This window comes from Carettochelys insculpta, chromosome 7 (assembly GCF_033958435.1).
Source record: "Carettochelys insculpta isolate YL-2023 chromosome 7, ASM3395843v1, whole genome shotgun sequence".
Lineage (NCBI taxonomy): Eukaryota > Metazoa > Chordata > Testudines > Carettochelyidae > Carettochelys > Carettochelys insculpta.
The window spans coordinates 53,838,362-54,095,265 of NC_134143.1; the positions used below are offsets into that span (position 1 = coordinate 53,838,362).

Genomic DNA, 256,904 nt, shown 5'->3' on the forward strand with positions numbered 1-256,904 from the left:
CTCCTCCAGTCCCCAGCTCTGAGCTGCCGGCATGACAGTAGCATGTGGCCACCGCCAGCCTGCCATCAGCCTCCGACACCATGGCTGCTGCTCAGCACCATTGCAGGCAGCAATGGCTGGGCACCAACATGCTCCACGCACATGGGGCTGTGGGAAGAGAGCACCTGTGCCCCTGCTGCAGCCATCTGCTGGCTCCTCTAGACCCAGCCACTGTGGTGGCCCTTCCAGCCCCAGCAGCCCCAGCCACTCCGGCAGCTCCCGGTGCGTCCCCAGCATTTATTGGGGGTGGGGGCTGTCAGGCAGCATCTGTTATTTCCAAACTCCGTTATATTGGCATCCGTTAAATTGCAGGGTTACTGTATTTATACCAGGGAAATTTCCCCAGCAGGAAGGACTACCCTCCCCTTAAGACTGGAGACAGTGTGTTGAGGCTATTCAGATTCCTCTGCTAAGACTTGACTTTCAGGTCCACAGCAACCAATTTACAAAGGCAGTAACACCAGTAGGGCAGCACAACACAGCTTAAAATGAAACAGTTTACAGTGAGGACTGGTGGAACTCAAGGCTCTGTGGGCATTACAGTAATTCTGTCCTTATTGACTCTGGAGATTAAAGGCGCCTGGGAGAATTGAAATGCCTGGGACAGCGTTCGGCAGCAGGAAGAGAGCTAACCCTTTCCTTTGGTCCTGGTGTCCCATCCAAAGATACCCCAAGCCTTCCAGCTGCCTTGGCTACTTGTTAGCTGCTGCTACCACATTAGTGTTTGAAAGCTAAAAAAAAAACCTACCTTTTCTGTTACAGGCTGGTGAGATACTACAGCTGTAAACCAATGGTCTGGTCATTACAGCCATTGCTCTTGAGTGAGGAAGAGCAAGAAACAGTCTTGGAAGGCAACAAGGGCGTAGATTGTTTTGGCCAATTTGTTGAGCTGAAGTGATTTGAATGTAATTATGTTAGTCTTAGCCCCTACACACTCTGAGTCCCTGATTATGTATTTGTATGACACTATGCTCCGTTTGGTGGCTCTCCAGTGTTTCTAAGCATTTTCACTCACTCCTCTGTCATGTCTCACCTTCTCCACTATGGCAAAGGAGCGCCTGTACATTCGCGACAGGCTCTGGTACTGGAGTTGAGGAAAGGCTGTGTCTCAGTGGCCATGTCTACACGTGCCCCAAACTTCGAAATGGCCATTCAAATGGCCATTTTGAAGTTTACTAGTGAAGCGCTGAAATGCATATTCAGCGCTTCATTAGCATGCGGGCGGCCGCGGCGCTTCGAAATTGACGCTCCTTACCGCTGAGTGTCTCGTCCAGACAGAGCTTCTTTTTGAAAGGACCCCCGCCTACTTCGAAGTCCCCTTATTCCCATGAGCTCATGGGGCAGTTTTTTTTAAAACGGGCAGTTCACAAGCTGGGCCACTGCATTCCTAAGGGATTGATCTTTTACATATGTAAAAGACAAAACAATCCAAGAATGCTTTATAGTAGAGCTGCGAGAGGGCTGCTACCTGTGTATTTAGGGGAGACAAGAATCTCCTGACTTCCACCTCCAGCGCCTGCTGATCACACCTGCACATTCTTGGGGAAAAGAGCCTGCAAGCACCACTTTATCGAGCGGGGAATGGGAAATAAATTTTGCCTCCCTCAGTATAGCTGCAGAAGCCTAGAAACCCTCGCTAAGGCTATGCCTAGATTATAGGGCTTTACTGACAGACGTTTTGCTGGAAGACCTCTTGCGACAAAACTGCTGTTGACAGATCATGGCCCAACTGCCAAGCAGCTCGCAAGAACACTCCACTCTGCCGACAGAGAGCGGCTGGATTACCCGGCTGCTTTATTGGCAAAAAAACCCCCGCCAATTGGATGCACAGCGGACAGCGCTGCCCAGTGTCCCGGACGCCCTGTCTGGCGACAGAGGCCCCTCAGAATGTCCAGACCAACTTTCTGTCACCAGCTCTCCATTGACAGAGGTGTTATTCCTCATGGTGGGTGGGTGGTACAGCTGTCAACAAAAGTGCTGCAGTCATGAGCTCATGGGAATAAGGGGACTTCAAAGTAGGCGGGGTCCTTTCGAAAAGGAGCCCCGTCTGGACGAGACGCGCGGTGGCGAGCCGCGTCAATTTCGAAGCGCCGCTGCCGCCCGCATGCTAATGAAGTGCTGAATATGCATTTCAGCGCTTCATTAGTAAACTTCGAAGTGGCCATTTGAATGGCCATTTCGAAGTCTGGGGCACGTGTAGACGTAGCCAGTATGTTAACACTGAGTTGTATTTAGCCTAGTCCCTTCAGTGAATAAGTCAGTGCAGATAATATACCATAGGAGTTAGCATTCTCTAGTGCTTTGTCTATTCAAAGTACTCTTTAACCCTCACAACAAGCTGTGAGGCAGGTACTTAAGTGGGACTCCATTTCTGATAGGTGACACAGAAAGGTGAAGTCACTTGGTCCAGGCTACACAGTGTCCATGGCAGAACTCAGCTTAGCTCTCCAGGGGTGACCTGATTCCCAACCCTCTGCATAGACCTCCAGATAGCACCATTTTACAACCACCAAGCTCCTGTCCTTTCTGACTAAAGCCTCCCCCCTCCCACCACTATGTTTTCTGGTGCATTAGATCTGACCAACATTTTCCTTCCATTATTAAGGCTCCTATAAGGATTCTGGGTAACATTGCTCCACTGACTAAAGCTGTGCATTTCTCCTAGTAAGAAGAGTTTGGAGAAAGTGGAGCTGGAACAGGTCTGGTCCACTAAATTTTCCTTTCCCCCAGAGTACAGCATAACACTCCAAGGAGCAGATTTACTAGTGGTTTGTCCAGGCTAGTTTTAAATGTCTCAGACAATGAAGTGTCTTCCATTACCCCTGGGAAATTATACCCCAATCACCCAGATAAAAAAAAGATGACTCCACAAAGTCTCATCTTCCACTAAAAGGAAAGTGTGTCTGTAAATAGTGACCCCCAGTAAGGAATTTGCCACAGGGCAGCACAGCAGCCCTGTCACTCACAGGACTCAGCACTCCCTACCCCCTAAAAAGGCCCACAACTTCCTGAGTGCAGCTTTTTATGCACCTACAGGTGCCCCTCTCTTGACTGCACCCACTTATTCACAGCTGTGTGATTGACAGACTGATTAGGATTTCTATTGGGCTGGGTGCAGCTCTTTAAAAGGGGCAGTTCACAGGCTGGGCCACTGCATTCCTAAGGGATTGAGCTTTTACATATGGAAAAGACAAAACAACCCAAGAATGCTTTATAGTAGAGCTGCGAGAGGGCTGCTACCTTTATATTTAGGGGAGACAAGAATCTCCTGACTTCCACCTCCAGCGCCTGCTGATCACACCTGCACATTCTTGGGGAAAAGAGCCTGCAAGCACCACTTTATCGAGCGGGGAATGGGAAATAAATTTTGCCTCCCTCAGTATAGCTGCAGAAGCCTAGAAACCCTCGCTAAGGCTATGCCTAGATTATAGGGCTTTACTGACAGATGTTTTGCTGGAAGACCTCTTGCGACAAAACTGCTGTTGACAGATCATGGCCCAACTGCCAAGCAGCTCGCAAGAACACTCCACTCTGCCGACAGCGAGCGGCTGGATTACCCGGCTGCTTTATTGGCAAAAAAAAAAACCTGCCAATTGGATGCACAGCGGACAGCGCTGCCCAGTGTCCCGGACGCCCTGTCTGGAGACAAAGGCCCCTCAGAATGTCCAGACCAACTTTCTGTCACCAGCTCTCCATTGACAGAGGTGTTATTCCTCATGGTGGGTGGGTGGTACAGCAGTCAACAAAAGTGCTGCAGTCTGTTGACAGAGGCCTGATCTACACAGAATCACTGTTGATCCCAGATACATAATTCTAGCCACAGCGTTTGTGTAGCTAGTATCGGGATCAACTTTCATCCATGGCATAGAGTGGGGCTTGTGCCGATATCTCTTACTTCACACAACAGTGTGGAGTAGCAGGGTCGATGGCCAAGACCAGAGCACTGTATCTTCACATACAGAGCAAAATCGATCCCAGGAGAAGCGATTGCGGTGCACCAACCCGCATCCCCTGGAAAGCATAGATTATACCCTTACCGGTGACAGAACGCCTTGGGAATCTGGATGGCCCATGGGTTTTGGTTGGAAAAGCTAATGTAGACACAGCCTAACAAGTAGAAGGGTTTTTCCTATCACTGCAACAAGCCAACAGGTTTTGTTTGCCTAGCAGCCCTACAAGAGGAAATTTCCTCTCTGGTTTGCTAAACGGACTGAAGCCTCTGGAAAGGACAGTCAATGCCATGATTACAGTTGTGTTAACTTCACAGTGACCATTAGCTTTTTTTAGTAGCCATGGCTTTCTGCAGACCTTCTATTCACCCGCAGGCAGACCTCTCTGCACTAGGTCTGTTACCCCCTTTCACAATATCAGTGAAGGATAGTGTCCCAAGCTAAAGCGCACACTGCAAACATCTAGCTGTTCCTAACTTAGGGCATTTTCCTTTTTTTTGCTCTCTGACCCCAATATTTTGTCTTTTCCCCTTAATTCTAAGCTTGAGTTTGAAACTCGCTGGTATGGATCAAGGCTAAAAGGACTTGCTTTGAAACCACACTTTACTATTTAAAATGTCAGCGCTACTCTATGTTCACCTTTAAAAATGCCTCTTTTGAGCTTTGTCTTCAGCTCATAATTTCCTTTGTTGTCTTGACTTGCAGGGGCTCATTTTACCCCAAGTGCACTGTCTGATAAGGATGCTACATGACTGCTTTTTTTTTTTTTTTTTTTTTTTTTTAAACGTGTTGTAAAGATACACACGAACACGGCTACCTCTGTGTCTGAGGTAGGAAAAAATCTCCATCTTCCTCTCAGGGCCCAGGCCAGTTAATACTGAATTGTAAGTCCCCCATTAAAAAAAAAAGCAAGTCTCAAAATCTCAATGACCCTGTTTTCCTTCCGCCCTCCCAAACTTGCCTCTGTGAAATGATCTTGGGAAGGCTTTAAAGGCAAAACTCTATAAAAAGAAATGAGAGGAAAATTGACTGTTAGACCCTATGGGCTTAAGGGAAATGTGTGGCCTCATGGTTAGCACAGCTGAACTAGTCTGAGGCTGTGTCTACACTATGAGATAAATTCAACATTTACTAACTTTAGATTTTTAACCTTGTTCTTATGAATTCGAATTCAAGGGTCTACAACCCTTCTGGAAATTCAAGCCACTGTTTCTCCTTGTTGAGTTTCCACATCCCCATTGCCTTACCAAGTTTGACTGCATGAGCAATGCACTGTGGGTACCTCTCCAGAGTGCCTTAGCCCTGGTTGCTTGCTACTGATGCAGTACGATGGCTACTGATATGGTGCGACGCGACGGCAATGGGTAAAAAAATTTTTTTCATCATGGGACACTTCTGGAGGCTAATACGTTTGATTTAAAAACATGGTGCTTCCACACTGGTCTTTATTAGAGATTTTAAATTCAAACGTGACACTACACCCACCTGGTTCTGACAATATTATATTAGTGCTCCCTAAATTGAGCTAATGGGATTTACAGTGAAGACAGTCACTTGGTATAATTGAACTAACTGCCTTAAATTCGAATTTATCGCATAGTGTAGATGCAGCCTAAGAACTCTGGTGTCTAGTACGACGTTTTATCCTGCCTCTGTAAATCACTGAACCGTCTGTGCCTATCTCCACAGCCATACTGTTCATTTCATGGTTCCTGCCTCTCTAACGTTCTCCTGAGGCTCTGTCCAGTGCTCGATCTATCAAGCCATGTTCCCTCCCATAGCACATGCTTTGAGCCTTTGAAAAATCTCCCCACAAGTGATTCTGAGTGGAAACAATCAGTGTGATGTGGTGGAGGACAATACTGGTCTTATTCATAGCAGCTGGAATGCTAGGAGGAGGATCTGATATTTTCTTTTTGGCAGCCCTTTGCACTCAGTTTGCTAGGTTGCAAGCCAGCTGTTCATTTTCTTACCTTTCCTGAGCTATATACATGTGAAGACTTTCATGCTTCAAGACTTCTGCTGAAGTGAGCTTCCCCACCTCACCTTTGCTACAGATAGGCTTGTTCTACTGCGTTTTAAATCTATTTTTTCATGCTACCTCTATAACAATAGCAGCATCCCTGCATCCAATCAGTTTGGATTACCACTGGCATTGGTTGTGAATCACTTATATAATAAGGGTGCACATGGCCCTTTAATGAACCTAAGTATGTAGGCGCAGGTAATTGGGAACGCATGACATATTATCTCTTCCTGTAATTCTGTTCTTAGAAACGTGTTCCCGAATCCCTAAGAAATTGCTGTTGGTGCATAAAGGCTGATGGGTTGGCTGAAAACAACAACGGTCAGAATCACAGTACTTGGATTTATTAATTCAGTAAATCAGTACTCAAGGGAAGATAGCTGTCAAAAGACTCCATGTTGATCATGTTATTCCTTGATTTGTAATAATCATCGTTATCTCCAGAGTCCAAAGCACTGCAGGGCCAAACAACTGTCTCTGTGGATGGAAGTGAAATTAAAGGTTTGACAAAGGCATGAAAAGGAGAACTCTGAACATGAAACCTGAATAAATGGCCAGATATGGGACAATGCCTTCGTCGTTTCCATGATGATGTCAACACAATCGTGGGCGGTGAGAATCCAGAGAGCTGTCACACCAAGTCTGAGCTGAGCTGGGCAAGTTGCAGCAGTTGAGGTGAACGGGCTGAGGCGGGGAGAAACCCTGTCCCGAGTTCCCTGGCCCTCAGGAAAAGAGCACCCAATTTTACAGTCTGCAGCAGGCACATGTTCTGCCCGTGCACCGGACGGGGTCATGACAGGACTCAGGCCCTGCTTCATCCCTCTCAGCTAGACAGTGTCCCTGGTTGTGCTGGTGGCCCCCCAAAGATTGTGATGATGGCTGTCCTTTATGGAAGTCGTGCAGTGGGATGTGATGTCCTCCTCTCCCTACCCCAGGGTCAGGCAATCATTTTTGATGGGGGGGGGGGGGGGGGCGTGACTCCAAAAATTTGAAAAGTGGGCAAAGACTGCACTCTTCCCTGACATTAATGGAGGATGTGTGGGGTCACTGGGAGCAGTGGGTTGGGGTGCAGGGTCCAGGAGTGTGTATGGGTGCAGGAGAGGATTTTGACCAAGAGGAGGGGCATAGGAGGGGGCATTGGGAGAGGCTTCTGAGCTGGTGTGGGGGTCGCAGGTGTTCAGGTTGTGGCTTATGGCAGAGGATTGGGGTGTAGGGTCTGGGAGTGGGTACAGGGGCAGGAGTGGGGCTGTAGAAGATTTGGATTGTGACCTGGGGCAGAGTGCAGGAGAGGGAGCAGAGGATTGTGGGGAGGAAGGGAGGCGCTGTTATGCCAGGTGCAGGCTACAGCCCAGGAGGTGGTTCCTGGCCAGCAGCCCAGCTGAACCCTCAGTCTGGCTTCCTGCTTTCTGCACTCCTGCATGCCACTCAAAGCAGCCAACTACACGCTGGGGGGGGGCGGGGGGCGGCAGGGCAGGGAGAGACCACACTGCCAATGGTGGGGACAGCATGTGTCGCAAGACCCACCAAGGCAGTTCCCATTGGCTGGTTTCTGGCCAATGGGAACTGTGACTTTGTGCTAGGGGCAGAGGAAGCTCCTGAAGTCCTCTCCCTGCTAGGGCTTGCAGCATGCAGACCAAATGGCCCCTGCAGACAGCATGTGGGGACATGGCAGGCAGAAAGCCTGCGTGAGGCTCCGCTGGGCTCCAGACTGGTGGCAGTGGGCCAGATCGAGTGGTTTGTCAAGCTGGATCTGGCTTGTGGGCCGCATTCCGCCTGCCCCTGCGCTACCCCCACTCTAGCCACGGACAGCATTTGATCTACAGCACACACCTTGTTCTCTTGTTACTTAATGAGGCATTATTCTTATCACTAGCCATAAAGGCTTTTGACATGAAAGTTCATTTTACCCAGGCATTAACTTCTTGGTCTAACTTCACCCCGGTGTAACTGCTGTGCAGTGAATGGTGCTGCAATTGGAGATGATTCAGCCCCATGGCTATGGCTACACTGTGGTTGCTATTTCGGGATATGTTTGTATCCCAAACTAGCAACCCTGTGGCTAAATGTTTCGACAGAAGTATTCCAGTTCCAATATCCCTTGTCATCTGAGGGGTAGCAGACCCTTTGAAATAGCCACTTATTTCAGTATTCAGTGCTATGTGGATGGCAGCAAGGTCAAAATAAATTAACTCAAAATAATATACACAATTTGCATTGCGCAAATTGAATAAGTTATTTCAAGTTATGGCTACAGCTATGTGTTTAGGGGCTATATACTATGGCATAATCCCCCAATGAGTCAGGTGCTCTTATTTCCCATTGCCCCCAGATGGAGTTGACGCTGCTCAGCACCTTGTAGGATTGTTACTAGGTTGTTCACAAGAGTTAATTTGCTTTAATAGTTAGTAATGGCTGAAAACCACAATGGCAACAAATAAAGCAGTTAATGTAGGCATCAGCGTGCTGTTTAATTCACAGATGATTTCACCACTCTCCTCCTGTTACCAAGCGAGATTTCCAAGCAACAGCAAAACAGGGCAAAGTCATTACTTGACTTTTTAAATCTGGGAACTGAACACCAGATCATTAAGCCTGGCATCCAGCAGCCATAAAACAACATTCAAGCATTGGGAGCTATTCTTAGCAGTTGATGACTACAACGTGACTAGATTGTGACAGTTCAAATGGGGGACACACATGCACAGAGGGACATAAGTGGCCCCTAGACCTTGTACTTTGACCTCAGTTGGAATGGAGTCAGGCCAATGCTGAGCATTTCTGAACCCAGAGCAGGCCCTGACTGCTGCCCTGGGCAGTTTCTAAGCCACCTACTCCCTGTGCTGAGAACTCTTCAGCAAGACACAGGGGATTACACCCAGGCAGGTGGAAATCAAGGATATCATTATAAGTGCTGGGAGGGGCCCCCAAAACATCAGCTTGGTACTGGTGCATGCAGACATCTTACACACAAATTTCTGCTCTCATCTATACAAGGGAGCTTGGAGGCCGACCTACATTGCCTGGAAATTCCCCCATGCTGGTACAATCCTCTGCTCCCTAAACAGGGACAGAGTCGGGCCTAAATGGTGCAAGACCCACTTGTGTCAGTGAATTCAGCCATTCTTCCTGCTGTATGGCTACATGCCACTGCAGGGGGTGCCCTGGTGCTAGAAAAATCAGATGATTCACAGAAGCAATAAGTGCCAGTTAGGTTTAATGTTTGTATCATTAAGGCATTTCATTTTACTGTCTAGAACATGAAGCCTTGAAAAACCACAGCTAACGACAAACTATGAGCATTAGTGCTGGCCTGTGGCGACTTGCGTATGTGTAGAAATTAAGTGAAGGGAGGGAAATGAGTTAAACGGGAAGAGGCAGCCTGGTGTTTGAGTGGTATGCTATGCTTCGGATGTTGAGTTGAACTTCTTTGTGCCTTTAAATCAGTATCTTCTGCAGTACGATCACATGTTCAACTGGTTCACGATAATGTCCACGGCTTCCGCAAGGTTGTCCACGTACCCATCAGCCTTCACTTCTGGGTGATGCTCATCACAAGGCCTGCAGAGGAGAGAACAGGGTGATGCTGGTAAAAGTGGTAGCAGATATTCCATGAACAGGCACATAAAAGTGAATTAGGGTTTCCCACAATTACATGAAGAGAAGGGCATCTGTTTCATGTTTGTTCCAGTGCAATTATCCATTAGTCTGGGAAGCACTCCTATGAAACCTCTCTAACGTTGCTTCTGGTACACAGCAGGTCTAGGAAATTTATTGGATGACACTTGTCTATCATCAGAACTACAGTAGAATCTATTCAATCATGTCTTGAATAATGCTTAACTGTAATAACATGAAGGATGCTTCACAACTCTACACACAGATAATGGTACAGCCAGGCCATCTAAATGTCATATCTAATGTAGAGATGAGAGAAATTTTTCAACCAGAACATTTTTGTGTTAAATTCACCAACTTGTTTTTATTGAATAAACCCTAAAAAAAAACCCAAACCCTTCTGACATTTTTGAAACAAAACATTTGGATTTTTTTCTATTCTAAATGATGTTTTATTTCCATATTTCCTCTAATTTTACTTTTTTAAAAATGAAAATATGGAACAAAAGCTTAAAAATAAAAAGAAACATTCAGCTTGTCCCAAACAGCTTTTTTTTTTTTAATTGATTCACTGAATGCTTTGGGGAAAAAACGGTTTTCAGGTTGGCCTGAAGCAGTTTACATTTTTTGATTTGTCAGAATTGCCAGCAAACTGAAAAATCCATTCTTCACACAGCTTTAGGTGGAGGGCACCCGTAAGCTTTAAAGTGTGAGCTGGTATTCCTTCTCAAACGCTTCCAACAGGGGAGCTATTAGTTTTCTACAGCGTCCTTCCGTTATGGCACATAAATAAGTCAATCTCATCCTCGTTTACTTCTGAATATATTTTACTGTTGTTACTAGAATTATTTGTATTACTGTAAGTCCTACAGGCCCCAAGCTAATGGAGGTCACACTGTGCTAGACATGGTATAAACACAGGGGGAGATAGTACATGTCCTGAAGAACTTACGCTCTAAACTGACAAAGGAAGGAGGGAAAATCCTAAGGCACAGAGAGGTGTTATCACTCCCCCGTGGTCACACAATTCTTTCTCTGAGGAGAAATGCCACGCTGGCCCCAGCTTCTTTCTCCTTATTGTGGCTGAGAGGCAGATCTTTCCGTATGCTTCTCCTGTCATCTGCATTAGCTCCACTCCCTCTCTGCTCCTAATTAATTTCATGAAATGCTCTTCAAATCCCATGTGAAAGCCTCATCTCTCTTCTCTGGCTGAAGATCATAGAATTATAAGGTTGGAAGAGAACTCAGGAGGTCATCGAGTCCAACCCCCTGCTGAAAGCAGGACCAATCCAAACTAAATCATCCCACCCAGGGCTTTGTCAAAATGACACCAAGTCCTCACTCTAATAAAAAAATCACAAGAACACTTAGCTCTTATATAGAGAGTTTTCAATCTGCAGCTCTTCGAGATTTAATAAAGGAGGTCAGCATCATCCTCCCATTTTACAGAGAGGGAAAAAGAATCCCTGGGAGGCAAAGTGACTTGCCCAAGGTCAGTCACTAGGTCAGTGGCAGAGCCAGGGACAAATCTAACTTATCCTAAGTTCTGTGAGTTTTCCCAAGCTAGATCATTTTCCCTGATATTTGTCCTTCCTATTTTTTCTCTCTTTCCCGTCTTCTCTACGGAGTTTAGCAGAGTTTATATGTTAGAGCCTACGTATCTTCCATGAATATGCATGGACAGATGATTTGGTTGGGGAACATTCTGTGATACTATAGCAGGCCTGTGATTTTATAAAGTTTTATGAGTATTTCAGTCTACTATCATGGAAAAAAAGAATAGCTGGAAAAATTACTACTGGAGTAGCCATGTTAGTCTGTATCTGCAAAAACAATGAGAAGTCCTGTGCATGCAACTGACAAAGTGGGTCTTTGCCCACAAAAGCTTACACTCCAAAAAAAACTGGTTAGTCTTCAAGGTGTCACAGGACTTGTTGTTTTTTGGAAAAATGAATGGGCTCTACGTAGTGTCAGTTAGTGGGGGACTAAGGGTTTAACTGGAGGGACATTATGCCCATTGACCTGAGCTGTGAAACAAAAAATACATGGACTTTATTCTTAATGGCTTTTCTCCGAGAGCCTTGAAAACCACGAGAGCCCAGCTGTCCAGATCCCTTCTCTTTCAGTTCCCTATTTCCTTGTGTAAAGGACAAGATTTGATTTAGTGAGGGTCACTGTCTCAACAGGGGAAGATGACATTTCCCACCGGATGCCTTGTAGTGATGGAGATTATTATTTACGATTTGCAGAGTTTGGTGAGTGTTTGTCAGTATAAGTACCAAAGTTTTTTTTCAGTTTTTGAACTGACCCAGTGGGGCCTTTATCTTGCTTTGCATTTTTCAGAAGCTCTCAGAGTTTCTGAGCACATGAATTCCCTACAAAGGAGCTGGGAATAGCCTTTTTCCGTGGCCTATGCTGGCTGCGATTTCATTTGCTGGAAGGTTACAAAGACCAAGATGCAGCTAAGGGAAAAAATATGACTTTGGTAGTTGGTATTCTTTGTGAGAGCTGCACAAGAAAGGAAATGGCCACAAGAAGCAGATTATACTTTGGTGCCAACTATAACAGAAATATTTGGTGTAAAATATAGAAGATTAGTGCATGACTCAATACAGTCTCCTAGTTCTGCTTCGTTACAGTATCATGGTGCAAAAGTAATAGAGATGATGGAGATGACAACTTCATTTATACGTTTTCCCTCACCCAGATAAGCATTCAGGCCACACAAGGTACAACAGCTTATATAATGCAATAAAACAAGGAAAAATCCAAAAAATATAAAACAAGTAAAAATGCAATGAAGACTTCAGTTCTGTTCTGCTAGCCTTACTCACCCACTGACTTCAATGGGAGCTTTGCCCAAGGAAAGATAGGTCTATCTTTATTTCACTCACACAAAGCAAGTATATGCCACTTTGCTCACTGGAATTCAAACTGCACAGAATGTTCATTTGCATCCTGAATAAATATCCAGAACATTAAAAAAGAGCCTTCTCTCCATTTTATACACTAAAATATGTTCCTTTGCACTCTTCCACAGAAAAACACACCAGTAGGTAAGAATTGTTCAAAAAAAGAAAAGCTTTTGCAGGAATTTTCAAGTAAACTGAATTCCCTGAGCTGCAAAATAAACAAACGAATAATCACTGTGAACTAACACTCCACTGACCTGTCTGTAATTTAAGGTGCTGTACATTGAATAATCAAGGTAATGATGTATGTTGCAGGAGGGCAAGCTAGGATTACTGCTTGTATAGTAATGGCAGATATGCTATTATTTGAGGTTACCCAATTTACAGATGTCCCTGGTATCCAAATACACTGTAGTACCACCAAAGAAGGTGGAAAATCAGTCCATACTGAAGAATTTTCAAGACGAGGCTGAGAGCCTCAGCCAGCTAAAGTTACCTAGGATAAGTCTCATACTGTTCGCAATGCGAGACAACCGTTAACGAAGAGTTACACTTGAAATGCACTACGAACATAATGTTATGCTGTTTGTTGGGAAAGGGATGAAATAGACTAGCAAGACTAAAATTATTGAATCTCTTTAGAAACACTGTACAAATCAGTTCTGAATTAAATTACTGCTAAGTCATTATGTTGGACAATCACGTATTATTTTATAAAAGCTAATTATATTCAGCACACAAAAGAATGTGCGGGTTATTAAGCAGTTTGTTCAAGATGCAATTGTGTTTCTGACCCAAGCAGCAAGTGAGTGAGAAGGTCAGACTGTTTTACTTAGTCAGTTTAGCTCTCAGATGACAGGATTTGCTTTCAGCACTCTCTTCCCCGGTAATATATTTATTTGTGACCACCTATCTAAGCATCATGTGGCCATATTACACAGACAAACAGATTATCAGAATAAGAGCTGCACAGCCAGGGACCCTCCACTACACAGTGGGATTTCTCATGTGCTGATTTCCTTGAAGAAAACCTTTTAGTGGTGGAAAAATTAACAAGAGGTATGATTCAATATCAGGTGCCTGTCAGCACCTATGATGGACTCTCACAGCAATGTCTAGAAAAGGTGTGAGCAAGAATATTGTCCTCAGGAACACCACAATCCCCCCCGGACAGCTCTGCTAATGTACCCCCATGCAAATGTGCAGCAACCGTCCAATCTCACTCAGCCTGCTCACTCATGTTCTGTTCTGAAGACAAAGAGCTGACAGGACACTGATTATCTATTTGTTACCCACTCTGACTACGAGTTCATTGGCTTTCTGAACAATGCCAGCTCTGGTCAGAAGAGACGTCTGCAATATGTTACTTGCACTTTACACAGTAAATCACAGACAGATGGAGACATAACCCCTATTTAGGAGAAACTCCCACTGAATCAATGGGACATAAGCAGGTACTTGCTGTTAAGAATGTGCTTATGTGCCTTGCGGTGTTTGTACAGCACCTATCGCAATAAGGCACTGGCCCATGACTAGGGTGCCAAGGTGCTATGATAATAGAAATAAATAATACTCTCTGTAGGTCAGAGGCTATCTTGTGCTCCGTTTTGGCACAATAGAGTTCAAGTCTGTGACTAGGACTCCTCAATGCAAGTAATAAATAATAGCCAATAGCAATAACAGCAAGAACAGGTTTAGAGGGTTTATTTAATTTCGGCTGGTTTTACGGTGTGGGATTTTGCTTGTACTTTTGAAGATACTGCATGGTGACCTTTATTACCGGAGGGGAAACTTAATAAATACAATAGATAATTTATATTTTTACTATTGCACCATGACTCCCTAGCAAAGCAGAATGAGGAGCAACCAGTCCAGCTCCATCCCTTTCTGCTAACTGTCAAATGGGAAATTTTTATGGCTGTTGACAAGACTGCACAAGAGTCTGCATGTGGCCATTTTCTCCAGCTTGCAGGCTGCTTTGTAGATCTTAAAACCCAATTGCACCGTAATAGCTTTTCCCTTGTTTAATATTGGCCATTGTAGCTTTCTGTCTCATTGGAATCACCCGCACAGAGGAGCGCCTAACAAAATTCATTCATTACAGGGAACACTGGTTGTCATTCCTGACTATCAGATTACTAACCACTATGTTCTTCAAGGGACTCGTTTTCCTTATTTTAAAACAGTCAACAGCCTGTGTGTGTCAGCTGTGTGCTTTTGAGCCTTTTTACATCTCTCAGGCTAAATGGATCAATCTAGATCAATACTTGGAAGTGAGGTAGCTAGAGAACACTACAGTGCTTCAGAAAATAGTGGTGATGATTTGAACAACTCTTCAAACTGCATCCACCGACATGGCCTGGCATGGTCCTTGGTGACCTCTTTCAGATGAAACTAAAGTCCTGGTCACCTGTGATCACTGAAGTTCACTTGGCAACTGTACAGGAGGAAGTCATGCTGTCTGGCGTGACTCACAGCTGTGAATGCCTAGCTCAGGGCAGACTGTCAGAAAACAAGGGCGGACACCCCGAACTGGTCGCATGCTCTATGATTAAATTTCACCAAGCTAGTGACAATGTGAACTCCTGGGTCAGAGAGTTCCCTTAGACTCCCTGGTCTATCTTGCCACACAGAACAACTGAACTTTGAGATACAGTGCCACTTACACCTCAAATCACACCACATCCTGTTTCTCCCAGTCCCAAGAGAGCAGCTGCTAACCACAGATGAACTGGAACTCCAGATTTTACACTAAAGACAATGCTGTAATGCAGTGCAGCCAATTCAAAAACAAACAATCTAAAGATTTGTTAGCTAAGAAAAAGAATGAGAGTTTGAGGTTGAAGCAGGTAAAAAAATATACCTACAAGTGGGTCACAGGCTATCATTGGAAATGGTGGAGAAACGTAGTAATATGCCAGTTTCCTAAAAGTCTCTCAGTGCGGCCCACAACAAGGCTGAGAATCTCTGTCTAAACCCCAACAGTCCTGAGATAAAGGATCTTCTGTGGAATCCATAAAGCTGATAGTGTCTCTGCCCTTTGGTAGGAGTGAGGAATGTTCTTTGAGTCTCTGACCTCAGGTCATTCATCACCATAAGGGCCATTTGTTTTGGAATTAGCAACTTTTCTGATAAATTCCTTCATTAACATTTCCCAAGGCTTCACTGATAGCTGATGAGTTAATTTGTGACAGGTGTATTTACTATGTAAATATTCACGATTACTTTATGACAGCAACAGATGAGTGAAAATAATGCATGTAACATCCCATTAGTTTTTATGAAGTTTAAACACCCAAACCACTAATCCCTTTGCTTTATACTAATACACGAGTAATTAACCTGAACACTCTCTAGCATGACCTGGTCTTTCAGCATCACAGTGATCACCTGTGATCATTACAGATCACTTGGTAAATTTCATAGAAGTAAGAACATTAATCTTAGGATCATAGCCACGTTCCAACATAGGCAATAATATTCGGACTCACTAAAATTCTCCTGGTATCATCAGATAGATGGCAGCGTATCTTTACCTGTTCTGTAGTGCTGTGCTGTGTGCCCTTTTAAAAAGCTGTGCTGCACCCCAGATGATGGTGCATAGCTGTGGTGGATGACGTGACCCTGATATTAGCTGCACATTAGTACGTAATGACGAGAACTATATAAATATAAGTCATTATACCTTTACGAGGCTTTTTGGAGGGCTGGATAAAGGACTGTTCATATGCAATGACCACTTTCTGTGCAACTGCTTTCACCATTTGCAACATTATTCTTGTTCGCTACAATGTTACAATCTGCTGGTTCGTACCTTTGTGTGAGGGGTTCCTAGTGTTTGTCCGGTTTTGGGGGATGTCATACCCTAACCACAAAACAGTCATAAGGAACCAAGTCTTACAATGTTTGTTAACCGGTATGTTTTCACTCGATCATATAAGCACTTTGAGAAATTGATAACCAAACCCCTGTGTAACAAGTTAGTTACTTCAAACTGAATACAATGAAATCATGCAACTTTGCAATAGAGAAACTAAGATGCTGTTTGGAATGTCTTTTAAAGTGCTTTGTATTATTTTTCAACAAATATTCAGAGAACAAAATGGGAACAGCTGAAGCACTAGGTGGATAAAATGTAAAATGTTTAACACATGAGAGTATAAACCAGGAGAGTTAACATGGATTGCCATGGTCACAGGGATGAAAATAGCCAGATTATTTAGCTCACCCTGAACTAGACCAGCTGAAACTCGATTTCAGAGAATAGGAGCAGATGGTAACCAACTAAACACATGATTGATATGATGGATTAAAATTAGCTTTTAGCACAGTCCCCTAAAAATAGGGCGTGAAGGAAAACAGCATGCAGGGCCAAAGAAAGGTGCAGATGTCAATTTGAACAAGACAAATGATCTTGCATTCCATAGTACAATGCTGAAGTCATTTGGCAAACCTAATCTGTAACAATACGTCTCTCTGTTGTTGACTGTTTCTGCGATGCGGCATCCTGTAAGAGTGAGCTAAACATCATTCCACACAACCTCCTTGTGTTTGTACAGGGGGATCTCTGTGTCACAGCCCAGTTCCCACTTACTTGCTAATTAAAAAGGATACACTCCCCCACATAAAATTAAATTAAAAAGTCTAAAACCATTACTCTGGCAACGTGTTCTTCAGGGACTCTTACTGAACCTGCAAACACCATCAGACAGAGTTTAACAGGATTTTCTTTATTGGCAATGTAAACAGATACTGTTAACCTTTGCTAGTCTCCTTAGACAGAGGCAATAATTTTACTGCGTGCTACAAGAGAAACTCTTTTTAGTCCAACAAGGGTAATTTAATTAGTTCAACACTGCAAATCCAAATAAATCACTGTGTTTGACAGCACGTCAATGCATAGTTAGTAAATGCCTGCACAGTATGTTTCCATGACATTACAGTTTGAGGTGAACCAGAACCAAAACCACAGAGCTGGGCACTCAGCTATGAAGAGGTTTGGGTCGGACTCTAAGCTTTGTAGCCCACTATTATCTCTACAAAACTCCAAATCTAAGCACCTCCATGCTCCGGGAAGCTGCATTTCCACACCTGTGCCTGATCAAACTCCAAGTTTGGACTGATATATAGAACTCCCTTTGAAGACAGGAAGGATCATCTGGTGGCTAAAACACCAGACTAGGACTCACAAGAGCTGGATTCAATGCCTGACTCTGCCCCAAAATTCCCATGTGACCTTTGGTGAGTCAGTGAATCTCACAGTGCCTCAGTTTGTCATTCTTCTCCTGTGTTGTTGAGCCCAGTTGTAAGCTTGTTGGGGCAGGACGCTGTCTGTTACTATATGATTGCATGTTGCCTACAACAATGGGAGTTCTCAACTTTAGCTCTAAGCTCTACCATAACACAAGTAATACAGTAAACTCTTTTATATCTGGCATTCTAGTACTGGAACTCTCAAATAACTGGCATTTTAGTACATTTTAGTCACATTTTTCATAAGTACAGCATAGTGAAAGTAAATACAAATAAATGCAGCAAATACAGGATAAGTTTGCAGTGTACAATACTGCTGTTGTTGGCAAATAAAGGTCTCTGCATAAATTTTTGTTTGTTTCTTAATATCTAATCTTGCTTTTCTTTAGTGTTATGCATTGCTAGGTATACCTCTATTATCCAGAATATTTGAATATCCGGCAACCTCCTGGTCCTGGGGCCACTGGATATGACAGAATTTACTGTCATCAAGAAAAAGTTTGGATCTGTCTCTAATTATTATATGTGTTCTTTTCTTTTCCGATATTACTTAGACAAGGCTTTTAAATCAAAGATTATGAAACCCTTCCACAAAAAGGACCTGACAATCAGGACTATCATGACACCCTCTACTGATATGGTATTGACAAATACCTCACTGCTGCATCCTCTGTTTCTGATAAATGCTTTTAAGTGCATTCAAAAAACAAAACAAAAAAAAACCCCTCTGCACAAAGTTATCTGTGTCACTGATATCTACCAACCTCCATCTTGCTTCTCTTACCACCCAGAACAGCACACATAGCTTAATTTTGTTTAATTGCTTCTAATTTACATGCAACAATCCATAAACAAGTTAAATTAACACCCAGATTGTTTGATAACATCTAGGGGAAATGTGTGGCTTTGCCACTTAATTGTTCCATGTTATGTGACAAAGCTACAGTTTTAACAGAAAAGAAAAACAGAGTAGGTAGAGTGCTTCTCCAGGAAACAAACCATCAGAAGGCAGAAAAACACACAGACTGGAGGGTTAGGTAAGTATTTTCCATGTAAATAAAAATGGGACAAATGTTAGTAACTAGTTACCTAGATCTCTGCTTTCCTGTCTTGTTGGAAGGCATCTCTGGAGGTGTTTAAATTCACTTTTTAAACATAGGCATGGTGAACAAGTTAAATTGTAGCATGATTATCATTTATTTATTTGCTTTATAGTCAGTTGGTTCCATCATGGTGCTAAAGAGGGTGTCTTCATATAGAAAACTCTAGAGATAATATTTGATTAAAAACCATGAGGTCAGTGCTGGTAGGCCTAAAATTAGAACTGAGTGGGTGTGTTTCAGTGTCCAAACACAGGTGTCCACTTCACACCTTCTTTGACTTTAGCCCTGTGGGCAGAAAGAGTGCTGAGGTAAACTGAAATCCTCCACTCTGAACTTCAGAGAGCAAGATTATATTTCAGTGTTCGCCTATTCACCAGGATGCAGCAGAGTGATGAGACATGGATATATCCACTTGTGATGGTGAACAAACCCAGAGCCTTACTCCTGGTTGGCAGGCAGCCCAGCAGCAATGCTACAATGAGATCAGTATTGCTCCTTTGTTTTCTCTCCAGATGGGGAAAGAGGGTAGACAGACAGGTTTGGGATTGGTGGACATAATAGAGGACACAAGGAAATTAAAAGCAGTTTAGGCAATTGCTAAGACTAAAATCAGTGGGGAGAGAATCCTGCTCATGTTCCAACAACATGAAATTTAAGACTTGCATTACTGAAAGATCTTTGAGTACCATTTAGATGTTTGGGAGACAGGCCAAGTCCCATTAGCACCTGGGAAGTGCAGGTATTTCACAGCAGTCTGATGTACACAAAAAAAGAGCTAACATGCCTAAGTCACTGCACAGTGTACTGTAACTCCGTGGTGCCATGTTACAATGCATGGCTTCCTCATGCCCTGCCCACTGCATATTAGGACCCCCTTCTGCCACAGGATTATCCACTGTCCCCATTTAGCAGCTGTTCTCCTACCCTCTCTGCTTCCTACTACATCTGAGAGCCACTTCATCTTCCCATGCTCGTGCCTCTCTAACACCGAAAAGAGGCAGCCTGATTTTTCTATCTAGTGCGCAAAATGAGGGGGAAAGGAAGCTGACAGCTATGAAAGCAAAAGGAATCCATCAGAGGTTTCTCTGACAATGCAGAATAACCTGACAGAGGACAGGCTGTGGTGGCCCCTCCCCATTTCTATTCACAGACTGCTTCTAGCACAAGCCTACCCTTCAAAGGGAGTGCATTTGAAGTGCAGCACTTTCATTCAGGAATAAGGTGAATGCACAAAGAGGGAGAGGTGATGGTGATAATGGCCTCCATGGTTTGGAAAGCTATAAATAGCAAGGAGCCAAAGAAAGTGTTTGTGAGCAGGAGAGGAGGAAAATCACAAAGATCTTTTTAGGAATAAAAGAGGTAGGCAGAGCACAGTGCAAGTTAAATCAGAAAACTCCTATCAGTGGAGACTGTTTCAGAAAGCCTCCTAAGGGATGTAAAAAACACAAGACAATGGCCATTAGCAAGAAGGTTTGCAACGTGACTCAGGAAAGGACAGATTCTTTCCAGTTGTTAGAGCAGGATACCTGGAAGTGAGAACTCAGGTTCCATTCTGCTTTTACTAATGAATCTCTGACTTCTGAGAAGTAACTTTGGGATTCAGTTTACTTCCCTCCCCCATGAAACAGGTATCACAAAAACCTTACCAATCTTCCAATGGGTGTTGTAAGGCTTAAGTAAACATAATAAAATGACAGTGATGATGCCTTAAGCACGTATAGAGGGGTTTTTTTCGGTCTTGAAAGTACTTTATACACTTTAATTAATTAACCTGCCCTGATAAGTTGCTTTGGGTGGTCGTAGAATTATGGGAGATATTTAAGAAAAGGTTGGATAAATATTTAACAGGGATGATATAGATAGTGCTTCGTCCGGCTGTTAGAGTACTGGACTTGATGAGCTCTTGAGGTCCCCTCCAGTTCTATAGTAACAGAGAGGAAGCTGTGCTAGTCTATACATTATCAAAGCAAAAAGCAGTCAAGTAGCACTTTAAAGACTAGCAAAATAGTTTATTAGGTGAGCTTTCATGGGACAGACCCACTTCTTCAGCCCATAGCCAGACCAGAACAGACTCAATATTTAAGACACACAGAATCAAAAACAGTAAGCAAGGTGAGCAAATCAGAAAAAGATAATCAAGGTGAGCAAATCAGAGAGTGGAGGGGTGGAGGGGAAGGTCAAGAATTAGATTGAGCCAAGTATGCAGACGAGCCCCTATAGTGACTCAGAAAGTTCCCATCACGATTTAAACCATGTGTTAATGTGCCGAATTTGAATATAAAAGTCAGCTCGGCTGCTTCTCTTTCCAGAACGGTGCGATAATTCCTCTTCAATAACACACATACTGAGGAGGAATTATCGCACCGTTCTGGAAAGAGAAGCAGCCGAGTTGGCTTTTATATTCAAATTCGGCACATTAACACATGGTTTAAATCGTGATGGGAACCTTCTGAGTCACTATAGGGGCTCGTCTGCATACTTGGCTCAATCTAATTCTTGACCTTCCCCTCCACCACTCCACTCTCTGATTTGCTCACCTTGGTTATCTTTTTCTGATTTGCCCTCCTTGCTTACTGTTTTTGATTCTGTGTGTCTTAAATATTGAGTCTGTTCTGGTCTGGCTATGGGTTGAAGAAGTGGGTCTGTCCCACGAAAGCTCACCTAATAAACTATTTTGCTAGTCTTTAAAGCGCTACTTGACTGCTTTTTGTTCCTCCAGTTCTAGTATTCTATGATTCTATGACAACAATCTTGAAAGGCAGTAAATGGGTATCACTAGACAGAAAGATGAAATGACTTGCTCAGAACCAGAGAGACAGTGAGTGTCTCAGATATGGGATAAATTCCAGGTAATTAATGTTCGTAAAGTTGATGAAAAGAACGGCGTATGTTCAAAATGCTATGGATACTACAACAGATCTCTTGTCTCTTTGATTCCAGTAAAATTCACCAGTGGGTGTTCTCTTCCATTTCTAAAATAGAGCCAGTGTGTCTTTTATGAAGAATAAGGTGAGTGAAACAAAAAGAAAGCAGTCAGGCAAAATAAATCTAATTCGAAATCCTATGAATTTTCTTACACAACTTCCTGCTCCCATCTTCACATTTTCAGTGAACATATTTCTGATGCTCCAAACCAACTGAGTTGCTGTATTCCTAGCTGGCAGTGGGAACTCAGACAGAGAGATCACGAAACAAAACACTGAAAAGCTGCATCTGATGAAGTGGTTTTTACCCAGGAAACTTATACCCAAATAAATCTGTTAGTCATTAAGATGCCAGAGGAATCCTCTATGTTTTTGAAAACACTGAGTAGTAACTCTCATCTCAGGCCACTAAAGGGCTGAGACAATGCCCTTTCAAGTCAACGGTAAGACTCCCATTGGCTATATATATGCTACAAAAAGACCTGCAGGCAAGCCCAGCCTTAGGGCAAGGCGAGCCAGGTGATTGCCTTGGGCCCCGCACCTTAAGGGCCCCACTCTCCAATTGACAATAGCGTCCACTGTCCAGTGGCCTGCCCTGTTGTCAGCATGCCACTTTGAGCCCTGTCCACTGGCTGGGTCCCACGGGGCCACTCTGCCCACATAGCTCATGCTATGGGCTAAAAGTAGTAGGCTCAGACTTGAGCCTAGGCTTTGAAACCCGACAAGGGAGAAGCCACTCCGAGCCCAGACTCCTACCTCAGTGGGAATGTCTGAGCCAAGCTGTGAGAGTCATTGCCATTGGGTTTTCTTTTTTTTTTTAACCCACAGTGTAGACTTACCCACTGACTACAATGGGAGCATAATCAGACCCCAAGGACCATATTCTGCCACTCTTATTCATGCTGAGCAGTCCCTTCCTCTGAAAATAGTTCCATTCATTCCAATGGGACTACTAATTAAGTAAGGGACTGCTCACTGTTAGAGCCTGATCCCAGGCCTACTGAAGTGGGAGTTTTTCCACTGTCTTAAACAGACGTTGGATCAGGTCAGTTTAGAAACTCTGCTTCCCCCTGTGCTAATTCATTCTGAGAGCTCAGCCCTCAGCTGGGTGTATTTTTCTGGCTGCATATTTACAGGCCATAAATTTAACTGCATCACATAAATAAATAGTCCTGTGAGAATTATCTCACTATCAGTGTTTTTCACCTGCTTGATAGAGTTTGGCAGCTCACAGCAGAGATCAGTAGCATGCTGCCCTGAAGACAGCATGCTACAGAATGCTATTATGCAACTGAAAATCCTTGCGAATGTATTTCCCATCAGTGCACTTACAAACTCTGATGTGACAGCTTTAAGCACAAATATTGTATTAATACTGTAAGCACACAGCTGGCTAAGTAATTCAGGGACACATGCCCCCTCCCTTGTTCACGCTGGTAAATAACTTACTCCTTAAGTAGTCCCATTTCTACAACATTTTGGATTTCTGTAGTTATTGCAGCAAACAGTTTACAAATATACAGTTCTAAGGAAGTGGATGACATGAGAAATCATCCCCCATGTGCTATTTATTTTTTTCTTTCAGGCAATTTAGCACATGTGAAGATGCCAGATTAAGAGCTTTGCAGACTGACACTCTTTCTTTACATGGCCTGGGAATACAGCATTGACAGTAGTAAAGAAAGCTTCTCAACACACCCCTCCAATAGTGCTCCTCAGCCTTAGAGGGACCACTGCCAAGGGTGAGAAAGCAGGACAGCTGCCATGTCCATTCAGTCTTTCTGTGTTCTGTTGAGACAGCCAGCCATGCAGCAAGTTAGTGCAGGTTCCAATGGTAGCGCCATGGTGACCTATATCTCCTTGGCATTCAGCTGAGCCCACAAGCCCACTGCATAATTGGTAGGCTGACCTGTCCTCCCTCACTGTGCCAATGACAGACTGCATCACAGACCCATTGTTTTCTTCTCTCATTCCCACCTCCATACCTGTATCCACAATTCTCTCTGTGCACAGGACAACTCCACAAAACCTGCTCATTAAGGCTTGGCACTAAAAGCACCACAGGGATGTACCCCTGCTCCTCCACAAAGCCCCTCAGAAGTCAGTGGGACTCTGCATGGATGAAGGAGCTCATCTGCACAGACCTGGAGGCTACTCTAATATATGCCAGTTATCAGTGGCTCCTTCCTTCCTGTCCTCTCTGAGTACCCCTGAACCCTGCCATGGCCCAGGAAGCAATGGCTGGGGGGATGGGAAGGTCAGAGCTGGCTCTGCTAGCTCCGTTTGCTGGGGGCTCCTTCACACTGGGACAGGAATTTGCCTCCCCCTGCCTAACACAGGCAGATTTATTTTTCTTTTTTTGCTTCTAAAAATTGAGCCCAGCAAGTGTGCACTTTCATTTGGTCAAATGGGCAACTCAATGTTAAAAACTCTGCATGAGGTCGCCCGTGTTCCTTCTAGTTTTTCCCCACACATGTGGAATGAATTTTATGTGTATGGAGGTGGTGTGTGTACATCACCTTCGTATTGGTGCACACAACAAAATTCAAGTGGTGGCGGTGGGGTTGAGGGCTTCAGAGTGCGGGCAGGGGCTGAGGCAGAGGGTTGGGGTTTGTGGGGGGTGAGGGCTTCTGCTGTGAACAAGAGACTCAGGCCTGGGGCACAGGGTTAGAGTGCAGGGGAGTGTGGGTTCCCACTGGGGGTGAGGCTCTGGGGTGAGGGCTGAGGTGAGGGTTTTGTGGTTCAGGCAGCCTTGGGGCTACACTACGGAGAGAAACACTCCCAAAATTCTCTCTCTCTGCAGCAACAACTGGGCTGGAGAGGGGTGGGAGGGAGAGGCAAATCTTGCTGCCAGGGCAGCCCCAGGGCTGGGGCCCACAGAATAGATGCCTCTTCCCCAGCCATGCCAGGTCCAGGGCAGGGCTGGATTTGGAGCCAGGCACCTCTCCCCTGGTTGTGGCGGGTCTTGGGCTGGGGCTTCAGGGAGAAGTGTCTCTCCCCACCACAGCAGGTCCAAGGCTGGAGGAGAGGCATATCTCCCCACTACAACCGTGAGCTCCTGTGCAGTACGTACCAGGCTGCTGCATGGCCATGCAGCATAGACGGAACTTAGGTGGTAGCCATTCAAAAGGCAGTATCTGTGAATAGTAGCATGGCAGGTACTGCTGTTTTGCTGTATACTTAAAATAGCACATAACTGGCATGGAAGTGCTGGAAAATGTTACGTTTTAAAACATGATGACTGCATATGAGGACGTGGCCCAGTTTTCACAAACTCTGTAGAGGCAGTGCTGCCCAAAAGTCAAGTATGGGAGCTAGTTGAAAGGGAAATTGTAAAATTAAATACAGTGGTTGCTTGGGGATTCACATCAGTCACCTTGATGACAATTTAAGACACATCAGGCTTAAAACAGACTAAGGGTCAATTTCAGAGTGTGGCCTGATCGTCAGAACAGTGGACTGGGACTTGAGAGGACAGATGGGCTCTGTTCCTGGCTCTGCCACAAGTCTGCTGGGTGACCTCAGGCAAGTTATGTCACTGCTCTGTGCCTCAGTTTTCCCATCTGTAAAACGAGAGTAATATTACTGAATTCCTTTGTAGAACACTCAGCTTCATTGATTAAAAGCATTTTGTAAGAGTTAAATATTATTATTCTCAGCCCCTGGAAATCAAGGTTATTCTGACGAAGCACCTAATGGAAGTGGGTACAACTGCACAGGCCTTTAAGGAGCTGCAATTGTTTATACCAGGTCTGCATTTGACTGTAAGAGATTATAGAGCAGTGACCAGAGGTTACTGAACTATACAGTATATATACAATTTTGTTTATCTTGGACAGGAAGCTTCTCAGAACATAATCCAAGTTCAGGCATCCCACAAAACATATGAGACTCCAAAGGAGAGATTCAAAATGGGCTTGTTTGCATTAAAGGCTAGAAATGTCAGTAATCAGAGGACTTGTGCTCTGGAAGCGCAAGTGAAAGCCATCTCTGTGAGGTTTTGCTACAATTCCTTTGCTCATTAGAGGCATTTGGAATCTTCTCTGTTGGTATGCACTCGCCTGGTATTGCTTGTGAAGTGGGTCTAGTTGAACTGAAATTAGAGAGAAAGCTACATTGTTTGTTCTTGATTGTTGACAGGCGGGCTATTGCCAGACAGCTGGAGCAATGTTTCTAAACTTACATTTCAAACAAGAATGGTGAAAACTATGCCTGGCTGCAATGAAATGTGAAAGCTATTATATAATTTAATGGACCCTTTGATGACCTCTGAGGGTCTGTTATTTCCTCTTAGAAGAACGGTTCCCTGGATTCTGAAATAGAACATTGCTTTTCGACTGACTGTAAATCATCTGTGTGTCTTCTCTGCTGAGTCACTTGGGATTTTCTATTCAGTTCATGCTGTTACACTCTGGAAGCTTACAACAAAATGTGTAATTGCAATGGCTCCCACCTTGAGTAGGGTGAACTGTATAATCAGAACAGCTACAGTGTTAAATATGGGTGCATGCCGGGTTACCCTTTGTGCACAGGACAGATGTTTTCAGTACCAACAAAAGTCTCCTGATTCCCTGTCAAAAGTCACATATGCTCTTTGCGGAGAAAAAATTTGAGAAAGAACTACTACACGTTCACCAAGCTCTCCGGTATGAAATGGTATTTGCAACCATGAGCAGACAGTCCATTGCCCGCTTGGACTAATTATTGACTAGCTGTGTGCCTTTGCCTTGTAACCTTATTCACTGGATTAAGAAATCTCCAGGAAAGGATTTGTGGGCATGGACGTAAATACGCATGTACAAAAAATGTATCTTACTCACGACTACTGCCTGAAAAGATTATGGACTCACTAACACACTGCAGGGGAAAATATTAGTTTTTGGGGCTGGGATTTTCCTTAGGGCGTTAGGCACGCTAATCTTACTGGAGTTTACTGGAACTGTGGCATCTTATGTCTTTAAACACCATTGAAAAGCTCCACCTAGGAGAACATTTCACTTCATCCTTCTCATATGTTGGACATGTTCGCAATAGAATAAATGAGTTAAATTAATTCTGACTCTTGCATTTGCAAAGCACTGTAAAGAAATTTAACTACAAAATGCCGACAGACCTGAATGTAGGGGAGGAAATGTCTCTTTCAAGCTGTGGAAGAAAGTTTATTTATTTAGGGTTTATGAGATTGTTTGATGACCTTTAATTATAAAAATGTTGGGCAAGTTTAATTCCAGATGTTACTCCCATAAATTCTACAACCACTAATAACGTGATCTTCTGTGCAACAGAATGCCTGTGGCTCCAATACCAGGAGGCATTTAAAATGTCTTTCCCAGGTAAACTTTTTAGGGAAAACAATATTTCTTTTTATATAATGTCAGTTGAATCACATGTTCTTTCTTTTAATTAGGCATGTGGCTAACAGAAATGCAGTGAGACTCCCAGGAAATGAAAATTAAAGATGAAAGACATCTGTGAAATCAATATACTTGCTCAAATGAAGCGATGCCCCATTCATGGCTAGCAACCAGCACTTTATCACCTGAAAACTGCTTTTTCAGATGAAAGGCCAAAAAAGTTAACTGTTTCTGAGTTGGAAAATTAAAGCAGCTTTTGGAATCCCTTAGCCCAGACAAGCCAATTGTGCAGGAATGTAGCTCATAGAAAGCCCCTTGACCTAACAAATAGGAATGATAGGTCAAGTGAAGACTTTTTTCTTTCCTGATGACATTTTGTCTGACCTTTCTCAATCCTTGTCTGTATTTTTAAGGGTAAGATTCAGCCTCTGCATAGTCAGACTGTATTCAGTGCTGTGCTCAACAGATACATTTCCACATACTTACATCTCCACAATAAAATGTGGTTTGGTTCACTAGTGAAGGGATAGGAGCAATGTCATTGCCTATTAGGTGAACAAGAAAATTATTCATCAAAAGAAAGACAAACTTTAGAAGCTACAAGCAGCTTAATAAAAAGAAACTTATTCCCAAATCAGAAAATCTCATGAGCCGATTTCTTGTTCCAGGGTTTACTTAGAGCAGCCCAGAGGACAACAGTTCCATTTCACTGAGGATTTTGATTTAAAAATCTGGCTTTATGTAGAACTAGCAAATTTACCCAGCACTGCTTGGGTCCTTAAGGTTTTTTTTTTTTTAAAGCTAGGATAAGCTGTAAATTGAATGTGGTGGTCCTACCTGATATTGTTTAGGAGTTCTCAAACCGTAAGCATTGATTTAACTGAGTCAAAACAGAACACTACTCCAAATTTCTCTGTTTTAATGTCTTTTCTGTAAAGTTTTTTTAGAAAGCAATTCCATTCCCGGTTCATATTATTTTCCAGGTTCATCTTGGCTCAGTTTCTTCCAAAATTCGCTCAGTTATGTCAATTTTGGGGTTTGTATTTGATTTGGTGATATTGTTTCTTTTCTTTTTTGTTTTATGAGAAGTAATAGTATTCTAGGCACATCCTTTTTTCCTGGCTCAACAAACCCTTACGTTTCTTTAAGTTATAGTATGAGAAAGCTGTACACTGAATTTGGTGGTCTTAGCTCTTATAGATTAAGAAGAGTTCTTAATCAAACAGACAAACTTTATAAAATATATATACTAGATTAGAATGAAATCCAACATTTTAGAGATACTCTGAATCAAAAATCTGAAAATTAATTGATCAGAACATTGTTTTTATTCTGACCTTTTAAAACTGTATATTGTATCTTACAAAAATAAAATTTTCAAAACGAAGCCTTGCTTCAAAACAAAAAAATTGAAGTGTTTCATTTTGAAATGTGAAAATGTTTTTCTCAATTTTTTTTTCTAAAACTGAGTTTTCTGAGGCAATTCAATTTTGACAGAACTGAACTTTGAAACAGGAAGGGATACCATCAACAACTGTCCAGTCAATTCTATCTGTAATTAAAACAAAATCTTTCACTATTCAGATAAGGTTAGAATCACCCCTCTTCTTGTATCCTGCCTGTTGGAAGTCCCATGTTAACAGTGACCTGTTTAACCAGGTGGGGCTCTGGTAACAGTGCATTTTCAGTCTTTGGCTATGAAACTAAAGCACTATCCCATCCTACACTTGTGAGTTTCCAGGCATGCTGAAAAGGTCATCTATTTCCCCAGGATTTCCTAGAGGTGTAGGGTTGTTGACTAGAGCAGAGGGGCTATTTAACTTCAGTAGGTTTAGAGGTCTGCTAGTTGTCTTCTTATCTGTTGTTGATCTTAGGGTGTTCTGGGAGCCCTGGATAGCTAAATACGGCCCTGCTCCTAAAAATGGATCTGTATTCTGTTCAATGGGACTCCATAAAAGAGTCTGTCCTTGTAGATCTGTTTATGGGACTGACCCTTGTACTAAAACGAGACTAAGGTTGAAGCTTGTAAAAAAAAGAACCCATCCAAAACAAAAACCTTCAAGAACTTGTATTAAAACAAAGAATTGGAAATCCAAGCACCTTAAGTGTCTTTGGAAATCTCAGTCTAAATGTATCAGTATACAAGGCTTCATGCTTCTTTGATGCTGGAGAACTAACCAGAGAAACAATACCATCTAAAACGCAGAGTAGGCTATCAGCTAGTCATTTTACAAAGTTATTCGTTTGTCCACACTTGTACAAAAAATGATCAAAACTCCTGGGGGTACTCTTTCTTTTTTCTCACCTGCCTATATTATTATTTCCCTGCAGACTTTCTGAGTAGCAGGTTTGGTTAAAATCTTTAATATATCTCCACAAACTTGCTAAACATGGCTGCTTGCATCAAGAGAGAGGATTGTCTTGGGCATCACTGAAGTCACATCTCCATATTAAAGGTAGAGACAGCCATGAGCCACATTTTGCAGTGCCATTGGTTGAGTTGAAATGTGGACTGGATGCTTTGAATTATGATGCTCTGCAAGACAGTGTGGTCGTACACTTCCCCCCCACGCTAGAGGAAAAAGAAAGTTCTGGCATTATAAGACAAACTTTGCCCAAGGAGCAATGAGAAGTCACCATTTTCTGATATATCTGGGGGTGGAACATAATACCAACTCCACTGTGGACAGAGTTTCTGGGGGAAGAATTACATGAACAGCTTAGCTGGAAAAGTAAATATAAGGTAAGTGTACATGCACTTAGATCCCATGGCTGGCATGTGCCGGTTGACAGGGCCTTGCAGACTCTGGGTTGAGGGGCTGTTTAATTATAGCATACATGCTAAGACATGGGCTCCAGCCCAAACTCTCGGACCCTCCTGCATCACAGAGCTCAGGCTGCAGCCCTAGCCTGAATGCCTACATCACAGTTAGACTTAGCCCCACAACCTGAATCAGTTGGCCCAAGCCAACCCCAGGATTTTAATTGCAGTGTAGACACACCCATGGAGACCCAGCCATTTCAACCACTTCAAAACATGTAACTTAAAAATGAAGGTCAATGAACTTTCAGACTAACCGGTACAAGTCCACAGTCTAGCTTTACACTGGTGCACAGCTACTCACTTCAGAAAACACTTGGAGAAACCTGGGGATGTACAGTTCATGGATTTAAACCAGGGATTGCTGCCACTTTTAAAGCATCACTTTCACCATCAGCACTGTAAATAATGGCCCTGTTATTGAGCAGCTTGGTAAACCAGACTCACACTACCTTGCCTTCTGTATCTTGCCTGCTGCTAATGTATATCCCAGCTTCTATTTCTGCAGCACCACTCAGGTAAAACATTTTGCTTTTAAAAAAAAAAAGAGAGAGAGAGAGAGAGAATGAAAATTACCAGCAAATGTGAACTTTACTGGTAAAGATTCCCGTGAAACAATTTCACAAATCAACTTCTTCACATCTCTGATGCCCAGCGCAAGAGTGGCAGAAGCTCCTACAAGGGGATGGGGAGGGGGAGTGGCACCGGTGCCCAACTCACAGCCCTGCCCTTGTGCTCCCTGTTTTCCCATGGGCCTGCCTTCACCACCCCTTCTCCCCAAGACTTTTTAAGAGTAATGAGGCCATGTCCCATGATGCTCCTCTTCTGGCACCCCAGCCTAATGTAGTCATACAGGGCCTTTTGGATTAGAAGGTGTACGTTCTTTGGGTCAGAGTCTGTCGTTTTTATATATAGTTGTACACTTTGTAGTCCAGGGGTCAGCAACCCGTGGCTCTTTAAGGCATCATTTGTAGCTCGCACGCTGCCACTGCTGACTCCTCTGTGGCTCTCTACTGCGCCCCCCGACAAGAGCTTCCTGGGCAAGTCCTGGCCAGAGAGCTGCCTCAGACGTACATGTCTGAGCTGTTCTTAAAACAGGGGTTACAGAAAGTACAGTTTGACATCGCTTATTAAGGACTGTCTCGTAGTCACTTGCATTGCATCTCTTGAAGCGTTGATTTTGTAACTGAATGTGAAAAAATGGCTCTTTTCACTATTTGTTTGCAGACCCCTGGCTTAGTGCAATGGGGCCCTGACGTAGCTGACCTTAAGATGCTACTGCAATATGTGCCCATATAAATACACACACACACTGTTTTTCATGCCTGTGTTTGCCTGTTCATGTTTTCTAACAAAATTCAAGTTCCGTTGTTTGGAAGAGTCCAGCATGTCACCCATCCTTATTCCTTTAGGCCAGTTCTAATTTTCCAGGGACCACTGCCAGTTCTTGTAAGCATACCCTGCCTGATGTTTTAAAATCTGGAGTAGGGAAAAGCCCTTGTGTCCTCCATCAGGATGCCCTGGGGCGTACATTCCCAAAGGTAGCAACCCACAGTGCTATTCTTTGGACTTTGAATCAGCTGCTCCAACTCACAGTCCCAATCAGCAGCTGTTTCTTCTGTTCTGTGCCTGTGATGAGAAAAACAGCCCTGTCTGGCAGCTGAGCAGGTAATGAAGCCAGCCTTGTGTTGTGTGTCTGCGGTCTCTGAGCCACTACAGAGGGCTTGCTTGGGAAGCAGGCTCCTAAGACAGATATAAACTAAGCCTATTCTGTTCAGCACTTCATTATACAGCTTGGGGGTTGAGGGAGGGAAGGGGAGTTCAACAAGCAACAACAGAGATCTTAGAATCATCTACCTCACAGCGACAGATAAAAACTGCGCTCCTCTGTCAATGCCTACGAAAGAGTGAACCTGTGAAAACATTTTGCAGGAAAACACTGCCTTCAGAAAGCATACTTCATCCAAAGAGCTCAAGTTCTTAACAAACACAGAAGGAAACGAGCCAAGATCTGCCCGGTGTAGTGGAGAAACAGGCCCATCAGGGAGCCAGTTATGGCTTTCAGCATCTCTGTCTGGCTCTCCTCCCACCTGAACGCAACATAGACACTCTAGGGCTGTGAACAATATTCTTCTAAGACATCAGACCATGTATACACTGGTGTTTGAGGCCAAGTCTACTCTAGGCATTAATGTTGATTGTAGATACACAATTCTAGCTATGGAAATTGGATAGCTACAACTGACTTATCTTCAGTCGACTTACCTGGCTGTCCTCACAGAGGGAGCTCAATGGGAGAAACTTACTTATGACCTCCCTTACTCATGATATTGAAGAGTACAGGGGTCAACTGTTGACCCCAGATAAATTCAATTTTGCATGTCCCTACCACACGCATGAAATCAAACCCTGGAAGATCAACCCTGACCGTGTTGATCTTCTGCATAATGCAGACATACCCTAAAACGTATTATTGAAAACATGTTAACTAACATGTTTTTAAACAAGACCCATTTTCCTAGTTTGGACGTGCCCAAGTTAGTATCAGCACCAAGATGAGAATGCGAGCATTCTGGGCCTGAGCCCTCGGCTTAGACCATGAGAACACTCAAAGATGCCCAAGGTGTAATTCATTGTCCTTCCTCTCAGCATGGAGCTAGAGCACCTTACATCAAGGCTATTAGCGCATCCTTTCCTATTGCAATCTACAGCACATGCTCAGTCCTTTCAGATTCAGGCTGAATTCCCGGTCTTGACATCAATGGGAATTTTATGGAAATCCTGGCCTCACTGATGTCAATGGGCATTTCACACACGTATGTTAATCCTAAATATGAAAGAATTATTAGCATATCCTCAGATTCGGGAACTGAGAAATCTTAAAGACCTTCAAGATGCTTATGCAGTTCCAGGATGATCTAGACTGTAAGTTCTTTGGGGCAGACTCTCACCTTGTACAAACCTCTTGGTTGGCCCTTCCATAAATAACATAGTTAAGATCAAGCAATAACCACCTTTCCAAACTTCTCATATATGCTATGCTATATAACACTAGGTCAATACTTTACTGGCAGTTTATTGTGGATGATTGGTAATAGATCTATTATTCAGACACCCAAGTGGTGACATTTAAAATGTTACGTTTTCTAGGAATATCATTTTACTGTATGCTTGTACTGAATCTGGCACACAGGAGATCTGGTCCCCAAATGCAGACTGTAGGCCTGAGTGTAAAATGAACAACAGCAATAATTTCAGTCTCATATCCTGATATAGACTAAAAGGGCATCTATAGGGGATCTTTACATCTCCCAGAACTGATGCGTAACATTCACACAACCAACGTAAATCAAAAGAATGACTCATGTGGGAGGAATGGTCGTCTTTGTAATGTTTTCACCCAGATCAATATGATGGATGATGTGAATTTTTTTCCAGTGCCTGTAAATGACAGTGCCTGTGTGTCCAACCTCTAACAAGTGTGATCTAAAACAATGTGGCTGTGTCTACACTGGCCCCTCCCTTTTGAAAGGGGCATGTTAATGAGGGAGTCTGGAAGGTGCTAATGAGGCACTGACACAAATATGCAGCGCCTCATTAGCATAACAGTGGCCACGCACGATTTGAAAATGCTAGTTTCAGAATGCCCGCCACTCATGTAGACAGAGGCCTTTTGAAAGGACCTCCTTGATTTCAAAAGCTCCTTCTTCCTAAAACCAAATCAGAAGAAGGAGCTTTCGAAGTCAGGGGGATCCTTTCAAAAGGCCCCTGTCTTTCCCGACAGTGGGTGTTCCAAAAGCAGCACTTTTGAATCAAATGTGGCTGCCATTATGCTAATGAGGCACTGCATAGTCATATCAGTGCCTCATTAGCATCTTCCAGACTCCCTCATTAACATGCCCCTTCCAAAAGGGAGGGGCCAGTGTAGACGCAACCTGTGTGTGTGTGATGCCAGAGCATACCTTTGGATTTCTAAGAAAGGTCCAAAAAGCACTATTAATCACAGCTCAGCAACACATTTCATGCCCCCTAACTCCTGCCCCATAGCACCTGTGGGTTTACACTCAGAATCTCATGGGATTGGACCACAGTTTCTAAATTTCTTTTTTTAAAATACTACATTGATTAAAAAGTTTGATGTTTTTAATACAGAAGGGAAAAAAACAAAACGAGAACATCAAAACGAGAACATCGCCCTCTTGAGTTTGTGAATTCTGCTTTTATCTGAGCACTTCGGCCGAGGCTTTTCCCCTCCCTTCTCACATACTTTGAGTGAGGTGTGGTCAAAGTCCCACAGCACTGTCCATAGCCAGGGACAGTGCGAGTGCTGCTACAGCCTGACTACTTGGATAGCATGAATTTATATAGCACATTTAACAATTTATATCATTAGTATCTCGAGAACTGCAAATATCAAGTTTCCAAGGATAGCTTTATAACTAGAGCAAAACAGCACCAACAACACACTTTGATGCATCCTTTCATGGTTTCTTATGGTGGCTAGGTTTAGTTGCAAAGTGGAAAACTAACATGATAGGGATCTGCAAGACTGGCAAAGAGAAATCTGTGGAAGGTTAATCAATCTTCTGTGCTGTTTAGTTCATGGTCTATGATTAAACAGTACCTTTAAATGCTGGTTTGGTATTAAAAAAAATAAAAAACCTTACTTAAATCCTTATGTGTAAAGGACTTATCAGATCATAAAGAGACAGACCTCAACCTCATTAAAAGAAAAATTAAATGAAACATTTTAACTTACAGCACAGTACATTAACGCTCAGCAATGTAAGAGGCTAGAGTTAATTGCCTATGCTGCCCCACCATAAATTATCATCTTCACTAATGGTACAGAATAAGAACCTTCATCCACACCAGCTTATCACTATATAAGTTCCAAATATAGATCACATTTGGCGGTTGAAGCTGGGTGGAAAGAATTAATTCACAGTAGGTGGGTGCAATGGGAATATTTGAAAAAGTGCATCTGACTCTCCCATTTTGTACAGGCAAGCAGGACATTCATATATTTAACCAGTGAAACTAGCAGTCTGGCCTGCAATTACTCACTTTGGACACAGATATGTAGATTTTGGGGATGCAATCAATGTTCATGAATTATCTGGTGGTGCACCCCTTCCACTTATGCTTGATGAGAGTCTCCTATAAAGTACTCTGGGGCCATGTCAACACTTAGGAAAAACTTTGAAATGGCTATGCTAATAGCCAAATCAGATAATACTAATGAGGCACTGAAATGAATATGCAGCGCCTCATTAGCATGCTGCCGGCTGCAGCAATTCGAAAATGCCATGTTTTGCTCACGCACGGCTTGTCTACACGGGAGTCCTTTTCAAAAGGACCCTGCAAACATCAAAATCACCTTATTCCTACCAGCTGATAGGAGTAAGGGGAGTTCTGCATCAATGTTGACTTTTGCAGAAAGATGACTTTCAAGATATGGGAAGTATTCCACATTTTCCAGCAGTTCTCCACTGACTTCAACAGAAGGTATATGAGATTGCCCCATTGGTGAGAGTTGGTGAAGCACCTTGGTCTTTTTGATGTTCAGTGTGAGGCCAAGATTCTTGTATGCTTCAGCGAAGGCACTTAAGGTGGTCTGAAGGGCTATTGGAGAAAGAGCAGCAACCATGTTGTCATCCACATACTGGAGTTCCATGATCAAGGTTGTGGAGGTCTTGCTTTTAGCCTTCACTCTTCTGAGATTGAAAACCTTTCCGTTCATTCTACAGAAAATCTTTACACCATCTGGAAGCTTACCATCAATGAGGTGAAGAGTCATGGCAATGAAGACACAGAACAGTGATGGGACAATGACACAGCCTTGTTTGACTCCATTTTGACCTCAAAAGGGTTGTTTGGGGATCCGTTGTTGCTCAATACTGTGGCAGTCATCTTGTCATAAAGCAGCCTTAAAGTGCTAATGAATTTTTTGGGGCAGCTGAACTTTGAGAGGATGGTCCGCAGAGTGCTACAATTCACTGAGTCGAATGCTTTGGTCAGGTCGATGAAACTCACGTATAAGGCTTGGTTTTGTTCCCAATATTTTTCTTGCAGTTGCTGGGCAGTGAAGATCATGTCTACTGTTCCTCAGAATGGTCAGAAGCCACTCTGGGATTCCGGGAGAATTTCTTCTGAGAGTAGCAGGAGTCAGTTTGCAAGGATTTGGGCTAAGATTTTCCCTGCTGTTGCCAGGAGGGAGATGCCATGATAGTTTCCACAGTGTGACTTGTTGCCCTTCTTGAAGAGATCATAGAATCATAGAACACTAGGACTGGAAGGGACCTCGAGAGGCCATCGAGTCCAGCCCCCTGCCCTCATGGCAGGACCAAGTACTATCTAAACCATCCCCGATAGACATCTATGTAACCTGTTCTTAAATATCTCCAGCGATGGAGATTCCACAACCTCCCTTGGCAATTTATTCCACTGTTTGACTGCCCTGACAGTTAGGAACTTTTTCCTAATGTCCAACCTAAACCTCCCTTGCTGCAGTTTAAGCCCGTTGCCTCTTGTTCTATCCTCAGAGGCCAAGAAGAACAAGTTTTCTCCTTCCTCCTTATGACTCCCTTTTAGATACCTGAAAACCGCTATCATGTCTCCCCTCAATCTTCTCTTTTCCAAACTAAACAAGCCCAATTCTTTCAACCTTTTTTCATAGGTCACATTCTCTAGACTTTTAATCATTCTTGTCACTCTTCTCTGGACCCTCTCTAGTTTCTGCACATCTTTTTTGAAATGCGGTGCCCAGAACTGGACACAATACTCCAGTTGAAGCCTAACCAGTGCAGAGTACAGCGGAAGAATGACTTCTCCTGTCTTGTTCACAACACACCTGTTAATGCATCCCAGAATTATGTTTGCTTTTTTTGAAACAGCATCACACTGTTGACTCATATTTAGCTTGTGGTCCACTATAATCCCTAGATCCATTTCTGCTGTAGTTGTTCCTAGACAGTCTCTCCCCATTCTGTATGTGTGAAACTGATTGTTCCTTCCCAAGTGGAGCACTTTGCATTTGTCCTTATTAAACCTCATCCTGTTTACCTTAGACCATTTCTCCAGTTTATCCAGATCATTTTGAATTATGACCCTGTCCTTCAAAGTAGTCGCAACCCCTCCCAACTTGGTATCATCTGCAAACTTAATAAGCGTACTTTCTATGCCAATATCTAAATCATTGATGAAGACATTGAACAGAACCGGTCCTAACACAGACCCCTGCGGAACCCCACTTTTTATACTTTTTCAGCAGGATTGAGAACCATTAAGAACTACTCTCTGGGTATGGTTATCCAGCCAGTTATGCACCCACCTTATAGTAGCCTCATCTAAATTGTATTTGCCTAGTTTTTTGATAAGACTATCATGAGAGACCGTATCAAATGCTTTACTAAAGTCTAGGTATACAACATCTACCGCTTCTCCCCTATCCACAAGGCCCATTATCCTATCAAAGAAAGCTATCAGATTAGTTTGACAAGATTTATTCTTTACAAACCCATGCTGGTTGTTTCCTATTACCTTACCACCTTCCAAGTGCTTGCAGATGATTTCTTTAATTACCTGCTCCATTATCTTTCCTGGCACTGAAGTTAAGCTGATTGGCCTGTAGTTTCCTGGGTTATTCTTATTCCTCTTTTTATAGATGGGCACTATATTTGCCCTTTTCCAGTCTTCTGGAATCTCTCCTGTCTCCCGTGATTTTCCAAAGATGATAGATAAAGGCTCAGATACCTCCTCTATCAGCTCCTTGAATATTCTAGGGTGCATTTCATCAGGCCCTGGTGACTTGCAGACATCTAATTTTCCTAAGTGATTTTTAACTTGTTCTTTTTTTATTTCAACTTCTAACCCTACCCCTTTCCCACTAGCATTCACTATGTTGGGCATTCCTTCATCCGACTTCTCAGTGAAGACCAAAACAAAGAAGTCATTAAGCATCTCTGCCATTTCCAAGTTCCCTGTTACTGTTTCTCCCTCCTCACTGAGCAATGGCCCTACCCTGTCCCTGGTCTTCCTCTTGTTTCTAATATATTTATAAAAAGCCTTCTTGTTTCCTTTTATGCCTGTAGCTAGTTTGAGCTCATTTTGTGCCTTAACATTTCTAATCTTTCTCCTGCATTCTTGTGTTGTTTGCCTATATTCATCCTTTGTAATTTTTCCTTGTTTCCATTTTTTATACAATTCCTTTTTTAGTTTGAGATCGTTCAAGATCTCCTGGTTAAGCCAAGGCAGTCTTTTTCCATATTTTCTGTCTTTCCTACAGAGCGGGATAGCTTGCTTTTGGGCCCTTAATAATGTCCCTCTGAAAAACTGCCAACTCTCCTTCAGCTGTTTTTCCCCTCAGTTTTGCTTCCCATGGGACCTTACCTACCAGCTCTCTGAGTTTACCAAAATGTGCCCTCCTGAAATCCATTATCTCTATTTTGCTGTTTTCCATTCTACCCTTCCTTAGGATTGTGAACTCTATGATTGACGATCAGTGTGCCTCTCTGCTCCCTATCTTGAGAAGCAGGGGTAGAGTTGTTTGTGGTGCTCTTGTCCACCTTCTTCGAAGACTTTGGCAGGAATTTCATCTAATCCAGTTGCCTCGTTGCACTTTATCACTTTGATGGTGGCAGCTTGAACTTCATTCAGGGTAAGAAGTGTTGCAAGATCGTCTCTAGGCGGTTGCTGAGGGATTTGGTCAAGGGATTCTAGGACCATGGTGGGGGGCAGTTTAAAAGCTCATTATAGTGCTCCCTCCAGCGGGAAGCTATGGCTTCATTGTCTTTCAAGAGTTGGGTACCATCCTTTGATCTCAGGGGACTGATTCCGTGGTTTCCTGATCCATAAACAGCTTTGGTAGCATTGAAGAAATCTCTTGTATCGTTGATGTCTGTGAGATGCTAGAGTTCTCATGCTCTCTCATTCCACCACTGGTTTTTCAGAGTCCTTGTTTTAAGCTGGACTTCAGCCTCAGCCTTGGCATGTGCTTCTCTCTTTGTTGTGCAGTTGATGGTGCTTTACCAAGTCCTAATGGCTTTCCTTTTTCACCTCAATCAAGCATTCAATTTCCACATTGTTCTCATCAAACTAATCCTGATGCTTCCTGGACCGGTAGCCAAAGGTTTCTTCCCAAGCTCCAGTGATGGCATTCTTCAGTTGACACCAGTATCCTTCCACATCTTCAAGGTGTACTGTCAGCAGCTTCCTTTGGAGTACTAGCTGGAAGTCACTTTGTCTGATAGGGTCCTTCAAGACTTGTACATTGATCTTTTGTGGGATCTGTTTCCTCTGACTTGTCCATTTGGTGACAATCCTAATTGCCATTGTGGATCAAATAAGGTGGTGATTGGTACAGCACTCATTAGTACTAGTCATTGCATGTGTGAGAAGGACATCATACTGATCCCGACCGGGAATGATGACATAGTTTATGAGGTGCCACTGCTTCAATTGAGGATGCTGTCATGAGGTCTTAAATTTATTTTTCTGGTGGAAGAGGGTGTTTGTGATGATGAGCTCATGTTCTGCACATTTTGCAAGGAGGCGATCTCCATTAGAGTTGCTATCGCCAACTCCTTCCTTCCCAATGGTAATCTGCCAGAGCTCCATGTCTCTTCCTACCCTGGCATTGAAATCCCCCAAGAGAATAATCTTGTCTTCTTTGGGGATGCCTTTCAGGACTCTTGTCCAGCTGGGTGCAGAACTTCTCCTTCACGTCATCTTTGGCATCTGGAGTTGGTGCATAAGCACTGATGACAGTTGCCTGTTGACTTTTTGCAAGTTTCAAATAGAGGGTCATGAGACGTTCACTGATGCCAACAGGGAGTTCAGAAAGGATCTCTGTTAGTTTGTTTTTGATGGCAAATCCTACTTTATGAATTTGTTTTTCTTCTTTTGGGATTCCTTTCCAGGAAAATGTTCACCCTCCACCTTCTTCTCTTAGCTGTCCTTTCAGTCTACAAGTTTCTGCCAGGGGGGCTATATCAATATTGAACAGTTGCAGCTCATAGGCGATAATTGCTGTGCGTCTTTCAGGTTGCTCACTGTCTGGATTGTCCATTAAAGGCTGAATATACCATGGTCCAAAGTTTACTGTTCGATTTTGACCACAGAGAGGTGAACCCCCTGGACGTGGCTATTCAGCAGGGGTGGGGGGGACTGAGGTGGACTATTCTCAGGGCACCTTTTCTATTCCCCTCCTCCTAAATAGGGCTGCTCAGTCAAGGATGCAGCAGCCAGACCATTCTACCACCTCTGTCCTTGAAATGGAACAAATGATCATACATCCAACACCCTGGTTCATGACTAAGAGCTTCCAGATTTCCCAATCCTGCTCCCATTGCCATTTGCCAGTTGCCGTAGGGCTTAAGTTTAGGAGAGTAGTATGCAGAGGGAGATGGCTGTGCGTGACTTCTTTTAACATGGGGAGTCTGGTGCACTGCAGCCACCACACGGTTGTTGACAGATAGAAGGCTCAGGTCCAATGGCATGGGATCCATGGTGACTGGGAGTCTCCTGTCTGCTGCAGCTTTCATCCGTCTTCACAGCTGTTGTAGCATTATGTTTGCTATCCTCCACCTGTGCTGCTGTTGAGGACTTTAGGATCACTCTTTGTCTGGACCCTCCCTCTTGCTCTTGCCACCATGGGAGACCCTGCTGGGAGTACAAGACTCCCTACAGCATTGCGCTCGGGTTCATTGGAACACATAAGTGCACTCATCACAACAAGGTGACTATCCAAAGAATGAGAATCAGAGCAATTAGGCCAATTAAAACACCTGGGGCCAATTATGAGGCTTGTAAAATTAAGCGAGTCAGGTTAGGCAGGAGAGCTGCAGCCAATAAACAACCAGCTGAGAGTGGCTATAAAAGGCTTCTTTTCTGCTAGCTCAGGGACAGGTGAGGAGTGGAGGAGACGGAGCTGTGGAGAGCGTCTGAGAAGAGTAAGGGCAAGCAGGCACAGAGGGAAGAGCCTGGGGTAAGGGGGATGCTGGGGACCACTGTGGAGAAGTGGCCCAGGGAATCATCCCTGTCAAGCAGCTGAAACTTGAGACATTGTTGGCAGCTGCTATCACAGGGTCCCTGGGCTGGAGCCCAGAGTAGAGGGCAGGCCTGGGCTTCCCTCCACCCTCTGTGTAGCATGGGAGAAGGACTGATTTGGTGGAGGTGTTTGTCTTGCCAGAATCATATGAAGGGGCAGCAGAGACTAAGGAGTTTGGTCTCTTCTCTTTTCTCTATACTGGCCAATAATAAGAGCAGCTCAACAAAGAGCAAGAAGGTACCTAACCTGCTGTGAGCATCTGAGGCAAGTGTAGCCAGACAAAACAGCATGGGACCTACCAAGCTAGAGGAGTTCTGTCACAACATATTAAATATATTACTTCTATGTTGTGGCTCTGGTGAAATATGTATGATCTATGTATTTGCTGAAGATCTCTGGTGACATTACAAACCAGGAGTGCAAACCACTGGTCCATCTCTGCCAGTCCAAACCTCCCAGCTCCTTCACACAGAAATAGGAGGCTTACACCTGCGGATAATGGAGTTCCCAACCAACTCTAGCTTTCCAGTGAGACTCACAGCATTCGTCTGCAACCCTAGAAAATCCTGAAATACTTGACTTTAAATTGGTGAGGCTTTTATATGGAGAAAATTGAAGTCATTATTACAGGTTTGAAAATATAATCATTATAATTTTCCTCTTTCCAAATGTTGGAGAGTTGAAGTCATGGTAACAAAGGGAGTCAGAATTCACAAGAGTGTATATCTATGGTGTGAACATGGACAGGCACCTTCCCCTCTTCCTTCAAGCCTTTAAACTACAGTGGCCTTATTGTGCAGTAAGATAGGCCCCTAATTTAGGCACTTGTTCTCTAATGCATTATTAATCTCTTAATGATGACCTTGTTCTCTAATACCGTACTTCAATACGTTCATGAATCTTTTGATAATAGTTTCTATTGATCACGGTGACACCTATGGGTGAGAAATGCAGAAGAGGATTCCTGCAGCAACAACTTGTGCCAGGTTTAGGTATTTCTGCATTACAAAATACGACTTACCTTCTTGCTGCAATCAAAGGAAGAATAAAAACAAAATCTTCTGCAGCAAGATCTAACTAACTTGCTATTCAAGGGCATGTAAATTTGTTACTTATTTAAAATACATCTTGGTGCTAACCTGAGGTATTTCATTTCTTTTCCCCCAAAGCAGCTGTAGATACATAAGTTCTTATTTAGGTCCCAATCCTGCAAGCTGATCAACCCTTGGAGCTCTCTAAGCTTTCACGGAATTATGTTAGCCAAACGTGGGCCTACAGGCAATGGCCCTGGAACCCTTTAAATAACGGGGTGCTGAAAGCCATCCCCCTAACTCCTGTTTGCCTCACCCAGCTGGTGCTGGGAGCAGTGCCATGTCTCTGGGTAGGGTGACCTGCAAAGACAGAAGGGGACCAAGGCTGGGGTTGGGCACAGGGCCAGGAGTGGAGCCCTGGGCACAGGGCTGGCAGCCGGGTCCCTGGGAGAGGGGTCCCAGGATCAGCATTCCAGGAGCAGAGCACTAAGTGAAGAGGCTGGAAAGCAGGGTTTGGGGGGTGGAGCCACAGGTACAGAGCCAGCAGCCAAGGAGTGAGGTTGGTGGCTGGGATCTAAGCCCCAGGCCAAGAAATGGAGTACAGTGTCAGAAGCTGGCCTCCAAGGCCCTGCCTAAAAACTGGGGCTGCAGCACCCCCTCACTCCAAGTTCCTGTGCCTAAGCCCACGAGTACATCTGAACTAACCATCTTAGAGGAGCAGGACCGTAACGTGCAGATTCAGGAGACTGAACAGTGAGGTTTTTCCACTGTGCTCAGGGAGCTCTACTGATTACTCCAGCTGAGGATCTGGCCCAGTAGCCGGGCACTTGTGAGCCTTTGTTGAAATGCCTGTGTGTGTAAATCACAAGCTGTGTGGTGTCAACATGAGCAAATTTAATACTCAGTCATTTCCCACAAACATCTTGTGATAAGTCATGATGCCTTGAGCTGTTATTTCACTGTCAATAATGGCGGGAGGCTACAGTCCTATGGATTTAAAACCTGCCTTTATCCCCTGATTATTACTAACACTGGTCTCTGGCACTGAAATGCATGTCCACAAAGCCTGCTTCTGTCTTACTACCAGTGAGAATATGGACCAAAAGCTTCTGGCACTGGAGCACTCAGGACAGGTAAAACAGCACTCATGGAGTTTGCTTACATTGCTGGTGCATTGGCTTAGTGTTGATGAAAGGAGTGACTCATGTTAACACTCATTTCAGTTCACTGTAGCAATCCAGTCAATGTAAAAGCAAAAGCTAATCCTAATGAAAACAGCATTTACATAATTAATATTCCAGAAGAGCTGAGTGTGTGATCCTTTCAATTAGATTTGCTCAGCTAAGTACGGTGTCTCTTCCCTCAGTTAATTCTGAGCTGCAAATACTTAGGGCTTGCACTCTTATGCTGCAGTGAAGCTGTTATCGCCTCAGGGAACTCACTGGGATTTGAGATGCTCAGCAGCAGGGTGTGGAGGGTGTTCAGAACATCTCAGGTTCAGTCCCTTAAAATTCAAGAATTCAGTGGAGAATGGAATCGCCAGGGGAAAGTCTCACAAAAATTAAAGGACAACATGTGTTATTGTTAGGCAAATAAATAATCACCATCTCCACTACAATATAGAATTTTAAATAGGAAACTGGAGAGAGACACTTTAAATGGAAATAAATAATTGCTGTGAGGGAATGTGCTTAGCTGGTTGGAGCAGGAAAGCAAGGATCAGATTTATTGGGTTCTAGTTCCATCTGTGCAACTCATTTTCTGTGTGACTTTGGGCATGAAATTTTGTCTCTGTGCCTCACTTGGCCTGAGTGGTAATGGATATAATAATACATGAAGCCCAGATACTCTGGCGACATGGGCTTCATATGCAGTATGTGGATATTAATAACAAATTGCACAGCACAGCATTTTAAATACACTAAAAAGAACAATCAGGAAGTTGCTAACTTGAAAAGCCCTGCATGTGACAGAGGCAACGAAGAGCTGCCTGAATAGAGAGCAATGTAGAAGAACTGGAAAGTTGCCATAAAGTAAATTCTATTATTTCAAAAAATATTTAGAGGCTCTTTTATAGTGCTTATCCCCGGGCCATGCCAGCTAACAGAAGTGACCTTACAACAGCCTGGGAATTCCTTGCTCTCAGCTCTGCACTGGGATGTGAAGGCTCTTCCCCACAGCCTGCTCTGTGTCATAAAACTGGACCCCCTGCTATCAAGTCTCTGTACAATGTTAGCATTCACTGAGATACTAGCCTCTGCAGTTACGGAGATGCTGAATATTGACAGCTATAGTGACAGAAAGGACTGGTTTGAGCATTGGCCTCCTAAACCCAGGATTGTGAGTTCAATCCTTGAGGAGGCCATTTAGGGGTCTGGGGCAAATATATTAAAAAAAATCAGTCAGGGATGGTGATAGGTCCTGCTGAGAGGGCAGGGGACTGGACTTGATGATCTCTGAAGGTCCCTTCCAGTTCTATGAGATAGATAGGTATATATATGGCATCAGGATTTACTTGTAGTATTCAGCTCTCCACCGCAGTGTCTACCCTAACTGGTTCAGGGTGGTATATTCTTCAAATCATATAGTACTTCCACTTCAGAGCAGAGGGCAAGTAAGTCTCCTGCTCACTAAACCATTGGCCAAAAATGAGCCTCCCATTGAAAAGAGTATGTCTGCCTGGGGTAGAATGTAACCTGCACATGAAAGCCGTAAGCAGGCCAGCAGGTAGCCAGCCTCACAGGTTGGTGTTCTCAAGTTCAAGAAGATGTTGGGATGAAGCATGGTCCCGCAGTTCTGCAATGGGAGATGCTTCCTCACAGGAAATCAAAGAGGTGTTCCCACAGAGAGAGGCAGATTTAAGAATCACACTTGTCTTGGCCAGGATGGCACTTTGAGGATAACCCCTACTCCTTCCAGTCACAGTCTGAGTAAGGGCTTGAGAATTAAAGGGCAAGATAAATAAGCACACAACAGGATACAGGACTACAACAGTATCAGAGCATCTCCCAATGAGTTCAGTCTGTATCCTCCTCTGGAGCAGAAAAATTGTGTAGGCTGGGGAGGCAAAGAGGTCTTTTTGTGGGGGGACCCTAGGTCTAGCAAAGGCCGGTCTAATTCAAAGCCTCCTGAGGACTGCATGAACGAAAGCTGATAGCTTTCAAGGCCACCTAAGAAAATGTATTTCTATTGGAAAGCCGTAATTATTTATTTTTACAGATTACATTTTTGGTATATTCTATAATAACAATAATATTTTTCAGGTCTTGTTTTAATATAATACAATAACTTTAATTGGGAATTTAATACTTAGTATGAATGTTAGTGTTTTATAATTCTATTAATAGTTCATAAAATTTGACAAAAGGCACACCCAGAAGTAAGGGAAGAAAGAGATAGAAAACACTGACGATAAAAGAAGACCAGAGAGAAAAGGTAAATTAGAAAAGCCAAAACATAACATAGAAAGAAGGGACAGATGGTTTTGCAGTGAACATGCAAAGCCAGCTGTCAGGACACCTGCGATCTATGGCTAGTTCTGCACTCTCTGTGCTGTCAGTTTCATCATCTCTTAACACCAGGATAATCTATCACACAGGAAAGTCAGGTTACCAACCTGAATGAATGAATGAGGGCTTTGAGATTTGAGGCTGAAAGGAACAACAGCAGGAGTTAATTTAAAGAACTGGTATCTGAGGGGGCTGGAGCTGTACAGACAGACTCAGAGAATGAAGATTCGGGCTCAGAGAAACTGATCACCACCAGGTCACTGGTGGAAAGCCCCTGATATGTTGCTCAGGGTGTACGTAAGTCTGAACACCTCCAGGTTCAGGGTTTGCTTTGTCAATCATTGTGAACAGGTTTGAATGATGCTTTGGCTGATTTTACGTATTTCCGTCTCACCTTTGGACAGGGTGGGTACAACACAGTGAAACCCCTCCCCTGCCTCAAGAGCAGCCTCTCTCCTCATAAGGAGGTCAGAGGTCCCCTTCCCCCCACCCACTCTGACGGGGCCACAGAAGACATCACAAGCCAACATTTTTTTCCTGCATAGAGGAAGAAGGGAGAGAGGAAAGGGGCTAGGGTCAGACTGGGTCGCCCCCAGTAGGGAAGGGGTGATGTGGAGAGAGACCTGGTCAGGATCTCACAGCTTCTGTGGCTGTTGCCCATCCAGAAAGGAGATTTCCTTTCAGTTCCACCAAAGGAGAAACATTGCACCTGCCCCTGCTCACTTTAAATCCCCTCCCCCAGTTTACACTGTGCTCTCCCTCCACCAGTTTCTCTGCCCTTCCTGCAGTGTGCACTGAATCTCCCATTGCACTGTGTTCTCCCTGCCTTTCAGACTCTTGGGGGCTTGGACTCCCCACACTGCAGTGCAGCCCCCATTGCACCACCCCATGGCCCCTTGAGGCCAGCACTGCTCCTCATTGCACTGCCCCCTCAGGCTGCTTGAGTCTTGCACTGGCCCCACTCCATGCAATACCCTCAGGCCCCATGAGACTTGCAATGCACGCCCCCATCCCCCCTTCCCACATTACTCTGCCTAGCACTCCTCGGCTGCCCCTTGCTCTGCCCCCTGTGGCTCCCTACTGCAGCTGCCACAGGCAGGCGACCCTCTCCACCTTGGCCCATGTGAATTTCACAGTCCTTCTCCTTAGAATGGTCACACCCACTTCTCTGGCACACAGAAGTGGCAGGGGCCAGGACAAACACCAATCCCGGCCCCTCGGGCTGTCTGTGCCTGGCATATGTGTATTAGGCCCCCCCTTGGCAGGACACAGACAGCCCAAGGAGCCGGGATTGGTGTTTGTCCTGCCCCTGCTGCTCATGTGTGCCACAGAAGGGGGTGTGACCTGGTGGGCCACACTCAGAGGCTTTATTAACCCTGATGTGACCTGGTGGGCCGCAAAAAAAAAATTGGTCAGGCTGCATGCAGCCTGCTGGCCGTGAGTGTGACATGGCTGGTCTAGCAGATACTCTGGACGATGGAATTTCTGAGCATCTATTTGTGGTCCTGAAGGAAGATGCTGCTCAGGAAGTCTGCAACTGTATTTGGGAGCCCTGGAATACAAACTGCTGAGATTGCTACCTGATGGAAAATGCGCTCGTTTCACTGCTTTAGCAACTCTGCATATGGAGTGGGATCTTGCTCTGCCATGTCAGTTGATAGAATACATTGCTGCCCTGTTGTCCAGCATTACTCTCACAGTATGACGGAAGTGTTGACAGGCATTTCGAACTGCTCTCAATGCCAGGAGATTGATGAGGAGTGGGAACTCTTCTGTCGATCACTTATCCTGGACGGTGGTCCCTTGGAGGTGAATCTCGCATCTCCAAAGAGAAAAAGCAGGCAACCTGGAGGTCAAAGGAGACAAACCAGTCTGCCAGACCTGCCGATGGAATTACAATGGCTAGTGTCGCCATTCTGAAGTGCTAAAAGGGATACAGATGTTCAGGTCTCCATCCTCCCCTCTTGGGGGCAAGGAGCTAGTTGGTAAAGAATTGTCTCCTGACAAACTCAGGGGGAACTTGTTCTATTGCTCCCAAAAGCAAGAGGATCCAGACATCTTGTTTTCAGAGCTGTTTGTGAGAGGCACGCCTGACAAGGGATGAGGATGGCAGGTGGGTGGGAGGGAATGGGTAGAAGTGAATGGGATTTTCACACTGATCCCTTCTAAAATCCATTTGTGTGAAATAATACATTCCAGGAAGGAAGCAAGCAGGATATTCAGTCTCCAGAGGTGAGGTGGATGGTAAAGTTATGCAGCAGATTATCAAGGAAAGTACCCTGATCAAGGCCTTCAACTGAGATATCAAAGTGTTTTGCTTAATGTTGGGTGCAGAGGGTGTTGTAGCAGAAGGGAAGAGCAAGCCAAACCATTCCCCCTTGGGTAGATTTCCTCAGAAAGTTCAAAAATCTAGGAGAAGACTGTTGCAGGTGCTGCTGAGACAGTCTGGAGCACTGTGCCACTCCCAAGCTGTCTCGGGCACATGAATTCCTAGGCAATCTGAGCAAGCATGTAGACTTTACAATGGTTAAGAGAAATAAGCCCTTGGATCAGGAGCGCGCAAGTCCGGCCCGCCAAGCCATTTGATCCAGTCTATGGCCTGCCCTGCTCCACTGGGAGCCCGAGGCAGGTTCTCTGCCTGACACAGCCTCAGGCTGCTCAAAATGGCTGACCGCTCCTTCCATGTGCCTGTAAATGCTGTGTGACCCTTGCAGGGGCAGGCGGGGGGAGACTGTGCACTGCGCCTGCCCCTGGCACAATCATCACAGCTCCTACTGGCTCTCTAGATAAGCACCTCTCAACCAGAGCCTGATTCTGATACCCCACCTACTGCCCCAGGTCACCACCCAAACTGGCTGCATCCAACTCCCTCCCTGCCCAGGTCACATCTCCCTCCCAGACCCTAAACCTCCTCCTACACCCCTTGCCCTGGTCAGAATCCTCTCCTGCACCTGTACCACCTTCCAGACCCTGCCCCAGGTCACCCTCCTTCTTCACCCAAACTCCCTCTCAGATTCCACACTCTCTTCTGCACCCCCAGTTCCCTACCCTGAGCTCCCTTCTTTTTCTAACCTCCATCACAGACCTGCGCCCCCTCCACAGAAAAGCAGGGCCCTTGACCACTTACCAAAGCCACAGAATGGTGCCCCCATCAAAAATTATTGCCCACTCCTGTGTAAAAGAATAAGTTAGTCTTAACTAAGTGGTGCTGCTGCTCCTTCGTAATGTGATGCATACTTTAGGCACCAATTAGCCAAGGGGGAATGGGTTGGTTGGCCCTTCCTTTGCCCTTCAGCAACTTGATGTGACTTTTCTGAAGGGTGCAGAGTGTTTGCCTTTTTGAGTCTGTTAATCATCTTAACATCTGGAGGCTTTTCAGCCTCCTACCGTGCTTGTGAAACAACAGTGCAAAGCTCTGGACGCAGTAATAAATGTCTGATTCTCATTTACATTAAGGCCCTGTTATGCAGAACTGGCAGTGCGAAGAGGCCTGAAATGTATGTAAATTACACTTACGCTGCTAGGGCAACGCAAAGGAGTGTGAATGAGAATCAGACCGTGTGTGATGGGGTTCAGGGGTCCCCAAGCACTGGTCCCTGTCTGCAGGCAGTAGTGAGTCTCACTCAGCAGATAGAATGGGAAGTCTATTAGTTGACAGAGGTACAGCTCAGTACAGAGGTGTCAGTACAGCAGGCAGAGACAGTCATTCCAACCCATCCTGGGGAGAGGAGCCCAAGGGGTGCCCCATCTGGGGTCTAGCTTCCCCCTAGCCAGGCTGGCTTCCTTCCAATTCCCTCTCCCCACAGCTTCCAACTCCCGCCTTCGATTCAAACCCCGCTTGGCTCCTCCCTGCTCTTTGTTCAGGTCAGAGGTGTTATCTGCCAGCTTAGGTTACAGCCCCAGGGGTCATCCTTAGCCACTGTGAGCTGCTCTGCCTGTCTCACACACACATCCAGCCTGAGTCTCCCACATGCACCCCCCACTCCATCACACCATGTGATGGGGTTAACAAACCCTACACTAAGACTGGTGCCAAGGGAAGGGTTGGAAGAGTATTGGGACAGGAAAGCTCTGCTCTTCAGGCACTGCTGACCAGGCCCTGGGGAAAAACGTGAAATTAGGGGCTTACTGACAGGAGGCTGACCCAGAAGAAGCCCAGTCAGTGAGTTCAGGACACACAAAAGTAAAAGAGAATGAGGGGTGACCACTAGGCCTGCTGACTGGCCAAACAACCCTGCTACAGGCTCTTAAGGCTTTTCTTTTCATGTCTCAGATACTGGCCTGGCTTCTTCTTTTCTGATAAACAGAAACAGTGGTCCTGAGGGGAAAAGTTGTTCAGGAGGGCTGGCAGTTTCTCAAGGAGACAATGTTAAAAAGACAGATGTAAACTATCCTGATGGTGAAGAAAAAGTAGGAAAAGAACTCAAGGCCAATATGGCTCCGTCAAGAGCTCTTTAATAACTTGAAAATCAAAATGGAATCCTTCCAAAAGTGAAAAGAGGGACAAATTGCCAATGAGGAATACCAAGTCAGAAAGGCTGAGGCACAAGATGAGCTACACCTAGCAAGGGACAATGAGAGGCAACAAGAAATTGTTCTCAAAATACCTGAAAGCAAGAGAATCATAGAATACGAGAACTGGAAGGGACCTCAGGAGGCCATCAAGTCCAGCCCCCTGCCGTCATGGCAGGACCAAGCACTATCCATATCATCCCTGTTAGATGTTTATCCATTTGTTCTTAAATAGCACCAATGATGGAGATTCTACAACAACTCTAAGCAATTTATTCCAGTATTTAACCACCCTGACAGTTAGGAAAATTTTTCCTAATGTCCAACCTAAACTTCCCTTGCTGTAACTTAAGCCCATTGTTTCTTGCCCTATTATCAGAGGCTAAAGAGAATAATTTTTATCCCTCCTCCTTGTAAAACATCTTTCAGGTACTTGAAAGCTACTATCATGTCCCCTCTCAGCCGTCTCTCTTCCAAACTAAACACACCGAATTCTTTTAGTCTTCTCTCATAGGTCATATTTTCTAGACCTTTAATCATGTTAGTTGCTCTTCTCTAAACCCTCTCCAATTTCTCCACATTTTTTATAAAATGTGGTGCCCAGAACTGGACACAATAATCCACTGAGTCCCAACCAGTGCATAGTAGAGAGGAAGAACTACTTCTCCTGTCTTGCTCACAAAGATGAGGGGAAGTGTTACTCCTCTACTGAACAGGAAAAGAGACTAACTCATGACATCAAGAAAGGTAAGGTGTCTAACGCCTATTTCACTTCTGTCTTCACTGAAAAGGTTAATGAAGATCAGATACTCAACACTGCTAATATTAACAAGGGGAGAAGAACATGAGCGGAAAAAGGAAGAGAAAGAACAGCTTAAATAATATCAATATAAGTTAGAGGTATTCAAGTTGTTATGGCCTATTGAAATTCATCCCAGGCTATTTAAGGAAATAGCTGAAACAATCTTGGAACCATTAGCAATGATCTTTGAGAACTCTTGGAGGAAAGGTGGTGAACCAGAGCACTGGAGAAGGGCAAACAAGCACAGTACCCATTTTTAAAACCGAGAGGATCCTAGGAATTATAGACCTAACTACAATACCTAGAAAGCCACTGGCAGAAATTATTAAACAATCAATTTGTGAACACCTAGAGGGGAGGTGTGGGCTAGAATCTGGCCCACGGAGCCTTTTTAACTGGCCCATGGAGCCAGCTAGCATGGCAGGGCCAGCTGCACGGAACCCACGTGGCTGGGGTGCAGAGCCACTGCCAGCCCTGGGGGAGAGCCCTGAATGGGGCGCGCAGGGCTGGCAGCACAGCAGTTGGGGTCTGTGAGGGGGGTTAAGCCTGGCTGTGGGCAGGGGACAGTTTGGGGCTGCAAAGGTTTAAGGCTGGGGGCAATTTGGGGCTGCAGGGGGTTTAAGCCTGTTGGGTTGTTTGGGGCTATTTTGTGTTCAGCCACCGGAACACATAAAAAACTGCAGTGTGGCCCCCGATGAAAAAAGGTTGGACAGCTCTGACCTAGAGGATTATATGATCGTAAGGAACAGCTAGCATGGATTGGTCAAGAACCAATAATGCATAACATCTAATTGCCTTGTTTGACAAGGTTAAAAGCTCAGTTTATGGGGGTGGGGAAAGAAGTAGACATGATATATCTTCATTTGAATACAGCTTTTGATCCAGTCTAACATGCCACATTCATAAGCAAATTAGAAAAACGGTCTAGATGAAATTACTATGAGGGGTGTAATACTGGTTGAAAGATCATCCTCAAAGAATGGTAATAACTGGTTCACTGGCAAACTGGGGCGACATACAGCAGTCGGTCCTGGATTGGAATTAGCGATACTTTCATTAATTACTTAGATTAGAGAGTCTGTTTATAAAATTTGCAGATGACATCAAGCTGCGAGGAGCTGCAAGCACTTTGAAGCACAGGATTAGAATTCAAAATGACCTCGACAGACTGGGAGAACAGGTTTGTAATAAATAAGATGCAATTCAATAAAAACAAGTTCAAAGTACCACACTCAGGAATTAAAAAATGACACACAAAACTATAAAATGGGGACTGGCTGGCTAGATGTTAGTAATGCTGAAAGGGATCTCGGATTATATCGGACCACAAATTGAGTATGAGTCTGCAAAGTGATGCAACTGCAAAAAAAAGGTTAATATCTTTCTGGCCTGCATTAACAGGAGTAACTGTCCTGTTCTATTTGGCATGAATGAGGCCTCAGCTGAATGACTATGCCTCGTTCTGGGTCACATGCTTTGGGAAAGGTGTGGACAAACCAGAGGAAGTCCAGAAGAGAGTAACAAAAATGATAAAAGGATTAGAAAACCTGACTCATCAAGAAAGGTTAAAAAATGGAGCATATTCAGGGTTGAGAAAAGAAGACTGAGAGGGTGTAATGGCCCTCAGGGCAGTAACTGGACTATGACCAGATGCCCCCTCAAGATTGCTTCCAGCCCTCCATTTCTATGATTTTATGATCATTGATAAAACTGTTCAATACCATCAGGCCTATGGTCCCTGTAGACCCCAAAAGAAACATGCCCACTTGATGGTACTATTGACAACTGCTTTTTAAGATTGTTTAGCTTTTATAAAGTCTTCAGCCATCTCCATGAGACCTGGAACCCATCCTCTCCAAGTGCAAACCCTGCTTTCCTACAAATTGTACTGTTTCACTGGCTAGCCCTGTTTCTCTGCATAATCAAATCTGAAAGATTTTTCTACGTCAGAGTCATGCGGAAGTGCCATGGGGGTGGCCTAATTCAACTCAGGTGTAGACTACAGAAATGTGAAGGAAAAACACTGATCTCTTATGTCTACTTCTGCTGTGAAACCTAACAAATTATTGAGCCAGCTTCCAAAAATGCAGAGAAGCAAATGCCCTCACACCTTGCAAAGCTTCAAACCCACAGATCTAGCAACAACAGCAGTAGTTACCCACATGACCTTCTATTTAAAGAAATTCTGAAAATGTACTTTACAGTGACCAATGAAATTGTGGTAAAACCACGTCTGTCAATCTTAAAATAACCTTTCTGATCAGCAAGAGAACACAAAGATTTTGCAACCTCTAACTGCGCTGGGGGGTTTCGGTTTCCTATATTTGACTGTCATTTTTCTGTCCCAAGAGTGTTTCAATTAAAAAAATGACGCTAAAGTCAACGCTAGGCTAATGCAAGTGGAAAATCTCTATATAGTACAGATTCTACATTTATATGCTCAGAGTTTCCCTCTGCTTCTTTTCCCATAGCTTCTCTTACTTGGGAAACTCTGAGCATATAAACATAAACTTGACTCTCATGGGAAGGATAGCTCATTGGTTTGAGCATTAGCCTGCTAAACTCTAAGTTGTGAGTTCAGCCCTCAAAAAGGCCATTTAGGGATCTTGGGGCAAAATAGGGAAGGCAGGGGGAGGACAGCTCTTGGCTCTGCCAAGAGGACAGTAGACTGGACTTGATGGCATCCCCCTCTCAACACTATGAGATGTGTATCTCCATATATATTATGGAGCACCTACTTACTTAAAATGGAATTCAGTTTCAACTCATTGTCTACATCGACACTTACAAAAAACTTTGCCAAATTGAAGCATACTAATGAGGTGCTGAAATGAATATTCCACACCTCATTAGCATGCCACCAGCTGCAGCACTTCGAAAGTGCTGAATTTCGCTCAGCCGCAGCTCATCTACAGGCGGGTCCCTTTGAAAGGTCCCTGCAAACATTGAAATCCCCTTATTCCTATAAGGATTTTAACATTTGCAGGGTCCTTTCAAAAAGAATCCCCATGTAGATAAGCTGCGGGCGAGCAAAACACCGCACTTTCTAAGTGCCACAGCTGGCAGCATGCTAATGAGGCACTGAAAATTCATTTCAGCACCTCGTTAGTATTCTTCAATTTGGCCAGTAGCATGGCTATTTCAAAGTTTTTCATAAGTGTAGACAAGGCCAAGATGCTCAAAGCATGATGGAAATTTTGTAAAACAAGTTTATAATGCCACCATGTACACTCAGAAACATCTCTGTACTTGAAGAGGCCGATTTCCATCTGGGGCTCAAGCAAAAGAAGGAGTTCAGTTTTCAATAGTTACTATTTGCACTTCCAGTTTGTTGTAGGCACAAAAGTACCAGGCAGATACCTCCTAAATTCCAGTCTCTTTACATTGGTAAACTCTGATTCAGTGTTGTCTTATTCATCCTATGAACTGTGCTTTGCAAGAGCCACTGTGGCTCAAATGCTATATGGCAAAAATTCGAGAGCTAGACATTGGGAGGAACTGGATAGTTCATAGATTGGCAAAAGATACAGAACCTTTACCCATTGGGTCAACAATTGTAATTCAGGCCTAGTCATCATTATCTGCTTGGATGGCAGGGAGTATATAAAATGAGTTAGGGGTGGGGTCTCCAGATCTCAGTGAACGTGAAAGCCATCAGAATCATTGGCTCTCTTATTGGCAGACTAAGCAGAAAAGCCATTGAAAAGCGATTGGCTGTTGAGACCATGTAAGTTTCTCAGGCCCAAAAGTGGTCCCTTTAATTAAGACATTAAGTAGATGGGCAGGGCTCAGTGGATGCTCAGCTGTCACACACTGTGTTAATTATGTTTTCTTGTTTTCTTTTTTCTTTAATTAGACAAGAAAACACCATTGAAAAAGTCATGAACAAAACCATGCTCTCTCACCCCCCCACACTTTATATTCTATGTTCTCAGTGAACCTGTCATTATTGGGAGGCAGGGAAAAGGCTGCCACTATATTTTCACAACACAAACAGGTTGAAACTGGCACGTGTTCCAAAACCAACCATTATAAATTAGTACTGCTGACCTTAGCAACCGATGGCCTCTATAGAAAAAGTTGGGAGAATGTATTACTTGCTCTGAAGGATACTGAGTTCTGATAATGCACTGATTGCTCCTGGTAGAGGAAACCAAAGGCACTTGCTTATAGAAGGGATGGAGTCAGCCTCACCCCTGCCCCACATACTTTAATTAGAACAACACAGTCAATCTAGATCATCCCCATCCAATGGCTTCCACATAAAGAGATGACAAATTAGAATATAACATCCTCATCTCTTTGCTAATCCCACCAGTTATCATAAGCAGCAATTCCTTATTGGTTCTTACCTTCCTCCACCTGACACCCCAATCAATAACAGCATTAAAACTAATACCCCCCCCCCAAAAAAAAATAAAAAAAGGAACATGCAGTGTCTCTTTTCAGACATGTGGTTGATATGTAAAAACCCACATTAATCTTGTAGGACCTGGTGGCTTCTGATTCTGCCATGGCTGTGACTAAAGTCACAGAGTTTGTTATTTTTATGGTCTGTGTGAGTGAATGAGACCTGGGGAGAGTCACTGCATGAAAGAGCAAACACAAAAAGTCAACAGCTGAGGGAACAGCACCTCACAACTGAGAAGAACTAAAAGGAGTGGGAGTGAAGCTCTTTAGGGAGCTCTGTGCAGAGGCACAGGATGAGGTTGACGGCAGATGCCTAGCACTGATATTGTTATAACATATTCAGGACAATCCGATTGGATGATGAGGAGTGGGGCAGGGAGGAAGGAAAACAGGAATCACCAAAGGATAGGGTGACCATCCATCCCATATTAGGTGGGAGAGTCCTGTATTTGGGATGCCAAAAAGGCATCCCTACTTATTTTTTAAAAGGGATGAACTGTTTCATATTTAGGCCCTCGGGGGCTGGGAGTGGGGGCGGGGGCAGGAGAGCTCTCAGTTGCCACTTCCCCATGGCTCTGGGGCCACAGCTGCCACTTCCCCGGGGCTCGGGGAGGGGAGTTCCCACGGCTGCTGCCTCTCCAGGGCTGGGGGAGAGGGGAATGCCAGCTCCCCCAGGGCTTGGTGCAGCCAGGAGGAGCCGTACCTCCTCCCATATTTCCCTGTCCCGTATTTGGGACAGGGAGATATGGTTGCTCTACCAAAGGGGCACATGGAACATCTGACATTTGTATGGACACACATGGCCAATCGGAATTACTATGAAAGAAAGACCTGGATGGCAGACATTCAGGGTGGTCTGAATTGGCTTTTAAAACTTAAACAAAGTCAGGAAAAGAATCCCTCTTCTTAAACAGACTAGATTTGTGGCTTTACAAGTGTAATCTGATTCTGAAAAACCTGTGGATTTTCATGATTTTAGCTATCACCGATCTACGATATTCCCCTCACATTTACTGCAGCAAAGTAACTGAGAACCACTTGACACCATATAAACTATTAACATTACTCACCTAGGTCATAAGAACATAAAAACAGCCATATTGATCAGAACAAAGGTCCAGCTACCCCAGAATCCTGTCTTCCAACAGCAATTGCTGAAGATGTCCCAGAAAAAACAACCAGAACCAGTGATCTTTAAGACTATGGCTACGCTACAGCAATCTGTCGACAAAAGTTACTGTTGGAAGAGATCTTCTGGCAGAACTTCTGTTGACAGATCACATCTGTGCATAAAAGCGGATCAAAAGAGAAATACGCTCTATTGACAGAGGATGGCCAGACTGCCCAGCCACTCTCTCAACAGAACAGCCACGCTCAGCAAACAGGGCTGCCCGGTTAACCCGAAGCCCTTTCTGTGGCCTCCCAGAGCGCCTACGCAGCTTTTTTTTGTCGACAGAAACAGTCAACAAAGGTGTTATTCCTCATTGCAGAGAGGCAGAGTGCTGTCAGCCAAAGTGCCAAGTTTTGTCAACTGACTGTTGCCAAAACACATTTTGTGTCTAGACACACCACAAGTTTTGTCAACAAAACCCCGGTTTTGTTGACAAAACTCTCTAGTGTAGATGCAGCCTTTGTGAGTCATCCTGTCTTACCCATTCCCAGCTCCTGTCAGACAGACACTAGGGACACCATCCATCTCCATCCTGGCTCCAAAGTTCAGTGAAAATCACTATAAAAAGTCCTACTGATTCCAGTGGGACTTAGATTTTCAACCTGTTGCCCTGTGACTCTGAATCTGGGAGGGTAAAGCCATTATACTGCATTTTTTTGGTGCTACCACAGCTAAGATTTAGCACTTAGGCTTTCCATACTTGTTAGCAGGCCTGTGGACAGGAATTCTGGGCCCCAGGATAACACAATCAATGGACCCTGCCATCCCTCTCCCTCCAGCAGAGCCACAAGCCACCCCCACCCAGGGAAACCCTGAGCAACACCCTTCAATCAGAGGACCCCCATGTCAGTTGCAGCCCAACCCCTTCCACCTACTTGGAAGTGACCCTCCTGACCTCCTTTCACACTCTGCCACTGCTGTCACCTCTGCCCAGCTCTGCCCTGTAGAGGTCCTGAGCCAAGCCCAGCCCAGCCCCTTCTCCTCATGCCCCCCACCGTAGCCCACTTTTACCCCACCCCAATGGTCCTGTACCCCCACCCTGACTCAGCTTCTTTCTCCCATCCATCCCTGCCTACCTTGGACCCCAGCCCACTGCTCTTTCCTCTTCCCAGCCCAGTTTCTCCCCATCACCTCAGCCCTTACTCCCTGCAGTCCCATGCCCGGCTCTGCCTCAGAGCTCAGCTCTCTCCTTCTCTTCCCAGCCTGCCTCCACCGCCACTCCCACACCAGCTCTGCCCTCCAGATGCACTCACATGGTTACAACTTCCGAGGCCCTCTCCCCGCCCTGCAGCTCTGCAAATCCCAGCTTGGGGGCTCCCTGTACCATCTGACATGCTGCTACAGCAGCGTTATTTAAAAGGGCCTGGGACCTGGGCAGGGCTGCAGCAGCAGCAGCCTTGGTACCCTGTAAGTCCACCAGGCCCCTAGGCAATTGCCCCCCTCTGTTGGTAGGCCTATATGTTAGACCTAGATGTAGCCTCAACGAGCTCTGCTGCGTCACAGGCATCTCTATGGCTAATACTTATCATGGCAGTATTTCATATTGCATCATATACTGTTTTAAAGGACAACTTTCTATGCTATCACAATTACCACACACTGTTCAGAGAATATTAAATGTCTGGCAGTCTTATAGAAGAGAGATAATGCAAGAAAACAGAGTTCAGACTGAAACAATCTTAAATCATGTTGTGCATACAAATCGTAACACAGTCTGTACCTTAAGATTCCCACTGTTTGGGGATCTCTGCAATATTTTGGCATGGCTGCATTAGTTGAAAACTGACTTCAAACAGAATTCCTAATTTCTTGGCCTTGTGTGTATTTTAATCAGACTCTTTGAAGTGCTTTAAATGTACAGTAAACTCTTTCATATCCAGCAGCCTTGGGACCAGGAGGTTGCCAGATAGTCAAATATTCTGGATAATAGAGAGGTATACCTAACAATGCAGACACTAAAAAAAGACAAGATTAGGTATTAAGAAACAAACAATAATGTATGCAGCATACTTATTGTTTTTACCAACAACTGTTGTATTGTACAATGTAAACTTATATTGTATTTATTTGTATTTAGTTTCACTGCATTGTAGTTATGGAAAATGTAACTAAAATTTACATATGGTTAAAAAGCTGGTTATTTGAGAGTTCTGGAAGATAGAATGCCAGATATGAAAAGTTTACTGTATCTACAGTGTTCCAGTTCCCTTTGTTTAAGTTAGCATTCTAAAACTTGTTTAACAGTGTCCAATGAAGATAATCCTGTGGGAGGATGATATGACTTTGGTGAATCAGTAGATGACACTCTCCTCTTGTCTTCACTTGCAAGTTAAGGTGCATTAGAAGTTGAGCTTGGGAATTAAGGGTAACTAACAAGGGTCAGCAACCAATCTAGACAGGTGCTGTCATATGACGTCAGTCAGCTTGTCATGGTGAACGATAGGGTGAATCAAGCTAACTGTACCACAGTGAAAATTATTATTTGCTAGTGAAGACAAGCGCTAAAGTAATGCTAACACAATATTTCAACCCTGTGTTAGGGGGTAAAATTAAGTTGTAAATAACTCCTTTCAGAAGAGACACAACTAATATCCTGATCTCAGGTGGTCATTGAATATTCTGGAGCACCATTTGCAAGTTTGGGGCCATATTACAATTTGCATAGTTACATTCTTCCTAACTCACCTTCCCTGTTTTAGCTGGAAATCTTTTTGAATCTCCCATCCTCTATATAGTGGTTCTGTGTACTACTGAGCATTTACTGCATTCTGCCTTTGACTTTGTTTCAGTGATAAATAAAATCATTCTTGTAACTAAACAAAAACAAAACCCTGCCCTAAATAAAGATTTCTAGAATCTAGAGAACCCTTCTCTTTGGACCACAGGTATTTAAATATATGGGTTTATAAATCTACCAATAATGTTTAGTTAAAACTGATAGCATAAGAATGTCAGTGGAATGATAAATGGACTAACAAGCTCTCACTGCTTGGTCACTACTTTAACTCACTGGGGCTGTGTCTACACGGGCACAAATCTTCGAAATAGCCATATTTCAAAGATTACTAATGAGGCGCTGAATTGAATATTCAGCGCCTCATTAGCATTAGGATGCTTCCAGCCGCAACACTTCGAAAGCACCGCCTTCAAAAGCGCACAGCTTGGCGTGGCTACACAGGCTCCTTTTCGAAAGGACCTGCACCTTTCGAAATCCCCTTATTCCGATCAGTGAGTGGGATAAGGGAATTTCGAAAGGTGTGGGGTTCTTTCGAAAAGGACCCCCGTGTAGCCACACCGAGCCGCACGCTTTTGAAAGCGGCGCTTTTGAAGCGCCGTGGCTGGAAGCTCCCTAATGCTAATGAGGTGCTGAATATTCAGTTCAGCGCCTCTTTAGTAATCTTCGAAATGGCCATTAGCATGGCTATTTGGAAGATTTGTGCCTGTGTAGACACACCCTGGCTGTTGGTAGTCTCAGTCTAGTGCCATATAGACATAGATGCTCTTCACAATTAGCCATCCTTAAGGGTAGTATCATCAGAGAGCCCAGTTTGGTATGGAGGCTGATCTACCTCTTCCTTCCTCATGGCATCCCCACAGGTCACAGCTGATGCACTTTGCAGGCAAGACTGAATTGCTCCTGCCCGTGCTAAATTAATTGTGAGGTTAAGGTTAGGACTGTGGCCTCCTTTCAGAAATCATTTCAGGTGTTATAAATTCTTATGTATCTGATGCATCTGATGAAGAGAGTCTTTGCTCACAAAAGCTCATGCTCAAAACTTTTCTGTTAGTATATAAGGTGCCACAGGACCCTTCGTTGCTGTTACAGATCCAGACTAACACGGCTACCCCTCTGATACTCGGTATGAAAAATAGGTGTTTTACTGGAAATGCTGACAGACTCAAAACTACACTGGTATTCTTATGCTGAAGAGCATTTTCAACCCAGGCAGTCTGAGGAGAATATGATACTTAGGAGTGATTGTAGCCACAAGCAGTTACATACTTTACAGTCAGTTGGGTTCGTTTTGTTGGGTGTTTTTTGGGTGTGTGCTTTTCTCAAGCTCTACTCCATCCTGTAAAAGCTGGAGAGATTTTATTTATGACCAAGTTCAACTAGTTTTCTTCCCTCTGACTTTTTTGGTTCAGGTTGTGTTTCCTGATTCAACACACAAGTCAATAAACAGTGAAAAAAAGGCAAATAAACATTTTATTTTCACACTAATCTATCTTCGGCTAGGGAAAAGAGCCCAGAAACAAAGAAGATACACCACACTGACTTCTGCCATGAGGCCTACAAAGTGCAGACAGCTGCTGGTAACTAGGTGGGTCACTTTCTTTTATCTTGTCTTCCCCCCACCCTTGAATCTGGTCATATCTTTCTAGACTGTGAATTCTCTGAAACAGGCGCTGTATTCTTGTTGCGTGTCAGCACAGCCCTTCAAAGAATGAGGTCCGGGTCCTGGATTGTAGACCCTAGAAGCTGCTGTAATTTTAATAATAACCATTCCCCTAAGTAGCGCATCACTTCCTCACCCCAACTCTCAGCCAACCAGTTCACTTTACTCCCAAAGTTCAGAAAACTTCCAGAAGACCTTGGAAACAAGAACCACCCCTTTGCCAGACTCAGGCATTAAAAAGCTTATAAAAGTCTAGAACCAGAGCCACGCGTGTCATTCAACAGATTACCTCTTCGCCCACATACTCGGGCAACTTACCAGGATTCTCTGACAAACTACAATGACTGAACCAAGAAAGCAGAGGACTGAAGTGCCCTAGGGCACATAAGCTACGTTTGTTACAGCACATGAACAGCATACTTGCGTACACAGGCTGCAGTCATAAGGGCTGCAATACTCAGGGAATTTTCTTCTCACACACAATTGCATCACCCAAACCAAAGGAACAGAACTAGTCTGTGGAATAAATTAGCTAACTGACCTGAAATTAACTCATACACGTACACATGAGCCAGTCTTGCCTGCTTAAAGACTCCCCAACCTACTTCAGAAAAAAATCAAAGGAGGCCTTGCCTAGAAAAAGGTAATCACACCAATATTAGAAATACCCATCCCACCTCCCGCCAACTTGATGGAATCTGAAGAAATATTCCACAGAAAAATCATGAAACCTCTGAAAAATGTCCCCCACGCACCACCAAACAAGACAGGAGAACTCATTCTTCCTCTCTACTTAGCACTCAGGCTTCAATTGGACTACTGTGTCCAATTCTGGGCACGATATTTCAAGAAAGATGTGGAGAAACTGGAGAAGGTCCAGAGAAGAGCAACAAGAATGATTACCGGTTTAGAGAATCTGAGCTATGAAGAAAGACTGAATGAACTGGGCTTGTTTAGTTTAGAAAAGAGAAGACTTAGAGGGGACATGACAGCGGTTTTCAAGTACCTAAAGAGGGTTACAGTGAGGAAGGAGAAAAATTGTTCTCCTTGGCCTCTGAGGATAGGACTTAAACTGCAGCAAGGGAGGTTTAGACTGGACATTGGGAAAAACTTCCTAACTGTCAGGGTGGTTAAACACTGGAATGAGTTACCTAGGGAGGTTGTGGAATCTCCATTGTGGGAGATATTTAAGAGCAGGTTAGATAGACATTTATCAGGGATGGTGTAGATGGTGCTTGGTCCTGATGAGAGGGGAGGGGTCTGGACTCGATGACCTCCTGAGGTCCCTTCCAGTTCTAATGTTCTATGATTCTAAGCTCCATAAGATGAACTCCTAGCTCTTCTGGAAGTGTTGCAAACAAAACCTAAACCCAAGGATGACAGAGAACATTAATGCTTCCTTCAAAGGAGGCAACTACTAATCCTATAAAAAGGAATAGACATGGGGCTGGCAACCTGTGGGTCTGGAGCTGCATGTAGCTCTTTTGAAGAGCCACTTGCAACTGTGAGTTATGCCACTGCAGACTCCACTTGCGGCTCTGGAGGCTGCCGCCGCTTAAACAATGCCCACAGTTAAAACGCAATTTAATTTTTTTTTTTTTTGTTTAAGCGGTGGCAGCCTCTGGAGCTGCTGAGCAATCGGCTGTGGTGGGGGGAGGAGGAAGCCATGGAGGAGCAGCGACAGTGTGAAGAGCTCGTCAGCTGAGGCAGGTAAATCCTGGGGATGGGATGTGGTTTGGGGATGAGAGGGGTTAAGCCTGGGGATGTGATGGCAGTTTGGGGCTGAGAGAGATTAAGTTTGGAGATGAACAGGAGTTTGAAGTGGAGGGAGTTAAGCCTGGGGATGGAGGGTGATTTGGGGCTGAAGGGGTTAAACCTGGGGCTAGGGGGCGGGTTTGGGGGGGTTGAGGCAGGTAGAGCCTGGAGATGGGGGTAACTTAATTTTCTACCTGGTATAAATCATTGTGCATGCACTGTTCTTAAAATAGGGGTAACAAAAAGTACAGCTTGATGTTATGTATTAAGGACTGTCTCTTATTCATGTACTTTGCAGCTCTTGAAGTACTGACTTTGTAACTGAATTGAAAAAAAATGTTTCTTCTCACTATTTTCGTTGCAGACCCTTGTGATAGACCAACCAGTCCTGAAGAACACTACACTGATTGCCGAATCACCTAGCCAGAGATCGCTCCCCACCATTGTTAACTCCCCTTTTCTTGACAGAGTCACCAAGAAGGCAATAGCTTCCAAGCTCTACCAGCGTCTACCCTGTACCAACATATTGGAACCTGTACAAGCAGGTGTCAAAGGAGCCCATAACACAAATATGAACTTATTGTGACACTATACATTTCCATCTTGGACAGCAAAAAAACCTCTAGGCTGACAGTATCAGATCTCTCTGTAGCCTTAAATTCTATTGATCATAAAACTGAATATCTGCAGCAGTAGAATTTCCTTGCCATTGACTCCTACATCAGAATTTAAGCGGTCAATAATCTTTTTGAACATAAGAACTGTCTTACTGGGTCAGACCAAAGGTCCATCTAGCGCAGTCTCCTGTCTTCCAACAGTGGCCAATGCCAGGTACCCCAGAGGAAATTAACAGAACAGGTGTTTAATAATAATATCATCTAAACTGACACACTCATGTCTTCCGGAGTGTACAGACATCCTAAAACAATAGCTCTGAGAAGTGTGAACTATCCCATTCACAATGAGGAATGTTCACTCTGATACTTTGAGAACTCCACCAAGCCTTTAATGGTTTGGAGCCTGGCTACTTCAGAGATCACCACATTTTCAAGACAGAGCAACTCCATGAGGATAATGCAGCTGCTGCCACTGGTTACATTATCAGGCGCTAGAGGAACAGTGGTCTCTGTTGTGGGATCCTGACTCTGGTACTAATTGGTGCAAGAAAACAGGCTATACCCAAGCCTGAAGGTGTTCAAGCAGAATACATGCCTTTCCCGTAAAGTCTTTCCAATGAATGATGGTTATAATGAAACAAACTCCCTCCAGCTGTAAATTCACACTCTATAAGTGGAAGAAACAGAGAAACAAACCATGCAACAGAAGCCTTATAAACAAATACATAAAAAGTAATAAATCAAACATTTAACCACATTAACTTCCTTGTAAACCATATGCAAGAAACCCTTGCTGAAGAGGGTCAACCGCATCTGTAAGGTCAACATCTCTTTTAAGTTACAAGGACGAAATGCCCACTAACTAGGCACTGTGACCATGCTATCTGGATGAAATGAAAAAAAACCCTTTCATTGAAAACATTTGGCCCGGGAACTGAAATCAAACAATTTAATGTGGCTCACAAGTTTGCAGACAACCTTAAACTGCAGATGCCCTCAAGTTACCACTGACAAAATACAGGCTTGAGAAACTGAGAGTAATGAACCAATTCAAAACAGTGGAGCAAATCACTGGAGCTATTACATGAGAGAGAACTCTTAAACCAGAGAGAGCTGCAAAATCACATGACTACATACTGACTCATTACTCTGTTGTAAACTTGCAGGAACGCTATTAAAGATAGTGCTAATATAGCGCTCAAAACTCAGAATAAGTTACATCAGAATCTGGTCCACTTTCCAAAAGAATGAATTACTCTCCTCACTCCACACCACCTACATTCTGAAGGGCCAGACTGGCACTAAATAACAGCCACTGTTCATACCACTGAAATGGCACAATGCAAAATGACAGCATTCTAGAGCTTCCCACAAATATGGGTAAAATAAACATCTCGGTTATAAAACATGAACCTCTCAAGTTTTATTGACGGAAATGGAAAACGTTGGATAATGAAAATCGTTAAATTCAGCCTCTGATTAGCAATTAAGCACTTACACAGGGGTAAACCTCTGGGCAACAGTTAACTTGCTACTGATTTAGTATAAAACCTTCTCACATAAATTAGCTGCCCCATGATTTCAGTGCTTCAATATGCCCTTGACAAATGGATTCTTGCAGAGTTCTCTGAAGCAAGTGGCAATGACTTATCTTATTTGGAAAGCTGGCAGAAATCCAAATGACTATGGACTTGCTGAACTATTCCATTACTAAACCACATTATACTATTAAAAACTGAGCTGCAGTACAGGCTTCACAGATTAGCAAATTGTTATGTTCATCACTGGGAAGGGACTGTATCCCTGACCACAGGGTTCCACTAGTTTGTGCTTTTGTGCGCAAGACAGTCAGTGAATGAGAACTCATGGCCAGACTTCATTTATGCCAGCAAAAATCTGAAAGAAACCCCTTGACTTTACTGAGGAAGTCAATGGAGGTCCTTTGGATTTACACTAGTGCAGCTGAGATAAGAATCTGTCCCTTTGACATTAATTCACATACATAAATAGCATATGCTTCCTGTTTTTCAAGTATAAACAATGTGCACAGCTCTTGAGTGGACTGCTTTCAACTTTTCAGCTTCTTTTGTATACCTTGGGCCTCAGCAGAGTCCGCCCTGATACATACTGCTGAAAGTGAGATAAGAAAAAGGCATTCTGAATATGAAAGGGACTATATAAAACCAAATACCTATTATTTTATTGATACACCATTCTCACTGAAAGCCGAGAAAATTCAAACCAACTTCAGCAGAACTATCACTTCTCCTGTACATAGTGTACTATTTACAGACCTTTGAACATACTTGACACTATTTAGGAGCTTGTTTCCTCTCCACCTCCTTCCACAAATACAAAAGCTGCAATTGAAAGTCCAGGCCCTGGGAGGGAGTTCTGTTTTTTATCAGTTGGTAATGATGAGTACATCATGAAATCATTTAATAGTTCTCATTAAATGCATTGCTGGAGAGCAGGCTTGATTTATGAACACCATGCCATGGTTATAAATAAGCCGCACTTTGCTTGTAACACAGCTGGTCAAGAAAATTAATGTTTTGTTTTTCATAACCTTTGTACTCTCCCTTCCTCCGCTACTATGGCAAAGCTCAAGGCGTGTAACATGATCATTCTATGAAAGACAGCATCCATCTGAATGCTTCTTGAAAGCTTAACCAAATAATGAAAAAGCAAGCTCCCAAAATGTAACATTGAGTCTTTCAAAAAGTCAGAATGAACGTATTCATATTTTCTCTTTTTTAAAAAACTGACTTACTTCTAGACATAACACATTTTGTACATTAGAGCAACACTTGCTTGTAAGCTCAGTAACCACTAAAGAGTGGCATTTAGTTCTGACACATTTTGAAATATTTTTACAACTCTTCAGAAAAGGGCTTTTCTTTATTTATCCTTTTTTTAGTTCAGGGAAGTGAAAAAAAATCACTTCACATTGGATTTAATGCCCGTTTTCCCAAATAAGGGTGTAAGAAACAGGAAACGTTTATGGTACAGGATAATGGCCCGAGACACTAGTGCCTAATTCTAGGCAAATAGTTGCTCAGCTGGGCAATGTTTTTTTTCAAGAGATCTTTCACTTACCACATGAGGTGTGCATTGTACATGTAATACAGCAAGAGAGAAAATAAATCTGCCTTGCAGGGGTAGACAGATGTAGGTGGTGCTTAGAAGAGAGTGGATTTAAATATGGATGAAGGGAATGAGTCTAATCATATGGCCAATAGCTGGAATTTAAGGGCATGATAATTTTCTCACCCTGGCAGTTTTGAATAGATACAGTAGCCTATCCACTTACAGGCCTAAACAGTCGCATACTGTTGTTATACATTTTGCAAAAGTCATTATACTCAGAGGTATTGCATTGAGTGAGTGATGTGACCTTACATGCAAAGCTTGTAAAATGCTTTTGGAGCTTTTTCGATGAAAAGTATTGCACAAACAACTGATGAAATGATTATTAATAAAATTAACATGCTTGCTTATTTAATTATATTCCCTCTGCAAATCACATGGATAAAGCTCTCTTTTTCACATTCAGTCTTAAATGATTATGTAGTGTTGCTGTGAGCCACCAGGCAGCACCAGAGCTGGCTGCATTTCAACAGTGTGGGAAGTGATTCTTGTATGTTATTACATTAATATTATTATGCCACCCACTGATACATTCCTACAAGCGCAATAAATAATATAATCTTTTACAAATGTTTTTGTAAGAATGTATTTGTTTAAAGAACACAGAACTCAAAACAGTATGCAAAACTGAATAATGACATACAAACTGCATTAAAGTTGAGCTAATGTAAATAAACAAAACAAAAAATGGGTGGCATAAATAATAAATGTTCCTTGAGGAAGCGTATGAACATCAGCCCACTAGGAGTGGGGCCTGAATGACATCTCTGTTCCAGAGGTCACCCAGACAGATGAGGGAAGAGGGCCTTTGGAAAAGAAGACCACAATACACTACGGCAGTGTTTCCCAAATCGTGTTCTGACGAATATCGGAGTTCTGCGAAGTGAAAAATAAGGGTTCAGTGAGAAAATTCCACTGCAATAGCTGTCTCCTCTGCTGCTCCCAGCCCTGCCATTGCTGAAACAGTAGAACTAAATTTAATTGGTTTAAAGGCCGGCACGGTGGTGGGAGGGAACCTGATGTTAAACCAACTGAATTTAGGTCCATTATTGCAGCGGCAGCAGGGCAGGCAACAGCAGAGAGCCCTCACTCACCCTGCTACCTAAGCGGCCACACCCCTCCAGAGGGTGTGGCTTGGCTCACTCCTGCCAGCAGAACATCTCCAAGCCAGCCTTCCTTCCATGTAGCTATCCGGCATAGGCTCGCCAGCCAGTGCCAAGGATGGGTTAGTCTCAGGAACTGGTTTGGGGCTCAGGCAGGTTAATCCTGGGGATGGGGGAGGGGTGGGTTTGGGGCTGAGAGGGATTATGTCTGAGGGTGGAGGGGCGGGTTTGCAGGATGGGGGGTAAAGCCTGGGGGCAGGCAGAGCCCTGGAATGGGGTTCCACATAATTCCTTTGAGTTTAAAACGGTTCCGTGCCCAAATAAAACTGGGAACCACTGCACTACAGCAGTGACAAGGGGAAGGAGGAGAGTGCATAACAGAAGAGGAATGTGTGTGTGTGGTGAGAAACAGTTAAGGGAGACAGTGATAGAGGGAAGCAGACCAGTGTTCCCTGTAAGCTGTGCACTTGGGCCACCACCCCGGACACATGTAGGTGCCACCCAGCTGATCAGATGAGCACCCACAGGTGGCAGCATGTGTTTCCACTGGTGGTGCATGTTTCCTTGGTCACGTAACAAAATGTATTCTCCATATGGATGGAAAAACTTTAGAGAGAACATTGAAAGAGACCTCAAAAAAACAAAAGCAAAAAACACACACCACAGTGACTGGGGGCAAGAAGGCCTGCAACATAACAATACTTAGGTTATGTCTACACTACAGCAATTTGTCGATGGTTTGGCAGAAGGTATCTTCAAACAAAACTTCTACGTGGATCGCAAGAGCGAGCTGCTCTGTTGACAGACAGTGGCTGGACTGCCCAGCCACTCTATCGGCAAAAGAGCCAACTGGAAGCATAATGTCCTGGAAGCCTGTCTGATGACAGAGGTCCCCCCGGGAACGTCCAGGCTGGCTTTCTGTTGACAGGCATTCTTCCTCGTGGGGAGCAGGCTAAAACTGTCTACAAAACTGCTTTTCTGTCAATTTACTGTCAACAAAATGCCTTGGAAACATGGACACTTTGTGGGTTTTGTTACTCTCCAGTGTAGACATAGCCTGGCGGAGAAAGAAGGACAATGCTGAGACACCTGAACAAGGAAGCAAAAAAACCTCACAGCAAACTATGTATTTGATTTGTCAGTTTTTATTGCAATGTTTTTGTGGTCCTCTGTACTTATAAATGTCAGTCTGTATTAGAAATGAGATTGATCTCATGAAGCAGGGCTGTCCCACAAAAGCTCATCACTGAATAAATCATTTTGTTAGTCTTTAAAGTGCTACATTTCTTCTGTTTTGTTTTCTCACAGAAAACTGTACTTGGGGACATCTCGCAACAGAACAACACTGGGCTGGAGAAAGAAGGTAATATTATGGTAACATGACATTATGGTAACTGGTAAAAACACAGCATGGTAACAACACAGTGCCAGCCAAGGAAGAGGAAGCTCTCCACAATACTGTGGTGGTAAAGTAGATGGCTCATAGCTCCCAGATGATTATATGAATGAAGGCACTTGGCCTAGAGGACAAGGTGTCAAGCCTATTTGTCTTCCTATCACCTGAGTTAACACTCATTTGCTAAGGGGGTGCTGGAGAAGGGTTTAATGACCCCCAGAATGGGGAGCAGAGGAATGCAGGAGGTAAAGAGCTATTTGACTAAGTCCTCCCTCTACTGGCTGCTCCTCAGATTGCATCATGCCATTTCTGCAGTAGACTAACCTTTCTAGTTCATAGGGCCTTTTTGTGGCCTTCCTCTTGCTATGACTTTTTCCAACCCTTAGGCCTATCCCCCTCGACATAATGGCAGCTTTATTATTTTTAAGCATGCCAATTTTGTAAAATCTCACACATCAAGATCAGAAATGGATTCTAAATGCCCATGTAGCTTTTATCCGTTCGTGTTCCCTTTAGCAACATCATCTGTCTCAGCACACACGAAAATGTAAAACAAATGGCCAGATCGTCAGCTGATATAAATCTGTGTAGCTGACTTGATTTATGCTAGCTGAGGGCAGACAGCTACAACAGTCAGATCTTTTGGACAAGACCATCCCATTGTTCTACATTTGCATAGCTCCTTACACGACAGGGTTTTGGTCCATGACTAGGGTTTCTAGATGTACGTGCTACAGCAATACAAATACATAATAATATATCAATTTATACCAGCAAAGTGTAGGATGCTATGTTGATTTATATCCACTCAGAAGTGGGACAAGTTCTCTGAGAATCTGACTGGCTGGTTCCTGACTTTGCAGTGACTGGGCACAAGTTCTCAGTGGTGGGAGATGACAGAACATGGTGCAGTGGTCTGCAGTTGCAGTGGGGCAAGTCTAGATTGGCTATTTGGATTATTTCACTAGGAAGTTTGTGAAGCACTGAACGTAAGAACAGCCATACTGGGTCAGAGCCCATCAAGCTCAGTAATCTGTCTTCCAACAGTGGCCAACACCAGATGCCCCAGAGGGAATGAACAGAACAGGTAATCATCAAGTGTAGTCTTGGTTTTCACAACATTTTCTGGCAAGGAGTTCTACAGGTTAACTGTGCGTTGTGTGAAAAAATATTTCCTATTGTTTTGTTTTTTAAACCTGCTACCTATTAATTTCATTTGCTGACCCCTAGTTCTTGCATTGTGAGAAGGAGTAAATAACAATTCCTTATTTATTTTCTCCACACCAGTCATGATTTTATATACCTCTATCATATCCCCTCTTAATCATCTTTTTTTCCAAGCAAAAAAGTCCCAGTCTTACTAATCTCTCCTCATATGGCAGATGTTCCATACCCTTAACAATTTTTGTTGCCCTTTTCTGAACATTTTCCAATTCCAATATATATATATATATATATATTTGAGATAGGGCGACCACATCTGTACACCGTAGTCCAGATGTGGACGTACCATGGATTTATATAAAGGCAATATGACATTTATCTTTATCTAAACTCTAGTTGCTGCGTGAGGACCGATAATGGGATGACAGATTTCTTCAACATCGACTCTGGAGTGCGTCAAGGGTGCATCCTGTCTCCATTCTTGTTCCTTCTGGCAGTGGACTTCATCATGAGAAAGGCGATGAGCGACACACATCTAGGTATCTCATGGAAAGATCAGTGTCGACTCATGGATCTGGACTTTGCAGATGATATTGCACTGCTAGCAGAAACGAGCGAATGCTTGCAAGGCATGATGACAAATTTGGAAGCAGAAGCCGGCAAAATTGGGCTGAGGATAAATAGTGATAGAACAAAGTTGATGAGGGTTGGGAACACTCAGACAAACATACAACTAGTGGTCGGACGCCAACCCATAGAAGAAGTACAGCGGTTCACCTATCTTGGCAGCACTCTGTCTAACGACGGACGTGTTGAGGCAGATGTTAACTGCAGAATCGGTAAGGCGTCAGCCGTGTTCCAAAGACTGCGCCCAATTTGGTTTGCACCAACAATCGACACTGCAACAAAAGTTCGACTGTATAACACCATCATCATGCCAGTTGCCATTTACGCTAGCGAAACATGGAAAATAACGTCACGAGGAGCACGCAAGCTCAATGTATTCCACCAGCGTTGCTTACGAAAGATCCTGGGTGTCACCTACCATGATCACGTTACCAATGAGGAGATACTACAAAGACGCAGGTCACAGGCACTGCAGGATATTGTGACAGAGCGCAGAGTGTGGTTTGCTGGACACATTCTGCATCTGCCAGATCAACTGCACCCAAAGACTGCAATGAGATGGATACCGGCAAAAGGAAGAAGGAAGAGAGGCAGGCCACTCAAGACCTGGCACACCACATTTCATGAAGACTTATTAAACATTGGTATATCATGGGAGGAGGCAGAATTATTTGCAGCTGATCAAAATCACTGGCGAGCACTTGTTGCCCAATGTGCCCAGATGCACAGGCGGACCTAAGTTCTAAATATGACATTTTCTGTCCTATTATCTATTTCTTTCTTAATAATTCCCAAAATAGTTAGCTTTTTTGACTGCCATTGCACACTGCGTAGATGTCTACAGAGAACTATCTACAGTGACTCCAAGATCTCTTTCTTGAGTGGGAACAGCTAAGTCAGACCCCATCATTTTATATGTATAGTTGGGATTATATTTTCCAAAGTGAATTACTTTAACACTGAGACAGGTTACTTAGGGAGGTGGTAGAATCTCTATCCTTAGAGGTTCTTAAGGCCAGGTTTGACAAAGCCCTCACTGGGATGATTTAGTTGGGATTGATGCTGCTTTGAGCAGGGAATGGGATTAGATGATCTCCTGAAGTCTCTGCCAAACCTAAGCTTCTATCAGTATTTTCAGTGATTTAATATGCTAATCAAAGCGGCTTGAATTCTGTGTTTCCCAAAAAGCAATATTATTATTGATATTTAGGTTACCTACAGTAATATTCTTCAGTAAATGAGAAACAGATGGAAACCTTGGAGTCACGCAGACTCAATCAAAACGAGTAAGAACAGCGCTCATGGTGAAAGGCTGAACAAGTATACTATAATAATAGTGCTTTTAGAACCAGTACTGTAGCCGAGGAGAAAATTTTTGGACCCTGTAGGGAGGTTGCAGGTTTTCTCTCTCCAAGATTTACAAATGAGGCAGAATCAGGCTAAATGTCAGAAGCTGATTTTTATTTATTTATTTATTGTAGTGATGGAATCTCAGCCTGGCCTGTGAAAATCATTCTTTTTTGTGCATCATCACCAGCAGCCAAGATTCTACAATCAGACTTCAGCTGACAATTCTAGTGACAATGCATAAGTCAGGACAGACATCAGCTCACTTTCCAAGCGCTCTGCCTGGTGTCTGTTCAGCAGCATGTGTATTTGTGACAGGGAGGGCTATGCTTTCCTCTCAGCCCTTGTACAGAATCTAGTTGATAAGTGGGATTTTCACGAGTATACATAATTTCAGAGCACAAATCCCATTGCCTTTCCCACCTGACACCAACATCAATTCAACAGGCAGGACAGATCCCAGACAATTGCCTACAGGGAACAGACAATAAGAATGTGCCATTTTTAGGTTGCTAACATTTTAATGTGTCTTTGAACCTGTTTGAATTGTTGTAAAGGTGATAATAAGAAACTTAGAGCCAGTCTGGTGTATGCTTATATACACACATTTCACATATATTACAGCATCAAGACTCACAATCAAACATGAAGATCCAATTTCCATTCAGTACTACTAATCAGAGTTTCTCTTGAATGTCATTCAGTCACTTCACTGGGGTCATTTCTACCTCTCCTTTATGACATACAGTAACCTCCTTTTCTAATGACTCTTTAGTATTTATTGTCTGGTTGCAGCCGTAGATTTCACTTTTACTTAATCAGTTATGTTTTGAACATGTGCTTAATATCCTAAGTAAAAATCACTGCATGATGTGATCCTTGGAAATCAACAGTCAAAACACAGGGAATGTAGAGAACAAAATGATTGTGAAAACCATGGGCAAACATTGCAGAAAATGTGGAAATGACTAATTCCTGCTAGGACTAACGCTTCTTTTTTTTTTTAGGGTAACTCTACTATTAAACAAGCTCTTTTATTTATATTACCATGACTGCAAAATATTTGCAATAGCCACTTACCCAGAGTTAGAAGCAAAAAGTGGAACATTCTCACCAACCACCTGGAACACTAAGGCATTCTACAGTGAGATGCTATTATTTTTATTCATGTAAGAGTTCAGTCCTGTTTTCCTAACTCAGGCTACAGACAATGGGACAAATATTGAAGCTCTTATTTGGGAGCTACCCCATGATAGTTCCTACAGCACAGCCTTTGCTAAGCAAGAACTGAATGAAAGCTAGAGAAGGACTTGAGGATTTGGCCCAGGAGGAACTGCAGGAACAGACCCTACATTTTCATATCTACATTCATAATGTTACAATTGTCGTGTGCATCTCTGAGGCACTAACTCAGAGAGTGGACACAACTTAGATCAAAATCATCCACCAGTGACCCTTAATTTTCTTGGTTTGTCCCCATTTGTGGAACCTTATCATCAGAGAACCAACAGAATTGCTGGGGCCCTGGGCAAAGTGGGGGGAGAAGGCAGCTCCATGCTGCCAGAAGAAGAGGGGCCTTGTGTGGAAGGGGTGGGGCTGGGTGCAGCCAGCCCTCAGTGCCCCCCCAGAGCTTGTCTCCTCCTTTCCGTCACTTTCAAAATTGCCCAGAGGTCACCATCTGAGGCCTTAGAGGGCACTGTGCAGTGTTCCAGTGGCGATCTAAAGGGCCTGGGGCTCTGGCTGCTGCCTCCACCTTCTCACCTCACCCCCATTGGCAGGCCTGCATATCACCAAGAAATGTAAGAATATTTTGGCATGCAAGTATCACTGATTTAAAAATTTGGAGTTTAGTTATTAATCCTAAGAAATGGGAGAAAAAACAAGTGATACAGTAACTGCTCTGTCCTATCATTAGTATGTACTGGAACTGTTGTTATAAAATAAATGAGGAATTTATTCTCCAGTAGATAGTGGTCTGTTGTAAAGAAGATTCTGAAAGCACTGTAATGATTACACACACATGCACACCCAAACAGAGCATACATGTTAATTATGCATGGCTGTTTCTTTCTCTAGGAACATAATTCACATTAAGATATTTTCCCGTTAAACAATATATAAAAGAAGACAACAATTCATCTCCATGGCACAAATTTATTCCTGGTTCATTGCCTTTGCAGTCAGTGGAGTAATACCATAAATGTATGTGACCCAGTGACTCTAGCTTGTCTTTCCTGCTGGTTCCCACCTCTATAATTAACTTTTGCTGTGGTTTCTTGCTATTTATTAATGTACAGAAATATTACTATGACTGCAATCTTTAACTTCATGGTTTCCATCAAGCGATCTGACTTCAGCTGATGGATGGCATGTGGATTGATGAGTATTTTCATCTCCAAAGACATAACTCTCCTTTTTTGGATGTCTCTGGTTTCTTGCAAAACAACAGATTTTCATAGGTATGGCAGGCTGAACTGTATACTGTTAAGCAGTAACAGAGATAGCCATGCTAGTCTAATAAATTATTTTGTTAGTCTTTAAAGTGGTACTGGACTGCTTTTTCATTTTGATTGTATACTGTTAAGGTTGCCAGATGCTTTCCATTATATGGTCCTATTTACAATTACTTATAACTTTGCCAAAATCTAACCATTCAGGTGTTTCAATGAGATTTGATTTTGGTTTAGCTGTTTCCAAGATCAAGGTTACAAAAATATGCTGTGTTGCCCATATGTTACAAAAAATCCTAGTAACTTTTTTTTTTTAAATAGAAGATCCCACTAGAATGGAGCCTGTTTCTCCTGTGTTCTCTGTGACCTACCCCACCAGACAGCATACAAAAGAAAGGATTCTGATTTGAAAGCAGAGGGGACAAAGAGGCAGATCAAGAGGGAGGGAAAGGGAAGACTGGGAGATTTGAAGTTGGGTACTGGATCCCTGTCTGTGTCAGTACAGCTGTTAGCTGCTGGATCGTAGGCTGGTCATGTCAGGGACAGTTTGATGACAGTTCTGACTTACCTTTTCTACACATGTTTAAATTACATTTTCTGTGCCAGAAGAGGATAAGACACACTCGTGCAAACAAATTTTCACTGACTCTGGCGGTAATGCAGTAATGAGTATAACACAAAGTCTAACACAAAGTCTATGGCTTTTTCAAGGTCAAGATGATTTTTGTGATGATTATTAAGTAAGAGCCCTTTTCCTCCACGCTTTGTTTATATAGGAAACATATACACACCAGATCAAATTCTGCTCTCAGACACTATGGTTCAGCTCTCACTGAAGTCAAAGGGAATTCCTCCCAGGTAGCAGAAATCAGAAATTGGCCCGTATGTTCTGTGCTACAGACCAATATGCTACTTTCATTGTTGTAGCCATAGCACACAGTCCCTGAATTATTATTGCTGTTTCCTTTTAATGCAATGGTTCTTACAGGCCCCAGTCAAATTTGTTAGGCACTATGTCTATGTCTAAACTTCAGGCTTCTGCAGCGTTAGGAGCATTCTGCTGACATCCTTGCCAGGTGTCTCAGCAGAGAGGGATGTTTCCGACATTTAGCTCCATGGTGATGGACCAAATGTAGGGAAAGCTTCTCCCGACAGAACTACTGGCAGGAGATATGCATTGCAGAATTTCCACATCTTTTGCCAACCGTTCTTGGCAATTTAGACACAACCTATACGTAAGATGCACTTTTTGCCTGAAGAACTTAAAATCTAAATAGATGAACGAACAAAGGAGCAGAGGAAGAATCATCTCTTATCCCTATCTGGCTCTGTCACTGAGTGACTGTGTGCCAATGTACAAATCAGCTATTCTACAACTCAGGTTGTATCTACACTTCACAGCTGGTAGTCAGCCGGTGTGAACGCTGTTTGTCAGCACTTTTGCCGTCAAAATACTTCTACCCCTTCTGAGGGAGTTTTGGTTTTGAAAAAGCAGTGTTTACACTTTACTTGCCCTGGGGCGAGTGGGGTTAAGCACCCATGAACAGCAAAACTTTTGTTGATCAAGTGCAAGTGTAGACCAACCCTCAGTTTCACAGTGTCAAAGGAGACACAGCTTGGCTTTCTCAAGCACTTTGGGATTTACAAATGGAAAATGCTACATAATTTTTTTTTCTTTTAATCTAACTGTGTTACTCATTTTAGACCAAAATTTACCTCTGTCAGTTGGACATTATTTTCATAGCTCAGTAGTTTAGAATATTGCTATAAAGTATTAGATTATTATCCCATACTTGGTCAGTTTTGCTGATATCTGATAGCTGCAAAAGCAAACCACTGCTTTCACTGACTTACTAAATGAATCACAACAAATGACTGCCTTGTAAAGAAAGAAAACTGTGTTTTAACTTATGCTAATATTCAAGCATCAGCTAAAATAAATTACTCAGCACTATCCTGTGATACATTTCCAATCATCCTCCCTCTGTCCTTATATCTGCTGCACAGAGTCTCCTGGAAGGGGAGAAGCATGCACAGTATATAAAGGAAAGAAAGCTGCTTTTTCTTAATTGCTATGAAACATGTGTTGCCCAAGGCAGAGTGGAGATCAGTCGGGTCAATTACATTACAAAAGAGTACAGCAAACAGAAATAATGCACTGACTTCTTGAAACAGATGTTGCTGCCTCTTTATCTAACACCTTCTACCCTCAGTAGTCCAACAAAACAAAACAGCATTTATGTAGCACTTTAATGACTAGCAAAATGATTTAATCAGTGATGAGCTTTCGTGGGACACACGCACTTCATCAGATCTGTTGTTAGTCTTTAAAGTGCTACATTTCTGCTGTTTTGTTGGAGTACAAACAAACATGGCTACCTGTCTGTTACCCTGGTGTTAGTTTTCTATCAGTATCAATGAAGCCACCCATTTGCACAAGAAACATTCCAAATCTCCAATTCCATGAACTATAGAAATAGACTCTCCATCACAGTGGAGAAGTTGCTGTCAATAAATAACTTCACAATGAGGGGCCTATGGCAGGAGCTCTTATGACTTAAGAGTCAGAGAAAAATAATCTCGTGCTGATCAGGCTGCAGCATTTAAGAACACCTGCCAATCTGCCTGCTGATTTGTGTTTTCATCTGACTGTTCAAATAACTTACCAAATATGGAAAACAAATGCAACAAAACCTGTTTAGAGTGAACTTGGAGGACAGCGAAACTCAAGTTTAATCTGAAATAGAACCTCCTGATTCAGTGTCTTGCAATGTGCAAACTGTAAGTCTGGCTGTTGTGAGTGCCATGCTTAGGCTTGGTCTACACTTGGGAGCCAAGTCAATTGCAGATATGCAATTCTAGCTACAGCAATTGCATATCTAGAAATGACTTATCTGCAGTTGACTTACCTGACTGTCCACACAGAGGGAAGTCAATGGGAGAAACTCTCCTGTCAACCTCCCTTACTCCTTGTGATATTGAGGAGAACAGGAGTTGACTGCCAAACCCAGACAGTTTCATTTCAATGCACCTCTATTAGGTGCACGAAAATGAAATCTATAAGATCCACCCTGACCAGATAGATCTTTCTGGTAGTGTAGACACACCCTAAAAAGTATAAATCCAGTGCTCTGCTCGAGTACCTGGGGTGGGCACCAGAGATAAAGAATATTGCTTCTGGCTGATGGGGCTATTCCATGGAGGCCACCCTTGTCTGGGGGCACAAACAGATTTTGTGACCCTCCCCTGTAAGTTGTGTGGCAGGGGTGGAAGGGCCAGAGGTGTTGTGCAACAGATGATTTTCTGACCTCCTTCCATCTCTGCCCAGCCCTGGACGACAAGACCATGCAACTGGGCTGTGAAGAACTCACCCCCAGGCAAATGACACTCACTATTTCACATTTGTCGCTCTACTCTTCATGGGTTCTATAGCCAAATCTCCCTCAACACCCATTGAAGTGGGTAAGAAAGAGATGGTGCTTCTATTAGAAAGGCGTGTGTTATAGCTGGAGAAAGAAAAGGTCATTTCTAGAGGAATCTGTTGGTGTGAAGCCAGAGGAGTTTTCAGTTCTGGCTTTTCAGTAGAAGAATTATTTGCACTTGAGTGTTTTCCATATGTGGCTTGCAACAGGGATGCAGTTCAAATAAATTAGGAGGAGCCTACTGCATGGTTAGCTGCAGCCTGAAGGATGGAGAAGGTACAGGGATGTGGGAGATCTCCAGTCTAGTCAAGTATGATCAGAATGCCAGTCTTGAAGATAACTAATGTCTCACAAGCAGAGCTCCTACTGACCGAGAGCACAGGGTCTTCTATTTCCTAGAAGCATGTGTGAGCAGCTGGGGCCTACTAGGAATTCTGCATTGCTGGAGTGCAGAATGTTCTGGCCATAGCCCCTTCTCCTGGAATAGCCTCCATGCTGGGGCAGCCAACAAGAGGGAGCACAGAGCAAGGGGAATTTTTAAGCCACCCGATCTACACAAAGCGGGTGGAGGGAGAAGGCCAGATCTGACTTGGATTAACATCTGAAATCTTGTTCATCAGCAAAGCAGCAGGCTTTAAAAGTGCCAGTGAGCAACAATGTACCGTTAAGGTGGAGGACTGCTGTCATTACAAACCCAGTAAATCACTTGCATTCCACTTGCAAAGTGGGAAAACATGGTGGTCATTAAATAGCATTGTTAAAAATGAAATGACTTGCAAATAAAAAAGACTAACCCTTCAATTTAAGCTAACGTCAAGTAAACTCCATTTAAAGTATCTTGAATATTGTTTGCAGAAAACACATCGTTGAGCATGCAGAATGGCACTATTAGCAGCTGAACTTTGCTGGCAGAGCAGCAGTTATTGTGATTGAGGCACAAAGCCATGGAAAATGGACTTACTCCACCAAACTCAACAATTAGCATGAGAATAAGTGTGTTTGATCACTACCAAGTTAGGGCCTGGCCTGGCCAGTTATTGAGCACCGAGAGCTCAGCACCCTGAAGATGTACAGCATCTTACAGAACCAGGGTCTGAGCGAGCATGGACTGAAATTGGTGACTTGGAGCTGAAAAACAATGTTGTGCATTGCTGCATGCAGGCAGCAATAGCACTGAGGAGAGCTTATTATGTAGTGCCGGGGTATAAATTGCAGCGTGCACTAAAAGATGCTCTATCTGCCTGATATAGTCTAAAAGGTTCCTAGCTCATATATGAATAGTGACAGAGAGATAGCCATTTTAGTCTATAGTCTATCAAAACAAAAAGCAGTCATGTAGCTCTTTAAAGATCTAGTACATATATAGTCTGGCTTGAAGAAGACATTGCACTAGAGATGCAGCTTGAGATACACTCCTAACTCTATCATCTTTGATGGGACACTTCACTTTTATGTGCTTCTATTTCCCTGTCTATAAAATGGGGATAAATTCAACTTACTTGCTGCAGACAAACTTTAATGTATCAATATTTCAAAAGTTGATTAAGAGCAGAATTAATGTTAAGTGAGAAATATGAAAGTCATGTCTCCTTATGCCTTAAATGCAAGGTAGATAATAAACTAATCTCGTTTGGTAAGGGATTTTGTTAAGTATACTTTGGAAAGGAGATTAATTTGCCTTTGAACAGATTTCCTCCAACAACAATCGATCACATAGAGCTGGTGGGGAGAGGACTTCAAATATGGGCTGAGAATCAGCTGTTGCATGGATCTACCTTCAAAAGAATATGTCAAGAAATACAGATAATGGGAGGAAACAGTGGAAGTCAGCCTGTTTTAACCAGGGCCAATGATTATAATAGTGACTATCTTTACAGCATACAGTGGACATCTAATAATAAAACTAGTACACAAGTCCACCTGCAAAGAGTGTGCATGTGTGCAAACAAATACAAAGGCGGGAATGGGAAAATGTCCTGGTTGACATGACACGTTTGGTAAACATGTGATCACATCAAAACTGGAGCATAGGGAAAGGCCGGTTAGCCAGGGGAAGAGGGAAGAATATGATCCAAAGCTGACCCTACCTCATGCAGATGTCACAAGAGTTCCTTCATTAATGGGTGATATGCAGCCCACGCAGCAAAAGGGATGTCACGAGAGCTAAGCACCACTTAAGGCTTAAATGATAGTCTGTCACATACCCAAAAAGGGTAAATATATGTGCCTAGTATTATGATGAGCCTCTGCCGCCCAAACACTTGAAAGATGGAAGTAGCAAGAGGGCAGGCAGTACAACCTCAAAGGTAGGCAATGGCTTGAGACTCAAGAGATCAGGGTTCTAGCCCTGGCTTTGCCACTGGCCTCTCCCTAACCCTTGCTCAGGTTGGCCTTGAGCAAGCCATTTTGCTTCCCCATAGCTCAATTTTCCCATCTGTAAAACAGGGATGATTATAGTGACCTGCTTGCTACTAATGAAAAACGCTGTATGAGAACTAGAGATTACTATGTTACCTGGGGGAAAGATGCTGTCTCTGTGATAGGGAGGAGAAAGGATATATGCTCTAGAAAAGTCATAAATTGCTTAATGCACTGAAAAAGCTGTACTCCCACTGATAAACTTCCAGCGTGTAGAGGACTAGATATGTTGTAAGTCACAGCAGTAGTGAAATCACCCTGGGAAGGGAGCCTTCAGACCTCTTGTGTGAGACAGACTGCAGAACAGGAAGCAGTACCTGTCCTGAAGCATTCAAAGGCAAAACCCTCCAAGGTGCCCCCCCTACCACCACCCGGTTCTGGCTGTACTCAGTAGGACTAGATGAGGGTGCTGTCATGAATCACGTTAGTCTTAACTGTCTGCATGTGTCAGTGTGGGGATGATGAAAACACACGTGAACGCTTGTGAAAGAGCTAGCGGTTTGAACTGTGACATGCTGGGATGTGCAGGATATGCAGCAACAGCAAAAACTAGTACACAAGTCCGCCTGCAAAGAGTGTGCATGTGTGCAAACAAATACAAAGGCAGGAATGGGAAAATGTCCTGGTTGACATGACACGTTTGGTAAACATGTGATCACATCAAAACTGGAGCATAGGGAAAGGCCAGTTAGCCAGGGGAAGAGGGAAGAATATGGTCCAAAGCTGACCCTACCTCATGCAGATGTCACAAGAGTTCCTTCATTAATGGGTGATATACAGCCCACGCAGCAAAAGGGATGTCACGAGAGCTAAGCACCACTTAAGGCTTAAATGATACATCAGTGGCACATGGTTCTTCAGTAGAGGGGTGACTTATACCCTCCTGTTTGCAAAGCTGTTTGAGATCCTTATATCAGAGATGCTAGAAGCATCAGGTATTATAACTATTATAAAACTTATTTTATTATTGGTCTCCCAAGTCACCCAGCTTCCTCCGTGCTGCCCTGTGAAAAGGCTAAAATGCCAATGTTATCATCCTGACAGGAAGTCTCGGAATGTAAAAATGCCCTTTCCAGACAGACAAACACAAAACCACAACCCTTTGAAGCATGGCTTGCAAAGCAAATGATATATTGCTTACAAACAACTTGGCTCATAAACTAGGGCGCCTTCCAGTGTGCTGATTGCATGCTTAGTTGAGTTGTTGTAGGTCAACTCTTACCCATACTACTTATTTCTTCAAAGGCTCAAGAATGTAGCAAGGATTTGTTTTACTCCTTCTCAATGCTAACCTGGGCATTCAAGACAAAAACAAACAAAACCCAACAACATCATCAGGAGTTTCACCAAATGTGAGGGCGTTATCAATATTTAAGGCAAGACTAATTCAGAGCAACTTGTTTTGTTTGGAAACACCCTGGCTGTGTTTGCATTAAGAATGCATGGTCTCTAATATGGAACATATGTTGGTGAGGATAATAAAACACCTGAGCTGGGATGTCAAGAGAGCTGACCAACCTCCTCCTTTCCACTGGCTGGAAATTGCTTTATAGTTTATTACCTGAAGTGGCAGAACATGATAAAACAGGTGGGACTGGCACATTAGGATGTTTCACACCAGCCATCTGTCCAGAAAATGTATTTGTCAAGGGGGAAAATGTGTGAAATCCACAAGCAGTAATGCAGGCAGGCAGGATTCTTAAACATTAGCAAAACCAGGGCCTGAACCAAAGCCCACTAGAAAAAAATGAGAGGCTTTCCTTTGAATTCACTGCGCTCTGGATGAGGGCCCAGATTTCTCTCAAACAAAAGCTACCTATAAATTAGTTTTATTATTAAGGATCGGGATTATACTGTGCAGTACTTGATAGCATGCCCCATAATATGCAGAAGCACAGAAAAAGTCTGGGAGCTTTGCTAAGGGAATCCTGCAGACTTTTTTTATGGGGAGAGGGGACATCTGTTTGAGACCATAGGCTTCACAGAGACAGCCTTCTCAGGGAGAAGTTGGTCATAATGCCAAGGTCTGGTCTACACTTAAATTTAAAGGCTGCATCTACACTCACAAGTTCTTTTGAAAGATTTTTGGAAAGAAGGGGACTCTTTCAAAATTTTGATGAGTAAAAGGGACTTTGAAGTTGCCCTGGCACTTCAAAGTACCGGCAGGTGACCCGCGGCTAGACGCAAGCCGCTACTTTGAAGTTTAAAACTTTGAAGTTACCACGGGGGGGAATTTGCTTAATGAAGTGTTGCGTATGCAGCACAGCACTTCATTAGTAAACTCCCAACACCCCAATTGCCATCCTTCTTTCGAAGGAGGGTGGTAGTGTAGACAAGGCCCCAGTCTTCAAAATCTCTCTTTATATGGCATCCTTTCCAAGCCACTAATCATTGTTGTTGCCTTTTTCTGAATGTTTCCCAATGCCAAGATATCTTTTTTGATATGAGATGACCACATCTGTATGCAGTATTCAATCCTTCACTAACCTCCCTTACTGCCAGTTCTGAAACCAGCCATTCCCTGGTAAAAAGCCAATATTTTCAATGAAAGGTATTTACTTCGCCTACCTTGTCTCTCTAGCCAATCCCCACTTAAGTGAGATCCTAGAGAGGACTGGAGCTAGTTATGTGATTTCTTTGATTTACAAGTACTAAATATGGACAAATATTTAAAAGTTTGCACTAACTCTCCAGTGATTTCTTTTTAGATGTATAAGGCAAAGTCCTGAACATGTGACATTTGCATGCCTAACTAAAGAATTGCTCTTAGTTTAGCTGCAGTGCTTAAATGAGCACAGAAATCGTTCATAGCTAAACTACTGTATATGAGATGGCTTTCTAAATGTAGCCTTTTCATTATTATTTTATGAAAAGCCGCCTGATCTCTTTCAAATCTAACATTATTCATTAGCTGCTTATGCAGCTGGAAGTGTGATCATTTCCTAGGATCACTGACCTACTTGGGCAGAAAGAGATTCCAATACTATGTGCTGTGCCTAGCAACTGGAAATTTACTTAAAGTACCAGAAAGCACATTAAGTAGGTTTTCGCACCATCCCATTAGTTACTCTTACTGCAGAGAGTAGCTACACCCACTGTACTTCTATGCCCCCCCATCACCATAGAACTGAGCTCCTCATAATCTTGAAGGTGTTTATCCCTGTGAGAAAGATCAGTTCTATTTCCCCATTTTATAGAAGAGGAAACTGAGGCGCGCAGAAGCTAAGTTAATTACTCAAGGTCACCGAGAGTCTGCCACAGAGCAGGGAATTAAACCGAGGTTCCTGGCAGGATCGTGCTTCCTTCTCTGTTTTATTCCAGTATGCAGATTGGTGCCACTTACAGCAGACCCTCTATGACACAGCAGTATTTAATACAGTGTCTAATCCATGGGAGAGAGTCTCAACTACTCCCGGGTGTGCAAGGGGTTAACGTGACCCTGGAGTACAGAACTTGTTTACTGAATGAATTAAAGACGGACAGTTTGTTGAGAATATGGTGATCAATATCTTCCAGCTGCCAGTTTAATCAGGACTAAGGGAAGGCCTGTTAACTTTTGTCCTTTCTAACATTTGGCTACCATATAAAATGTTTCTTTTATTTACACATAAATTAACTTTGATTTTGACTAGCTGGACATTTTAGCAGCAGTTCCATTTTAAAAGTCCATGACTAGTGATCTGGCTTCAATTAAAACTCTTGCTTTCCTGGGAGTGGCTCACAGAAGACTCAAAGAGGCGATCCCTGGGATGGTTACTATGGAGTTCAGGCTGAGGAAAGAAGCCTCAGCTCAGCCGCTAGCCTGAGGCACTTGTTGTTTTCTCAAGAGTTTCTCCTTTGGGATGGAAATTGTTGTGTTTGTTCGAAGCCCAAAGTTGAATTTTATGGGGAAAATCGGCTGAGCCACTTTTGAATTCTTCACATATGAAAACAAAATAGATTTCACCCTCTGGAAACATCTGCTTTGTTTGCAGACGGGAGGGAGGGGCTGAAACTTCAAAACAGGTTCTCCTCCCCAACTTCAGACTTGCTGTTTAAATAGCCCTCACAGGGCTTGTAGGACAATACCGGTACAATAACGCCTGAGGGGTAAAACACTTCCTGTGATATTGCCAGAAGCAATACAATCTCAAAACACTACCTCAGAATCCTCAGGCAATATTTTACTGCTAATGAGACAAATCCCGCATCCTTTTATCATCCAACACTCCCCCTGATTTCAAGGACATATTTTTAGCATTCCAACACACACAGAAAAACACATCTTTCACCACACACTACTTCAGCTGGGCTGAATGTTTAAATATATACACACATACAGCATTACCAGAATGCACCCACCTCTGGGGAAGAGGCAGCAGTGAGCCATATAACAGAATACAAAAAAGAGTGTGTGGTAGGGTGACCAGATAGCAAGTAAAAAATCAAGATGGGAGGTAATAGGTGCTAGTAAAAGACAAAACCCCAAATACTGGGACTGCCCCTACAAAATCGGGACATATGGGCACTCTAGTACATAGGTACACACACGTGTATGCACTAAAATGTTACCATTTGGATCACACTGGATCAAGCTTCCTGTGCAAAAAGTGAAGCCCTGTGTCTACACGTGCCCCTTCCTTTTGAAAGGGTCATGTTAATGAGCGGGTTCAAAAAAAGGGCTTTTGAAAACTGGGGGGTTCCATTCGGAAGGTCCCGTCTCCACGGGCGGCGCGCGATTCGAAAAGCCACGCTTTTGAATCGCCGTGGCTGTCATTATGCTAATGAGGCGCTGCATATTCATTGCAGCGCCTCATTAGCATCTTTCGAACCCGCTCATTAACATGCCCCATTCGAAAGGAAGGGGCACGTGTAGACCCAGCCAGAGGGAACTGAAATCACATTTGGCAGAGACCCCTAATTTGTTGAAAAAGCATGTGAACGTGTGCAGCCACAGTTGTTTTCAGGTTGGATCTAATTTTGATATTTACAACCTCTGGGTTCTCATTTAGCTGTAAGAATAAAACCTTGTAAATTCTGAATGAAAAGCCAGCTTCTACATAAAAGTTCAATCCTTGAACGGATTCCAGAAGGGCAGCTGACATACACGCTTGTTAAATCAAAGCGCTCCTCTACGGGAATTAATGCAGAGGGAGACGAGGCCTTGCAACCACATGCCAAAAATACTCTGCTCTTTAGGGCGCGTGCAAGCACTTTACCCTATTCTAAGGACCTGGATTGACCATTAAAAACCAAATTTGGGTCTCAACCTGAAACCCAAGTCAAAAGGCTGTGCTTGTGGGATCTCCGCGTGGGTCTGAAGTGGTAGGAAACCCTCATCCTCCACCAGCAAGTTGCTGCTGCAGCTCTAACCAAGGGCCTATATGTCTGGTGCCTAGCTGGTTTTAGAATCCTGTGAGATAGGGTCCCAGATGCCTACACTGCAGTTAAACCATATTAGAACCCAGCCCTGGAAGCTTGAGGCAGCTGGCCCATGCCAGCCTTGGGGGTCTAACTGCAGCATAGACTTATGCTTAGTATGTGTGCATGCACCCACCCCTGCACATGCACTCCTATTTTGAAAATGGTTACACTGAGCAAGCATTACACCTTTGAATAATTAAGGGCATGGTATAAAAAATACACTTACTGCTACATAATTAAAAAATGCCTCTGCAACTATAATGCATGTTGCCCTTGATCATTTGAAAGCAAGAGAGAACAAAATCATTAAGAGCTAAATTATTCTACTAGCCTATTATCCATAGTATAATCTTATTAGGAAAAATTCATGCTGCTATGGCCTCTTATCTTCTCCACTTACAGATGAGCCATGTGGCTTACGTCTGAGTGCCCAGAGATAATGAAATTACAGTAAATTATGCAGTCCACATATGGAAAAAGGAGTATAATTCTGACCCTTTAGGGAAGGGTGGATATCCTTCATAGGGAAGCCCCTCTACTCAGTTACTGTGTATAAAAGACAACTGTTATTTGTAGACAAATTTTTGAAAAATCTTTTAGGACTTCTATTGTAATGCTGAAAAAGAAAGTTTACTGCAACAAAACAAAAACGGTACTACAATAATTTGTCCAGTCTGCCTCTGACATGAGGGAAGACACCATGCAAATTACTTGGGCTGAATTTTTAAAACTGCGCATACTCGAGTGCACGTAACATGCTATCAACAATCATGGTATCTGCATGTTCTGACAATTTTGGGATGTGTGGTTTTGTGTGGCTGCAAGTGCATTCACAGTAACACATTATGCTCCCTGTATTCGTCTTTTCATTGGCCACTCCATAGCCTGGTTCCAGGCAGCTGGAACAACAATCACCTGGGGTTGCTAGGAGTTGCTTATATGCAAATGACAATGTGATCAACACCATTTAGGCTATGTCTACGTGACTTCCTTACCTCGAAATAAGCTATGCTATTTGTGCAACTCAAATTGCATAGCTTATTTCGAGTAGATGTTGAAATAGGTTATTTTGGGATGTGGTTATTTCTAAACAGCATCACATGCCGAAATAAAGTGCTATTTCGAGGCATCCCTGTACTCCTCCTGTGATGAGGTGTACAGGGATGACGGAATACCATACCCATTATCTCGAAAACTGTTTCAAGACAATGGGCATACTGCACAGACATAGGCAGCTATTTTGGGATACCGCTGTATCCCGAAATAGCGCCTGCCATATAGACAGCCTTAGTCTGGTGATTAGTTTAATCCCAAACCCTCAAAAAACATCTACTGTTTGAGTTAAAGGACTAATTGATGTAAGCAGACTCAACCATCTGTTATTTGGACCAAGTATTAAAGGGGGACAAAGGCCTATGCTCTCCCACTGTGTGTTACGCTTTGACACCAAGGAGGAGCAGGGAATGAGAAAGTAGATTTCAAGGAAACTGGCAACTCTATAATCTCTGATTCACTGAGGAGAAAATCAGGGGATGAAGAACTCACAAGCCCACAGGGCACACTGAGGAAAACACAGCAGAGAGAGATGTAAGCACAAAGGGGAGATCACAGCTGAAGATAGCAATGGGTTTGAACGTGATCCTAGACCTCTACCATCCATGAAGGACCAAGCATGCATATCCCCCCCCAGGCCAAATGCAGCCAAGCTAATCTGCTCCTAGGTGGGATTGTATAGAACAACAGTTGCCAATGTAGCTTGGGAAATACTGGTAGCTCCTGGACAGGTGATCCTGACTGGGTTGGCTAGGAAGCTAGCAAGAGTTGGGACTTCATCTGCCTTTCCCCCCACTGCCAATTTGCTCCTCACTTCTGCCTTGGAGCTACCCTCTGGAAGCCTTCTGGTTGATGTGAAGGATGGGGGAGGGAGAATAGGGGCTCTGATGTCAGGACGTCCCCCTCCCTCCAACACTGTACCCCACAGTCAGCTAAAGGGATTTCTCACCATCAAAGGAAAGGGAAAATAAAGTTGTGACTTTGGCCAAGTCACCTCCCCTCTCTGGGACTGGTATTTGTACAGCAGAGGCCCTGCTTGCATGCCTCCTTGTTGCACCTTGGTGCCCAAATCAGGGATCTGTACACAGAGATGGCTTCATGTGCAAACAAATCCTTCATTCAAACACATGCATGCAATATGTAGGCATGCAAAAACAGAGGTGGAGTTCAGAACTCACTGACCTTGCTCTGTGTACGTTAGCCCATCGGTGACCTAGCTTTCCTGTCTGTAAAAAGGGGTAACCTTACCTAGTCATCCTGGGAGTGGCTCTGGTCTGCTGGGTGACACTGGGCAAGACGCTTCCCTTCTTGGGCTTCAGTTTCCCCATCTGTAAAATGATACTGACCTCCTTTGGAAAGCACTCTGAGATCTACTGCTGAGAAGTGCAAGACGAGGGCTAAATATTACTAATTATTATTACCATCTTCATAAAACAAATTGAGGTCCTCAGATAAAGTGTTCAACAGATGCAAAATATTTATTAAATAGCAGATTTACCTGGTGTTGCTTGAGTCCTTAACTCAAGTAAGGTGTGTTTTTTTTTAAAATAAAAGGAAAATGTAGATGATTTATTTAAATTATTGTATTTTTCAAAAAATACAGTGCTGTTTTCATGAGGCTAATTTTTATTTCTGATTTCTTAAAAAAAGTGTTAATTTTTAATTAAGTATTTCCATTTAAATATTAGTACTTTTTTTAAAAAATGGGAACCCCAGCAAGTGTTTCTTTCCTATCCCCATAAACTCTTATCATTCACTATGTTTAACAAAAAAGGGCTATAGCCAATTTGGTTTCTGAGGACATTTTCTACTAGTTTCAAACCTTAAGCATTGATTTAGCTGTGCCAAAACAGAGCTCTACTTCAGATTTCTCCATTTTCTCTCTTTTCTGTGAGGTTTATTGAGAAACAATCCTATCCCAGGTTTGTCCTATTTTCCTGGCTCACCTTGGTTCAGTCTCTTTCAACATTTCCTCAGTTATATCAATTTTTGAGGACTGTACTTGATTTGGTGATTCTGTCTCTTTTCTGCTTGGTTTTATGAGAAGCTATCCAATTCCAGGCACATCCCATTTTCCTGGAATAATCAAACCCTTATGTTGCTTTATGTTACAATAAAAGGAAGCTGTATGCTGAGTTTGTTTGTCCTTCCTCTTACCATTTTGGAGGAGTTCTTGATCAAGCAGACAGACAAACTCTCTAAAATACACAGAGGATATGATTAGTTTTATTACTTGGCAAACTTCTATCTCAGACAGCTGCAAATGTCAGCTGCTCAGCTGCATTATCCTGTACCTTTTACCACATCATATTTTTATGCGCTGCATTTGAGGGCATCTTTATTAACCAGCCTTTAAACACTGAGTTTTAGCTGATTGTGAACTAGTGACTCTTATGGTGCAATAATAACCTGATTTACGGGTAAGCGGCATAAAGACAGCGAGACAGTTGAGGTTATGCTATCATCTATGATGGCCTGTCTAAAGGACATGTGTGCAATTAAGAGTTTTCCACAAAGGTTAATTAGAGTGGGCTTAATGAGCTAATGGCTGATTGATCTTTTCATTGTATTAAGTTTCTAAGCAAAATTATTTTAACTGAATTGTATGGATTACAAACATATTCTAATTAAACCAAAACATGCAGCTTATATATTAAGAATCAGAAGGAAATTTAATAGTTTTTTAGGGTCTCATTTTTAAAAAACATGCCGATGTGCAAGGCCTCCAGCATTTACTGAGTATTTTCTATCAAAGGTGAAGAGATACTATCGAAAGCTCACCTAATAAACTATTTTGCTAGTCTTTAAAGTGCTACTTGACTGCTTTTTGTTTTGATAGTGTATAGACTAGCATGGCTTCCTCTCTATTACTATTTTAAATGGTGTATCCAGGTAAGATTTTCTGGTGCCTTTAAAAAGGAGCTGGAATTTGGTTTGGAATATAACTCCCGTGCCATTTAGCTGTGATCTTGTTATTGGAGTGCTGACTTCCTCAAAATACAGTGGCTCAGTGAAAACAAGAGGAATTGTAATACAGGTTGGCCCTCCCTGGTCTGGCACCTTCTAGACCTCACAGGTCCCAGGTGAAGGAGTTTACTGGACCGGGGAGGTCAATTCTGGCCCCCCTTCCAGTTCAGCTCCTGACTCCACTCCTGGCCCCAACTACCAGACCTCCCAGACCCAGCTGGGCTTCTGGCTCCACTTAGGCTGCCCCCTTCTGCTGCTGTGAGCCCCACCTGGGCTGCTGGCCCTGCTCCTACCAGCCTCATTTAGGCTGCATGTGCCAGCTGAGCTACCAGGTGCCAGCCCTGCTTGGGCTCCACACCCTGGTGAGGCTCCCGGTCACCACCCCTGTTGCCCGCTGGCCTTGCCCAGACTCCTGGCCAGCCGGCCCTGCTGTCATCCAATTCCTGACTACCAGGGCTCTCTGGCCCAGGAATCTCCATGGTCCAGAGAGTCACAGTTTTCAGAGGTTCAGCCTGTATTTCTGAATCAACTGACGCAATGATTAAAAATGCATTTTTGCACAGGATCCCACCACACAAAGGAGAAAACTCCTCATTAGCCTATACTGTGTGTTAGATCCCCCTTTAATGCTCGTGTTTAGGTTAGAGCTGTCAGACATTTCCATGGCAAGTCCCGTGTCCCGCATGGGAGATGTGGGACCTGTCATGGAAATTCCCCTTGGGCCAGGGTTCCCATGGCTGGGCCTGCCAGTGGGGCAATGTGTCCAGCATACGCTATTTGAAAAACTGGCAACCCCAATTTAGATTGTGATTCAGTGCAAGGAGCACTAGCCACAGGGAGACGGCACTTAGCATTTGACAGATAAGCAGGAATTAAGTATCACTCTGACCAGAATTTCCAGATCTGAAGATGTGGGTCTGTCCCACGAAAGCTCACTGCCTAGTAAATTATTTTGTTAAAGTGTTACATGACTGCTTGTTAGTCTTCTGCCCAGAAGAGTAAAGCACTGATCAGAAAGGGGCAGGGACTGGATTAGCAAGGGTACTGAAGGTCAGGAGGACTGAGGTGAATTAGCAAAACAGTGAGAAGGCCTTGCAGCTACTGCCTGCATGGTGCATGGTTCCAGATAGTGTTAACAATCTTTGCAGCACCAAAAGGAAGTGACCTAATTTAATCAAACATTTTAAAGCAAAACTAACAGTTGCTGGAGTTAACTTGGGGCCGAGAGCAAGGCACTTGCAGGGGACGGGTCTGAATTTGGGAATTCATTTCCACGATCCGACACTACCTTGCATCTGCACATCTTTTAAGGCACAATGCAAAGTCTGTCTTCTTTCCATCCCTTCTGGGGAAGGAGGAAAAGTGTATGTGCTGCTGGTGGAGACATCAGACCGCTCCCACAAAATATACGCACCTATAGTACAAACACCGTGCACTTTATACATGTAAAGAACTTCAAAAAATGGTACAGGGCCTTCCTGCACAGTCTGAGAAAGCAACTCCATAATGAGGCTTCCCCTGGAAAGACAAACGTAGCAGCAAAGGAACCATGCAACTCCCTTCTGGTGTTTGTCCATAGCAGCACCACTCTTTCTTGTGAGAACTAGGGCAGCAGTGATGACTGTTCAGAGTCACTTGGTAAGTGAGGAAGAGGCGTGAATTCAGGAAGAGCTTGTGGTTATGGAGGTGTTGTGGAAGCCACTGAACTAGCATATGAGATGGCACTTTAAAGCAGCCGGAACAGGCGGCTTCCTGTCATCAAAATACTTGACTCTGGGCACACTGCAGCCATTCTTGGAAAAGACCGAGTGAGCAGGTTGTACACAGAAGTAGCATGGGCAACTGTGGAACCAGTCCCTTGGACACTGCTGTTAAGCTCAGGTTTATCTGCAAAACTCAACTGTTTCAGTAATTCCCATGTTCTGTCATGAAAAACCACGTGCCTACGAACCATTTTTGCCAGGCCCTAGCCACTCTAGTCAAAGAAGGTTTTCAGTGTCTCATTATAAAACAGCTTCACTAACCGAATCCTGATTCTTCAGTGCTGGAGTTGTCTTGCGCCATGCTCGTGGCCTTACTCACACTCCCAGCACTCCTTTGTCCCTATTCCAGGGCTGACATTCAACTGATGTACCATGTATGACTGGAGGGCTTACATATTGATGCAACTGGCCATCATTTTGTATTCTTCTAACATACAACATGGACTTCTTGCAACAAGTCTGATCTCGAAAGTTCTCCTCTCCCCAGGGATGCCTGTAAGTTCAACCACAGGCTCCTCCTTTAAATGTTTTGCATGAAGCTTATTAGCATTTATTTCTCAGAAAAGACATTCTGGTCACCACTTCATCGGGCCTATGTATGAATAAGGCAGCCCAGGATAAACCCCACCCTCCAGCTTTTTCAATTTCTTCCTCTGCTATGTTGTGTTACTTAAGCTCCCGTATTACTGTGTCATGAGAGCATACACTCATCTGTGGCTTATTTAGTCACCAGATCATCCCATTACTGAAGGTCTTGTTATATAGTATTGGATGAAGCGGTCTCTAGTAAGTCAATCACATTAGTGGGTTCTCCTTCAGATGTGGTCATTTTTGACACAATTTTATAACTGGCCATGAACATGCACAAAATTGGGAGTTGGGGTGCAGAAGGGGGTGAGGGCTCTGGCTGGCTCAAGCTCTAGCGTGGGTGCAGAATGGAGAAGTTCAGGATGAGGGAAGGTGCTTCAGGCTGGGACTAAGGGGCTTGGAGGCTGGGAGAGTGCTCTTGGCAGAAGACTGGAAAACACAGAGGGGAGGGGTGTGAAGGCTCCAGCTGGGGGTGCAGGCTCTGGGCTCAGGCTGGGGAGGAGGAGGAGGAGTATGGGGTGGGCCAGACTGGAGCTGAAGGGTCTGGAGGGTGCAAAAGGAATCAGGGCTGGGAAAGGGACTTTGGGCACCGGGGCCTCAGGGGCTGAGGACCCAGGCAGCACACATCCAAAGCAACTCCTGGAAGCAGCAGCATGTCCCCTCTCTGGCTCCCATGCAGAAGCAGGGCCATGCAGCTCAGTGTGCTGCCCCATCCACAGGCATTGCTCTCTTGGCTCTCACTGACTGTGATTCCCAGCCAATGGGAGCTATGGAGCCAGCGCTTGGATGGGGGGCAGCATGTGGAGCCCCCTTGCCACTCCTGCTTCTAGAAGTTGCTGAACTTGAGGAGCATGGCGAGGCAAGCCCCTAACCCCCAGCCCAAGATGGATTAAAAGTTCCAACAAGCCAAATGAGGCCTGTGAGACAGAGTTAACCCATCTAGTAATTCCAGCTGCTGGACTCTGCCTACCCAAGTGAAAGGAGCCTGTAAAGACAGAAATAGGGCACAGATGATGAACTCCCTAATGGAATGTAAAGAGACAATTCCACAACTTAATAAGTGAACAGAACCACTTGGATGAGTAGGTTCAAACTGCATTTGGTCTGAAAACAAACTGCATACAGGGTCAGAAAGCAGAGGGCTAGGAAATTGATTCAGCACAGCAGCGAAGCAGGTGGAAAATGAAAAATATGCAGGGATTAATGTTAGGCCTAATCTTATTCCTCCTAGATTGACAAGAGCCTGGAGGAGAAAACAACAGACAAGGCAGAAAAAAGAAGTGGCATGGCCAGTCAGTACTGAAGAGGAGTAACCAGGAGCCGGAAGGATGCTGAGTAGTCATGCTCAGATAAATAATGAACTGTGCAAATTGGAGGAGAGATGAATTCTAGGTTAAAGAAGATTATGCCCCAATCAAACCCAGTGACATAGGTGGCTACCGGAGTTCCCCATAAGCTGTTCACGTGTGCAGGCCACTCAGGAGAGATTCAAATGTTGATTAACAGAGCTCCCTCTGCTATGTTTTGTGTTTCCATGGTGGCACACATTCACACTTGCCTTGGCACATATAAAAATTTATTCCGCACATGGATGGAAAAAATCTGCACATGGACCGAAAAGATTAGAGGGAACATTGATGGCTACATGCTGTAAAAAGTTACATGTTGATTAGCAGTTAGACTTCGAAATGATAATGCACAGAGATTTAAAATCTCAGAATCAAGCATCAGTTATGAAAGCAGTGAGAATAACTGGCTGCTTCAACAGAGCAACACGGTGACTATCAGCATAGACTCAGTAACATATTATGTGTGATACCACCAATTACATAAATGTGTACATGATTAGTTGCTGTGTTACAGAAAGTCTGCTGAAGTCCTGGGAGGGGAAAGGTGTCAATGGGGGTGGGGGAATGAGTCTGACCAAGAATCTCAGGTTATCGCTCTCTGGACAGGTTGGACATACTAGCTTGGTATTCATTAAAAAGGAGGAATGGAAAGAGAGAAATGAATGTACCTACTGCTCTCTCCCATATTTAAAAAACAAACACCAAAGATATTACATTAGCACTGGCAGAAGCTTCTACTGCATACTCAACATGCTAGCAGCGGTGTTGCCCAAGAGTCACTCTCAGAAGCAGCCACAAATGAAGATGCTACCTAGAAAAAATATTCTCCAGCACATGTGCTCCATAGCCACCACTGAGTTCACACTAGGGCATGTTTCCCAAACTAGGTGAGGCCCCTGGGGGGGGGGGGGTGAAGAAATTCCAGGGGTGGAGTGAGGCAAACCAGCCCCCACCCCCACTTCATTCCCCCTACTCCAAAAAAGATCTGGCCTTTGCTTCCAGCTCTCAGCCCCTGATATTTCACGTGGGTGACCCAGTGCAGTTGCTATAAAAGGCAGGCTGCTGGCAGACCCACATGGAGCTAACTGCCTCCTGCAAAGGAGTGTGGGTTGGTGGGAGGAGGGAGGAGGAGTAGGATGGGGTTAGATGGGGGTTGGGGGAGCCTGGCTCAGGGCAAGGGAGACAGAAGGGGTAAGAGTGGCGGGTGGCAGGCGGTGCCTGGCTTTGGGGGAGTGGAGGGACTCGGCAAGGTGGGGGCTGTACCGCTAGCCTGGCTGGTGCATAATTGGTCTTCGGGCTGGGATGGGGCCGGCACAGTGTCCAGCACCCCAGCCAGGGCTGCAGTTGGTCTCTGCAGGGCCTGGGCCACGCCAGCAGCCCATTCAGGGTGGAGCTGGTGTCCACGGGACCCAGGGCACGTCCAGCATGGGGCTGCAACCAGCTGCCTACAGCCTCTGGCTGGGCTGGTGTCAGCCCAGCAGGGGTCAAGGTCCAGCAGGAGGTAAGGGGGCTCCAAGGCTGGGAGGGAGGGAGGGACACTAAGGCTTCCGTGGTTGAGCCTGCGGCTCAGGGCTGGGCAGCACAGCTCCATTGACTCTGCTATCTGCTATTTTCCAGACAACTTTTCTGGCAACCCCATTCATAAATTAGTAAGCAATTCTTTTAATGTTGATGTCAATACATTGCCAGAAGTATTGCAAAACCAAGCACTCAAAATAAAATATGATTCAAGTGCAAAAGAATTTTGAAAACTCAAGCTTGGAGGAATTTTGGATAAAATATTTCCCAATGTACTCGAAAGTTGGGGAAGAAGTGCTGCATATTATTCTTCCATTTTTGTAAATATGCCCCGTGAAAAAAGCTTTTCAAGTTTACTCACATTAAAAACGAAATAAAGAAATTGACTGGATGTTCAAAACGATTTGCACTGCGCACTTTCATCTTTCAAACCTAGGATTTCCCAACTTGTGAAGAAAATGTAACATCATCCTTAACATTAAATTCATTTTGTTCCTGCTGTTTCTGAAGTTCAATTACATTTTTATTAAATTTCTGGGCCAAGAAAAATTATTCATGCTTACTTTTAATTTTAAATGACATTTTTATATCAGGTTTTTGTGTTTCTTTTAAATTATGAATTGAATTTTTGGTTAAAAGAAGGGTTGGATGATGGTAAAGAAGAGGTGGGGGGCATGAAGGTCTCTCAAAAATCAAAAGCGGGGCATGATGCTGAAAAGTTTGAGAACCACTGCACTAGGGGCAGGCGTACACTCAACCTTAAAGTGAATTCTAGATATGCAATTCCAGCCACGCCAAATGCATAACTAGAATTGACTATCTACAATCAAGTTGGCCATCCTCACTGAGGGAGGTCAAGAGAAGGAACTCTCCCAACAACTTCCCTTACTCCTTGCAAGACTGGGGAGTACAAGGGTTGACTGGCAAACCCTGATAGCTTGATTCTGTGCATCCCCACAATGTGTGTGAAATCCAAACCTGGATGATTGATCCTGACCAGGTTGATCTGCTGGTAAGTACAGATATACCTCAGAGAAAACAGAGCAATACAGAAGCAGTGCTAAACACACCATCGGGGGCTGGGGGGGGGAGGGGGGCACGTGTGTGTGTGTGTTGAGTACCACTTAACATTTTGCAGTAATAGGAATGTCCGTAGACATCACAGGAGCAAGAGGGAGTCGAACAACCTGACTAAAAGTGATATGATTTAATAAGAAAAATGAAAGCTATACATTCCTTTAAAACCCACAGACTTCACTCCTGAGGGGCCAGGCAGTAAATCCCTTTAGCCATAGGATTTACATATTGAGAGGAGGGAGGTAAAATAGTGTGAAGAAGATATGACACATGCTACTTCACTGACCCTGCTAATTTTCATGTAATTGTGTTTTGAGATAAAGAGACCCTTCTTGGATGTGTTATTTTTAATGTATGCAGCAACAGAAGATATTCAAAATGTACGGTCCTGGATAAATTTGCCTTCTTTTTAGGCAAATTTAGGGAAGCAGGGTATGAGTGGTGAATGTGTTCAGTAATTCTCTTGTTGCAAAGCTTATCTGGTTCCTTGGGCTTTTTCCAGAGAAATCAACAAGAGCTTTGTGGTATCCAACTGTGGGGCATTATTATTTTAAGTGAGGTTCTTAATTGCTAATGGAGCCTTGTGTTATTGATAGATTCCGCTGAGACTTGACCCTGGGCAGGAAGATTTGTTTGATCAGATTCAGCACCTTAATGGTACTTGGGCACCTATCTTCCATTGAAATTAGTGAGAGTTAGGTACCAAAATAACTGTGGGGTTCTGGGCAGTAGTGAAGCGCACTTTTAAGCCGTGTCTACACGTGCACGCTACTTCGAAGTAGCGGCACTAACTTTGAAATAGTGCCCATCACGGCTACATGTGGCAAGCGCTATTTCGAAGTTGAAATTGACGTTAGGCGGCGAGACGTTGAAGCCGCTAACCCCATGAGGGGATGGGAATAGCACCCTACTTCGACGTTCCACGTCAAAGTAGGGCACGTGTAGACGATTCGCGTCCTGCAACATTGAAATAGTGGGGTCCGCCATGGCAGCCATCAGCTGAGGGGTTGAGAGACGCTCTCTCTCCAGCCCCTGAGGGGCTCTATGGTCACCGTGTGCAGCAGCCCTTAGCCCAGGGCTTCTGGCTGCTGCTGCGGCAGCTGGGGATCCATGCTGCATGCACAGAGTCTGCAACCAGTTGTTGGCTCTGTGGATCTTGTGTTGTTTAGTGCAACTGTGTCTGGGAGGGGCCCTTTAAGGGAGCGGCTTGCTGTTTAGTCCGCCCTGTGACCCTGTCTGCAGCTGTTCCTGGCACCCTTATTTCGATGTGTGCTACTTTGGCGTGTAGACGTTCCCTCGCAGCGCCTATTTCGATGTCGTGCTGCCCAACGTCGAAGTTGAACGTCGGCGTTGCCAGCCCTGGAGGATGTGTAGACGTTATTCATTGAAATAGACTATTTCGATGTCACTACATCGAAATAAGCTATTTTGATGTAGCGTGCACGTGTAGACGTAGCCTTAATATTGTATAAGTACATCAGCTCTGATTCAACAAATCAGTATTTTTCAACGAAGTAATTTAACACATCCCTGAAGTTAAATTTGTGCGTACACCCTGTTAAAGTTAAGCGCCTGCTTAAATTCTTTGCTGAATAAGAAGGAACTGAAGCACAAACAAAAGTGGCTAGCTGCATTGGGTTACTTAGAGCATGGGTAACCTTTTTGAATCCTATTGAAACAGTAAGTTAAAATTGTAAAAATTTAGATCAAAAGAAACTTACTCCTTACACTGAAACATACTGAACGTACTCAGATATTTGCACCATAAAAGCAGTTGCCATCACCTGAAACATAATACAAACTCATCTTTTGCAACAAGAGGCAGGTTCATTTACACAATTGGAGACTCTTTTGGTGCTTTTTTTTAACAAAATCAAAGCAATGTGATTTTTTAGAAAGTTTATTTAAGGTTAAGTAAATTGGATGCTTCTTACCCCTGCTCTCCCATTATGACAAACCTTATGAGACTTTGTAATACATGCAAGCAGCTGAATCACAGACAATCTATTATCTGATATGTAATTACAATACAGCCTTGTCCCTAGGTGTCCCTGCAGTTCTGACAGTTACTGATGCTCTATGAATTCTGAGCATGCAATCATGAAATGCTTAGCTCACGTATGTGTCATTTGATAGGCTTAAACCGATTTCACTGGCACAATTATTAAGGAAGCATGTGCTACACTCTTGAAATACTGAAATGCAAATGACCATGCCAGAATTTGGGCAGAAACAAGCATCATGTTGCCAGCATTCCCACTTCATGTGGCTTTCCTGATTTCATATCACACTACTGAACCTCATCATTGCCGTCAGGACATTTGATGTGTTTTGTTCACTGAAGAAGGCAAGCAAGCGGAAAGCATTAAATATCTGCTTCACCCTTTATTAAAGACAATGGCCAAACTGGGTCCCCTGAAAATATAGGACAGTAACCTAACCTGACCTAAAAATCCTCTTGTCAGGCCAAATGTGGATCTTGGCATAAAGATGAACCATTTGGGCATTCATAAAAAGTTTACATGGTATAATCCTGTTACCCTAAGTGTATGCAGTAATAAAGGCTGAAACAGACAAGATAACTTAAAATGGAACTACTGTATCATGGAATCCCTGTAGTTTTTGAAAAAGAATTGGCTGATTTTAACACTTCTGTTCAATTGGATTTGTAGTGCTATTTGACACAAAAGTATAGGGTTTGCTGCATGATTATAAACTGCAATTTGCATAGATCAAGAAAGAGGATTAATTTATTCTTCCCTCAGCACATGTAGAGCCCAACCTTGCTTGTCTTACTTATGCAAGCTGCCTTGTTTATTTCAAAAGGACTCCTTGAGAGAGCAAAGCCAGCAGGATCTGACCTGTCTGCTCTAGCTCCTCAGGTGTATTACTCTACTGTGCAAGTAAATGTTCTTGAAACCACCTCTTATCTGAAACTGTTTCTGGGATTGAGGCTGTACCAATAAATTGCCACAAATCCTGCCACCAAAAGAATCAAAGTCTGACTAGAATTCAGCACAGCATATGAGTCCAAGCCAAGCAATAGCATTCTTTGTAGCCTACTGAAGCCCTTGCAGCCCACCACTCAATTGGTTAGCATGGTGGTGTCTGTACTTTTTCTGCCACATCCCCCCCACTAGTTACGGAACCTGCCCCGACCTCTCCCTGTCCTTCTGCCCACCGATTACTGCACAGTTGACTCAGCAGCAGAGTTTGGGTTGATGGCAGTGCTGCGGGCAGAACTGTGGAGGAGGGAGGGTCAGAGGCAGAGCTGGGAGGGGGGTTGGAGAGGGAACGAGGGCAGGGCAGAACTGGGAGTGGAGTGGAGCTGCAGCTGGGGACAGAAATGGTCTGAGGGTGAAGCAGAGCAGGATGCTACTCCTCTCCTGTCTGGGACTGGACGGGGCTTCACTTTGTACTCCCAAATGGTCCTCTGTGGTCCTCCTAGGAGGGCGTACTCCTTAGTTTGGTTGGTGGGCATTCCTCAGCAATGTATATCATCATCTGAGCTACACTTCCACTGCAGCTTGGATTGTCTTGAAGACTCCCATGATGCAGGATGGCTGCACAGAGGCCATGCCCAGTCCAGACCAGGTTAAGAAAGTCCTTCTGACAACATGGCAGGTTGAAGCTGGGTGGGCAAGCAGTAGGATGTGTGACAAGGGACTGATAGGAGATGTTAAACACCACCCTGTTCACCAAAGAGGGTGAAATCATATGCCCTGGCTGGATACCTTGAAAGCAGTGGTGTTGTGATGAAAGACATCTAGCTGGTGAGCTAAAAATATCATTGAACGAGGGTGGGTTGGGTTGGCACACACCTTCTCAGCTTGCCAGCTGAAGTCTGCCTCCTGATGGAAGGGGGAGCAAGGAGGCTCACAATGAGAAGCCATAGATGATGTGTCGGTCAGAGAGTTCCTGTGAGGATGGACATTGTTAAGCTGAGTTGCATGTCAAGAAATTTGGTGTGTCCCAATGTCCACACTAGTTTCTTAAACTATGTTCCACAGTGCACTGGTGTTCCATGAACAACTTGCAGGTGAGCCGTGAGCATTTGGAAAAATACACTGGTGGTATATATTTGCTGTTATTAAAATCAGATATAATGTTACTTCTTCATTGCTGTCAAACCTGAATAAATAACTTCATTTTGTTTTTGCTGTATAAATTGCTGTTTGGATTTTTTTGGGTCTGACAACAATTTTTTTTTGGAAGAAAATTTTCATAGGTGTTCTGCATAAAAATAATATTGTTTAGTGTTCCGTGGTCTCAAAAAGTTTAAGAAATACTGGTGTATAGTAATCTGTTCTTATGTGTGATGTTGTAATGGCTGAATCCTTATGGATCGAGCATCCACGCCCTGTGAAGGACACTCCTATTTGCTGAAAAGATTACTGGGTGTCTTGACCTTCACTGCTATCTTGCCCAGGTGGCTTTGTTTAGGGTCAGTGTTTGGTCAAGCGTCATGCTAAGTAAACTGGGTATGCTTCACGCTTCAACTTTCGGCCATTCATTATGAAGTTTAATTCCCTCGTACCATTGACAAGGCTGAAGATGCTAATGACTGTCTTGTGGCTGCTATACTGAAGGTTCTGTGTTCTGCAGTAGTCAGCCAGTTTTGCAGCATCAGCACTCAGGGTCTTCTCTCAACTCAGAAAAAGTCAGATCCTGTAGCCTGCAGTACAGTAAACCCTCCATTTAACAGACTAATGGGAGGAGTAGTGTCCGTTAAACCCAAAAGTTGGTTAAATCTAAGGGTTTACTTGAGTTCTAGCACCCACTCACCCCCACCAGACTCCCCCAGCCCCTCCATCCAAAAAAAAAAAAAAATGCCAGTGACTCACCAGAGCCACCGCCACTTGGCGCCCCATCACGGCTGGAGATGCCACCACCCTGCTTGGAACGCTGCTGCAGCTCGGAAACCCCATCATGACTGGAGGCGCCCAGCCGTGGCTTGGAGCACAGATGCGGCTGGAGGTGCCCCGCTGTGGCTGGAAATGCCCAGACACAGCTTAGAGCACCACCGCGGCTGGAGACGCTCCATGGCCGCAGCAGCTGGAGACTCTGTCGTGGCCTCGAGGAGCCGCCCCTGGAACCTCCATGCACTCCTCCCACCAGGGGCGGGGCATGTACGTGAGTGCCATCGTGCCCCACCCATATGTGGCTGCGTGTGTGGCAGCTCCGGTGGCAGCAGTCCACATCACGGTGGAAGGTTCAGCTGCAGCAGCAGCAGCTCCAGTAACTCTGATAAGTTGTCTTACTTTTTGGGGAGTGTGGGCGGGATAAGATTTAGGATTTTACAGACTCCAGCAGACTTCAGGAACAATGGGAGGGCTAGCAGACATCCCTTGTTCCTAAAGTTCACGAGATCGCGGTCTGTAAAGTCGAGGGTTTACTGTAAATGTCCTCTGCACAGATGAACTTCTGTGACCGGGTTGGCGAGCGTTTACCAATGCATAAATCGAATAACATTGTGGCTAGAACAGACCCCAGGGTAATCTATCCATATATTTTCCCCCAAGTGCTTTTCTCACTCACATGCACCCTGCAGCATCTATCTCACAGCAGCAGTTCAGTGGCATCAGTAAATAGTGGTGGGAGGACTCCTGCTAGTTTAAGAGTAGACCTATGTGCCAGATCATATCGTATCATATGCTACAGTAAGGTCAGGGAAAACAGGGCTTGTTTTTAGGTTTCTTTGTACCGAGAAGAATGAATTCCAAGAACCAGTGATGTCCATCATTTTCTGGAAAGACAACTGTTCTCATTGGCCAGTGCAGAAAAACACATGGCTGGTGAGTATCAGACTATTTAAAGTATCCATTTAATCCTAACATTGAGGGCCAAAGTCAGTCTGGGTGAAAATGGGTGTAGACCCAGTGAAGTCGGTGAAATAGCATCTGCTTAAACTATGGACTGAATTTGATGTCCAGGCTCTATCTGCTAAACTTAAATCTAGACATCCTTTTCCCTCCTCAATACCCAGCCCATTTTTTAAGAGAGAGAGAGAGAGAGAGAGAGAGAGAGAGAGAGAGAGAGAGAGAGCAGGAGAGCATCACTGATTTGTTTCTCCTCAAAGACTACTTTTCCAGCACTGCTTGCCATCAGCAAGATGCTGGCTGGTAGGAATACAGGGCAGAGGTTAGTACTGTCACCTTTCCCATACAGCCCTGGCCTTGGTTGGGTATCAGACTGATTCTATCCCTAGAATGTCAGACCCCCAAGGACATCAAGAGCTACAGTCAAAGGCCTAAAAAGAGCACAGGATAACTTCTAGCATAACAGTCTGAGCACCCCAGGTGACTTCCCTAGAGATCAAGCTTTTCATTTGCTATCTTGAAATCCTGGGAGGGGTTAACCGTGCTTTCAAACCTAAATCCTTAAACAAACATATTATCCTCAACAAGATTTGTTTTTTTAAGCCCTATGAAAGCTCAGTATCAGTCGCATCCCTTTGACAGCACTTTGTGATCTCCATATCTTTGATGTTACACACCCATAATTGCAAATAATGTTTTCTTAATGATTCAAAATAGAACTGCATTTTTTTCCATCTGCTCTGAGCAGGGATCCAAGCATGGCAGTGCTGTCTGCCATAGGGGCAAACAGGTTAGTCTCTGGCACTCCAGCATCAATGGTTCTAGGTTCGCACAGTCTTACAAACTCACCTCAGGAAAGCTGGCAACAGCTATTCTGTTGTTTGTCTTCTAGATAGTATATTAACACTCAAAGAATGCTAGGTGATGAAGAAGATCCTAAGTGTTGGCTGTATATTGTAAGAAACAAGTATTTAGAGGTTTCCAAATCAGTTCTGTCAATTTCATACCTGCCAGGAATTTCTAAAGGATATATAATATTTTCCACTTGTTTTCTTTCTTCAATAAAAATATTAACTCTGTTATGTAAAAAGTTGTAATGGAACAGTGTCCTTCTACACTTGTTGCTTTAGGAATCATCTAACCCCCACTGCTAAAACTAGTCAAAAGAAGAAAGACTTCATGGGACATTTTCTTGAAACTCCCCCTTTCCTCTCTGCTTTAAAAATTAAAAAATAAAAAATTGAATGCTCAAAATACATTTTTTTTTTTTTTTTTTTTTTTACAATTTTCAGACAACTGTAGAGCTAGTCAATAATAGGAGAAAGCATCTGAATATCTACTAAGCCTATCACCTACCATCCTGTCACAAGGGAGGCTGTTCCCCATGCTGTCTAGCTTTAACAATAGGCCTCTCAGAAAACTTAAAAGTTCTGCTTTGAACTGATCCAACACGACACCCAGTTAGTAACCTTACGATATTATAAATCAGCATCAAAATAATCAAAGGTACCAGAGGCCTGATCCACCGACTCTTCAATAAGAATCCTTAGGCTAGCAAGGCACCATACATTTTCAAAAAGCTTTTTAGTGAGAACCGTTTGGCCACAATATGGAAAAATCAGAGATCTTAACTAGAAGTCTTACATTCTGACATTAATTTGCCATACAATGTAAAATTTACTCTAAGAGGGTAGAAAGAGACAACAAAAAGAACATTTTCTTTTGACCCCAGGCTAATTTAAATCCCAGTACTTTAAACAAGTATCAACTTAGCTTGCAAGAGTTGCCTGCTCCAAAAGATTATGCTGAGCAATTTTTTACTCCAGAGCAGTTGCCAAGTGTGATGATCTGGTGACTATATGGCACTGGGATATCTTTTAGGACTTTATCAGTGAGCAGCTAAACAACTTTTCCTAGACGAGAGCTATGACAAGTGTAAATGATTCATTCATTTGTGCACATTTTTTTGCTAACAGTGCTGTGGGGAAAAAGTAATTGCTTTTCTGGGACTATTTTTAAAAGAGTGTCAGCAGTGCCATTAAGAAGATAAAAGTTGACAGGATCTTAGAAAACCTGCTGAGTAGGTACAGATAGTTAAATACAGGTGCTAGAGGGTGTTATCAGCATTGAGACTTCCATAATCAGACCATAACCAAGATTTAGGTTATAAAGCAAAAGCACCAGCTCTCATGCTGGTATAAATCGGCATGGTTCCAGTGACTTCAGTGGAACCACGGCAACTCACAGCTGCTTGAGGATTTGGTCCAAAGTTTTTCCTCTTATTCAAGTTGAAGTGTAAATTAAATTTCACAAATCTGGGAAAACAAACACCACATGGGCTTCGTGTAGAAAATGTATAGGGCTTCTGAGAAAGCGACTTCATTATTTTTTCACATCTTGATTTCACCTGGGTATTAAATGACATCATGTTAATGGAAAAAATAAAAAAGCAACACAGTGGTATGTTGAGTTCTCACGGTCGCATTCAGTGCTTTCAGTCCAAAGTGCTCAAGAACTCTGTTCTCTGTACGTATAATAAATCACAACAACATCAGTCGTAGTTACATGGCTGGATCTACGAAGCCAGTATTTTCAAATATGCTTGTGTAAAGTCAGGCATCTAAGTCCACAATCTGTGATATAAGTGCCTTGATTTTCTAAGGTGTATAACACCTGATGTTGCCAACAAAGCCAGTGGAAAGGCGTAAGGTCTTAGCCCCTCTGAAAATCAGGTAATTAGGTGAAGATGCCTCACTTTAGCCACCCATATTAAAAATATGTGGGCTGATCTCCAAACTGTGATATGAAGTCAACAGCTATCAAGAGTCACTTCATCTATCCAGAATTGGTCATAAAGAAAAGTACAGTAAGTTCTAGTGACAGGAGCAGAAGGATCACCAGAAAAACTCTGACATGAGAGGACTGAGCTACACTCCAAAGGGTCTCTTTTTCCCATCTCTAGCAAAGGCCTTTACATGTGAAATGCCCATTAGCATTTCAGGAGATAACCTATCAGTTCTCAGTACATGAAACAATAAATTTCTGAGCTCTGTTATCTATGATCTAGTAGGTCTTGGAGAGTAATTACTGAAATAATTTTCTATACCTCTTCACTTCCTTTTAAATGCACCTATCTCTGTAGATCACACATTAGGAAAGAACAACCCAGACAATCCAGGGCGTGTTTTTGAACCCATTTGTTTGCCTTCCAGGACTGAAAAATGTGATTATATGATATTCACCGCCAATTTACTTGGAATAAAATAATTACAAGAATGATTAATTCTCAGGTTTCTAAATCTTCAAAGCTGGGAGTGTATGAATATTCAGGCCCAAACAGAGCTTGTGATGTTTTAAAATATCTGAGAGGAAATGTTGCCATGCACTGTCAAATGGAACTTGCCTGCACTGCAATGTCATCTGCTTTTCTAAGAGGTGTTCATGTGTAGATCCAGCATGTAATACTGAAATATGCTTTGTACCAATCAGCCTTCACATTCATATCAAATAAAGCTGCCTGCCACCTCCCCAATGGCCCTCTTCTAAGAGACCATTTTATCTAGGGAAGCATATGCTGACTGCTGAAACCATAGGAGACCCATGACTGGCTTAACTGCAGTATGACCAATTTTCTCCCTGGCCAGAGACTGCCTTCCCCAACCAAACATATAATGGGCCAACCTTACATTCTTTATATATCCACCAAAGTCCAAGTGGGCTTGAATGGATGTGGAATACAGAATTTGACCCAAAGTATGCAGTTCTTATTTTTGGACTGGCATTGAAGGGACACTAGCTTTTCCTTGAACTCACAAATGGAGCAGAAGACAAATGTAATGGAATAAAAGTCCAGTTCGTTCATATTAATAATTAAATCAAACAAACTAACATACAGCCCCAGTATGGAAAATGAGAAGCCAGCATCCGCAATGTGCAGTGCTGCCCGCTCCCTCAGGGAGCAGCTGGCAGACAGGATGCTTGCCCCCACCCCTGGGCTGACCCCAGGGTGAGGCCAGTGAGTGGATTATGAGGCTTCCCCCAACCCGGTCCTGGAACCAGACCTGGCAAAACCAGGAAAGTCTACTAGTATTAAACATAAGATATTATTTAATCTAAAAATTAAAGAATGAATGTTGTTTCCTTTCAAAAGTACACCTACACGGTGAGAGCCAGGAAGGACCATACATCGAATAATATGCTGTATCTTCTTGTAAGCACTGTGGCAATTCATTACACACACACACACACACACACACACACACACACACAGAGAGAGAGAGAGAGGGAGTGTGTGTGTCTGGGGAACTATTTTTCTCTGATTCAGGGGGAAACAAACTTTCTATGCTGAGCTCCACTTTTCATCCCTGCAATTAGCAGGGCCCCCAACCTGTCTAATGTAACCTAAACTGATAGAAATGTCAGTTATGTTCATATACCCCCACCCCTTTTGGCACGTGTAAGAAATAAATATATAGAACGTAAAAAAAAAACAACGTTATTAATAGGCATATAAATGTAAATACACAGACATAAAAACAGTAACAGATTTCATTATTTGTAATGAGATAGATGAGCCTGAGACCCAGAAGCCAATCATGCTGCACTCCCCTTGGGAAATTCTCCCCCATCCCCAATGGGCCCCTCCCCCCATTTTGCACACCTTTGCTCTAATTTATAAATAATATTAAAATTTAACCAACCCCTCTCCCCAACAACTTGAACGCACTTCGTCAGAACAGGTGCTTCTAATTACACCACCTTGTTGAACCAAAGTGCTCCTGATCACCAACTGTCTCCAGCCCAGCTCATTTCCCACAGAGGTGACCACAATCGCAGGCCTGAGGCGTATCTCTGTCCTGCTTTCCCTTACGTTGATATTTTGCTTTTCTAATGCCCCTGAGAAATGTGAATTCATGAAAACCACTAGTGAGACAAGATGGGTGAGATAATATCTTTTATTAGTCCAATAAAAGATATTACATCATCCACCTTGTCTAACACCCTGGGACCCACACAGCTACAAAACACGAATGAAAAACACTGCTCTCATTACTTCCGAGTGGGAAGCCTACAATTGTAGTGAAATATCCTGTCTTTGATGCCACCTAATGGACATCTGGGTCCATGACAAGCAAGTGATTGAGGGAAGGCCACACTTTGAAGGACCGTACCACTCGTGATTCAATGAGTTATTCATGGAGAATAATTCAGTAGACACATTGGAGGTGAAACTAAGGTGGTGCACCTCGGGGCGCTGCTCTGGTAATTGCTGGCTGGGGCACACTGATGCAGGTGGAGGTCTGCAGCTGGGCTCCCACTGGAGGCTACTCTGCACACCATGGTAAGCAGCAGGCAGGCAGGTGAGGTGGGGACGCGTGAACGGGGCTGGCTGGGGGTATGCTGAAGGGGAGGCATGTGTGTTCCCTGTCAGGCGTCTGGTGCCCCTGTCCCGGTCTTGCGGCCCCTCTCTTGCTGATATCAGGCAACACACATGCAGCCCCTGGAGTGTGCTGTTGCCTGAAGCCCCTGAGAAGCAGCCAAGGAAAGGGAGCAGCGAGCCCTGGATCTCTCATGCTCTCCCTCCCACTGCCCCATTTGCCTTGTGCAATGCCTCCACATAGATGGTCCACAGCAGACAGGGACCAGTTCAACCAGGCAAAGTAACCCAGCCCCAGCCAACCCCCAAACACTCCCTTCTACACAAATGCACCAACCACCTGCCCTGAGCCCCCAAATCCACCCTCTGCCCCGACTTCTGCACCTCCCTCCCATTGCCTCTACTCTCTGCCAAGTCTCCTCACACTTCTAGCCCCTGCCATGCCTCCAGCACCACCCCCACATCTAGCCCCACGCCCTGCAGCTCCCCACACCCTTAGCTTCTTGCCCTGAGCTCCCCTAAACCCCCAGTCCCCTACCCCCACACCCTGCTCCCTGCCCAAGCCTCCCCCATACTCTCAGCCCCTTGCCCTGACTCCTGTACCCTCCCACATCCAGCCCCACGCCCTGAACTCCCCTCACTCCACCCCACACTTAAATTTCTCACAAGTACTGTTGTATGATAGTCCACTCCCCAAATCCACTACCCTGAGCCTCCCCTCCCCAAGGGGGATTATGATACATAAGTAACACTAAGAAACACTAAGACACACATGCCTGGATAAAATGGCAGTAAGAGCCGCAATGGGTCACTATTGCATGTCCCACTGATGTAAGTAAAGTTATGAAAAAAAATAGACAATTACAGTCTAAGCTTACACGACAGTGGTGGGATTTTCAAACCACTTTAGTGACTCATGAGCACAGGACCCATCAGAAGTAAATGAGACATACTCCTAAGTCACCTTGCTACTTCCCATCCTACAAGCACAGACACAGCACACGACACTCTAGAATAATGGGGCTCTCCCACAACACAACCTAAGCCAGTTAATATTTATCAACACAGATTGTTCTTTGTGCAAGGATACAAACCCAGTTGATTACCACTAATTCGCAGTAGCAAGAGAAGTGCCCTAAGACAGGTGTAATGCTGCCAGCCACTGCGCTGGCAATTGCTAATTTATCCCAAGTATCAGCTTCTTCAGCAATAGGAAATTTTTAACTGTTTTTGGTCTTTGTTTTATTCTTTGATTTGTTTTGTTTTTAAGCATTAGGTCAGAATTAAACCTCCAGACCAGAAATAATTTCCCAATCACTGCACGATCACACAGTTTGGATCTGGATTTCACTTTGATTCCAGTCTTACAAAGGACCGAAACAAACCCTGGATCCAAAATCACCTCACCTTCCTTGTGCCACAGTGAACAGAAGTGAACTCCACCTCTAGAACTTTTACATAAGTTCTGTGACAACTGAGCCTTTGCCAATGACTGGCTTCTGTTCCCTATCAGTTTGCTTTGTACTGCTCCTAACAGGTGTATTGTGATCAAGAACAATTTCTCTGCTTTATTTACATTTCAGCCTCTAAAGGTGCTGAGATAACTAATCCCCTCAAGTGCTGAGTATCACAGTACAGGGGCATTATACTTTATTTGCCTCTCCATGGACCCCTGAAAGCACCCACTCTTAGGCCCCTATCGCCTCAGCCATCCAGTCTCTTGGGCAGAGATCTGCCTCTCTTTCCTTCCTCACCAGGGTTTCTCTGGGCACCACAGTCCTCTGCTTCAGCTGTGATATCTCCAGCAAGCTACATGGACTAAACAGACAAACATTTTTGCTTTGTTCTCTCTCAATGCTATACATAGCACAACAGCCAGTAATTGCAGTAACCCTACAATTCCTTATATGCAGCACATCTATTATTACAGTCAAAGTATTACAAAGAAAACACTAAAGAATCTGTATCTGTATTTGATGGGGGGACACGCCCAAGAACTTGGAAAGTGGGCAAGGGCTGCACTCTTCCATGATATTAATGGAGGAGGTATGGGGTCTGGGATGGAGGCTGGGTGCAGAAGGGAGCTTAGGGTAAGGGGTTGGGATGCAGGAGGGGTGTGGGGTCTGGGAGGCTGTTTGGTGAAGGAGGTAGTTGTGATCTGGGGCAGTGGTCTGGGATGCAACAGGGCGTGCAGAGGTTTGGGCTGTGACCTACACCAGGACAGGGCTGTGACCTATCACAGGGGACTGGGGTGCAGGAGACAGTGTAGGGTTTGGTTTGTGACCTAGGGCAGGAGGGGGATTTTGATGCAGGGCCTGGACCTGGCTGGAGGGGCAGGGTCTGGCAGGGGACATGGTTGCAGCAGGAGGAAAAGAGGGATTTGGTTATGTGGAGTAGGGAGGCAGGGAGTTTGGGGGTCTGGAGTGCCAGAAGGCAGCTCTGGCCAGGAGAGTTACCAGTGTAGCTCCTGACCAGCAGTTCTCTGCCTGCTGCATGCCCAGACCCGCAAAACTTCTCTCTGCTCCACATGGCTCTCCGCTCATGACACCAAGGGGATGGAGAGGTGTCACATGCTGCCCTCCACTGCAGCAAGAATTGCTCAGCTCTTATTGGCCAGCAAGCAAAAACCAGCCAATGTGAGCTGAGATATTTTGCAAGGGGGTTGGAGTAGCACATGAAACCTGCCCTTCCCTCCCAGTGTCTGGAGCAGACAGCTGCATGGAATAGAAAGATGCTTAAAGCACCAGCTGACTGCTCTGTGCCTGAGGTGGTCCACAGGCTGGATCTGGTGGCTTGGCTGGCCAGATCCAGGCGGGAGGCCATATCTTGCCCACCCTCAAGCTACATGCGTGTTAAAAAACTTACCAGAGGCCATCCCAACTCCAGTTGCGGGTTCTGGTAGGTGTCAGTCCTTTCACAACCCACACCTGGGCTTTCCCCTTGGTTACATATTCAGAACAGTCTTAGAGTCAGAACAAAACCACCATGAACAGTTCAGTACTTACTCTGTACAATGTAACACATAATCAGCAGACAATGGCTCATTTCTCAGGGTGTGACTTCAAAAAGCTGGTTTTTGCACTATGAGATCATAGAAGCATAGAACCGGAAGGAACCTCAGGAGGTCATCAAGTTCAATTCTCTGCACTCGTGACAGGACCAAGCACCATCTACGCCATTCCTGACAGGTGGTTGTCTAACTTGCTCTTAAAAATCTCCAATGTTGGAGATTCCAAATCTTCCCTGGGCAATTTCTTCCAGTGCTTACCCACTCTGAGAGTTAGCAACTTTCTCCTAATGTCCAACCTAAACCTCCCTTGTGGGATGTGGGAACTTTGCATTCACCTCCCCACAGATATTCTCTATGAAAATCAATCAATTCCCTGTTTGTTACAAGAGCACCTTCTTGTCAGGCACATCGTTCAGTATCCTTCCTTGAATTTCCAGGTGTCACATCAATCACATCTCCCCTCACCCTCCTCACATCTCCTCCTCACACAATCCTGGTCCATAATAATACATTAACCATTCATTTAGTGCAATTGACCCAAAGACACCTAAATTTAAATGCAGTAAGGTCTGCAAATGAGATTGCAGGAAATTTACATATCTCCCACTGAGTTCAATTTTAAAGGTATCGTGGAATGCCACAAAGACTATTTAACTACTCTGTGGAATAGTAACAGAGAGGTAGCTGTGGTAGGCTGCATTCTAACAAAACAAAAAAAGCAGTGACGTAGCACTTTAAAGACTAACAAAATGATTTATTAGGTGACGAGCTTTCGTGAGACAGACCCACCTCTTCAGATCTATAGAACTTCCAGTCCAGACCCAGTTATGTAGCACAGAGGTCTAAAAAAATTGCAATAAAAACTGACAAATCAAATACATAGTACTGAAGGAGAGGGGTGAGGGGTGACGGATGCTAAGTGTCTTGCTTGAGGTAATTACGAACATCAAAGGAAGGGAAGCAGTCCTTGTAAAGCGTGAAATAATTGCTGTCTTTGTTCACACCAAGTGTTACTGTGTCGAATTTGAGTATGAACCCCTGTTCACAAAGCTCCTGATGTAATCTGCTTTTAAAGTCTCTTTAAAGTCACTACTCTGCAACATGCTAAGCTACCTTAGGATATATTATGCAGAAGCCTGTAAAAAAATTCCAACAACATTGCAGATGTCTCTTTCACAGTTCTGGCTGCTGTAAGAGGGAATTCACATCCTTATTTTATACCTCTTTATTTTTATTTATAGGAATCTCCCTTCAAGAGTCCAGTGGCTGAAAGCAGGTGGTAACATTTGTACCAATAGCTCCATATTTTGAGTAATGGCACTGAATTTCTTCCTCTGAACCCCTACCATTTCTCCTATCAGCAGAGCACATGCTGGCAGTAGATGTGGAGTCAGCAGTTCTCTGGACCTCAGACATGGCAATATAGAGAACACTTCTCCAACACAGTTCCCCTGCCCTGAACCCTCATCATGTGTGTTTGTGGAGACACAGGGCTCATTTACAACATAGTAAAATGTAGCTTGTACTCTGTTCCTTTCAGCCTGTATTCAGCAAGTCACTCTAGCACAAGCCTCACTCTGAAGCACTTAAAGTCAGCACCACGACTGAGGTGAATGGGACTGCTTGCTTAAAGCCCAGGATCTCCATGGGACTACTCACACCATTAAAGTGAGGAACGTGTGTAAGTATTTTGCTGAAGCAGGAGCTAAAATTACAGAATCACACTGTGGTGTTTTTCAAAAATGTTTTTCACTTTTCTTTTGCTGTGTGAAAGGCCACGTAAGCTTGAGAGAGAAAAATGACCGACTATTCAGCCAACACAGTGACACCAAGAGCTGTCAAGAGCACAAAGCAAGCCAAAAACTTAGAGAAAAGATAACTTTTTCCCCTTTAATCTCATAGAGTTGTGCTAAATGTAGATGATACTTGTAGCAGCAAGTAGAAATTTTGCAGACAGAAATGATTTTTAACTTGTCAGTGTGATTTTAATTGGCCGAATTAAAAGGCCACATCTGGCCACATCAGTACTTAAGCACAAAATCAAAACCTTACTGAGGTGCCTTTATTGTATATAAGGTTGGTGGGGTTTTTGTTTGTTTTTAACTGCTAGCTAGCCTGCAGCTCAGATATGTACCCATGTACTATGCAGAGACTATCCAAAGGGATTAAGAAATATGCTGAGAAAATGAGTTATTTGGAGACAGAACCATTGCCATGCTGCTTATCATCAGGAACTCATTTGAGATTGATGTGACATTAGCCTATTATAATTTCAGAGCCAGGATTCAACTACACCAAGCACATACATTGACTGATGAGTGAAGAGATTTTCCTATATTGGCTGACGTTTACAGAACAAGTCTGCCCAATCTACTCCCCACAAAATATTCTTGTGAGGTAGGTTTCCCCTATAATGGCTGTCAGCAGCACAATGAAACTTAGCAGAATTTATATTGTGTCCATGGTCCTGCTCAGTTCACACCTCTGCAGGTGCTGAGCGTGAACACTACCGCAGAGAAGCCTGATCGGAATCAATTTCCTCTTCTTAAGTGCCAGCAGAGTACTTAGAATAAAAACAAGAGGAAAGGAAACCAGACATGAAAAAGAGAGAAAAAACTGAGGAAAAAAAAGGAAGGTAAAAAAGAGAAAAGGAGGAAGACATATGTGTCTGGGATATAGATGCAGAGAAAAGGTAAAAGAGAGAGACTACCTCTTATATTCCCTATACATTTTCTATGGGAATCTGGATTTGCCCTCTGTACAGGTTGAACCTCTCTAGTTCAGCATCCTCAGGGCCTGACCAATGCCGACCCAGAGCATTTGCCAAACCACAGGAGGTCAATACTGTCTAGCAGCATTACCAACACTTTCACTGCTTACTGGACTCTTAGAAGATATTTAAGGGTAAATTAGAGATAAATAACAACACTGAAGTGACAGCAAGGACTGGTGGTTGTAAACAAACTTTACAGGACCACGGGAAACTTGGTCACACCCAAGATAAGTGAACATTTGCTTAACTAAAATAATGCCAAACCATGGATGTTCCCAGATGAGAGAATGCCGAACTATAGAGATTCAACCTATAGAATAATCTCCACATGAACAGACCAGGTTGATTAAATTCTACAGGAAGGACATATTTCTTATACATGTTCTGTAGAGATCTCTCCAATTTCCCTGAAGTACAACTGTCAAAGTAATTTACTGATTTGTTCCCAATTAATCCATCAAGAGTTTTCCCTCTGAAAACAGAAGTTTCCAAATCCATTTGTTTTCAGATAACATAACATGGGATTTAAGTCATTTCCTATTTGGTTGCAAGGATAGTGCATATGGAACCCATAACTCCTTTCAGTTAGTCAAAAGACACATAACAGCAGAAACACTCAATAGAGAGATGCTTTTTTTAAGAAAGACAACGGTGTGTTATGATGCTTTCACTTTTTGCTACCTTTTCCTTTCTGACTGGCTGGCCACAGCAATTTTATCTCCCAGGTTTCCAAGGCCCTGAAAGGGAGACCAGGATCAGCCAGGTAATCAAATTACAGACCACTGAAAAGGTCAGCCAGAAGTGGAAAGGACACTGTCAATTATGTTTGTGTATAGGTTGTTTTATGTTCCTACTGTTTGCAATGCCCTTGAAAAAACCTGCCAGATCAGATTTCTTCTGGATTCTTTCTCAAAGGACTCTGTTCTTTTTATATGCTGCAAGCACAGAGCTAAGACAAGCACAGCATTTTTTGTTTGTGCCTTTCCTGGGGCACCATCATCACTGGTAATGCCTGCCCAGCTGTAGGCATGGGTCTTGCCAGAAAAATGTCTGGACCCTGGATTGCAGGTTGGGACTCTTGCTAACTTAGGTTTGGATTGCAGGTCACTATCAGCCCCAAAGCCACGACCCTCTGTTCCTCTCCTACATCCATCTACCATCTCCATATCTTCCGGTCTGGCTATCTCTCTTTCAAAACTCTGCTGGGTATTGGCCAGCCAGGGCTGCATTGAAACTTTTGCCCTTAGCCTTCTTTGCTCAGCAATGCCTTTGAGTGTGTTTCCCCTGTGAGTGCCAGACATCCCATTCCTTTTCTTCCAAGAGGCCCCAGAGTTCCCATTGAATTACTCTGAAAATAGCTTGGAGCTCAGTAGAAAGGGATGGCAGACTGGCAGGTCCCGGTGCCTAGATGCTGAAAGCCCAGCAGTGCAGTTCGTGTCAGAGAGGGAAAAGGGAATTCATCAGGGAGTGAGAAAAGGGAAGAGAATTAAAGAGGAGCAGCAGGACAACTCTGGGATCAGAAACAGGGAGGGGATCAGGGTTAGAGATAACAAACAGATGGACCTGCAACTTCAGAGCTTTGATGTAGTTTCAAATGGCCCCAAATATATTACTTGTTATTTTGGTTCTTCCTGCACTGTTGTTTTCGTTTAAAAGCCAGTATAGGGAATGCTGCACCAACAGGCATGCCTGGCACCTCTTTTCTACCTAATAACAACTAGGCAGTGATGTGCTGCAATTACTGTACTAACTGGCTCAGAAGTGCACACACAACTAGTCAGTACTAAAGCACCCGTTAGTTCTGCCACCCCATTCCTTGTCCAGGCCCCATTCCCCAGCTTCTTTCTCACATCCACCTGTCATGCCCTGTCTTTTGGATTCCCATTTCTCTGGGACAGAGATTGTCAGTTACTAAGTTTGTATGTGCCTCATAAGTACAATGGAGCTCTGACCCAGCTAAGTTCTCTAGGACCCAGCAGAGCAGAAAGATGGTAGTATAGGTAACACATTCCAGATCCCAACCCTTTATAGTCAGTCAGAGGTTGGAAAGTACCTGCCACCATCTCTTTTACTAACAAAAGATGTGGCATATTTCCATTCTCTGGTCATGAGCATAATAAAAATGAGAAACAATGCAAGCTACAAGATCAGTTTGATTCTCCAATATATGCACACACTGTGTTGTACTCTTCCTGATGTCAGAGGGTGCACAACAGAAGGACTGGAGCAGAATGACAATGCAAAAGCCTTTGCACAGGTCATGTTCTGATCTGATTCTGATCCTGTGGCTCATGACCATCACTACTAAACTTGGCAACGCAAACCCACACAGCTGGGCCAAGGACACAGATTTGCAAGCTAACTGTTTGAATGCACAAGCTGAACTGTTGGTTATTTATATAAAGCCCTGTTTGAGTCTGCCTAATGTAAAAAGCTGGCTTGTGGGGCTTCCGGCCGACTCAAGTTCAGGGTCAAGAAGAACAATACATAGGGGTGTTATAAACTGAAGAAACTGGGAACAGTAAGGCTGTTTAACTGAGTATTCGTGAGGCCCAGATGTTCATTCTAATCCAGGATGTATCTGCCTGGATGAAACTGTGTTCCGCACAGCTCTGTGTGGTTATGGGTTAAAACATTTTCTACAGAAAATCCCATTGCTTCCTTTTAATTTTCTGTTTTATAAATAGACTCTGGCAAACCCCTGAAAAACACCTTATTAATACACAAAAGCATGGGAGCAGTGCGCCAGAAGCAGCACTTTGGGGCTAAATAACTCATGCTACAGCTGGAACACGAGCTCTGACAATCTTCTGGGCTCAAAGCAAGGAGACTGCTACCCTACCCTCTCTCTTCTGTCAAGAATCTTTGTCACATTTTCAGCAATGTGCTTCCCAACACTTTCCAAGAAGCGTCTCAAAGCAACTTCTGAGAAATCTTTTGTTCACATAAGATGAAAACCATTCACCAGAGATGAGACGCTGAAAATACTGCCGCAATTATTTTGTACTCCAAAGGAATTTCAGGTCATGCTCCGATTACCAAAATCTCCATTTCCTGGGACAGGGATCTGCAATATTTTCAAAGGCAAAATAATAATAAAAAACCCGAAGACAGACATATGCTTGATGCTTATTGACTTAAATGGAAGTTGGACGGGGCTCATACAAAGCTCGTCCACTAAGGGATGCAGATGCTTCACAAAAGTAGATGATTATTATTCCCACCACACAAATAAGGAAGTGGCTTGTCCAATGTCACATGGTGAGTCTGTGGCAGAACTGGGAGCATAAACAGAAATCATTCTGAACCCACTGTTCTAACCAGAAGACCTTTCTCCATCTTTATTAACTGCGTACATAATCTCTTTCTCTTTGGTAATTTTTTTCAATGAAATACATGGCATATGAGACCTCTAGATTTCCCAACACTCAGAGCTGAATTCAGCTCTTGCTTGCTTTTAATGGAAGTTTGTGTTCAGCTAAATTTGGAACAAAGGTAACACAAAAAGCATCATTGTTCAGCATGGGAACTACAGACCAGGCGGCAACAGAGCATTCAAGAAAATTGGATTTTATGTTTCTAGCCTAATATTTTCTCAGTCAGGTCTATAGTGCACCTCCAATGCTGTCTCTGACTTGCACAAGTGACAACTCCTTTGGCTCAGTCTACTGTCAAGATTCACAAAGTAAGAAACATTTATATCCACTGATAAACCACGAAACATTCTGAGCCTAATTTCCAATCCTGCTGCCACTGACCTCAGTGACCAACGTCTTTATGACTGAAACGAATACAGAAGAGCTAAAAGTCGGCATCTGGGTGACAAGCCTGGGCAGTACGACAGCCCCGAGCAATGGGCTATAAAGTGGTTTCCAAACGGCTTCAATACTGGTTTAGAGAGACCAGATTGGTCAGGTGACACAATATCTTTTATTGGACCAACTTCTGTGTGTGAGAGAGACGGGCCCTCCCTCACCAAGAAAACCTTATCCTGTAAAAGCCATTACCTCACCCACCTTGTCTTTCCAATTACCTGGGACTGACATGGCTACAACTACACTGCATACATCAATAATGGGTTAGTAGTCAGGACACAGAAGGGGCTTATACTGTTTCTAAAACACCTGAGCTGAAATCCTGCCTCCATTGAAATCAATGGGAGCTCTGCCACTAACTTCAGTGAGGCCAGCACATCACTGTTTTTTTTAAATCTGTATCTAGTATAACAGTATATTCTTGCTAGTGCATTTATTTGGATAACAATCAGTAGAGACAAATTAGCTGGAAATTAAGGATATGCTATTTAAATGGACTCAATGAGTGTTTCAGAAGGGTCATGGTAGAAAAAAATACATCCAAGTAGTGGAGTGTCTTCTGAACAGAGATGGTTGGAAAACATAATACATCAACAAGCTCAGAAATGCAAAGCAAGCAATTAAAACACACCAAAAATAAACAAACCAAAGCACAAGGTGTAGAAATGCTTCACTGCTGGTGGAACAAACTGGGGGCATTTTCTTTTAACAGTCAATGACGGTAGCCAAAGGACTGCAACAACTCTCACTCTGGGAAACGTTAGTTTTTTAAGCTCATGTTGACTGCCACTTCCCCTTTGAGAACGAAGATTGACTGTGTAGCACACTGAAGTAATTTTTCTTCCAGCAAATAAATACAGAAACCTGCTACAGTCCCTCTTCTCCTACAGGTTTTCAGCTCGATAGATTTTGCAAGATGATACCAGTGATAAATGAGGGCAGCCATAAGGAAATCACAGTTAATTTTTCTCTAATTCACACATCTATTTGCTGGCCTGAAGCGATTCCCTACATCTCTTTGTACAGGGACCCTCTGTGCATACACCAACACACACACAGCCCCCGGCCCCCACCCCCTAAGCAAGGACATTGGGAGTCTGCTGGAGGGGGATGCAAGGAGTTTTCTTTGCCCCAAGCCCTTTCCATGGGAGAGTCATATTGTGCTTTCAGTTAAAGCTGCTCTGACAAGGATGGTACTTCCTATTAAAAATAAGCAGCAGGTGACTATTTTGGGTTACTCAAAATTCAGTCTTATTTTTTAAGACAATCAGGGTCCTGCCATTGCGCTCTCTCCAGCATTCTGCATTCCCACGGCCTTTGTGAGCAGTGACAATGAAAATACACAGAGCAGATTCTATGGACAAACTCTGAAGTATTTAGATTGCTCAACTGTACCTGAATAAATCTGGTTTGTCCTTAGTCACCCGAACACATGTCCAGAGTATTAGATAAATAGAGAGTAAATTCTGGGGGATTAGGAGAAACTGGAATTGTCACTACTTTTCCATTCCAAGAAGGCTGACCTTAGTGATAATTATCTGGCATGTATACGGTCTTTCAACAGCTCATACACTGATAAACAGAACGTTCAGTCTCATAAATGTGTCTCCTTGTCCTGATGTATGTGCTGTGTTCCAGATGGAAGAAGTATTTTTCCCTACACACTTGTTTAGTTATTTCCAGACACCCATCACATCACTAGCAGGTGTATATCAACACATCTCCATTGAAAACCATTCAACTTCACCTATTTAGCATCAGCTGAGGATCTGGCCCTGCATTTCTGAACACAAAATAATACCCTGTAACACATATGTGATATTAATACACCATAAAATCCGACCAATATCCAATAGAAACTATTGTAAGAGAAAACCACCAGATAAAGACAAAAGATTGAAACCGCACAAATCATTTTGTTTAGCTCAGGCTGCGTAATTGCCAGCTTAAGGCTGTACATGGGGAAAGCTACTTTAACTAGACACATTACAATTCACAACAGTTTTTCTTTCCACTGAAGTACTCGTGCCCATTTTGTACAAGTAGGATTTGGCTTCAGGATTCTTGGCTAAAATTTGTTCCCTTGCTCTCCCGGTGGTGCCAGAGAGTGACCTTTCTCCTCCCCAGAGATACATGTATCTCTATAGCAGTGTACATACTGCAGCTGACATATGTTCAAAAGAGGTCAAACCCCTACTTCTGGTCACCTAGTTCATGCAGGAAGACCATCCTTCGACAAAGTTTTTCAACCAAAACCAGAACCATGTTTACAAACAACAGCTGCCCTTCTTAATACTCTTGCCATCGGCAAGCAGAGATTTCTATAGCCAGACTACGAAATCCAGCAAGAACCCCACCAGGTCCATCTGATTAACCAGGAAACCACTTGGCACACGCATTATACCACAGTCTTTAGTTACGTGATCACGTTCTACTTTTTCCACGGGAGCCTTAACTCATTCAGCGCACAGAATGGCCCACTCTGGGACTGAATCACGACTGAGTAGCAAGAGGTGCTTTTCTGTAGGATCTCCATCTCATCTGTTGCAGAAGTTGAAAGGTATGGAACGAATGAGGTAGGGAATTACAGGAAAAGAAAGAAAAGAATGGCTTTGTGGTTAAGGCAGTGGGGCTCAACCAGGAGTACACACTCCTCTGTGGGTATGCATATTCCTGGAGGAGCATATACTCACTGGAGGTATGCAAAGGTCTTCCAGGAGGGTATATCAGCTCATCTATGTAGTTGCCCAGTTTTACAACAGACTACTTAAAAATCACAAGCAAAGTCAGTACACACTAAAATTTCATACAGTGATTTGTTCACACTGCTCTGTATATTATACACTGAAATTTAAGTATGCTATTTATACCACAATTGAGAACAACAAGAAGTCTTGTGGCACTTTATAGACTAACAGACATTTTGGAGCATAAGCTTTTGTGGGCAAAGACCCGCTTCATCAGATGCATGAGTGGGGGGGTGGTTTCAGAGGGGTATTTAAAGAGTGGGGTCCCAGTAAGAGGGAGGGCCATAGCTGACAAGGTCTATTCAGCAAAGTGGAAATGGCCCAGTATCAACAGTACTCATCAAAAGAGGAAAAAACAAGTTCGATCAGACGGGGATGTGAGCCTTTGTCAGAGTCTAATGGAGAGATATCAGCACCCAGAGCAGAGAAACTGCCTTTGTAAACTGTAAGCCACCCCCAGTCTCTCTTTAATCCATGGTTAATGGAGTCAAATTTGCAAATAAATTGCAGCTCAGAGATTTCTCTCTCCATTTGATTTTTGAAATTTTTTTGTTTCAGGACTGTCACCCTTAAATCTGCCACTGAGTGTCCAGGGAGACTGAAGCATTCCCCCAAAGGCTTCTGTACATTACCGTTCCTCATGTCTGATTTATGTCCATTTATTCTTTTATGGAGAGACTGTCCAGTGTGGCCAATGTAAATTGCAGTGGGGCACTGCTGGCACATGATGGCATATATTATATTAGTAGATGTGCTGGTAAAGGAACCCTGATGGTATAGTTGGTGTTAGGTCCTGTGATGATGTCACTGGTGTAGATATGTGAGCAGAGTTGGCAGTGGGGACTGTTGCAAGGGCTGGTTCCAGGCCTAAAGTCACTGGTTTGTGATTTGTAGTGGCTGGTGAGGATCTGTTTAAGGTTGGTAGGCTGTCTACAGGTGAGGACAGGCCTGCCTCCCAAGGTCTGTGAGAGCGAAAGATCATTGTTCAGGATGGGTTGCAGATCACTGATGATGTGCTGGAGAGGCCTTAGGTGGGGGCTGTATGTGATGGTCAGTGGTGTTCTCTTGTTTTCCTTGCGAGGCCTGTCTTGAAGTGGGTCTTTGCCCATGAAAACTTATGCTCCAAAATATCTGTTAGTCTATAAGGTGCCAGAAGACTACTTGTTGTTCTCGAAGCTACAAACACGGCTACCTCTCTGATACCCCAGTTGAGTTATTTTATAACTATATGGTAAAAATAAGAAAGTCTGCAATGTTTCAAGTCAGAGTGTGCTATGACACTTTTGTAATTTTATGTTTGATTTTTAAACAAGTCATTTTTAAGTGAGGTGAAACTTGGGGTAGTCTGAAAAGGTTGAAGGCCATTAAATGATGTTCTGGAGAACCGGAGGCTATCTCCTGCCTTTGTCACAGAATTCCATTGTGATTTCATTCAAGTCACCTAAACCAAACTTTTCCACTAATTGTGTGTACCCATTTCCTGGATGCACAGACTGAGATTCATGGGGCCTGGTTTGCAAAAGTGCTCAACATTCACAGCCACAACTGAAGTCAGTAGGAGCTGGGCTTTAAACATACAGTTTTTGTCTACACTAGCCAAAAACTTCGAATGGCCATGCAAATTAGCATGCGGGCGGCTGCGGCACTTTGAAATTGACGCGGCTCGTCCAGACGGGGCTCCTTTTCAAAAGGACCCCGGCTACTTTGAAGTCCCCTTATTCCTATGAGCAGATGGGAATAAGGGGACTTGGAAGTAGCTGGGGTCCTTTCGAAAAGAAGCCCCATCTGGACGAGCTGCACGGCAGCGAGCCGCGTCAATTTCGAAGTGCTGCGGCTGCCCCCATACTAATGAGGCGCTGAATATGTATTTGCATGGCCATTTCAAAGTTTTTGGCTAGTGTAGACGTAGCCACAGTGTTAAACAATGTTACATACTTCAAAAAGAGGTTGTAGGCAACGTTCCCTCTATTTTTTTCCACCCATGTGCAGAATAAATTTTGTAATGTGCTCCAAAGCATGTGAAGATGGGTACTACTAGCAGAAACACATGCTGCTGGCCGTGGATGCTGTGGGCACTCTGCTAATCAATTGTGCAGCATCTGAATCAATCCTGAGTGGCCACCCAAGCACTCAGATTACAGGGAACACTGGCCTTAGGCGTTCAGTGGTTAAGTGAAACTTGTCAATACTTTTGATAATTTTGGCTTCAATTTCTGCACCTCAGCTCCCCATGTGTATCAATACACCACCTCACCTCTGAGGGATGTTGTGTAAATAAAGGCATTAAAGTTTACATAGAATTATACATATTGAATCTCTCTACTCGGGCATCTTTGGGACTTGATCAGCGCTGAACCAGAGAATTTGCCAAACCACAGGAGGTCAATATTGCGTAGCAGCATTACCAATACTTTCACTGCTTACTGTGCTGTCAGAAGACATTTAGGGGTAAATTAGAGCTAAATAACAGCTCAGAACACTGAGAGGCAGGACTGGTGGCTATAAACAACTTTATGGGACCACGGGAAACTTGGCCACACCCATGATAAGTGGACATACGGCTTCACTAAAATAATTCCGATTATGGATGTTGCCAGATGCGAAAGTGCTGGACTAGAGAGTTTCAACCTGTATTACTTTGATAAGAGCACCATAAAAAAATCCCATAATGAAATTAATAATTCTGGATTCAGCACAGGGTTTGGAAAGTGCACAGTAAATAAAGCCTGGTGCAACACAGACAATGGTGAGGACAAATAGAAATTGAATAGCTAACCATTCAGTGAGTACCTCCCGTCCTGTACTCTGAATGAGGCAGGTCTTCTATGGGAAAATTAGTATAGGGCCACCTAATTAAAGCCTGTCTCATAATGCATAATTCACAAAGGAACTAAATGAATGTCACACAGACAAACTAACCTTCTTTTAGTGTAATTTTTGAATGCAGTAAAGAATTGCATGATGAAATATAAACAAAGGAGATTGCTGAACAAAGGGATATTCGTCACTTTAACAGTTCCACAAGACAGACTGTGTAAGTCAGACATCTGTCCGGTTTGGTGAAGGTGAACTCTTCCTATGTAGAGGCTGTTTTAAAATGATATGAATATAAGATGGCAGGGAAATAGGATGACCCTTAGAACATCTAAAACCACAGGGGAAATAAAAACTAAGTGTGCAGGAATAAAATCTGGCCTGTCGATGGTATGAACTTCATTCATTGATGTCAGTTCCATTAATGCCCCATGAAACTAGCGGTCTGCACTAGAGCGGATGACCTATGACAGAAGTGGCAAGCATGACTGTATTGCACTGGATTTACTCCAGCAGTTAAGGTATACATCCCTGCTTTTCACACAATTATTCATGTCACATTGTCCTGGTAAAAGATATTGAGAAACAAAAGCTTTAAAAAATCCTGAAATTCATTTTTGAGTAAAGAAACTCACTATTAAAGAGGGCAACTTCAAGTGGTTTGTTTAGCACAAAAGCCGGATAAAAGAAGGGGATTTTGACTCAATTTCACTTTGAGATGTGAGGTTTGCGTAAACCCAGAAACTCAAAGTGGAAGTCTGGAGGTGGAAAGCATGAAGCAAAACTAGAGGAAAAGCTCCCAGACACTCTGAGAAGTAAACTGATGACTTTTACTCAATTCCAACATTCAACACCCACTGTTCTGTGGCTATGCAATTGACCTGAGTGCCAACCCCCTGCACATTTGTCTTAACCCACAAGAAGCCCACCCTTCAAAAAGCATCTTTCCTCACCTGTCTGATTCTCTTGGCATCGCTTGTGGATTGGTTAGAATGAGCCATGCAGAGTCCACTCCTGACCCTCCATACAAAAGCACATCTGCCATCACAAGTGGCTCAACCAAGAATGGTCAGACTCCCTGAGACATCTCCTGGGCTCAAAATGCATCTGGACTGTTCTCATAATCAGGCAGAGGGGGCATCTCTAAGAGGGAGGAAGCTGATGAAGTATAGAGTATTCAGTTAACTGGTTAACTATAAACATCCCCAACAGGCATATGACAAGAATTTGCCTGTTTGAAAAGACCAACAATAAAAACCCACATTTGATGAAAAATTGCACTTATTTTGTGTCTAAAAGAAGAGGGTGGCTTTCAGCCACATTCAGGCTCCGCACAGCACCTGAGGTTCTGGACTGTGCATGGGGTACTCATGCTGCAGTAACCTCTGTGGGGCTGACAGGCATCATGGGTCCTGTGGCAAGGTGGGGGAGGAGGAGCTGGCTCTGTGCCCCTGTACGGGGTAGTACTTTGGGCAGCACTGCCTGGACTGCAGCTTGCTCCACCCCTGCTCCCAGCCCCCAGAGCTGCACAGAGCAGCATGCCAGTGGCAATTCAAAGGGGCCTGGGGGAGCTCCAAGCTCCTTTGAATCTTTGGGTCCCAGGGCAGTTGCCCACTTTGTCCCGCCTCAGCAGTTTTGAATAACTCTGTACCTCTGTGATGAGAAGTTAGGTGGTGTAAGGCAAAATGGCTAGTGGGAACTCCTAATTAAATAGGTGGCTGACCTCCATTTCAAAGGCTCTGCAATATGCAGCACAGTCTGTTCTGTGCTCCCTGACAGCAGAGCAAAGGCTCTCTTGCTAGGGAAAGACACAAATGATCCCTGGAATAGCATCAGATAGGAAGAAGTCTCTGAACTCGGCTCAGTGATTTCAGAAAAAAATGCTCACTAACTCCTCTATATGCTAAAGTTACAAAACACGAGGCTAGACAAATCTGGAGGACTAGGCTCATGAAGCATTTGGGTTAGATTTAAATGAGTGAACTGATCTATGGAACATGGATTTTGAATGAATCTCAGAGAGGCTGAGCTAGCAGTGTTTCTCTCCTGACTCAAATACCAAAGCACAGAAGTCTAAGGCCTGAGGTTTCCACATGACCTAGCACCTCGATCTCTTAGTACTTCAATGAGACATATGACTAGAGTACCAGAGCCACTTGAAGTCTTTTAAGTATCTAACCTCACTTGTTCAGTAGGGAAACACTGTTATCTTCCTTTTACAGGTGGGGAGGTGATGCACAGAAAGGCTAAGTGACTTGCCCATGGTCACACAGGAAGTCTTTGACAGAGCAGCGACTTGAACCTATGTCTCCCTCCCTAGATTAGGGCCCTACGCACGGGGAAAGATTTCCTCTCTATCAGTATGGGCTAGAGGGAGAGCACACGCCTCATATTTTCTTAGTGCTACGCAGTACAGCCTGTGTGTTGGCCTCAAACAGGGGCTCTTTTTTCTTCCTCCAGGAGCCACTGTGGAGAACAGCAGAGCATTCACATTCTAACTGAAAATTGGAAAGGGAAGGTAAAGAGTCAGTCTCTGGAAAGGAGTGTAGGGCCAGCAGTGTAGCGAGGGAGTTGTTCCATGTTACACTCAAACAGCTACCTAGTGCCTGGATGGTTCCCTGGGTTGGTAAATAAAACCTTCAGATTACTGGTTTGAATCTGGCCCTGGTTAGCAGGAAGTGCAGGTGATTAGTATCTGAGAGCCACTGGGTGAAACAAGACAGGATGGGGGCAGGGAGCTCAGTCCATTTGCTAATGAACAGGTTATAAAAGTTGATAGGAGGCAGCCAAGAAGGCAAGGAAAAAACCCAGCTTCTTACCCCCTAAAATGCTGCTATGGGAGAGACATACTAGGGGAAGCTCAATGCCAATAAGCTTGCCCTGTCCGTTCTGTGAGTTTTGGTCTCCAGAGAGGTCTCTCTGAGCCCTTTTCTGAATTATGCATTCACTTAGAGACATTTACAAAGAATGATCAGAGCAAAGTGCAAGAAAAGCTTTGTTTGCATAACCCTTGTAATCAAGAGCCAGAGCTATGTACCAGCTGTACCCCTCAGAGCTCTCCCCAGCACTGATGAGGAGGAATACAAAGTAGCTTGAGTCATTGTTATGCTCCTTTGATCTCTGGCAAACTTTGAATTGGTTCCAGGTTGCTTTAAGTTGTGGTGACTTGCTACACCCCCCGAGTCACTGTCAAGCTGACCACAGAACACCCAAGCTAGCAGAAGACACACAATGCTCCCACCCAACTGGTGGGAGATGTGGGAGCACATTGCCATTTATTAACTCTACACCCACTGATGATTCCCATCTGCTCCAGAAATGGTTAGCTGTATGATCTCTTTGCTCAGTTGGAATGGAGCACAGGAACTGCAGCATGGGCCTATATCCATTAATGGTCGTTCGGATCATTTCCTCTTGAAATAAGCCTAAAGGGTTTTCCTTGGCTCCCTTTTCGAGCTCATTTCTTCCATCTCTGCACTCTATCTCTTCTTTCCCTTTTTTACCTCTTTCCTTCTTTTGTTGATTCATGATCATTGCCAACATGTCGCATGATGACTATCAGACACAACTGTTTACAGAGTTCCTTCACGGAGAGCATCATTCTGAAAGCTTTTCCAGCTTCCCCTCCAGATGACGTAATCTTGGGTAGGTGCCAGGTCAGGTTATGAGTGAAAATTCTTCACTTCAGAGTCAGACATTGTAAACATTCTCTTATTTTTATGTCTGATTTCAGTCTCCTGCGGCCAATGACTGAGCAGAACAGTTAATGTTATTCAACTGCAAATGTCTGTCAGAGTTCAAACAGAGCTTCACTTTGTAGCAGGATCCAGTGCTCCACCACACAGCAGCCTCTTTTAAAGGCAGGCCGCAGCTGCTTTGCTCCATGCAGCATTCCGGAAGTCCACATGAAGAGAAACACTCCTAGCTCCCACCATCTATCAGCCGCGACTGTAAACCCAAAGTAACAGTCTGAATTTCATCTGGCATTGCAGAGTCTTCTGCTGGCGGCTTCATGCTCTGTGAGGCACTCTGGAAATTCACACCGTGGGAAACACATCACTTCAGAAACAAACTGGAAATTGGCAGCTCTTTCAGGACGAGGTCTGCAGCAACATGCGAAATGCACCGTAGAATGTGGAACCTGAGTTGGGGGCTTTAAGAGATCTGACGCCATCGAAGTCTGGCAGAGTTTATCCACTTGATAGTGACCCTCCTGCCCTTTGCCACCCACTAGATGAGTGTCATCGGAAAAGTCACCCTGCCTCAGTTTCCCCACCTATAACAGGGGAATAATAATAGAATCATTGAAATGATTAGGGTTGAAAGGGACCCAAAGAGGTCAAAGAAGTCCAGCTCACTCTACTAAGACAGGACCAAATAAAACTAGATCATCCCTCAATATGTGTTTGCCCAACCTGTTCTTAAAAAGTCTGCAACAATAAGGATTCCAAAACCACCTTTAGAAGCCTCTTCCAGAATGCAGCTGCTTTCAGAAAGCTTTTCCTAACGCTTATCCCATATCTTTCTTGATGCAGATTAAGCACTTAACTTCTTACCCTGTCTTCTGGGAACATGGGAAACAACTGGTCACCACTCTCTTCACAACACCTCTACACATATTTGAAAACTTATCAGGTCCCCCCTCAGTCTTCTTTTCTCTTGTCTACACATGCCCAGTTTTAACCCTTCTACACCATTTTTCATTTTTTTTTTGCATTTCTCTGGACTCTCTCCCTTTTCTCCACATCCTTCCCAAAGTGTGGACCCCAGAAATGGACACAGTACTCCAGCTAGGGGCTCACCAATGCCAAGCAGAATGGGACAATGACCTACTACATCTTACACATGACACTACTGTCAACATATCAAAGAATGATATGAGCCTTCTTCCAACTTTGTTGACCCATTCAACTGTAACTTCTTCCAACACCTAGAACCTTTCCAGCAGTATTACCACAGTCAGTTCTTCCCCATTTGTATTTGAGTTTTTCTTCCTGAGATCTTGAATCATGAATGGTTGCCTGGAAACATCTGATCAATGTGCAGTGGCAATCTAAAAAGCTAACAGAATATTGGGAATCGTTAGGAAAGGAATAGCTAATCAGACAAAAATATTATATTGCCTCTATATAAAGTCATAGCATACCCACATCCTGAATACTGCATCCATATCTGGTCATCCCACCTAAAAAAGAGAGATACTGGATTTGGAAAAGGTGCAGGAAAGGCAACAGAAATGATTACAGGTATGGAACAATTTCAATATAAGGAGAGATTAAAAAGACTGGGACATTTTAAAGGCTAGGGAGATATGTTAGAGGTCTAGAAAATTGTGACTGGTGTGGAAAAATAGAAAAAAGAAATGTTATTTACTCCTTTGCTACTATACCACCATAAGCACACCCAATGAAATTTACAGGCAGCAAGTTTAAAAAAAACGAAAGAAATTATTTCTTCACAGTTGATCTGTGGATCTTTTTGCTGGGGTATGGTGAAAAAGTCCAAACTGTCACAGGGTTCCAACAAGAACAAAATAAGTTCAGAGAGAATGGGTCCATCAATAGCTACTAGCGAGGGTGGGAAGTGATGGTGTCCCTAGGTTTTGTTTGCTAGAAGATAGGAATGGGAAATGGGATGAATCATTTGATGATTGCTTCTTCTCTTCATGCCTTCTGGAGCACCTGTCATTGGCTATTTGTTGAAAGACGGAATACTGGGCTAGATGGACCATTGGTCTGAGCCAGTATTGTCATTCTGATGCTCTTTATATAGACCCCAAAAGTATCTGTCCCTTGCTGTAACCCACTAGACCCACACTGTTTCCAGAGCTGAGCTAGAGCCCAAGAGTCCTGACACTCTCTCTTCTCTCTCCACCAAGTTAGTAACAAAGGCCTTGTCTACACTAGGGGATAAAAAATCAAATTTAAGGGTCTTATGTGGATTTTATAAACCAACAGTCTTTACCACAGTGCTCAAAAGATAGATTTTAAGGGGCTCTTAAGGCTGACTTTTGTACTCCTGATTTCAGCAGGAATAATGCCTCAAATAGATTTTTCAGTGTTGGCTTATGCAAGTGCAGACGGCAGTTATTAAAAAAGATATTTTATTAGCCTTTGAAACTGCCTCACAATGCTCCTAAATGTGTTCTTTCTGGTCATTGCTTCACCTCTGCTGTTCTCCAGGTGAGCAGGAAGTAGGTGACAGGAAGCAGTGGTCATCAGCCCAGGAATTTTGAATTACTCTCCTTTCCTCTCTGGCCTGAGTAGCAAGCAGATGTCAGGAGCACATCTCTGCAGCACACGAGTTCAGCCATGAGTTCACAAGGTTGGAAAAGACAGCCAGTATGGAGCCATCAGGAGATCCAGGATCTCAGCACAGTGTGGAGGAAGAATCTATCCTCATAAAGCCAAAAAAAAAAAAAACAACCCACAGCAAAAGAAATGCCAATATTTATGTGAAAATATCACATGGCATAATTCAGAGAGGGTACACCAGGGATGTTCAGCAGCATTTACCAACAGACCAAAGGAGCTAATGGTTGGTCTGGGTCATCTCCCAAGAAATGCCGCTATTATGATCAGCAGCATGTTTTTCTGGGGACAGACCCAACTTCTTCCCCCACAAAACACATGGTTGCCTCAGTATGTGTTGCTCGACAGGAGGATGAACCGGGATCTGAGGCAGTGGATGAGGAAAAGTGTCTCTTGGAGAGTGTTCACAGCACTGTACAATGCCCTGTGTAGGAGAGACCCTTTGCAACCCCAAAGAATGATCTCCTCCAGGCAGCATGTTGAGCAGCCCCTCCACCTCGTTATGGATGAGGGCAGGCCTAAGTTCTGCCATATTATAAACCCTTCCCTCCTGCGCAAGATTCAGTAATTCAGCCTTATGAGCCAATAGAGGAAACAGGCCTTTTTTGGTGGGTGAGGAGGAGGTAGCTTTTCTCAGTGCTCATCTAGTTAGTGTTGTAGTAGAAGAACTCCAAAGCCAAGTAGTCCTGGAGGTTAATTAAACATTACATGGATTCTCAAGTCTTATCATTTTCAGTGTGCCAAAAATATGAGCTAGTTCAGCATGTGACAGCAGTGATGAATGTCTTCACCAATAGCTAAATATTTTGTTTCTGTAAAAATGCTAATGAGCGTGTTGAAATGTGCTTCAGAAGGAGTAGTGGAGAGACAGGGGCACAACTATAATTTCACTAGAGATTTCCTTTAAGACTAATCAGGACCCCCCCCACACACACTTTGTTAAATGTCATATCTGGCTTGTTTGCTTTGTATGATAACTGAGCAATGGCTGTCAGTAAGTGGCATGGGGAAGGAGAGGTCTGCTTTTAGACATGGATAGTCTGGGAAAACCAAAGCATTTATTTTAAAAATGAGCTAAATCCACCACTAGTTTAATTCCATTGAAACAAGAAACTCAGTATCTAAAACGTTAATCTTTCTTCCAGTTTATGTTCTTTATTTGTCTTATAGTTGCATGTTTGAGCCCCAGTCCTAGATCAGGCCCCCAGTATTCTAGGTTTGGTACAAGTACAGAACACAAATGTGGTCGCTATCCCGCACAGCTTACAACCTAAGTAAAGATTTGCAGTAAAATTAATACAAACTGACCTGAAATAATTGTGTCTAAGTTCAGGTGCTGAATAACATTGGCCATTTCTTCCAGCTGATGGATAGATACTACAGTGGACTTACCTAATTACCAGAGGCCTTGATCTGGTGACTAGACTTACTGGATTTGTATCATGTACGTGTATCACATTTCAGACTCAAATGAAGATCCTACCATTTCATAAACATCTCTATTAGGGGACCCTAAAGGGAGCATCTGTCTAGCCACCTGTTAAGAGCTATGTTAAGGCACTAACCATTGGTCTATTTTACAGACTCTTGTAAGCTGGAAGCACTGATATGGAGCCCATTATTCAAATAGAGTGGCCTGAGTGAGTTCATTCCTGTCCAAATTTGGGGTCCCCAAATTGGCACTTCGCCTGTCCAAATATTGAACTGGCTACCTAATTTAGGTGCCTAGATTTGAAAAGTATCAGAGGGGTAGCCGTGTTAGTCTGGATCTGTAGCAGCAACGAAGGGTCCTGTGGCACCTTATAGACTAACAGAAAAGTTTAGAGCATGAGCTTTTGTGAGTTAACTCACTTCTTCAGATTTGAAAACTTACATCTTTAAGCCAATGTCACTGGTATAACAGAGTAACCACTCGTTCTCTCTGTGTAAAAATCTGCAGGCAATGATGACTGACTAATCTTTCCTGCTACTGTGAATGAATGGCTGCCTTACAGTGTCTTTTGTTGGGATCTGGGCAGCCCTGCCACCAGCCTCTCACCTCACTTTCCCTTCCTGGTTCCTCAGATAAACTCAGTGCAGCTTTGGGACTGTATTAATAGCCCTTTTATGGAGTTAATTTATTACTACCATCAGAATCCCCACAGCACTGCCCAAACAGTCAATACCCAGTGCGACTCTGGCTTGTCTCACCCAACGCTCATATTTGACTCTTAGGACTCTCATCACACCTTGCCCCAGGCCCTCTAGCTGGAATGCTTCTCCGCTCTATTTCCTTCCCAGCTGTGGTTCTGGTTGCCCGGAGACATCAGTGGGCCTATCTCTCCATCATTCCCCAGCTTTCATCTTTCTCAGAGAGCCAGCTGGCACCTTTCCGTGCCACTCTCAGCCTTCAGCTGTCTCTAGCTGAGGCTGGCTGACCTGGGGAAGTGTGATCCCTGACCACCTTCAGCTTTCAGCTCCACTGCAGGGGTGCTATTTCAGATGGTGGGGGGCAAAGTGAGGACAACAGCTTCAACGCTATTATTAAACATGCTCTGTACAAACCAAGCAACAAATTGGGAGGTGGTACGTGGGGGTGATCAACCCTGTCTGACCTCTCCTGGCCTCCCCCCCACCCAATACACACAACACCTATTTCCAGGAGCTAGTAAGGCACTTGAAAACTCTAGTTTTTTGAGAGATAACCTAGCAATCAGCTGACAGGAGCGTTTTATTCTAATTCCTATATAAAAGAAAGAAAATTAAATAAATATTAGACCTACTCAGCTGTAATACTAACATATTTTGATGTCTTGTGGCAAGTCACTTAAGGGACACTGGCTAGCCTTAGAATTTTAATATCTAGTCTTACTTTGGGTATGTCTATACTTGGGAATAAAGCCTAATTTATTGAAGTACTTGATTGTATAAAGTCAAAGTTGAGTGTCCACGCCTGCTCACAAAGTCAACTTAGTGTGTCTCCACTGAATTGCCTGAGGGTATGCAACATGCTGCATCCAATCTTACGGAGTTCGATTTTGCTTCATGTGTGAAGATGCAGCAAAAGGGATCTCTCTGGGCTTGACTGTTGAGCCCTTTACACCACACTATTGCATGGAGTAAGGGAGGTTGGTGTGAGCCCAAAGAGCCCCGATCTACACTAGGACAAAAAGTCGATTCTGATACACTTATTCTAGCTACGCTAATGGTGTAGTTACAAATAAGTATCTGGGATCGACTTTGTTCCCTCATGTAGAGCCGGCACCTATGCCACAGTCCCTGCAGTGCCATTGCATTTTGGATTTCTATGCCAGTGTCTTGTGGGAAAAAAAAGTTACCATAGGTGGTTCTGACTTTCTGATTTCATCATCCTAGACTGCATGTCCCTCCCTTCCCCCTGCTGAAAAGAACTGGCCAAGGGAATTTTCACTCTGCTTTTACATTGCCTGCCACACGCCATTACAAGGATAACGTGGATCCAGAGACATTTCAACGTTTGGTGTAGTGTTTTGTGATGACTTCCCACACTGCGATGCACAATATTCTAAACTTAATGCCCCTGGAGAATGAGTGGATTGAGGTGGGGGGTATTAACACACGTCAAGATCAGGAGAGTAGGAATGTGGAGTTGGTGGCAGCACTGGAGGCGTACACCTTGCAGCACAGGTTCTGGACCTGCAAACCCAGCTCAGACTGGTGGGGCCGCATTGTTTTGCAGGCACAGGATGATCAGCAATGGCTGCAAAACTTCCACATGCGTAAGGCCACTTTCAGGGAACTTTGTGAAGTGCTGTCTCCCGCCCTGAAGCACAGCGATACCAGAACGAGACCTGCTTTGACAGTCGAGAATTGTGTTGCAATTGCTCTGTGGAAGTTTGCAACGCCAGACAGCTACTGGTCAGTGAGAAATCAATTTGGAGTAGGCAAATCTACAGTGCAGGCTGTTGTCATCCAGGTAATCAAGGCAATCACTAACCTTCTCCTGGGAAAGACAGTGACTCTGTAGAATGTGCAGGACATAGCAGATGGATCTGCTGCCGTGAGTGTCTCTAACTGCTGTGGCGCCATAGATGGAATGCACATCCCCATCCTAGCACTGGACCACCAGCCAGCAGAGTACATTAACTGCATGGGGTACTTCTCTATGGTGTTGCAGGCATTAGTGGATCACAAAGGTTGTTTCACCGATATCAACATGGGGTGCTTGGGAAGGGTGCATGATGCACAAATCTTAAAGAATTATGGTCTGTTTAGAGCCACAGTGTTCAATACACTACCTGTTTGCCACACGTGGTGAATGGGGCACCAGGGTGGGGTGAAATGCAGCTCAGTAAAGCCACACATGTGGAGTGCCCCTCTGCTTGCTCCACGTCTCCCCCCCCCACAACCTGTCTAATGTAATCCAAACTGCTGGAAATTTTAGTTACGTTCACATGAAACAAACAAAGAAACCAAAACAAAAACCTTTCTGGCATGTGTTACGAAAACAAGTCTGCAGAATGTAAAAACTTTATCAATTGGTATGTAAACAGGAATATACAGACATAAAAACAGTAACATATTTCAACATTTCTAATGAGATGGATGAGTCTGAGACCCAGCAACTGATTGTGCTGAGTCCCTTTCATGCCCACCTGAGGGGGCCCGCCCCTCCACATCGCTCCTCCCCATCTAGTGGGTAATGATTCAGTATTTTCTCTCTGCTTCACTGTAAATGGAGTTTCTTAATAGACTTGTTTCCTGTAAGTGGATTCCCACCGTCTTGCATCACAACTCATAAAATGAGAACACACTAGTGGTTGGCTATAGAAATGACACACTGACTCTGTGACCAAGACTGTGAGGTTATAGTGACTGGATCAGTTTCATGTAGCCCTGCTGCAGGACAAGAAAACGTGACTGTTTCTTTGCAATGGGTGTCTCAGTAGTTTACTTGCTATTAACACACCTTTGTTTGATGGGCTTTGAGAATTCAACATTTTGATTGGCAGACACCAATCTGAGTTTTTTTACATTCACTTGATTTTTAGCAGGGTTTTATGCTTCTGATTTTAAAAAACTACGCCACTGGTCTGAATTCGGTTATAAAATCATCTTTAAAAGAATGACGTCTCCATCTGCCTTCTCTCAAACCACTGGCCCTCAACTCTTTTCCTGGCAACCCAATTACCGAGAATGTTGGCTGAATTGTTTTCCCAATTACCCAGAATGTTGGCTGAATTGTTTTTGTTTTAATGATAATAATTTAATACCTAAATCATGTTAGCTGCAGATCTCAAAGTTCTTTCCAGTAAGGCTAGTATTGTTGTCCTCATTTTACAGATGGGGAAACTGAGGCACAACGAGGCAAAAGAACTCGCCCAAGATCATTCAGTAGGCCAGTGGCAGAGCTGGGAAGGGACTCAGTCTGGCCACATAAATTGGGATCCATTTTATAACAGCATGAGTATTTCCCAGATATACAGCTGAATTTTCCCATCAACCCAAAGCAACAAAGCAGCATTTTTTTAAAAATATCCTCGGGGACAAGAGCACTGCAAGCCTCTAGAATGGCAAAGTGTTTTGAAACTGAGAAGGGGAAAATATTTGGGGAGACAATAATCTAACAAAACCAGCTCAACTAATTTTCTGGTTTACTATTACAACAGCTGAGTTTGCTCTGCAGTAACTCCTTGAAAATAGAGCAGTCAATTTCAACCAAGAATGGAGCCTGCCTGCAGAATCACAAGAGTCTGAAAATAGCGCTTGATCATTTAAATGCTACTGTACCTCCGTCAATGGTGACCGCAAGACTGTTATTCCGAGGCTAGTGTTGCACTCTAGTGCACAAAGGTTCAATCAAGCTTCAGTGCAAATTAACGGTGCATACCACCTGCACTTTGTTCCCCGTGTATTGCACAGACCAGTCCTATAATGTATTTGGGAAATGCTACTGCAGTCATCTGTCAGCAGTCTACTGGTGGATATAAGGATGAATGCCAAAGGGAACTTTATGGACTCCTAACTGAATGATACAATGAGCTGCTTTTTGTGGACTACATCAGTCTCTTTCACTACTGATGCCATTTCCGTATACCCTGTATGTTGCTTGTATAAACATATCATTCCATTGTGTCAAATTCCTATGCTGCAAGTCTCACCCGAATCTCTGCCGAACAATTAAATTTTTGCATGTCATACATAATAAAAGCTTACAGATAGTGAATATTCTGCACAAGCAGAGCAATCCCCATATTTAGGTTACTTTCAGCAAGAGTCCACTATCTAAAAGCTATTGCTATAAACAAAAAGCAATTTGGTAATTCCTCTGAACTGTAGGAATCACCTGCGCATTTGACATGTTGATGCATCTGAAAGCTGCTTCTGTCTCAAGACAGAGAGAAAGTCTGACACGCCTGTGGGTATATTTCTGGCTCTGCTCTAACTTGCTTACTACAAAGACAAATCAGGATAATAAGCAGCACTGTAGAATCGGTGGTTATCTTGGAAATACCGGTTTGATGTTGCAGCCAACTAGCTGCAAGTGGAATTAGCACATATCTATTTTCCTCCACAGGTTGCGAGTTCCTCATTACCCTACATGCACATTCACTATGAAGGCTCTGCTACAGACATTTCATACGCGAGCTTAAGGAGAGTCAGATTCAGTAAATACACCATTTGACTTTCAGGCTGTGAAAACCCAGACATGAACATGTGTCCCTCCCTCACACCCCACAACCCAAAATGGAATTTTGTGGTCATGTCCTGGCCTTTGTGCTAGGAATAGCAGGCATTACCTTCACTACGTCCAAACCTAAGTGAGGAGCACTGAAAAGGTTGCTCCCCAACTACACCATTAACCAGGAATTACATGAATATTAGATTTTTTAGGTTTCAAACATACAATGCATACACGGCCAACCTGAGGAACTCTTTGCCAGAGGCAGCAACGAAGGGTCCTGTGGCACCTTATAGACTAACAGAAAAGTTTTGAGCATTAGCTTTCAGGGACACAGACTCACTTCATCAGATGTACGAAAGCTCATGCTCAAAACTTTTCTGTTAGTCTATAAGGTGCCACAGGACCCTTCGTTGCTGTTATAGATCCAGACTATCACGGCTACCCCTCCGATACTTTGCCAGAGGGTGTTCTGAAGACCAACACTATAATAAAAAAGGGTTTTAAAAGAACTGGATAAATTCACAGATGATATGTCCATCAATGGCTTATAGTCAGGATGGGCAGGGATGGTATCCATAGCCTCTGTTTGCCAGAAGCTGGGAATGGATGGCAGGGGATGATTCACATGATGATTACCTGCTCTGTTCATTACCTCTGAAGCACCTGTCACTGACCACTGTCAGAAGTCAGATACTGCACTGACCGGAGGTTTGGTCTTACCCACAGTGGCCATTCTTATGGTCCTAACCAGATCCCAAGCATTTTCTTCTCTCTCCAAATAACCAATGTGGTCCATGAGGCTCTTGCCCACTTTCAGATGGGCAGAAATCTCTGCAGGTTGATAGGAAATCCCAGACCACAAACATAATACTGCAAGATACCATGGGGGAGGGGAGCACCTCATCTTTTCACCTGAAATGCTCCAGATCATAGCAGAGAGAGAGGGCTCTATTTGTCATCAAGTTGGTAGATTGATGAAAGCTTTTAGGAAGGGATGACACTGTCAGGTCAGGGCAAATATTTGACCATCCCTTTACTTTTGGGATTCACAGCTGGAAACAATGGGTCCATCACAGCACCTCTTAACACATATGTAAAATGGAGCCACTCAAACAACCAAAACTTTCTCCTGCACCCTAGAAGACATGGTGACTGACACACACTCAAAACAACTGTTCCCAGACATCACCCTGTTCCTTTCCCACGATCACTTTCTTCAGACCAGAGAAAACAGAAATTACGGCAAAATACTGCAGCTAGAATTTGTTATATTTTTACAGACTGACCAGCTCTGGCTCTGGTTTGATTACGGGGTAGGAATTAAGCAGATGGCACTTGAAAGTCAGTTCTAATAGTGAGGAGAGTGATCAGGTTCACTAGAGGTGGGATGTGCAGGAGTGGGGGAAACAGTCAGTCTCCCTGATCCCAAGGAGCCTCACCACAGGCTCACCACTGAGGAGTTTAAGCTTTGAAGATTCAGCAGGGGCAGAGCCAAGAGAGAGCTGCGGCATCATCCCTTGTGTAAGATGATGCTATTCCTCCCATCATCCTTACATGGTAACTCCTCACCACCCCAAACCTTACCCTGAGAACAGCTGCTGTTGAAGCTCTCATGGGAACGCAGCTCCTGGAAGAGCAGTGATGCTATGCTGTAGGCAGCAGACCCATGCAAACATCTGGAAGTGCCAGGCCTCCATATTGATGGCCACCACCCTGCACAATTATCCCAAGAACCCATCAATCTTGAGTCACCTACTGCCTTCCTAAGCCTCCCACAAAGCCAGTTTCTCTTAGTCTTGATATGGGATCAATCACCATTGTAATTACGCACCAAACACAAACCAGCTAACATGACATTTCATTGTGAAATCCAGTTGCCTGGCCCCTCTGTGAGGTTTTCCATTTTTTTCAAATTTTAAACTTTTATGTAGGTGATTTGACAAAAGGATGTTCCAATATCAGGATTTATCGAAGCAATGGGTAAAGAGCTCAGCTTCTTCAGTAAAGTAAGATCTCTAGGATTATTAATTGCCTCGAGCAGAAAAATATGTTTGCAAATCCCAACAAGGTGACAAGTGATAAAACTGGATCACTTCTGCCTACATTTACACGCAACATAACTCCTGGATTCTGCAGCACTACATACATTATTGACAGCAGAAATGGATTATTCAGGGCAGAGTCTGATCTCCGGCACTCTGGTGTAAAACAAAGTGACCCTGCAGAAAACAGTGGAGATGCCCTGAAATTGGTGTAACTGAAATCAAAATGTCTGTGCTTCAGGGGCAAGCATATAGTACCATAGATATAATGGTACTTACAGGGTACAGTGGAACTACCCAGCTTACAGAATCAGAGAGTAAACAGCCATACATGTAGTAACTTGGGAGAACAGTCTAAATTCCCTTTTATGAATTGGTATGTCGGGAAACACGACTGGAACAGTTCCCATCCATAATACCTCATTTCCTCTTTATCACAAGGAGTGCAAGCTATTTGGCCTGACTCTGCCTCCATTTTATTTTGGAAAGCCACTAATGTCCTTTCTGGTGCAAATGGGAGAAAGCCACTCCTAGAATGGAGGCACAAAGGGGATTATCTGACACCCAGAATGAACTCAAATCTGGTGAGCTGCAAACTTTTCCTGGATGAAGTCTCCGGAAAGCCTAATGTGCTGACATCCAGCATCCGCACTATAACATCCTAGTGGAACTTTGACGGTGTATGGGGAACAGCTGCAAAATTAGTCTAACTTTCATTGAAAGACTCTTGGTCACATCAAGTACTGAAGTATATGTACTAATGGTGCCACCCAGAGGTATCTGAATGTAGCACACAGTTCTGTGTCTAAAAGACTCATTTATGTGCAATTATGGAAGTCAGGAATAATGTCAAACCATCAGTTTTTAAACTGTATTAGGAATTTGTCTTTAAATCAACCAGAGAATAATTTTGCCATTACTTTATTGTACAAATTTCTCGTCTATCAGTTTTTATTCAAAATTTGCTTTTTTGCAGTCCTTCCTGATTCCTAGTGTTTTATTTTCTATGTATATTAAAACAGTGTTTCTTAATAAATCAGTGTCTCTAGTCTCTATTTATTAAGAAGACATAGTGTTTGATGTCTATCAGTGGTTGCTACATTCAGCATTAGAATAACACCATGTGTAAAATTCAGAATGGGATGCCTGTGTTTTCACACCCATATAATGGTATGAAAGCAAACACATTTTAAAGTGAAATGTACATATGGACAGAGGGACACATTCTTTTCTATCCAGAGCAATTGATTACTCTCCTACAGTTGGAATTTATGGGGATCATAGTTCACAGAAACAATACCTTCCCAACATGTGTAAAAACAACATTCCCTCTTTTATTTTCATCTGTCCAACAGACTGTACCGCAGGGTCTCCTTCAAGGGTGCTGAGCACCCTTGAAAATCTCAGCAATTGTCAATCCTAATTTAGTTCTCTTTTCAGGAAATAAACCCCTAAGATGGTTGTATGACATTAAGAGGTAGATTTTCCAAGTGGCACACGCTGATCTCCATCAATATCAAGGAGAGAAGATCTGTTAAGAACGAGTCCCTTTGAAAAATCCCTGTGGAAATTAATGGGATCAATAACTCCAACAGTATAAAAATGGGTTTTGGACAGAGATGTATTTAAATGGAAGGATAGTTAATTTTGAGATTGTACTTACTAATGCTTAAAGATGTGAGTATAAAAACTGCACTTGCTTCTACCCACAGATAACTTAAATTTATCCATTTCTCACAATTCATCATAAGATTTTGGAGAGCAGGTACTATTTTGGCTTTAAAGGTCTATGTTTTTACTAATACAAGCCAAATAGAAACTGAGGGGCATGCTGTCTTGAAACTTAACTAACTTAGTAGAGGCCCTAGCTCATTGGTCCATTCTACTTACTTATTACCAGCAGAAAGAACACTATCAAGATTCCTCTATCAGTGATCAGTCACTTTTACTGCATCAGCATTTCCAGGCTGAGAGTCCTTTTGCACATGTAACAAAAAAGACTTCTTGGATCACCTATTGCGGAAAAGGGAGCATAACCAGAGAAACAGGTGGGCCTACCAGAAGAAAATACAGCCAGGGCCCCTACAACTGAGTTTGATCTATGTGCAAAAGCCCATCCTGAACAACCACTGGTCAGGTAGGGAGAGAACATCCACCATACCTCAAATACCTCAGGCTATGTCCACCCTAAGGAAATAAGTTGATTTCAGATACACAATTCTAGCTACGGTATTTGCATAGATAGAATCGACATTTCGGAATCGACTTACTTCCCCAGTGAAGACAGAGCCTTTATAGTCTTGCTTCAATGCCCAGAGAGACCGATTTTGCCATGTCTTCACTAGATGTGTAAAATCGAACTCTGGAAGACTGACTGACAGCGTGTTGATCTTCTGGTGAGTATAGACACATCCTCAGAGATGTATGAGGTATAGATGCCTAGAGAGATGGATACACGTACGGAGCTGCCTTGTAATTGCACTGGGGATGCTTCCAATAGACAGCATGTGTATAGACTTGGAATATCCAGAACTACTGTGGTCTTCAAATATACTTTCTTACCCCGCCCTGCCCATGCCACTCCCCCTCCCTCCCCCCAAAAAAAATTACAAAAGAGTTAATATTAGGCTAGATTTTGTGGTCTTGGCCAAAATGAAAGTTGAGGGCTCCCTGCGTCTTGTATGAGGAACTCAGCAGCTAGCAGGACTGGCACCTTACATTTTGCACTGGTTGTGGTAGAATTCAGCCAAGCAGAAAGGACATCCTCCTCTTTAGTGACAATGGTGCAATTTGAGAATATCAGAACCAAATGTAGAGTAACTCATGCAGCCCCATCAAATGTTTTCATTTACAGCAATAAAATATAAAGCAGACTTTATTAAAGAAACAAAGCCCATTGTGTGTATTGCCTCTGACTCCTGTGCTCCCATGAAAAAACTTTTATTAACTACCGGTGTGCTAGAAAGGGTTTTTTTTTTAAATAACCAGTTTCTGTGGGGCTGATCTTTAGGTCCCAACTTCCACTTGTGCACATACAATTTTGTCCAAATGGTTTTTTGTTCATGCAAATTCTAATGCCTGCTAGAATCTAATAGTAGTGCACGCAGAACTTGTGTCATGAAAAGATGGTTGCACAAGCTGATGGCAAAATTATACAACCAAGAGATGAGAGCCAGTAGAGGCCCCTGTCAAACTCAGATTTGGCCCGCTCATTTTGCAGCACTCTTCTGAAACAGCATTGAGTGCAATGCCATAATTCCTCTTTCCCTTTTAAATCAAGGTGTCATAACAATATGGGACCAATCTGTACCTGAAGAGAAACATGAATACAGGAAATTATAATCCACCATTATATTTCCTCATCTCATGATTAGCCATACACAGTGCATGGCAGATAATGTGCACTGACCTGTACTTCCCTGTCCGTACTTGTAGAGCTTTCATACCGCACTGCTGGGCACCTCCTACATCATTCACAATATCATCTCCAATCATGATGGCCTGTCAGAGCAACGAAATACAGACAAAACCAGTGTCAAGTAAATCTTATTTCTGCCATACTTCATATTTCTTGACATAATAAACTACTTGATTTGATGTTTAATACTGACACCATACAAATTAAACAAGATAATATTGTCATCCTATTGATTAAATGTCATCCTACATTGAATATAATTCACACTGAACCTCTGCAGGCTATCCAGCTGATAAGTATACATCCACATAATTTGAAATCAAAGCAGAAGAGTCAAAAATGATTTGGCACAATACAAAAACAATGCAGAAATTCATAAAGATAGTTCCACATTCCTGCCAAAAATGTTTAATGTTATTGAGACAGCAATTAAGATAATATTGAGTATTAACATTTCATCAAAAATTATGCTATAAAGGCTGATCAAAATGTTTGCACATCTATTTCCAGATCTATGAAAAATATAATTTGGGAACATTTATTCTTGAATCGCGCTATGGCAAATACAACAATTTGGAAAGATGTGCATCTAATATAGCCTTATGTTATGTTATGCAAAAATGCACAGCATTTTTCGTAGGTGTGTACAATGATTGCATCATAAGCAGTTGCTACATATGTAAGTGAAATATAAGCAAACTAGAGTACATTAGTTTCAGAGCAAAGTTTTACTAAAAAAAGCCTCTGTGCTATTTAGCAGATGTATGTCTAAGTGCACACCTATAACCTTAATGAGAATGTGTACTATGGCATGTACCAATATGTACAATTTTCATATGGTGATATCTCTGTTATATCAAAACCCATTTGTTTCAAACCAAACCATGCACTAAAGTCATAAGTGACAAGTTTCAAGTCTGTGCTGTCACACTGTCGTCCACACCCTTGGGTTTTAAAAAGGTTATTTCAAACTTCCCACACACTCCAAAAAGAAAAAATAATCCCTGATCAAACATAGAAAAGTTCAGCCCCAAGCTCAGCTGCTTGCCTACGGCACTCGGCAGTGCAGTATAGGAAGGAAGTGGGCAGCTCTCGGTGGATAAAGAACAGGTAAAGAGCTATTTAGAAAAGCTAGACACACAAATCCATGGGTCTGGATTTAATGGGTACTTGGGGAATTGGCTGATGTCATTGCAGAGCCTTTGGCTATTACCTTTGAAAATTCATGGAGACTGGGAGAGGTCCCAGATGACTAGAAAAATGCAAATGTAGTGCCCATGTTTAAAAAAGGAAAGAACAATCAAGGGAACTATAGACCAGACAGTCTTACCTCAGTCCCCAAAAAAATCATGGAGGGGATCCTCAAGGAATCCATTTTGGAGCACTTAGAAGAGGGGAAAGTGATCAAGAGGAGTTAACATGGATTCACCAAGGCAAGTCATGCCTGATCAGTCTGATTAGCTTCTATGATGAGGTAACTGGCTTTGTGGACATGGGGGAGTCAGTGGATGTGATATACCTTGACTTTAGCAAAGCTTTTGACACAGCCTCCCACAACATTCTTGCCCATAAATTAAGGAAGCATGGATTGGATACATGGTCTGTAAGACAGACAGAAAGCTGGCTTGATGGAAGGGCCCAACGGATAGTGGTCAGTGGCTCAATGTCTGGCTGGCAGTCAGTTTCAAGTGGAGTGCCCCAAGGATCAGTTTTAGGGCCAGTACTGTTCTACATCTTTATTAATGACCTGGATGCGGGGATGAATTGCACCCTCAGCAACTTTGCAGATGACACTAAGCTAGGGGGTCAGGTAGATACATTGGAGGGTAGGGATAGGGTCCAGAGTGACCTAGACAAATTGGAGGATTGGGCCAAAAGAAATTTGAGAGATCTGGGCTTATTTAGTTTGCAGAAGAGAAGAATGAGGGGCAATTTAATGGCAAGCCTTCAACTTTTAGGATAAACAGGGAAAATACAGTACACTTTTTCGTATCTGGCCACCCCAGGCCTGGAAGGTTGCTGGATATTCAAGTATTCTGGATAATAGATAGGCATGCCTAGCAATGTATAAGACTAAGAAAAACAAGATTAGATATTAAGAAACAAACAAACAAAAATGTGTGCAGAGTACTTTATTTGCCAACAGCAGTAGTACTATACACTGTAAACTTACACTGTACTTATGGAAAATGTAACTAAAATTTACTTGTAGTTAAAATGCTGATTATTTGAGAGTTTCAGATGATAGAATGCCAGATATGAAAATGTTTAGTGTATGTCTTGTTCTAAAATACATCAAACAAAATGTTTTTGCTACTAGCTTTCAAACATGATTTTGCACCTACAACAGACAGAGCCAGTTGGGTTTGAAAATAGAATAGTTACATGAACAAGCTATATTAGCTGCAGCTTTGCTTCATGGCTGCTTACATTTGCTATTTTACCTAAAGTGCTACAGGCTTCCAAAATAATTATATCTCACAACTCTCACTGTTATAAAGAGCACTCATGTTTTGCCTAAATTGACTACTCAGCCACGTAAACTTGCTACCTCAATTATTCTCATACTTGAACAACAGAAATATAGACATGTTACACTAGGGTTACATGCAATGTTTATTTTTATATTATATAGATTGTCTCACATGTTAAGCACTCTGCCCTACACTTTTTCTTGTATCCCTCATTAAAGATCTGTGTCCCACATTTGGACCTTTATAGGTTAACAGGCACATATAATTAGGTCACAATTGCCTTAGATGGCAGTGGTGTTACCTAGAATATCATCAAAGAGACTCCACTGAGGGCCAAATTTTAAGAGCCTCTGCTGTATACACTCACGCTGTTCTCCAGCTCTATAGCCCCCTCCTCTCTCGACTGTGACTGTTCCATTGCTTCAAAGAGTTTAAGGCTACACGGGACCATCAGATCAACTAACCTAATCTCTAAAATGTACATCAGGCCAATAAATTTCACCGGATTACTCCTAATCCCACCGAAGCCTGAACTTCTACATTGCAATTCAACAGCCCCTTTGTTCAAGCACCATGGGTCCCAGTCAGCAGGCATAGGTCACCAGCAGGTGTTTAACTGCAATGTAGACAAACCCTTAAGGAAATGAATCTTTGCTCCAGTTATAAAACCCTAAACGGAGATTTCCTTGGAAAAAGTGAAACTGAAGAGGGGTTTCCGAGGGACCAGAGCACTTCTTGTGAGCAGCTGAGAAGGCTGTTTACCCGTGCTGTATTATATTCTGAATAGGCAAGGTTTCACGCAAGAAAACAGCTGAGAAAGCGCAGCTGCACACAAGCACTGATGCCTATCCAGGCCAGCTTGTGGCATACGCATACAAAAATGTACTCCAGCCTCTGGGGATTTCATAGATTTACTATCGGTGAAGGGCAATAATCACTAAAGGAGGAGCAATTATTCCCAAATCATTTAGGATTTTAAAAAATCATTGGTGAGAAGATAGAGGTCAAGAGGTGCACTGTCAAGGGAAATAAAAAAACTCTACCTGTCAAACCTAGGTTTAACTTCCTCTCTGACTGTAATGTGGCAAAAGAGAGAGAGAGAGAGTGCAAGAGTGCTGAAAGGTCACACACTTACTGCAAGCAAGAATTAAAAGATCCCCATTTGTGATCTCATTTTATAGCCAGAATACAGGTGATTAATTTCTTCTATTAGTGTGTGGAAGTTATTTAAAATAAACTAAAAAATTACCAAAAACAACAAAAATACTACGGCTGTCAGAAAACCTTGACAATATTAACCTGATGCATCAAAAATTGGAAGTAGTTGTAATATGTATTTTTTCACATCCTCTGAAATGCAAGCAATGAAAGAAGATATGCATATTCTTGAAAGTTACACTTTAGCGTGGAGCTGGATAGCTCGTGGAGATTCATCACTGCATATTTTAAAAATAGCCTTTTATCTCCAGGATGGTAGGTCAAATATAACCTGAATCAGTAATGACAGGAAAACAGTTACCATGAAACGGGTGCTCAGTGACATCTGGCAGCCGCAAAGTAATCCCTAATCATCATACAGCTGTACCATAGATACTATCACTACAACTGGTGATCTTATTGGCAGTCTGAACACAGAGGCCAAAGATGGAATGGTGATGTGGACTGAACCATCTTCTCACCCTCAGAAGTAATCCATGCTAGTAAGCACTGGTAGGACAGCATGTGGAACCTTTGTCTTACCATGCCTGTTCTGTGAACGGCAGAGTTTACCAGTGTTGCCAACCTGGCAATAAATACACACACACACACTCCCTCTAAATTTAAAGGAGAAGAAATTATAGATTAAGATGAACATGGCAGCCAAAGCATCTATGTGAAGTAAACTAATAGCTGTGGTTTCATACGCTTAAACCGTGCTCAGACATTGTACTTCAAACTCAAATGGAGAAAATAAATGGATAAGATGCCACCAAAATATCTTTGCCAACTTCAACAGAATTTTAACACAGTGTAACTTCATAGAATAAAAAGTACTTTTGTGTAAAGCAGATTTTTTTCCGACAGGCTTAATAGCCATAATCATGTTAAATATTACTGGGGTATTCAGCAATAGAAGTACAGATGCAAAATCTTAACTAATGTATTAAAATCCTTTATCAGACATACTCCTTGTATTTCCTTTTCTCCTCTTTCCCTTCATCTTGATAATTATCTAAGCTATGAGTTTCCAATTCATTTAAAAAAGATGTGTATATTTGGGATCTCCTGGCTGAGCAACCAAACACAACATCAAATGTGAATTCTGACCTGGAAGATACTGTAATATGAGACAGATAAGATCGAGACAAACACATTGAGACACTGGGACAGTTTTTCCAAAGGACCAATGGACAGTTAGATTTGAACGGATCTTTCAGTGGAAGTTAAGCACCTAACTCCTATTAAAAATCTCCTCCACCCTATGAGGGGACAATCCATTCCCAAAAGCATACAGAAAGTACAGACACAGAGGTAGGTACTTTCTACCATGCATGGACTGTCCTCCCTGAGTTTTATGCATGACTCACAGATTTGCAGGTAGCAGATTCAGGAATTTACTAATATCCTACATTTGAGACACTCTGATATGGTTTGCCCTAAAATAAGAACATTTGCTACAGATAGAATTTTTTGTGATTATATAATACTGATGGAACCTTAACATTATTTAGGTTTTATTGTAAAAGTGTTAAATTCATTCCTAGTTACATCAGTCCTACACATTTGAATTGTGTATTTCAATAACCTTAAGATGTGTTTGTCATACTATTGACTTGCAAGAAGGGCCTGGATACCTCATAGAGTTTGAAATTTCCAATCTATTAAAGTAATACCAGTAATCTGTTATTGCTAAGCCAGTAAGGAAAGATTAAAATGAAAATTGGACATTTGGGAGTTCTTTCTATTCCAAGAGCAGGTTTAAAAGATCTCAACAGAAAACAGGCAAAATCAGGGTCTTAGTAAGCAGTCACCAAGAGAAATGACTGGTGATAACTTTATTGATTAAAGCAGCCAGAAGATTTTAAACTTTGCCACAGCTTAGCATTACTGTAGTGGGAGAGCATTATAAAAATACATTTTTTCATCAAAAATAAGGTAACAGACAATTGTAATATGTTTTATAAAACACAATTAATCTAAAAAGATTTAATGATTGTGTGGTATGGCTCATTTGACTTTTAAATGGATTTCAGAAATGGAGTGAATTGTTACTATTTTATAATGGTAGGATCAGTTAAACTGCTCCTCTTTTGCTAAGCCAAACTCTCAGAAAACCATTGTTCAGCATAGTCCATCAAGCTCTCAAATGGAACCCACAAGGAAAACGCAAACAAGGAAGACCTTAGACAATGTGGAGAAGCTCTACTGAGATTGAAGGACAACAACTGGGTACTTCTGGAGTCAGCTAGAAGTTTTGTCCCAAAACAGAGTGAAGTGGAGGAGACTTGTAGGTGGCCTATGCTCCACTTGGAGTACAAGGGTTTAAGTTAAGTTTTTTGCTTTCTAAGTACAGACATATAGCACATTTAGGAAAGAGAACAAATATAATGTGACAGATCATTAAGGAACCGATCGTATTGTAAACAAAGTATTTTTAAAAGTACTCTCTCTCACACATACGCATAAACTCAAGTTAGGCAATGCCAGAATTAATGCTACCCAAACAATTTTGATTTGGCCCCTTTGTGTGTAAGCAGTAGGGTACAATCTGTTTTTCTGCATACAGGAAACTCTTTCATATCCAGCATTTTATCATCTGGAACTCTCAAATAACCAGCATTTTAACTGTAAGTAAATTTTAATTACATTTTCTGTAGTACAGTATACTGAAAATAAATACAAATAAATACAGCAAATACAGCTTAAGTTTACAGTGTACACTACTACTGTTGTTGATAAATAAAGTACTCTGCATGCATTTTTGTTTGTTTCTTAATGTCTGATCTTGTTTTTCTTCAGTGTTCTGCATTCTATTCTCCAGACTATGTGAATATCTGGCAACCCCCCAGGCTTCCAGATATGAAATAAATTATTGTACATGAAGAATATATATACTTGTTCTGAAGTCCAGAAGGAGTTGAGAGATAGACCAGTTGAAAGTCTCTGGGAAATGATAAAAGGTGTGACTACTAAGGATCACCAAATCAGGATAAGGAAGTGAATGAGGCATTTCTAAAACAAATAACAGAAGTAGCTAAAATATAGTACCTGATAGTAATGAAGGACTTTAATGATTCAGACACCTGTTGGAAAAGTACCACGGAAAACCTCAAAATTTGCAATAATTTCTTGGAATGTATTGGGTATAACTTTGCTACATAATCTAGAGGACCCAACCAACAGACCAGTCATTTCCAACTTGATTCTGACCTACAGGCAGGAACTGGTTGTGTATCTGGAGGTAAAGGAGAAACTGGAGAAGAGAAGTACAAAATCAAAAAGGCTAAGGTGAAAAATTAGTTACACCTAGCAAGTCACAATACAAGGCATTACTAACCAGTTCTTGAAATACATCAAAAAATGAAAGGAATAAAGGAAAATGCAACTTCTCTACTTGGCAATAAAAGACAGTTAACCATGATATTAAGAAAGCTGAAGTGTTTAACATAAGACTGGCCATACTGAGATGAGGTGACCACATCTGCATGAAGTATTCAAGAAGTGGGTGTACCGTGGATTTATGGGTGCACTTCTGGATGAAAGACCACACTGAAAAACTAATTACCACTCATTTGATGTCAAACTAAGAGAGCGTAGTTAGTGGGGTCTGCAGGTGTCAGGCTTGGGCCCAGTACAGTTCAATATTTTTATCAATGTCTCAGACAGTGGTGCAGAGAGAAAGCTTATCAAATCAGCATATGATGCAAACGGTGGAGAGATTCCAAGCATTCTGAAGGACTGAATTAGAATTCAAAATGACCATGACAAATTGAAGAGTTGGTCTGAATTCAACAGGATGAAATTCAATACAAGAGAAATGCAAAATACTTCATTTAGGAAGGAAAAATCAAATGCACAACTATAAAATGGGGAATAATTGGCTAAGGTATTAATACTGCTGAAAAGGATCGATACATCATACTGGATCACAAATGGACTATAAACACTGCATCTACACTGCTCTCCCTTTCAGAAAGGACATGTAAATGCAGCAGATTGAAAATCTGATATGAATATTCAGCACCTGATTTGCCTAATGACAGCCACTCGCCGTGTCTAAAGTGCGGCTTTCAAAATGCAAAATAGCCATGTAGACAGGGTTCCTTTGAAAGGAAGCCCCACTTTTGAAAGCACCCTTCTTCCTAATTCTTTCCACTGTATTTACATGCCCCTTCCAAAAGGGAGGGGCAGTGTAGACATAGCCTTAGTGAACAATATGATGCAGCTAAGGTGTATTAACTGGTGTGTTGTATGTAAGACACAGGAAATAACTGTCCTACTTTACTAGGCTCTAGGGAGGTCTCTGCTGGAGTACTGTGCCAAGTTCTGGTCACCACACTTTAGGAAAGATGTAGATAAATTGAAGAGAGTCTCTTGTGAAGACACTAAATTTGTTCTTTTTTGTGTTGCTGTTTCCTTTAATTTAAGTAATAGTCCTTCCTCCTAAAATACTCCAAGATGGTGGAGATGAGAAAAAAAGGATGAGGTAAAAACGGAAGAACCAGTGGAAGGTGTTAAGGAAGGAAGGACAGAACAACTGAAAAGGAATAGGAGGATGGAGGGATGAATAGGGAGAGAAAAAGTATATTATACAGGACACGATACAGAGTGTCAGGAAGAAGAAAGTAATGGAAGAGCACAAATGATCACAAGAAAAAGAGGAGGAAAATGACGTGGCATATTTCAGGGGTGAATTTCCTGCATTACAGTATCTCTCCTCAATGACTGAGAAGAAGGGAAGAAGAAAGACATCAGGTCACTCCATTCAGGTACCTGTGCACTAGCACTAGCAGAGGAGGTCAAATTCTTCTGTCTAACTAGATCTGCGGGTTGGGCCATAAATTTTTTTCTTCATATTTTAAAGATCTTTTTTAAGATTTCACAGGAATAAATACACGTATCATGCAAATATAATATAATGTTTAAGAATGCCCACTGAACAAAGCACTTCTCATTGCCAGTGCAGGCCCAACCCTGAAGTCCATACTCCACCAATCCTTCCATTTGTTTCAATGAAAGTTTTGACTGAGAAAAGATTGCCAAGTGGTGGCCCAGAAACATACTTTTTTATATTCAGGTAACAACAACTGCACAGCACATCTAATCAATGTTGCACATGGAAGCTTACCTGCTGTGGTTCAACTTCCATTTCTGCCAAGGCTGACTGGAAAAACATTTTTGCTGGCTTTCCTACCACCTCAGCTTGAACGTCACAAGCATACTAAGAAAAGGGACAGAAATTATATTGAATAGGGTCAAAAACTCTTATTTAGCTGTAGTCAATAAATACCATGCTCCCAGATAACAGGAATGGGCAGGCAACCCTCCCCAGAAGCTACATTGGCTCAAGTGAGTTCACTGTGAATAGGTGTTTTGGAAGTAAAGGAACCTCGAAGTAGGCTGGATACTTCAAAGTGCCCACGGCTAGACTGCTTGCAGCCACTTCAAAGTTAGCAACTTTGAAGTTCGCGTGGCAAGAATTATGCTAATGATGTGCTGCATATGCAATGCAGCACCTCATTGCTACTCACCGATTGGGCTTGTTTACGTGCCCCCTTCAAAGGAGGGGGCTTGTGTAGACGAGCCCTTAGACTGTAAGCTCTTAACATGTGTTTTCACAGTTCAAAGCCTTGCATAGAGGGGCACTGATCCTGGTTGAGATACCCACCCTCTGCTACAGTAATTCTCTTCTATCCTATGCTTCACTGAATTTTTTCATTGTACCTTTCCTCTCCAAATCCTTTTTCCACCGTCTCTCCCTTCCCTCACAGGAGCCCAATAAAATTAATGTTCTAGCTGAAACTTCTGAACATATAATATAAGGATGGGGTCAGAGCCAACCAGAATGAGTTCACCCATTCATATGCACAGCAATACAATTAATTTATAGTCATTTCCTCTCCCAAAATGAGCACAAAGAATTAGAGGCAATAGCACATATTTATACCAGTTATTTTGAGCAAGGTGCACAGAGCAGATGAACATAATGCAAGCTATAAAATACCTCTAATGCCTTCATATACACTCCAACATCAAGTTTCAGACCATCGGTTTCTTTATAATAGCGTCTGGAAATGGAAACGATAAAAATGTTAGCACCTGAACATAAAAGACTACATTCTATTAATTCTGTGTCTATACAGATGGGTGTATGGCTAGGATGAGAACAGCATTTCCCAAACTAATCTGGCCATGGAGCACTTTTGAGCTTGGAATACATTGACAGGACACATATGTGCTGGTCCAGGGCGGGGAAAGGGGAAGGCCGTGTTCCATACTGAAAAATTGCCATACGTAACACTCAAAAGTTGATTTAAACAAGCTTTATTATATAAAGAACAAAAATAACAAAAGAAAATCATATGAATGAGCTACTAATGTCTTTCTGATAGGAGGATGGTTAGCAATCCTATAATTCAGTATAAAAATTAAAAATTAAGTATAAACCCAAACCAAAACATCAATATAGCCACTGGAAGGAGGACAGTTAGTGTAACTCTTTTGTCCAAAAATAGAAAGGATAATATTGTTCAAAAAAGGATTGTCCTTCCTTAAAGCTTAAACATTTTTGTGAAAAAGAAACACAAAAAAATTAGATATGGAAAAATATTTTTAAATTTTATTTGTTATTTTTACAGAAAACTATTGGAAAATAAAAATAAGTAACATCTGACAGTTTTTTTTCAAATGGGAAGAATGTTTTTGCATCTCTTTTTCAGCATAAGGTGCATAACAACTATACTATTATGAATGCATTAAAGTATTAATATACCTACAATCTAAATTCTACTCAATACCTTAGTATTTTTGATACACACATAATTTCTTATTTAATATTTCAAGAGGAAAAATATCACTAGCATGGAAATTTCCTCATCACACGAACACGGTTTGGGAAATGCTGGATTGGAAGATAAGAACTGTAGTTAGTAATTTTTCAGCCTTCATTATACTGAATTGTAGTGCTCATTCTGTCCACTACTCAGTGTGCCATGGGGGAGCCAACAGACCCGCTAGGCCTCTGGGCTAAAGGGGAAGTGGGAGAAGATCTGTACTCCCATAAGCGGTGGGACCTTGAGCAGAAGGGGCAGGTCTGGGGCTAGCCTGCCCCTGCCAGACCTTCAGCTCCACTCAGGACATTGGAATGTACTTCTGTGGTGGGATGGGGTGGGGGTGAGTTTCTGAAGGCAATTTAAAGGACCTGGAGCTCTGGCTACCATCACTGCTACAGTAACAGCAGTGGCCCTTTTAAATCACCAGGCCATGGGGCATTTACCTCCTTTCAGAGGTACCCCCCCCGCCACCTCCCGCACCACCCCCCTTGCGTGTAAGCAGGCCTGGAGTGGTTCACTGCTATGGGCAGCCCTAACCAGATCCCAAGATAAAATTCAGACTTGGCCACATGTAGTACAATTCCACTAAATCTAATGACGTTCTGCCATCCTATGCCAGGGTTGATTTTGGCCACAGGCTTCTACTTAAACTGATTCTATCGCTGTATATTAGTATTTCTCATTGAAATTACTGCATTACTACTCCCTAACTACTAACTGGTAACCCATTCATCTCACTTGAAGAAGTCAGGGATATTAGTTCCAGGGTAACCTGGCTGAGAGGGTTCTTGGTTCAAAACAACACAACCAGTTTATGAGTGATTGTCTTTTCTCCACTTTTTCTTCTTTTTGTCTGTTCATGAGGAGATTAACTGCTAAATTATTATCGTTGACTTGACTGGAGTGGTGTCTGCTTATGTCATGCTCTCTAGTTCTATCTTGAAACAGCTTTTAAGGCATAGGGCCTACGATTCCTAATCAAATCAACCAGTTTTGCCGTTAACTTGGGCAAGTTCTGCAAAGTATCGGCACACTTTTGTACAGGGCACAGGATACTTACACATAAATAGGGGTTGGCAACCAAAATAGCAAGAGCCATTTTTTTTTAATTCTGTAAAAAACTCAGTATTTCAAGAGCCCCAATGCATGTGAATATGAGATGTTCCTTAATAAATAACATCAAACCGCATTTTTTCTAAACCCTATTTTAAGAAAAGTGCGCACACAATGATTTGTAATGCGATACATGTTTACTGCAGGACATTCACAAACTTTTTACAGATTCTGTTTACTCACACTTGCCCTGTACCGAAAACCTACTGATCGCTATACTTACCTACACCCTTCTAGCTTCCATCCTGCACACATAACTAGATCCATGGTTTACAGTCAAGCTCTTAGATACAATCAAATTTGCTCTGATCCAACAGACAGAGACCAAAAACTACAAGATCTTTACCAAATATTCATAACCTGAATTACCCACCAGGAGAAGTAAAAAAAACAAATCGACAAGGCCAGACGAATACCCAGAGACCAGCTACTCCAAGATCGGCCCAAAAAAGCCAAGAACAGAACACCACTGGTCATCACCTACAGCCACCAACTCAGACCACCGCAACGAAGTATTAATGACCTACAACCTATCCTTAATTAGGATGCCACACTCCAGAAGGCCCTGGGTGATATGCCTGTTCTCTCCTACAGACAACCTCCCAACCTTATGAGGATCCTCACTAACAGCCACAGTCTATACCCCACGCATACCAGTCCTGGAACCCTTCCTTCCAACAAAGCCCGTTGCCAGCTTTGTCCACATATCTTCTCTGGAAATACCATCACTGGACCTAACCAGGTTACTCACAGAATCATGGGCACTATCTCATGCTCCTCTACTAACATCATATATGCCATCACGTGCCAACAATGCCCAGATGTTTTGTATATTGGACAGACTTCTAACTCCCTTAGACAAAGGGTTACTGGGCACAAAACAGACATCAAAACACTCCAGATCCACAAACCAGTTAGTCAACATTTTAATGGAATGGGGCATTCTATTAATGACCTAAAGGTATGTGTGTTACTGAAAAAGAACTTTTGCACTGTTCTTCAAAGACAAACAGCTGAGCTGGTTTTTGTATTCAAATTCGGAACGTTAACACATGGCTTAAACCAGGAAGGGAACTTTCTGAGTCACTATAGGGGCTCGTCTGCGTACTTGGCTTAATCTAATTCTTGACACCCCCCCCACCCCTCCACTCTCTGATTTGCTCACCTTGATTATCTTTTTCTAATTTGTCCTCCTTGCTTACTGTTTTTGGTTCTCTGTGTCTTAAATATTGAGTCTGTTCTGGTCTGGCTATGGTCTGAAGAAGTGGGTCTGTCCCACGAAAGCTCACCTAATAAACTATTTTGCTAGTCTGTAAAGTGGTACTTGACTGCTTTTTGTTTTGATGTGTGTGTTTGCACCGCTATCTTCTTGACTTTCACTCCCAAACCCACTTTAATTATGCCAGTTTTACTTCATGCTTAATTTGTTTTCTTTCTTCAAATGCATGTTGCCCTTCACAACAGGAATGCCACAAGCTTTCTTTTCCTTTTCAGAATTAAGACTTTATTAGCAACACAATCAACACAGACAGTATCATGTTCCACAACGTACCGCACATATTAAAGGGGGAGTTATCATACATTTCGGCAGCATCTACACTACTTTCCTCTTTCAAAAGGGGAATGCAAATGAGAGAAATTGAAAATGCAAATGAAATGCTGATTTACAAATCTCGTGCTTCATTTGCATAATCTCGTCCAATCGCTTTTTCTGAAGAGATTTAAAAAAAAATAAAAAAACAGTGTAGGGGGGTTCTTTGAGGAAAAAAAAATCCGTGTTTCAAAAGTACCCCGTAAGCCTCATTTTTTTTCATGAATCAGAGTTCTTTTGAAAAGAACCCCATCTACACTTTTTTTTTCGCGCAAATCTCTCTTCTGAAAAAGCACGTGGATGAGATTATGGAAATGAAGCCGAGATTTGTAAATCAGCGCTTCATTGGCATTTTCAATTTCCCTTGCTTGCATTCCTCATTTGAAAGAGGAATGTAGTGTAAACGCAGCCTTAGAGAGCACATATTGTTTGCTATTTAGATATAAGTTGTTCATTGTTGGGCTTTTAGACGTTCACTGTTTATCGAAAATAATTAGGAGGGGCTGTTCTTTTTTTACTTTGCAATTATAGTCTTGGGAGCCACAATAAAGTCCTTAAAGAGCTACATCTGGCTCCAGAGCTGCAGGTTGCAAACCCTTCACATAAAAAATACACAGAGAAAGACTGTATAATACATTAATTATTATTTTTTCATTTATCTATTAACAAAATGTTAAGACATTAGTTTCTTGTTATTATTTGTACCGTGGTAGCAGTCAGTGGCCTCAGTCAGATTCACAGCCCAACAGTGGCAATCATGATGCAAACCCACACACTTTTACCATGTTCCCTGCAAAGTTTAAATGACTATTGCAGGAAGAATCTTGCTAATGCACTGTGGAAGATGTAGTGTGTTAACCCTACCCTGAATATAAGGAAGTGTGTGTGGATTTTTCTTTAGAACAGTGGTTCCCAACCTTTTCCAGACAGCAGCCCATTTTAACATTTCAGGAAGACTTGGTGACCCAAGGCAATTCAAAAATGGTAGTGGGTGGGGGAGCAGTGCTGTAACTAGCTAATTTTGCACCTGAGGCAAGAATATAAAAGTGTGCCACCTCATGTTTATATATTAATAGTAGTTATTTAATAGAAAAAGGGAAATATATTAATAATAATAAAATAACACTACATTTATTATAGTTTATTATTATTATATTATTATAGTTGAGCCGAGTTATGATGGTAGAAAGACCCTCATCCCCAAACCACTCCCCCACTGCTCCCCCAGCTTAAATCCTACACTCTGAGGCTAGAGGGAATCACACTCAGTGGCAGGAGGGGCTGGGAGCATCACAACTCAGGGGCTGAAGGGGTCACACAAAGGCTGGAGGGAGATACAAACAAAAAAAATAAAAACTTACAAATCAGCTACACAGAACAGAAGGGAGGGGCAAAAGGGAGGAAGTGGGGGTGAAAATTACATACTGCAGGAATCTATTAACTGGCTTGCCTGGGATGGCTATGCATACCAAAGGTGGAGAAGCTGTCTCTGTAATGCATAATTGCTTCTCTACTGATAGAGACAGCTGCTGGATGTGGCAGCGTTAAGGAGCCGCAAATGGTTCCTTTAAGAGCCACATGCTGCTGCCAACCCTTAACAAATTTAATTCCAAGCCATGTTTGGGTCCTGGCCCATAGGATGGGAATCCATGCTTTCGAGTGAACAAAGGGTTGGAGCTGGGAAGGTCTAAGAGGGAACTCTAGAAGCAATCTGGAGAGAAGACTTAAACTGGCATTTATGACCAAGGTCTTTAAAGTTGTTTTGGGACCTCATTTTCAAAAACTGCAGAGCACTTATCCGCTAAATCAGGTGCCTCATGCTGAGAACTCCCAATCACTAGAGGCTCTGAAAATCTTGGTGCCTGCCAAAGTGTTATGAGTTATCTTTTTTAACAAAGACACAAACACACAAAATCTTCTGCTCTGTGTACTGACTGTATCTTGGGACAGGGGACACAGCATCCATGCTGAAAGTAGGGCACAATATTTCAGGCTACATCTTGCATCCTGTTTCCTTCAGGCTGGGGAAGTCCCACTGGGAGCTCACAGCTTTTCATGGAGCTGATTTAGTCCTCGTTTTTAAAGAGCAGGTTATTAATGATAAACCAAAAAAGAAATAAATACCAGTGGCTCTGAAGGAGCTATTCTTGTCTCGTGTGCAATGTAGGGTTTTTAAAAAAATGTTCATTCTTGGTCCCAGAAGCTGCAGTGACAAGTTCTTATCTCAAGGGTTCAATAGACCATAATGGAAATGGAAAAACCTTCTGAGTTTGTGGATTATTGACTGTTGGAATACAGTTTAATAGCTGGCCAGGAACAGTTAAATCCGTTGTGTTGATATCCCTTGACACATTTACTCTGTGGATGCTTCAATATGGGTTAAAAGTCCCTACAACTTTTCAATTAGAAGAATAAAGAGAAGACTAATAAAAAGATTGAGAACCAGCAATGTCATCACTTTTGTACATAAAGTAACCAGCTGATTGCTAATAACACTGTCCTTCCAAATACAAAACAGAATCAACCTACATTACAGATCTGCAACATGACAGTGATAAAGCCTTTGAATCCCATGTGCATTTATTTGAGTTGCCTCAAGTTAAAAACAGTCTTACCAATTAGTTTGTATTAAATATTATTTTTAAAAAAATCCTATGTTCAACTTCTATGAGCTCAAATTTCATCTGGAGCCTATTGTTTATGATAAGCACGTGGATACTTCACAAAGGTGTGCTATAGAAATTGTTAATCTAGATTGCCTGGTAGATAGGTTTGAAGACCTGAAAAGAGAGGTTGTATGAGAGACACTGACACAAATTATGTCAAGAATAGTGTAAGTGATCTAAAGTGTCAACGTAAAAAACATCCAACTCTTCATATATGGAATTAGAGTAATTAAAAAAATATTAGGATACCTTGAAGCAACTTTATTGGTTTCTTGTAAAGTTTTAGTTCATTCGCTAGAAAGTAAAAGTGTCAGAGTCACTGAAGCAGAATGCCCTCCTCCTGAAAATGGAGTGATTTACATTTAGCATCTGTTTTGAGCTGAGAATGGGAATTGGGTTTGTAATTTCTTCTGTCATGCCACTGTCAGAAAATTAAGCTGTTTACGCTAGACTATAGAAGGTTAATGGCTGTTCTAGCAAAGGTCAAGTGGCCATTTTAAAAAGAAGCTGTGCTGAATAATCAAAAATGGCAGAAGGATAAAGCATAAAATCTCATCTGACTGCTCATCCTATATTTTCTTCCGTCATACAAAGACCTGTCTGCATTCTGATCAGGTAAACTTTAAAGATCTGTTCTAAAGTGAATTACTATAGTAGTAAGAAAAAATATATATTTTAAGTAATCTGAGACACTTGGAGTAACTGGCCTATGCTCAGGGCAAAATTAAGCAGTGTTCTTTGCTTTGTCTTGGTATAAATACTGGTATCTCATACTTGCATGACTTGCAATTTGCCTGTCCTGTATAAAAAAATTAAATAATGTACTATATTAAACAAGTAAAGGCTTATAAAAATAACTTTATGAGCTCATTCTAAGTGTGGTCATTTGATTTGTTTTCTTGGATCACGAAGTTCATTTGTGATTTTTCCTTCTCCTCTGCCAAAGGTCTGAAATTCTGTTATTTGCAAGATAAAGTTAAATGTTGTTTGTGTTCACATTTTGACAGTATTAAAAATATCAGCTTTTTAAAAGGGGGAAACCAAAAATACAATTTCATGATCTTTTTAGTGACAATTAAATCATGATGTAAAATTTATTTCCTCTTCTGGGACAGTTCTCTTTTCCATTAAAACCAATGGCAAAGCTTCCATCCACTTTACTCAAAGCAGGCCAGGGCTCTACCCTCAGCTTCTGTAAATTGTAATAGACCTGATAATGATCTCCCTGTTAACTATCCTGGTTCAATAATCTTAATGCTGAATTTTGCCACCTAGTTCTCTTTCAGTTTTAAGCGCACACAAGTGCGATTTCTGTCTCAGGCAGGTGTGAACTAGGAATAATTCCATCAACAGAATTACACAGATACATAACACATGTGAGATTAGCATAAGAATTGGAATCAATTGTATGGTTTGTAGCAAGGTGTTCACACTGCTCAGAACCAAAGGGTGCACTGGTAATTTGCAGCCTGCTGATTACTAATATCTTTGGATATCCATTGAGTTAGATATTATAGCTGCTCTGTTAGGGAAGAGTTCTGTCCCCACCCTCCATTCCCCAGTCCTCCCCCATACCTTAAAGTCTTAAGTTAGCTTCCAATTAACTAACTTATAACTACAGTAAACTCTTTCATATCTGCCAGCCCCAGGACCAGGAGGTTGCTGGATATTCACATATTCTGGATAATACAGAAGTATACCTAGCAACGCATAACACTAAAAAAAAAACAAGATTAGATATTAAGAAACAAACAGGAATGCATGCAGAGTACTTTATTTATCAACAACAATAGTATTGTACACGGTAAACTTATACTGTATTTCCTGTATTTATTTGCATTTACTTTCACTATACCATTCTTATGGGAAAACTAACTAAAATTTACTTATGGTTAAAATGCTAGTTATTTGAGAGTTCCAGATGATAGAATGCTGGATATGAAAGAGTTCACTGTACGTGGCTTTCTTTGCTGGAATGTGCTGATGGACTTTTCATCTCCACCACTTGGATCAGAATATATGGCCACCTTCATACTGCTTTTGCAACATCAATGTATACCTGTTTTTGTTGTAAATTTCAAGAGGCTCTGAAACGTTCCAACACTCTGAAGGGGCACATATATATAAAATCATTGTGAAACAGTATCACTCATAACATCATCACAGTAGTTAAAATAGCATCTCAGTTGAATGGCAGTACAGGGCCCACAAAAGGCCTGCTAACCAATGTCACAAAATGAAGTATCATCATCAAAATTTGCCCTAATTCGACAAAATTTTCCATATGTATCCTGCAAAGTTTATATGAACATAACCTTTAAACACACACACACACACATCACAAAAAGCACTACCACAGCGGACACTGTTTTGTACATTCTCCCAATCTCAGTAGAGGAGCCAAGGATTAAAGGGATATGAAGACTACACTAATCTCTTATTCCCATAATTGGTCCTTCAAGGGAAAGGTTCAAGGACACCTCCTGTGCTTAATCTGTCCAGTATTCCCCTCCTGCTACAATCCATGGTCTTGATTCTATACCCATCATGCTGCCAAGTCAGAAATCATTTTTGAATAATTTAGGTAATGGACTTGAATTACACATATATTAGTAGAGTATCCTACATAAAAGACAAGAATCATCATGATTCCCCCCAAATGTTTTCTTAGACACTAAGATCCTTAGTTCTCTTTGTGGAGCTCCTATTGATCTTTGTTACAGCAAAGCACTTAAACCTATGCTATACTTTAAATATGGGCTTTGCTTCAGTGATTTGCTGCAACCGGGTCTCTGACAATATCTCCTTCAGGTTAAGCTGCAAGCTGTGTTTAAAGCAAACACCTGACATGCTGTGGTACCTGAATCATACCAATGAAACTCCCACACCTAAGAGTATTACTGAATCTAGAGTAACAGGGAAATACCGTTTAGCTCTAACTGCCAACAGCCAATAACTTTCAAGCTACTGTACAGAAACTTCTCATCTGCAGGGTTCTAACTCTTGGCTCCTGGTGGAGCCCCAGCATAGAAGCCACACCTTAGAAGTTGCTTTTCCAGTTAGTATTCACAGATATCACTTGAAAGTAGAACTTGGCCTGTGATGGACAGCTTATTTCATGCAGATCTCTGAATGTAATTAGCTTAACACAGCATTAACTCGCTAATGACCCAGGCAGGATTTGAACCTCAAAGAGAAAAGTTGGGTTGCTGTTCACTTAGACATAAGGAACCTTGTTACCAGCTGTCTGAGCCATCTGATCCTCCTCAACGTTAGTCTATAATGGCTTCATATGCACGAGGGGTTTATGGATCATCTTGAAGATGTGAAAAGAGACTATAAGCAGCACACTGATCATTGAGGCCAGGAAGGTCGAGCTCTCATGGTAGACAAAAAAGTCTGGTTTGCAGCAAAACACCTATGCTTGACAGGCTGCCCAACAAGCTACACTACCCATTTCCTCAGACTCTTCCATACCTGTGAGCAAATCAAATCCCTTCACCTTTAAATTACAGCTCCCTGGATATCTTAATGTACATCTTGTTCTCCATCTACTCCTCCTGAAGTCTGAGAAAGAGGAGCTTACAATTGCTCCTATCAGCTGCCCCTGCCAGGCGAGGTCCAAGGGCATGACAGCATGCTACCGTTGACTATAAACTACAGAGGGGAAGACTGTATTACCTAATCGACTGGAAGGGCTATGGTTCTGAAGAACGCTTCTGGGAACTTGTTACCCATGGCCATACCCTGACCTGATAAAAAGATTTATTCAAGGCCACCTGTGTCACACCCTTCTCCCACACTGTCTGCATCTACACTACATTCCACTTCAGAGGAGGAAGGCAAATGACGGAGATCAAATATGCAAATGAAGCAATGATTTACAAATCTTGTACTTCAGTTGCATAATATCATGTGATCATGTTTCTGGAAAACACTTTTCAGAAAGTAAAAACAGCTGTGTAGATGGAGTTCCTTTGGAATAAAAACCCGTTTTCAAAAGAACCCTTCTTCCTGAAATAAATTAGGAAGAAGGGTTCTTTCTGTTTTCGAAGGAGCCCCGCATACACAGCTGTTTCTGCATCTGGAAAAGCCTCTTCCAGAAGCTAGATGGTGCAAGAATATGCAAATAAGGCATGATTTGCATTCTGCTTCAGAAAGCAGACTGTAGTGTAGATGTAGCTAAAGAGGATACACATGAAGAAACCTGGAAATAAGGAACCGTAGCAAAAAAGTGAAGGCAAAGTTGCTGGGCCCAGGTCAGAAAAAGATCAACTCTGGTCTGAGATAAGAATAAATGTATAGGGTAAGAATTTGCATGCAACAAGTCTTTTAGTGGATTTGAATTACTTGGCATCTTTTGTTTATTTTAACACAGTAACTAAGTTTGATCTTTCTGTTTAATTTTCAGCCTCTTAAATCCTACTTTTTATATTCAATAAAAACACTTCTATTTATTATCGAGCCCAGTGTAAATAACTGTTACTTGGGAGTTGGGCTGTACAACCACTGTGCATCTCTCTCTTTCATTGATAAAAAAGGGTGGACACCTTTATGAACTTTCTATGTGTAAAAAATTTACACAAGGGCTTGAGCTTTTGCTCTTTTCGGAGGACTGGTTTCCTGGGTATAGTCGAAGACCTTACAGCTGAGTTGGTTCATTTTCTGTTTCACTTTGCTGGGGTGACAATTACCCCAACTCTGCCTTGCCTGGAACAAACCAGAGCTTCTTGCCAGCAAAACAGGGTGCAGGGGAGCCCAAGACTGCAGGAAGACAGACATCAGTGTCTTGATCAGCACAGCTCAGGGATTTCTGTGATCCAACCCAAATAAATCCACTTACTGCCCCAAGAAGAGGGATTAATGTAAGGGTCCACAGACTAAAACCCAGGTCTGCAGAGCCTCAGATGGGGGATGTTCCCATAGTGCCACTAAGAGATATGGTAGAGGGTAGGTGCCACTTGAAGTACTACTCAAGGGAGCCAAAGTGAAATTACCCTGAGAGCCTCTGACTGGCCAAGCACCCTATTTAACCCCCGGGGCTGCCCAAAGAATTTGTTTGGGTAACCACATAGACATTGGTGTGCAAATCTGCTGTAACTCCAGATTTCATCTTGTCTCCTGATCTCCAGTTTCTGACCCCCACCTCACTCTGACCCTGACTCTCGCCTCCTGGCTCTAGGCTGGCACTACATCTAAACTGCAGTCTCTGAGCCTGACTCTTGCTTACTGAACACGGCTGTTGCGATTCCTCCAACTGTTTCTGAATTACCACCCCCAGCCCAACTGTGATCACTAGGACAGACTGTTAATGCCCCAGTCCCTCACACCCAAGTAGTGTGTAACTACATCCCCAGCTGGCTTTGAAAATCTCAGTCAGCAGAAAAGAGCATTGAGATTCAAGAGGTCCAGCAACAGGCATGTACAAACAAACTAGGAATGCTAGCAAAATATACATCTCTAGGTGTAATAACTAACAGTGTTTTACTCACCCTCCTCCCAGAGATATGAGAATCGGATTCTCCAGTTCAATCAGAACTCTGAAAGCTTCATTGAGATTTTTGTAGGAGAAATAGTCTGCTGCATCTCCAATTACCACACAGTTTGGGTTTGCTTTATCAAGATGATCAAATTCAGGCATCAGATCTAAAGAGGAAAATACCAAACCAAAACAAATCCCTCATCTGGTACAAAACAATTGGAATTGCTGATATTCTTCTAGTTTTGTGTCTCTCCTCTATTCATTGCCAGACAAAATTATGAATCCCAGATTAACATATACACATGCCAGGCCCTTGGGGTTACCAAAAGCAGTGGATTCTGGACCATGTGCACCTTCCCTCCACAATGGGGTCTGAAAAAGAAGAGGAGCAAAAGGAGCACAACCACCACAAAACACATAAGGAGAAACTGGAGAAGGTCCAGAGAAGAGCAACAAGAATGATTAAAGGTCTAGAGAACATGAGCTATGAGGGAAGACTGAAAGAACTGGGATTGTTTAGTTTCGAAAAGAGAAGGCTGAGAAGGGGCATAATGGTTTTCAAGTACCTAAAGGAGGGTTAACAAGGAAGAGGGAGAAAAATTGTTCTCCTTGGCCTCTGAGGATAGGACAAGAAGCAATGGGCTTAAACTGCAGCAAGGGTAGTTTAGGCTGGACATTAGGAAAAATGTCCTAACTGTCAGGTTGGTTAAACACTGGAATAAACTGACTAGGGAAGTTGTGGAACCTCCATCACTGGAGATATTTAAGATGAAATTAGACAGACACCTATCGGGGATGGTTTAGAGACTCTATATGGTGCTTGGTCCTGCCATTAGGGCAGAGGACTAGACCTGATGACCTCTCAAGGTCTCTTCCAGTTCTAGTAATCTATGGTTCTAAGGTTACCAACATATCACATGGCATTTCTCAACTATGATACAATAGAGGAGTACAGAGAAAACAGTAATACTATAGAGAGGTGGAAGACACAAAAAAGCCCTTCCTGTACCACAACAGAGGTTTCCCACCTGCAAGGTAAGTTTCTGTGCTCCAATTATTTCTTTCTTTCTAGAACTAATGTACTGGAGATTCCCAACATTGTAACAATATACAGGCATTTTGGTGTAGCTGATAAAAGGAAAAAAGAATAAGAGATGGAAGACATGCAATAATTGCTTATAAGGACTTGGACTCAGAGCTGAAGATCAGTGTTTTAGGATATAGCTACTCTTGCTGGGAAATCGACCCGATGAGGGTTGATCTTCTGCATGCAATTTTGTGTGCCCACTGGGAACATGAGAAATCAAGGTATCAGGACCTGAGAGTCGACCCTTATATTCCTCATTATAATGAGGAGTAAGGGTGGTTGATGTGAGAGTTTCTCCCATTGATCTCCCTCAATGAAGATGGCTAGGTAAGTCAATTGTAGATACATCGATTCCAGCTAAGCAATTGCCATAGCTGGAATTGTGTATCAAAGATTGACTTTCATAAGAAGAGGAATAGCCCAGTGGGTTGAGCATTAACCTGCTAAACCCATGGATGTAAGTTCAATCCTTCAGGGAGCCATTAGAGGTCTGCTACAAACAAACAGATCTGGGGAGAGGGACCTGTCAAGGATGGTGTTTGGTCCTGCCAAGAAGGTGTTAGAGTGGACTTGATGTCCCTTCCAGCTCTATGAGATGCATATCAGGTCTAGTGTAGACCTGCCCTTAGTTACATTTTGGAGAGGAGTTTGCACTGATAACAAAAAAGCACAATCTACATTCCCCAAAACAAAATCTTCCACTGTCAAGATAAATTCACCTAATAACCTCCCTGGTGTCCTCCTTTCCCCCTTCCCTGAGATTCTGACCGCATCCTGTAATTCCCTGAGGATCCTTCCAGGTCTTCCCTACCTTAAATACTGACTACAGTCTTCAGGACTCTAGACCTCATCCAAAGTCTATAATGTCAATGAAAATACTCTCACCTCATTGACTTCACTTGGTTTTTAATTGAAACCTGTGTCTTATTGAGAAGGACTAGAAAGGTTCAGTTTCCCTAGGATCCTCTTTATGACTCTCCTGATTTGACTGAAAGGTCGTTGTTGAATGAAATGAGATGTTCCTTGCCCATAACACCCCTCCTTTACCACCACCTAGGGTGTGAGGTAGAAATCCAAGCTAGATCCCCCACACCAGGCCATGAGAGTGTCCTTTATCAGAAACCATAAGAATATTGTAATCCACTGTCCTGTTCTAAGAGAAGAAAGCATGACTGCAGGGTTGGAGCATAGGAAAGGGACTTCAAAGATGAGTGTTTTGACAAAGGAGGTTTCCTCAGTTATGTGGCTTTCCTTCTGCTTGGGAGATGGAGTGAAACTCTGACTCTCCCATTTTCCCCCAGAACACCATCCACAGATTGCAGCTTCTGGTCAGTGTCTATTGATAACCAATACATCTGACTGGATGCCATTTTGATTTTCACACACAGAATTCTCCCCATACTCAGATAAAGGCTGCCTGGGACACAGAAGGGTGAGAATACCACTGGGAAGATGAGACTGCAAAGCCAGGATGCTGAGCTTTTGTTCACTCTATTTGCCTGTGTGCACTCAGTTTTACTGCTTGTTACAAACATTGTTCCTTAAAGAAACGGCTGGGATAGCTGTGCTTTTCTGCTGAGACTAAGCCACTCCACCTGCTTACAACTCCACTGGGTGGCATCAGGTCAAATGAGAGCTGAATCTGGCCCTGTCACTGACATTTCCTACAACTACATTACTGGCGAAAATGGAATTAAAGAGCTTTTCCTGACAGGAAAACATCAACCAGTCATTCTTATCCTCACAATTTTCTCAGTAAAAGTGACATCTCTCCTGACCCAAACTGGCTGTCAATCTACTGCAAGCTGAACTGCTAATCTGTATTAGCCTCAAAGTCTACTGAAGTGCTGACCCACCATCGTGTATGAGGAGGTGCGGCCTCAAGTTTCGCTCCTCCAGAATGTGACAGGCTGCTGGTGCCGGGGCAGTGACTTCATTCACTGAGATGTTGAACCCCAATCGCTGGAGCTTCTTCACAAGCTTGTCTCGGGTGACCTGGGTTTCATTGGTGCAGAACCGTAACTTCAGACCAGATGCTTTGATCCTGTGGTGTAAAATGAGCAGAGATGCTAATCAGACATGCAAAGGGTAAGGAGGAAAAGAATCATCACGTCAAAGCCCTTATATACCCTGGGTGGGAAGGAAAGGGAGAAACACATTTTAAGAACAGGTATAAAGAGAAGAAGTATTATTGTTTTCTTTTAACATAGTGCAGCAAAAGTAACAGCTCTTTATAAGCCTGCCAAAAGACAAGGCCCTACCACAAGGAACTCAGAATTATCACACTCCTGAAAAGACCAGTAGTCCCCCTCTTTATGAACACCATCCCCTTCAGTTACTGCACTGAGGCTTGGTCTACACTAGACCTTACGGTCAACTGCAGACACGTAATTTTAGCTATGGCAATTGCATAGCTAGAACTGACATATCTGCAGTCAACTGTAAGGCCTGTCCTCACCAAGGGAGGTCAATAAGAGAGTTTCTCCCATCAACCTCCCTTACACCTCATGAGAACAGAACTACAGGGGGTCGAGTGCAGACCTCAGGGAGATCGATTTTGCGTCTCTTTATCAGATGCATGAAATGAAATTCCAGGAGATCATCCTTGAACAGGTTGATCTCCCATTAAGTGTAGATATCCCTTTTGCAAATGTTTTGAAGACACCACCCTAAGGCCAGGCATGACCATGGATCACAGAATGTGCCTTTCCAGTTGTACCTAGCGTAGTATCTAGAACTTAAAACTGTAGTCTATTTTTAGCTTCAACAGAGCTCCCTCCCTCCAGGCCCTTAAGATGGACAGCCCCGCACACAGGGGACTACAAACGGCACATGAGGCCTGGAGCTTACCGACCCAGTCCAGAAAGTGGTCAGTCCAAAACGGAAAGTGCACCCTAGAACCATATTCATTCGGCTTGTTTCACAGCAAGCTACACCAGCAGAACTCCAGCCATAAAACAGAACTGTAGGTAATGCCTGCCTTCCCTCTCCCGAATCTGAATCACTCTTTCCGATGCACCTTCCCTTATGTGGCAGAAGAGATAAAGATAGCTTGGTATCTTTCAGTCTTTGCTTTCATTAAGACTATGTCTACATTAGAATCATTTGTCTACAGAAGTTACTGACGGAAGAGATGTTCCAACAAACCGTCAGTTGACAAATCATATCTACACATAAAAGTGGACTGATCTTTTGATCCACTCTGTTGACAAAAGGGGCCCTGGAGCATCTACGCAGCTTTTTTGTTGACAATTTCTGCTGACAAAATGCACTGTCTATAAAACTCTCTAGTGCAGATGTAGCCTGAGTCTATTATATAGCCATTATGACAAATGTTAGCATGATAGCATAACGTAGTAGCATTTTAACTCGGTGTGATGGCTGTTGATGCAGAGTGCAGGGGAGTTACCCTGTTATATAATAAAAACAATAATATAAAAACAAGGTACAGTGAGGCTAGTTCCCCATGTTGCAAGGGGGTGCTCATCTCAACACGTGTGTGAGTGCTGTAGCAATCACAATTTAATCTCTTCCCCAAATACAACATCTGTACTGTTGTTTGTTAACTTCGCTGGGGGGTCTGGCTGTTGGGCAACTCTGAAAAACAGGGCCCTGTTAGGTAGTTTCCTTTATATGGATTTAGGTGCCTAATTTTAGGCATTTAAACTTGAAACAACCTTAACCTCCCTGTGCTTCAATATACCCATCCATGAAATGGAGATAAATGAGAACACTTGACTATCTCACAGAAATATTGACTGTTTTACCCCATGTTTGCAGAGCATGTCTGGCTCCTGAGAGGAAAGGGAGGTGGTATTGTCCAGTGGATAGAGTGCTGAACTGCGACACAAGAAACAAAGATTCTATTCCTGGCTCACTGCTGTGGGATCTAATGAAAGGTTTTCCCATATGTATAGCACTCTGAGATTTACAGAGGAAAGGTGTAATATCAGAGCTAGTTATCGTCGTTACTGTGCTTGAAGTCACAGTGACAATTATTTCATGACTCTTACCCGTGACAGGACATAAAGGCCAAGATTTTCCAAAATCAACTGAGTGGTTATGGGTACCTCAAGTTTTTGTTGCCCAACTTGATACCACAAAGAGGCCTATTCCAAGAGAATGAGCACTAACAACTTTCTGAAAATCAGGCCCTGGAAAAATGTCTCAGGTTGGACACCCAAAAATGGAGCCACATCGCATCATTAATTGATTTAAAACATCTTGGCTAAAAAGACGGAAGTTAATATTGATTTAGATGCCTAACTATAAGAACCTGTGGCTACGTCTACACGTGCACACTACATCGAAATAAGCTATTTCGATGAATAGCGTCTACACGTCCTCCAGGGCTGGCAACGTCGACATTCAACGCTGACGTTGGGCAGCACCACATCGAAATAGGCACTGCGAGGGAATGTCTACACGCCAAAGTAGCACACATCGAAATAACGGTGCCAGGAACAGCTGCAGACAGGGTCACAGGGTGGACTCAACAGCAAGCCGCTCCCTTAAAGGGCCCCTCCCAGACACACTTGCACTAAACACCACAAGATACACAGAGCCGACAACTAGTTGCAGACCCTGTGCATGCAGCATGGATCCCCAGCTGCAGCAGCAGCAGCCAGAAGCCCTGGGCTAAGGGCTGCTGCACACGGTGACCATAGAGCCCCGCAGGGGCTGGAGAGAGAGCGTCTCTCAACCCCTCAGCTGATGGCCGCCATGGAGGACCCCGCTATTTCGATGTTGCGGGACGTGGATCGTCTACACGTTCCCTACTTCGACGCTGAACGTCAAAGTAGGGCGCTATTCCCATCCCCTCATGGGGTTAGTGACTTCGACATCTCGCCGCCTAACGTCAAAGTTAACTTCGAAATAGCGCCCACACGTGTAGCCGTGACGGGCACTATTTCGAAGTTGGCGCTGCTACTTCGAAGTAGCGTGCACATGTAGACGCGGCTTGTGTGTGATAGGGAACAGCCAGCATGGATTTGCAAAGAACAAATCATGTCAAACCAATCTCATAGATTTCTTTGATAGCATAACACGCCTTGCGAATAAGGGAAAAGCGGTGGATGTGGTATACCTAGATTTTATTAAGGCATTTGATATGGTCTCACATGATATTTTTATCAATAAACTAAGCAAATACAACTTAGATGGGGATACTATAAGGTGGGTGCAAAACTGGCTGGACAACCACACTCAGAGAGTAGTTATTAATGGTTCTCAATCCTGCTGGAAAGGTATAACAAGTGGGGTTCCGCAGGGGTCTGTACTGGGACAAGTTCTGTTCAATATCTTCATCAACAATTTAGATACTGGCATAGACAGTATACATATTAGCTGCGTCTACACGTGCACGCTACTTCGAAGTAGCGGCAGTAACTTCGAAATAGCGCCCGTCACGTCTACACGCGTCGGGCGCTATTTCGAAGTTGAAATCGACGTTAGGCGGCGAGACGTCGAAGTCGCTAACCCCATGAGGGGATGGGAATAGCGCCCTACTTCGACGTTCAACATCGAAGTAGGGACGTGTAGACGATCCGCGTCCCGCAACATCGAAATAGCGGGGTCCTCCATGGCGGCCATCAGCTGGGGGGTTGAGAGATACTCTCTCTCCAGCCCTTGCGGGGCTCCGTGGTCACCGTGGGCAGCAGCCCTTAGCCCAGGGCTTCTGGCTGCTGCTGCTGCAGCTGGGGGTCCGTGCTGCATATACAGGGTCTGCAACTAGTTGTTGGCTCTGTGTATCTTGCACTGTTTAATGAAAGTGTGTCTGGGAGGGGCCCTTTAAGGGAGCAACTTGCTGTTGAGTCCGCCCCGTGACCCTGTCTGCAGCTGTGCCTGGCTCCCTTATTTCGATGTGTGCTACTTTGGCGTGTAGACGTTCCCTCGCTGTGCCTATTTCGATGTTGGGCTGAGCAACGTCGAAGTTGAACATCGATGTTGCCAGCCCTGGAGGACGTGTAGACGTTATTCATCGAAATAGCCTATTTCGATGTCGCAACATCGAAATAAGCTATTTCGAAGTTGGGTGCACGTGTAGACGTAGCCATTAAGTTTGCAGATGATACCAAACTAGGAGGGGTTGCAACTGCTTTGGAGGATAGGGTCAAAATTCAAAATGATCTGGACAAATTGGAGAAATGGTCTAAAGCAAACAGGATGAAGTTTAATAAAGACAAATGCAAAGTGCTCCACTTAGGAAGAAACAATCAGTTTCACACATACAGAATGGGAAATGACTGTCTAGGAAGGAGTATGGCAGAAAGGGATCTAGGGGTTATAGTGGACCACAATTTAAGTATGAGTCAACAGTGTGATGCTGCTGCAAAAAAGCAAACATGATTCTGGGATGCATTAACAGGTGTGTTGTGAACGAGACACGAGAAGTCATTCTCCCGCTCTACTCTGCGCTGGTTAGGCTCCAGTTGGAATATTGTGTCCATTTCTGGGCGCCGCATTTCAAGAAAGACGTGGAAAAATTGGAAAGGGTCCAGAAAAGAGCAACAAGAATGATCAAAGAATTGGGCTTGTTTAGTTTGGAAAAAAGAAGATTAAGTGGGGACATGATCGAGGTTTTCAGATATCTAAAAGGGTGTCATAAGGAGGAGGGAGAAAACTTGTTCTTCTTGGCCTCTGAGGATAGAAAATGGGCTTAAACTGCAGCAAGGGCTGTTTAGGTTGGACATTAGGGAAAAGTTCCTAACTGTCAGGGTGGTCAAACACTGGAATAAATTGCCTAGGGAGGTTGCGGAATCTCCATCTCTGGAGATATTTAAGAACAGGTTACATAAGTGTCTGCCAGGGATGGTCTAGACAGTACCTGGTCCTGTCATGAGGGCAGGAGGCTGGACACGATGACCTCTCAAGTTCCTTTCCAGTCCTAGCATTCTATGATTCTGTCATTGTTTGGGACTACTTTTATAAATTCTTATTAAAATGTTGCAAGAATAAACAAAAGTTCTCGGTCAGAAAAGGGTCATCCTGTTCTGTTTCTCCTCACAAGATGACAAAACGTGTGGCACTCTCCCCCAGTGAAGGTCACAACAGCATGGTGTAAACAGCAAAACTAGTCAGAAAAACTATATTTGGTGAAAAATCTTCCATCAGAAAGAATTCTTAGAAATTTGATTCTATTGTAGGATGCCCTCTCTACAGATTTAGACTGTCTGGTAATGTCTTCTTCAATAACACAGGTGATTCATTTCTTTCTTATTATTTGTCTTTCCTAATCATAGGTATGTGAATTATCAATTACACTTAGTGGTTAATTGCCCTTCATAAAGATAGCTTTTCTATTTTAAATTAGGCAGTTAATATATTGTAACTAATAGCATTCACTTGTACATTATAAATATATCTTCATTGATTAGAGCAGTGAATGTGAGATTCACTCACAAGTTAATGAAGCAATTGAGTGAAGAAGTGCAGGGTGTACCCAGGGAATAATTATTGTTAATGAATTATGATGTGACCTTCTCAGAACAATGAACAATTGATGTGACAGTTAGATGACAGTATTTCACATCTGTTATTCCAAACACAGTTTCAGGTGCAGCTGAAAAATAAAGCATAGTATTTTATATATACACACAGCAAAACTTTAGGGAGTGTTTTACAGCTAAAACAATATAATTTAACTATAAATAATAGTACTGTCACATCCTTGGAAAAATTCACGACTGGCTGAAACATTCATGTGATGAATAAAAATGTACTGTTTATTTCCTTAAAGGTTAATACAATGAGTTCTAAAACAATGCTAAACCATCAAATTTTATTGCAAACCACTGCAGCTTGATATGTTATGATGTATGCAGCAAGAGTTACTGTTCATCTCACCGAAGGCAAATAATAGGCTTTTTTCAGGATTTTCGAATTCTTCTGTTTAGAATGTTAGAAGAAAAAACACTCCCACTTCTGAAACTCCTAACCATACTGGAGATGCACAGAAGCATTTATCACTGCTAACGTCAACTACATCTTTGATGACTATGAATATTTATTGTCTTTCCTGGTAAATAACAACCTAGATCACGCCAATGAGTCTTAGTGTTTATGTCACCAGAAGTAAGTAAATGCTTAATATGGGCTACACAGATCAGGCCAGAAAACAGATTTTTTTCCCCCTGTGGCAAATGGCTATGAAAAAGAAAAGAAAAACAGTTTCCCCCAAACCATATGGGCTGGGTCTACACGTGCCCCTTCCTTTCTAAAGGGGCATGTTAATGAGCAGGTTCAAAAGATGCTAATGAGGCGCTGCAATGAATATGCAGCACCTCACTAGCATAATGGCAGCTGCGGCGATTCGAAAGTGCGGCTTTTCGAATCATGCACCGCCCGTGGAGATGGGATCTTCCGAAAGGACCCCACCAGTATTCATTGCAGCACCTCATTAGCATCTTTCAAACCTGCTTATTAACCTGCCCCTTTCGTGTAGACCCAGCCAAGGTGAAAAATCAAACACGGAAAATTTGGATTTGGAAAGGCTGCCAGGGTACCTCATGAGAATTGTATAGTTTGAACATCCTTGGTCCAGCATCCTCAGGAAGTGAGTCCTGGATCAGGGATTTTGCCAGACCAGGGGAGGTCACTGCTCCTGTGCTAGCCTCCAGCCCCACTCCTGGGCTCCCCTTCTGGCTGTTGCCCAGACCATTTCCCAGTCCATGTCTGTGGCTCCCCAGCCACCAGCTTCCAGTTCCTAACTCTGGCTGCAGCTTCCCAGGCCCAACCACCAGTGCATTCCTAGCACCAGCTGCTGACTCCCCAGCCCACCCCACTAGCAGCTTCCCAGCCCCAGCTGCAGCTTCCCAGTCATGTGCTGCCACTCCTCAGTAGCAGTCACCTGCTTTTCTGGCCCCAGCTGCAGTTTCCCCCAGCTGTGGCTGCCTGGCCCTGGCGGTGGCTTCCCAGACACTCCCCAGTCCCAGCCTCCCAGTCATGGGCCACTGCTCATCGGCCCCAGCTGTGGGCTGATGCTCCCCAAGCCTGGCCGGCTGCAGCTTCCCAATCACAGGATGATGCTCCCTGGTCCCAGCCACAGGCCATCACTCTCTGGCCCTGGTCATTGCTCCTGTCTCAGGCTCCCCAGCCACAGCTCCCTAGCTGCTAACCCCACAGTTGCTGCTGCCCACCCCCTGTTGCCAGCCCAGCTGTGTCTGCACTGGCCCTAACTCTCAGCAACCAGAACTCTGGTCCAGCAAGCAGAGCATGGATGTTGCCAAACCAGAGAATCCCAGATTTCAAAGGTTCAACCTGTAGTTTGGGTGAATGTGTCTCCATTCTTCTCTACAGGCTGAGCATCCTTTCAGAACTGAATAGAAATGTTTTACTTTCCAAGCATTCTTCAGTTTTCAGCTGAAAAATCAACAACTTTGTAATCTGCGGGCATTTGGTTTTTCATAGAGAAGCCAGCATTTTCCATTAAAGGAAGAAGTTACTTTTTAAAAAAATATTTTGCATTGCCAAAAACCTTGAAGAATAGTTTTAATAGAAAATGTTTGCCCTGCATTAATGCTGAGCGCGCTGGCCTTGAATCAATCTCCTGGCTCTAAGCAGTTGTTTGGTCAGAGGAGGTGCGTATTTTCGGTCAGAGGAGGTACGTATTTTCAAACATATGAGGAGGGGTATTTCAATGTTTACCTCAGCTCATGTGTATTGAACATACATACCACTGTTCTTTGACACCAGTGTGTCCCTATCTACTCCCCTCATATAGCTCTGAACTTCGTGACTGTCAAAGGATTTGACTGCACAGTCATTCCACACTTGTGGTGAAATGCTGGTCTCCTGGAGTCAACCCTCCTATTGGCTTCTACAGGGCCAGGATTTCACCCACGGGTGTGTTACTCAAGAAGGGTGGATCAAATGTATTTGTTGCACACAAGATACCATGTAAAGCAAGTTACTACTTCATAAATTTAAAGCCACTGCTGCTGCACTGGCAAAGAGAAATGAGAAACACTATGATGTCAAATTGGTTCACCTATCAATGGTCAAAGGTTGTTTGACTCTGCTACAGGGCAAATTACCAGTAATCTCTAGTGCTAGCAAGTCTGTGGGGGTATTGGAGATAGCAGAAAGGAGGATAAAAGTAAACCTCAGATGATTTTCAACAAATCTCCTTAGAAAAGAACCCAACTTCATCATCTACAGAACAATCCACTTCCAAAAATTACCTGCAGGAACAAAAATACTTACCCTCCCCTACCAAAATAAAAACATTGCCGCACGCTTCTGCCCCATCTGTAATAGAACTATAGCTGTATGACGATCTGTATTACAGTAGTAACAGAGAGGAAGCCGTGCTAGTCTATACACTATCAAAGCAAAAAGCAGTCAAGTAGCACTTTAAAGACTAGCAAAATAGTTTATTAGGTGAGCTTTCGTGGGACAGACCCACTTCTTCAGACCATAGCCAGACCAGAACAGACTCAATATTTAAGGCACAGAGAACCAAAAACAGTAAGCAAGGAGGACAAATCAGAAAAAGATAATCAAGGTGAGCAAATCAGAGAGTGGAGGGGATGGGGGGGGGAAGATCAAGAATTAGATTGAGCCAAGTACTCTCTTCTGATGACATTTAACTCTTGGTAGAAACCCATGGCCCTGCCGCATACCCCTGAAAATTTCTTCCCTCAAGTACTTGGCTCAATCTAATTCTTGACCTTCCCCCCCCACCCCTCCGCTCTCTGATTTGCTCACCTTGATTATCTTTTTCTGATTTGTCCTCCTTGCTTACTGTTTTTTGTTCTCTGTGCCTTAAATATTGAGTCTGTTCTGGTCTGGCTATGGTCTGAAGAAGTGGGTCTGTCCCACGAAAGCTCACCTAATAAACTATTTTGCTAGTTTAAAGTGCTACTTGACTGCTTTTTGTATTACAGGAGCAACTATCAGGGCCAAGCAAGACTGGTAGCCCCCTCCCCGCCCACACACACACATCCCACCATCTACAGTGGAGGAACTCAAACTCTGAGGGAAGAAATTTTCAGTGGTATGCGGCAGGGCCACGCCAGCCACCACAGGGGGGGCAAGGATGGCATGAATCCATATTCACTCTGCCCCCAGCCTTGCTCCAGACCCGCATCTGTTCTGCCCTCAGCAGCAACTCCAGCTCCACTCCCTGCTCAGCTCCAGCCCCAGCCCCAGACACAGCTCCACTCCATCTCCAGCCAAGCCTGGCCCTTATTCCCTTTCCATTCCCAGGCCAGCTTCACCTCTAGCCCCAGTTCCCCCCTGTATTCAGTTCTGCCCCCAGCTCCACTTTCAGCCCAAACTCTTCTTCTGAGCTATCTGTGCAGTAATGGAGGGGACAGACACCATTATTGGTTGGTGGGGGAGGGCGATAGGAGAAGTTGGGCACCACTGATCTATAGCCATGTGTTGTTTCTTGTCCGACACAGACTGTAAGGAACCCAGAGCAGGTACAATCCTTTTGTTTGGTTTGTTCAGCACCTAGCACAACAATCCATAACTAGGGCTTCAATGCACTACAGGAACCTAAATAATGAAATGATCAGGACACCAGCAATGTCAACTGTGTCACAGCTGTGACCAATACTTGAGTCAAACTCTAGAAGTGTTAGATTTGAGTCCAAGCAGTGGATCATGAACAATTATTTACTACGCATGAACTGTCTGAACAACTGAGGGAAGATGGTTGCACTTGCCAGGTATCCGTGGACACTCTAAACCTGCTTTGCACTTATAATTTCTGAGTGTGACCACCTCCCTTGTCACAGAAGCCAAATCACATTACATTTTCCAATATGGCCTCTAGTCTCTCTTCTGATAACATTTAACTCTTGGTAGAAACCCATGGAACTCAGACTTTGCCTGTGAGTTCAGAGCGAAATTTGAACAGGGAAAAAACTGGGTTCTCACCTCTTGGCACACCAAATACAGCATATCTATACAACCTATTTCTGAAGCAAAATCTTTGGCCTTTCAAAGCAATCCAAAAATTATACAGAGTTTGTGCAACTCTAGGCTACTTACTTAATTTTGAAAATAGTATTTATGCTTACATGGAAGGCAACAGACAGAATGAAGCACTGACTTTAATGTAATCAGCATTATGAAATAAAGCACAGAATTACAAAAAAAACTCCATATCAGGAAACTAAAACTGAACAGCGAGCACTCCTGCAGCATCTTATAGACTAACAAATTTATTTATTATGTAATGAGCGTTTATGAGTAAGACCTTACCCACAAGAGCCCATTACCTAACAAATTTGTTAGTCTTTAAGATCCTTCAGGACTGCTTGTTATTTGTGAAGCTACAGACTAACACAGCTACCTCTCTGAGTCTAAAAATGAATAGGTTAGTAAAGAACTAAAGACCAACAGGTCAAGACTAAATGACGTACTTTCAATTTTTACACACACAGCAGGGAGAATTTTTAAACCCACCAAAAACTACAAAAATTCATCACAGTCTCTTGCAACTAATCCCTCAACCATTGATCAGGAGCAGCCCCCTGAATTTGCTTGCATTGTGAATGTGTGTATATAGGACGTATGTAAATCTTTTTTTTTTAATTTCAGTTGAGAGCTGTCCCTTTTACTACACCAGTTCTTTGAACTGACCTTAACCTCATTCTGACAGAACAGGACAAGACTCTGAGTGACAATGTCCCACAATGCAATTACTGTGCGTCAGATGAGCTGGTCCCTTACAAATCACCTCGAACTTTACACATCTGCTGGCTGTCAGCATCTGCCAGGTTCACTCACCCGAAAATAATGAAAAAAACTCTCATTATTGTTCCATAACAGGTAAAGTGTTAGGACAATTATTAGACATCCTGACTGACCTTGTGCAGATTTAACCAACTGCTCTTGCCATCTTTTTCTTGATTTTGACTTTGGGCATGTAAAACACAAAATGTACTTTTAGACCATACAAAGATCGTGGGACTAGCAGGGGGAAAAGCTGAGGGATCAGAAAGCAAAGCTGTCATTCCTTTCTAAGTTCACACTCCTCTGCAAAAGGCAGGATAACAAAAAGATACATGTTCACAAGTTAATGTCACCCATCATGAGGCAAAACTTTGGACAACCTGTCTTCCACTGGTCTCTGTCACAACTGATGCTATTTCAAACATAGCATCTGAAAATCACATTTACCACATTGGTAGCTGCCTGTGTTGATGAACTGGATGACAGGAGAACCCATCCAGAAAACCCAGTCATAGATAAGGCAACAATCTGGTGTAGGATGTTTTCCTGAAAACAAGTTCAACAGGACTTGGACAGATACTGATTACACACGATTTGCAGAACTGGCCACTCATTACACATATATAAAAAAATCTTTTAAATCACCTATGCATTTTGGAATTTTCAACACATGTATAATCAGTGTATGATTGACATAAAAAGTGGGAGTAACAGATCAATGATCTAACCGTCTCAGAGACAGGGGAAAAAATGAATATTAAGCAACTACTTGTGGACAAGCAATGGAATAAATTATTCAATACATGATGCACTCTGTCAAGAATACGCTGCATCAGCTCTCCCACTCTGAATAAGCAACACCTGGGTTATGTTCTTCTGGAGGGACTCAGATCTCTCGTCCAATCAACTACAATTCCCTCTTTATGAATGGCCGAAAACTGTGGGAAATGCTTAAACGAGCTGCCACGCTGTTTTTAGCAGTTTGCTCCCATTTTATAGCACTAATGTTATATCACATCATCATACATAAAGCAACACAGTACTGAAACGGCATTATGTGTGATGAAATGCATACAAAAAGGCAATGAATCTCCTGCTACTAGGCTTACAGAACATCACAAGGAAATGAATGTGCTGTCTCTCATCAAAAACCAGCAACTTTAAGTGCTAAGAGATCCAGAAAGAAGCCATTTGCAGTGTATACAACAGGTTTATTAGGTCCACAAAACCCAAGCACTATGCTATGTATTTTTGACTGACAAAGAGCACTCCCAAAATATTAAGGATAAGGACAGAATTTAGACATTCTTTGGCAAATTAATTCCTGTCATAACTCTTCTCAGTTCAATGGCAGCTTATTTTGCTTCCAGATGAGAAGGAAAAGTTTAACATGGGCATAAGGAATAGGCTTCAAAACATACAGCTCAGACAGCAAGGCAGAGCAAAATATCCAAGTCTTACAAACCAATAATATGAACGTGAATAATATCTGTCAAAGATAGGAGAGACTTAGTTGGTTTTCAGAAAAGTGAAAAAAAGTTTTTAAAACAACAGAGGGTTTTAAAACTGATAGGAATCTGTTAATAGGAATAAGGGGATTTCAAAGTTGGCAGGGTCCTTTCAAAAAGGACCCCCATCTGGATGTGCCCCACCAGAGCGAAACGCAGCAATTTCGAAGAGTTGCAGCCAGCAGAATGCTAATCAGGCACTGAATATGCATTTCAGCACCTCATTAGCAATCTTCGAAATGGCTATTTGCATGGCCATTTTGAAGTTTTGTGCTAGTGTAGACATGGCCTAACAGTGTAGGACTGCTGCAGCTACATAGGTGATAGGAAATCCCACTGCACAATGTTGTTTAGTCAGTGTACAAAAAAATCAATGAAAATAAGAAGAGTATTGCCACAAAATTCATTACAATGCACTAATGCTGGGGGAAGCAAGTGTGGATTGAGGGCTAGTGAGTGCTGAGAATAAACCCACCAGAACTTCCAGCCAGTTAGAACTGCTCAACACCATGTTATGTAGCACACCCATACTTGTATGTGCACAGCATAACGTCACCCATGCTGGCACTGCACGTCAGTGCTGTAGAATCTCATTGACAAGTCCCTGAGTATATTGCAAAGCTAAAACTCATCTTTGATGTGGATGTGCAGCTTGCCACGTGTGGCTTTATTTGAGATCTCCAATGGATGGGTAGAAGAAAGGAAGAAAAATAGACACGCACTGAATAACCTATTTGCCAGAGCACAGAGACAAATGCCAGTCGAAAGATAAGAAGGATTAAGAGATGTGTGCTTTGGTTCCTGAAGTGGAAATTAAGTAACTTGCAGTGGACTGACAGCAATATGAGAAGTAGAAGCAGGACTTTACCAAAGTTAACAGCTAAGCTCCCCTGATAAAGATAACACTTTATACATGGGAAGCCAACAGTAGAAATGTTCTTTAAGCCTACGGCCACACAGAAAAGTTATTTGGAGATAACAGCTGTTAGTTTGAAATAACTTTACTAGTGTCGTCTACACTACACACATGCTATTTCGAAATAAATTCCAAATAGAGGGCATGTTGTTTTGAATTTTGTAAACTTCGTTGCAGGAGAATTGACGCCTATTTCAAAGTAGCTATTTTGAAATATGTGCTGTTAAGACATGGAATAGTGCTATTTCAAAATAAGCCAAAATGGTGTCCCATGGCACTATTTTGAAATACGTACCCGGACATGCTAGTTCAAAATAGCTGGGTGCTATTTTGAAATGCATTCTTGTGTGTAGCTGTGTTATTTCAAAGTAAACTATTTTGGAATAACTATTCCAGAATAGGTTATTTTGAAATAATGTTGCTGTGTAGATGTAGCCTAAATGACCATCTGCAGACACTGTAGCAGTGGCAGAAGAATGTTCAGAGAAGCTAAGTAAACAGAAAAATGATACAAAGCCTCAACTTAGTAAGTCAAAAAAGTTGGAAATGATGGTTACTAAGGCGGCAAATACTGTCTACTTCTTTCTTTAAATACATAGCAGAATACCAGGCAGAAACAGACAGTCCAAGGATCTAGACCTAGGGTCTACGCAAAAGCTCTAGAAGTGGTTCCCAACTTTTTCCAGACGGGAACCCATTTTGACAAATCAGCAAGACTTTGTGACCCAAGGCGATTCCAAAACAGGGGAGAGAGGGGGCTGGGGGGGAGAGCCGTAACTAGCTAATCTTGAGCCTGAGGTAAGGATATAAAATTGTGCCCCCTCATGTTTCCATGTTCATAATAGTTATTTCACAGAAAAGAGGAAATATATTAATAAAATAATAACACTACATTTACTATAGTTAGTCAGAGTTGTGGTGGTGGAAAGACACTCATCCCCGAACTGCTCCCCCCAGCTTAAACCCCACAATCAGGGGCTTGGGGAGTCACATTCAGGGGCTAGGAGTCACTCAGGGGCAGAAGGTGGCGAGAGGAAACACACTCAGGGGCTAGGAGAGTCATACTCAGGCTGGAGAGAGCTAGAGGAATCACACTCAGGGGCTAGAAGAGGCTAAGGGAGTCACACTCAGGGGCTAGGAGTCACTCGGGCAGAAGGGGGCTAGAGGAGTCACACTTAGGAACTAGGAGTCATGCTGGCTGCAGGGGGCTAGGGGCATCACACTGAGGGGCTAGGAGTCATTCAGGGGCAGAAGAGGGCTAGAGGAGACACACACTGGGGCTAGGAGAGTCACACTAGGGCTGGGGAGAGCTAGAGGAGTCACTCTCAGGGGCTGCAGGGGGCTAGGGGAGTCACACTTGGGCTGGGGGGGGTGAGGGAAGTCACACTCAGGGGCTAGGAGTCACTCTGGCTGCAGGGGGCTACGGGTGTCTCACTCAGGGGCTATGAGAGTCACACTCAGGGGCTGTGGGGGTCTAGGGGAGTCACACTCAGTGGCTAGGAGTCACTCAGAGGCTGGAGAGACCTAGGGAGGCACAGGGACCCGAGGCTGAAAGCTGGATGGGGCACAGAGCCCCGGCCAGGAGCACCAGCTGCAGGAACCCTATTAGGATCTGCAGGGACCCCATCTCCTGCAGAGGCTGGAAGCCAGAGAGCTGGTCAACTTTGCCCTCCCTCCTTCCCAATCTTGGACTCAGGCCCCCACATTACCTGAGCTGGGCACTGCTCCTCAGATATGCTGCTCTCTGCCTTGCAGTTGAAATGGTTCTCAATGTAATTGATGGGCTTAACTGCCTGATGGCTGTTAATCCAATTAAGAAGTTGAGAATCACATCAGGAATGTAAATGGCTTCTTAACAACCACCTGTGGAGTTGCCCAGGCCAGCTGGCTACCCTTTCTGAAATGTAATTGCAACCCATGTTTGGGTCCTGACCCATAGGCTGGGAAACCCTGCTCTAGAGTGAAGCAAAGAATGACAGAGTAGATTTAGGGACATTATTGTTTTATCATTCTAATATATTTTCTTGCTCACTGTTAAAAGGAAGCAACTCTTTCCTCTCTTCACCACCGTCAATGGGCATCGTCTACTTTAAGAATGAAACACATTAGGGTGGCTGGGGCCTCCCATTCTGGTTACTCCCACCCCACCAAGGCTATGGCTATACAGTGGCTGTTATTTCAGGATACATTAACTGCTTAACATCCATTAATTTCCAACAGGAGTTATGTACTCAAGTGCCATAGGAGCTTTTTGAGATCTTCTCCTTTAATGTCATTTTTAGCATTGAAAGCTAATGTCATTTTCAGAAGTGCTAGACATTTCCAGCTCCAAATAAATTCAGTGATCAAGGGCATAAAAAATGCTCATGTGACAAGATGGAAAAGACGGGGCTTCTTTACCTTAGAAAGGGAATATGATAAAAAAAAAAACAGCACTTAAAATAAGGAGTGGTGCACAGAAGGTGGACAAGAAACCCATTTTCTCTCTGTCCCTTTAGCAAAAGAACAAAAGGATAGTCAACTGTACTTAAAAGTGGGAAATCCAAAAATCAATAAAAGCAAACACATGTTCACAGAATGCATAATTAAACATGGAAGCATCAGGCTCAATGATTTCCTATGACAAGAACGTAACAGTGATTGGATATTTGTAGGAATGCCAAGAATATCCAGGGCTGCCATAATTAACTGGCAACAATTTTGGGTATTAAACCTTATGCTTCACGTCTTATAGCAATCTCTAACTATTAGAGAACAGGAAGAGGTCTGAAGGGGGACAGAAATATTTCACCTATGCCTACTGCAGAATTCTTATGCCAGTCTGAAACATCTGTTATTGATATTCTAGCAGAGACAGAATGCTAGACTAGCTGGGGACGCTGGACCTTGGATTTGACCCAATCTGGCAAGTCCTATGCTCCGCTAAACATTCCTAGGTTCATATTTTATTTAAATACCTAAATACAGATTTGGAGACCTATGTTTCTAAAATACGGCCTATGCTTACCAGCGTTTTAGCAAATCTGCTTTTGAACAGCTTCTTTTCATGGTGTTTCAGCAATCCCATAGTTTCATAACATTACTCATATCAGCTCACCCTAAACCACCTTAAATAATGTTTTCCTCCTTTTCTTGTGTCCTTCTGCATTGTTTCTCTAAACTGTACATTCTAATATCCCTTCCTTTCAGTTCAGAGGCAATTCTCTTCTATCCTTTTATCCTCTTTGTGATCTTTCCTTGGATTACCTCTAAACTATCTGCTTCAAAAGAGGAGAGGAAGCCAAAAGTGGAACAACAGGAAACTGAGACAGTGAATGAGGAGACTAGATTCAGACTTCATAAGGATAAGGTGGGACAAAATGTGATGCCTTGTGATGGCCACCAGGGAATGTGATTTTTAAGGCGAGCAGCTGTACCTGAGTCCAGTGACAGGACATGGGTGAATGGAAGCACAAGGTGACCACAAAAGAGGCAAAAATAGCATCTGAGACAGAGGAGATTTGGTTAGCAAGAGCAAGGTGGCTTGAGCACATTGTGTGGACAGAAGATCATCTGGTCATGGCATAAAGAGTCACTAACCAGAAAGAATGAACAAACATGTGGCTAAGTAGCAGCAGTGTATTTAGGGCTTGATCCAAAGCCCACTGAAATCAACAGAAAGACTCTAACTGACTTCAATGGGCTTTGCATCAGGCCCTTAGGATCCAACTGCCAAAGGCTTCGTCTTTCCCAAGGTGCAGTTTGACAGAGAGGATGTGCTATGTAAATAAGGCCCTGAGTCAGCAAAGTACTTTGGTACATGCTTACTTTTAAGCAGGTGAATAATCTCATTGATTTCAGTGAAGCCACTGGATCACAGCCTAGAGAAGCTGCCTCAAACCACAACCGGCAAAACTTCTAACCCAACCATCTGTCAGTAAGTGCCTGCCCTCAAGCAAGGGGGGTGATTATAAGCTATCTGTATGTAATTGCCAGAATAAAATACTTTGAAACTTAGTCATAACTGAAACAAAATAACTGACAGCTCACTTTACATCTAGCCTTCCTCTAGTCGTTGAAGTAACAATGTTGTCCGGTATTATTGTTTAAAAAAAAAAAAAAAAGAAGAGTTCCTCTGCACAATAGACCCTTGATTTATGAGGAGGTTGTGTTTTTGCCCAACCCCACGTAACTGGGGGAAACCAAGAAACTGACTAGTGCAGCACCACTGGTCAGTTTCCTGTCTCCTGTGAGTGGTGGACAGCTGAGAGCCTGGCATTGGGCTGCCCCCAGCTCACAGGAAACTGACCAGCGGTGCTGCACTGCTCGGTTTCCTGTTCCTGCCAGTGTTGGCAGCCAAGAGTCAGGCTGCCACCTCCAACAGGAGCTAGGAAACTGACCAGCACAGTAGCAGAGCTGGTCGGTTTCCCGGCTCCCTTGAGTGGTGGGCAGCCCGGAGCCAGGCACCAGCTCCCTGTCACCCAGAGTGGCGTTAACCCAAGATACATGCAATTCAAGTGCACACACCTCAGAGTTCTTCTGTACTGGTAAATAAAAGTATGCTTGTCACTGAAATCATTAAGACAGTACATGGACTCAGTAAACTTGTAAAGACAATGTAATGCGTGACAGGAAATGTTATGTAAGAGGTTTCAAACATATTCAGAATACACTCGTTCCTCACTATACCAGCACAATTGGTTCCTAACTTTTTGCTCGAAGGTGAAAACTCATAAGAGGGATGCTAAATTCCTACTAAAATCCGTGTAAAAGTATCTGATTGGTTTCAAGTGCTGAGAGTGGCAGCAGGTGGCGCTGCTTTTGAAAGGTAAGTGAACCTGGCGTAATGGGGAGTTAAAGGCTGGGGGCAGTTGGGGGACATGAGTGGGAGGGAGGGTTAAAACTTGGTGGAGGGTTGGGTCTGTGGGGGGGCTGGGTTCAGGCTGCTGCAGGTTGGGTCTGTGGGGCCAGCGGTGGGGGGTTAAGGCTGCAGCGGTTTAGGTGTGCAGGGCCAGTGGGGGGTTTATGTTGCGGCAGTTAGGGTGTGCAGGGGGGCCAGTGGCGGGGGGATAGGTTTCGGCAGTTTGAGTGTGCGGGGGCTGGCAGAGGAGGTTAGGTTTTGGCAGTTCAGGTGCGTGGGGCTGGTGTGGGGGGTTTAGGTTTCAGCAGTTTGGGTGCGTGGGGCTGACGGGGGGGTCAGGCTGCCACGGGTTGGAGCTGCGGGAAGGGGGTAAAGCTTGTATTAGCAGGGGAAGTTCACTCATTGAGTGAACAAGGGGGGGTATATGTGTTCCTCGTTTAAGTGAGTACTCGTAAATAAAGTACTCGTTTAACAAGGGATGAGTGTACAAACAATTCCACATCTGGATTTTTAAAAGGCTGAACAAATTTCCCTTAAAAATAAATGGGTCCACATCCTACTGGGCTTTCCTCAGATCAAACAGCCATAGGGCCGCGTATACATTAGCAAGTTCTTCCAAGATATTTTTCAAAAGATGCTCTTTTGAAATATCCAGCAGAGCGTCTACACACAAAAAGCGTTTATTCAACATTAAATTGAAAGGACACACTGCTCCTTTCGAAAGCCCTCTTCCACTCCTGTTTCACAAAGAGCACCTTCTTCCAAAAGAAAATGTATGTAGATGCTCCACGGGCCCTTTTTTTGGAAAGAGCAGTCCTCTTGGTGCCTGATTTTTTGATTCCTGGTCCATTCTTTTGAAAGACTGGAGGTTGTGTGGATGCTCTCTTTTGAAAGAACAAATCACTCTTTTGATCAGCTTTTTCTGTGTGTGGATGAGCTCTTTCAAAAGACATTCTTTTGGAAGAGATCTTCTGGAAGGACTTCTTTCGAAAACTTGCTGTGGTGTAGGTGTAGCCCTACTGATGCAAATGGGACAGTTCCCTAAGCAGAACTGAAAGACTAGGCCCTGGCATTTATGACAATGCATAAAGGGAAGTTACTCTAATGCTTTAGAGCAGGGGTTGTTAATCTAATACATTAGAGCAGGGATCAGCAACCTTTCCGAGGCAGAGCGCAGAAATGTCACCTTTTGACCTCTATATATGGTCCGAGCGCTGGTGATATTTTTAAAGTCACTAATAGTTCTATTTACAAGAGCTTTCTTGATACATAAATTAAGATGCAAAGCCTTACTCTTTAGGTGGTGGTTGGTAGCATTAGTTGGTCTTTTGTTAATCCACAGGAGGCATGACTTTGCACAAGCTCCTGGCTGCATGGGGGAGGAGGCGCGCGACTGAGTTCCCACCTTGTGTGCCGACGAAAATTGGACCGCATGCCACTCTTGGCACCTGTGCCGGGGGTTGCTAACCCCTGCTTTAGAGTATAACATGATTATCACAGAGGTCAGCAAAGACCTTCTCCTTACATGTGCAGCATTGTACAATTTGCTAGGTGAACTATCGAGTTTGCTGGAGATGAAAGAAGAAGAGGCTTGCTTTTCTCTGATGCACTGGCTTCAGTCACAAGCAGTATACCACATTTTCTGAACAAATGCTATAACCTGGTATTGTGAAAGACTGTTCTACCTACATAAGTGATACAATTCTATAGCACAGCAATTTACCAGATAACAAAAGGTGAACTGCCTAATTATTTTGCCATTGAAAAGCCAATTTTATTTATACATTTTAATGTGTTCTCTTAATAAAATCCTACAGAAATGAAATGCAAAGCAAAAAAAAAAAAAAAAGGAAGAAATCCATTTGGCCATTATATCAATTCCAACAATTTGCTTAGTTACTTCAGAGTCTTCTACAATGTTACTGCAAAGCATGAAGCTAATAGCCCCAGGGTTTACAATTTATTAACTGATTGCAAGGAAATTATTTAGGGTTCTTCAGCCAGTCCTCTTGGGGGTTGCTGCTATTTAGCTGACAACACAGCAATATGCTCTGTTTGCTTGTAAGCATATTTTTATGTTCTAGGTTTCATTACCTTTTTGTACCAAATTGGCCGTGTCTACACTAGCCCCAAACTTCGAAATGGCCACACAAATGGCCATTTCGAAGTTTACTAATGAAGTGCTGAAATGCATATTCAGCGCTTCATTAGCATGCGGGCAGCCACGGCACTTGGAAATTGATGTGCCTCGCCGCCGTGCGGCTCGTCCCGACGGGCCTCCTTTTCGAAAGGCCCCTGCCTACTTCGAAGTCCCCTTATTCCCATCTGCTCACAGGAATAAGGGGACTTTGAAGTAGGCGAGGTCCTTTCGAAAAGCAGCCCCATCGGGACGAGCCGCATGGCGGCGAGACGTGTCAATTTCCAAGTGCCATGGCCGCCCGCATGCTAATGAAGCACTGAATATGCATTTCAGCGCTTCATTAGTAAACTTCTAAATGGCCATTTGCGTGGCCATTTCGAAGTTCGGGGCTAGTGTAGATGTAGCCATTATGTGGGAAACATACAAGAGAAACAGAAAAATATCAGAACTTTTTGCTTTGGCTTCTGTTGGTTAACTATGGGGATAACGAGTCTAAAGATCATAATACCCCATCATTTACGCGTCTCTGCATTTAAGTGTTTCCTTTAGGACTGGAAGTGTAAAATATAACTCAGAAAGGGTTTTTTCAAGGCACCGATGACCTGACTGGAAGCCGCCCCTTACGCTTATTTTGGAATTTCCAAAAACTCATGGGAAATTCTAGCTTGTGAAATATGGTCACCTGCAGCCGCCAGGGAACCTTACTTGAAGCCACAGACTCCTGAGCTGTTACTGGGAAGGGATATTGGGCTAGAACAAAATAGCAGCCCTTACTTCTCCCTGTTGCTGCTCAATATGTCACCTTGGGACCGGTGGCTGGTGCCACCAGCAGAAGCTGGGCCCTGGCCACGTCTATAAGCACATAGGGAACAACACTGGAGGACCAGGCAGCCGATGAGTTCCCTGCCTTCCCAGAGGCAGTGAGGCTCAGGCTTTCGGCAGTGGCACAGCTAAGGAGCATGCAGATATTTGGGCACAAGCCACCGAGGGGCTCAACTCAGAGAAACCTTCAGGCTGGGGCACTGACCTGCAATGGCTCCCAACCGACCTCCTGGGGCTCTCCTGCAGGCTGTCTTGCTAAGGAAGCAGGTGAAAGGGGCTGGCTAGGGGTCTGCATGCCCTCCCTGACCATCAGAGGGAGCAGCAGAGAAATGGTATGTATGGCTTCAGCCCCCCACCCTCCCAAAATGGTGCCCCCCACACTCACCCCATACCCCCTGCCCTGAGCCCCTCATTTCCAGCCTCTGCCCTGATTTCTGAACCCCCAACCCTAGCCCCCTGCCCTGATTCCTGCATGTCCCATATCCCCCTGCCATTATTACTGAACCTCCCCCACCCCCCGGCCCTGACTCCTGCACACCCATCCCCCTGCCTTCAGCGCTCCACACCCTCGGTCCCCTGTCCTTACTCCTGAACCCCCAAACCTCCAGCCCCGACCTTATTCCAGAATCCTCCAATCCTCCCTGCCCTGACCCCACCCCTGATTCCCGCATCCCCCCCCATCCTCCTGCCCTGGGCTCACCCACACTCAAACTTCTAACAGGTACTGCAGTATCACACACCTGGAGGTAAGAAACTTAAGTTGCTTTCAACCCCGTGCAATACTAGGCGCAATCAAAACTACACAAACCTATTTAATCGCTCTTTACTACGCTGAGAAGATAGGGTAAAATAACTCAAGTTAGCTAAGCAGTAATGCTCATGAGGTGAGCAATGAGACAAGAGGGTGGCCCAAAGTCATAGCTTACAACTTACATCCCCCCTCCACAACCCCCAAAAAACTAACTGCACCCCAGCTTTGGGCTTTAGCCCTCGAGTAGCAGGGCAGCAGACTCTGGTTGCGGGGCTTTGGTTTGCGGCTGGATAGTGGCAGGCCCCATGCTTCAGCCACCCAGCTTCAGGCTCTGGCCTGGGCCTTGTCCGCAGTCATGGGACCTCAGGCTCTGCCGCCTCCCTTCCCCCACTGCTTCCCACAGCCCTTCTTCCAGGGCTCAGTTTGTCCTCCAGTTTCCGAGACTGTGTAATTCTTCAGTGAAAAGTGATACTTGAATGTTTTTTAATGGCACTCACATGGTGACAAGCATCAGAGGGGTAGCCGAGTTAGTCTGTATCTTCAAAAACAACAAGATGTCCTGTGGCACCTTATAGATGCATCTGATGAAGCGGGTCTTTGCCCATGAAATCTTATGCTCCAAAATATCTGTTAGTCTATAAGGTGCCACAAGACATCTTGGTTTTGTTAATGTCTCTGTTTACAACAGGCTTACTAGCTAGCACTAAATAAATGGGCATCTGTGTGTGTGTGTATGTGTGTGTGTGTATTTTTTTTCCCAAAGCTAATTAAATATTTTAGGAAAAGAACCTACACACCAAGTGCTACAGTGGCAGAGCAGTAACACTGAAGCTGTACCCTTGCAAAGAAGTTACTTGCTAGGGGGCAAAAGGAGCTTTTCCGTTACTGTAATAAATCCACCCCTGCAAGAAGTGGCAATTGACTTCTTCCATCAACCTCTCTGCTGAGCAAGTTGTGTCAACTCAGGGACCTAGTTCAACTTAACTATATCTCTTGGGACTTAGGTCAGCTTAACAACATCTCCCAGAATGTGTAGTTAGCTCAGCCTAAATTTTTGGTATAGACCAGGTCTCCGTTAGTAAGCTTCTCAATGCTATCTATTGGTTCCTATCCCAAAGAAAAATCTGAATGTTCGGGTTTCAATTATTATTAATGTGTATGATCAGATAATAGTATACTGACCTTTATTCCATACTGACAGATGGTTAACAGTTTGTCTTGGAAGCAACTAATTATCACATACAAGAGCCAAAGAAACGTAATACAAGAAGTCCTCAATTTATAACCCAGGGCTTGTGTTCCGAAAGTCTACTTGTAAGTCAGTTGTTTGGAACTCAGAACACATTTTCCCATAGAAACAAGTTATAAATGGTAGTGACGTTCCCAGTTTAGCACCCAAAAACCTATTTAACCCATAACACAGATAAAATGCTGTATATTTGCAATGAAAAACAGCAGAAACAGCTTTTTTATTTTACTTTGAATGCTGGTGTGTGAGGAGAATCAGGTTTAATTAGAGGAGGGTGAGGAGATAGGTGGAAATTCTGAAGGGGATTTCTGGGCATCACCTACCACGATCCCCGTCCTTCATGGGCTATTTGCTGGCTCCCGCGGCCAGCATCCCACTGTCTCCCCTTGCTGTGGCAAGTGGGAGCGGGGACAGCTCAGTGGTTTGAGCATTGGCCTCCTAAACGCAGGTTGTGATTTCAATCCTTGAGGGGACCATTTAGGAATCTGAGGCAAACAGAAAAGGGGGCTGGGGGATGGTGCTTGGTCCTGCCAAGAGGCCATGCGACTGGATTCAATGTCCTCCTGAGGTCCCTTCCAGCTTTACTGGATGTATATCTCCATACAAGTGGTGTGAGCATGGGCAAGGCAACTCCAGAGGAGCAGAGTGCACCCATGCAGCTGGAGAAATGCGGTGGTTTGCCCTTCAAAACACCATTTCTCTCCAGCCCCTGGTGCAGAACCATCACCCTGCTCCTCTGGAGCCCTCCAACCAGCATTTGCACTACTCATCACCACCTATGGCCCTTTCTCTCTCCTGTGAGGCTGTTTGTACATGTGTGTTTTCCTAACTCAGGAAAAGAAACTTTGCCTCCTAGTCAGCTAATCCTTTTTTATGCTCTCAAAGAGGCAGGTAAAGTGGATTATTCAGCCATCTGTGCGCCTTTAGAAGAACAAGAGCAGTGATGTACTCACCTATTTTATTACTGACAGTAAAGTATACAGGGATAACTATTTTGACTTCACTGTGGTTATCCCAGTATTCACTTGGCCTCGCTCACTGAAAAGAAGTCCGTTCTCCCACCTGTGTTCCTTTCACTCTTATTTTACATGCACTGCAGTACTTTACAGTAACAGCCCAAACACTATACTCTCATTAGTGTAAAATGAAGATTGCTGTAGTATTTATGTAATCTATCTGAAATCTTTTCCTTTATCAAATCTAATTTAACCACCACCAGATTCATCTCTAAATTAGGAGTCTGATAGAAATGTCACTGAAATCAACAGAAAAACTCTCATCCATGGATTGATGGGCTTTGAATTAGACACTATATGCCTAACACAAGTATCTACTTCCCTTCTATTCTTGCCAACCTTCCCTATTTGAGGGAGACAATACCTATAGTTTTAAAACAGAATATTTATCATTTTCCTCTGTCTCTTCTCCTGAACATTCTCCTATACCAGCAAATCTTATCTAAATTTACAGATGTGTCCTTATTTCTCTCCTCAATGTCCCTTTGTATTAGCTTCAAAGGTTCAGCAGACATTTGTGATAGGAAAAAAGGCAAATTCCAGCCTGGTTTATCTTTACTTCAGTGGAGTTACACAAGGGATGAATCTGCCTCACTATCTCTATCACTGCAAATAACACAATCGGTACATTATCAGCTTTATTTCATATCATACTCGTAAGATGTAAATTCTCACACAGGTAAGCTGAGAAGTGACTGAGAAGAAATGGCACCAATCTAATTAAACAGATCCTCTCCATGCATCTACACATCTTTTGACTTCTGTACTCAAAAACTATTTTTACTGCTTTCTACTCCTATAAGCCCTGAAGCACCAACACAAATAAGAAACAGTGAGCAAGCAAGACTATTCCTTCTTACACTGCACCAACTGAATTGTTGACTGATTTCCAATCAATTACTCCTTGGTACCCTGCCTCCACTGGAAATAATACACAAGCATAGTTCAGGGACTAAACAGGCCTAAACGAATTGTATCAGTGGTGATATGTGGGAAGAAAAAGACCCAGCTTGATTCTCAGGTCCAGATTGAGTTTATGAGATGGGAAGTTAGGAAAAAATATCTTGTAGTTGTAAATTGAGCCATAACTTGGGTTCCCATCTGTAAACTGTGAAATAACAGTCTTGGTGGTCACTCAATAATGAGTACGATGTCTTCGTGTCACCCTCCTATTTGTGAGATAGAAATAACAGCATATCTCATTAGATTATTGTATGGATTGATTAGTTGATGTATAATTTGCTCGATGCTACAGAATATGAAGTGACATTGTATAACTAAGTGACAAATATCATGGTAATATTTCCCCTCATTATCTATCCTTTGGTGGATGTTTAAAAACTAGTCACTTATGCCACTGGATAATAAACAACACATGATGCTAAATGTCAATTGCATTTAAATTCCAAGGGAGAGGCACGAGTGCTGTCTCCTTTTAGCTGCAAACATCCACATGCATGAGCTGTACATCATTTCAGGAAAGAAGGGTCTTCAAAATAATAATCAAGCACAGTACTGCTAAACTTGGTGAATGTGTGGTCCAGTAGACACAGCAATGGACTCAGGGAACTAAGAAACATGGGGACAGATTGGCAGCAGGGGCAAATGTTCATAACTACTGATTTCAGTGGAGCTATGGCAAATTTACAGCAACAGAAATGCTGTTCTCCACAGTCCTCCTCCTAACTCAGCCACTGAACTAGTGTGTGACCATGAGCATGTTCCTTCATCTCTCTGCACCTCACATTTTAAACACTGACGCAAACATTCCTCTGTAAAGAGCTTTGAGCTCCGCACTTTTCATTGATAAAGACTGAGCTGAGGAACAATTTGTTAATGAATATTTGTAACACGCTTAGATATCTTTGGCTGACAGTCTCTTCCTTGGCAAATTCAACCCCGGCTTCTCAGTCTTACAGTTCATGCTTGAAAACATTATATAATATCTGCTCTCAAAATTCATCATGTCTGCAGCAGATGGTGTGAAAAGATTTAAGGCTAAAACTGTGAATGTCTATTACTTGTTCTACATGCACCTTCAGATGGCTCTGAGTAAACTTGCAACTGATCTCCATGTACCAACTTACTACTCCCCTTTCCGCCCATCCTCACATGGTGAATTGTTTTATGATTGCAATTTTGCTTGTTTCTCTCGCAATCTCAGCCTTGTTAAGACTCTGCAGGCATTTTATTTTAACATGGATGTCCAGCTGCTCCACAGCCTCCGTATGCCTAAGATTTCCATTGCTCTTTCAAAGAGCCCTGTCAAAAGTTGTGCTAACAGATGCACTATACTGACCAAACAACAGGATGTTGTAAATGTCTAACCTCTGCATGCTTTTCAGATGTATATGCTAATAGGCTGTAAATGCAAACAACAGATCTCATGATGGGCATGTTTTATGGATGTTTAACCACCTTCTGTCTTGTAACTGACCAGCTCCTTACTATTTGCAACATGAAAAGTGAACCTCATTTTCATGCTGTGTAAATCAATCAGGACCATAATGGTACAGAATAAAGGAGCTGTTAAGGTTAGTTCTGATTAAGTCATTTAAATTGCTGATGTATTTTTGGATACATTACAAATGTGATATCCTGGTCTATGCAAGTTAATTCTATTACACAGATAGTTTCCTATGTTGTAATCAGCACTACTATAAGGTGGTGATTTTTTGTTTTTTTAACAACTAATGGATACTGCTTCACATGAAAGACTAACAAACAATCACAATTCACCTTGATTTAGGAATCGCTACATGAAAAGATTTTCTGCAAAATAGATAACCAGACAAATTCTCCAACCATTCTACTTGTCTTAGGCTTTATACTGCTACCTATCTTTGTCCTGAGTGCCTTCCACAGAAAACCATTCGTAGGGGTACTCATGGAGTTTCTGACACACCTCCTTTTTCAAATGTCTATTTGGGGTTGAAGCTGTGCTTCCGTTTTTAATTTTTTAGGTTTGTATTAGTTTAATCACTTTTTGTGTAAGACTGATCTGCTTCAGACTTTTTGTTTTGTTTTGTTTCGTTTCGGTCAATTGTAGTATTAATGCTTTCACCAGTGTAAAACTGGAATAATCCAGCAAAATTGTTGAACTTACTTCAGATTTACATCAGCATAACCAAGAGCTGAACTTTGCCTAAGTAGCAAAATACCCATTTATGCAGATTGTTACTTTCAACCTCTGATTTGGGAGTTTCCCTTCAGAGTATACTAAATCCTAAAATATTCCAATAATAATTTCAAACTGTAAAAGAGACAGGTACATTAGAGTTAAACAAAATGCTAAGAAGGAATGGATGCATTTGCTGTCATAGTCACATTTTCACAACTATATTCCTAGTTAAAGCAGAAAGAAAAATGACTTCCTTTATGTCAGAACTATGTGAAGGAAAATGTTGCTATTGTGTCTTGTCCTTGTGTAACATTACATGACAGTTTCAGTGCTGTGACTGCAGTAGATGGTACAGCAAAGCATTTGAAGAGAATTCAGATTCCCATTATATGAGAGCACAGACATCCTTTCAGTAGTATATATGTATTAAAATATATTTATGAATCATATAGAGAATAAAACACATATTTATTAAGAGATTTATTTCGGCATATATCATGCCAAATGAGTATTGTATGAATCTGACTGACTTAAGGAGTTTCTATTTATTTGCAATTGAACTTAGGATTCTTTAGAAATCTTGGTTAAATCATTTTTAATAGGAGCTTTTAGTTTCAGTCTGTGTGCATAAAACTACACACTAACCTATGCTATCATCCGAACACAGTATTAATGACCAGTCTGTGATGAGATAATGAGTCGATAAGAGTTTTAAATTACGTGAGCTGGAACAATTTCTTGTCTAAGTAGATAAATAAGGCTCCCGGACTTTACTGAGCAAAGTGACGATTCTTAAACAATTATGTTGAATACCATGAACAATGTTTTTGCTTGGCACATATTCCTCCTGCACCAGATTTCTGTGACTATGGGGCCGTGTCTACACGAGCCCCAAACTTCGAAATGGCCACGCAAATGTCCATTTCGAAGTTTACTAATGAAGCGCTGAAATGCATATTCAGCGCTTCATTAGCATGCGGGCGGCCGCGGCGCTTCGAAAATTACACGGCTTGCCGCCGCGCGTCTTGTCCAGACGGGGCTCCTTTTCGAAAGGACCCCACCTACTTCGAAGTCCCCTTATTCCCATGAGCTGATGGGAATAAGGGGACTTTGAAGTAGGTGGGGTCCTTTCAAAAAGGAGCCCCGTCTGGACGAGACGCGCGGCGGCAAGCTGCGTCAATTTCGAAGCGCCGCGGCCGCCCGCATGCTAATGAAGCGCTGAATATGCATTTCAGCGCTTCATTAGTAAACTTCGAAATGGCCATTTGTGTGGCCATTTCGAAGTTTGGGGCTCGTGTAGACGTAGCCTGGCTGTCACTTTGGTCTTGCTCCTTGGTATATAAGTGCCAAGGAACTATAGGAAATCAACAGTGAAGATCTAGCAAAAGAGGCACAAAGATCAAGATCAGTATAATAACAATGTTACAATGATCAGGATTCATAGGTGCTGCATAGATCATAGAATACTAGCACTGGAAGGGACCTCGGGAGGCCATCAAGTCCAGCCCCCTGCCCCAATGGCAGGACCAAGTACTGTCTAAACTATCCCTAACAGACATCTGTCTAACCTGTTCTTAAATATCTCCAGCGATGGAGACTCCACAACCTCCCTTGGCAATTTATTCCACTGCTTGACCACCCTGACAGTTAGGAACCTTTTCCTAATGTCCGACCTAAACCTCCCCTGCTGCAGTTCAAGTCCATTGCCTCTTGTTCTATCCTCAGAGGCCAAAAAGAACAAGTTTTCTCCCTCCTCCCTATGACACCCTTTGAGATACCTGAAAACCACTATCATGTCGCCCCTCAGTCTTCTCTTTTCCAAACTAAACAAGCCCAATTCTTTCAGCCTTTCTTCATAGGTCATGTTCTCTAGACCTTTAATCATTCTTGTTGCTCTTTTCTGGATCCTCTCTAATTTCTCCACATCTTTCTTGAACTGCGGTGCCCAGAACTGGACACAATACTCCAGCTGAGGCCTAACCAGCGCAGAGTAGAGCAGAAGAATGAGTTCTCGTGTCTCGTTCACAACACACCTGTAAATGCATCCCAGAATCATGTTTGCTTTTTTTTGCAACAGCATCACATTGTTGACTTGTATTTAGCTTGTGGTCCACTATAAGCCCTAGATCCCTTTCTGCTGTAGTCATTCCTAAACAGTCTCTCCCCATTCTGTATGTTTGAAACTGATTGTTCCTTCCTAAGTGGAGCATTTTGCATTTGTCCTTATTAAACTTCATCCTGTTTACATCAGACCATTTCTCCAATTTATCGAGATCATTTTTAATTATGACCCTATCCTCCTAGATGTGCACATGCAAAGTATATCTCTTAAGGACAATGAGAAATAGCAATGCTCATTTAGGTCCCATGAGAAGGGTTTGGCAGCTGCATGTTCTGGTGAGCTGAGCTAATTTTTGTCATTTCGGTGGGTGCTTTGAGGAGAACAACAAGCATGTGGACAAGGGGATCAAGTGGATACAGTATCTTTAGATTTCCAGAAAGCCTTTGACAATGTCCCTCACTGAAAGCTATTAAATAAGCAACCACAGGATAAAATGGAAGGTCTTCTCATGGACTGACAACTGCTTAAAAAAAAGGAAGCACATGGTAGGATAAATGGTCAGTTTTCTGAATGTACTTAACTAGTAGTGTCCCACAGAGGTCTGTACTGGCACCAATCCTATTCAATATAATCATAAACAATCTGTAGAAAGGGGCAAAATGAGAGACGGCAAAATTTACAGATGATAGTGAACTGCACAAGATTATGATCTGCTTTCAATTTAACTAAGAGCTTCAATAGCATCTCACAAAACTAGGTGAATGGGCAACAAAATGGCAAATGTAAATAAATGCAAATTAATGCATTTTGGAAAATATAATCCTGAACATACATACAAAATTATGGGGACTAAATTAGCTGTTACCACTCAAGAGAGAGATCTTGGGAGTCACCGTGGATAGTTCTCTAAAATCATCCACTCAACATGCAGCAGCAGTCAAAAAAGCAAATAGAGTGTCAGGAATCATTAATTATCAGAGGGACAGCCGTGTTAGTCTGTATCCACAAAAACAATGAGTAGTCCTATGGCACCTTATAAACTAACAGATTTTTGGAGCATAAGCTTTTCAGGGGCAAAGACTCACATAAGTATCTGACGAACTGGGTCTTTGCCCACAAAAGCTTATGCTCCAAAAAAATCTGTTAGTCTATGAAGTGCCACAGGACTTCCTGTTGTTTTTGAGGAATCATTAAAAAGGGGATAGAAAATAAGAAAGAAAATCTTATTGCCTCAATATAAATCAATGGTATACCCGCATATTGAATACTGCAAACAGATGTGGTCGCCTCTTCTCAAAAAAGGTATCTTGGCATTGGAACAGTTCAGAAAAGGGTAACAAAACTTATTAGGGATTCGGAATGTAAGAGGAGAAATTAAAAAGGTTGGGACTATTCACCTTAAAAAAGTGTAGCCTAAGGCAGGATATGATAGATGTCTATAAACATGACTGGTGTTGAGAAAATGAGGAAAAGTTATTTACTTGTTCCCCTAACACAAGAACAATGGGTCAACAAGTGAAATTAACAGGTAGCAGGTTTAAAGTAAATGGAAGAAAGTATTTCTACATGCAACCCGGTGAACCTGTGGAACTGCTTGCCATAAGATGTTGTGATGGCCAGGACATTAACAGGGTTCAAAAAAGAGCTAGATAAATTCATGGAGGACAGGTCCATCAATAGCTATTAGCTAGGATGGGTATGAATGGTGTCCCTAGTGTCTGTCAAAAGCTGGGAATGGGTGACCACAGAAGGATGTTCTGTTCTGATGTTCTTATGCTTTCTGGTTCCTGGGTGCTAGTAGGAATGGGCATAAAATGCAAGAATCTGAGAAAAGAGAGGCAGACTCAGTCCTGGCACACCGTCTAAGTAAGGTTAGCCTGCTTGTACTATCCCTCCAAAGTGGACAAAGATACATCCTAAAACACTGTCCCATAGAGCAAAGCTACATGAGTGCCAGCAGTCAAGCATGTGGAGCTCAGAGAGGCTACAGGCCCGCTTGAAACATAATGTCCGTTTCTACACAGGCTACGTCCTTCGGAAGTGGCATGCTAATACACAGAGCAAAAGATGCTAATGAGGAGCGGGTGCAAATTCCCCACGCTTCATTAGCATAACATCACATGATTTGGAGTCCAGAAGACTGTTCTTCCAGACTCCAAAACGTCGTGAAGAAGGGCTGCCCCAGGGGTGCTTCTGGAAGGAAGTCCTCCTTCCGGAGGCCCCTTCCCGAAAATTTTTGGCAAGACGGGGCCTCCGGAAGAAGCACGTCCTTCCAGAAGCCCCCCCGGGGGCCGCACTTCTACATGGCGTTTTGGAGTCTGGAAAAACGGTCTTCCAGATCACATGATGTTATGTGAACGAGGCGTGGGGAATTTGCATCCACGCCTCATTAACATCTTTCGCTCTGTGTATTAGCATGCCTCTTCCAAAGGAAGTGGCCTGTGTAGAAACAGCCAATGAGTCCTAGCAGCCTATGGAGAAGAGCTCCTATGACCACTGAGAGTGCAGTGCAGTGTTGTGCCCTAAGGGCATCGTGGAACCCACAGACTGGTTTAGGCAGAAAGCCAGAAGCTTAGCAGTGTACATAGGGTGAAATTTGCCCTCCATTCTCCACACACATCTGAACAAAGAGGCTTTGTACTGGGAAGTATACAGAAGCCACTTTGCAGTTCACAACCCGAATAGGTGGCCTCCCCTCAGCCTGGAGGCTGTCGCCACTGCCTCTGCAGAATCCATCCACCCACTTTCCCAAGCTGATGCCAAAGATGACATACCAAACATGGGGACACAGACTCCTCTGTACACCCAGCCCTAGTTGCAGCAGTGGCTCTGCTGTGCCAGGGGCCTCCTACAGTCCTTACGCCACAGGGTGAACATCACACATTGTCTTCCAGTTTCGCAACACTTCAGATTCAACCCAAATGAGTTTGACTATTTGAAGAGAGCATCCAGGGGTCTATAGTTAGTTAGCATCTCAAAACCCACTTTGAAGACTCCCTTCAGCTTCCTCCAGGTCAAACAGCCATACAGACCAAATTAACTGCTGAAATGTAGTGATTTCTAATGAAGAACAAGGGCTTAGGCATTTCCAGGATATCAAGGGAAAACTCATAACATCCCGCTTTGTGCCCAAGGCCACAGTTTTAATGCTATTTCAACCAACATACTTCTGACATTACTTTAAATTAAATTGTAGTTTATGTTGCCCACATACAAGAAGCTTCAGTACATACAGCAACACAACTATTTAGTAACAGTGTGAAACCTAAATTAAAAAATTAAGCTCTAAAACATAAAAATAACAAAGACAAACCTTCAGGGATACAGGGGGGATTTTGGTGCAAATATTATCAAATATTTTCCCACTTTCATAAGAAATTACCTGTTTTGTGGCAGTGAGATGATTGTTTATGTTTACTGTGATAGCACCTAGAAGCACTAGCCTAGGTTAGAGACCCTGTGCTAGGCTCTGTATAAACACATATAAACACATAGTAAGAAACAGTCCCTGTCCCAAACAGCTTGTGGTCTACAGAGACAAAGGGAGAACTATTATTCCTGTTTCACCAACAGACAACGAGACACAGGATTAAATGATTTAGCCATGGCCATCCAAGAAGTCAGTGGCAGAGCAAGGAATTGAACTCAGCACTCCTCAGTCTCACACTAGTGTCACCAACCATAAAACCATCTTTCTTCTCTATGTTATAGGCAGCAAGGGAAATAGAACCAATCTGATTTTTAAAACTTCATATTAATCCAGTTATAACTGTCCACTGTGGCTTTTATTCAGGACACTACAAAAGAGAATTTCCCAATAAAATACCTGGAAATGCCTATGTTCTGGTCTAGCAAACTTAGCACAGGCCAAATTCCATGCTTTACAGATTCAAAGGCCAGAAGGGAGCATTGCTATCATCTAGGCCAGGTGTCTGCAACCTGAGGCTCCTAAGGACTTCTTTGTGGCACCCATACTATAACTGTAAAGCAAAAACAAAAACTCTTCTGATTATTTTTGACAAATGGTGACAGTCTAAAAGCCCAACAATGAACTCATACGTAACCAGCAAATTATATGGGATCTCAAAATGTTGGATATCTCCCCCTTTAATATGTGCAGTGCATTGCGGGACTTGATACTGTATCGGTGTTTTGATTATGTTGCTAATAAAGTTTTGATTCTGAAAAGGGAAAGGAAGCTTGTGGCGTTCCTGCTGTGAAGAGCAACACACATTTTAAGAAAGAAAAGTGAAATTAAACATGAAGTAAAATTGGCATAATTAAAGTAGCATCATGGGTGAAAGACAGGAAGACAGTGGCACAAACGCACACATGTAAAGGGTGAGAAAACAGAATATGTACGAAGTTTGTGAACGTTCTGCAGTAAACACGGACTGCATTACACATCACAGTGTGCGCTGTTCTCAAAATAGGGGTTACGAAACATATGGTTTGTTGTTATTTATTATGTTACATATCGTATTCACCTGCATTGCAGCTCTTGAATTATTGAGTTTTTTACCAAATTTGGAAAAAATGTTTCTTCCTGCTATTTTGGTTGATGACTCCTGATCCAGCCTGACTCCCTGAATGACACAGGCTATAGAACATCTCCAACATATTTCCTACAGCACATCTTTTGGAGAAACACCCAATCTGGTTTAAAAATTGTCAGTGATGCAAAATCCACTGTGACCCTTGGTTAACTGTTCCAATGGTTAATTACTCTCAGTGGTAAGAATTTATGCCTTATTTCCAGCCTTTTCCTTTTCAAAATCAAGACTTCATTAGCAACATAGTCAAAACACAGATACGGTACCATATCCCACAATGCACTGCACATATTAAAGGAGGATTTAGCCAACGTTTTCAGGTCACATATCATTTGCTATTAAATGAGTTGTTCACTGTTGGGCTTTTAGACATTCATCATTTATCAAAAATAATCAGATGGGTTTTTTGTTTGTTTATTATTTTGAAATTATAGCATTGGGAGCCACAAAGAAATCCTTATAGAGCCTCCAGAGTCACAGGTTGCAGGCCCCTGCACTAGGCCATGGTGCAGTGGTTGTTTAACACAGAAGTGTCAGGTGCGGTTAAACGCCAAATTTCAATCAATGGCCTGATTTTCAGAAGTGCTACATCATAAAGTTTTTGCAAATCCCTCGTCCTCAATCTCTGGCACGAACACCCTATGGGGTACAAAGAGGTCTTCTTGGGGATACCTCAACTCATCTAGATACTTATCTAGTTTTACTGCAAAAGCACTAGCAAATTCAGTACAAACTAATATTTCAGGCAGATAATGACTTGTTTATACTGCTCTATATACCCTGAATGCAAGTACAATATTTATCTTCTGATTCCTTTATTTTATAATACATGGTAAAAATTATGTTAAGCAATTTTTCAGTAATAGCAAGTGGTGAAACTCAGGGGGAGGCAAGACAAATCAGACTCCTGAAATGAGTGCACTAGCCTGGAAAGGTTAAAAGCCACTGTTGTGAATTGGCAATGCTCAGCACTTCTGAAAATCATAGCACAATGTGCTCATAGCTACAGGTGCACTGACTCCTCCTTATAAGCTTTTTGAACTAGTCCTTTTGCGAAAAGAATGTTAAAGTTTTGCTTTAAAAATATACCCACATTTTCAGACTATAGTTCAGAGTTGGAAGAAGGGCCGCCCCTCTGCAGTCAAACCTTCTAGCCACAGAGTCAGAGTTTACAAAACTCCAAAAAGGCTCAATCAAAAGCCAGTGAAGTCAGTGGAAGAGCTTAAAAGAGCTTTGGATTTCAGAGGTTCTCAAACTTCATTGCATTGCAATCCCCTTCTGACAACAAAAAATTACTACAGGATTCCAGGAGACTGGATTTAAGCCTGACCCACCTGCTGCTCCAAGCAGGGGGGCTACAGACGGTGCCCAACCCCCATCATCCTGGACAGGAGTGGCCGAAGCCAGAGCCCAAAGGCTGCAGCCAACGGCAGGGGGCGTGTAACCTGAGCCCTGCCACCCAAGGCTGAAGCCCTTGGGCTTTTTCTTCTGCTTCACTCCAAGCAGTGGGGATCCAGATTCAGCCCTCGGTCATAGCAAATGTAAAGGCAATCCTGGTGACCTCATTAGAACATGATTGTGACTGTGACCACTTTGGGGCCCCATCCCACAGTTTGAGAACTGCTTGATTAGGCCCTTAGATAGATGTCAGACAGCCTAAAACTCAGACAAAGACCACCCTAATTGGGTGGGAGCGGCTTAGAGGTTTAAGTATCCCTTCTGAAAAATCAGATCCTTGAAATTATAGTATGCAAATATGGCAGGATTCAATCACTAATTCCACTACTCAAGTTATTGTGTTGAAGCTGGGGAGCACAAGAATTTCAGACAAGGCTTTAAAAACTACAGTTCTGTCTTCCTGTACCCTTCAATGACATGAACATGCCACTGGCACCTTTGTCAAGGCATAGGACTTGACCTGGTGAACTTGGCAAAAGTCGCCTTTGTTCTGGATGCTGTAGAATCATGGTGTCTTCCTCTGTATTTCAGTGGGCATAAATGCACATACGCATACAGACATGTGAAGCATTTTCAAGTGAACACTACCCCACAAATGGACATTACAGGAACATAGGAACTGCCATACTGGATCAGACCAATAATCCATTTAATCCAACAGTGGCCAATACCATCTGCTTCAGTGGATGATACAAGAAATCCTACATAATACAGCTATGGAATAACCTGCCTCCCGGGAAAGCTTCCTCCTAATGACCAATATTTAAAGGTTAGCTTATGCGCTGAAGGTTAATTATTTGGAGACAGACTTTCCCAGATATTCTCTGTGGTTTCTGAGAAAATGTGGTTCAGTGCACTGCATGAGCTAATGAGGAAAACTGGGTCTCTTTAATGAGAACTCTTAATTTTGAAAATAGGTCCAGAAAATTAGAAGATCTAGCACAAACTCCAAAAGATGTTCAAAGATTTTCAAAAGATATTGCAGATGTATACTAAGGCAGTGAGTAGTTAAGGCTCTGAATCAAAAGAACACAGCCCTCAACTAGCTGAAGTCCTGATGTTTGAGGCACCAGCCTCACTGCAGCTGACGACTCTGGAAAAATTCAGAATGAACACACAATCAGACTGTGGCCTGGTCTACACTATAGGGCACTGCTGGATCTACCTCAGCTGTGGGCTGAAATTGACATATTTACTGCCACCTCTTGAATGCAGTAAGGTTGGCAGAAGCTCCTCTCCCTTTGACGCCAGCTTCTCTTCTCATTTTGGTGGAGTAGTGACATCAGTGGCAGCAAGCTTGGAGATTGATTTATCGTATCCACATCAGGGCTACGTCTACACGTGCCTCAAACTTCGAAATGGCCACGCAAATGGCCATTTCGAAGTTTACTAATGAAACGCTGAAATGTATATTCAGCGCTTCATTAGCATGCAGGCGGCTAATGGGAACAAGGGGACTTCATTAGCATGCGGGCTAATCAGCTCATGGGAATAAGGGGACTTTGAAGTAGGCGGGGGCCTTTCGAAAAGGAGCCCTGTCTGGACGAGCCGCGCGGCGGCAAGGAGCGTCAATTTCGAAGCGCTGCTGCCGCCCGCATGCTAATGAAGTGCTGAATATGCATTTCAGCGCTTCATTAGTAAACTTCGAAATGGCCATTTGCGTGGCCATTTCGAAGTTTAGGGCACGCGTAGACACGGCCCAGATGTGATAAATCAACACCCAGTGAATAATGAAGGAAATAATGGAAATAATAAACAGTCTCTGATAAATTCCTTTGTAACATTGTTCCTTTGTAAAATAACAGTGTAAGCCCAAGTCAGTAGGCATGAACACACAGCATCCTGGACGCACGGTTTGGAGGGGAGGACGCAATGTTGTTAATGAATGGCAGGAGGGGCAGAGCATATGGAGATCACTGTGTGGCACTAAAGATGCATGGTAGCTGGAAGGGAAAGCATATGGGAATGGTGTATCACATTCACCATGCAAAGTGAGTGGTAGTGGGAAACACTGTAAAACAGCATGTGGCACCCAGGATACATGAGACCAGGAGTAGGTGAAATGTGGAATAATGTCACAGCCAGGACACTTGACAAAAGGAAGAAGTGAAATTCTACTTGATACTCAAGATGCATGGCCCAGGAGTCGGAGAGGAGGGGAGGAGGAAAAGTGAAATCACGGAATTGTGTTTGGTTCTCAGGGTACATTTGGGGGAGGTGGAGGGCAAGATGAAATATGGAATCGTTTGCAGCTCCCAGAGAGCAACGTAGAATGATGTGTGGTATACAGGATACAAGTTGAGCAATGCAAACGGATGTACGGCACTCAGAATATACAGTGGGGAGCAGGTGGAACTGGGAGGAACCCAAGTCACAGGGCTGTGGGAAGGAGGTGAAATGTTGAATGGTATATGGCACTCAAGACACATACATTGGAGAGGGACAGAGAAAGTGTGGGATGGTAATACCTGCCAGACTACATGGGGGGCAGGGAAGGATGAGAAATTTGGGATGTAATATGACACCCAGAATGCATAATGGAGTGAACGGGGAGGGGGGGGGGAGCAGGTGGAATGGTGTATGACACTCAAGATTGGTGGCAGGGAGACAGGAAAAGTAAGATGGTACATGGCGCTCAGGATTCATAGCAGGGGAGGGGCAATTGGCAATATAAAAGGCAGAATGGTGTATGGCACCCTGGATACACGGTGGGGTAAGAGGAAGTGGAATGTTGCATGGGACCCAGGACACGTGGTTGGGGGAAATGAAGGAAAGTGGAATGGGTGTGCCACCCAGCATGCACTGGGGGGAGGCTGTGTAAGTGGCAGGGGGAGGGAAGAAAAGTGGAATGGGCGTTCCCCCAGAGTAGCTGGTGCAGGGAGCTGAAGCGTGGCCCGCGTGCGGCACTCAGGAGAGGCGGCAGGCAATGGGGAGGGCGGCGTGTGGCCCCCAACGGGGCCCTGGTGGGCTTTCTCTCTCTCTGCCAGGACTGCAACCGGCACAGGGAGCAGGCCTCGCCCGCCCCGCCCGCCTCTCGTTCGGACCCTTCTCCTGCGAGCGAGCGGCTGGGACGAGCGAGGCGGGCAGGATGCCGTGGCCCCAGCCTGAACACGGCGCCCGGCGGGAAGCGGCCAGGGGAGGTGCGTGTAACTCCCTGGCTCTGCGCCTGGCACTTACTTCTCCACTGCTTCTGTAGATCCAGGGATGGCTACCCCGCCTCCTTCTCCTCCGCTGTCATACAGGACCCCGCTGATATCCAGCACCACTCCCCTAACACCTGCAAGCTGCCGGGCCCAAGCAGCCATAACGCGCCCGGCCGTGCCTGCTGGTGCACCGGGTTCCAAAGGCCCGCCCAGTCCCACCGCTTCCCTGCGCCAGGGCCGCTGGGAAAGGTAGTTTTTCACGGGGGTCACTTGTGCAGGGGCGGGCAGCGTTCTCCAGCGGCTGCCGGTGGTGACCGGGGCAGGGCAGAGCCACCTTGTCACGGCGCGTTAGGCTGCAGCTTCACAAAACACACGCAGTCCCGTACCACAGTGTTTGTTAAACTTTTTGAGACCACAGAGCACCAAACAATAATATTTTCTTTATGCACAACTCCTATGAAAATTTTCTTTACAAAAACGGTCGGACCGAAAAAGAAAGAAAGTCAAAAAGAAACAGCAACATATACAGACAAAATGAAGTAATTTAATCGGGTAAAATAGTAACGAAGAAGGGACATTGTTTCTGGGTTTAATAACAGAAGATATATTCCATCAGTTTATTTTTCCAAATGCTCACAGCACACCTGTGAGTTGTTCATAGGATACCAATGTTTCGCAGAACAGTTTAAGAAACACTGCTGCAGACCTTAAAGACTAAAAATGTTATTTATTAGGTAATGAGCTTCTGTGAGTGTGGCTCTTACCTACAAAAGCTCATTACCTAATACATAAAATTGTTAGTCTTGAAGGTGCTAGAGGATTGGGTTTTTTTAATCAGAAAAGTAATTATTGTCCTTGCTAAGATCTTGCACCTAACAGTCAGCACCAAGCACTTTTCATTCAGCCCTTTACAAGTCATATTACAGTAATATCTACAGCAGCAGTTCTCTAACTGTGGGTCAGGACCCCAAAGTAGGCAGGGACCCCATTTTAATGTGGTCGCCACGGCTGCCTTAGACTTATTGAGACTCAGGGATGAAGCCCAAGTGTTTCATCCCTGTTTTGGGACTCAGGTTACAGCCCACCCCACTCCATCCCACAGCTTCAGCTAGGTCCTCCCTGCCTGTACTCAGGGCAGTGGGGCTCAGGCTTCATTCTCTCTTCTGGAGTTGTATCATCATCATCATCAATAACTGTGGGCTCAGCGCCCGTTGGTGTCTGATGCCTCTCTCACTATTTCCTCCCATCTTTCCCTATACAGTGCAGAGTGGCTTAGTTTCTGTAGACTAGCTCCGCACCAATCTACTACCTCATCTATCCATTCTCTGTGGGGTCTGCCCCTCCTATCCGAACCATCCATTATGCCGAATACTAGGTCTTGATTTTTCGCTCGTCTTTCATTTTGCAAATATGTCCAAATAGTTGTAGCTTCTGTTTTATAACCTTCTGTAGCAGATTCTCTTTTGGCTGTATCTTCCTATATAACTCCTCATTGGTGACCTTCTGCATCCATCCTATTCTCAGAATTTTTCTATAACAACTCCTTTCGAACGCCAATATTCTTCTTTTCAAATCTTTTGTTATCACCCATGTCTCACATCTGTACAACATGCTGCTGAATACATACATTTTCAAGACACCCAGCTTCATTCTTAAGCTAATTGCTTTGCTTTTCCAGATCTTATCCATCGCCTTCAAACTCGCTCTTGCTTTCGCTATTCTAGTCGCTATTTCCTTCTTACAGTCTAGATCATACATTATGTTGCTCCCCAAATGTGTGAAGTTCTCTGCATTTTCTAGTTCAATATCATCCACACTGATCTTCCTTCCTATTTCCTTATCTCCAAATACCGTTTTTTGTTTTATTGATGTTCATAATCAGTCCATACCGCTTTCCTTCTTCATTTAACACCCGCACCATTTTCGCTAGCTTCTCCTCATCTTCCTCAATGACAACTATATCATCCGCGAACCTCAAGTTGTTAATTCTTTTCCCATGCACAGATATCCCTTCTACCTCTTCCTTGATCTTGTCCATCGCTCTCTCCAGATATGCAATGAAGATACTTGGCGAAATTGGATTTCCTTGTCTCGTACCTCTACTTGTTTTAAACCAACTTCCCAACTCCCCACATGTTCTCACTGCTGTCTCCGCGTTATCACTGATATCTTTCAACAACCATATTAGTCTGCCATCCACTCCGTATGGCTCCAACACCGCCCAAGTCACTTTCTGATCTATACTGTCAAATGCCTTTTGAAAATCGACGAAGCAAGTGTATACTTTTTTGTTCTTTCGTCGAGCTTTCTCTGCTATCAGTCTTAGTGCCAATATCTGCTGTATGGTACTTCTTTCTTTTCTGAACCCTGCTTGCTCGTCTGCTATATGTTCTTCTATCTGCAATCTTAATCTCTCAGTCAGTATCATCATCAGCACCTTACCTAAATGAATCGTTAGGGCAATCGTTCTGTAGTTCTTGCCCTCCAATGTACTTCCTTTCTTGGGTATTGTCACTAGCACAGATCTTGTCCATTCCTGAGGTGCCTTCCCTTCTTTCCATGCTATATTACATAGTCGGTGTATTTCCTGAATCATGCTTTCTCCAACATATTTGATCATCTCTCCCATGATCTTATCATTTCCAGGGCTCTTGTTGTTCTTTAGTCATTTCGTAGTCATTCTTATTGTTAAAAGGAGGTTGCATTGCAATGATGTTGAAAACCTCTGACCCACAGCCACCAGTCAGGATGATGGCCCCATGGTGCTAGGCACCAAACAAAAACAAAGCAAGGAAATAACTTCTAGGGTCACACTTCAGATCATTTACAGACATAGGACCCAATCCCCATCCGAATGAAGTTAATGGTAAAATTGCTATAAATCTCAATAGAAACTATTTTTATTCAAATTCCCCATTTAAAGAAAAAAACACTCCTGGACTGAGATCAAACCTCCAGAATGGCAATTTAGGCAAGTTACAGACTCCTGAAGATGATTTGTCAGAATGGAAGTTTGCATAACCTTACCTACAGGCACTGCTGTGTGCTCTGCCAGTAATTTAAATAGGTTGCAAACAAGCAGGGCAAAACAGAAACAATTTAACATTCTTTATATTATTATCTTGTTTTTATTATTTTCATGAAAGGTTCCAGATTGACAGCCTTGGAAAATGACATCCTCTATTTCTCTCCCCTGCCCCTAGCCCAGGCTGCTACCAAAGCTGCTTCAAATTGCCCTACTTCTGTTCTTCTACTCTCCAGTGAAGGGACTGTCACCAGAGAAAAGAAGGGAGCTGAGTCACAGTCGCCGTACCTATTCACACCTGGGCTTGTGGGATGAGACTGCGTGCAAGAGAACCCATTACACTGATAAGAGAAAGAATAAACCTCATGTGACAGATGTTCATAATGTTCCTTAATGCACTTCTGTAAGGGGCTCCAGTACCATGGGAATGAGGGTGGTATAACAACCAGAATGGACTAGAACAGAATAGAATAGTAATAAATTGTTAACCACACCAGCTTGACTTGAATATGAGCTACCCATCATGCAATCTCTCCTAAAATGTTGAATTTCTACTTGCTTTAGGAGATGTGCTAATGAGGCACTTATCTAGCTTTTAAAATAAAGGCATTAAAGGGTTTTATGTTTTGTTTTACAAAGGCTCCTATAGTGGTATATATGGTCCATTAAGGGCATACGAGACAGACACACTTGAAATCTGGACAGGTGAAAATCAGGGGAAAAAAGGAAAACAAGTTAAATTTATATTTGAACATTTTCCATAATTTTAATCCATGTGAAATGAAATTCCCTTGGTCAGACGTTTAAATGGTGTAGTGTTTTTTGTTGCTTGGTTGTTTGTTTCTTATAACAATTGAGGAAGCTTATTATAAAGGAAAATTTTACTAGGAAAGCCCTGATTTTTCATATGTCTCAGGAATATTTTCACGAAACGTCCCAGTTTTGCATTTCATCCATCAAAATGGCTGAGGCTCTTATTTACATAACCACAAAAGTTTGCTCATTACATATTGCTATAAACAACAGAATTTGCATCAGTTTACCTATAACAAAGAGTTGAGTGCAAAAGTGTTAAGCAACATAACGAGTGCTTGAATAAAGACAAAATTTCAAAGTACAGTATGTAGATACTGTGGCTATGTCTACAGGGCAGAACTATTTAGGGATACCTTGGTATCCTGAAATAGCTACTCTATGTCTGTGAAACGTGTCTGTGAAATAAGACATATTTTTCAAAATAACGGGCACACTATTTCAGCATCCCTGTAGTCTTCATTGAGGCTGCGTTTAGAAGATGCTAATGAGGCACTGACATGAATATGCAGCAGCTTATTAGCATAATGGTGTCCGCACATGAATTGGAAGTGCCTCTTTTGGAATGCATGCCACCCGTGTAGATGGGGGCCTTTCAAACAGACCCACCCCGGACTTCAAAAGCTCCTTCTTCCCATTTGGTTTTAAGAAGAAGGAGCTGTTGAAGTTGGGGGGGTCCTTCAGAAAGGCCCCCATCTACACGGCAGCCTGCATTCTGAAAGCAGCACTTTCGAATCACGCACTGCTGTCATTATGCTAATGAGGTGCTGCATATTCATGTCAGCATCTCATTCACATCTTCCAAACTACTTCGTTAACATGCCCCTTCCAAAAGGAGGGGGCTAGTGTAGACATAGCTGTGCATGAGGAATAAGGGATGTTTCGAAATAGCGCATTACTTTGAGTTTAGCCTGTTGTGCAGACATAGTCTATGAATGACACTCTTTTGCTCAGAGCAAAGGGTTAACAGCACTTATTCAGTGTTTCATGATAAATTGATCAAGACACTAAGGCTATGTCTACATGGCGCCATAAGCTTTCAAGTAGATTTTGAACCAGGTTATTTTATAGGGTCATCATCCATCCCGTATTAGGTGGGATGGTCCCGTATTTGGGATGCCAAAAAGGCCTCCTGACTTATTTTTTAAAAGGGATTAATTGTCCTGTATGTGGGCCCTCCCTGCAAATGACCTTTTCTGCCAGGAGCCTTGGGGAACCAGAGGCAGCGTGAGCAGCTGCTGTGTCCCTACCGCTTCCCCCATGCTCGGGGAGCACTGGCGGCTATTGCTATCCCAGGGCTCCAGGGGAGGACCAGCAGCTGCTGCCTTCTTCACAGCTCCCCAGGGCTTGGTGGAGTCACCCCTCCCCACATATCTCCCTGTCCCATATTTGGGACAGGGAAATATGGTTGACCTACTATTTCAGTATGCGGTGCTGTCTACAGGTGTACAGGGATGCTGGAATAGTGCGCCCCTTTCTGTTTTGAGACAAGGGCATGTTGCTTAGACATAAGCAGCTATTTCAGGATACCTTTGTATCCCGAAACAGCACCCACTGTGTAGACAAAGCCTAAGTTACTGGGAAAAAATCCTCCATCCTAAGAAATATAAACATCACTGTTCAGTCAACTGTTGCCTTTAGCAACAATGGCACACGCTTAATTTTTTAAAGTGTAGTTTTGTTTGTCTCTGTTGGGAGTATTCTGTGACCCTGAAAGTATTGCCGCAAAAGTGTATTGGGTTTTGATTTTCATATTAGGGCCTCAGTTTTCAAAAGCACCCTCTAAGTTGGGGAACCTCAGCTTTTGCCTCACTTAGGGATACAGAGCCTGATTTTCAGAGGCACTACACACTGAATTTGGCAGAACTACCTGTAAATATGGGTTGGTAGCTCAGAGCCCATTTGTTATACTAACATATTTTTTAAAATTCAGTGATTGCAGCATAGATATATTACCGTGCAAATATTTGCAGCATAGTAGACATTTGATGTATGTGCAAGATGGGACCCATAGAAAGCATATTTGTTTTAACTGAGGCTGCGTTGATCAAAAAAGTAGCCAAAAGCCTGAGAAGACCTTTCTGACAGAGCCAAAATGCAGACTAAGCTGTACCCTATAAAGTGTGTGCCTTTACATATCAGGTTCTTTACATATATCCAATTACCTCATTGAAACAACTGAAAAAACACCAGCCTGTCACATAAAGAATTGGACTAATCCTCACAATTTTACAGTCATTTGTAAGATTTCATCAACTGTGTCCAGCCTTCCAGATAATATTGTTTTCCCCTTGATACAAAGCAGATTGTTGTTGTTGTTAATACTACTAATAGCCTACCATAATTCATACAGTATATGAGAAACTGTTTTGGAATTACAGTTCACTTTGTTTTGAAAAAAAAAAAAAAGCAGAGTAGCCCTAGCACCACTGATTTGCATCACTGCTTGTGGAATAGCCTCTCTCGTCTTCTTACAGATAATATCTCAACAGTGAAATTCATTAAATAGACCCAGAAATGGATCAGGTTATTTAAAACAACATCACTAATGGCGCAATATCTCAGCTGTCCACACTGATAGTGAACATTGTCTTGGATAGTGTTATCAGTCCAGGACATCCGCTATGAATATTGATCCACAGCTTGTTACAGCCATCATTTGCCGTCAGGACAGGTCAGGGTTGAAACCCACCTAGCATCAAAGCAATTTAAAGACAGCACACGGACTGAATTTTAATGCCTGCACTGAGAAACAAACCGACTTCAAGCAAGCAGTTAACACTAATATGTGTGCGTGTGTGCATGCATGTGTTTGTTAAACTGATAATATGTGAAGATGTCAACTAGGCAAAAATGTATATCTTAAAGAATTCCATTACTAAAACTCAACTTTTACAATTATACAGCCCTAATATTAAAGTGTATCTGCAAGGAAATATTTTGTAATTTTACATATAGCACATGGTTTGGATTATCTCTTCCAAAATAAGGCCCTGATCCTGCAAAGACAGATGCATACGCTTTAAGTCAAGTTAAAGCATACATGGACCAGTGGAGTAGTTGCATATCACAGCAGCTGTGATGGCATCCTAATTGTTTCTAAATAATTTGTTTCACCACCATAAGTAGGACTAGTGTGTCAAGTTTTAAGGAGGATCACATTTCAGACATATTGATAAGAAATATTTAAAGGTCTTTTGTCCATTTTCATTATTTGATCACTCTTCTAAAAATGATCTCCATAAGCTAAAACTGTTACTCTTCCTCTCCCTTTCTTTTCTTTTCCTACTCCCTTCCTGCCTTCCTCTATCCCAATTAAAAATATACAGTGTAATTATCTAACAAAGCAATGTCAATTCTTTACTGTGTTAATTTGTCCCTACCCTTTATTTGTTTGTACCTTTAGACCAGAAGCCCATCAGGTCAAAGATTGTCTCTTTTTTACGTTTGCATAGCGCTCAGGACAGTATAACACCACATTCATTGGAGCATTTAGGTGCTGCCATCATATAAATGATTATCATAATTAATCATAATAATTCTGTAATTTCTTTCCTGCATGTCTTCCTCTTTTTGTCTCTCTTTCTTCCTATTCAGTTATTTTAGGTTCTGTGATATCAATATGGAAAATGAAGATCACATTCTGCCACTTTAAATTCCATTACCTTAGTTGCATATTACAATTTTATTTCTTTAGATGTAACAAGAATTTTATCCATACAGAAGCTCTGAGCACCCAAAAGCTAATTAAGATCTACGGGACAATTGGCAGTATAAGAAACTGCTCAACATGAATAACAGTGGCAGAACTGATGTCAGACCACAGTGCAAAAATCACATTAACAAGACGATTCCCAAGTACAGACATTATTGCCATCCCCAAATCCTTCACTCACAAATAATATTCCCACTGTTCATCTGGATTTGTGGGGTCAAATGTAACTACAGCGTATGAGAAAAAAATCTGCCTCAGAGACACAGTAAACACAGTTTACCTGGTATGAAGTTTAAAAATACACTGCCTGATAGATGCTTAAACTCTTTATGGGTACTCCCCTCATTCCTAATTGTGGTCCTGTCTGTACAGGTGTTGCCACATTGACTGGGTGATGTAAAGAAAGGGTGCACAAAGTGGGGAGTGAAATTTCATAGGGTGGATACAGCACAATCGGCTGCTGGATCTCAGGCTCCTCCATCTCATTAAAAATGTTAATATATGTCACTGTTTTTTATGTCTGTGTGTTCACATTTATATACCAATTAAGAAAGTTTTTACATTCTACAGACTTATTTTCCTACAAGGGCTGAAAGGGTTTTTTTTGTCCCATATGAATGTAACCAACATTTCCATTAGTTTGGATTACATTAAACAGGTTGGGGGGCCCTGCTAATTTCAGGGATGAAAAGTGGGGCCTAACATAAAAAGTTTGCTCATGCCCTGCTTTTCTCTGCCCTGTACCTGTTTTATATCGGGAGGATTTTATTCTCTTGTAAAATAGGAATCACTTGCATTGAGAGTTATACCTGTCCTGACAGGGGAGAATCAAACCACCACCTTAATCTGGGGGGAGAGAGAGAGAGAGAGAGAGAGAGAGCATATTACATCTTGTTTCACAGTATAACCACTTATTTCTTCCTCTGACTTGATATATAGGCTGTGGTAACTCATTCACCTCACTGAACTAAAGCCCTTTTGGGCTAATGGCAAGACTCTTTTTCTTGAGTAAATTTAGGATCAAGCCTGTAATTTTGCCACTGCTGTCAATGCTGTGACACTTAAGGAGTTCACTGACTACAGAATCTTTGAGCCACATGCAGATAATGTAAAATGCCAAGAAATGAATATTAGTTCTGGACCTTTCAAAAACAAAATACTTTGCAAAGTCCCACTGACTTTACTGAAAATTTTGGATACACAAAGAATGCAGCATCAAGCCTTCAGGTTTAAGGGTGGTTTATACTTCCTGCAGGATACCAGCAAGTTAGAATAACAGACGTCATGGGAGTGCATTTCCTCCAGAAAATTAGACCATGCTATATGAGATGATATATATTTAAATAGCAATAAGATAAGCCCTAAGCTTTGTTTAATTATTAACCTTCTTGAATTTTAAAAGGTGCTATTTGGACCACTGTTTGTCTGTTTTCATATTTGACTTATTTCTCTTAAGTTTGAGGCTGTAAAACAGGTTCAGTCCCTCCTTCTTTGAATGCTTATGGTAAAATCCCAACTAGCAGATGGTTTGCATCATAGAGGATTTTAGAGGGGGAAGTTGGTAGGTGTTTTAGGGCCTGGATGAATACTGCAGCAGGCAAGGGGTGGAGAAGTGGAGGTTTGAATGAGAAATGCTAAAAGGAATTTGCTGTTTTAAAAGCTCATTTACAACTGCCAGCTGGAGATAGGATGCCTGGAGCTATAATGAGGTGGTTTCTCCTCCTCTTCCTATTTCATGCCTGCTAAGACAATATTAATTGCTAACCTATTGCTCCATAACAAAATCGAGGAGGGCTGGCAGTCAGAAAGTTGGAAGAGGGGTGGAGAAAGCAGATCATTAGCCTCCCAGTGCTATTTCCGGGTGGATGGTCCTTGAAAATCCTTCTAATTTGCCTTTAAAAGATATCATGTCATGTCCCAGCCTGTAACCTGTTCAGCCTATAAGGGGGATGATAGTTCTCAAACAGCAAAGAGACTTACCTTGTGAAGGGATGGCTTAGAAGTCCTTTGAATTCCTTGCATTCTGCAAGGACACTGCTCGAGGTCTCAGTCCCTGCACCACTGTCAGCTAAAATATGTTTTTGGAACCAACTTATTTGAGAGGGGTTTGAAATCAATGCGCCACAAAACTCCCTCCGCTGTAGGACAACCCCGCCATTAGAACCTCTTGTGGGACAAATGAATGCGCAAGGCAGGGGCACTCAGTGCCTGCCAAGGCGGCGGTGAGCTCGGAGGGCGGCTGGGGAGAGCTAGCCTCTCCCGGAAATCAAAGCCTGCTCAGGCGAGGGGATCTTCTGAAGACCCACCAGGGGGTTTAGGCACCTGAGCGCACGTGGCAGCGGTACGCCGCGCACACGCTGCCAGAAGGCGCTGTTCGCGCGGGAAGGAAGGGGTGCGCGTTGTGCTGGTCGGCACTGGGTTAAAACGAGACTCGGTAACGCACGAGCAAGTGCAGCTATCGATCCCCCGGGTCAGGCATCTGTGCTCGCCTGCGATGTAACCCGCCCCCTCCAGGGGTTAATTCGTCCCCCAGGACACGCTACTGGGGGAGACACGTCAAGCGCCCCTCCCCTCCCCTCCCGTACCCCCGGCTCGTCCCTTAGCGACACTGGCGCGGCTCTCCACTGCCCCCCACGTGGCTGGGGCAGCCGGGCTGATGGAAAAGCAGAGAAAGTGCCAATGGCTGCACAGCCCCCTCCTCTGCCCCCACCCCCAACCCCTTCGCTTTCCCAGCCGGCAGCCGCCTCCTAGACCGGAGCCGAGGCGCCGCTGCCACTTGGAAGGACGCCCGCAACGCACCTCTCAGGACTCCGCTTGCTCCCCCGGGCAGCGGCCGCGGGGATCTCACCTGCGGCGGGCAGGACAGCCAGCCACGCGCCGCTCGCCTCTCTCCCGGCCGCGGGGCGTCTGTGCCTCGGCCGTGAACCCTGGGGCACCCCGACTCTTCCGGGCTCTCAGAGGGGGGAATGCTGGACTGCCCGGCCAGCGGGGCCAAGGCGGCCCCCCTCCACCACAGAATCTCCTTCTCCATCTTAGACATCCTGGATCCCCAGAAATTTACCAGGAGAAGCCACGCGGCGGCGCGGGGCCGGGGCAGCCTCTCACCTACAGGGGAGCCCGAGAAAAGTTGGGGCCGAGTTGAAGGCGAGGACGCGCCGGATCCAGAGAGCGGCAGGACTAAGCTGGAGGCTTGGGGTAGGAGCGCACTCGTGCTGCATGGTTGTTTTGCAACGTACGAACGAGCCCCGGGTCCGCTCAGCTGACAGGGGGCAGGCGCACGCCAAAGCGGCAGAGGGGCCGTGGGTTAGTGTGTGTAGCGTAGGGGCTGTGCTGGAGACACGCCTAGACCTTTCTCATGGCGTTGGAAGGGCCCAGTCCCCTGCACTCACAGCTGGATCTATCCCCAGCACAGCAGCTATAGATATAAAAAAAAAAAATCACTTTACGCTGGACCCCTCCCTGCCCCCCTTAAGACTCGAACTCACAAGTTGGCTTTAATAGGCCCACGCGCAAGCTGCTGAGCCATTGCCTTTCAGGCCCTAGCGGTTACTTATTATTTATGTACAGGCTTTTGATACAACCTAGCGTCCAACTGAGCCTGAGCCAGGTGCGCGACTGACTCAGACTGGGGGTGGGCCCAGGAGCCCCACGCCACAGCACTCCTTTGCTGCTGAGCGTCAGTCCGAGGCGGCGCGGGCAGCCGGTGAGACGGTTGTTACCCCGCCCCGCCAAGCTGGCACCCTCCTCGGAGGCAGGGGGCAGACGCGTTAGCGGCTCCTGCGGCCGGGACCGGACACCTATCAGAAGTTGCCGCGGAAAGGAGCTCTGGGAGCGGAGGGTCCAGAGGGGCTGAGCCTGCAGCGCCCCCAGTTCAGCTGGGAACCCCAACGTTCGATGCTATTGTCTTCGGCTCCAGCTTGCTGGCTGGCCCTGATTGGCACCGGGTAATTGTTCAAATCGTCCCCACTAGAGGATGCCTCCGCTCTCCATTGATCGATATCCTATTACTGCCTCCGGCCTATCTCCTTCCCGCAGCTTGCAGGTACCAACTTCAAGCCGCTCTCCCCCCGCGCCTGCTCCGCGCCTTGTTCGATTAAAACTTACCTTTCAGAGATGACATCTATCGATCCGCCCTTCGCAAATCTGAAACTCTATTAGCGCGGCGGGGAAGAGCACAGGCAAGGGGGAGGGGATTTATTTCTCTTTAAAAGGGACTTTAATAACTTCTTTAATTGGTCCCAATCCCAGCCCGTCGCCACGAAGGAGGCCCGCCCCGCGTGGAGCACAGCCGCGCCCAGCGCACTAGCCAGGCGGGTTTGGTTTTTCTTAGAGGGCAAATGATCATTTAAACGTGTTTTAAAACATTGGCGTGGGGGAGTCCCAGACGGGCCCCGGTTTTAAGTGCGGGCTGGGGAAAAGAGTGAGCCCTGAACTGGCTCAGTCAGGGACCGTTTGCATCCCAAGCCGAGTTTCATAACCCTGCAGCGCGGCCAGCGCAGGCTCATTCACTCGCGCTAATCCGCCCCCTTATTGCCCTAGATGCAAACTCCCTGGGAGAGAGCGAGGCGGCCTCCGCCCTGCAGCGCCCCACGGGCGAGGGGCAGCCGCCGGCCCCGGGAGCAGACCCGCGGGAGAGAGAAGAGCCCGAGTCCCCGGCAGCCTCCGCGCGCCGCCGCGCCGACCCCGGCTGCGCCAAGCCGCGGCGGGCCAGGACGGCCTTCACGTACGAGCAGCTGGTGGCGCTAGAGAGCAAGTTCCGGGCCACGCGCTACCTGTCGGTGTGCGAGCGCCTCAACCTGGCCCTGGCGCTCAGCCTGACCGAGACCCAGGTCAAGATCTGGTTCCAGAACCGACGGACCAAGTGGAAGAAGCAGAACCCCGGGGCAGACGGGGCGGCCAGCGCCGCCGGGCCCCCCTGCGGGGCGGGCGGCGGCAGCTCCAGCCCCAGCCCCAGCCCCAGCCCGGCGGGCCCCAGCGCGCTGTCCTTCCAGACGTTCTCCTCCTACGCCGCCGGCGGCGGGGTGCTCCTGCCCGCGGCTGCTCCCCTTCCCCTGGCCGCCGCCCCCTTCCTCGGCCCCACCTACCTCGCCCCTTTCTACCCCCCGCACCTCTAAAGAGCCCACCCGGCCAGATCCAGCTTCCCCGCGGTGCCCGGGCCTGGTGGGGGGGGGGGAGGCTCAGCGCGGCTCGCCGCTGCCAGCCCCCGACGGGCGGGGGGGACACCCAGGAGCGCGAGAGAGGCAGGGTCTTCCCCACCACTTCGCCACCTCCGCCCTGGCTCACGGCTGGAAGGGGGTGGGCGGTGCCCCCAGCCGCCCCGCTGGCCGCCGGACTTGCGGGGCGCACAAGGTCCGTGGGCGTGGCCCGCTCCTGCAGCAGCTGTCCTGGCTGAGCCGGCCCCGGTGCAGAGTGGAGTTTGGCACCGGGAGAACTTGAATGAAATGAGCATCATGCTACGCTCAGGTTTGCCATCGTCCCACTTCCCCTTCCAGCCAGGCTGAGGCCCGATCTCGGCCCCATCCGGACAAATGGGAGTCTTGCCCTTGGCTGCTGTGGGAGTCAGGATCCGGCTCCTACCCGTAATCCCTTTACATTGATGGGTAGCTGCCAGCAGAACAGCAGGGCTTCTGTAAAGACATATGTGAGTTCAAGTGTAGGTTGTGGCATGCAATGATTTGTTTCTTAGATTACACTTCTCACGTGTGCTGTGCTATGTCTTTGGATAAACAAAAATAAAGGTCTTGATATCACACAGGTAAACAACTGTGACAAGCCAAACATTCAGATGCAGGCATTAAGTGGTCCTAATATTTGTCCATACACATATCATTTACACGTTGCCTCATTAATTCAAGTGTACATTTCTGAAGGGTTGCATGATCATTTAAAGCATAAGACTTTGATTTTTTTTTCTAGTCTTCCCAGGAGCATATTTTCTTCTGGGGACAGGAAAAAAGTAACCACTGGATTTTATTAGCATATTTGAGAAGTAACCACAGGCATACAAGATGGAAAAGCTAACTCTCTTTACGTTTACCTAACACTAATTCTCCCAAACTTCCCTCCTGAATTTTCCTTTTAAAATATTTCTCTTTGTAATTTGGCTTGGCAAAGCATACTTCATACCCTAGAAACTCAGCAAAGCAGACACCTGTTACTGTTGCTTTTGAATGAACGATGCTAATAGATAAGAACTAATGATGCCCCTGAGCCCTGCCTTTATGTTACCTGTTTCAGGTGGGTAGTACAAACATATAGGCTAGGTCTACACTACAGCAATCTGTCAAAAGAAGTTACTGTTGGAAGAGATCTTCCAGCAAAACCTCTGTCAATGTCCACACACAAACGCAGATTGGAGGAGCAATCTGGTCTGTTGACAGAGAGCAGTCAGATTGCCCAGCCGCTCTCTCGACAAAAGGGCCAGCCAGAAGCTCTGTCTGTGGGCAAAAGGGCCCCTGGAGTGTCTATACAGCTTTGTTGTCAACAGGGAACTGTCGACAAAAGCATTATTCCTGAATGCCGGAGAGGCACAGCACTGCAGGCGGATATGCTGAGTTTTGTTGATAGTCTGTCGACAAAGTGCATTTTGTGTGTAGATGCTTTGTCCGTGTTAGAACTCTGAGGCTATGCCTACACGAGAGGGTTTTATGGAGAAAACCTGGCTTTTTTCAACAAAACCCATGGGGCGTCTACACACAAAATGCATTTTGTCAACTGTCTGTCCACAAAACTCAGCATTTGTGCTGACATCGTTCTGCCTCTCCACAATGAGGAGTAACAGAGTCGACAGGTTCTGTCTGCAAAAAAGCCATGTAGACACTCCAGGGGCCGCTCTGTTGACAGGGCTTCTGGTTCAGTGAGCAACTCTGCTGAACCTCCAGTTGGCCATTCTGTTGAGAGAGTGGCTGAGCAGTCTGGCTGCTCTCTGTCAAAAGAGAGGATTGCTTTTTTGATCCAGTTTTGTGTATGGGCGTAATCTGTAGACACAAGTTTTGCTGGAAGAGCTCTTCTGACAGTAACTTCTGTTGATAGATTGCTGTAATGTAAACGTGTAGACTTCAAGGCTATGTCTACACAGCAGCGTTATTTTGGAATACGTTATTCTGGAAGAGATTTTTTTTAAATACCTTATTTCAGAATATCACGTCTGCACACAAAGGCTGGGTGTACACGTGCCCCTTCCTTTCGAAAGGGGCATGTTAATGAGCGGGTTTGAAAGATGCTAATGAGGTGCTGCAATGAATATGCAGTGCCTCATTAGCATAATGGTGGCCGCAGTGATTCGAAAGTGCAGCTTTTCGAATCATGTGCCGCCCATGGAGATGGGACCTTCCAAAAGGAACCCCCCCAGTTTTCGAAAGCCCTTCTTCTAGACAGGAAGAAGGGCTTTCGAAAACTGGGGGGCGTCCTTTCAGAGGGTCCCGTCTACACAGTGTGGCGCGATATTCGAAATCTGCACTTTTGAATCACAGTGGCCACCGTTATGCTAATGAGGCACTGCATATTCATTGCAGTGCCTCATTAGCATCTTTTGAACCCGCTCATTAACATGCCCCTTTCAAAAGGAAGAGGCATGTGTAGACACAGGGAAAATGTGTATTGAAATAGTGCTCAGATATTTTAAAATAGGGTGTCCACACACAATGGAGCCTATTGCAAATTAGAGCCCCTGGTAGCACTATAACTTATTTTGAAATAGCCCCTATTCCTTGTCTATATAGCCTCTATTCTGAAATATCTATTTTAGAATGGGCGCTATTCCTCATAGAATGAGGTTTATAGAATTCAAAATAAGCAGTCTGCTATTTTGAAAATTATTTCAACGTAGGAGTTTTGTGGTGTAGATGCTCACAAAGTTATTTTGGAATAGCAACCATTATTCTGAAATAACTTTGCTGTGTAGACACACCTCAAGAGTACTGCATTGGGCTTGAAAATTGAAAGCTAAATGGCTGGCATCCCAAGAAATAAACAAAGAGGCTATGTATATGCTACAGCAATCTGTCAGCAGAAGTTAGTGTTGGAAGAAATCTTCTGGCCAAACTTCTGTGGACAGATCATGTCCAGACAGAAAAGTGGATCAAAAGAACAATCCGCTCTGTTGACAGAGAGCAGCCAGACTGCCTGGCCACTCTCTCGACAGAAGGGCCAGCCGGAAGCTCAGCAAACAGGGCTGTTTGTTGACAAAAGGACCCCCAGAATGTTTACATGGCTTTTTTGTCAACAGGGAACTCTCGACAAAGGCTTTATTCCTGAATGCGAAGAGGAACACTGCTGCCAGTAGGTGTGCTGGCTGTTGTTGACACTCTGTGTAGATGCTCTGTGGGTTTTTCTGGACTCTGGTTTTCTCGGAAAACCTCACTTGTGTAGATGTAGCCAGAGAGTTTGCTAATGGGAAGAAGAAAGTGATACTGTTTACTGCTACTTGAAAGTTTAGTTATGTAATTGTCAGGGTATAGGAAACCTGGCTGACATATGAGGAAGTATCCAATTACTGATGATGAACCTGCTACTTGTCTACCTTTTATTCCTACTGATTTCTGTGGGTTTTGCATCAAAAGAGCTTTTTTCAGCAATTGTTCTCTTAATAACACAACATTAATGCCAGATAAAGTAGAAAATATACATCCAAGAAAATTACATCATTATTTTAAAAGGGGTGTTTGTGGCAGAAAATTTTTAAAGTGAGGAATATCCAGTATGCAGGGCACTCTATTCCATAACAGAGTTTGAGAGGAAAAATCACATTTCATCTTCATCATTACAAGTACCACAATGAAAAAGAATTTTAGCTGGGGGCTTATCCTTTCCTGCACTGCCAGGAAGTAATTGGTTCACAAAAATCTGTCTCATGCGGTTTGCACAAATTATTACATGTTCAAGAACAAATCTCTTCAGTGTCCTGATTCTTAAAGTGCTCATTGGCTTTCCAACCAAAAACTTAGCTGGTAAATCCGCTGTATTTATAGGTGTGTTTGTCTAAATAAAGCAATTTTAAAACTTATACTTGGTTTAATTGTTTGTAATTCTTCCCCCTTCCCAGGGTTTAAATCAAGATAATTCCTTGTAACAGTAACCTGGCCAAGACCCCAGGGTAGATCTAAGGAGAATCTTAAAACCTTCATTCCTGAGCCATCATTTTCAGTTCTTTTCACCATGAACCCTCTAGCGGCCAACTATAGTTACTGTTTTAACTCTCTTAAATAGAAGAGAACAACAAGAAGTCTTGTGGCACCTTATAGACTAATAGATATTGTGAAGCATGAGCTTTCATGGGCAAAGACCTGCTTCATCAGATGCATGAGTGGGGGGGGGTTGGTTTCAGAGGGGTATTTAAAGAATGGGGTCCCAGGAAAAGGGAGGGCGAGAGCTGACAAGGTCTATCCAGCAAGGTGGAAATGGCCCATTATGAATGGTAGGTATCAAAAGAGGAAAAACAAGTCAGATCAGATGGGGATATGAGCCATTGTCAGAGTCTAATGGGGAGATTTTAATACCCAGGGTAGAGAAGCTGCCTTTGTAAGCTGTGAGCCACTGCCAGTGTCTGTTTAATCCTTGGTTAATGGAGTCTAATTTGCAAATAAATTGCAGCTCAGAGATTTCTCCATTTGATTTCTGAAATTTCTTTGTTTCAGGACTGCCACTCTTAAATCTGCTACTGAGTGTCCAGGGAGATTGAAGTGTTCCCCCAGGGGCTTCTGTACATTACCATTCCTGATGTCTGATTTATGTCTGTTTGCTTCTCTGCTCTGGATGTTAAGATCTCCCCATTAGACTCTGACAATGGTTCATATCCCCCTGTCTGATCTGATTTGGTTTTTCCTCTTTTGATACCTACTATTGATACTGGGCCATTTCCACCTTGCTGAATAGACCTAAATACCCCTCTGAAACCACCATCCCCCCACTCATGCATCTGATGAAGCGGGTCTTTGCCCACGAAAGCTTATGCTCCAAAATATCTGTTAGTCTATAAGGTGCCAGAAGACTTCTTGTTGTTCTCGAAGCTACAGACTAACACGGCTACCTCTCTGATACTTAAATAGAAGATAACCGGCCCAGTCCTCTTTAAGATACCAACCAATGACCCTTCATAAATAGACTGGTAAGAGGTGATGGTAAAATGGACACCTGTTTTTAAGCAGATCAACGCTGAAGCTGGCAAAACTTGCAGCTTCCTGAGAACCAAATATCTGAAAAACACTCTTAACCTCAGGTGTTAGGAATAGCTGCTTCCTGTGCTGTTGTCAAGCCACTGGATGGACTAACTAAAATTGATTTTGCACCTCCTTTCACACAGAACAGTTTTATAGAGCATGTGTTAATCAATGTATTTTAAAGGATTGTATCTATATAGATACGGCTACGCAATAGATAAACCCACCACTGTATGGTTTGATTCAGGTAATAGCTACACCAGAATATAAACTATGCCAAAGAGCCTGGTTACAGTAAAGTTGCATCTTTAAGGTAAACAGGGACTACCTGGAAGGAGGTGGGATCATTGTAACTGTCTGACATATCTCCAAAGCTGTTGCTGCTGCTGCTGCTGTTTCTTGTGAATGGTGTTACCTTGTGATTAAGAGACAAAGTGGATTCATAACATAGCAGTTAAAATCTAGAAACCTGGTTTCTCGTGACATCAGGGTATTAATTAAAAAGATGATGGTGGTCTCAATGTGGTCCTCTATACGTTATTATGGCATGGCAATGCCACTGTAGTTAAGGTTTCATCACAAATTCTGTTTAAAGGTCTGTCTTACCTAAGGCCTCTAAAATTGATGTGACTGGTTGGAGTCATTTGAAATTTGGTTTGCATCAGGAGACTGTAGGGTGGGGTTAGTAAAACAAATTTGGGGTCAGTTGAGTTAGAGGCTGCAGAGATACAAATAATGAAAAAAACATATTTTCAAAAAGTTTCTCAGCAGAGCTAGAGATCTAACTATAGATGTGATACAGGTCAAAATGGTCTCCTTCTCTCCACCTTTATCCAAGCCTGTGCATGCATTAGATCTTTGGGAAGCCCAAATTGATAGTTGTTTGATAGTGGTAGTTAAGAAAATGTAAAGTTTTTGTAGTGCCCACATGCCAATACTAAAAGCAGTGATAGGGTTGCTATTCACACCATTTGAAGGTGTTCTACAATCCAAACAGTTATTTGGATTGCCTTGAAATTTGATGCGCCTCTTGCGGGCATGGGGTATCATTAGCAAATCAAATTTATGATTATTGGGCCAAGGGTTTCAGTAACCCTCTCCCCCACAGCAAACCTGGAGTTCTTCCGCTGCCGTGTACTATTAAAATGAGAGTTACTGATGACTTGATGAACTACTGACTTCTTTGAGGCCATGTTTACACTACAAAATAATTTCGAAGTTGCTTACTTCAAAGTAACATAAGAACATAAGAATGGCCATACTGGGTCAGACCAAAGGTCCATCAAGCCCAGCATCCCATCTGCCGACGGTGGCCAATGCCAGGTGCCCCAGAGAAGGAGAACAGAAGACAAGTGATTTATCTCCTGCCATCCATCTCCTGCCCTTGTTATGAAGGCTAGGGCACCATACTTTATCCCTGGCTAATAGCCATTTATGGACCTGACCTGCAAAAATTTATCAAGCTCTTTTTTAAACCCTAATAGAGTCCTGGCCTTCACAGCCTCCTCGGGCAAGGAGTTCCACAGGTTGACTGTGCGCTGTGTGAAGAAAAATTTCCTTTTATTAGTTTTGAACCTACTACCCATCAATTTCATTTGGTGTCCCCTAGTTCTTGTATTATGGGAAAAGGTAAATAATTTTTCTATATTCACTTTCTCCACACCATTCATGATTTTATATACCTCTATCATATCGCCCCTCAGTCGCCTCTTTTCCAAACTGAAAAGTCCCAGTCTCTCTAGCCTCTCCCCATATGGGACCCTTTCCAAGCCCCTAATCATCTTAGTCGCCCTTTTCTGAACCTTTTCTAATGCCAATATATCTTTTTTGAGGTGAGGAGACCACATCTGCACGCAGTACTCGAGATGTGGGCGTACCATAGTTTTATATAGGGGAAGTATGATATCTTTTGTCTTATTATCGATCCCTTTTTTAATAATTCCTAACATCCTATTTGCCTTACTAACTGCCGCTGCACACTGCGTGGATGTCTTCAGAGAACTATCCACTATAACTCCAAGATCCCTTTCCTGATCTGTCGTAGCTAAATTTGACCCCATCATGTAGTACGTGTAATTTGGGTTATTTTTTCCAACATGCATTACCTTACACTTACCCACATTAAATTTCATTTGCCATTTTGCTGCCCAATCACTCAGTTTGCTGAGATCTTTTTGTAGTTCTTCACAATCCCTTTTGCTTTTGACTGTCCTGAACAACTTGGTGTCATCTGCAAACTTTGCCACCTCACTGCTTACCTCATTTTCTAGATCATTGATGAACAAGTTGAACAGGATCGGTCCCAGGACTGAGCCCTGGGGAACACCACTAGTTACCCCCCTCCATAGTGAAAATTTACCATTTATTCCAACCCTTTGTTTTCTGTCTTTTAACCAATTCCCGATCCATGAAAGGACCTTTCCTCCTATCCCATGACCACCTAATTTACATAAAAGCCTTTGGTGTGGGACCGTGTCAAAGGCTTTCTGGAAATCTAGGTATATTATGTCCACTGGGTGCCCCTTGTCCGCATGTTTATTAACCCCTTCAAAGAATTCTAATAGATTAGACAGACACGACTTCCCTCTGCAGAAACCATGCTGACTTTTGCCCAACAATTCGTGCTCTTCTATGTGCCTTGCAATTTTACTCTTTACTAGTGTTTCTACTAATTTACCTGGTACTGATGTTAAACTTATCGGTCTATAATTGCCAGGATCTCCTCTAGAGCCTTTTTTAAATATTGGTGTTATATTGGCCGTCTTCCAGTCATTTGGTACCAAAGTGGATTTAAAGGATAGGTTACAAACCACTGTTAATAACTCCGCAATTTCACATTTGAGTTCTTTCAGAACCCTTGGGTGAATGCCATCTGGTCCTGGAGACTTGTTACTATTCAGCTTATCAATTAATTCCAAAACCTCCTCTAATGTCACTTCAATCTGAGTGAGTTCCTCAGATTTGTCGCCTAAAAAGGCTGGCTCAGATTTAGGAACCTCTGTAACATCTTCAGCCGTGAAGACTGAAGCAAAGAAATCATTTAATCGCTCCGCAATGGCACTGTCTTCCTTGATCGCTCCTTTTATATCTTTATCATCCAAGGGCCCCACTGCTTTTTTAGCAGGCTTCCTGCTTCTAATGTATTTAAAAAACATTTTACTATTGTTTTTTGAATTTTTGGCTAGCTGTTCCTCAAACTCTTTTTTGGCTTTTCTTACTACATTATGACAGTTAATTTGGGAGTGTTTATGTTCCTTTCTATTTTCCTCACTAGGATTTGACTTCCACTTTTTAAAAGCTGCCCTTTTCTCTCTCACTGCCTTTTTAACATGGCTGTTTAGCCATGGTGGTTCTTTGTTAGGTCTCTTACTGTGTTTTTTTATTTGGGGTATACATTTAAGTTGGGCCTCTAGTATGGTGTCTTTAAACAGTTTCCATGCAGCTTCCAGGGATTTTAGTTTAATTACTCTACCTTTTAGTTTCTGTTTAACTAGCTTCCTCATTTTAGTGTAATTCCCCTTTTTGAAATTAAATGCCAGAGTGTTTGACCGCTGCGGTGTTCTTCCCAACACAGGAATATTAAAAGTTATTATATTGTGGTCACTATTTCCAAGCGGTCCAGTAACAGTTACCTCTTGGACCAGATCCTGCGTTCCAGTCAAGACTAGATCGAGAATCGACTCTCCCCTTGTGGGTTCCTGTACTAGCTGCTCCAAGAAGCAGTCATTTAAGGCATCAAGAAATTTAATCTCTGAATCCCGTCCTGAGGTGACATGCACCCAATCAATATGGGGATAATTGAAATCTCCTATTATTACTGTGTTTTTTATTTTGATAGCCTCTCTAATCTCCCTTAACATTTCAGCATCACTATCACTGTCCTGGTTTGGTGGTCGGTAATATATTCCTAATGCCATATTCATATTAGAGGAATGAATTGTTATCCATAATGATTCTATGGAACATTTTGATTCCTTTAGGATTTTTACTTCATTTGATTCTATATTATCCTTCACATATAGTACCACTCCGCCACCCGCACGACCTGTTCTGTCTTTCCGATATAATTTATATCCCGGTATGATAGTGTCCCACTGATTGTCCTCATTCCACCATGTTTCTGAGATGCCTATTATGTCAACTTCCTCCTTTGATATGAGGTACTCCAGTTCACCCATCTTATTAGACAGACTCCTAGCATTAGTGTAAAAGCATGTTAGAAAACTACCACTATTTATATGTCCGCCTTTCACAGACGTGGTGGATTTTTTTATGCACGATTGTTTCACATCTGATCTTGCCCATATATTATTTCCCACGTTCCCTATCTGACTAACTTCTAGGGAATCCCTGTCTATGGAGCCTCGTGTAAGAGAAGTCTCCGTCCGATCCAGGTGCTCCCCCGCACCAATCGGCTTTCCCCCACCTCTTAGTTTAAAAACTGCTCTATGTCCTTTTTAATGTTTAATGCCAGCAGTCTGGATCCACCTTGATTTAGGTGGAGCCCATCATTCCTGTATAGGCTCCCCCTACCCCAAAAGTGTCCCCAGTTCCTAATAAATCTAAACCCCTCTTCCCTACACCATCGTCTCATCCACGCATTGAGACTCTGAAGTTCTGCCTGTCTATCTGGCCCTGCGCGTGGAACTGGAAGCATTTCAGAGAATGCCACCAAAGATGTTCTGGATTTCAGTCTCTTTCCTAGTAACCTAAATTTGGCCTCCAGAACATCTCTTCTACCCTTCCCTATGTCATTGGTACCAACATGTACCACGACGACCGGCTCCTCCCCAGCACTGCCCATAAGTCTGTCTAGATGCCTCGAGAGATCCGCAACCTTCGCACCAGGCAGGCAAGTCACCATACGGTTCTCCCGGTCATCACAAACCCAACTATCTATATTTCTAATGATCGAATCCCCCACTACTAAAACCTGCTTCTTCCTAACAGCTGGCGCTCCCTCCCCCGGAGAAGTATCCTCGGCACGAGAGGATACAACATCACCCTCTGGAAGGAGGGTCCCAACTACGGGATGGTTTCCCTCTGCTCCCCTTGACTGCTCTCCTTCCCTGAGCCTTTCATCCTCCGTAACAGCCTCAGGACTGTCAGATTGGAGGTGGGACAGCCCTACTATGTCCCGGAAAGTCTCATCCACAAACACCTCTGCCTTCCTTAGCTCCTCCAGTTCAGCCACCCTGGCCTCCAAAGCACGCACTCGGTCTCTGAGGGCCAGGAGCTCCTTGCATCGAGCGCACACATACGCCACCCGCCCACAGGGTAGGTAGTCATACATACTGCACTCGACACAATAAACAGGATAGCCCCCACTCTGCTGCTGGGCTTCTGCCTCCATTTCCTACTCTAGTTATATATGAGGGTTAATTAAATGTTTCAGATAGAGGTTGTTATAAAGGATTTAGTTTAAGGGCAACAGAAGTAAGTCACTGGCTCCCTCCAAGCTCCCCCTCTAAACTCCCCTCTCCAAACTCCCTCCTGTTAGCACGCACCCTGTGTGCCAGCACCCGGTCGCAAAGCTCCCTGGTCGCTTACTAGCAGGGTTTAAGTGCTCAGCCTCCCTGATAGCTCCTCCCTCTGCCTACAGCTCAGCCAATCAGCACACGGTGTTTCAATTCAAACCTAATCAGCTTCCAACTGCCTGCCTGCCTGCCTGCCTGAGCACACGGCCTTTCAAACAAAACAAACAAACACTCAGCTCAGCACTCCAAACCAACAAACTCCAAACTCCAAACTCCAAACTCCAAACAAACACACAAGCCCAAAACCTCCAAATATAAGCAGCCACTTACCCCAAGGTGCTTTAGTTTGCTCCTTCCTTCTCCTCCTCCAGGAGAGCCTCTCCAAACTCCCTCCTGTTAGCACGCACCCTGTTTGCCAGCACCCGGTCGCAAAGCTCCCTGGTCGCTTACTAGTACGCACGCCAATAGCTCCTACTTCAAAGTAAGAGACCAGGAAATTAAGTGGACAGGGGTTGCACAGCCATGGCAGACCCCCTACTTTGAAGTAGTGGGTGCAGAACATCTACACATGCCCTACTTCAAAGTTAAACTTCAAAGTAGAGTGCTATTCCATTCCTGGGAATGGAGTAAGGACTTCCAAGTTGGGCTCCCTGACTTCCAAGTTAACGTCAAAGTAACGGAAAACGTGTGTAAGTACGCCGCAGGCTACTTTGAAGTAGCCCCTAACTTCGAAGTAAGATCCTAGTGTAGACGCACCCAGTTTGTTAAGAAGTTAATCAGAAGCTCCCACCTAAGGAAAAAAGTTTTGCTTTGGATTGAGTGCCTGGAGGTTGCTGAAATTTGTGAATAATGGTGGCAATTTTATTTTAGGGGGAATATAATCAAAGTATTTGGAAAAATGAAATATGAATACTTCCTGGGAGGGGAAGAGCATTAGTAGGGTGAGTGGAATGGGGGAATAGGGAGGCAGGGGACTGGGGCTGCAGTGAGGGGAAGTGGATTATGGGGAAGGCCATAAATGGGAATGAGTAGAAGGGGTGTGCAGAGAGGCTAGTTCTCAGATCCAGGAGACCTCAGGCTCAGGGGGCTTGGAGAAGTGGGACACTTGTAGGGGGAAGCTGAGGTAGGTGGCACGACTGCGAGAGAAGAGGGACAGGGACATCTGTCAGCCCCACATTGCCCCCGCTCATGTGCACATCCAGATCTGGAAGGGCTTTTTCTGCTTTAGGAGAGTCTGAGACCTATTTCCTAATTCCCTACATGAGCTGGGATACTGGGACCCTTGCCCCCCTGGGATTGTCTGGGCCCCTCTTGCTACTGCCGTGTTTGCTGCAGGATCTGGGAGGGCTATGTTTGTCTGCAGGAGATGGATGCTCTAGCCCTACTCCCATCCCATGAGGCCAGTTCTGAAGGGGCATGCCCACTTGGGAGGATCTGAGGCCCTGGCTGTTCTCCATGTGAGCCAAGCTATGGGGAAGTCCTACCCCTTTGGGTAAGGAGGTGAGAACAGGTATATTTTATGTATATCACATGGTTTAAAGCACTCAGGAGAGGGATGGAAACATTCACTTAAGAGAGTAAAGAGGTTCACACACATCTCAGAGCTGTTCTTTTTTTCAGGTTGGATTCACCTCCTTGGGGTGTTCTCATTCAGCTAAGAACATCACATTGAGATGATTGGGCCACCTCACATCTGTGAGAGCCTCCAGATACCGCAGATGGATTGTACAGAGATCTTCCTCTCCACTCTTTCTCTCTCCCCTTCCAGGTTGGAGGATCATGCTTCGAAGTGCTTAAATTCTAATGCTTGCATGGATTTTCCTGAAATTTGCTGTACCTGGTGAGAGTGTAGGATAGGACTAGAGAGCCAAAAAGCTCATTTGGTCCAGGGGTTCCAGATAAGTCATTTTTCAAAAATTTCTAGGTGGTTTATTTTTTTCTTCACAGAGTTAGAATCATAGGACTGGAAGGAGTGGTCATCAAGTCCCTGCTCTCATGGTAGGACCAAGCACCATCTACACCATCTTTAATGAGTATTTGACTTTCTCTTTAAAATCTCCAGTGATGGAGATTCCTCAGCCTCTCTAGGCAGTTTATTTCCTAATGCCCATCTAAACCTCCCTTGCTGCAATTTAAGCCCATTGCTAGAGATCCAACTGTTGCAGTGATGCAGTTCAAAATTGTTTCAATAGGTCAACTGTTTTCCTCAAAGTAGTGCATGGCACCCACTAAGACTTTTGGAGACCCATATTGAGACCAGCACCATATTTAACATGTTTATTTCTTAGCTTGTATAGATATGCACTTGACCAGCAACATAGTGTGCATAACCCAGTGAAGAAAAGAGTGAAAGAGGGTTTCTATACAGTCACATTATGCCTGCCTGGGTAGTTTGCAGAAATGTGCCAATGATATTCTCTTTGGCCATGCCTACATGAGCATCTTTTCCCAGAAAAAAAATGTGGAGCATCTACACAGCAAATGCTCTTTGTTGACAGTTTGCCAATAAAACCCGGCACATCTGCTGGCAGCGTTATATCTCTCCCTGTTTAGGTATAAGACAAAACAGCTGTGTAGACACTCTGGGGCCCTCTTGTCAACAGACAGGGCTTCCGATTCCCCGGGCAGACCTGTTTGCAGAGCTTCCAGTCAGACGTTCTGTCGAGAGAGGGATGGGCAGTCTGGGTGCTCTCTGTCAACAGAGCAGATTGTCCTTTTGATCTGCTTTTATGTGCAGATGTGATCTATTGACAGATGTTTTGCCAGGAAACCCCTTCCAACAGTGACTTCTGTCCACAGAGGCTTCTCATGTAAATGTGGCCTTTGTGAACTTTCCACCACTGACCTTTCTAGTTCAAACCTTTAGACACCTGTATCATAAAGATTTAAAAATCCATATTTCCAATTATAAATTGTCTCTATTACAATATAACATTGTAAGGAATGTGCCAACAGGAACTCAATGTTGCTGAAGACTGGGAGGAATGTGTCTCCCAGAGATCATTTGCATGAGAATGCAAAAGTGTGCATATGTGATATCTTGCAAACAAAGACTGATGGGTAGCAAGGAAGCAATGAGATTTTGTCTATTGTAAACACATTGTTGTAAAAATCAGAATTTATGCTAACACTCAGTGTAAGAATTATGAAATCTCACCAATGCTCCAAGTCATTGTGGGGGACAGGGCAGTTGATATAACTGCGTAAGACATGGATTACACAGGGCTCCCTGGTTTAAAGCATTGTAAAGCACATGGGGAGGGATATGGGTTGAACCAGCTAGCTGAGTGCCTATGCTGTTGCCATCCTGGATGAACCCCCAAAAGTGTAACTCTTCTTTGGAAGGATTTGGCAGCAACCAGGATTGGGTTCAACATCTAGGGGTTCCTTTTCATCCATCTCACACAGAACTGGCTCAAGCCCCCACCCAGTAGCCTGGGAACATCACACACCCCTGGGTGCCTCGGAGAGGCAATGCTTCCCCACTTGCAAGCACAGAGTCTGAGTCTGTGTCTATATGTGCCCCTTCCTTTTGAAAGGGGCAAGTTAATGCGCTGGTTCAAAAGATGCTAATGAGGTGCTGCAATGAATATGCAGTGCCTCATTAGCATACTGGCAGCCACAGCTATTCAAAAGTGCGGCTTTTTGAATCACGTGCCACCCATGGAGACAGGACCTTCTGAAAGGACCCCCCCCAGTTTTTGAAAGTTTTCATAGGAAGATGGGCTTTCAAAAACTGGGGGGGTCCTTTCAGAAGGTCCCGTCTCCATGGGTGGCGTGCAATTCGAAAAGCTACACTTTCGAATCCCTGCGGTTGCCATTATGCTAATGAGGTACTGCATATTTATTGCAGCACCTCATTAGCATCTTTCGAACCAGCTCATTAACATGCCCCTTTCGAAAGAAAGGGGCATGTGTAGACACAGCCTCAGACTCTGTGCTTGTGATTGGGGAGCATTGTCTCTCTGAGGCACCTAGGGGTGTGTGATGCTCCCAGGCTACTGGGTGGAGGCTTGAGCCAGTTGTATGAGATGGATGAAAAGAACCCCCTAGATGCTGAACCCAGCCTTGGTTGCTGCCAATTCCTTCTGATAGAAGGGTTACATTTTTGGGGGCTCACCTAGGATGGGCAAGGCAAGGAGCAAGCTGGTTCAACCCATATCCCTTCCCTATATACTTTACAAAGCTTTAAACCAGGGAGCCCTATGTAATCCATGTCTTATGGAGTTATATCAACTGCCCTGTCCCCCACAATGGCTTGGAGCATTGGTGAGATTTCACAATTCTTATACTGAGTGTTAGCATAAATTCTGATTTTTACAACAATGTGTTTACAATAGACAAAATCTCATTGCTTCCTTGCTACCCATCAGTCTTTGTTTGAAAGGTATCACATATTCACACCTTTGCATTCTCATGCAAATGATCTCTGGGAGACACATTCCTCCGAGCCTTCAGCAGCATTGAGTTCCTGCTGGCACAGTCATTACAACATAATTGTACTTTATGAGGGTGTTTACTGTGAATGCAGCAGAACAGTCAGCTGCTCTAACTAACATTGTTATATCAGATGGGGTGGAGCTAGAGACAGAGGACATTTGTGGAGGAAGTGATAGAGGAAGGACTGTGGCTTTAGAGAGGTTGAGCAATGATGCTAGCTAACAGGCAAGCTTTAAGTTTGTTAAGAAAAATCTGTATTTTATTAGCTGTTGGGGATGGGGAGGAAGTGGCTACTTCCTGATATTGGGGCAGATTAGCATGGTGTTTCCAGAGACATATTGTGCATAGGTTTGGAACTGATAAACAGGCATTTTAACCACTGAGGGGGAAAAATGTGCTGTCAAGGTTGCCAGAGTTTGGATTCTGCACAATTCTCAGGCCCGTATTCAGGAATTTCTGTGGGCGGGGGTGTGTATGTGCTATTTTGTAAATGTGGGCCTGATTTTTTTAAATATAAAGGAGTTCAAAATATTCATGCAATAAGCATGCATTAACAGAGGTAAATGAAAAATTTGAGTGGAAGTGACTGGTAAAATGATTTTGTTGTAACACTGAAATGTATACTGTTATAAAGATTTTATAGAAATTATCTTCTGGGATCTCGCTGAAATATTTTAAGAGAAAAACAATATTCCCTTGTCCCCCTTTCTTTCCTGTTGTTCATGGCCAAGGGCATGCTGGAAATATAGTCCCTTCCCTGTCCTCCATGTCCTAGGAACTACAGCTTCAAGGGTGCGTTGGCTTCCCCCATCATGCCCTGCAGCAAGGAAGGGAGAGAAACTGGACAGGGGTGTGTATGTGTGTGTGTGTGTGCGCGCACATTCTAACCCTTCACTATCCCCTTCCCCTGCATATGGACCTGATTATTGGGTCACAAGGTTGCAGAAGTTTGTGGAAGAGAACAAGAGGATATCTGATGATAGTGACCAATTGATTCTATACAAGGGTGGGATATACTGTCAAAGCAGCTCAGAGCTTCTATCCTTGGAGCTCTGGAGTTATCAACTTAGCAGGGTGCAGCCAGGTAATTCACCAGACCTGGTGTGACTTATAGCAAAAGATCACATGCATGGTTCAGTGAAAAAGGCACTCAGCCAGATTTATTGCCCTCAACGCCCAGTGCTAACGACTCTCACAACTTGCACAATTACATTAGTATGAGTGCCTTGTGGAGGGAGCAGCTCAGCAGTGAGAGTTTCTGCTGTCCCCTTGGCCACAGACCGGGTTAAGGTGAGGTATCCTGACATTTACAGACTGAAGCCGTGTCTACACGTGCACACTACTTCGAAGTAGCGGCACTAACTTCGAAATAGCGCCCGTCGCGGCTACACGTGTCAGGCGCTATTTTGAAGTTAACTTCGACGTTAGGCGGCGAGACGTTGAAGTCGCTAACCCCATGAGGGGATAGGAATAGCGCCCTACTTCGACGTTCAACGTCGAAGTAGGGACTGTGTAGTCGTTGCGCGTCCCGCAACTTCGAAATACCGGGGTCCGCCATGGCGGCCATCAGCTGAGGGGTTGAGAGATGCTCTCTCTCCAGCCCCTGCGGGGCTCTATGGTCACCGTGGGCAGCAGCCCTTAGCCCAGGGCTTCTGGCTGCTGCTGCGGCAGCTGGGGATCCATGCTGCAGGCACAGTGTCTGCAACCAGTTGTCGGCTCTGTGTATCTTGTGTTGTTTAGTGCAACTGTGTCTGGGAGGGGCCCTTTAAGGGAGCGGCTTGCTGTTGAGTCCGCCCTATGACCCTGTCTGCAGCTGTGCCTGGCACCCTTATTTCGATGTGTGCTACTCTGGCGTGTAGACGTTCCCTCGCAGCGCCTATTTCGATGTGGTGCTGTGCAACGTCGAAGTTGAACATCGATGTTGTGAACCCTGGAGGACGTGTAGACGTTACTCATCGAAATAGCCTATTTCGATGTTGCTACATCGAAATAAGCTATTTCGATGTAGGCTTCACGTGTAGACGTAGCCTGAGACAGATAATGGGAACAAACAACTTACATGGCACCTTATGCATTTTATAACCTCTGTTTGTTACTTCCCCTTGTTCCTGACACAACATCTCTGTCAACTGTTCTGTCAAACCATCTTATATTGTGCTAGACTCAGGTGTATCTTATCTGTAGCCTTCTGGAATATATTTCGGTAAATATCTAAAGAAGTGCCTATGCTTTACCAACACTAGCAGCAACTTTGCCAATTTCACATTCTGGACACTGAATCTTGTGAGCACCTGCTTTACGGTCTGACTTTGATTCATACCCTCTGGTTCAGACCTCAGATTTTGCAGCAAGCTCAGTGCTCCAGGCTCTCTTACTCCACTACACTTCACTGTTAAAAAAACAACCCAGGAAACTAAATGGCAAAAACTAAATTAACGCAGAATTAAGTTTGCTTGCATTGTATATTGGCCCTTTGCAGAGCACTGAGTTCAGCAAAACTCAAATGTCCGAAAACCAGGAAATGCACAATAAATGCTGCCTGTGCAGAGAGTTAACTCTTGGCCCTGCCTTATGGCAAGGTGAGCAAGGTGGTTGCCTTGGGTCCTGTGCCTTCCGGGGCTCCAGCTAGCCAGGCCCTGCTGTCAGCGTACAACCTGGGGCCCCACCCATCTTCTGGGCGTCACTGACAGTGTGCTACTTCGGGCCCCACAGACGCTTTGCCTGGACCTGATTAACTCTTCCCTCTGGTAGGTTCATTAATGGGATGCATTTGGTCATATCTCAAAGAAGAAAGAAATACACAATTAATTTAATTATCAATTAGGGTGACCATATCTCCCTCTCCTAAATACGGAGCAGGCAGATAAGTGGGGGGCGGGGCAAAGGCATCTCCTCCTGGCTGCACCAAGCCCTGGAGCGCTGGTGCCCCGCCCCAAAAGCGGCAGCCACCAGCCCTCCCTGATAGGCAGCCCCTGGGGATGTGGCAGCCGCAGCCACTCCTGCCCCCACTCCAGCCCCTGAGGGCCTAAATGTGGGACAATTAGTCCCTTCTAAAAAATAAGTAGGGATGCCTTTTTGGCATCCCAAATAAAGGACCACCCTGCCCAATAGGGTACAGATGGTCACCCTATTGTTAATTAGCGAGAGTTAATTGGGCACTCCCCGTTTTCAGAAGCTTTAATTTTGCTCAAGTCAACATTCTGCAAGAGACAACATACCACTAAGCAACCTTCATTCTGTGTTAATGTGGTTTTTTGCCATTGGATTATTCATTATATATATCAAAACAGTTACATGTTTTATTATTATTTTGAAGAGTCTGGTCAACAAAATTCTATGATGAAAATAGCAGTGGTGTTGCTAGTCAACAGTAGGGTGTGTTAGAATCATTCTGAAAAGCTTACAACAACCTGCCCACACTATCACTAGCTATTGATAATAAGATCAGTTCTCTGGTCTAATAAGCAAATATTATGACAAAATGAGAAAGAACATTAGATATTAGAATAAAAGAAATGGTAGAGCACTAGTTTCCTCCTTTGAGTTTTCATCTTTGATATTCATGTGCCTATTTCTTTTTTGCTTTTTTGTAAAATATTTTTCTCTCTCTCTTTGGCTGAATTACTCTAGTTTCCCAGAAAATCTTAATACTTAATTCTTATAGATGCCAATTAGGGAGAGAAAAGCTGACCAAATGACTTTTCTACCCTCCATCTCAGCCAGGAAAACACTTATCTTTATAGCAAAGAAAGTATCTTTAGTGCTACTTTACAAGAAAAAAAAAGGTCAAACACATTCCCAACTTTATATTAGTTCTCATGTACCACACAATGTTAAAAGAAGGATGAATAGCAGTGAAGATCAACATTACTGCAGATTATGCAGCATTGATCACAATCCATCAAGTGATGGTCTGGCTAAATGGTATAAAGTAGTCCAGACATACTCTTTATTTTCTCTTTTATCCATGGGTCAACTGCCTCAGGAAAATCTCTTAGTCAGCTCTAGATATGATAACTGGCCATTTACCAAAGCTGAGATTCCAAACCTGGTGCTGAGAACTAAATTGTTAACAATTGCTCCATCATTCAACCATTGTATTGTTCAAATAATGTTATTCTCAATATAGGCCTTTATCACTTCCATAAATGTTCCACTGAGTGTACATTATTTCTATGGCAAGACATGACTGCTATGAATATGTAGTTTTACAAAAATCTCAGGCATATACAAAATTGACTTTACCCACAGAAGAACATAAATGTTAGATGAGAACCATAGTTTTTTCCCCATGTAAATGATCAAAATTGAATTGCTCTTAAATTAAAAGTCAAACTAAAAATGTTCCAGTAAGTATGAGGAAATAGTCTCTCATTCCCATCACCTTGGTCCTTCCAAGACTACCAGTAATAATGCCATCAGCATTCATGCATGATCAACAAAGAGATCGGACTGAATAACACATAGCTTTTCAATGGGTCCTGCAAACAAGCATACGTTCTTGCCTGACCTCACTTCATTCTAATTCTCCAAGAACAACAGGGCCGGATTAAGAAAGGGGCTTCAGAGGCTCCACCCCTGTGCCGCAGGCTAAGAGGAATCCCACAAAAAGATCTCTCAGTTGCCAAAAGTCCAGATCTTTTTGTGAGGGACCATTAGCCCATGGCCCTGGGCTGCCACCATTAAAGCCCTGTGAGTTGTCAGCCTTTGCATGGCCGTTAGTGGGGAGGGTCTTATTTACTCTTCTCATAAAATGTTATTGTTGGTCATACAAGCAACCATGCGCTTTTAAAATCTACTTTATTTAACCCTATGACCTACAGAATTATGCAAAAGCAGGCCTCAACAATAGTTAAGGATACATTGGAAATCTTAATTTAAATGTTGTTTTGAATCTTTATTTTGTAAAAAAATTTCATAAAAATAGAATAGGCTCTGATAGTAGACCCAAGACAGAAAAACAAACAAACAAACAAACAAACAAACAAAGCTCTCATAGCCCCCCATTGTAATTAACGAGTACTAACGCAAAATAAAGTGATAATGTGTTTGTCTCAAAGGAAACAAATGTTCACTATTATTACAAGCTGTTAGAACCATGAAACTGAGACCTATTCCTTAGTAGCAATGGGATGGATCTACTTTTAAAAAACAACAACAATCTGATGGAATACCAAGTAATAAGCTGTATGGTGCAGAATATGACCGCATATCAACTCCAGTAATTTTAAATCAAGCTTTATGTTTCCTCTTTGACTTGTGAGCTGCCTGGTTCCAGAGCCTATTTCTGGCATTACACTCAATAAAAGTTTGTTTGGAAGATGTAAATGAGTGCAGCTGTTTTACAAACTGCATTTTACCAGTGCGTTTCTGCCGTTTGGCAGTTTACCTTTTACACATCTTGCTTTACTCATATGTGTTTCATTGTAGCTATCACATCAATTTTGAGGATGACATTGGCAGTCATAGTTTGTACTAACAGAACTTGGCACAGCTCTATAGGCCAGTTTGAGAAGAACACTAGTTATGGAACTGGCTACTGTGGCTATGTCTACACCAGAGGTCCTCACCCGCAGCACAGGTGCCAAGAATGGCATGCAAGCTGATTTGCATTGGCACGTGATGCAGGAGTTCACCTCCACTCCTCCTCCCCCATGCAGCCAGGAGCTTGCTCAAAGCCATGCGGCCTGTGGATTAACCAAACACCACATAATGCTACCAACCACTGACTAAACTGTAAAGCTCTGCATCTTAATTTATTTATTAATGAAGCTGTTGTAGGTAGGACTGTTAGTGACTTTTGAAAGTATCATTGGCACTCAGACCGTACATAAAGGTCAAAAGGTCAAATTTCAGCACTCTGTCTCAGGAAGGTTGCTGACCCCTAGACTACACAAAGATAAAACAACTTGTAGCTGGCCTATGTCAGCTGACTTGGGCTTGTGGGTTTTCTACTCTGGGACTGAAAAATCATGCTGTAGCTGCTCTGGCTCAGGTTGGAGTCCAAACCCAAATATCTACACAGCAATTTTTAGCCCTGCAGCCTGAGCCATGCAATCCACAGTCAGCAGACCCGGGCCAGTTGCAGCCATGTCATGGGTCTAATATCTGTTTGTAGACATACCCTTAGCCAATATTTACACCCCATCAGCACATGGTAGTGGTACCAGATTGGGTAGGGCTGTCCACAGCTTTGACAGCATGTTTGGAGTCATGTGTATTAGTGAGGGCCTGTAGTTCATCTGCTTTATGGTCATACAACAGATTTCATACTTGGTGGAGTTTGCACTGGCATGTGCTGCAAACTACCCTGTTTGTGGCGTTTTCAACTCAGCGTGCTGGTCAGTTAAAAGCATGGCATATGACATCAGGGAGATACAATATCTCAAGATCATTTTCACTGAATCAATTAACCAGGTAGGCAACAGTGGACAGGAATTAGGTAACCTAAGTAAGCCTTAAATGATGATGTAGCTCAAATGAGAAGGAACATGTGGAGCTAGTATAAAGCTGGGAATTTAGCAGCAGAAAGAGGCTTGTTAAGAACCTGCATGTCTGGAAATTGGGATGATAGGGTTCTCAGCTACTGATGACTCTACATGGCCATGTGTGGCTAAGACAAGGCTAGATTAGGCTACCACAGTAGGATCCTATGAGTCTGGGTTTGACCAGGAGTACCATGCAGCAGGACCTGAATGATGGCTCCTCAAAGCCCATTGCTAGGCTGGTAATGGTACTTAAATCAGGAAGCCATAAATGGGAGTGGTTTGAACACCACAGACTGCCTGCATTTCTCTGCTCCTGATCCTGCTGGCAATTGACTCTAATTTCCAGCTTCTAGTCCTGGTTTGTCCTTGATTTGCTATTCAGTTGCTGCCTGTAACCTGGTACCCTGCCCAGTCACCTGGTAACCTGTTCCTGCCTGCCTCCTGATACCTGATGCTTTGTTTGTCCTCTGGCCTGTCTTGGACTCTGACTTCCTGGTGCCTGTTTAAGAAACTCAGTCATAGAGCTTAAATATTACATTATATAACTTCACAGTGATATTCAAGTTTTGTGCCTTCTTCTAATCAGCCTGTGATAAACCCAGTATTTTCAAAGATGCTAGATCAATGTGTAACCCTTCTGCCAAGTAGAGCTAAGGCCACGTTCAGTTTCTAGGGGTTCCTCTCCATCCATCCAACACAGAACTGGCTCGAGCCTGTCGCGTACAAGCATGCAAGAGCTGGTCCCACTCACCACGCTCCACCTCCCGAGTCCCGTTACCTCGCGAGCCCCTCAAGAGGATCAGATCCTGGTGCTAATAATGGCCTGGTGATCTGTGCCGCTGTCACGTACAGTTCCCCTTTATACAAAATCTTTTTGGTAAAAGACTAAATCATATGGCCAATTGGACCAAATAAAATGTGGGTGTGTAGTTAAAAAACATATACAGTGCCAAATTTAGGAGTATACACAGGTGCCTGCTCCTGTACAGGTGAAATACCTAGACAGGGCATCAAGTGGAACTCACGACTCAACATGCTTGCAGTATACCCGACAGCAAATGAGGACAAAACAGGCAGACTAGTCAAAACAAAATAAAGAGTTTATTTGCTCAATTGCCCATATCCTTTAACCCTCAGGTTTATCTTCTTTCTTAGTATTACTATTATCAGTTAGTGTATCACATTCCCAGACATGGTTACATATAATTCACAATTAGTTACTTACATAGGGTACATGAAGCTTGCCCAACATGGTTTGAAGTATTGGCACTCCGCCAAGATTTGTTTCAATATAAGAGAGTAGCAAATCTTTTGCTTCCCTTTTTGTTACATTTGACTAACTTTTGAAGTTGCTCCTTCCAAAAGGTCTAGTCAGATAAGTTCAAGGCCCTGCTACCTTTGAACCTTATTACTTTAATAACAACAATAATTAGCTCAGGTGGGGCGCTAGTCCCACCTGAAGCTACCAATATGTATTCTTTTCTATAGCACCCTATCTATTTGAACTAACTGCTTTAACAATACTATATTTTTATCTGAGTAGTATAAGATAAACAATACTAAGCTAATAATTCCTTCTTTATAACTATCCTAACTTATACACAAGCTTCTAACTAACTATCTATTTAATTAATCTATCCATCCTTAATCCTATACTTAATCCTACCCTACCCTAATACTAATATTATTAACAAAACTTTGCTTACGTCTAACCATGAAGTTTTACAGTTTGCTTATTAGCACTGTTGTTAAGGAAATTAAGTTTTTGCCTATTGTCAAATGTTCAGAGTCAATAACAGGATACAAATCAAATTAGAGGATATACAGGGGACTGGGCCGCAATTCTTTTTCTGCGGGACCAGCTTCTGTGCTGTTAACAGCTGTGGGGGGGGCCTCTACCACCCCGCACACCGGTTAGGGTGCAGTACCCCCTGTAGAGGGGCCAGTTCGACCACTAGCTGACGGGGACAGGAGCCACCCACTGAAAGTTGCTTCCGGGTCCCGAGGTCCTTTGCCGTGATCTTTAAGTGGCAGACGGAGACAAAGCTCAACGCTGCCAAGTGTCAGCTCTTTGAATGAGGCGGGCGGAGACAGAGCTTGACACTGCACGTCTTAGTGATTTTCAGCTAGGGGCGGTGAAGGCTCACTCGACGCCACAGAGTGCAAGTTCAGCTCTCTTCTTCGATGACTTCAGTGCCTCTTTCTGTCTCCTCTGTCTGTCCTCTTCTCTCTGTGCCTGGATCCAAAAAAAAGAGAGTCCCTGACCCTTGTAGGGGCCGCCTTTTATAGAGCCCCCTTATTAATATTTATGAGGCTCAGAGTTCTGAGAGGACCTGACTGAGGACTTCAGTCCTGTGGTCCCCTGGACTTTTGAATGTTCCAGGTGTATTTGTAGATATAGAAGTTCATCCATGATTCTACAGGTAAGCTTGTACCGTATTAACACTAATATACTGGTAAAACTAGATTGTAACTGACCGTTAGGGGGCTCCAACGGTCATTCCCTCAATGTAAGTGAATGGACATGTGGTGGTTTGAAAAGTAAACCCATTTCTAATAACATTTTTGAGGTAAAAACTTCATGATTTGCCTGTGATAAGCAGGGCTACACATAGGAGGAGACCTTGCAATACTCCCCGAGGGCGGGGACGTCAAAAACCCCCACTAAGAGATTTTTAAGATAGCCCTCACCCAATGATTTCAGCTCTTGGCCCAAAGCACAGTCAAGCCACAAGAAATTTCGGCACACAGTGGAGAAAATATAAAATAATAAAAGAGACACCTCCTAGAGCCTATTTTAGAACTGCCATTGGAACAGTGGGGAGCAAAAGGTTGAACCAGTCTTAAAGCTTACACATGGCAGGCTTACTGACTGAGAGCTCTGCTCTACACCATGTTCTTCACAGAGCTCTGGAAGCTCCTGCCTTGTCCATCCATTTTTAAACTCCTTTTGAAATGGACGAAATACAATCTGTCTTTTCTGTATTCCCACAATAATTGCAAGCATTGGTGATCACATTTCACAACTTCTGCCTTTAATTTTAACATAATTTGTGGCCCCAAAGCAACCAAATTTTTTATGATGGCAAAACACCACAGTATCAGTTGAATATCTCTCAGACCTAAGCACATGGGAGTGAACCTGTATTTCCATGCACATGCCCAGAATCTCCTTTAACTGAGAGTGTTTCCTTCATTTGAGCCTGGTTAAGTACAGTCTTTTTTTGTACTGTATTCCAACAATTGTTAGAGACATTACAATTAATATTAACACAATTTGTGACTCAAAACCAGCCAAATTACATGAGCAAAATGCCACACTAACTGCTGAATATCAAACAAATATAGCACAGCATGAGCAAACTCTGTTCACATAGACACACCCAGGGTTTCTCTCCCATCCCAGCTAGCTATAATGGAAGCATTCCTTCCAATCCTGCTTACCTGTATATGGATTGAATACAAATTATATATTTCACTTGCCTGTGGACATTTTATTTATTGTTGTAAGCTTGACAATAAAAGTTAGTGTATGTCTTCACAACAGCGTTATTTCCAAATAAGCTATTTTGGAAGAGATTTTCCACAATAGTTTATTTCAAAATAATGCTGCTGTACACAAATGCATTTTGAAATACTACTCAGTTACACACAAAAGAGCCTATTTTGAAATAGGGCCATTGGATGCACTATAGCTTATTTTGAAATAGGCTCTATTCCTGGTCTACACAGCCCCTATTTTGAACTAGCTATTTGGAAATTGATGATATTCCTTGTGAAATAAGGTTTAGATATTTTGAAATAAGCCAACTGCTATTTCAAAATTATTTCAGAATAGCAGTTGTGTTGTGTAGATGCTAGCAAAACTACTTCGAAATAACAGCTGTTATTTTGAAATAACTTTGCTGTGTAGACATACCCTTATTCTGATGTGACTGTTTTAGAAAAAGAAGCCTTAAATATTTATTTTAAACCACAAAGGCTACGTCTACACTAGCACACTACGTTGAAGTAGCCTATTTCGAAGTAAGGACATCGAAATAGGCTACCTTGACGTGTACAATCTACACGTCCTCCAGGGCTGGTGCCGTCGACATTCCACATCTAAGTAGTGACAGGGAACATTGAAAGGAACCGCCCCGGAAGGAAACGTGGAGCATCCACACACACAAGCGCTCCCCATCGAAATAAGGGGCCAGCAAAGCCCCAAGCTGCTCCCTTAAAAGGCCCCTCCCAGACACACTTGCCCGGCACAGCACGAGATCCACAGAGCCGACAACCAGTTGCAGACCCTGTGCACACAGCATGGACCCCTAGCTGCAGCAGCGGCAGCCAGAAGTCCTGGGCTAAGGGCTGCTGCACACGATGACCATAGAGCCCGGCAAGGGCTGGAGAGAGTGTCTCTCAACCCCTCAGCTCATGGCCACCATGGAGGACTCGCTATTTCAAAGTAGCAGGATGCAGATCATCTACACATGCCCTATTTCGACGTTGAACGTCGAAGTAGGGCGCTATTCCCATCTTCGGATGGGACTAGCAATTTCAACATCTCACTGCTTAACATCAATTTCAACATCGAAATAGCACACAGCGCGTGTAGACGTGACGCGTGCTATTTTGACGTTGTGCCAGCTACTTCAAAGTAGCTGGCTAGTGTAAACGCACCCAAAGAAATATGGAGTTTGTAAAGGATAAAAATCAAAGGGATAGGTCTGAGAATTTTAAAGCATCTGACATTACAAAATAAATATGTCAAGTATAAATGCAGTCTAGCTAGCATAAATATGTTTTAAGATTACACCCTAGTGTCTAGAAGCCAATACTTGTGCCAAGGTCTTGATTCTTTTTATTTCTAGCGCAAACATAGGCTTTGTGAAAGGTATTGGACTGACATTTAAACCCTTTCATTTAATTATACAGAAAGTAGTCAGTTTGAAACACAGAACAATTATACATATGACAGCAAAATACATAATGTAAACTTAAAAAAGTTAGTTTTAGGGATTCATGAAAATGAATTAAAGGTCTGCCTTTGATAACTTGCTGTATTAAAGGCCATAATTAACCTGATTGGCAAACGATCATGATTTGGCACTGTTAACTTATGGTAGACATGTTTTACCCATTGTAACAGTTGGTCATGTGATAGTTTGGAAGTAACTAGGACCAAAACCCTCAAAGGTATTCAGACTCCTAACTTGGCTCTGGGCCTAGTATTTTAGCAAGTGCTTCCTATTTTCTGCAAATCTTGCCTTCCTTTGACAATATGCCTCTCCACTTACCATTATCTCAATGTGGTTTCCTTTTTTTTAATGATGAATTAAAGTAAAGTGTGCATACAAAAAGTCTATTAAAACAGCAAACAGCATTGTAATTAAACACTACTGGGCAGATTTTCAGAGACTGAGCATGAACAGCTACCATTAAATCCAAAAGCATCAAAAAAGCCTTTGAATATTTTTGGGGTTCCTGAGAATTCAGGGTAACATAACACCAAATTTTCTGTCCTGAATGAAGTAGTTCAACAAATGTTTTCTTTTTGCCATTGGAAGACAAGTGGCCAAGTGGTGCAAGACATTAACAGTCCATCATCTCAGGGGCACTAAGTTAAAATTTGATTTGGGTGAGGATTTATATATACTTTTCAGTCCTGAACTACAGTCAGGCACGCCAATGTGGGGTGGTGGCCAAAGGGCGCAAATGCCCCAGGACTCGGTGATTCAAAGGGACCCCAGGCTTTCTACTATTGCTGCTGTGGCCAGAATCCTGTGCCCTTAAAACCCTGGGCATGCTCTAGACAGCTCTGAGGGCTACCTGAGGGGGTGGAGGACGGGTTGCTGTGGTGCAGTGTACTCTGGGTGATGCTGAAGGCTGACTGACTTCTCAACTTCTTCTGCCCAAGTCCCTGCCACCTTCCAGGAGCACAGAGCTGCCCCTCCCATCATACCCAGAGGCCTGGCAAGTCTGTCAGTCCCCTGACTACAGTAATCACAAGTAGATGGCTATTTACATCTCCTATAATTTGGCAAGATTACCAGACTCTGCTATTAGGATGCCAAGAATTAGAAGAGCAAGGTACAGCAGGGTTAGCAAGAATGTGTTTTGGCAGAGTTGTTTACAAAGCTTGCTGAGACTTTCCATACTGCAACAATTTTGGAAATAAAGTGTTTCTAGCTGCCAAAGGCTCAGCCCTGAGACTTACCAACTTGTCAAATGATTTATTCTTGTTCCATTATTAGGTATATCTAGTTTCATTTGAGCTGAAATGGCAGTTGCGGACAATCACCTGGTTAGATTTCAGGAGTCTGGAGAACAGGCAAAGTGATCATCTTTCTGGTTAGTATCCTTCAACATCAGATTTATTAAGCAAAATCACTGAGAGTTCGGGGAGTACAATGAGTAAGTTCTAAAGCCTGTATCTACAGTGATACTTAGACACCCAACCTCAGATTGAGGTGCCTAAATCCCATTGTTAGGCACCACTGCAATCCACAACTCCTCTGTTCAGATGCTATGGAATATTGCAGCCATTTATACTCATGAACCACTTAAGTTTTTGGAGTAAAAGTTCCCTGGGTACTTATATTTCTGGATATGGATGCTGGTGTCTTGCTTCTAGGCATGAGAATGCTTATCTGTGGCCTAAAGCCAAAGTGATCCACAAACCAAGGGAAGATAGACATTCCTCTGCCTAGATTGCCAGCAGGGCCTAGTCTGATAAATACACTCAGAGGCAGACCAAATGCCACACAAAATAACTGGGGGTGGGAAAAGTAGAAGATGCTGTCTTACCACCTGAAGTCTCAGAGTTAGGGTATGTGAGAGACCACCAATACAAGTTCCTCATCTGCCTTATGAAGAAGTGGAATATGAGCAAGGGTCTGTCCCCTATCAGATGAGTGTGCTTACTGCTTCACTACAGAGGGTTTTTACATTCATACTCACTCTCTTTAGCTAAATTAACATTTAATTATTGAATTACTTAGCTAAAGGGGAACAATTTCAATAGGAGAGATGGAGGGAACCCTACATCAGACCACCCCACAGTCCATTTGCTGGGGAATATACTTGAGCAGCGCAGCCCTGTTCAAATCCCTTCTCCTCAGGCAGAGAGGGGACGTAAGCTGGTGATCTCCTACATCTCTATTGAGTACTCTAAGCACTGGGCTAAAGGTTATATTGAAGGAGTGCCTTTCCCAGCTCCTACTGTGTAGAATTAGGCAACCTATCTTACTGTGGTTCATGGATCAGAAGCAGAGATACATGCCTCCTCCAGTCTGGACCTAGGCACGAACCTCTGTGAGAAGGGCAAGATTTAGCACTCTTTCCTTGGTTTCCCTGTGACAAAGTGGTTCCTTGGCAAAGAGTCACCTGCTCTTTGCAAACAACTCTCTCTTCAGACTTAGTAGACTCAGTATACCAGGCACAGATCTTAACTGTTATTCTTTATGGATTAATATCCCGTAAGGTATCGACAGAAAGTCTGTACCTTGTTAAGATTCATAATCATTGTTAGCTGTATGTATGGGCTGTAGTTAAGGACTAATATATGTATACTGAAAGTACTGTATGCTTTCTGGACTTGTAGTAGAAATTGGTCACAAGGGGATGATGTGTCTTGGTGACGGCCCATTCAGGCAACAGGAAATTGGCACACTACCCTCTCCAAGAAATGATTCAGTGCAAGGCCTAATTGCACAAAACTAAAACTTTGACTGGGAAACTATCCGAGGTAATGATAAACAAAGCCAGTTGAAGATGAAATATAACTTTATGACAAGACAAGAGTTCACCTTATCTGTGAACAGTAGTAAATGGTTGTTTTCAGTATAACAGAGAAGTAGAAGCACTCGTTGCCCATTCACTGAGAAAAATCTCTCCTCGAGCAGAAGTGCTTTTCCACCCATCTGCATCCCAACACTTGAGAAACCAGATAGCTCTATAACAGACTGAAGTCTGGAGAGAAACCTGCTGTGTTAGGTAACTATTGAAAACTATTGAACCAGGTTCAGATTATAATTTTGTTTTGTTTTACAAGTGTTTCTACCACTTTCTCTTGTTTCTAGTTAAACCTTTATTCTTTCTGAAATAAGCCTACTTTGTTTTATCGTAAGTGCTAACGAGTGCTATGTTTACAGCAGCAATGGTGTAAGGTAAAAGTGGCAGATTGGGGTACACTGCTTCTTATTCTGCAGCCAATCTGCAAATCTGCAATATCTATAAGTAGTCAGCGTCGGGCTGGATATTGCAGTTGAATGATTCAAAGGGATTCCAGGATTTGGTGTACCTATTGCTTTCTGAGTGGCAGGCATTGTGCTGCCCAGAAGGAGCATGATAGTCTGGGTGGGTCATGCTAGAAACTTACAGAGAGGAGGTCTTTCCTCTTTGTCTTATAGGCTAAAGCCATCCCTACATAAAAGAAATTGAACACTATTTTAAAATGCTTATTATTACACATTTTAATTAGGCACCCTGCAAAGGAGAATTATATGTATATCTAATAATAAATCACTAAAGAATAGGAATAGAATGACTATTCTATTCTCATTTATCTGTAATCAATAAAGCAGGGATAAGAAACATTTAACTAAGTTCAAACATTCAACAATGTATATAGAAGAAACTAATTTAGGATTTCAAGTATCCACCACATTATCTAATAGTGATGCCAGAGCAGGGATAGTCAATTATTTTTTGTCATGGTCCAAATTTCTTGGTCAAAGTGCAGACTCCAGAGAAATATTTTTTCACACTGTAGTAACAATAATGATAATAAGTAAATAAGATTTCACAGCCCATTCAAAAGTGTCTGGTGGTCTGGATTTGGTCCCAGGTCTGTTATTGACTACCTCTGTGCTAAAGTGACATAGTGATACAATATCTCCTAAAATCTTTGAAAAACAAGCAGCCTCAAACTAATTGAGGGATAAATATTAACTAAAGCACAGACTTTATCTTGTAATGCCAGTTGTACAAAGAGATATCTACTCCAAGGGTCAGTCACTTCAACTGGAATTTCTAACATGTCATCCATCCCAAATGTGTCCAGACTGCAATGATTCTGGGGATCTATATTACGATCTGCAAAAGTAATTTGGAGGATATTTCAGAATCTCTATTTGAATCTGAGCAGGTGAAATCTCATGCATGAACTACAGCTTGTATCCTTTATATTATGATGTGATGCTGTTGCACAGTGATTCTCTGATGCTGCCACAAAATACGTGTATATATTGTCTTGCAGAAGGCTCAGAAAACGGAATCCTGATTTCAACAAATTAGGAAAATAATTGTGGAAGGCAATGGAAAGCCTGATTTTGTGACCCTTATGCACCCCAAACTCTTAGGCTACGTCTACACGTGCACCCAACTTCGAAATAGCTTATTTCGATGTTGCGACATCGAAATAGGCTATTTCGATGAATAACGTCTACACGTCCTCCAGGGCTGGCAACGTCGATGTTCAACTTCGACGTTGCTCAGCCCAACATCGAAATAGGCACAGCGAGGGAACGTCTACACGGCAAAGTAGCACACATCGAAATAAGGGAGCCAGGCACAGCTGCAGACAGGGTCACGGGGCGGACTCAACAGCAAGTCGCTCCCTTAAAGGGCCCCTCCCAGACACACTTTCATTAAACAGTGCAAGATACACAGAGCCAACAACTAGTTGCAGACCCTGTATATGCAGCACGGACCCCCAGCTGCAGCAGCAGCAGCCAGAAGCCCTGGGCTAAGGGCTGCTGCCCACGGTGACCACAGAGCCCCGCAAGGGCTGGAGAGAGAGTATCTCTCAACCCCCCAGCTGATGGCCGCCATGGAGGACCCCGCTATTTCGATGTTGCGGGACGCGGATCGTCTACACGTCCCTACTTCGATGTTGAACGTCGAAGTAGGGCGCTATTCCCATCCCCTCATGGGGTTAGCGACTTCGACGTCTCGCCGCCTAACGTCGATTTCAACTTCGAAATAGCGCCCAACACGTGTAGACGTGACGGGTGCTATTTCGAAGTTACTGCCGCTACTTCGAAGTAGCGTGCACGTGTAGACGCAGCCTTAGTGATATAAAGAGGATTTATGGGATGTGGAAGGAAAGTAATATGATACCATTAGGCTGTGTCTGCAGTAGAGAGTTGTGTCAACAGAAGAAGCATTCTGGCAACTGGGGTGCGTCTACACTAGCTGGCTACTTCGAAGAAGCCAGCGCAATGTCGAAATAGCACCCATCGCGTCTACACGTGCTGTGTGCTATTTTGATGTTGAAATCAACGTTAGGCGGCGAGACGTTGAAATCGCTATTCCCATCTGAAAATGGGAATAGCGCCCTACTTCGACGTTGAACGTCGAAGTAGGGTGTGTGTAGACGATCCACGTCCCGCTACTTCGAATAGCGGGGTCCTCCATGGTGGCCATCAGCTGAGGGGTTGAGACGCTCTGTTCAGCCCCTGCGGGGCTCTATGGTCCCCGCGCACAGCAGCCTTTAAAGCACCATGGACCTGGATTTCCTGTGGCAGGAAGCTGAGAGTGTGCAGGTGGCAGCAGCACACGCACATGCTAGCCCTGCATGCCCTCTACAGACCCCAACTCCTCTAACCAGTGCCATGACCTCAAGCCAGCCCCCAGAGCACCCCCAGGGCTCCCCTCCTGAGGGGACCCAGGCACCTCCAGCAGCCAAGTGGGGGGCCAAAAAGAGGTGGGGCCCCTCCTGGTCGGAGGCCGAGCTCCGAGACCTGCTGGGGCTCTGGGGTGAAGAGGAGGTGCTCCACATGATGGGGAGCAAGCGGTGGAACACAGAAGTGTTTGCCTGACTGGCCAAGGGCCTGGCCGCCCAGGGTCACCCTGCCCACACTCCAGGGCTACGTCTACACGTGCAGCCAACATCAAAATAGCTTATTTCGATGTTGCGACATCGAAATAGTCTATTTCGATGAATAACGTCTACACGTCCTCCAGGGCCGGCAACGTCGATGTTCAACTTCGACGTTGTTCAGCCCAACATCGAAATAGGCGCTGCGAGGGAACGTCTACACGTCAAAGTAGCACACATCGAAATAGGGATGCCAGGCACAGGTGCAGACAGGGTCACAGGGCGGACTCAACAGCCAGCCGCTCCCTTAAAGGGCCCCTCCCAGACACAGTTGCACTAAACAACACAAGATACACAGAGGTGACAACTGGTTGCAGACCCTGTGCCTGCAGCATAGATCCCCAGCTGCCGCAGAAGCAGCCAGAAGCCCTGGGCTAAGGGCTGCTGCCCACGGTGACCATAGAGCCCCGCAGGGGCTGGAGAGAGAGCATCTCTCAACCCCCCAGCTGATGGCCGCCATGGAGGACCCAGCAATTTCGACGTTGCGGGACGCGGATCGTCTACACGGTCCCTACTTCGACGTTGAACGTCGAAGTAGGGCGCTATTCCTATCTCCTCATGAGGTTAGCGACTTCGACGTCTCGCCGCCTAACGTCGAAGTTAACTTCGAAATAGCGCCTGATGCGTGTAGACGCGACGGGCGCTATTTCGAAGTTGGTGCCGCTACTTCGAAGTAGCGTGCACGTGTAGACGCAGCTCAGATCATGTCCGGAGTAAGGTGAAGGAGTTGCAGCAGGGGTACACCTGGGCCCGGGACTCGGCCAGACAGTCTGGGGCTGCCCCCACCACTTGCCCCTATTACAGGGAGCTCAGGGCCATCCTGGGCCCCTGGGACACCTCCTCCCCCCCAGCCACCCTTGACACCACAGCCGATGAGCCCCAGCAGGCCTCGGAGCTGGAGGATGGCCCGGAGGCCAGCCCTGCAACCCGGGGCCCACCCGAGGAGCCCCCACCTCAGGACAGTGGAGGAGGGGTCCAGCAGCAAGGAGCAGGGACTCCTCATCGACCTCCCCTCCAGAGCACCAGCCAGGCGTCTGCCCACCGGGTTTCCCCCGACTGTGGCAATGGACGGTCAGGTACGTCCCCCACAGAGCACACACCCATGGGCCAAGGGGTGGGGGCACCAGCCATGACCAGGAGCCTCACACCCCCCCAGAGGACCCCAATCCACAAACGCCCAGCCACAGTATGGTCCCTGAACGGTGGCATGGCCATCAGTGCTGGTCAGCACCTGCACCCATGGACAGCACTCAGCCTTAACCCTGGGGGCGGGAGGACAATGCTATGGCGACAGCCAACAGGGACATCACACCCACCGACGGGGACGGAGACCCAGCACCCAAGAAGGGGCGGGGGGAATGGGCCACAGGCCAGGGCACTGTACTAACAGACTTCCCCTCCCTCTCTCCCTCTCTGCAGCTGCAGCATCCAACACCCCAGGCAGCCAGGCACCCTCCGTCGTCCCCGACAGCCCACCGGAGGTCAGCCACTGCCAGCGCCCGGAGACACCCCCAAGGGCAGCAGGATGCTCCCATCACCGCCGGACTCTGGGGATGGCCCCTGTGGACCCCCAGCTCCTGGCAGATCTCTGGCAGCAGACAGAGGTGGTGGAGGAGAGACTCCGCTTTGACCGGGAGGAGTCCACCCAGTGGTGGGTGGCATGGGAGGACTTCATGGGGGTCTTCTGGGACATAGCCAGGTCCATCCGGGAGGCTGTCACCCAGCTCCTGCCTCCTGCTGCCCCCTGGGCCGCCCTCCCCACCGCTCCATCCAAGGGCCCCCCTGCTGCCCTGCCTGCTGCCCCACCTGCCACCCCACCCACCTTGCTGCCTGCTGCCCCACCCGCCTCGCCGCCTGCAAGCTCCACAGAGCCCACTGGGGCTGAAGACCGGCCAGTGGAGGCATCCTGGCCATACTTGCCGGTCCTCCCAGCCCCCAGCCAGCCAGGCCGGGGACCTCGGACGGGGAGGGGTCGCGAGCTGTAATTGCCGGGGGTCATGCCCCTCTTCCCCCACCCCAGACTGATGAGCCAATGGCCGAGCCATCGGCCGGGCCCCCATGTGTATAGCTGTCCCCCATGTATATAGCTGTCCCCCTTTTTGTATATTGGTTGCAGTTTCTGCTGTGAACAAAACAAGTTAGCAGTTTTCAGAAAAAAAAGGTTTTATTTTCAAAAAAGCTGGAGGCATGTGCTTGTTGGGGAGGGGGTGGAGTGCGGATATTAGGGGCAGTGTGTGGGCAGTGCGGGCTCTGTGTGTGGGGGTCTTCTGGGGAAGGCCAGGGAGGTGTTCAGGGGTCTCCCTGATCGAAGTGGGCCCACAGGGCCTCACCGACCCGTACCCCTTCATGGTGGGCCTGGTGGCTGGGTGTGGCGGCTGGCTGGGGGAAGCCCGTGCCGGCATCAACCGCCCACCCCTGGACGAAAGCCTCCCCCTTGCTTTCAACGATGTTGTGGAGCGTGCAACATGCGCCCACAACCTGGGGGATGTTTTGGAGGCTGACGTCCAGTCGGGCAAGGAGGCACCGCCAGCGGCCCTTCAGACGACCGAATGTCCTCTCCACCACTTGGCGGGAGTGGTTCAGGCGGCCATTGAACCGCTCCTGGCTGGCGTTGAGGTGGCCAGTGTACAGGCGCATGAGCCAGGGCTGGAGAGGGTAGGCCGCGTCTGCCATGAGGCAGAGGGGCACGGTGGTGTCCTCCAGAGGGATCTCCCTCTGGGGGATGTAGGTCCCTGCCTCCAGCCAGTGGCACAGGCCTGAGTTCCTAAAAACACGGGCATCGTGTGTGCAGCCGGGGGGTCCCGACTGTCCACCATGGCCTGCAGGGCCACGGAGTGGTAGCCCCTGCGGTTTATGTATCTTCCTCCTCTGTGGTCCGGGGCGTGGATGGGGATGTGGATCCCATCCAGGGCCCCGAAGCAGTTCGGGAACCCCATGGAGGTGAATCCGGCAATGGCTGTGTCCCCGTCCCTGAGTCGGACGACCCTCTGGAGCAACATGGCGTTAAGTGCACGGATCACCTGTGGGGAGGGAACACAGGTACCCATGAGGCTGTGCAGGGTGCCCCAGGGCCCTTCCCCCAGGTGTCCCCCCATCCAGCACCTCCCTCCCTGGCACCCCTTCCTCCCCAGCCCCATACCCGGCCCCCCGCCCCCCCAGTGGGTGCGTGCCCAGGCCTCCTTACCTCCATGATGACAGCCCCAACCGTGGCCTTTCCCACTCCAAACTGGTGTCCCACGGAGCGGTAGCTGTCTGGTGTGGCCAGCTTCCAGACGGCTATTGCAACCCTCCTCTTGACAGGGAGGGCGCACCGCATCCAGGTGTCATCGTGCCTCAGTGCTGGGGTGAGCCACTGGCAGAGCTCGAGAAAGGTCTGCTGGCACATGCGGAAGTTCCGGAGCCACATGTCATCGTCCCAGTCCCACATGATGAGCTGCTCCCACCACTTGGAGCTGGTGGGGTAGCTCCAGAGGCAGGGGAGCAACCAGTCGGGGAGAAAGAGGGGAGCCCAGTGGTCAGGGGCATCCCTGTCTGCCTCCGGGAAGGGCTCCTCTGGCAGGATCCACTGGGCGGCCTCCCAGGCAGCACCTAGCAGGGTGCTTGCCCCCTGGAGGGCCTCCTCTTCCTGCTGCTGCTGCTGCTGCTGGGTGTCCATAGCTGCTGTGACTTGGTCTGCGAGAGAGTGGCTACTGCTCTGCAGACCTTGTGCTGTGCAGGTTGGGTGTGTCTGGGAGGGGCCCTTTAAAGCAGTGGCTTGCTGTTGACCCGGAAGGGCTAGTCCAGCCTGTGACCCGGTTCATGGGCTTTACTGGCCCCTTATTTTGGCAGGGAGTGCTTGTGTGTGTGGATGCTCCGCATTTCCTTCCAGGGCAGCTCCTTTCAATATTCCCCGTCGCTACTTCGACGTTGAACATCAACAGCATCAGCCCTGGAGGACGTGTAGACAATACGCGTTGAAGTAGCCTATTTCGATGTTCTTACTTCGAAATAGGCTACTTCAATGTAATGTGTTAGTGTAGACGTAGCCCTGAAGTGCAGTGTCGACACTTCCATTGACAGAGAGGACTTCTGGTTGCCGGGCAGCCCTCTTTGTGGAGCTGCCATTCCGCTTTCTGGCACCAGAGGGCAGTGCAGCCTGGCAGTTCTCTGTCGACAGAGCAAGTTGCAGGTGGATGCAATCTATCGAGGTTTCACTGTTAACAGTAACTTCTGTCGACAGATGCTTCTAGTGTAGATGTAGCCTTAATGTGCAGTGTCTTGATAAAAAAGAAAGTTTGGAAATTTCCCACCCTAAAGAGTTATATTTCACTCATCACTGCAATATCAAAGCACCTGAAACGGCCTCATCTTTCAGGAATTTTAACCATTTAAATAAAATTATAATGGTTTGAAATTGTGATTCCTTCTCTCTGGGCTGGCTCCTGCTCCAGTGGAAACAATTAGTTTTGCTGTTGACTTTGAGGAGAGCTGCATCAGAGCAACTACACAGTATCGTACTCCATGGCAGGTTCCATGTAAGTCAGTGGAACTGTTTGCGGAGCAAGGTGCTAGCAAATGTGAATCTGGGACCCCATTCCCAACTTGGTCAAATGTAAATTATATTTATATAGGGTCTGAGATCATTCTGGATGATGTTTCTTTTTCCAGACAACACATTAACTATGCAATGAAGAATGAGCTTGTGGAGTCTTATGGCTTTAGAAAATTGTGTCAAAATCTATTATTTGAATTGCTTTTTGTGCTGGCTTTGTCTTTAGGAAATTACACAACTACCACTAGTGAAGGCAAATTCTGCAGTCTTTCCACATCCACAATGCACAATGACTTCAGTGAGCATTATTCCCCCAGAGAGACTGCATGGCTAACTTGTTCCCTCATATAGCTTTATGGTTTATTTATATATCAAGTTATATTTCTGGAATAAATAAATTTATGTGAAAAATCTCTTTTTTTTAAGTAGGTCAGGATCTTCTTTTTTAGGGGTAAATTTTTGTAAAATGGAAAAAACTCATGTCCAGTATGCTTCATATTGGTCAAACTGAAACTTGATTTGTACTAGCTAATTTTCTTATGGAACCTTTGTAGCCTGTAAAATAGCTTGTGTAAATTAAAAGTCACTTGTATTTTTTAACACAAGGGAAATTACTGATATGTAATTGACAGAAATTATTTCAGGATATACAGTAATTTATCTGCTACTTCACAACCAAACTTTCATGGTTAAAGACATAGTGGTGTATGTGGGGAAGAGAAGGTAAATTGATATTTTCGAGTTTTGATTATAAATACTGTACAAAAATTCGGAGAGGAAATAAGTTCCGTCCCATTGGTCCCCAGTGAAACTGGTTGCAGCTACATCTGTATAGTGCCTGAGGCCCTCTCTCCCAAATACTACACAAGATTCCACATGTGAATTATTTCCTGCTTGTACTTTCTTGGTTTTAGATCCGAAAAAAGTTCATATCAGTTTTAAAAATACATTTGTTAAATAATTTTCTGTACATTCCATATTTTTATTTGAGCATATAACAAAAAATTACATTTTTCTTTTTCAGGATCTATATTATGAAAAAGTTAAAAAAAAATCTCACTCCTTTTCCTCATTCTGACATTTTTTTTGTGGAAAAGCACTTATTTCTCAGCTATTTAGGCAGGCCTGCCCAAAGTGTTTGCAGGGCCCAAGGCTGACAGTGGGGCCCAGCTCAACTGGAGCATGGGGCCCTGAAGGCTTGGGGCCCAAGGCATCCACTGTGTTCATCTTGCCCTAAGGCTAGGCCTGTAGTTAGGACTGCGGCCCTTAGGTTGGCAAACACCCACTGTATTCATGGGAGTTTTGTTTGGACGTGGACTGCACTGCAGGTAGACCCGTAGTGTCAATTATCAGAATAATATGAGATCATGAGAAGGGATAGTTTGAGTCAGTGAAGATTCAGGCCATAACTTAAAGTTGGTTTTGGTTGGTTTTAATTTGTGTACTTTTATTTTTCAAATGTATACCTTTTCATGGAACAGAATACACAGTGTTAGTTCTTTTGTGCCAGTTCCATTCTTTTTCATTTTTCCACTTTCTCTGAAAAATGAACACCACTCAATCTAAAGCAATTAGAAATGTCCTTCAGAAGCACAGGCTATAAAGGCTGGTGCAAGACTAAAGTTGCATAGTCTCATTTTACAAAATATAGGTAGAATGTAATGTTCAATATGTTAGTTGTGTGACTTGGAAGCAGTTCTAGTGAGGATAAAGGCATACTTGGTGTGACTCTAATAAGCTGATAAGATAACGTATCTAATGAGGCAATAAGATGCCAAAGGTCTAAAAATCAGATCCAATTTTTCAGGCACTGATCGCAGTTGGCATTTGCTTGTGCAAGTATTGCAAGGTCTGGTGCAAGATGATACCAGGGCTGAATTTGAGGTATTTATAAATGTAAACAACTGTCTACAGGGTAGATGTGTTATTCCTTGGTTTTGCGGTCACTCTATTTTTTATGTTTTGTGTGAACTACCTAAGAATACAGGTTAAACTGGAACATATGCTTGTGTTGTCCCTGAAACAACTGCTTCAACAATTATGGTAGGAATGTTACTTAGCACAGTATTACTGCTTATCTGTCAGCTGATGTGGTTGTGAAACATATACTGCAATTTACTACTAGGAACCTAATTCTGCAGCACTAAAAGCCTTTAATTCACATTTATTTCAGAGGCAAATGAGGGCATTTTGCAGCATCAGACCATAAGAAGTGAAGAAATATTAGCAGACTGGAATTCAAAAATATATGTATATTTATTAGGAGTAGTGTCTCCTGTGATACATCCTGCTTGTTCCACAGAATGTTGACTGTACACTGGAAAGTGTTTCACTGAGGGTAGTGTCCTGTAAATTTATAGGCAGTGCTACTCTCTGACAGCCAAGATTTGAACAATGTGGTAGGAAGCTATGACAAGATTCAATACTGTTTTCAAAGGCAGAATTGTGTTGTGGAAGATAAACAAATTATCTATACAGCCAAACTTTTGTGTGTGTGTGTGTGTGTGTGTGTGTGTGTTGCTCTACAGTATCAACAGACTTGTCAAGGACAGTTTATGAACAAAAACAAGAGGCTGCAATAAAGAAATCAATGTTTAGACTTTGTTTTTCTGATAATAATGAGAAGATAAAAGTAATTACTCTCTGCAGTTTTCCCAGTCTTTCTGTTCAGAATAAGACAAGTGTATTTATTGAGCTTACCTCACCATTCACTAATGAATTTCAAGATCTTTCTGGTTACAAAATTCTGTCTACAGATGAAGTTTAACATAGTGAAGCACCAGGGTCATGGAAGGCCAGTGGCTAATTATACCTTCCTCTCCACCAGTGCCTTACTGCCTCGTCCCAGATGACAATTTAATAAAGAACACCTCTCAACTGTCCCTCGTTATGAGGATATCACTCATTTTAGTTACCTAGTTACCGTAGTGTCAGAGAGGTAGACGTGTTAGTCTATAGCTTTGAGAACAACAAAAAGTCTTGTGGCACCTTATAGACTAACAGATCCAAAATAGCTGTTAGTCTGTAAGGTGCCACAAGACTTCTTGTTGTTCTAGTTTCCATATTTATCTGGTATCCCTTCACTTCACTGGTAAAAATTTACACCAGAAATAAAATACATGAGAATGGGGTTACAAATAAGAGTTATTTACACCTAAAGAAGTGACTTTTCACAGCTCCCTGCCTGAATACATTTGTGCAATTCATGTTGAATTTTGTCACACATTTGTGCCTTGGCAAGTTGTGAGATATGACAGACAGTACTGGGAGTGACATTGGTACCAGCTCCCTTTTTGACCCTTAACACCAGCCATAAGAAGCCAACTCTGCTACATAACTTTCTTGTAAGTAGCAGCAAGGTGAGGTGTGACTCCCTCAGGAACCAGAGAATCCAGTCTTCCTCTTCTGACAACCCATCCCTCACCAAAGAGATGACAAAATCAGATGATATTTTTTGTGAGCCTCCTATTAAAATTTTGACAGCACATCGTTTATTTTCATTAGCTAAAAAGAAGCATCCCAACTGGTCAAGATTTTTATTAAAACACTAAAATATTTTTCTTAATTAAGCGCTCAGTTGTTCTGGCTCAGCTATGCTTGGCACAGGAGTACGGGAGGAGAACAGTGAGGGGCTACGTCTACATGTGAAGCCAACATCGAAATAGCTTATTTCGATGTAGCAACATCGAAATAGGCTATTTCGATGAATAACGTCTACACGTCCTCCAGGGCTGGCAATGTCGATGTTCAACTTCGACGTTGCGCGGCACCACATCGAAATAGGCGCTGTGAGGGTACGTCTACACGCCAAAGTAGCACACATCGAAATAAGGGTGCCAGGCACAGCTGCAGACAGGGTCACAG

The 256,904-nt window shown here is 43.7% G+C and overlaps 2 protein-coding genes across 2 annotated transcripts; one reads left to right on the forward strand and one right to left on the reverse strand.

The window, feature by feature from the left end:
- Positions 1 to 9,210: 9,210 nt before the first annotated feature.
- LHPP (phospholysine phosphohistidine inorganic pyrophosphate phosphatase) lies at positions 9,211 to 203,716 on the reverse strand. Its single transcript, XM_074999686.1, has 7 exons — positions 203,562 to 203,716; positions 165,118 to 165,305; positions 162,185 to 162,338; positions 150,494 to 150,557; positions 149,618 to 149,710; positions 140,807 to 140,898; positions 9,211 to 9,573 (listed from the first exon to the last, which is right to left on the reverse strand). Exons 1-7 carry the CDS (start codon positions 203,687 to 203,689, stop codon positions 9,477 to 9,479), a joined length of 816 nt encoding a protein of 271 aa, XP_074855787.1. The 5' UTR covers positions 203,690 to 203,716; the 3' UTR covers positions 9,211 to 9,476.
- A 10,330-nt stretch (positions 203,717 to 214,046) lies between these two features.
- NKX1-2 (NK1 homeobox 2) lies at positions 214,047 to 216,194 on the forward strand. Its single transcript, XM_074999917.1, has 2 exons — positions 214,047 to 214,275; positions 215,620 to 216,194. The coding sequence occupies exons 1-2, from the start codon at positions 214,047 to 214,049 to the stop codon at positions 216,192 to 216,194; spliced, it is 804 nt and encodes a 267-aa protein (XP_074856018.1).
- Positions 216,195 to 256,904: the final 40,710 nt, after the last annotated feature.

Bases quoted from the DNA above. Each gene is read 5' to 3' on its own strand.
- NKX1-2 (XM_074999917.1), top strand. From the start codon at position 214,047: ATGCTGGACTGCCCGGCCAGCGGGGCCAAGGCGGCCCCCCTCCACCAC. The intron at 214,276-215,619 runs GTAGGAGCGCAC...TTATTGCCCTAG, and splicing joins GACTAAGCTGGAGGCTTGGG to ATGCAAACTCCCTGGGAGAG.
- LHPP (XM_074999686.1), bottom strand. From the start codon at position 203,689: ATGGCTGCTTGGGCCCGGCAGCTTGCAGGTGTTAGGGGAGTGGTGCTG. The intron at 165,306-203,561 runs GTAAGTGCCAGG...TTTACACCACAG, and splicing joins TCTACAGAAGCAGTGGAGAA to GATCAAAGCATCTGGTCTGA. The intron at 162,339-165,117 runs GTGGGTCAGCAC...TTTCCTCTTTAG, and splicing joins GCACCTCCTCATACACGATG to ATCTGATGCCTGAATTTGAT.